The sequence below is a fragment of the Desmodus rotundus genome, chromosome 13 (genome assembly GCF_022682495.2).
Source record: "Desmodus rotundus isolate HL8 chromosome 13, HLdesRot8A.1, whole genome shotgun sequence".
NCBI classification, from domain to species: domain Eukaryota; kingdom Metazoa; phylum Chordata; class Mammalia; order Chiroptera; family Phyllostomidae; genus Desmodus; species Desmodus rotundus.
The window spans coordinates 50,384,540-50,672,897 of NC_071399.1; the positions used below are offsets into that span (position 1 = coordinate 50,384,540).

General features: G+C 38.6%; 2 long non-coding RNA genes and 2 pseudogenes across 5 annotated transcripts; all 4 read left to right on the forward strand.

The window, feature by feature from the left end:
- Positions 1-86,565: 86,565 nt before the first annotated feature.
- LOC123480579 (uncharacterized) lies at positions 86,566-233,648 on the forward strand. 4 transcript variants are annotated; one of them, XR_011650726.1, is made up of 4 exons: positions 86,566-86,946; positions 87,602-87,786; positions 230,546-230,668; positions 233,559-233,648. It is a non-coding gene; the product is annotated as an uncharacterized lncRNA (long non-coding RNA). The 4 variants fall into 4 exon arrangements; XR_011650725.1 differs by lacking the exon at positions 233,559-233,648 and having other exon boundaries at positions 230,546-231,910; XR_006656646.2 differs by lacking the exons at positions 230,546-230,668; positions 233,559-233,648 and adding an exon at positions 112,738-112,919.
- LOC112311541 (ornithine decarboxylase pseudogene) lies at positions 124,489-132,241 on the forward strand (annotated as a pseudogene).
- On the forward strand, positions 168,448-169,922 carry LOC128779889 (elongation factor 1-alpha 1 pseudogene; annotated as a pseudogene).
- A 7,826-nt stretch (positions 233,649-241,474) lies between the features above and the next one.
- On the forward strand, positions 241,475-257,709 carry LOC123480578 (uncharacterized). Its single transcript, XR_006656642.3, has 5 exons — positions 241,475-241,680; positions 248,055-248,089; positions 249,155-249,301; positions 250,041-250,112; positions 255,333-257,709. It is a non-coding gene; the product is annotated as an uncharacterized lncRNA (long non-coding RNA).
- The last annotated feature ends 30,649 nt before the right edge of the window (positions 257,710-288,358 follow it).

Here is a 288,358-nt window from a genome sequence, read left to right on the forward strand (position 1 = left end):
TAACAATATGGGCGTTGGAGGCACTGATATCCCCCATGCAGTGAAAAATCCATGTGTAACCTCTAATTTTCGAAATACTTTACTAATAGCCTACTGTTGATTGGAAGACTTCCTGACAATATAAACAGTCAATTAACACATATTTTGTGTGTTATATGTATTATATACTGTATTCTTATGATAAAGTAAGCTAGAGAAAAGAAAATCATAACAAAATACATTGACAGTGATGAACGTATTTGCTGAAAAATTTCACATGTAAGTGGACCCACACAGTCATACATGTGCAGTTCAAGGGACAACTGTGTATTTATTTCTCAAAAATGAAAGGTAAGTTCAAAAGATGTAATCCATCAAGATGAGGCATCACCTAGATCACTAGAAGCACCTGTCTCTGTAAATGCCATTCTTTAACAACTGCTTGCCCTCAACTGATTACCCTGCTCCTGCTTCCTGCCCCCCACAGTGTCTATAACACATTTAGCTTAACTAGTAGTTACTCATTCAAAAGTGGGGGTCATGGGGCTAATATGGAGTGAGAGAAGCACATAGTTTGAACTGGAGGCCTCAAAAACCCACTGGAGGGCAGACACTGCCAGGCTGTGAGAGGAGCCAAAAACAGGACAAGTGAAAGTCAGTCTGATCTTGGACAGGTTCTTAAACTTTCTGTGACCCCATGCCTCCAGCTGCAAAATGGAGGGTGGATGGACAATGTGAGCCCCTTAGGTTCCTCATGCATCTTAGAATTCTAGAACTTTTTGAGAAATTGTAAGGCAAGAGAAGCAGTTACAAACATATAAAATATTAAAAGTGCTATAATGTTATAACATGCTGTCTTCCACCACTCTCTGGTCACTAGGGAGTATGCAGAACCTCTCAGAAGCAACTGCTCCCAGGAGTCAAGGTTGTCCCGTACAGCCTCACCAGGATCCTCATGGGATTCAGAGGGTTACTTGATTTCCAATATTCTGAGGACTGTTTCAGGATCACCCTGGCCTTGACTCAGAAGTGTTGGTGATGGGATCAAATCTTCTGGACTGTGGTCCATTTCTGATGTGTGTGTCCTGTTGAGCCTCCAGAGGTGTTGTGGCCTTCCACTCTTTGTTTCCCAACAGGACAAAGACCAGAAGCTCATGTACCATCTTGTCCTGCAACTTCTTGGCTTAACTTCATCCTTGGAGATGATGTTGCCTAAAGAATGAGAGAAATTCAGGAGCACAATTGTTACCAAGTACATGTTCCATGTCCTCTGCTCCTCCCGTGTGTGCTGGCCAAACCACCTGAACCTGGGTTACAAAATCCTACACCTTCTAATTACCTCCCAGGTGCTGACCGCAATTGACACCTAAAGTTTGAACATCCAGCCCAGGGACACATTGCCTTTTTGGTGAATGTCATAATTGGGAGATTACGCTTCTTTTCAGATCCTGGACTCCATTTAGGGAGGAGACTTTGTGAAGGAGCAATGATAGGATGGCAAGATCTATCATCCCTCCCTTCATATCTCCATCCAGTCTTCCCTCACATAGTTACTGAGTGCCCAGTGAGTGCCATGTGCTAAGCTGGGTACTGGACATTCAGTAGTAAACATAGAAGACTTGGTCTCAAAGAGGGGTTCCGTTTCAATACAGCAGCCCAAAGAACTTCCTCTGCTTTTGCTTCAGCTGTGTTACTTATTGCCAAGAGTCTGTAGGAGTTTAGGGGCCTCATTAAGCTCTGGCTGCTCTCTGCTCTTTGGAGACTGGCTCTTGGTTGGCCTTGAGTAGAAGTGCCACTGTCAGCACTCTCCAGATGAGTACTACACATGGGGAGGGGCCAGGGCATGGGCTCTCTGAAAGCTGTGTCATCCCCGGCTCCAGCCGCAGAGGTTACATCATAGAGGGAAGCTGAGTATGTTGCTAGGCTTTTTATTTTTATAAAGGAGACTTGTGCTTAATATAGAATCTGCTTTTGCTTTTTCTTTCTTTTTTTTCCCCCCAACATCATCTGGCTGTCTGGCACCATCAAAGATTTGCATTTCTGACCCTACAAGAGCTCATGGGTGTATGGGGGCAGGAAGGAGGCTGGGGAGAGGACTGATGCCAGCCTGGCTCCTGGGTGGTAGAGACACGTGGTTATGCTATTACCATCCTGCTTGGCTTCTGGACCAGCTTTATCTGTGACACCTACATAATCCTCTTGAAACAACAAGATAAAACAGGGCCCTGGTGCTGGCTCCTCTTCTGATTAACCACACAACAGAATACAGAACACAAGGTCACACAATAGAGGACCAAAGTGAAGTGCCAGAAGCAGGTGACATCTAGAATTTCAGTTCTTTGGAAGCAGCTATTTTGACATGAGGATATTTTGATTTGGCCTAAAAAATTCAGCTAATAAATGTTCAGCTTGTAAAAAATAAATGATGAGTAAAATGGAAATTTTATACTCCAACTTTGAGCTTCATTCTGTTCCCCGATCTTTATTGCCAATGCATCCTACCTCGGGATCAAGGTGTATGGATTGTGGTCATATAAGAGAAAGGTGTGGTAGAGATTCAAAATGGGAGAACTATCAGGATCATGTAATGGTCAATAAAAGATTAAATGTCAGGAACAAGGTGACTATCAGAACTAGGAGCAGGTACAAATTATAACAGGGATGAAAGGCCACTAAAGTAAAAAAAAGAGCCAATTAAATTGCAAGAGTGATGGAGCAAGAATCAGAGATGTAATGAGGGGAGAGAAATTGGTTATTGAACATAAAATTCAGTGAGACTGCATTTTGGCTCACGAGTTTTGAGACTGTGTCATGAGCTGCATGAAATTTTTGGGCAAGAAGATGAGCTTAGGATTCAGAATAGCTCATTTTGGCTCTTCCATGGACAGTGCATGACTCATAAATATCTATACATTTTGCTTTAGGGCTTGTTTAAGCCTCAGTTTTCCCATATCAAATGCAGACGATTATGTGTACACTTCCTTTTTCCACACCTCTGTGATGAGGACTGAGCCAGCAGCTTGGAAACTGCTTCGAGTCACTTAGGGAAAGGTGCTTTCATAAGTAGTGGGTATTAGTAGACATGAGTGTTCTATGAGTCAAGGATTTCATAGATAGGTGAGTGTAGCTGCCTCTGGCTGATGATTTGTATAGATAACCTGATGCCTTTAGCTGGAATGTATAGCATTTGTGATTTGTTTTTGTCACAGCAGAGAACTTCATTGTTACCCAAATGCTATTGATTTGAGGACTTTGCACATGAACACTAGGGGATTAGATATGAACAGTGGAAAGGAATCTGGTGTTTCTACCTGCCATGTAGAGTTTTAGTGCAAAGAACTATGGCAGGATGCTTGTGCCTAATCATCGGCTTTCCTTTGCCAGCAAAGAAATTCTTCCAAATGGTTCTGTCGTTTGTCAAACTTGCCAAAGTACCCCAGAGGCAGTTCTGGTGTAACTGAGGGTGGAGGGATGAGAATACTCTCTCTGCCAGGTTTCACTACTTTCTGTGTTGATCTTTTGTGTCACAAGATGAATCCTTGCTGATGTGGTCATGCAGTGTCCTTCCAGAATTGGTGCAAGAGTCAGTGGGAGCTGGGGGCTCAGCTCCCAGAAGCCTGACCTGGCGCCGCCATGGCTGCACAGGAACCTTCCTTTAAGTCCGCAGAGTGGAGGCGAAGGACACATGTGTCTCTGCAGCGTGGCTGACCCAGCTGCACTTCTGAGGGCTTGCCATAGCTGGTCCCTTGTTCTAACAGCCAATGCTCCATCTCCTGTGGTACAGTTAATCTTTGTTCCTGCCACCAACTCATCTTTCTTTGTTATTTCTCACCATGTCCCTGTCTTCAGATTTCTTATGTATTCCTTTCTCAGGCATCATGTTTTGATTCCCTCCTCATATTTAGGTCCAAGTGCCAAGAACAGCTCTGTTCCAGCAGGACGATATTATCTGGCTTAAAAGAAAGAATGAGCAGTGGCTTCTTTCCACTAGCATTCTTTGGATTTACATGGGAATTTATTCTGGGAACAGTTTAGAGTCTCTTTCAATTCTCTCCCCAACCAACAACATGTTTCTGTCACAGAGCAGGTTTGCTTTCATTGTTTTTAACTGGATGACGATAAGAGTTTTTCTTTTGGAGCCTGGGTATAAGGGCTCAGCACCCCCTTCCTCAGTCATTACTCCCCAAGGACCATGGCTGGGTCCACATTGAATTATACAATGGATATTGTTGCCATTCTTACAGACTTGAGCATTATCAGCAGTTTCTGATTGTGTGATAAACCTTGAGTTCTCTTCCACAGTTGTTAGTTTTTCCCAACCTTAGGGCATTGAGTTCACCCTCCAGGGCAGTCCTCCTTGGGTGATCAACATGCACTTCTGGGTTTAGCAGAGGGGTTGGATCCAAGTGACAGTTGTGTCTCTGTTGACATCATAGAGGCTGTAATTACACATGCTAAACATAATGGCTGGTGTTTTCCTGGTTCCTATTCATGTTTTGGGGGAGTTGCATTGCCCCATCTGCCACTTCACATAGAGTTTTAGAATTTGCTAAATGAAGACACAGGAGGGGCTGGGCACCACGCAGGTAGCGAGCAGGTCTGCTCACTTGTCCCCAGAGGACCCATCTGTGTGCCCCCTGGGAGTGACCTGTCCTAGACTTGGCCTGCCAAGACAACAGCCTAGTTCCCTCTACACCAGAGAATATTCTCCCTTCCCAGAACAGATGCTGTAGTTGGGAGTGAGGGGAAGAGTGGCCTTGTGAAATCAGCCAGCAAGACCCCAACCAACAGGCCCAGGCTGAGCAATGAGCATCCCTTACATTTGAAGGTGCTTCCAGGTTCATGAAGCAGCTCCTGAGAGACTTTCCACAACTCTTGGAGGTAAACAGGGCAGGTTTGGTTACTCTGATTTTACCAATGGGGAAACTAAATTCCAGAAAGTTTAGTTAAGTTCCTTAAAGTCAACTAAGTAACTTACTGGTGGACTTGGGACAAGAAACCTCAAATTCCTGACATATGCTCCAGTTTTTTCCATTACCCTATGCTGTGCTGCAGTAGGGCTGATATCGAACAGCAAAGGCAAGTCCTAGTCCTCCCAGCTGGTCAGGAGTTGGAACTGGCATGGACTTGCATTGGAGTGGCTGGGGCCTGGGAAGCTGTAAGTGCTGTTTTTATTTGCTTGCATGGCAAGGTGAGGCTGTGTGGCTCAGCAGGGCAGCTCTGTGTCTTTACAAATGATGACAAGTTGAAGTAAGCTGGAGTTTTGGTGTTTTGTCTCCTGTTGCAACCACATGGATTCTGAGAAGGTACAGCCTTGGCTACTCCTCACTACATTTCAGGCTCAGCAAGCAGCACCATAAATGCTCACCAACTTCATTGCTCAGGCTGAATTGACTTGTTCTCTAAATTCCTCTTAATGCTGTTGCAGGAGAATCTCTGGAGCATGGAAGGTAGAGCCAGAACTCCCCACGATGGGAACAGGTTCCCAGATGCCACCTTCCCATCAGTTCTCCTGGTTTCCAGCAGACAGCAGACTGAAATTGCAGCCAAGCAAACACATGAAAGCAAACGTGTGCTTCTAACATTTCATAACCCACCTCCCACAAAACAGAAGGCACTCTTATCCTCACATTATTTCCTGCCTCGTTTTTGACATTTTTATTGTGCTGAGTCTACAGATGACTTTGCATTCCTGACACCTCCCACTTGAACTGGCTCCTGGTCCCTCCAGGCATGAGGATCCCAGTCACTTCTTGTACCCCAGAGAACATTCCTGGCTCCCTTTCTGGATGGGACACACTCCTCCTCACCTTGACATTTAGGGCCTGCTGCTTCTTTTCCTCTTCTGCTGAAATAAATCTGGGCCAGTCAAGATTCACTGCCACCCTGGGGAATGGGTTTGGGGGAACTGATGCTGGGTAGAGGGGGCTTTTCTGCATGTGTTGGGTGAAAAGCAAGCACTATCTTTCTGCTCCTGCTTCCTGGCTTTGAAATAATGCAAAATCCTAAGCAGAAAGTCCAGGCACCATTTCCAGACCCTTGTCTGACTTGCACACAGCTGAGTGTATCTTTGAAGCTCTTTTACTTAAACTAGTCAAAGCAATACTGTACTGTTCCTGAATTCTTCCTTGTAGATGGCCCAGGCTGAGCTGCTGGTTTACCTCCTGGGCTCAGGTGTAGAATAGAGTTGTCAACAGCTGAGGAACACCAAGCCTGGGCTAATCCGTGTGCCTCCCCTCCCTCTTTGCTGCACTCTGGAGTTTGGGTTTGATCCAGACTTGGAGTAAAGGAAGTGAAACTTTTTAGTGCTAAGTGTCACCATTGAAGCAATGCCTAAGGTATGTGTGTATGGGTGATAAAGTCATCAGAAGGACAGACAGGGGAAAGAAAGGAAAAAATTGCAAATGGGAGAGGGAAAGAAGGGAAAGGAAGAAAATGAGTTCACGAAGTGATAGTAATGCAGAGGAGTAGCTGAGTGGCATTGATGCCATCTGTCACCCAGCACTGTTTCAAGGTGAGCACAGGAGCTGGCATGTGCTTGCTGTAGAGAAAACACACGTCAATTTTAAAACTACATTGCTTCACTTGGTCCTCTGGAATGGGAATGAACGTGACCCTACTTTCTCAACAGCAAAAGGTCTCAACAAAAGGATTTTAAAATGCTTTGTAAAATAAATAAATCACTTGTGTCAATATAAGATGGTATTTTTCTCCTGCTCACCTGAAGACTTGAACACACAGCATTAGCACAACCCCCTAAAATTAATTTTATGGTACTGGCTTAAAATGTTCTTAAGGAAGAGTCCCTGACACCTGGGTTGAGCATATTGCTTGGCACATAGTAGGTGCTTAATAAACATCCAAAATTGAATTTGTGACTGAATGAATGTAAGAGCAATATAGAGAGGAGTATTTTAATAAGAAGATACTTGAATATTCAACATTGATTGCTCTTTGGAAAACTTTACGGTTTGTTCTGGTCCTCGAAGATACAAGAATGGATGAACCCTCCACATGCATAGTCCCTGGTTGACCTGTGATCACACATGCACCCCCGGGTCCTTATGCAAGGAAGACAGGGACAGGAACAGTGATGGAGATGGTTGACTCTGGAGAGGTCTTTAGGTTATGTGGGTTCTGAGGTTGCTGAGGTCTCACCAGGTACACCAGGCCCTGGAAGACAGAATGTACGGACACCAAAGGTATGAGACAGCTCATTGTGTCAGAGAGCTGCTATACTTGGGTATGGCTGGGCCAAATGGAAGAGGTGTGTGTGTGTGTGTGTGTGTGTAGGAGAGAAGCTAAGGACCTTGGTGAGAGAAAACACAGACAAAACAGACATCCTTAAATGCCTCTGGCAACCACCAGCTTTTGCTGGTCACCATAGATTTTAGAGTGTTTTCTCTATGACCAACAACCAGCAACAGTGGGTCTCACTTATTAAATCTTCCTGGAAAACTGAAATTGTACAAACTCTTCATTTGTCATTGGGAGTGTGTATCTTCATATCTCTTTAGGGCTTCCTGCCTGGTGGTAGAAGGAAAGGATCTCTTCTAAGCACCTCATGGTGCTTCTGTGCTTTCTAGTCTGTATTCCTCTCTAGTGTGAGCTACCTCATGGCAAAATCTCCTTGTTCTTTCAGCAGACTGAGCATAATAGGACATTAATGAATGTATGTATGTATATATGGGTGGATGGAGGATGAATGAGTGGATGGATGGATAGATGGGTAGACAGGTGGTTGGATGGATGGGTGAGTGAATGTTCAAGGTCCTTCAAAAGCTTGTAAGCCCTTCAACTCTCTCCTAAGGAAACAAAATTTGTACTTGTTTATCATTAGCCTTGCAAGTCTCCCACAGGCACAGAGCCCAGAAGAAATCAGTTTGGAATGAAAAGAGACAAGGCTGTAGTCCTAAAGAATTTAGTGAGATGCCAGGTCAGGTCTTATCAGAAGTGCAGCCAGCACAGGCCCCGAGGCCTGGGAGGAAGAGGAAATGCTAGACGGCTCTGCAGAACCTCAGGCTCCTGGGTCCCCAGCAAGGCCAGAAGAAATGGCCTAGTGCTGGAACATCCCAGAATATTTCTGCTACAGATTGCCTTGGGAGGCAGAGGAGTAGATAAAGCCCAATGGAAGGAGATAAAAGACAATTATGTTCCCAGTCATGGGCTCCTGCCACCCTGGATCCTTGGGGATGTTTCTTTCCCAAGGGCCTGGAGAGAGAAAACAGTCACTCAATATCTAATAAATTATCTATCATGTCACTGCTCCTGCTGGCCTCATTCTGACACTTCTCCCCTCTGATTGTAGACAATAATTATTCTCTAATTGCTTTGATAGTCTTGCTTATGGAGCTACACAAAGAATGAAAGCTCTTGTTTATTATTGTTTGCTCTGAACATTGATTTATGCTTAATTATTCCTTGGTTGCACACGAGTCTATGTATTCTGAAGGATAGAGCAGCAACCCCCATCCCTATTTCCTACTAGGCAGAGTCTTTGGAGCCTCTAAAAGAATGTCACAGCCTCTTTCTTGCTTTTCTCTGGGCTCAAGGACTGCACCTTCCAGAGGTCACTAATCAAAACCTCTCTGCCAAATGGCACTGAAATGGGGTCCTTGAGTATCTGAGGCCACCAGCAAACAGAGGACGGTGAATAATTGCAGGAAGGCAGTGAGTAGATCCAGGTTCTCACACCTCTAACAGTGAATATCCCTAGAATTCAGAACCAGCCTTTGATAATATGTGTCATTATCTCTTTAAAAAATTTTAAAATTATTTTTATTGAATTTATTGGGGTGACATTGGTTAACAAAATTACATAGGTTTTAGATGTGCAATTCTATAACACATCATCTATATCTTATATTGTGTGTCTACCACCCAAGTCAAGTCCCCTTGCATCACAGTTTATCCTCCCTTTGCCCTCTTCTACCTCCCCCCATGCCCCTTGCTCTTTGGTAATCACCACACTGTTGTCTATGTCTATGAGTTTTCTTCTTCTTCTTCTTTTTTTTTTTTTCGCTTAATCCCTTCACCATTTTCATCCAGCCCTCATAACTCCCCCCATAACTATCAGTCTGCTCTCTGTGTTTATGAGTCTGTTTCTATTTTGTTTGTTAATGCCATTATCTCTTTTATCAAAGCACAGAATTGAGTGGCAGAAAAATATCACCAATTATCAATATAATTAAACAGTATTTATTAGACATCCCATATTTATTACTTGGTGCTATATAGTCTTTGAAAAGCTTATTTCCTGCAATATGAGTACAAATTATGCATGGAAGGCACTGGGAATACATGGAATACATGGAGATAGGAGGCACTGGTGTGAGGCAAACTTACAAATCAATGAGCGTCGATTTTCAGAGCAGCAGTGAAATGAAAAATGCTTGAGAGAAATACCTGAGTGTGAGTTGAAGATAGGGATTAGAGATCTACCTTTGCTTAACTGATTAATTGGTTCATTTGTCCAACTATATTTATTGAAGACCTGTTAAGTGACAAGCATCAAATGAAGCACTGAAAGTTTTAAAAAAAGAATAAACTACTGCTTATGGCTCTGAGGAGCTCACACTCTGGTGAGAATTAAGGTGCAAATATACTTTCTAAATAGAGTAGAAAGTATTAAGAAAGCACCAAGAAAATATTGGTTGACTCGACCTGAGGAGATGGGACCCAGATTAGAATTGGGCCTGGACGGGTTGGTGAGCTTCTGAAAGGTTTGCTGAGGGCATTACATGCCTGGAGGCTAGAAGATCAAGTAGTTAAAAGACCAAGAAAGACTTCTGGGTAACCAAAAAATATATAGAGCAAGGCATAGTGAGGGGATGTGGCTGGAGAGAGCCTGGAAGGTTCTGAGTGTCTTGTGAAAGATATGGGCTTTCACAACAAAGTCTTCACATGGGGAGAGGGCATAAAGAGACTCAGTCTGGCCAATGTGGAGGGGACTGGATGGAAGGAGGGAAGCAGAGAAACAAGTGGGAAAGTGGCATAATCAGTGGGGTTAGAAGAGGAGCTTCCAGAGACACATTGAAGATGGAGTCTATTTTACCCTCTCTACTTTCATGTTTCTTTCTTTTCTCTTTTCAGTGCCTTTTGGGCACTACTACACACAGCTGTTTTATAAATATATATAATTTGATTCTCTTAATCTGCTTTTCCTGGTAACCTTCCCCAACATTTTTCTTGGGCCTTGGGCCTGGATATATATATATCTGGCCTCTATTTCTGTAATGTCATGCTACATTACATACACACACACACACACACACACACACACACTTTGGCTGGGAATGAGAGACCCCTGGGTGCACTCTCAAGTTAACAGAAGTTACACATCACAGGTTGGACTCAACTTGAAGTCCTTCCTTTATGATCTAAATAATTAATTTATGTTTTGTCTTTTCAAGTTATAAGTGCTCACCTGAAGTGAAGCAGGAGTTATTTGTGTTAAGATCTGGATCTGTCCCTACTTTCTCTATCAAGGGTGTTTATATAACCCATGGGTCAAGTCTCAGTTTACGTGAACACAAATTTATTGTCCACCTGTTGTGTGCACTTCACACCATTATTCCAGATTGTGTTCAAGAAAGTATCGTTCAATGGCCAAAGGAAGGTTCAGACCATTGAGGAAAGTGTTCAGGCCAAGTGCTCAGTGCAATAAGCAGCCCCTACTTGGTGCTGAACTTGGCCAACCTTTAGTTAATGGTGAACATCTGTCCTTCTCTGGAGTATTGTGCATTTTCTTGGAGCAACTTTGATGATTCAACATCCTCAGATTTTATACACACAATCTTTCTCTGGGGTAATTGTCATGGTTGTTTTCAAATCATTTCTATGAAAGGTAGTAAATGAAAGAATTCCCTAGGTGGCCTCAAGAAGAGCCCTGCCCTGGACCTGGACCTCTCCCTACTTTCTCAACCAAGGGTGTTAATAATCCAGGGGCCAAGAGTCAGCGAACATATGATCACAGATCTATTGGGTACCTACTGTTTATACATCACACCACTAATCAAGTTGTGTCCAAGAAAGAGTCTAGACTCTGAGTCTCAGGAAAAGTCCCTTTTGATTCCTTTCACTGTCAGCTATGCTTGTTTCTGCCTTGGCACAGCCTTCCTATGTACTGTTATGAAAACTAATCTGTCTTAAAATACATGTACTTGCACAGACTGATGCACAATAGTCACATGGACCTGCAACTACCACAGAAACAAGAGGAGGGCTAGGCTCTGGAATGTTTCTCATATCATGAACCTCTAACCATATTGAGGGAGCAACCTCTCTTTTAGAGATAGTAAATCAATTTGCCTAAAAACAAACAAATCTACATTTTTCTGGGCCAGTTTCCCCTTTCCGAAAGGTATCATATTCTGAAGAATAAAACAAAAGAAAAATCAATAGGTCAATTTTATTTATTAGAATTGTATATATGATTTTCTGCTAAGCAGTATATACAGGTACTAAAGGGTCACAAAGAAACCAAGACTTGGTCTCTGACCTCATGGAACCTATGTTCTACTTGGGAACATACAGACCTGGAGGAAGGCTTTTACAGGCCCTATTATGAAAAGATATGGTTCCTTCCCTCTCATAACAGATCAAAATGTAAAAAAACATAGTGTAAAACATGCACATAAAAATTCTAGATTTTCTGATTGTAGAATCCTGGACAAGTTAACTGAATTGAAGATGAACTTTTCTCATGTTTTTTGCTCTTGTTTTACTGATTCTTTAAACACATGCTTCATCTGCCTATTGTAATCCAGATAGGAGCCATAACTATACATACCATGAGATACAAGACTATACACACTAGTCAGTATTACAAGGAGTAAAGAACATGGGGGTCCTAGTGTCATTTAGGGTTCTCAAGAGAAGTAGAACCAGTGGTGGAATATATGAATACACACACACATGTGAACAGAGATACAGAGAAAGAGACGCAGACATATTTATTTCAAGGAATTGGGTTAAGTGTTTATGAGGGTAGCTGAAGTGTCTGAAATATGAAAGGCAGGCCAGAGGCAAGCTGAAAACTCTCAGGCAAGGGCCGATGCGGCAGTCCACAGGTGGGATTTCTTCTTCCCCTGGGAAACCTCAGTTTCACTTTAAAGGCCTTTCAAATGATTTGAGGAAGCCCACCCAGATTATCAAAGATACCATGATCTTTACTTAAAATCAATTTAAGTAGATGTTAATCACTTGTACAAAACACCTCAACAGCAACATCTAGATTAGTGGGGTTTTGTTTTTTGGTTTTTACTTTAATTAAACTTATTAGGGACAACATTGGTTAATCACATTACATAAGTTTCAGGTGTACAACTTTGTAATACAACATCTGTATTCTCCATCATGTCCACGCCACACAAAGTCTAATCTCCTTCTGTTACCCCTTTTACCTTCTTCACCCTCCCCACACCCCTGTTCCCCTTTGATAACCACCATTCCATTGCCTATTTTATTAGTTCATTAGCTGTTTTTTATTTTATAATCCCTATGTGAGTGAAATCATATGGTCCTTGCCCTTTTCCGTCTAACTTACTTCACTCAGCATGATATATATTGGTGTTTGACTGAATAACTGGGGTGTAGTATGGCCAAGTAGACACATCACACTGGCCCTCCCAGTCCTCTACAAAGGATGTAGTCATGAGCAGGGTATATGATCAGAAGGAATCCCAGGGTGGGAGAGCTGTGAGGAGAACTGGAACTCAGGCCAGTTGGTTGTTCAATATCCTGATTTTATTCATAAGCATGCTGACACAGAATAGAAATATTCCAAGCATGAAATGCAGTTTATTTTGAGTTTCCTCATCAGTCCAATAGAAATGGTAGTATATTACCTATTAATAGCTGTATTTTAAGAACTATATGTATATGTCTCTATATACATATACATGTGTATACACATACATATACATATATGTATACATATATACATATACATATATTTGGCACAGCACTTAGTGTATAGTAAGTATTCAGTAAATGACAGTGATTACTATAACCAACATTATTTCACACTATCCAGTTCTAGTAGACTCTGTTGGTACCATGTTCATACTACTTTTACCAGCCACTGCACTTATCCCCCAGCTCTGGCTGTTGAGTACCAACAGCTCACAGCTGCCTCCTTCTCCAGAGATTTATTATATTCCATTGAAACAATCTGCTCACTAGGTGATTATGGTTCCCTGTCCCCAAGGGATAGCCTGCAGCCCATGACTGACCCTTATGCAGAGACAAAGGGTTATCTTCCTTGACTTAAGGTGAGACCAACAATAAAGCTTAGGGTGATCAAACTCAGTTATTCTCCAGCTGAGTTCATATCCTGCCTGGCATTTTTCCTTTTCTGCTCTCTTCACTCCCTTTCTCCTGAGAGCACGCCCTTAATAAATTACTTGGACAAGAGTCCTTGTCTCAGGTTCTGCTTCTAGGGAACACAACTTAACACAAACAGTTTCTTGGAGAGAGCTCCCATTCTTTGCCTGTGCAAAAATAAGCTACCTTGGTCATTGTGATTCTAATGTTCAGAGCCTTAGGTGGGTCTCTGCCACATGATATTTCTAGTGAGAAGAGCAACATGACCTTGGGCTGCAGCTGGCACCTGGTTCATACATGTCAGACCTCTGCAATCAGAGGGGCTGCCGCATTGAGTCCTTTATATCTTAGATTTTGCCTAATTCTTCCTGGCCACATCTATTAACCTGACCTGCTCTTTAAACAAAATAATCACACTTTCAATTGCCAAAGCTTGAATTTCAAGAAAACACTCATTCATTCATTCATTCATTCATCCAGCCAGTCATTCATCTGTCCATTCATTTAACAGTTAGGGAATATTGTCCATGTAGCCAGGTACTCAGGTAGGTGCTGAGAATGTGGCTACAAACATAGGTAGGACATAGTACCTCACCTCTAGGAACTCATATTCTGGAGGAGAAGTGAACAAGCAAACAGGAAATTGCAATGAAGTTTGCTATCCATGCTATCTAGGAGAACACACAGATGCTCCTAAACCAGGTCAGAGGTTCAAAATAGCTTAGACTTTATTGTGGTTGACCTAAACAGAAATAAATAGAATGGATATCCCTTAGCACACTGCAAACTAGAGCAGTTACTTCAAAGAATAAGGTGTTACAATGGAGAAAGATGTGTCTTTTTTAAGCACAGAAAATGGTTGCCTAGTGATAGACAGAATAATGAGATATAAATGAAAAGGACTCTGCCTGCTGTGTTATTATTGCTGCAGCTTTTCTCCCACTCAAAGGCTCACTTCCTGGGGCCCAAAGAAAGAGCAGTTGAATTAGATGATTTCTGCCTGGGGACTGGTTATATCAGTGGCAACCAAAACCAAGTTCTCTGACTGCTTCCACCCAATGGTCAAGATAGAGGGGTCTCTCTGCCCAGCTGCCTATTGTTGCTTATTTCTCCCATGCCGTTCATCAATCTATCCCTGCAAGACATGCAGAGGTTATAGCATAAGTATGAGGTTAGGAGTGTTAATTGTTCTATGTTGATATTAGTGTGGCTGGTGCTAATGGGAAAATAATTACTACTCTGTGTCTTTATGGACATTTTCACTGCTCTCAGGTGGTTATGTAGATATTTGGTTGTAGATGGCAATGACATAATACATGGTGGCTATTATTGCTTTTGGCTACAGAATTGGGGTGGGAGGTCATGAAGGAGGAGGTGTTTGGGAGAGGTTGTGACTTGATAAATACTTAATTTTTCTCGCAACTTTTTTTTTGTCTTTACAGAGTGTACTTTTTGGCTATAACAATGTAAAATCCTAAAATACCAATGATTTGGTGATTCAAGAACCCCAAATTATTATTCATAAGTCAGATCTGTTGGTGATTATGTGATGGAATCTGAAAGACAAGGAGTTTCTTGGTCTTCTGACCCCTTCCCCCAGTTTCCTGAGTTGTAAGCCTTGAGGTTGGTCTATATTCCTCCCTCTCCCTTACTTTCCTGTACCCCACCTCCAGTTATTCTCAAAGGCCATTGATTGAATCTCCTGAGCATCCCAGTTCTGTTGCGTCCTCTTTGGTCCTGATCATGGCTCTGGACTATTGATTGACAACTTCTGTCTTACTAGTCTCTCACCTCTATTCTCAACTATTCCCATCCATCCATAATGTCAGTTCTTTATTCAAAATTCTTCTCACTGATTATAATATAAAATAAAAACTTCATTCCAAGATACTTCAAGATCTAACACCTACCCACCTTCTAACTTTACTTCTTTTCATATTTTCTTCTCATTCCCAATAACCCCATGTATGACTTGTTACTTGTGCTGCCTCAAAGTACATCATGCCCATTCTTACTCCCTGGAATGTGGTCATTCTTCAGAGGCTACTTCTGAAAGCCTTCCTTGACTCACCTGAGCAAAGATGATCATATCTTTCCTGTGCACTGGGCATAGAAATGACCACACTGTATTGTGGTCATTTGTATGTTGGTCTATCTGTTTCCTCACAAGATGGTTTGTTTTTCTCTCTTTAATTTATAGTAACTAGCACAGTGTTAGGAACATGGCAATTACTTATTATATGCTGAATACATGAGTAAAATGGGTTTCCTCCTCATGTACTAGGATCGTCTGGATTAAAATGGCAGATAAAGCAATTACACTTCATAAGCATCATATAAGATATTTTTACCAACTTATAGTCATAGTCACATCTGTTAGAAGACCAGCATCCTTTTCTTTATGATCCTCGCATGCTGTTCCCTCTGCCTAGAACACTCTTTCTCCCTCTTCATATGATTTCAGCTTAAATGTGTGTTCCTTAAAGCAGTGCCTGGTGAGCACCCATCCAACCCCATGTGACTAGGCTAGGTTGCCTGTTATACATTCCCATGGCATCTGTATGTTGTTTTCCCATTTTATTTACCTTAATTATAATTAGAAAAAAACATTTGTTTAATTATTTGTTTAATAATTGTTTTATTACCTAAATATCAAGCTTCTTGGAAGCAGGGACTATATTTGTCTTATTCACCATTGTGTTCCTGGGCCTAGTATGTTTCTTTATCTGTAGAGACTATACAATAAATACTCAAAATAAGAGACTGAAAAGGTCCCCAAGGCAAGACATACTTTTGACATTTAGTTATCCATACAGGTTAAAAGGTTACATAACTACCTCTCTTTCCAGAGATAAGCTGAAATGCTTTTTTTCCTCCCATTACATTTCAAGCAACATACTGAAACCTCTTCAGTTCAGACTGAGAAGAATGAGAGAGAAAAAAGGTTCTCTTAAATATGTGGTAAATTTTAACCTCAGGCTTTTTCTTCCAAGTATATGAACATGAACATGACTTGGAGATGTTTACAGCCCTTTGAGAAATGTCTTTCTGTAGATATAATAAATTTATGTTCACTCTAAACACAACTTATTTCCTTAAATCATGTCATTATCTCTGTCTAGTCCTGTCTGGAATGTTCTTTTCTGTCTTGACCATTTGGTTAATTATTATTTATCTTTCCCATATCAAAACCTTTGACTAAGATCATGCCCCTCCTTCCCTCCTGTCCTTTCTCAGAATCCTACCCTTATAGCCCCTACTCTGATGCTCTTCTGTTCTCCCAGGGCCCCTACCCATAGCATCATTGTCACTCCTTTTCTCTATTCTGCAGGTGCCTTCAGGGCAGGGACCACCATTTTATTCTGTCTCTAGCACAATGACTCCTGCGACATAAGAGATACCTGATGATTTTTGTTGTTACTATGGATGAAAAATGAATAAAACTAGTGCTTTTAACTACAGATCCTGCAAGCCTATTTTTAATGGCTTGTTTACAACGAAGAATACTCATTCCTGCAGAGACCCAGACCCCAAAAGTTCCTCAGTTTTTTTCTTGCAGTCACTAAATTAACCATCCCCCAGTATCAGTGCTTCACATGGGTCAACCTCATACTTAGCAAATCCACTCATTAATGATGGTGCCAAGGTGAATATCAAAGCGTCTCTATTTAAATGTTCCAGATTCCAAATGAAGAGACTGTTTTCCTTATCTCAGTCTGGGTCTCCCTGGCTTATGTCTCCAAAGTTATTCAGAAGGGCCCTCTAAGCCCACTGCTTCTTTCCCTCTCCCTGACTAAGATAATAACTGCTTGGAGTGCAGTGCAGAAATAACTTTTTATAGGATCACTTGTAAAAGGTTAGCTTTTATAGATAATTAGAAAAAGCCCAGCACAATGTAGATGCACAATAAATGTCCCTGAACGAATACTGAAGTCATGAAGAGAATCTTCAATTGGTTGGGATGAAAGGGCTTGTGGGATGATGGACTGAGATTCCTTTCTGAAATTAGAGTCACACTTTTTGGCTATTTGTTCCTGGGTTTTTATCTCCACTGTCCTGCTCCTGATCCATGTGACCAACAACCACAGGATGTGACTAACTAGTTGTCCTCTGACCTGTCTAATCCACAGCCTTTGCCTCAGGCTTTATTGCTCATGACACCCTTTACTTTGTCCCAAGTAAATGGTGTCATTAGCTCCCAGCCTCTTTTCTCATCACCTCTGTCTATACTTTCACTACTAAAATCTCACAACCAGTATTTCTCTACTAGTATCACCTCAGATTTCCTTCCTCAGTAGAGACTGCATTTTCTTTGGTCACTCAAAATATCATTTCAGGATGTTGACAGAGCATTTGGGACTCGATTACCAGCACCACACTTACTTGGCTCATGTTGTCTGGGGTTATTTCCCAGCCCTAGAGACAGGGATGGCATTTCCCCCTAACCAAAGATCTGGACGGAAAAGTGGGCAAGAACATGGGTCTGCTCCCTTGAGGATCTTCCTTTTGCTACGAGTCATATTCAAATATCATCTAACATTGGTCAAAACTTACCCTCCAATCAGCTCCCTCCTCACCGTGAATATTTCTTCTACTTACCTGGAAAAGGTAAGGAAGAGAAAGCAGGAGAGAAAGATGAAGCCCAAAAACCTGAATATTTTTCTTGGGCAAGAGTCAGGACTGCTTTGGACATGAAGGAGCTGTGTATGGAAGTGTGCAGTATACTACAAGACCAACACAACTGTAGAGGCTAATGTCACTTAGCAGGAACTCTGATCTGGCTTCCAGAGAGAACTGCTTCCAGCTTCCCTGTAGGTATTATCCTTTTTTAATGTCCAGGCAAATAAATTCCTGCCCTATCTCAGTTTCACTTTCAGTTTGGGTCTTCGTTCTCCTCCCGTCTACCAGCTTTCACCTCCCACCCAATTCTTCTTTTCCTTGTTCTATGACACCTGTTGAATGTGGCATATAGGGTTTGCAGTCAGTGCAGTGCACCTCGTGATTGTATGGTAATTGAATAATATTATTACCTTCTCAGGAAGTCTTCAAAATTATCACAAGGAAGTGAAGCATTCCTCTCCTGGCAGGATCTGTATTGTCAGATGAGATGACTGCTGCATTCCATGCCAATCATGTCACTCAGTCTTCTTCCATAGTTGGGCACCTCTGTGGGGACACTGAGGGATTTGACAGTCCAGCACACTCAGCTAAAATAGAACTTCAAATGTGGCACTTACACACAGGTTTCCACAATTTAGGGCATACGTTCCTCTTTTTTTTTTTTTTCCTCTCCTGCCCTTTGGTAGTTTAAATCAAGTCAGAGGCAAAAGTAGATGGTGGCAAAAGTATTCATTATCAAAGACAAGCTGTTGTCACAAGCACATTTTGCCATTCATAGTGTGTAGCACACATACTGTGTGGCTTTATGAGTTCGATTGCCTGGGTATGAACTCAGTTTTTGAAATTGTTAGCTTTTAAACATAAATACATTACTTAACATCTCTGTGCCTCAGTTTCTTTTTTAAAGTATATTTTATTGATTATGCTATTACAGTTGTCCCCTTTTTTCTCCATTATCCCCCTCAACCCTGTAACCCACTCCCTCTAGTAGTATTCCCTATCCTTAGTTCATGTCCATGGGTTGTACCTATAAGTTCTTTGGCTTCTCCATTTCCTATACTAGTCTTAACTTCTCCCTGTCTATTTTGTGCTTACCAATAATGCTTCTTATTCCCTTTACTTTTTCAACCATTCTCCCCCTGCCACTTATAACCCTCCATTTGTCTGGTTCTGTTCCTGTTCTAGTTTGCTTAGTTATTGTTTCTGTTTTTTAGGTTGAATCATTGGTTGTTGTGAGTTCATTGTCATTTTACTGTTCATATTTTTTATTATCTTCTTTTTCGTAGATAAGCCCCTTTAACATTTCATATAATAAGGGCTTGGTGATGATGAACTCCTTGAACTTTACCTTATCTGGGAAGCACTTTATCTGTCCTTCCATTCTAAATCATAGCTTTGCTGGATAGAGAAATCTTGGACGTAGGTCCTTGCCTTTCATGAGTTTGAATACTTCTTTCCAGGCACTTCTTGTCTGCAAAATCAGCTAATAGTCTTATGGGAACTCCTTTGGAGATGACCCTCTCCTTTTCTCTTGCTGCTTTTAAGATTCTCTCCTTAGCTTTAATCTTGGGTAATGTAATTATGATGTGTTTTGGTGTGTTCCTTCATGGATCCAACATCTTTGGGACTCTCTGAGCTTCCTGGACTTCCTGGAAATCTTTTTTTTTTTTTTTTTTTTGCCAGATTGGGGAAGTTTTCCTTCATTATTTTTTCAAATAAGTTTTCAACTTCTTGTTCTACCTCTTCTCCTTCTGGCACCCCTATGATTCAGATTTTGGAGCATTTAAAGTCATCCCAGAAGTTCCTCAGCCTTTCTTCTTTTTTTTTTTTTTTGTTTTTTTGTATTCTTGTTTCTTCATTTTGTTCCAGGTGAATGTTTATTTCTTCCTTTTGTTCCAAATCATTGATTTGAGTCCTGGTTTCCTTCCCTTCACTGTTGGTTCCCTGTATATTTTCCTTTATTTCACTTTGTATAGGCTTCATTTCTTCCTTTATTTTGAAAGCATACTTAATCATTTCTGCGAGCATCCTGATTACCAGTGTTTTGAACTCTGCGTCTGATAGGTTGGCTATCTCCTCATGGCTTAGTTGTTTTACTGGAGTTTTGATCTGTTGTTTCATTTGAGCCATATCTCTTTGTCTCCGAACACCTGTTATACTGTAAGGGGTGGAGCCTTAGGTATTCTCTAGGGCAGAGCAACCCACTTCACTGCACTGTGGTGTTGTATGTGGGAAGTGGTCAGAGTGGGAACAATGTCACTTGCTAGCTTGCTCAGCTATCACTCCACTTTCTGTCACTTCCATGACTTCCCACAAGGGATTGTACCCTTTTAGGCGCTGATTCCTGGGTGGTTGATCTTGTGTACATTCTAAGACCCTGTGAGCCTCTGCAATGGACTGTACTGTGAGACTGGAAGTTTCTCCTGCTGCCACAACCTCCACAGGTTTTTTCAGTGAGAAGTTCTGAGGCTTTATTTCTCCATGCTGGTACCCTGGGTTGTGTACTTTATCTCCCCAGTTGTTCCTCCTGGCTTATCTTCACACGAATGTGTGACCTCCCAGTCCTCCAACCACTACCTCACCCGATTCGCTGCTGCCTTGTCACATGCCCTCTCCATTTGACTTCCAGTCTCTGCCTCTCCTACCATTTTGTTGCATGTTTCTTCTTAATTCCTTGGTTGTCAGACTTCCATACAGTTTGATTTTCTAGAAGTTGTGGTTGTTTTTTGTTTTTAAATTGGTTGTTATCCTTCTATTGGTTGTGCTAGGAAATGAAGCATATCTACTTACACCTCCATCTTGGCTGGAACTCCTCCATGATCTATGCCTCAGTTTCTTTATCTATAAAATAAGAATTTTAATAGGATGTAACTCACAAGTCATCATAAAGATTAAATGGCAATGTACATGTAGCACTTAAAACAGTACCTGGCAAAAGTTAGCAAAAATATATTATGAATTATTGGTGGTAGTAGCAGTAGTGACAGTGGTAGCAGTAGTAGTGGTAGAAATGTTTCATATTTGCCCTAGAGGAGTATACTTTCCTGCAATGTTTTCCTGATGTGAGAATTCACTGAACCCCTTGAATATGTTCCTAAACCCTCTGAGTTCTCTGAGTCTCTGAGACTCATCGGTTTAGCAAGAAGAGCCCCAGACCATAAGTCAGAAGACCTGGGAATATTAGCAGCTAGGCACATACTATTTATCAACAGTGTACTATAGTCCAATCCTTGTACCGAAACTGGAAAAGACACTGGTGTTCAGGCTGCCTGTCACTACCAAACCCAATAAGCAATGACAGTGATTGAATCTTTATAGGCACTTTATTCAGATGGCTGGTGATCTGAGACGATGGCAGGTTCATACCCTAACAGAACATCTTGTCTTTTCTTTCCAGGCCAACATTATTATACCAGGGAATAAACAAGGTGTGGTGAGGGCTTTGGGATTCAGGGAGGATTAGGTGAAAGAAGCTGCAACATTCCTGTCCTGGGCAGTTAGCTGTTCCCAGGGGTGGGTGGTCATCCGTCTCTCTCTGGACCAAAAAGGCCTGGATGCCTCCAGCTGTCCCCAAGGTGGTAATCTTTAGCAGTGCCTCAGGAAGTCAGCTGTTTTTCCAGGAGCCAGGACAGGCCTTATCTGTAATTTCTGAAATAAAAGCTTTAACATATACATTACTTGCTAGACTTACAACTTTTTACCTTAAACTAAAATTTTCCAACTCCTGAGTCCCCTATCAGTATTAGGTTCTTTTCGTCTTACTTTATGCATTCTTCACACCAGTTCTGCAAAGTGGCTATATTTTTCTCTATATTACAGGTGAGGAAGTAAGTTTTGATGGATTTAATATGACTGAGCCAATGCTAGGAAGCAGAAAACACAGGTCTGTCTGGAATCACTATTGAAATCCCAGCACATGGATTCTCAACCTCTGTAACAAGGTGCAGCCAAGGGGACCCCAAATAGGGATTTGTAATGGGGTCCAGAACTCAGGGTGTCCAGGAAATATTTTTAAAAAATAGGATGTCCTTACCTCCACAAGTTGAACTGGGGGATGGGATATGTGTAGCAGGGCCATTGAGAGCTGTTTTGCATAGCAACAGCTTTGCAGCTAACCTATGGCATGGTCATTTAACATATCTATAACTTTTAACTGGTTTCATATATATGTTAAATAACTGTGGCCATGCTTTGAGACAGAGAGATGGGAGTGACTTCAACCATGGATGTAACTGGGAGGCAGCTCCCTCTGGTTACAGGGCCTGTGTGAGAGCTTGGAGTAAGAGGGGACCATGCAACTTTGGAGTAGTGGGGACCCATGCAGCTTTGGTGACAGAGGGAGAACCACGCAGCTTTGGGGCTCCCTTTGCCATGCAGTTTAGGAAGCTAGAAAGCAAGATGTAGCAGAGAAGCACAGCTCTCAGCAGTTCTGAAGAATGCAGGAGAGATGCTGCAGGAAGGAAAGGGGTGAGAGGACTCTTTCTGGTGGGCCATGAGAAGGTGACACGTGGGTTTGGATTAAGAACTGGAGATTGCAGTGGCCGACACAGCTGATGGTGCTGGGAACCAAGAGAGGCCTGCCAGCTGAGCACAGATTACTGGGAAGAACCTACCAGAGCTGTGAACTTCTACTTTTTTTTCCTGAGATATGGTACCCCACACTGGGCAAAGGGGGGAAGGAAGGACTGTGTTCGTTTGTGGGTATTCTAAAGGACTTTGGGATCTCAATGAAGACATTAAGTCATTACTCTAAGTCTGTATAACTTTTTGAATAATTCCTTTCCTTTTCACCAATCTCTGGCACTGAGAGACGTCATTCCCTGGTGGTGGGCAAGACAAACCTAGTACAGGGGGACCCCTGGAGAAGGGGAGGTCCATTCGGTAATAGTATTTTGTCCGCTCCCCTGCCCCAGGTCCATTCTGTAACACCTCTGCAACCCTTATTTATCCCACCTTGTAGAATGGAATACCCTTGCTGTGTCCATCTCATAAGGTAAACATCCAAAAGAGTTTATGCAAGTTGATTGTAGGCAGCTGATTTTGAATCCATGACCCCAAGTAGAAGGAAGCACCTGAAAGAGCCAGCCAGGAAATTCAGGAGATGCTAATGTGGGAGGAGACTCAGGATGCCATCTGCAGGCTGGATCCTGGGTGCAGGGACTGGTCTGAGTGGGAGGTGAATAAGACTATAGGGCTGTTAGAGTTTAGAGAGGATGGGGTTGTCCCTGGGGAGAGCTCCTCTTGTAGGAAAGGGAGGAGCAGCCAGCCTACCTGTTCTTTACTCAGACCAGTAGAGGGTCTGACCAACCTGCAGCCTGTGGGGCTTCATCAAAGAACAAAGAGCTCCCTGTGGGCATGGTGAGTCCTGGTCTTAGTGTAAGGGGCCTGGTGAAAACTCCATGTGGTGCTAGTGTCCTGGGCTGGCTCTAAGGCTCTGGAAACTGGCATGGGAGGATGTGATAAAGACCCCAGAATGAGGTCTTCTGCTTCCTCTCTCATTCCTGAATCTTCCAGGGGCAGATCCCAACCAGGAATAGGGGAAGACTGGGCAAAAAAGCAGGAAAGAGTTTCTTACTCGAAACACATTTGTGCTCTTACTAGAAGGAGAAATCTGGAAACAATGTGATTTAGGGCAAGAACCACACTTTGGTTCTCAAATTTTGATATGACCCATTCACTTTGCTTCTTACAGCTGCCACTACCATGTGTCAGGTGCTTTATCACCTTAATTGTGGCTGAATTTCCAGTCTGTGATTTGTTCATTCCAGTCAGGCCCACTGCAGTCCAAAGTGATTGCTATTCATTGCTCAGAACTTTCCCCTACAGAGAACTCTTGGGGGATTTCTTATTGCCATCAGGATGAAGGCCTAACACTGAACTTGACTTCAGTGGCAGTGGAGGCTCTGGATTCCTGATTACTGCTAGCCCCCTCTCTAGGTATTTTCCACTCCCTTTCTCCAGTTAAAGGTCTGTGAAATTAACAAATGGATGATTGAGTTCCTAGAATTATCGGCAATATTATCAGAGTAGAAGAATTTCATCATCTGAAGATGAAAACTCATTGTGCTCAGGAATCATCTCAGACGAGGAAGTCAGCTCTGTCTTGGAATCAAAGAAACCAAGTCTAGGTCTCACAGCTCAGCTGCTGTGTGACCTGCACATGTTGCTTCCAGACTCTGTTCCTTCTTTTATAAAATAGGGCCAGTGAAGTAATGTTGTCTATACTCTAATAATTTTTACCTTTTCAAGATACTTCAAAGTTAAATCTAATAGTACACTTACAAATTCAAAGTATTATTAATATGTATTCCTTATATACTAAGATGCATACCATTAATTACCTTTAAAATCTTTTTTAGGTCATGTAGAATCTGTACTTTATATAAAATATGCGATACCTAAGGTTATCTTTGTATCAGGCATGGATTTAAAGCACCCCACAGATACCTTTTAATATGGCTAGATATTAAAAAACCAAGTATGATTTGTAAGCCTTGCTCACTTCTGCTTACCAGTTATTATACTTAACAGAGGAGCCTAATGAGAAAATAAGAGAGAAGATATCAACTAAAGAGTCATGCCTGGATGAAGTAAAGATGTCTCTGTCTTAAAGAAACCTCAAAAATTAATTCTTTTTATGCCACATATGGTGATTGCCCTTAGAGGAATTGTAATAGCATGTGAAATATTAGAATGTGGGGTCATGGGTTATTGTAGGTTCCTGCTTATACTATGCTTTTAATCACTTCATTTTTCTGCCTTCAATTGGCCTTTTGTAATCTGTGGTACATCTCTGCTTTCCTTCTCCTATCCTCCCAACATATATTTTTCACTTTGCTAGTGAGAGATACAATATATATGTAACTCTTGGAAGATACAATACATATTGAATGAGTGAATGAATGAATGAATGAATGAATAAATGAAGAAATGAAAGGGTGTTGGATGGAGGGAGGGATGGACATCATGGGCATGAAGGCAGAAGATCTGGGTTCTTTTTTGGATCCACACAACAACCTTGTGATGTAAGTAGGTCAGCAATTATTGGTCCCATTTTACAAATGATGAAACAGGTGTAGAGAGTTGAATGAGTTGGTGGAAGACATGGTGTTAAATAGTGGCAGAATGGACCCTTAACTCTTAGGATATTTTTCTTCTTACAACATAATAATTCTTGAAGACAAGAAGACTTAATTTTCATGTTTTAGACTGAGAATAAGCCTTTTTAAAGAAGAGAGTATTTATATACCTCTTTACCTTCCTCCTCCTTCCATTAAGCAAGTGATTTCAGAGGCAAGCCGGTACTCACAGGCTAATTTTAAAGACAGGTCTGGAAAGTGACACCAGTTAGGATCATGGTAAAAAAGTAGACATCATGAGGTTTTAGCTCAGTTTTCCAAACTTGTAATGAAGATACAGTACCCTTCTCTGCTTATAAAATGAGCCTGTTTCCATGGCAGGGGAGGAACTGAGGGAGGGAAGAGAAAGATAAATAGTAGAGCATATTTTTTCAGAATTATTTCTCCAGATACACTGAACAATTCAAAGGTCAAGGGCCCTTCAGTGTTGAGGAGGAGGTAATGGCTGAGCTCTGTAAATAGAGCAACACTTTAGGTCTCATCTAAGGGACAGTATAAATGAGAGACAAGCATAAAAATGTTTCATTGAGCTCATGAGTGTGCCCTATTTCACATGCTCTGGCTCACATTTTTCCATATGGTCTCTGAAGCTAGATTTCCTGGGTTTCAAATCCTGACTTTACCACTAACTAGATCTATAATCATGGGTATAATTCTTAACCTCTATATTCTCATCTGTAAAATGGGGATAAAAATAATTAACACCTCCTTTGTGGGTATTTGTGAGAACTAACTGAATTAGTTTATATTGCTAGCCTTTGACCAGTGTCTGGCACATTGCAAATGCTACTGTCACTATTACCATTACAGCTATCTCTTGATAATTGATGCAGGGCACTTGTACTTCAAGACAATTATTTTCAATTGGATCAAATAAGGGAGGAAAGAGTGGCTAGATCACCTTGGGCACTTTTACACATTCTGGTCTTTCTCTCCATCTCCCATTCCCAATGTTCTGGGAATTTAGACTCAGTTGATCTGGAGTAAGACATAGGCATATTTTGAAAAGGCAGACATAAAATGCTCTCTTTCATCCTACCACTCAGCCTAACACTCCATCAGAACTCCAACTTTAAGGGATTTCTCTGGAGGGGAAAATGTATGTTTACTTCATGGGGAATACCAGGGTAACATAAACTTGGGCAGGCTATGTACATATTATTAAGTTCATCCCCTTCACTAGATTGAAACCAATCCAATTTAAGATTAATAGCTCTTTTGCATATGAGTAAGCTGATAAGTCTATCTCAAATTTACAGATGATGTTATCATGATGATATTTCTTCTGAGGAAAGTAAGCCCTAGTTATTTACAGTTTGATCATATAGTATTGTGTGAATTACATTGCAACTAATTTTTTAAAATTTAATTATCTGTATGGACATCCTTCAAGGTTCATGCACATAGATCTAATGCATTCTTTTTAATAGATGCATAATATTCCACAATGTACATATTTTCTTTACTTCCACCATTCCCTATTGCAGGAAACAGAAATTGTTTGCTACCAGATTTTTACAACTGGGCACTATGCTGCAATAAACGCCCTTGCACAAAATACCCTTATATATACTAGGGCACTTTTTCTTTCTCCTTAGAATAGGATCATGAAAGTGTAATGTTTGTATCACAAGGTAATTTTAGATGATATTGTCAAAAAGGTTGAAACACTTCACTGCTGCCCCTCCCATGAGCTTCTGCTAAGCATATTATGTATACTGCAGGAAGGGGACAGGCTGACCCAAAATACCTTCAGGTGGATGCATTTGTGAAGTATTTTGGACCTTATGAGTCAGTTAAAACCTCATTAGGCAATATTCCCCCTGTCCTTTTCTGAGTGTAACAAAGTCTGTGATGTGGCTGAGTTTATCACCCACGATTGCCTAGCCATAAGCATCATCAACTCACTTTTCATCCTTGCTATTAGTTTTGCTGATACCTCTTTAGAGAGGAAGTGGGAGACGTGAAAAAAGTGTGAGGGCAGGTAAAAAGCATTGTGGGAGTGGAACAAATCATATAAGCTTAACTCAGAGACCACAAGTGAGATGTCAGGCAACAGGATAGGATCTATTTCCTTATTTTTATGTTCTCTCTGCTCAGAAACATTTTCAGCTTAATAGCTGCTGACTTCTATAACACCCTCTTGTAATCTCTTGCAAATCCAATGGACTCTGTGTTGTCACACTTCATCAGCTATGTTATAATTCCCAATAACTGGCACACAATTGATGTCCTATACCTGAAAAGCTGGCTCAAAATAAATGACTTCAGAAGGCTTAACGGAAAATCAGGGGCATTCTGAACAGATTTTGAAAGTATTCTAAGTCAAGACAAATCCTCTGGGAAATCCAATTTGGCTGCTTCATTACCAGTTCTATCTCCCACATGCAGGAAGATGATAAACAACATTGTGAAGATGTAGATGAGATTGGCTTTTGTGACCTAATGTTTCTGATGGAGAGAGAAGTACATGCTGTTAAAACAGGAAAAATACACACAATCCACTGGCCACAGATTTTTACAAGCTTCATTTTGAACAGGAATCATTTTGTGATTTTATTACCTTGGTGACAAAGCCCTGCTGCTTCGGCCTTTTGCAGTGGTTTAATTAACCTGTGTGCACACAGAACTGGAATATCTACTCTACAAACTAAAAACCACTTAAAAAATTGAAAGTTGCCAGTTATTTCTTACAGTCCCTAACTAAGATTCTGCAGGGGTACATCGAAGGGTGGTGAGAGCAAAAGTCCCAGAACTAGGCTCTGGGGGATGTATTCCAGCAGATGACTTAAGTTCTCTGTGTCTCTGTTTATTCTGTTTGGAAAAAGGGCTAATAGTGGTTTGTACCTCACTTTTTTAAAGTGGTGCTAAGACAAACCAACAGATGACCAACTGTGCGAGGTTGTATGGGCAAAGGAAGAAAGTTTAATGAGTAAATCTAGCCTCAGAGAGATCATGGAGAACTGTTGCAGTTTGGCTGTCATGTTAGGTTAATAAATCTCCATGTCCGGTGTAGGAATTGACAGTGTAGTAGAGTATTTCTGTTCATAGCATTTAAAGTTGCACAGATCCAGGTTTAAATCCTTGCTTTAACACTGAATGGCTTTGTGACCTCAGGTTCTTCACTTACCTTGTGGGGATGATTAAATGGAGGGCTGCATGTCACATAGTGCATACCCCATACTATGTACGGGTCAGTGCATGACAGCTATGATTAGTATTATATTCAAACTATTGGCTGTCATGTATTGACTTCTGTATTAATTTCCTAGTGCTTCTGTAACCAACTCCCACAACCTTGATGGCTTAAAACAACAGAAACAACAGAAATTTATTCTTTCACAGTCTTGGAGTCCAGAAATATGAAATCAAGGTGTCAGCAAGGCCACACTCCCTGTAGGGGCTCTGGATGAGAGTTAGTTTCTTGCTTCTTTGAGTTTCTGGAAGCTGCCAGTACTTTTTGATGTCTTTGTCTTGTGATTACATCACTCCATTTTCTGCCCGTCTTCATGTTCCTTTCTCTCTCTGTGTCCCTAATCTCCCTTGGCAATTCTCTTATAAGGACAATTTTGATAGTAGTTAGGGACCGCCCATATACTTCAGGATAACCTCCTCATCTCAAAATCCTTAATTTAGTCCCATATGCTAAAACTTTACCATGTAAAAAACATTCACAGATTCTAGAGATTAGGACTGGTATCTTTGGGGCACTACTCAGTCCACTATAATAAGGACCATGTGTCAGACTACCCTGGGCTCCTAGAGATGTCTCTGATTTCTAGTCAAGGAAGGGAGAAAATTGAAAGTGAAACCACTTCATTAACTGGAACTCTGAGAGGAGTAGGGAGTATTTGTCAACTGCAAACAAAATATATTATTTCTGTGGAACTGTGATATCATTTCAAACATAAAAAATTATTGTACACAGGTGATATAGCTTTAAGGTCCAGACACTAGATCCTGGACATAGACAGCCAGGTCAGCTTCAGCAGATCTTGTATATTAGATGTAATCTTGGGAAATTTGCTTAACTTCCCTATGCCTCAGTTTACTTTTCTGTAAAATGAGGACAGTTAGGGTACCCACCTCAAGGGGTGCCTATGAGTACTAAAGGTGTTAGCTGCTTTTGTGCATTATTGTGCATACAGATGGAGAAAAGATTGGGCACCAAGTCGAACACTCACTACAAGTTTCTAAAATTGGAAATCCCTACTATCTGCTTTCCCTGCCCCCTAATTTCATTACTTGCTTTCAGAGCATTATGCAGAAAACACTAATTAACTAAAAACCATAGTTATCAAGAAACTCATGAATTGAGATTTCTCATGTAATTATGCATACTATGAGGGTATAAGAGGGTATAAAAGGGTAGATCCAACTTTGTGGGACTGAAAATTATATAATATGGGGGCCTCTTCATGAAAAGCAACACAAAACCACAAATGCAAAATTGTGTACAAGAATGAATGTTTACTTACAATGAGACAGGAAAGCAAACAAAGCACTTGGAAGGCAAATGAAATGCAGATTCCAGGAAACAGCTTGCACCTGCAGCAATGGTCTAGGTGGATAGAGCCGCGGTGCCACAAGTGGTCTTGTCAGGGTGGACCCAGCTGACAACCTCTCCTGGACCAGAAGTCAATAAAGTTAAATCCACTAATTAACAAAGGAGATTTATCATGTAAACTAAAGGCAACTTATTTTCCTTTTTTAAGACTTCACAGGTAAAGGTTTTCATATATGCCTGAAATGACATTCCAATTTGGGACTAAGCAAATACAGTTCTGTGTTTCCTGTTAAGTTATTAGTCTTCATTTAGAACAGGATTCTTCTTCAGATCCTAGGTCTTGTCTGGATAGAGAAGGGAACCTGGTTATGTGGGTCTGGGTTATGCCAGGGTTACAGTGCCTTCTTAAGCAACACACTTTGTTTTGATCTTTTCCTTCTCTCTTGTTTGTCTCATGTGCTTCAGTTTTCAGGTGCTCTGTGGCTGGAAGGGAAAGCATGTGTTTACAAATCTGTGTGGTGAGTCCTGACCTTCTGAGGTTCTCAATATTTTCTTGGTAACTTTGGAAGAGCTGAGGATATTCTAGAAAGTAGTATCCTGCACAAGCTACCACCGGAAGGGGAGCAATGTTTATATCTCACTCTTATTTCTTTTATTTTTTCCTCTCCCCACCTATCTCCACATCTCTCTCCCCATTCCAGAAGCTTACAGATACGAAATTAAGAAGTCAATCACTAATTGGAATCTCTAAAATACCCAAAAGTATGATTCATTAATGATGATAGAATTTTGGGTACTGTGACAGGAAATGGAAAGCTCAATGTGGGAAACTGTGGGGACAGTAATTTTCCAGGCACTTGCCAAATGACTCAAAAGCCAGGCCTGCCCACTCCTCTTACTGTTCTTGCTGTTCTTGGAGATCAGCTGACCCTATACTGGGCAGTGCAGCTAGGCCAGCTCTGCCAGGCCCAGTGACAGTCACATACCCACACCAGCTTGTCCACAACACTTCCTCAGTCAGGAGCTACTGCACATGGAGGAGGGTTGTGGATTCCTGGGTTGCCACAGAACTGATGCTTCCTGAAGTCCAGGGTTCATCTAAAGGAATGTGCAGAAAGGTAGGAACGAAACTGGCATCAGTTCGTCCATGACAAATGAGACCTGATTTTGCTGAGTGAGTCAGAGTTTCACCTTGTTTATCAAACATGTGTTAGTAACATGTATACTAGCCATTTAGCTAAATATTTATTTAACAAATACTTCTTAACACATGCCAGACATTTTACTGGTAAAACATACAAAGAGAAAGTTCACACATAAGATTATAAAAACATGAGTACAACAGAAATGATACACAGAATCATGTGATAAATAGTATAATGGAAGATAAAACTTTAGGGGAGACCAGAGATAGGAATAATTGGGTGTGTGTGCTATTTGATGTTTTCCCTTTTACTTCAAGCTTGTGATTCTAAGCCATGGAAAAAGCTCTGAGAGGATCAAAAGGCTACTGCAGTCACAGCTGCCTCTAGCTTTGTGTAAATGGCACCACAGGCACACTCGTGTCCCAAGTCCTCTCCCTGCCAACTGAGCCTGGCCAGGTAACTGGGTTATAGTGTCTCAGATAATTCCAAATGAGAATAAATGGAGATAAAAAAGAAAACAAAACAACAAAAAAGCTTGCTTTGGTTTAAATGACCTAAGCAATGTGAAAAACAACTTTTTCATTTCATTTTTTTAAAAAAAATTTGATCATCTAAGACTTAGGTCTTCTTAAATGCCATCTAGAGATGTTTCCCCTGTTCTGGGGCCAGCCCATTCCAAGAATTGGTGTTTGGCCCCAGCAGCTGCTGCCAGTTTGGCTTCACAGTCCTACTGAGGCACTCACCTCTTCCCTTTTACTGCCTTCTCGTGACAGGTTTGTGAAGCTTTATTGCTAGCCAGAATGCCTGACCCAGCACTTGGTAGGAAGGGGTGCTACACTGAGGCAACAGTGGGGTTCAGGCACAGTAGTGCCCTGGCTACCTGCCTGGCCAGCATTACGACCACTACACAGAGCCAGTGCACACTGGGTTGAGTGGTAAGTACTTAGCATCTGGGCTATAGTTTGCCATCTGGGATAGAAAGATGAAGTAAATCAGCCTTAAGAAGAATGAGGGCACACATCCATGGAGACTAAGGATGTGTCAAATACAGTGTCCCAGAGGAAAAGGATGGGGAGATACTAGGAATGAGATTCGTATGGTTTATGAGCTTTGAGAGTTTAGAGGCAATTCCACTGTGGAGACGGGAGTACAAAGAATGACACCTAAACCAGCAAGAGGCAACAAACCCAAAGTTCTGAGACCTGTGGGCAGCAACTCCTAACTCAAAGTCACCAGGCCTCATTGACCTCCTCCTTTCCTGAACTCCTGTCACATTTTCCATTTTTGTTTCATGTTTTGTCACTTATACCATGGTTTATATACTCTGTTTCATGGAATTTCCCAACTGTGGTTTCATGTATGTACATTATCTCTTTCCTACTTGAATATAAACTCCTGGAGGGCAAGACAATGCCCAATAACTGGCAAAGAGGTATGAGTGAAACCAATTTTTACATCTTGTGTATTTATCCTAAGACAATACAATTGACTCATTTTATTGTGCATGGAAGTAAATGAAATGATTACCATAAAAAAGGAAACTAGCAATATAAAAAAGCATTATCTATCTAATTTTTTGGTTCAAAAATTATTTTTAAGGTTGCTAATAATAACAATTTGTTTCATACACTAAAGTAGAGAAAATAGTTTAACCCCCATATAACCATCACCCAGTCTAGAATTCTCAAGTTTTATCAGTCTTTGTTTCTTTAGCTCTCCTTTAATTTTAATCAGAAATCCCAGATAAATTACTTATCCCTCTACCCTTCAGTATGCATCTCTAAAAAATATGGACTTTTTAATAACCTGATTAACATCAAATTAAAATTAACAATAATTCCTGGATTTCACCTAAACTTCCCTGATTGTTTCCAAAGGCTAAGAACATCATGGAAAAGTAGGTCTGTTTTCCAACCTACCATAGGGAGCCATTTTGGGAACAGATGAGAAAAGGCAGTGATTAAATTCTAGGTCAGTTCTTGTCTGGCCACACCAGTGAAGTCTGAGAATCATAGTCCCCAGCTCTGGCCTGACTGTGGGACTACCCAGGATCCAGCTTTCTCGAGAGGGGTTCCAGACACCTGATGCTGTTTAGAGTTGTATATGTGTGTGTCCAGCACAGGGGCTACCTTTGGAGTATTTTAGTGGGAACAGATTTTAGGGGGCTATGATGGAATTCGAGGGGCCATAAGTTTAGATGGGAAAAAGGGATACATCTTAATTTCTTAAATTAACTTTTAATGTAAATTTAAATTTTTTTCAACTATTAAGTCTAGGCAGCAAACCACAGTGTTAGTATCTCTGACTTTGTCACCAATAGAAATTAAAATATTTTAATATATATTATAGTTGTTATAGATATCTTCAAATATGAATACTCATGATTAGTGTGAAATTATGTAAATTATTTTTCTACCTCTAGATCATGTTATATAATGTGTCAATAAGGAAGCACTTTTATTACTATATGACAAACTTGGGGTTTCGGGGTTTTTTTTTACAGTTTGGATAAGTGCATTTTGAAATACTTGACTTCCTATGTCAACCTTTGTAAACATAATAACCAGGATTAGAAATCAATCCATATAAGGAGCCCAGAAGTCACCACAAGAGCCATGTGAAGGCCTATCTCCAAATCATTTCTCCTAATTTCTTCTAATGCTGGCATGTGAGTCACAAACTCTGGCCAGCTCTTCTGAAAGAGCGCTCCAAGTGCTCTAGAGGTAGCATGCTGTAAGAATCCACGATATTAATAGAAATCCAGAATTCCTCTCACCTTAAGGCTGCGGCTCCTCCCACACCTTCCTGCCAACCTGGGCATTGTGCCAGGGAGGTTGACTGCATGGGGAGGACAGCTGGGGATGGCTCTCAGCTCACAGCCTGAAGCCAATACCAACTCACTGTCATGAACAGGATGGGAGGGAGGTAAAGGGATTGGCCTAACTTCCTTTTCTGGAAAATGGGAGCAATGCCAGTAGCCACCTATCTCACTGAATTTTAAGTCAACCAGTGTGGTGTGTTTATTAAATTTTAGTAGTGTCACATTATCGTATGATGAAAAAGTTAACCAAGTTTTGCTAAAGGAAAGTTACCAAGTTTTGCTAAAGGCTTAAAAATAACTAGCTGGGATTACATACACTCATATTCTTGACTTGCAAATTGAACAACATAGTTTACACTTTCCTGGCTAATGACTATTAGCATTATGCAGTGAATTGCATATAACTGCCTTATACAGTAACCATATTTTTATATTTTCCAAGCAATGAAAATGATGTGCAGTTATTTTTGCTTCCTACAGCCACAGCAATTTATCAGCCCTTGAATTTCACATTTACATTTGGTGTGGCATTTGGAAAAAGTATGTAACAGCAATCAGACTAAAAATGGCTGGTAACTATTCACATTAGCTCCAAAATGGAAATGACTCAAATGTCCATTAATAGTAGAATGAATTAAATAATTTTTGGTACAGTTCTTCAAGGGCATACTATAGAGCAGTGAGAATGAATAAACTATTGCCACTGGTAACAACATTTATCAGCCTCACAAATACAAGTTTAAGGGAAAGAAGCCAGGCAGAAAAAGAGTACATACTGAATGATTCCATTTACACAGAGTTCACAAACAGCCAGAGCCAACCTGGGGCATGAGAAGCCAGAGCAGTGGTTGTCTGTGGATGGTAAGTAGCAACTAGGAGACATGAGGGGTCATCTGCGGTTCTAGTACTAATTCTGTTTCTTGACTTGGGTGATGGCTACTTGGATGTATTCATTTTGTAAAAATGTATTGGATTGTACACTTACAATTTGTGCACTCTTCTGTGTGTTATATACATCAACAAAAAATTAGAATTAAAAGAAGAGACATGAATAAGGTCTCTCGATCTTTTTTAATGCACCCTCCCTCAGAGGTATCACCCACCTTCTTAGAAAATGGGTGATATTTGAAAGTAATTTAAGGAATCTGAAATTCTTAATTGAGGTTTCTGGTAATATGCAAAACACCAGATCATAAGCTATCCTGCCCACATCTCTAGCCTCCAACTGAGTTGCAATTCCTTTTATTGATACATTTGTTCATCTTAAATGAAAGATATCATAAAGCCCACTGTGATCTGTTCTAATGACTTGTTAAAATGACCTTAAATAAAATGAGCAACGATGAGGACAGCTTCATCAGGAGCTTTCCCCAGGAAGCAGGGTGGCAGTGTGTTTTTTCCCTACAAGCTGATGTATTAGGGGCTGAAGTCTGCTCTTGCTCAGTTCCAGGCCTACTGTAGGAGGAAGGGGAAACTTCTTTTAGTTAGTCAGCCCAGAAAGGGCGTTTTTTCCTGTTGGGGGTGTCTCAAGTGGGTATCATTTTATAAAGAGGACTAAGTAGGGATGCAGTTCTGCTTCTGCTCACCACAGGGCCCTTTCTTCTGCTGGTCACTGTTGATGTGGAGCACTGCCCTTCTTTCCTCCTCCTGCCTACCTTCTCTTTTTCCTGTCTTTACCTAGGAAGCCTCTGAGAACCATCTTTCTTGTATCTCTCCATTTCATCACACCTCATGCTCTAAAGCACAGCCTAACCTTTAGACAACATGTTTCATTTGCTTAGCAGGAAGTTTAGGTAGTAAGGACTCTAATTATTAGTCACCAAAATCTGGTTACTTCTTATCCCTGTGCTTGGTGTCTGAAAGGCACTTTTGTTCAAAGAAGTAACTGTTGATCTTGTTATTTCTTTCGGCCTTTTTGCATTTTTGCCTTTCCCTTATTGTGGGGCATTTGCTCTGAATATCAGTGTGGAAAGAGAGCAGGTATTGGGTTTAGATCTGCTGCCAGAATCTTACCAATCAGTTGTCATTTGTTAAACCCTGGAGAAGTCAGTTTCCTCAGCTGTAAAACAGAGATGATGCTATCTTTCTTGCAAGGGTCTCTGGAGAATTCTATAAACAAAGTGTAAGTGGCTCAGAGATCAGTGTTTGCACATAGCACTGCACATTCATTCATTTCCTTACTCATGCATTTCATAAAAGTTTTGTAGCTTGAAATAGATTTCAGAAATCAGGCTAGCTGAAAGTGGTGCAAAAAACAGGTTTTCCACTCTCATTATGTGTAGAATCCCATGGGGAGATGTTCTTGTAATCAATAAATTCAATTTTTCGTTATGGGTATTATAATAGAACTATATTCAGGGTATCTTATCTATCTACTATCTATCTATCCATAATCTATCTATCTACCCATCATTTAACTATCTAGGCATTCATTCTTCCATTTGTGTATGTATATAACTCTTTTATCTCTAGCTGTGTGTAATCATATTAAGTACTATATGCATTTTCTATTATTAATAATATTGTAATTATACAAACAGAGAAATGCTTGCTATAAAAATTAGTACATATATATATATAAAGATGTTTTCATTGTGATTATTTCTGGGGCATAGCATTTGAGATTCATATTTCATTTCTTCTTTAAACTTTTCTATATTGCATGAAATCTCTACCAGCAGCTATCATTTAAAAAATTAAAATACTTAACATTTTATGAACTCAGAAATTAAAAACCTAAACAAAATGAAAAAATATGAAATGCCAAAATTGGCATGAGAAGTAGGAAACTGGGATAGGCCCATAAGTTTTTAAAAATATATTTTAGTTATTATGCTATTACAGTTGTCCCATTTCCCCCCCTTTATTCCCCTGTGCACTGCACATCCCCTCCCACCTGCATTCCCTCCATGTAGTTCATGTCCATGGTCATGCATATAAGTTCTTTGGCTTCTACATTTCCTATACTATTCTTTATCTCTCCCTATTTTCTACCTACCATTTATGCTATTTATTTTCTGTACCTTTTCCCCCATTCCACTCCTCCCCTTCCCTGCTCATAACCCTCCATGTGATCTCCATTTCTGTGATTCTGTTTCTGTTCTTGTTGTTTGCTTAGTTTGCTTGTTTGGGTTTTTTTCCCCCCCCCAGGTCCGATTGTTGATAGCTGTGAGTTTATTGTCATTTTACTATTCATATTTTGATTTTCTTCTTTTTCTTAGGTAAGTCCCTTCAACATTTCATATAATAAGGGCTTGGTTATGATGATCTCCTTTAACTTGACCTTATCTGGGGAGTACTTTATTGGCCCTTTCATTCTAAATGATATATTTGCTGGATAGAGTAATCTTGAATGTAGGTCTTTGCCTTTCATGACTTTGAATACTTCTTTCCAGAACCAATAAGTTTTAAAGAGATGCAATTATAATTGACAACCTCCCCTCACAAAAAAATTATAGGCCCAAATGGTTTTTCAGGCAAATTCTATCAAATTCTTGAGAAACAATTAATTTTCATCTACATTATCAGTTGTTGCAGAATTAAAATGAAAACCACCAAGCTGATTTCATATTTGTATAATCAAATAAACACAGTATTTAAAATTACACTTTTTCTCTTATGCAAGTAGATGAAAAAATCTTTTTTCATTGTATTTTTTGTCATTACCATTTCCCACTTACACATTCTTCCACTTTCACTGACCCCGTCCCCGCCCATAATCATCACACTGTTGTCCAAGTCCATGAGTCCTGCCTTTTTCTTTTTCGCTTATCCCTCTACCCATCAACTTCCTCACAGATATATCAGCCTGCTGTCTATCTCTGAGTCTGTCTTTATTTTGCTTGTTACCATATTTTTCCATATATAATGCGCTCCTATTTATAATGAGCACCCACATTTTTGGCCCAAATTTTCAGGAAAAAATCTTTAGTTTTAATTTTTTAATTTAATTTTGTATTTCTATTTAGAAATAAAATCAATTATTGTATTCCAGGGTATTATTCTGCATATGGATATGGTTATTGCTTTCTAGAGTTAACATTTTTAATGTATAAGCATAAATAAAAGAATTAAAGACATTTATATATACAGAATTAGTACTGCCCATTTATAATGCACATCCTTATTTTTTCCTCAAAAAATTTGGGCAAAAATGTGTGCATTATACATGGCAAAATACAGGTAATTTAGTTTGTTCATTAGATTCTACATATGACTGAAATCATTTGGTATTTGTCTTTCTCTGACTGGCTTATTTCAGTTAGCATAATGTTGTCCAGGTCCAGGTCCATCCATGCTGCTGCAAAAGGTAAAATTTTCTTCTTTTTTATGGCTGAGTAGTATTCCATTGTATACAGTATACATTGTATGCAAATACCCTGTAGTTGTTTTATTCACTCATTTACTGATGGACACTTGGTCTGCTTACATTCTTGGCAATTGTAAATAATGCTGCAATTAACATAAGGGTGCTTATATTGTTTCAAAATAGTGTTTTGGGTTTCTTTGGATAAATTCTAGAAGTGGAATTGCTGGGTCATAAGGAAGTTCCATTTTTAATTTTTGAGGTATATTTATACTGCTTTCCACAGTGGTGGCACAAATCTATATTCCCACCAACAGTGCCAAAGGGTTATCCTTTCTCCAAATCCTTGCCAGCACTTGTTGTTTGTTGATTTATTGATGATATTCTGACAGGTGTGAGATGGTATCTCATTGTGGGTTTTAATTGCATTTCTCTGATGTTTAGTGATGTTGAGCATCTCTTTATGTCTATGGGCTCTGTGTATGTCCTCTCTGGAGAAGTGTCTGTTTGGGTCTTTTGCCCATATTTTAATTGGATTGTTTGTGGTTTGGTGTTGAGTTTTATAAGTTCTTTATAAATTTTGGATATTAACACCTTATCAGGTGCATCAGCAAATATGTTATCCTATTTAGTGGGTTCTTTTTATTTTGGTGATGGTTTCTTTTGCTGTACAAAAACTTTTTAGTTTGATGTAGTTCCATTTGTTATTTTTTCCTTTTGTTTCCTTTGCCTGAGGAGATATATCAGAAAAAATATTGCTACAAGCAATGTCCAAGATTTTGCTGCCTATGTTTTCTTCTAGGAATTTATGGTTTCAGGTTTAGCATTTAAGTGTTTAATCCATTTTGAGCTTATTCTTTTGTGTGGTGTAAGAAAGTGGTCTAGTTTTAATTTTCTGCACTGATCTGTCCAATTTTCATGATTCCATTTATTGAATAAATTATCTTCAGGCCACTGTATGTGCCTGCTTCTTCTGTCAAATATTAATTGACTATAAACATGTGGGTTTATTTCTGAGCTGTTTATTCTGATCCATTGATCTATGTGCCTGTCTTTATGCCAGTACCATGCTGTTTGGATTTGTGTGGCATTATAGTATAGTTTTATATTAAGTACTGTGATTCTCTCAACTTTATTCTTCTTTCTCAAGATTACTGTTGTTATTCAGAGCCTTTTGTGGTTCCACATACATTTTTGAATTATTTGTTCTAGTTCTATGAAATACACCATTGGAATCTTGATAGGAATTGCATTGAATTTGGGTAATATGGATATTTTAGTGATGTTAACTCTTCCTATCCATGAACATGGTATTTCTTCCACTTATTTGTATTTTCTTCAATCCCTTTCTTCAGTGTCTTATAATTTTCTGAGCACAGGTCTTTTACATCCCTGGTTAGATTTATTTCAGGTATCTTATTCTTTTTGAATCAATTGTGAATGGGATTGTTTTCTTAATTTCCCTTTCTGGTAGTTCATTATTGGCATATAAAAATGCAACTGATTTTTTGATATTTATTTTGTATCCTGCTACTTTACTGAATACATTCATCAGTTCTAGGAGTTTCTTGGTGGAGTCTTTAGGGTTCTCTATGTACAGTATCATATCATCTGCAAATAAAGACAGTTTTCCTTCTTCCTTTCCAATTTGGATACCTTTATTTCTTCTTGTCTGATTGCTACGGCTAGGATTTCCAGTACTATGTTGAATAAGAGAGGTGAACGTGGACATCTCTGTCTTGTTCTCAATCTTAAGGAGGAGACTTGTAGTTTTTGTCCATTGAGTATGATGCTGGCAGTGGGTTTATCATATACAGCCTTCATTATATGTACATATGTTCCCTCCATTCCCTCTTTGCTGAATTTTTATCATAAATGGGTACTGGATTTGTCAAATGCTTTTTCTGCATCTATCGATATGATCATGTGATTTTTATACTTTATTTTGTTTATGTGGTTGATCACATTTACTGATTTGTGAATGCTGTACCAACCTTGCATCCCTGGAATAAATCTCACTTGATCATGGTGTATGATCTTTTTGATATATTATTGCTGTATTTAGTTTGGTAATATTTTGTTTAGGATTTTAGCATCTAAGATTACCAGGGATATTGGCCTATAATCTTTCTTTGTAGTGTCTTTATCTTGTTTTGAAATTCGGATAATGCTGGCCTCATAAAATGAGCTTGGGTGTCTTTACTCCTGTTGAATTTTTTGGAATAGTTTGAGAACAGAGGTGTTAATTCTTCTCAGAATGTTTGAAAAAATTTACCTGTGAAGCCTTATGGTCACAGGCTTTTATTTGGTGCAAGTTTGTGAGATTAATGCTTCAATTTCACTAGGTGTTATCTGTCTATTCAGATTCTCTGGTTCTTCCTGGTTTAGTTTTTTGGAAGATTGTATGTTTCTAGGAATTTATCCATTTTTCCAGGTTGTACAATTTGTTGACATATAGTTGTTTATAAAATTGGGTTGGCCAAAAAGTTTATTTAGTTATTTTCTGCTAAGACACATTTTTCATTTTCACCAATAATAACTATTGATTTGGATATTTTCAATGTTGGCTATCTTCTGCATGGTGTAATGTTGATTTTTCTCAAACGTTATAATGTTAATGTCTCTATTTGATTGTTATCAACTTCAACTGGTCTACGTGACTGTGCAACATTGTCCAGTGAGAAATCTCCAGCACAAAACCTCTGAAACACCTTTGACATGTTCAGTCAGTCATAGGACCTTCTCCATACATTGCAAAACTATTTTTTGTGCATTTCAGCTGTGTTTTTATCTTTCTTGAAACAAGAAAGCATAATATGCCCAAAAGTTGTATATTTTCTTCCATCTCCAACATTAAAATGGCTACACAAAAATTCAATTATGATAGTTCCTTTAAAATGCATGCTGATATGACAGCTATCACAATACAGTATAACAAAATTGTTTTAAATGAAGTTAAAGATAACTAAGTACTACTAAAGCCATCTTAAGAAAAAAACCAAAGGAACTTTTTGGCCAACCCATTATTTTCTTACAATCCTTTGTATTTCTTTAGTGCCAGTTGTTACTTCCCCTCTTTCATTTCTGATTTTATTTATTTGGGTCCATTCTCTTTTTTTCTTGATGACTCTGGTTAATATTTTATCAATCTTGTTTATCTTTTTAAAGAGCTAGCTCTTGGATTTGTTAATTATTTGTATCTATTTTTTTAAAAGACTTTATTAATTTTTTTAGAGAGGGGAAGGGAGGGAGAAAGGGAGGAGGAGAAACAGTGATATGTGAGAGAAACATTGATCCATTTGTTGGTTGTCTCTCGCAGGCCCCCAACCAGGGAGCTGGCCCATAACCCAGGCATGTGCCCCGACTGAGAATCAAACCAGTGGCTTTTCAGTCTGTGGGAGGATGCCCAATGCACCCAGCTACACCAGTCAGGGTTATTTTTCTATTGATTGTCTCATTATTCTTGAATGACTTCAAGATGTTGATAGATGTTTTGTATAATTGCATGAAGCCATAAAATATGTCTGGTGAAAGAGTTAATCATGGTTCACCAGAAATACATATTATTAATCACTTCAGATGTAAGTAAGCCTTCTATGAATTTATTATGCTTTGCTCCCTTCTCTCTTTTTTCCATAGGGGTCTTTGTTTTCTTTTCTTTTCTTTTTTAAAAAATTTATTTGTTCATTTATTTAGTTTTCTTTTCCTTTTTTTTAATTTTAATTTTTTATTGTTATTCAGTTACAGTTCTGTGGCTCTTCTCCCCATCCCTACACCCCACCACAGACAAACCCCCGTCCCTCCCCCACTTCTAACCTCCCCCTTGATTTTGTCCATGTGTCCTTTATAGTAGTTTCTGTAATCCCCTCTACTCACTGTCCCCTCCCCACTCCCCCATGTCCATTGTTAGATTGTTCTTAACTTCAAAGTCTCTGGTTATATTTTGTTTCCTTTTTTTTCTATTTATTATGTTCCACTTAAGGGTGAGATCATATGGTATCTGTCCCTCACTGCCTGGCTTATTTCAGTTAACATAATGCTCTCCAGTCCCATCCGTGTTGTTGCAAAGGGTATAAGCTCCTTCTTTCTCTCTGCTGCATAGAATTCCATTGTGTAAATGTACCATAGTTTTTGGATCCACTCATTTGTTGATGGGCCCTTAGGTTGCTTCCAGTACTTGGCTATTGTAAATTGTGCTGCTATGAACATTGGGATGCACAGGCTCTTTTGGATTGGTGTTTCAGTGTTCTTAGGGTATAATCCCAGCAGCAGAATTGCTGGGTCAAGGACAGTTCCACTTTTAGTTTTCTGAGGAAATTCCATACTGTTTTCCACAGTGGCCTCACCAGTCTGCATTCCCACCAACAGTGCACCAGGGTTCCCTTTTCTCCGCATCCTCTCCAACATTTGTTTGTGGATTTGTTTATGTTGGCCACTCTGACTGGTGTGAGATGGTACCTCATTGTGGTTTTAATTTGCATCTCTCTGATGGCTAGTGATGCTGAGCATCTTTTCCTATGTCTCTGGGCCCTCTGTATGTCTTCCTTGGAGAAGTGTCTGTTCAAGTCCTTTGCCCATTTTTTAACTGAGTTGTTTGTCTTCCTGGAGTGGAGTTGTGTGAGTTCTTTATATATTTTGGAGATCAAGCCCTTGTCGGAGGTATCATTAGCAAATATGTTTTCCCATACTGTTGGTTCTCTTTGTAATTTGGTGCTGTTTTCTTTAGCCTTGCAGAAGCTTTTTATTTTGATGAGGTCCCATTTGTTTATTCTTTCCTTTATGTCCCTTGCTTTAGGGGACATGTCTGTGAGGATGTTGCTGCGTGGAATGTCTGAGATTTTCCTGCCAATGTTTTCCTCTAGGACTTTTAAGGTGTTACAACTTATATTTAAGTCTTTTATCCATCTTCAGTTTATTTTTGTGTATGGTGTAGGTTGGTGATCGAGTTCCATTGTTTTGCACGTAACTGCCCAGATCTCCCAACACTATCTGTTGAAGAGGCTGTTTTTGCTCCATTTCATGCTCCTGCCTCCTTTGTCAAATATTAATTGACCGTAAAGACGTCAGTTTATTTCTGGGCTACCTGTTCTGTTCCATTTGTCTATGTGCCTGTTTTTATGCCAGTACCAGGCTGTTTTGATGACAGTGGCCTTGTAATACAGTTTGATATCAGGTATTGGGATCCCTCCTGCTTTGTTCTTCTTTCTCAAAATTGCTGCAGCTATTCGGGGTCGTTTATGGTTCCATATAAATTTTTGAAATGTTTGTTCTATATCTGTGAAATATGTCATGGGTACTCTAATAGGGACTGCATTGAATCTATAATCGCTTTAGGTAGTATGGCCACTTTGATGATGTTAATTCTTCCAATCCATGAGCATGGTACATGCTTCCATTTGTTTGTGTCTTCCTTAATTTCTTTCTTCAGTGTTGTGTAGTTTTCTGAGTACACGTCTTTTACCTCCTTGGTTAGGTTTATTCCTAGGTACTTTATTTTACTTGTTGCTATATCAAATGGGATTTTTTTTCCCTGATTTCTGTTTCTGCAGTTTCGTTGGTGGTGTACAAGAATGCCTTTGATTTCGGAGTATTGACTTTGTATCCAGCTGTTTTGCCAAATTCATTGATTAGGTCGAGTAGTTTTTTGGTGGAGTCTATAGGATTTTCCATGTACACTATCATGTCATCTGCAAACAATGACAGTTTCATTTCCTCCTTTCCAGTGTGCATGCCTTTATTTCTTTTTCTTGTCTGATTGCTGTGGCTAGGACTTCCAATACTATGTTGAATAGGAGTGGTGAGAGGGGCATCCTTGTCTTGTCCCTGATCTTAGTGGGAAAGCTCCAAGTTTCTGTCCATTGAGTATGATGTTGGCTGTAGGTCTCTCATATGTGGCCTTTATTATGTTGAGGAATGCTCCCTTTATACCCACTTTGCTGAGTGTTTTTATCAGAAAAGGGTGCTGTATCTTATCAAATGCTTTTTCTGCATCTATTGATATGATCATGTGATTTTTGTCTTTGCTGTTGTTGATGTGATGTATTATGTTTATTGATTTGGGAATATTGTACCATCCTTGCATCCCTGAGATGAATCCCACTTGATCATGGTGTATGATCTTTTTAATGTATTGCTGGATGCGGTTTGCCAATATTTTGTTGAGAATTTTAGTGTCTATGTTCATCAGAGATATTGGCCTGAAGTTTTCTTTCTTTGTTGTGTCTTTATCTGGTTTTGGGATTAGGATGATGCTGGCTTCATAAAAAGAGTTTGGGAGTCTTCCATCACTTTGGATTTTTTCGAATAGTCTGTGAAGGATAGGGGTTAGCTCTTCCATAAATGCTTTGTAGAATTCTCCTGTGAAACCATCTGGTCCAGGGTTTTGTGTGTTGGGAGTTTTTTGATGACTGCTTCAATTTCGTCTGCTGTTATTCGTCTGTTCAGGTTTTCTGCTTCTTCTTCATTCAGTTTTGGAAGATTATATTTTTCTAGAAATGTGTCCATTTCACCTAGGTTTTCAAATTTCTTGGCATACAGTTCTTCATAGTAATTTCTTACAATCCTTTGTATTTCTGTGGTATCAGTTGTATTCTCCCCTCTTTCATTTCTAATTGTGTTTATTTGGATCCTCTCTCTTTTCTTCTTGATGAGCCTACTTAAAGGCTTGTCGATTTTGTTTATCTTTTCAAAGAACCAGCTCCTGGATTCATTGATCCTTAGAATTGTGCTGTTAGTCTCTATGTCATTTAACTCTACTCTGATCTTGGTTATTTCCTTCCTTCTGCTTGCTCTGGGCTGTCTTTGTTGTTGTTCCTCCAGTTCTTGTAGGCGTAGGGTTAGGTTGTTTGTTTGAAATGTTTCTATCTTTTTAAGGTAGGCCTGTACTGCTATGAACTTCCCTCTCAGGACTGCCTTTGCTGTGTCCCATAGGTTTTGGGTTGTTGTGAGTTCATTTTCATTTGTTTCCAGGAAGTTTTTGATTTCTTCCCTAATCTCGTTCTTGACCCATTCATTGTTTAATAGCATGCTATTCAGTCTCCATGATTTTGAGTGTTTGGGGATTTTCCTTTGGGGTTGGTTTCTAGTTTCAGCCCCTTGTGGTCAGAGAAAATGCTTGATATGATTTCAATTTTCTTGAATTTGTTGAGGCTTGTTTTGTGTCCTATCATGTGGTCTATCTTTGAAAACGTTCCATGGACACTTGAAAGGAATGTGTATTTTGCTTCTTTGGGATGAAAAGCTCCCTCTATATATATCAGTTAAGTCCATTTCATCTAAGGTATTGTTAAGTGACACAATATCCTTCTTGATATTTTGTTTGGAAGACGTGTCCATTTTTGACGGCGGGTGTTAAAGTCCCCTACTAGAATTGTGTTGCTGTCAATATCTTTCTTGAAGTCCTCCAAGATATTCTTTATGTATTTGGGTGCTCCTATGTTGGGTGCATATATATTTACAATGTTTATGTCTTCTTGGTGGATTCTTCCTTTGAGTATTATGAAGTGACCTTCTGGGTCTCTCTTTATGGCCCTTCTTTGGAAGTCTATTTTGTCTGGTATGAGTATTGCTACCCCTGTTTTTTTTCCTGTCTGTTTGCTTGGAAAATTTGTTTCCAGCCCTTCTCTTTCTGTCTGTGTAGGTCTTTTGTCCTGAGATGGGTCTCTTGTAGGCAGCATATATGTGGGCCATGTTTTCTTATCCATTCAGCTATTCTGTGTCTTTTGATTGGAGCATTTAATCCATTTACGTTTAAGGTTATTATCGATAGGTAGTTATTGATTGCCATTTTTTCCTACCTCTGTTCCTCTGTCTCTTTTCCTTCCTTTCCTTAAAGCAGTCCCATTTGGCATCTCTTGCAGAGCTGGTTTGGTGCAAGTGTATTCTTTTAGACTTGTTTTGTCTGGGAAACTCTTTATTTGGCCTTCTATCTTGACTGAGAGCTTTGCTGGGTAAAGTAGCCTTGGTTGCAGGCTTCTGGTTCTCCTTACTTGGAATATTTTTTGCCATTCTCTTCTGGCTTGGAGAGTTTCCGTTGAGAAGTCAGTTGCTAACCTTATTGGGGCTTCTTTGTATGTTACTTCCTTTTTCTCCCTTGCTGCCTTTAAGATCCTCCCTTTGTCTTGGAATTTTGCTATTTTAATTTTGATGTGTCTTGCAGTGGGCCTCTTTGGGTTCCTCTTGCTTGGGACTCTGTGATTCCTGGATTTGGGTGACTTTTTCTCTCCTCAGATTAGGGAAATGTTCCATCATTACTTTTTCAAAGAGGTTTTCTATCCCTTGCTCTTCTTCTTCTCCTTCTGGTATTCCTATTATACGGTATTGTTACGTTTCATGTTGTCCTGCATTTCCCTTAATCCCTCTTCATTCTTTCTGAGCCTCTTTTCCTTTTCTTGCTCTTTCTGGGTGTTTTTTTCTACTTTGTCCTCCAGCTCGCTGATCTGATCCTCTGCTTCATCAAGTCTGCTTTTGATTCCTTCTACTGTGTTCTTCAGTTCAGAAATTGTATTCTGCATTTCCTCTTGGCCCCTGTTGATAGTTTCTACTTCCTTTTTCATGTTGATACAGTTTGCAGTGAGTTCTTTGTAGTTTCCCTGTAGTTTCTGGTAGTCTCTTTGAGCTTAGAGAGCTCAGTGAGCTTCCTGATAACCATTGGTTTGAACTCAGTATCTGATAGTTGACTTGCCTCTTTTTCAGTTAGCATTCTTTCTGAGGCTTCCTCCTTTCCTTTCATTTGAAGATTGTTTGTTTGTCTTCCCATTGTTTGTGAGACTCTTCTTGTTAGCCTCTGCTTCTTAAATTGATCTATTCTGACTCCCTGGGTTTATGGTATGAACTTTGGTAGAATGCCAATGGCATTCAGTGGTGCTGTCTCCTTAATCTCCTGTGCTCACTGGTTGTGAGCTGATGTTTATGGGTGTAACACGGTCTACCTCTGATCTTTTCAGCACTCCAGGTTTTGTTGTCTCACCTGTGGGAAAAAGAGAAATGGGGGAAAAAAGATAAAAAAAAGAAAGGAAGGAGGGAAAAAGGGAATCGAAAAGGAAAGGAAGGAGGGAAGAAGGAATAAAGAAAGATCAGAGGCAAGATAAGAAGGAATTTTAACAAAAATTAAAACAAGAGAATAAATAAAGGAAGGCAGGAAGAAGGAATAAAAAAGGTAAAGGATGGAAGGAAGAAGGAATATAAAAAAAGAAAGAAGGACAGAAAGGAAGAAGGAATTCCGGGGGAAAGGAGGAAAGGAAAGAAAAAAAAAAGTCTTGTGCTGGCTTTAAAGCAGTCAGGTTAGTTCTGCTGGTCTTCCTGTCTGTGGAACCGGAGGGGGTGGTTGGAAGGATTGGTTTCACTTTTCTCCCTTCCTGAGCCACACTCATTGCTGTTGTTCAGCCTCCAGTCCAGTTCCTCAGTGTCCTTCTGATCCCCACTAGGCCTTTAGTTCACCAGTTGTGCTGTCCTTGAGGTGCACCAATTAGGGGCAACTCACACTCCACCTTCTTGCTCTTTGCTGTCTTAGATGCTAGGGGCTCTGGGTGCTGCTATGGGGTAGTTCAGCCCCCTACTGGGTCGAGTCTTTCCGAGGCATGCAGTCTCCCCTAGCCCTGCAGCTCCCCTCTGCTGGGTGTTCTGCCTTAGTCCTAGAGAGCCAGTAGGCCCTGTAGGGCTCTGTGTGCAGGGGTTAGGTAGGAGTTGTAGGTGTGGTCCCTTGCAGGCAGCCAGGCTGGTGATCAGAGGATCTGCTGCTTTGGGCCTGGGTCGCTGGCTGGCTGGTCCCCAGCTCTGGGCTGAGTCGCAGGGGCGGGGGGCGGGGGGTGGGGCCCACTTTGGGACTGAGTCCCGGCGCCCTCGGGTCCCCTGCTTTGGGCTTGTGGGTGGGGCAGCTAGCCTCAGCTCCTGGTGCGCACCCACCCAGCTTTCAGGTGTGGGCAGCCAGCGGGGTTTCAGGTGTGGGCCCCCTCTCCGCTAATCTGGGTGCATGCAACGGGGCTTCAGGTGAGCACCCGGGCTGCTTCTCTAGCGTTCACGGTCAGGGGGCTGAGCCGGGAGGGGCGCCAGAGGCCTTGGCTGCGTCAGATCTTTCAATGTCCTCTCATATATACTGGAATACCGTTGGCTGTTTGCTCTGCTCCTCAGATCAGCTAGGTATTTCACTGGTGTTGAGGGAAAGTGGACTCCGCTCCCACCTATCTCGCCGCCATCTCCTACCAGCCCTGTATCTATTTTTTTTTTACTCTATCTCATATTTTTGCTCTGATTTTTATTATTTCCTTCCTTTTACTCACTTTGGGCTTTGTTGTTTTTTTTTTTTTCAAGTTCATTTAAACATAAAGTTAGATTGTTTATTTGAGCTTTTTATTTATTTTTTAAAGATAGGCCTGTAATGCTATGCAGTTCCCTCTTAGGACTGCTTCCCCTGTGTCCCACAGGTTTTTGGGTTGTTGTGTTCTCATTTTCATTTGTTTCAAGGTATCTTTTTATTTCTTCTTTGATCTTACTGTTGACACACTCATTGTTTAACAAGACGTTATTTAGATCCCATGTCTTGGTGCATTTTTCGATTATCTTCTTGCAATTGATTTCTAGTTTCATACTATTGCATCCAGAGATGCTTGATATAATTTCAATCTTCTTAAATTTACTGACACTTGTTTGGTGTCTTAACATGTGGCCTACCCTAGAAAATGTTAACCTGCACTTGAAAAAAATGTGTATTCTGCTGCTTTGGGGTGAAATTCTCTGAAGATATCAACACATCCATTTGACCTACTCTGTCTTTTAAGACTGCTGTCTTCTTGTTGATTTTCTATCTGGAACATCTTGTCATTGAAATCAATGGGATGTTAAAATTCCCTACTAATATTGTAATTCTGTTGATTTCTCCCTTTATGTCCATCAAGATTTGCTTTACATATTTTGGTGTTCCTGTGTTGGGTGCACAGATATTACCCATAGGAAATATTCCTATTGCTATATTAGTCCCATTATCATTATGTAGTGTTATTCTTTGTCTCTTATCATAGCCTTAGTTTTAAAGTCGATTTTGAGAGGCAAGATGGCAGAGGAGTGAATGGAAGCCACACTAACCAAACTGGAATTACAACTAAATTGAGAAATCACCCAGAAAAAACAATTGAATGATAGCAAGAGAGAAGCCTTATAACCAGAGACAGACAGAAGAATGAGCTTCAGCACTAACTGACTGGTATAGAGTGTGGTGGAGACTCAAGAGGATTGGCTGAGACCCATAGGTGGCAGTGCTGGAGGGATAATTAAGCAACCGGTTGGATCCCCCTGAGAAAGGTGGAGTCTAAACCCTAAGTTGGGATCCCCAGCCTAGAGCATCAGAGCCCAGAAAGTACACAGACAACAAACTGACCAAAAGTGGCACGGCTGCTATCTGCCAGAGATTGACAGCTGGAGACACAAAGAGCCATTTAAAGGGCCAACACACACATTTTCATTTGCTGCCACTTTTTGGAGCTCTGGCAACTGTGAGGCAGAGTAGGCTGGAGATGCCTGAGGAAAGGTTGGGGATGGAAGCTTTGGGAGAGAGCTGAGAAAGTAGCCATTGGGATTCCAGTGCTCAGTCATCCCCTATATGACAGCAGCCATCCTGTTCAGACAGACCACTCTCATCCAAGCAATAGCAGCCTGAGGGGAAACAACAGCACCGCCCCCAGGAGAGACTCTGTCCTGGCTCTGTGGTACTTAAGCCTGACTGCTTAGTGCAGAATGAGTAGATTAACAACTGAAGGAGATAGCCACAGATGGTAGATCCCTGGCAAAGCAGAAACAGAGTGGACTAGAGATGCTTGTGTAGAGACTGGAGATGGGGGCTTTGGGGAGAGAACTGAGAGAATAGCCACTGAGATCCCAGTGTTGAGTCATTACCCATATGGCAGCAGCCATCCTGCTCAGGCAGACCACTCCTCTCTGAGCAGCAACAGCCTGAGGGGAAACAATAGCCCCAAACCCAGGAGTGATTCTGGCCCCTGCCCCATGGAGCTTAAACCTGATTGCTAAGTGCAGAGTGACTAGATTAACAACTGAAGGAGAGAGCCACAGACAGTAGATCCATGTCAGTCTTGGAGCAGGCTGCCTGACGTTGGGCGGGTCAACATCTGACATCACCACAGGCAGATCCATAAAGAAAAAAACAGTGATAAATACTAGAGGCTACTGAGGTGACGAAATCCACTGTGGTCTTCTCCATGATTAGTGATATTTTCTTTCCTGCATAGCTTTTTAACATTCATTTCATGTCCATTAAGTTAGTGCATATAAAGTTATTACATTTTATACTATAGTTTATTTCTCTCCTTTCTTATTAGTCTTAATCTTTATACAACCTTATTAATACTGGTTCAATTGTTGTTGATAGTGGGTTTGTGGGAGTGGGGGACAGATATTTTTGCAGATGTGGGCGTGTTCTCTGGGCTTTGTGGGTGTGTTCTGGCAGCACCTGCATAACAGCATACAAAAGATGGTGGGTGGAGTGATCCTCCGTCAATCAGCTGGAGGTAAGTGCCAAAGAACAACCCAACAAAAATCAAACCCAATTACATCCAGAGAGCCAATATAAATGGCATAATGGGCATAACAACAACATCAAGTTCAGGAGATCAAGGAGACCCCTGAATTTCACAGGTCTTCTACCATAGAGGTTCACACCACAGGTGGTCAAAACAGATCAATTTAAGAAGCAGGGGCAAAGAAGAAGAATCTCAAAAATAATGGGAAGACAAACAACCCTCAAATAAAAGGAAAGGAGGAATCCTCACAAAGAATGCTAAATGAAATAGAGGCAAGTCAACCACCAGATATTGAGTTCAAAACAATGGTTATAAGGAAGCACCATGAGCTCACTGATAATTACCAAAAACTACAGGGAAAGTGTGAGAAACTTGCTGCAAAGTATATCAACATTGAAAAAGGAAATAGAAACTATCAACAAGAGCCAAGAGGAAATGAAGAATACAATTTCTCAACTGAAGAACACAATAGAAGGAATCAAAGGCAGGCTAGATGAGCAGAGGACAACATGAAACAAAATAATAACTGTATAACATGGATACCAGAAGGAGAAGAGGAGCAAAGGATAGAAAACCTGTTTGAAACAGTAATGATAGAAAACTTCCCTAATTTGATGAGAGAAAAAGTTGCACAAATCCAGGAAGCACACAGGGTCCCAATCAAGAGGAATCCAAAGAGGCCCATTCCAAGATGCATCATAATTAAAATAGCAAAATTCAAAGAGAAACAGAATCTTAAAGATAGCAAGGGAGAAACAGGAAGTAATATACAAGGGAGCGCCAATAAGGCTAGCAGCTGACTTCTCAACAGAAACACTATAAGCTGGAAGGGAATGGCAAGAAATATTCCAAGTAATGAAAAGCAAAGGCCTGCAACTGAAACTACTCTACTCAGCAAGGCTCACAATTAAAATGGAAGGCAAAATAAGGAGTTTCCCAGACAAAAGAAGGGTCAAAGAATACACTTCCAATGAACCAGCCTGCAAGATATGCTAAAGGGACTGCGTTAAGAAAAGGAAGAGAAAGAGTGAGAGAGAGGAACAGAGCTATGAAGGGAGTAAAATGGCAATGAATAAGTGCCTATCAATAATAACCTTAAATGTAAATGCATTAAGTGCTTCATTCAAAAGACATAGCCTTAGCTGAATGGATAAGAAAACAGAACCTGCACATATGCTGCCTACCAGAGACTCACCACAGACTGAAAGTGAAGGGTTGGAGAAAACTATTTCTAGCAAGTGGAAAGGGGAAAAAAGCTGGGGTAGAAATACTAATATCAGACAAAATAGACTTCAAAACAAGGTCCATAAAAAGAGATGCAGAAGGACACTTCATAATACTCAAAGGAAGAATCCACCAAGAAGACATAACATTATAAACATATATGCACCCAACATAGGAGCATGCAAATATATGAGGAAAATCTTGGAGGACTTCAGGAAAGATATAGACAGCAACACACTTATATTACAGGATTTTAACACCCCACTGTCAACAATAGTTAGGTCTTCCAAACAAAATATCAGCAAGGATATAGCGGCACTGAACAATGCCCTAGATCAAATGGACTGAACTGATATGTATAGAACCTTTCATCCCAAAGGAGCAAAATACACATGCAACATTTTCAAATATGGATCACATGGTAAGACCAAAACAAGCCTCAACAAATTCAAGAATATTCAAATTATATCAAGGATTTTCTCCCACCACAAGGGCCTAGAACTAGAAACAAATCTCAAGGAAAAAGTTCAAAAACACCCAAATTCATGGAGATTGAATAGTATGCTATTAAACAATGAATGGGTTAAGAATGAGATCAAGGAAGAAACCCAAAAGTTTCTGGAAACAAATTATAATGAACTCACAATAGTCCAAAACTTAAGGGACACAGCAACGGTACTCCTGAGAGGGAAGTTCATAGCGATATACACCTACCTAAAAAAGATAGAAACATTTCAAATAAACCTAACCCTACATCTACAAGAACTAACAACAACAAACAAAGCCCAGGGTGAGTAGAAGGAAGGAAATAAGCAAGATTAGAGCAGAAGTAAACAACACAGAAGCTAAAAGAACAATTCAAAGGATCATAAAGCTAGGAGTTGATTCCTTGAAAAGATAAACAAAATTGACAATCCTTTAAGCAGACTTATAATGAAAAAAGAGAGAGGACCCAAATAAACAAAATTGGAAATGAAGGAGGAGAGATTACAACTGATACCACAGAAATACAAAGTATTGTAAGAAATTATTGCAAATAACTATATGCCAAGAAATTTGAAAACTTGGGTAAAAAGGACAAATTTCTAGAAAAATATAATCTTCCACAACTGAATGAAGAAGAAGCAGAAAGCCTAAACAGACCCATAACAGCTGGCATAATCGAAGCAGTAATCAAAAAACCTCCCAGCATATAAAAGCCCTAGACAGGAATGTTTCACAGGACAATTATACAAAACATTTAAGGAAGAGCTAACCCCTGTCATTCATAGACTATTCCAAAAAATCTGAGAAGAGGGAAGACTCCCAAACTTTTTTTCTGAAGCCAGCATTATCTTAATCTGAAAACCAGATAAAGACACTACAAAGAAAGAAAACTATAGGCCAATATCACTGATGAACTTAAACACTAAAATCCTTAACAAAATACTGGCAAACAACATCTAGCAGTACATTGAAAAGATGATACACCATGATCAAGTGGGCTTCACTTCAGGGATGCAAGGATGGCACAATATTCACACATGAATAAACGTAATACACCACATAAACAAAAGGAAAACAGAAGTCACATAATCCTATCAATAGGTCCAGTAAAAGCATTTGATAAGGTACAGCACCCATTTATGATAAAAACACTTAGCAAAGTGGGAGTTGAGGGAGTATACCTCAACATAATAAAAGCCATGTATGAGAAACCTACAGCCAACATTGTAGTTAATGGGTAAAACCTAAAAGCTTTCCCATTAAGATCAAGAACAAGACAAGGATGTCCATTTTCACCACTTGTATTCATCATAGTATTGGAAGTCCTAGCCAAAGCAATCAGATAAGAAAAAGAAATAAAAGACATCCAAATTGGAAAGGAGTAAACAAAACTGTTGTTGTTTGTAGATGACATGATACTGCACATAGAAAATCCTATAGACTCCACAAAAAATCTACTCAAAATACAAATGAATTTGGCAAAACAGCAGGATACAAAGTCAATATTCAGAAATCAAAGGCATTTTTGTATGCCAACAATGAAACATCAGAAACAGAAATCAGGAAAAAAATCCCATTTGATATAGCAACAAGAAAAATAAAGTACATAGGAATAAACCAAACCGAGAAGATAAAAGACCTGTATTCAGAAAACTACACAACACTGAAGAAAGAAATTAAGGAAGAGCAAATAAATAGAAGCATATGCCATGTTCATGGATTGGAAGAATATAGTTCCACCTATAAGTGGAACCTAACATCATCAAAATGTCCATGCTACCCAAAACAATTTATAATTCATTGAAATCCCTATTAAAATACCAATGATATTTTTCACAGATATAGAACAAACATTTCAAAAATGTATATGGAAATACAAATGACTCCAAATAGCCAAAGCAATTTTGAGAAGAAGAAGAAAAAAGTAGGAGGAATTACAATACCTGGCATCAAACCATAATACCAGTCCACAGTAATCAAAACATTCTGGCACTGGCATAAGAACAGACACATAGATCAATGGGCAGAATAGAGAGCCCAGAAATAAACCCAAGTCTCTATGGTTAATTAATATTTGACAAAAGGTCCAGAAGTATACAGTGGAGTTAAAATAGCCTCTTCAACAAATGGTGTTGGAGATCTGGACTGCTACATGCAAAAAAATGACACTCAACTGCCAATTTACACCATATACAAAAATAAGCTCAAGATGGATGAAAGAGTTAAATATAAGTCATGATATGATAAAAGTCCTAGAAGAGAATATAAGGAGGAAATTTTCAGATATTCCAGGAAGCAATATTTTCACTGATATGTCTCTAGTGCAAGGGACATAAAGGAAAGGATAAACAAGTGGGACTTCATCAAAATAAAAAACTTCTGCATAGCTAAAGAAAACATCAGCAAAATGAATAAGGAACCAATTGTATGGGAAAATATATTTGCAAAAGATACCTCGGAAAAGGGTTTTGATCTCCAAAATATATAAAGAACTCACACGACTCCACTCCAGGAAGACAATCCAATTAAAAATGGGCAAAGGACCTGAGATGCAATTTAAACCCGCAATGAGATACCACTTCACACTGGTCAGAATAGCCATCATAAACAAATCAACATACAACAAGTGCTGATGAGGTTGTGGATAAAAGGGAACCCTAGTGCACTGTTGGTGGGAATGCAGACTGGCGCAGCAACTGTAGAAAACAGTATGGAATTTCCTCAAAAAACTAAAAATGGAACTGCCATTAGACCGGACAATTCCACTGCTGGGATTATGCCCTAAGAATCCTGAAACACCAATTCAAAAGAACCTATGCACCCCAATGTTCATAGTGACACACAATTTACAATAGCCAAATTTTAGAAGTCACTTAAGTGTGCATCATTAAATGAATGGATCAAAAAAACTATGGTATGTTTACACAATGGAATACTATGCAGAAAGAAAGAAGGAGCTCCTATGCTTCTCGACAACATGGATGGATCTGGAGAGGATTATGCTAAGTGAAATAATCCAGGTGGTGAAAGACAAGTATCATAGATGTCACCTATAAGTAGAACCTAATCAACAAAACAAACAAGCAAAATGCAACCAAAGACACTGAAATTAAGAAAAACCTGACAGTAACCAGAGGGGAGGTGGGAGGGGATAACAGGAGGAGAAGAGGGAAGGGTTGTCAAGGAACATATACAAAGGATGGGTGGACAAAACCAAAGGGGGTAGGATCAAAGGTGTGAGGTGAGGATAGCTGGGCAGGTGGGAGTGGTGGGGGTAAATTGAGACAATTGTACTTGAACAACAATAAAAAAAGAGAGAAAAAAAGTCTATTTTGTCAGATGTAAGCGCTAGTAACTCAGCTTTTGTTTCCTTTTCATTTGCATGAAATACCTTCTTCCTTCCTTTACTTTTAGTCTGAGTGTCTTTTGATCTGATGTAGGCCTTTTGGAGGTAGCATCTATATGTGTCTTATTTTCTTATACATTGAGCTACTTTATGTCATTTGATTGGAGCTTTTTAGCCATTTACACTTAAGATGATTATTGATAGGTAGATATTCAGTGCCATTTTATTGTTAGACTATTTTCCTCTGTGTTTTGACTTTCTCTTTTTCTTCTTCTTCTTCTTAAAGCAAGCCTTAAAAATTTTTTTGTTGTTGTTGCAGTACTGGTTTGGTGTTAACAAACCCCTTTAACTTTTTTCTTGTCTGGGAAGCTCCTTATTTCTCCTTTGATTTTAATACTAACCTTGCTGGGTAAAGTAGCCTTTGTTGTAGATCCTTGCTTTTCCTCACCTTGAATGTTTCACACCAATCCTTCCTGACCTGAAATGTTTTTGTTGGGAAACCAGATGATAGTCTAATGGGAGCTCTCTTGTGGTTAACTAACTGCTATTCTCTTGCAGCTTTTAAGATTCTCTTCTTGTCTTTAAGCTTAGCCCATTTAATTATGTGTAATGGTGAGGGCCTCTTTGGGTCTATATTTTGGGAGACTCTCTGCACTTCCTGGACTTATGGTTATTTTTTTTTCCTTCACTACTTAGGGAAAATTTTTGGTCATTATTTCTTCAAATAGGTTCTCAATCTCTTGCTCACTCTCTTCTCTTTCTGGTATCCCCATGATATGGATGTTTTTACACTTCTTGTTGTCCCAAAGGTTTCTTAAACTCTTCTCAATTTTTAAAATTCTTTTTTCTTTTTGCTGCTTGTGTGTTTTTTCTACCTTGTCTTCCAAATCGCTGATTTGGTCCTCTGCTTCATCTTACCTACTGTTCATTCCTTTTAGTATATTGTTTATTTCAGATATTGCATTCTTTATTTCTGACTATTCTTTTTTTATGGTTTCTATGTCTTTTTTAATGTTGTTGAGCATCCTGATTATCATTACTCTAAACTCTTTATCTGATAAATTCCTTGTTTCCATTTCATTTATTTTTTTCTATTGGAGAGTTCTCTTCTTCTTTCATTGGGGACCTGTTTCTTGTCTTTCCATTTTGGCTGCCTCTTTGTGTTTGTTTCTATGTATTAGGTAGATATTCAAAGACTCTTGTTAGCATATATCAGGTGTTGCCTGTGACTGGCCCTAGGCAACCTATTTGGAAGTATCAGTGATCCACAATTTGTGGTTCCCTCTGCTGGGCTTGGGTGTGTGCAGAAGGAACCAAGCTGCATACTATGGCTGGCTTTCACTAGCACTGGGCCAGGAGGAGGGTCGGCTAAAATTTCAAAGCTCCCAGAGATCTGCCTTTTCTTTCTGTCATTCTTAATCAGTGAAAGAATCTCCTGCTGTAATCCTCAGTAGTAGACTGGCTTAACTACAGAGAGCTGGATGAGAAGGATTCCTGTGGGCAGGGCTGTTGTTCCTCCCTAGGCTGATGCCTCATGGAGAAGAGCTCTGCTTGAGAAAGATGGCTTTCTCAGTATGGGAAATGACTGAGCACAGGGATCCTGGTGGTTGACCCTTCAGGTCTCTCTCCAGAGCCACCAACACTAGACTCTTTTTCTTGTGGCTCTAGTCTGCTCTTTACTCCCTCTTCCAGAGTGCAGGGTAAGTGGCTGCAAATGAAATTTTGTGTTTTGGCCCTTTAACAGGCTCTCTGCAACTCTAATGTCCCTCACTTGTGGAGAGAAACCCAGTTGCTTTCATAGCCAGATGTTATTTGAGTTCCTTTCCCGGTTCTGATGCTGTAGTTTGAGGAGGTCAGTTTCTGGTTTACACCTCACACTTCTCAGGAAGAAGGCCCCCAGCTGCTGAAATATCCCTCCAGGATTTCAGCTACAGCCCATGGGAGTCCAGTCAGCCCTCTCCTACCTTCACATGTCCTACCAGTCTTGATGTGGTGATATGGTTTCTTCCATAAATCCTTGGTTATAAGGCTTCTCTCGAGCTAGTGTTAAGTTGGTTATTCAGTATGATTTTTCTGTAAGTTAGTTGTAATTTCATTTTGGTCCTGGGAGGAGGTAAGTGTAGCTTCCTCTTAATCTGCTGCCATCTTGGATCCTTGAAAAAATCTTTCAAAATATTAGGTAACTGAACCCAACAGTATGTCTTAAAGTAATATAATTTGATTAATGAATGATTCATCATGAAGGATTTTGACAACAGAATTCAGAACATCAGTAGGTTAAATTCTTTAAATATCTCAAATTACAACTTTAGTTGTTGCAGAAAAAGTATTTGACAGATTATTTATTTATGATAAAATCTCTTAGCAAGCTGAGTAGAAAAAGATTTCTTTAATTCCCTTAAATGGATGATGATTATATTTCAAAACCCTCAGCAAATATTATACTTAATGGAGAAACTTTAATTGCATTCCTGTTAAGACTAGAAACAAGATAAATATTCTCACTGTCAGAAGCCATAATATTACAACCAATACTATAGTACTGGAAATCCTGGGCAATGCTGAAGGAAAGATAAATAAGAAGATTGAAAAAAAAGAAACTATCATTTTTTTTGCAGGCAATATATTTATCTACTCAGAATAACCAATAGAATCAATAGGTAAACTATAAGAACTTGGTGTGTATTTATGATCAAGTTGTAAGAGCATTTCCAACAGCATACAACTAGAAATGTTATTAATAAAAAGCAAGATACCATTCACATCACAATAACAAATAAAAAATGTCTGGTAATTAACTTAACCAAGAATATTTAAGATCTTCTTGATGAAATTTAAATATTCTAATAAAGGACATAGAAAAAATCTGAGGAGTGAGAGACTTCTAGTTCTTGGGTGAGAAAACTTAATCTCATAAACATACCGAATCTTCCCACATTTATCTAGTAAATACAGTTTAATCCCACAAAATTCTAGCTGGAATTTGAGATCCATGATAAAGTTACTCTAAATTTGTCTGATGTTGAAGCAGTAGAGGATTTTCAAAAACTACCCTAGCTGGCATAGCTCAGTGGATTGAGGATGGGCTGCAAACCAAAGGGTCACCGGTTCCATTCCCAGTCAGGGCATATGCCTGGGTTGCGGGCCAGATCTCCAGTGGGGGCCATGTGAGAGGCAACAACACATTGATATTTCTCTCTCTTTCTCTCTTTCTCCCTCCCTTCCCCTCTCTAAAAATAAGTAAATAAAATCTTTAAAAAAAGCTCTTCAAAAACCATATGATGTAAAATTAGTTATTGAGTACATCAAAGTTAAAGGTTTCATTTGTACAAAGGGCAAATGAATAAAGTTAAAAACATATTTCAAAATGGGAGAAGAGCCTTTACAATGTTTCAAATGAAAAGGGGATTTTTATCTAGACTATACATGATGAAAATCAAACAAAACATTAAATCAAACAAGTCAACAAGAAAAAGACAGTAACCTCAGTAGAAAAATGGGCAAAGCATATCAACAGGAAACTTAAAGAGCAATAAACTCAAAAAGCTAAGAAATTGTAAGTAACTTAGCCAATTAACACAACATTGAGCTATAATTACAAATCTATTTGATGGGAAAAAAATTAGAAGGCCGAATTATGCCCCATGTGAGCTGGATATCAGACTATGTTCTGCTGATGAGAGTAAGAACTGGCACAGCTATTGGGAAGCGTGGCCTGTACTATTCAGGCAAAGTAAGTAAACTCGTGTCCTGTAAAGTGGTTGGATTGAAAGGAGGGTAAAGCAGTGAAAGGAGTAGAGGAAACAAGATTTCTGGCTTAACTAACTGGGTAGATTCTGGTGACAGAGCCCAAGGAGAAGGAGGAAGAGGAGCTGGTGTGGAGATAAAGAATATGTTTTTCATTTTGCACCTGTCAAGAATAATGAACTAAGGGGCACTATGATGCATACAGTAGGTACTTAATATTAATGTCTTCCCCATCAAATAAGTTTTTTCTTTTCATATTTAGGAAATATTGACTCAATCTATAATTTTCTTCAACTTAAATTATGTTAGTTTTTATAGTTTCAGGACCAGTGTTTTCTATTAAGACTTTCTCAATGATTAAAGAATAAATAGATAATATTGATTTTTCAGATCATCAAAATTCTTAAGCTATAGTTAGCAGCTGAGTGGGAAGACATTTGCACTTTCTCCAAACTACCTAATGTCAACATTCTTGGGCGTTGTTTTTCAAGTGAGGTAAAGAATGTTTAAGAGATCTGAACACTCATGTATTTTGGTGCCAGAATAGCTGAATTGAAATACCATCTCTACCACTAGCAAGCTGTGCAATTTTGGGAAAGATGTTTAGCCTTTCAATAAGTGAGACTATTAATAATTGTCTTCCTGGAATGTTATTAGGAATTAAATAAAATTGTATAGATTAAGATTCAGATACATAGTAGATATGTCATAAAAGCTATCTATTATTATTATAGCACACCATTGTAGACCCTTACCTTCATCCTTATTCATTCTAAATTTCACAGAATAGTCTATATCAGTACTGTGCAATAGGAATAGAATGCAAACCATATACAGGGTCCAGCACAAATAATTCCCCTTTTCTATTTTGAAATATTTTATTACAAAGTCATAAGCATGTAATTCTGTAACATAACAATATCATACTGAAGCACAATGTTCAAATTAAAACTATAAATTGTTACACCCATATTATTACCCCACCAACCACACTCAAGCAGGCCTTGCTTTTGTGGGACTCTGTGTGTCATTTAAACTTTTAGTAGCCATAATAACAAAGTTAAAAGTAACCATTTGCATTGATTTTAATAACATATATTATTTAAACCAATATGTACAAAATATAATTTCAACATGTGACCAATATTATAGTTATTAATAAGCTATTTTACATTCTTTGGTATTATTTTCAAAATCTGGTATGTATTTTATACTTCGAAGGAGCTACATTTTAAGTCTTAATTATCATATGTGGCTTGTGGCTACTACTATTTATACACTGAACAGTTCTAGAATCAATATTTTATATTCTGCATTATTTAAACATTCTCTTTAAAACCAACAACTTCTCTGTATCACTCTCAGATCATAAGAGTTTGTCTAAGAAAAAACTTGGCATTTTTTTCCCCATCTCAGTCGTTAGAAATGGAGGTTTCTCTGGACCAGTCATTAGAACTTTAGTGCTTCTGGAAACAGGTCTTTGCAAACACTCCCTTCTTTCTCTGTAGTCTCTGGAACCACACTGAATGGGGCTTTGGAAAGACACCTTGAACCAGGAGTCCGTGGAGTTGTTGTAGCTGTACCTTGAGGGGACTGCAGGTTTTCTGACTCTTCTCCTCAGGATTCAGAATATTAATTCTGAACCATCTTATGCCCTCCCAGACCTTAGAAGATCCAAACTACACCAGCCATTAAACAAGTGAGAAGGAAAGAGGCAAATTTTTCCATTTGGGGTTCACTCACATTCAAATGCAATGGAGCAGGACATTTCTCGTGTTTGGAATTGGTTTGGAATGAGCCTATGAAGAAAGAAACACATATTGTATAAGCTTATGGTAACCACAAATTGGGTAAGACAAGTATCAACAATACTTGAAACAAATGAAAATGTATGAAATTATTATTTTTTTCTTCAATAGTGAATGGAATATCCTGCTTTGGGTGAGAGGGTGACCAGATGACTTCTCTCAGATCCATTTTAAATCTATTATTCTCTAGTTTTTAAAATAATTATGTAGAGAAGATTTATTTTATAGTAGTGAAAACATATAAGATGAAATTTACCATCTTAACCATTTTCAAGTGTACAGTTCAGTGATGTCAATTATATTTACATAGTTAGAAGCCAGATACCTAAAACTTTTTCATTTTGGTAATCTGAAACTCTACATACATTAAACAAAGCTTTTTTCCCCCTTTCCCCCAGACCCTGGTAAGCGCTGCTCTACTTTGCATTTCTAAGGGTCTGACTGCTTTAGATACCTCACATAAATGGGACCAAAGAGTATTTGTCTTCTTGTGACTGGCTTATTTCACTTAGCATACTGTCTTCAAGGTTCATCCATATTGTAAGGACATTTTCAATAATGTTTTTAAAGTTTAATCTCCCAAATTTATCACTTTCTGAAATACATTTGATTTTACAGAGCAACAACTATATGCTACATGTGGTACACGTGAAGCTTAATTTCATGTTGAGGAGCTAGAAAGCTGAACTCTTCAGTCTCAAGTTAGTGCAGTCATGGTTGGGACTTCCTTGAGACTTTAGTAATCTCTAAACATGCCAGAGAATACATAGCACTGTGTCTATTTAAATCTCTTTCCTCAGCCTGGCACTTCATTACTCTGTTTTCCCACTCTCCTAGGAGATGATTCAGGTTCACGAATTATGGGTAATGTAGGTAAGAAGTAATCATAGAATATGTGTGTGGCCTTGAATAAAGTTGAGATCAATTCATAAACTCAATGTTTCATGCTGAGTTGTTTGGGTGGTTCACAGGCTGGTCAATAGCAAAGAATCCCACCTCATTAGACCATGTCCCTACCCTCTGTCTCTTTAAGTCTCAACACTTTTTGACATTTCCTGAGCAGCAGGGAATTGACCCCTGCCTTGTGTGTCTCTGGTCAAAGAGGAAAAGGGGAGCTCCAATGTGTGATTTCCAGCCTGAAAGGAACTGAGTGTCTTCTGATAAACAACACCAGTTTCTTCTTCTCTTCTCTTTTCTTTCTCTTCTCTTCTCTTCTCTTCTCTTCTCTTCTCTTCTCTTCTCTTCTCTTCTCTTCTCTTCTCTTCTCTTCTCTTCTCTTCTCTTCTCCTCTTCTCTTCTCGCTCTGTCTCTGTCTCTGTCTCTCTCTCAATGAAGGAATTAAACTGGCCTGCTTTTGAAATGGGTTAGACAGGGTAAATAAGGAGAGATCTTGTTTTCCCTTCATACTGGAAAAATAACATTTCTCCCTTTCCAGCTCAGTACAGTTGACTGAATTGGAAAGGAATCTATTTTCTCTGGAAAGATTTATTTGCCCAACAGTTGTGTTTTTGTATTTGTGTGTGTTTTGGCAAGAGGTGATAGATTTTCCAGAACAAGGGTCGTCTTGTTCACAGTTTTAAGGGGCCCAGAATTTGACTGAGGAATTTAATGTCAGGGAAAGCTTTTTCAGCCTTCATTATCGCTATGTACAGACTCCAGAGCATTTCACATTGGCCTGGGTGTTAGGACGGGGAGGTAAGTGTGCTGGGGCAGTGACTTTGAGGTCCTACCATGGTCGTGGAGAGCAGATAGAAACAGTTCTCCTTTCTTCACCTCAATCTCAAAACATGTGACAATCAGGGGCTGTTAGGAAGCACCTGCATTTCTATTTTTCAAATAGAGAATTGTTTCTAAAGTAGTAAACAATTTTTAAATAAAGCATGTGGAAAAGCTAAGAGTAGAATAACCTCCTCTCCCCACAATCAGACTTCTTTTCTCACCTGGAGACACATTGTTTCAGGATCAAGCAAAGCTGTAAATTTCTTTCTGGATGAATTAGAGAGAAGACTTCTAGGATTTATTAGATGCCCTTTGTCTTTTCTATTCAGCTTCACCAAGTACTGGCATCACACTGGAAATTTTAGCGCAAATATCTCCTGTTTTATGGAGAATTGTTTTGACTGCTTTTAACTTTCTTGTATTATGTTCCAGGCATTAATATAATATAAAATGAAATTGTATACTTTGGGATATTTTCTTGAGAACATTCCTTTGAAGGTGAATGACATACTTCTTTGTCAATTTAAAAAAAAAGTTGAATATATATGTGTATATTCTAACACCCAAAATATTTCAATATATATTTTCTGGTGTTTAAATATGTGTGTGTGTGTGTTAGAAAAGGATATATATATATATATATATATCCTTTTCTAACACACACACACACATATTTATATATATATATATATATAAATTTAAATATATATATATTGGTGTTAGAAAAGGAGATGTATATATATAAATATATATATATATATATATAAATTTCCAAGTCACTGCTTGCTAGCTCAACTGACAGCTTAGCTGGATTTTGCACAAGTGACTTTTCACTCAGCTGCTCTTTGCCTTGCCAGGTATGGCTGGCCAATGTAAAGGAAAGGAAAGGTGTTTTTCCTCTGAACAAAAACAGTACAACTTTTACCACATTTTCCATTGCCCAGTGTCTGTTTTCAAGGAAGCACAGAATGGCAGAAAACAGAGGAGTCTGAAATTTCTCCTTTGTAGATATTGGCTCCCAGCCTCTTAGTGCATTTAACTTAGTAAATGTCCACATAATTAGATGAGGGGAAAGTAGAATTTTTCTTTGATGGCAAAATGGTTTCCATGAGGAAAACCTGGGCACTGGTGCTGACTCCGAAGTGTTGCTGGAAGAATTCATAACAGCCAGGCACCCTCCTTCAGTGCCCCGATGGCCCACATTCCCAGGGGCTGGCAGTATTCATAGGGCTCAGTAAGCTTATACCTTCTTGAGGCATTTTAACTTTTACAAATACATTCTTCCTATTGTGTACCAAAGTCCATGAATTTGGCATAATTGGAAATTTCACTAATTCTTATTATGTTATTTATTACCCAGTTTGAAGATGGTTGGACCTGAATAGGAGCTCAATGGATTTTATAGTGCCTTAACATTACCCAGTGCTGCAGCTCTAGAAGAATCAGCAGGTGTCTCTGCAAAAGACCCCAAAAGTTTTCTAGGAGAGTGTCCAGTCTTTTCTTTTTCATCTGTTCTCCAAACATCTACCTCATGTTTGGTGTTAAGTAAGTATTAATTAGAAATTATGACAATAAAGTAAAATAAATAGAGGAGAGGAGGGAGAAATGGCAGCTTGCTGCATATTAGCAAAGGATAAAACAAGGTGATTATCCAAAAAAACTAGACCTGATTCTCAGTCTTCATATTCTTGTAAGGCTCCCAGGCCAATGAAGCTTCATAAATGATGCTTCAGGTTTTTCTCTGCCATTCTCCCTTCTAGGATGCACCTCCAATGGAGCACCCTAAACTCTGTACATTTGTTCCTCTGTCTGTGTCCTGTCTTTCTCACCCATGGTCCCGAGAGACCTCCCAGGCAACTGCTTCTCTTGCCTTACTTCCTATCTTTTCCCCTTCATCCAATGGCCTAACGAGTTGGGGAAAAGTAAAAACAGCTCCTTCATCAAGAAGCAAGCAATCTCTGGGATGGAATATTACGTATAGGTGGACAAATCCTGTACTCTGAGTTTCTGCATGTGAAACAAGAGGTGGCTGCCTCAGAGTTATGAGAAGATTTAAGGTGGGATGTTAGCACTTGCCACCTAGTTGACAAGGATGTTTGTTCACAGAGATGCATTTCTCACTTGGGTTGTGAACAGCTTAATATAACAGGATGGGGTAAAACTATTTCAGCAGATGACTTCAGAATTCCTCCCACTTTGGTGAGCCAGCCTGATATGAATGGTGAGCAAGAAGGTTAGGCCCAGGAAATTTATGGAAGGAAAAACTAGGCACAGAGAGGGTTGAATTGCTCTGTATAAGAAAATGAAAACATAATACTTTTTGCTAGTGAGGGTGGGGTAAAAGGAGAGGGAGAATGTTGAAATACCTGGTAGTAGGCCTCAGTTAATAGAAGAAAATATTGATACCATATCAGTTTTAATTATTTTGTTTACATTGGTATGATGTAAACCTATTTATCTAAGTCTCCAGTAAAGGACATAAAGTACATAAATTACAATAAAGTATATACAAAGATAGTATGTGTGAAAATCAAGGGCTTCTTCTGGATTCTCTACATTCAGATCCACATGCAGAGAAAGCTCATATGGACAATGAAGTAATATAGATATTGATACAAAGAGTCAATATTTCAATGGAAAGAACTGGAACTTGACTGGTGATATCTCATAAGGCACACCTTTGTGCATCCAGAATCCAGGATGCAGAAGGGATACAAGGCCCCCTCAGATAGAAATGTGGGACAATTGCTTGAGACTCAATGGACAAATTTTGTTTTTCTCTGATACCATGGTTAAATTAAAAGCACATTTAGCAAAGTAGGGGGAGGTGGCTGGGCAACTGCTTACTGACGTCATTTGGGTATAGTAATATTACCTGGGAAACAAGACCAAACCAAAAGAAATTTTAACCTTCTATCCAGCACATTAACTCTATTGAAAGAGATCCTGGCCTTCCTTCACAAAAATTTATGTATCACAGACATATGGAATCATCTAAAAATGTTAATGTTATAAACTCAGATTTGACAAAGTCTATAGGGCACATGAATTCAACCTCTGGAACCAACTGCTTGGACACGACCCCACTTACTTGTAAGTGACTTTATGCAAGTTCCTTAACTTCCCTTTCCTCAGTTTCCTCTTCTGTACCATAGAAATAATCCTAGTTCCTAGCTCATAAGGTTCTTGAGAACATTAAATGAATTAGTATAAAAAAACCCCACTTAGAATAATTCTGGAACATTCAGCATCTGAATTATTGTGATCCTGCCTTTATCATGGGAAGTTGGAAAGGGAGTATAAATTCTAGGAACTTTATGTTCTCACAGCTACTAACTGACTCCAAAGAGCTGGCTCTTGTTATTCATAATCTATCCCCATTGGTTGAAGATGGATCTGCATTAATTCAAATTTCAGGCCAGGGTCAGTTGTTATAAGACTTGGACCATTCACTTATATGTGTAAGAAAGAGTGAGAAGTTCAGATACTTCCAAGTAATTGCCAAATGGACAAACAGAGCACAAAATGCGCTTAGGCCTGACCAGCAGACTAGGGCCTGAAATAAAATCAGATTGTTTCTTACTTGTCCACTCAACACTTTTTGACACTATTCAAAGAAATTCAAAGGCTCTAATCTCTTAAGCCTTTTGTTCTCTTACTTTTGACATGTGAAATAAGTGGCATGTTTTGTTATGATGAATGATATGCTCCCACAGGTGTGCTCAGGGCTATGATAAATTTGCTACATCTACATTCCTTTCTTCCACTTAGGAAGGCTTATCAGAATGTAAGTGAATACTGTGTGATTATTATAGCCATAACTTTGAATCCATATTCGTTCATATAAAATAGTACACCTTGTGATAAGTTCAGCACTGCCACTTTCATTTGTAATAAACTACATGCAAGATATAAAAGAGCTGCTACTCAGAAGTGTTTGAAATCTAAAAGAAGCAGGAATAGTGGGTATATATTTCAGTGTATTTCCAAAGGAGCAATTCTGCATTTCCCCCTTTTTTTTCATCTTCTCTTTTTTTTGTATGATGATTCTTTCTGTGTTCTATTTCCAGCAGAAGTAACTTAACTAGAGCTCTCTAGACTCAGCACCTCAGGGCCATTTTACTGACGACCTCATGCCTCACTATTTCTCTCATATCTGTTCTCTTTGTTTTCATCCTTAGTTCAGGTAGTCATTATCTTATGTGAAGACTATTGTCTGTCCACTTGTTTTCCTGCCTTGCTTCTCTTTTCCCTATGATCTTTTTATTTCAGTGCTGCCAGCTGAGTCTCCCTCAAAGAGTTTAAATACTCTTATTTTATTGTAACAAGACCCTAAATACCTACCCAGATCCAATGAAAACGCCTCACTTCAGCCCATAATAAACCTTGCCATATGATCCCAACAAGCTTTCTGCTACCTCAACACTATGCCCCGGCCAAAATATGATAGATAACTGGTGCTTGTGTTTCTCTTTGCTTATCTATTCTGCATCTTATTAAAATGCTATCCATCCTTCAAGGTCCTAGCCATTCTCAAAAATTTCACCCCTGATCCTCTCAATCAGATGTAATCATTCTTCCTTTGAACCCTTGTCATTAAATGAGCAGAAACTGCTGTATCTCAATTTAATTTCTATTGTTATCTCTAGTTCTATAGTCTCTTGTCCTCACACTCCCCCCTACCAAATTGTCATTTTCTTGACAGTTGGGGTTTTGTATCTCCTTTAGTTCCAAGATGGTCTTTTTCATAAAGTGATAATTGCAATTGTATTATTGTTGTTGTTGTTGTTAATGAGAAAGAAGAAGGAAGAGGAGGAAGAGGAAAAGGAGAGGAGAGGAGAGGGGAGGAGAGAAGAGGAGAGGAGAAGAGAGGAGAGGAGAAGAGAGGAGAGGAGAGGAGAGGAGGAGGGGAAAAGACAGTTAGAGAGCTCTTTTGCTTCTGCAGTCATTATGATTGAACAGCTTGAACTATTGGAAAGTTTTTCTCTATATTCATCTAAAATCTGCCCGCTTAAAATTCAGTTTCATAAATATTTATTAACTGACCACTATGTGCAAATTGCACCATTTTAGGTATAAATCACATTTACTGATTCAAATATAGCCTGTATGCTCACACTTCCCACCACCCATCATCAGGAACCTTCTCACATACTTAGGAGGAAAAAGGTTGCTCCTGAGTCCAGCCTTTCGGCAGCTTCTTCAAGCTTCTCTCACTCCTACTTTGAGCCCCTGCTCTCCAGGTTAATTTATTGAAAGTATCTTTCTCCACTCATCTCTGAGCTATAATATGTATGATGGGTGCCTAGAAGGTTGCTGAAAGATTTTTTGGATTTATTGTTGTTATGTATAGAAGCCCTTGGGAGTCAGATGCAAAAAGATTTATCATTACATTTACACACAAAAAAAATGTGTCTGAGACTCATGGTTAAATTTTCAAATATTTTAAGATTACTATCCTATTTCCCATAAATCTTCTTTGGCAATATTTATATGTTTTGGAAACAAAAAGTAAAGGGATAGTTAAAAGTTCTTAAGCAAAACACCAGGATATAGGTTTAAAAGGGGTGTATTTAGAAAGAGGAGTCATTTATTTAGGATTGAGTGGGTAAATGACAATTCATAACTACAGGGACGGGGAAAGTTTTGTGAGTCAGAGTGCCTGGATTATATCAGTCTTTGGTGGTACTCCTGTAGAGCTGGCAGAAAAATACACCTAACTATAGTCTCATAGGTTAATTACGTGAATTAGACTTTGTTTTAAGTAGTTGCTATGCAACGTATTATCTGTTATGCCACTTGGACCAGCCAAATCCACCAATGTCTTCCTTTCCATCACCACTACCATTACCCTCATTGTTTCTGGGATCTTTATCTCCAGTTATTCCTCTCTCTAAAACATACCATACAACCCAGTGATGTACATAGCTCTAATTATGTTCCTGACTTAGCAGTCTCGTTTTCTTAAATCTCAAGCTTCAATTCCCAATCATGCCACATGCCTGGAGGCATTCTTAAGCTTCATCTAGATGTGACCACCCCCATTTCTAACCTATTATTTTTGATACAGATTTCAATCATAGTATTCATGACACTATTTTTCTCATCTCTTCTAATTCCAAGAATGTAATTTTACATTTGCATTCCCAACACCAACCTACTGTCACACCTAGCACCCAGTAAATACAAACTATCAACAAGGGCCAAGAGGAAATAAAGAATACAATTTCTGAACTGAAGAACACAGTAGAAGGAATCAAAAGCAGGCTCGATGAAGCAGAGGATCGGATCAGCGAAATGGAGGAAAAGGTAGAAAAAAACACCCAGAATGAGCAAGACAAGGAAAAGAGGCCCAGAAAGAATGAAGAGGGGTTAAGGCAAATGCAGGACAACATGAAATGTAATAATATCCATATAATAGGGATACCAGAAGGAGAAAAGGAAGAGCAAGGGATAGAAAACCTGTTTGAAAAAGTAATGATGGAAAATTTCCCTAATCTGATGAGAGAAAAAGTCACACAAATCTAGGAATCACAGAGAGTCCCAAGCAAGAGGAACCCAAAGAGGCCCACTGCAAACACATCATAATTTAAACGGCAAAATTCCAAGACAAAGAGAAGATCTTAAACGCAGCAAGGGAGAAACAGGAAGTAACATACAAGGGAGCCCCAATAAGGTTAGCAACTGATTTCTCAATGGAAACCCTCCAAGCTAGAAGAGAATGGCAAAAATATTTCAAGTAATGAGAACCAGAGGCCTGCAACCAAGACTACTTTACCCAGCAAGGCTCTCAATCAAGATAGAAGGGCAAATAAAGAACTTCGCAGACAAAAGAAGTCTAAAAGAATATACCTCCACCAAACCAGCTCTGCAAAGAGATGCTAAAGGGACTGCTTTAAGGAAAGGAAGGAAAGGAGAAAGAGAGAGGAACACATGCAGGAAAAATGGCAATGAATAACTACCTATCGATAATAACCTTAAATGTAAATGGCTTAAATGCTCCAATCAAAAGACATAGAATAGCTGAATGGATAAGAAAGCATGACCCACACATATGCTGCCTACAAGAGACCCACCTCAGGACAAAAGACCTACACAGACTGAAAGTGAAGGGCTGGAAACAAATTTTCCAAGCAAACCGACAGGAAAAAAAAAAAGCAGGGGTAGCAATACTCATATCAGACAAAATAGACTTCCAAAGAAGGGCCATAAAGAGAGACCCAGAAGGTCACTTCCTAATACTCAAAGGAAGAATCCACCAAGAAGACATAAACATTGTAAATATATATGCACCCAACATAGGAGCACCCAAATACATAAAGAAAATCTTGGAGGACTTCAAGAAAGATATTGACAGCAACACAATTTTAGTAGGGGACTTTAACACCCCACTGTCAAAAATGGACAGGTCTTCCAAACAAAATATCAAGAAGGATATTGTGTCACTTAACAATACCCTAGATGAAATGGACTTAACTGATATATAGATTGCTTTTCATCCCAAAGAAGCAAAATACACATTCTTTTCAAGAGTACATGTGACATTTTCAAAGATAGACCACATGATAGGACACAAAACAAGCCTCAAAAAATTCAAGAAAATTAAAATCATACCAAGCATTTTCTTTGACCACAAGGGACTGAAACTAGAAACCAACCCCAAAGGAAAAAAACCCAAACACTCAAAATCATGGAGACTGAATAGCATGCTATTAAACAATGAATGGGTCAAGAACCAGATTAGGGAAGAAATCAAAAACTTCCTGGAAACAAATGAAAATGAACTCACAACAACCCAAAACCTATGAGACACAGCAAAGGCAGTCCTGAGAGGGAAGTTCATAGCAATACAGGGTTACCTTAAAAAGATAGAAACATTTCAAATAAACAACCTAACACTACGCCTACAAGAACTCAAGGAACAACAACAAAGACAGCCCAGAGCAAGCAGAAGGAAGGAAATAACCAAGATCAGAGTAGAGTTAAATGACATAGAGACTAACAGCACAATTCTAAGGATCAATGAATCCGGGAGCTGGTTCTTTGAAAAGATAAACAAAATCGACAAGCCTTTAAGTAGGCTCATCAAGAAGAAAAGAGAGAGGATCCAAATAAACACAATTAGAAATGAAAGAGGAGAGATTATAACTGATACCACAGAAATACAAAGGATTGTAAGAAATTACTACGAAGAACTGTATGTCAAGAAATTTGAAAACCTAGGTGAAATGGACACATTTCTAGAAAAATATAATCTTCCAAAACTGAATGAAGAAGAAGCAGAAAACCTGAACAGACCAAAAACAGCAGACGAAATTGAAGCAGTCATCAAAAAACTCCCAACACACAAAACCCTGGACCAGATGGTTTCACAGGAGAATTCTACAAAGCATTTAAGGAAGAGCTAACCCCTATCCTCCACAGACTATTCGAAAAAATCCAAAGTGATGGAAGACTCCCAAACTCTTTTTATGAAGCCAGCATCATCCTAATCCCAAAACCAGATAAAGACACAACAAAGAAAGAAAACTTCAGGCCGATATCTCTGATGAACATAGACGCTAAAATTCTCAACAAAATATTGTCAAACTGCATCCAGCAATACATTAAAAAGATCATACACCATGATCAAGTGGGATTCATCCCAGGGATGCAAGGATGGTACAATATTCCCAAATCAATAAACATAATACATCACATCAACAACAGCAAAGACAAAAATCACATATGATCATATCAATTGATGCAGAAAAAGCATTTGATAAGATACAGCACCCTTTTCTGATAAAAACACTCAGCAAAGTGGGAATAGAGGGAGCATTCTTCAACATAATAAAGGCCACATATGAGAGCCCTACAGCCAACATCATACTCAATGGACAGAAACTTGGAGCTTTCCCACTAAGTTCAGGAACAAGACAAGGATGCCCTCTCTCACCACTCCTATTCAACATAGTACTGGAAGTCCTAGCCACAGCATGAGACAAGAAAAAGAAATAAAAGGCATCCAAACTGGAAAGGAGGAAATGAAAGTGTCACTGTTTGCAGATGACATGATAGTGTACATGGAAAATCCTATAGACTCCACCAAAAAACTACTCGACCTAATCAATGAATTTGGCAAAACAGCTAGACACAAAGTCAATACTCAGAAATCAAAGGCATTCCTGTGTACCAACAATGAAACTGCAGAAACAGAAATCAGGAAAAAAATCTCAGTTGATATAGCAACAAGAAAAATAAAGTACCTAGGAATCAACCTAACCAAGGAGGTAAAAGACCTGTACTCAGAAAACTACACAACACTGAAGAAAGAAATTAAGGAAGACACAAGCAAATGGAAGCATGTACCATGCTCATGGGTTGGAAGAATTAACATCATCAAAATGGCCATTCTGCCCAAAGCGATTTATAGATTCAATGCAATCCCTATTAGAGTACCCATGACATATTTCACAGATATAGAACAAACATTTAAGAAATTCATATGGAACAATAAATGACCCCGAATATGTGCAGCAATTTTGAGAAAGAAGAACAAAGCAGGAGGGATCACAATGCCTGATATCAAACTGTATTACAAGGCCAATGTAATCAAAACAGCCTGGTACTGTCATAAAAAGAGGCACATAGACCAATGGAACAGAACAGTGAGTCCAGAAATAAACTCAAGTCTTTATGGTCAATTAATAGTTGACAAAGGAGGCAGGAGCATGAAATGGAGCAAAAACAGCCTCTTCAACAAATGGTGTTGGGAGATCTGGGCAGTTACATGCAAAAAAATGGAACTTGATCACCAACTTACTCCATACACAAAAATAAACTCAAGATGGATAAAAGACTTAAATATAAGTCATAACACCATAAAAGTCCTAGAGGAAATCATTGGCAGGAAAATCTCAGACTTTCCATGCAGCAACATCCTCACAGACATGTCCCCTAAAGCAAGGTACATAAAGGAAAGAATAAACAAATGGAACCTCATCAAAATAAAAAGCTTCTGCATGGCTAAAGAAAACAGCACCAAACTACAAAGAGAACCAACAGTATGGGAAAACATATTTGCTAATGTTACCTCAGACAAGGGCCTGATCTCCAAAATATATAAAGAACTCACACAACTCCACTCCAGGAAGACCTACAACCCAATTAAAAAATGGGCAAAGGACTTGAACAGACACTTCTCCAAGGAAGACATACAGAGGGCCCAGAGACATAGGAAAAGATGCTCAGCATCACTAGCCATCAGAGAGATGCAAATTAAAACCACAATGAGGTACCATCTCACACCAGTCAGAGTGGCCAACATAAACAAATCCACAAACAAATGTTGGAGAGGATGCAGAGAAAAGGGAACCCTAGTGCATTGTTGGTGGGAATGCAGACTGGTGAGGCCACTGTGGAAAACAGTATGGAATTTCCTCAGAAAGCTAAAAATGGAACTGTCCTTTGACCCAGCAATTCTGCTGCTGGGATTATACCCTAAGAACACTGAAACACCAATCCAAAAGAACCTGTGCACCCCAATTTCCATAGCAGCACAATTTACAATAGCCAAGTACTGGAATCAACCTAAGTGCCCATCAACAAATGAGTGGATCCAAAAACTATGGTACATTTACGCAATGGAATTCTACACAGCAGAGAGAAAGAAGGAGCTTATACCCTTTGCAACAGCATGGATGGAACTGGAGAGCATTATGTTAAGTGAAATAAGCCAGACGGTGAGGGACAAATACCATATGATCTCACCTTTAACTGGAACATAATAAATAGAAAAAGAAAGGAAACAAAATATAACCAGAGACTTTGAAGTTAAGAACAATCTAACAATAGCCAGAGGGGAGTGGGGAGGGCACAGTTGGGAGAGGGTTTAAAGGAGCTACTATTAAGGACACATGGACAAAATCAAGGGGAGGGTAGGGGGGGAAGGAGGGTGGTTTGTCTGGGGTGGGGTGGAAGAATGGGGAGAAAATGCAGACAACTGTAACTGAATAACAGTAAAAATTTTAAAAAAAGTAGTTGTTCATGTAATCATCCCACTGTTTACCCCCAAAGAGTGTAGATTAGAGGTTGTATGTATTATATGATCACGACAAATTCTTTTTAACACTTTCTTTCACTTTAATATGGAGCACCTTCTCCCTGACAGTAATATGCCCTTTCAGGCTGGGTTGGTATAGATTCATAGATGATTCATCTCATTCAATACTGGAAACCTAGTCAAAACAACCTCCTGAAATTTCTGTTTCTGAACATGATTTATTGAAGGCAGTTAGTAGTAAATAAAGGACAGTGGGTGTATCCAAGGAGCTGTAAAACTGAACAACAACAACAACAACAACAACAACAACAACAACAACAACATAACCCAGGATAGTGGACCGTGAATGAATTATAGGATTCAGAATCAAACTGTCTAGCAAAGCCCCAATTCCATCTTGGATATAAATTTTTAGAAAACTCTGAATTCATGCTTTGTCCTCTGTGTTTGTATAATTGTGGCTGATAACAGTTGGGTTTTCCACATTAGGATTTTTGTTGTTGACATGAACATTCACCCAGACCTTGACTATGACAGACTTCTGCTTGCTGAGTCAGAAACCCATCCTCAAGGCAAGAATTCACTTGATGAATGAAGATAGGCAGAAGGCATTTCCTTCACCATTCACAAGCATGATTTATTCATTTGTTTCCATGCACCAGCTTCTGTCTCCATCCACAGAACTGGAAAGAGGGACCTTTTTACATAAAGGTGTTGTAAAATGAATCCATCCGTACAAGGCCTTCTCCTTTGACATGGGAAAGACTTCCAGATGTCTGTATGAACACACACTTTAATCGACACCTGGCACACTGTCTCTATTCATAGCCTGTGAATTTTCTTTCCTTATTTCATGTAAAAGCTGGATTGAACTTCTGGGATCTTCTAAATGATGATAGATAATTTCCATCATCATACAGTAACAACTTTTTTCTTATGATGTCAACTTTTAAGACCTACTCCCATAGCAACTTTCAAATAGATGGTATAGTATCATTAAATATAATCACCACACTGTATATTACATCCTAGCACTTACTTATTTTATAACTGAAAGTTTCTACCTTCTGGTTGTCTTCACCCATTTTACCCTATTCTCCACCCCCAACCTCTGGCAGCCACCAATCTGTTCTCTGTATCTATTAACTCAGTTTGTTGTTCATGTTGTTTTTAGATACCACATGCATGTTTAACTTAGATTTCATATGATATTTGTCTTTCTCTCTGTGTTTGACTTATTTCACTTAGCATAATGCCCTCAAGGTCCAACCATGTTGTAATAAATAGCAGGATTTCCTTTTTATTGCTGAATAACATTCCATTAGGTATATATATCACATTTTCTTTATCCATTCATCCATTAATGGACACTGAGGTTGTTTCCATGTCTTAGCTATTGTAAACAATGCTGCAATGAACATGGGAGTACAGATACATTTTTGAGTTAGTGTTATTGTTTTCTTTGTATAAATTCACAGAAATGGAATTGCTGAATCATATGGTAGTTCTATTTTTAATATTTTGAGAAACTTCCATACTGTTTTCAATAGTGGCTGTGCAATTTACATTTCCACCAACAGTGAACAAGGGTTTCAATTTCTCTGCATCCTCACAAACACTTGTTATTCCTTGTCTTTTTGATGATAGCTTTTTGAGGTTTAATTTGTATTTCCTTGATGATTAATGATGTTGAGCACCTTTTCATGTACTAGGATCTTTTCTTTATTACTGCTCTACTGTGCCAGAGCACAGTAAGTTCACATTTAAACACAATGTTGTCCAAAGCATTTACTGGCCCTCACTGTGGAAGTAGTTTTTCCTTATTTTTAGTTCCTATGGCATTTCTCCATAACTTTTCTTCTTGTATTTATCATTTTCATTTGTAAGACAGTAATTTGTATGGAGCTTAGTGCTCCTATATTTACTATGAACTCTTGAATGGCAGGCTTTTGATATCCCCATCAAGACTGGGACTCTGTGAGATAATTGAGGCACTTGCCTCAGATACAAAATTAAAGGGAACCCCCCCAAGCCCCTTGGAATCATTAACATTGTAAGGCGACATTTAAAAAAATAATTAGTGCAAAAAATCTGTGATGAACAAAATATCAAGATTTTCAATGAAGACAAGATTGGCATCTTTCCCTTTTCTTTTCAGATTTTTCTTTTTGCATCAGTCTTTAATATCGCCTAGCACTTTTATTGAGTCTGTCTTTACTGGAAATTTTGATATTTTGTTTCATAGACTTTTTTATTAAAATTAGTTTTGATTTTTTTATCCTCACCCAAAGAAATGCTTATTGATTTTAGAGAAAGGAGAAAGAGGGAGAGAGGGAGAGAGAGAGAAAAAAAAATTGATGTGAGATAAACATTGATGAGTTGCCTCTTACCCTCCAACTGGGAATTAAATCTGCAACCCAGGAATGTGCCCTGACTGGGAATTGAACCTGCAACCCTTTCGTCTATGGGATGATGATCCAACCAAGTGAGGCATAAGGCCAGGGCTAGTTTTGATTTTTGAAACAACTATTACATTAACATTCCAGTTATCTTTATTCTTGAGTGTGTTTGGCTTCTTTTTAAAAGTTGTGTTTACGATTCCACTCCAGGAAGACAAACAACCCAATTAAAAAATGGGGAAAGGACTTGAACAGACACTTCTCCAAGGAAGACATACAGAGGGCCCAGAGACATATGAAAGGATGCTCAGCATCACTAGCCATCAGAGAGATGCAAATTAGAACCACAATGAGGTACCATCTCACACCAGTCAGAGTGGCCAACATAAACAAATCCACAAACAAATGTTGGAGAGGATGCAGAGAAAAGGGAACCCTAGTGCACTGTTGGTGGGAATGCAGACTGGTGAGGCCACTGTGGAAAACAGTATGGAATTTCCTCAGAAAACTAAAAGTGGAACTGTCCTTTGACCCAGCAATTCTGCTGCTGGGATTATACCCTAAGAACACTGAAACACCAATCCAAAAGAACCTGTGCACCCCAATTTCCATAGCAGCACAATTTACAATAGCCAAGTACTGGAATCAACCTAAGTGCCCATCAACAAATGAGTGGATCCAAAAACTATGGTACATTTACGCAATGGAATTCTACACAGCAGAGAGAAAGAAGGAGCTTATACCCTTTGCAACAGCATGGATGGAACTGGAGAGCATTATGTTAAGTGAAATAAGCCAGACGGTGAGGGACAAATACCATATGATCTCACCTTTAACTGGAACATAATAAATAGAAAAAGAAAGGAAACAAAATATAACCAGAGACTTTGAAGTTAAGAACAATCTAACAATGGACATGGGGGAGTGGGGAGGGGACGGTGAGTAGAGGGGATTACAGAAACTACTATAAAGGACACATGGACAAAATCAAGGGGGAGGGTGGAGGTGGAGGAGGGACGGGGGTTTGGCTGGGGTGGGGTGGAGGCATGGGGAGAAAAGGCACACAACTGTAATTGAATAACAATAAAAAATTAAAATTAAAAAACAAGTTGTGTTTAAGGTAAGTGCCTCACTCACCTCACTCTGGTCCTGGCTCTGGTCACCATAGCAACTAGCACAGGACTTTGTCTAGATGTGCACTCAATTAATATTTCATGAATGAATGAAAGTATGAATGAATACTAGCAGAGATATCTTAGGTTCTTTTTTCTTTGCTCTTTTTCTAAAGGCAAAATAACACCCAACCCACAATCCAGTATCTATGATGAAATATAAGCAGGAAAACAGAGAAGTGGGAGTGCTTTTAAATGGTTTGTTGTAGTACCAGTTAGCATTCTCCTGCCAATTAAAATAATTGATCCTGATCTTCTTTCATTGTCATAGAGCAGTTCTTCAGTCTTGCTTTATTTCATAAATAATTCTCAAGAAGCTAAATAGCCACAGAGGCACAGAATAATCTCTTTCTTTCTTCTAGTGAATTGTAAGCCACTAATAACAAAAACACCTTTTTTGGAAGTCCAGAATACTGGGAGTGGGGGTTCTATTGATGGGTTACTTTAGGGAGTCTCAATGCTTCCAGGGAGAGGAAGAAAGCAAAGGGCTAGAAGGCAAACATGATGGGTTCTTCTCTGCCAACTATACTATGCAGCCTGACAGAAAGTAAAATTGTTTTATTACATAGACACATAGGAGAGAGTCCCATTTTTCAGGGGAAAAAGACATGATCACCTAGGTGTTAAACCTGGTCTCACACATGCCCTGAAGATGATGGGTGATTCCTCAGTGTATTCATCAACATTTATCTTAAAGAGACCAAAGACTATTCACAAAATTCTCTCCAGAAATTTGAGCCTGTAATAACAAAATTATTTCTCTGTCCTGGTAGGTGGCCGATGAAAATAATGTTTTTGATTTAGTTACAGGAATTCTATTCAGCAAATATTGCTGTTAAAGTGTTTTCTCTGGGTTCTGTCCACATAATTGTCACTGTCCCTAAGGGGGTCAATGGATTTGATTCTGAAAAAGTTACTATGATTAATACTTTTTGTCCTGTCAATAAATGACTGTTACTCTTTATCTATCCTCACTTCTTTTAACCTTAAGTAGTTCAACTGTAAAACAAAGTTAACTAAACTAACTAGTTAATTTAAAAACAAGAATAATTTACCCCTAAATCCAGGATCTAGAAAAAAGAAAATGTTTCTTAGAAACTACCAATTTTTTTTTCTTTGACAGCTTTCAAACCATTTATTTTCCCTTTTTGTATTTTTGCTATTTCATTTTATAGTGACTGAAACTCACTTCTGTTATACCCCTGGAAGTTTGAGGATCTGAGACCTAGCATATCCACATTTTAAGAAATCATCTTACAAAAAGTATCAACATTTCCTGGAGTATTAAGTGAGCCTGCTAATATGTTAAGCTTGGATTCCACATTTAGTGAAGAAATGCTTCGCTTCCTCACGTAACCAAAAGAAGGCTAATAACGAATTTAAAATAAAAAACAACCGGAACTGCCAGAAAATCAAACTGCATGGAACTCCAACAACCAAGGAGATGAAAAAAATACTCATCCAGATGGGTAGGAGGGGTGGAGGTGGGCAGCTGGATAGAGAGAATGTGTGGCAAGGTAGAGGATTGTGTGTGTTGGAGGAGGGGGTTGGTGGGTCTGGCACTCTGAAATTGGTGCACAGATAAGCTGGGAGGATCAACTGGGGAGTGACAGATAGCAAAACCCAGGGTTTCAGCTTGGGAAAATAAAGACTAAAAACCTTTGGCTGTAAAACCTGTGGGGATTGTGAAGATGGGAGAAACTCCAAGTCTCACAGGAGAGCCCATTGGAGAGGCCCACAGAGTCCTAGAACATACACAAACCCACCTACCTGGGAATCAGCACCTGAAGGGGCACAATCCGCTTGTGGGAAGTGAGGGAAGTGACAGAAAGCTGGGTGAGAGCAAAGCGAGCAGCATTGTTCCCTCTCCGTCCCCTCCCCCACAGATGATGCCACCACTCAGCAAAGAAGATTGCCTTGCCCTGGCAAATACCTAAGGCTCCACCCCTTAAAACATAACAGGTGCACCAAGACAAAGAAATACAGCCCAAATGAAAGAAGAGATCAAAGCTCCAGGAAAAGAACTAAGTGACGAAGAGATAGAGAACCTATCAGAAGCAGAGTTCAAAATACTGGTAATCATGATGCTCGCAGAAATTATTGCATTTAGTCACAAAATGAAGGAATAAATGGAGGCTATACAAAGTGAAATAAAGGAGAATATATAGGGAACCAACAGGGAAGGAAACTGAGACTCAAATCAACTGTTTGGAAAAAAAAAAAGGAAGAAATAAACATCCAACCAGAGCAGAATGAAGAAATAAGAATTCACAAAAAATTAGGAGAGGCTGAAGAACAACTGGGACAACTTTAAATGCTCCAACATCTGAATCATAGTGGTTCCAGAAGGAGAAGAACAAGAGCCAGAAATTGAAAACTTATTTGAACAAATAATAAAGGAAAACTTCCTCAATCTGGTGAAAGAAATAGATTTCCAGGGAGCCCAGGAAGCTCAGAGAGTCCCAAAGATGTTGGATCCATGAAAGAACACACCAAGACACATAATTACATTAACCAGGATTAAAGATAAGGAGAGAATCTTAAAAGCGGCAAGAGGAAATGAGAGAGTTACCTACAAAGGAGTTCCCATAAGACTATCAGCAGTTTATTCAAAAGAAACATTACAGGCAAGAAGGGGCTGGATAGAAATATTCCAAGTCATGAAAGGCAAGGACCTACATCCAACATTACTCTATCCAGCAAAGCTATAATTTAGAATTGAAGGGCAGATAAAGTGCTTTCCAGATAAGGTCAAGTTCAAGGAGTTCATCATTACCAAGCCCTAATTATATGAAATGTTAAAGGGACTTATGTAAGAAAGAGAAGAAGATAAAAAACTATGAACAGTAAAATGACAACAAACTCACAACTATCAACAACAAAACCAAAAAACAAAAACAAAAACAAAAACTAAGCAAACAACTAAAACAGGAATAGTATCACAGAAATGGAGATCAAATGGAGGGTTATCAGTGGCGGGTAGGAGGGGAAGAGTTGGGGAAAAGGTACAGGGAATAAGAAGCATAATAGGTAGCCACAAAGTAGACAGGGAGAGGTTAAGAATAGTATAGGAAATGGAGAAGCCAAAGAACTTATATGTACGACCCACGGACATGAACTAAAAGATGGCAGAATGCTAGGGTGTGGGGGATGCAGAGAGGAGGAGGATAAAGAGGAGAAAAAAAATGGGACAACTATAATAGCATAATCAATAAAGTATACTTTTAAAAAAAGACAAAAAAACAAACCCACACCAAATCTTCAATAGATTGTAATGTGGCCAGCATTATAAGACTAGCAAGGGGCGAGGCTAAGGCTTAGCCCAGTTCTCATATTGTTTGTCAGATTGCATACTACCGCCTGGTTATTATCACAGCCTGCCATTACTTTTTAGATGGGAAATTCTGCACTGCTTCTGCTCCAAGAGATGCAGAGGATGTTTATCCAACACAATTTATCATGTTGTTAGTTTCCAAGGTGAAATGGAATTAATCTGCAGAGATCTCAGATAAGCACTATTTTGTCCAGCTCTCCAGTCTTTGTATTTCTTTTCCTGGAATTCCATATTTTTCAGGGAAACTGTTCCTTTTTCAGAGAGGTCATCTTAATTTCTAAAAGTTCTTACATGTTATAGTTTCTAGATCACCTTGGAAGAATTTGGTAAGATGATTATGTATGAAAAAGAGAACAATGTGATCCAGTAAAGAGGAAAATGAATCAAAGTTTATGTGCCTGAATTTTGAGGTTATCTGAGTGTGTGCACTGGGCCTGGGGCACCATGTATGTAACATAAATTGAATGATTTTGAAATAAACAGGGAATAAGAAGCATTAATGGTAGGTATGAAATGAACAGGAGGAGGTTAAGAATAGTATGGGAAATGGAGAAGCCAGAAAACTTATAACACATGATATGAAATAAGTGGGGGGGGGAATGCTGATGGGAGGGGGTGCAGGATAGAGGGGAATAAAGGGGAGAAAAAAATGGGACAACTGTAATAGCATACTCAATAAAATACATTAAAAAAAGAAATATACAATGTTTGTCCAGAAGGTATACAGCCATGTAATATGAAAAATAGAGACACTCCACTTACTGAAGATACAAAATACAAAAAACATTGTACATAGGACAATGACACCTCAGTCCCTTTTAAAGTAGGTACCTTGGGATCTCACACAGTTCTATCAATCTCTATCAGCTGTCTATCATATTTTCCTGAATCTCACTGATGGTCTGAAATCTCTTCCCTCTCAAAGGCAATTTTAGTTTTGGGAAAAGCCAGAAGTCACAGGATGCCAAATCTGGGCTCTAGGGGTGTGAGTCACCTAGGTGATTTGATGTTTTGTCAAAAAACTCTGAACAAGACCTGATACAAGAGTGGGCATGTTGTCATGATGAAGCTGTCAATCACCAGTTGCTCATTAGCTTCGGCCTTCTGAATTATCTGAATAGTTTCTGCAGAGCAATGCTCAAGCTTAATGCAAAATTTGATGCAGATTCATTGCAGTCATTTTGAATGTGATGGCCACACAGTACATATGCTCACTCAATGGTGTCTACTGCCCTCACTCACTAGTACAGTGAAGTCATCATTGTTCACACATTCCAGTCTACTCTTCTTGGCTGCCAGCCAAGAAGAGTAGCGTAACATGTATGTCACGTAAACCGTTATCATTATATTAACAATGGCTGGACTTTTTCCAGACAGACCTTATACATCTTAATCACTGAGGATCATTTTTTTAAAAGATTGTATTTATTTGTGTTTAGAGAGAGGGGAAGGGAGGGAGAAAGAGAGGGAGAGAAACATCAATGTGTGGTTGCCTCTCACACGCCCCCTATTGGGGACCTGGCAACCCAGGCATGTGCCCTGACTGGGAATCAAACCAGCAGCCCTTTGGTTCACAGGCCAGCAGTCAATCCACTGAACCACACCAGCAAGGGCAGGATCATATTTTTGATAAATAAACAACCAAGTGTTCATGTCTATAGCTATAATAGATAAAACAACTCAAATGATAACCAGTGTAAGGAAGTGAGATAGAACAATACAGCATGATGTTTAAGCATTTGGGCTTTTAGAGCCTGTTGCATAAATTTATATCCTAGTTCTCCTATTTACTGGTTGTGTAACATTTGATAGATCATTTTAAAATAAACAAGCAAACTCTGTATGTTCAATATTTTTGTCTACACAATGAAAACTAACAGTAAGTATGCGTGTAAGGATGTTAAGAAGATTAAAGGAGAAAGTACATGTAAAGTGTCTGACACCTCATAAAAGTGCAGTGTTATTAAAAGGGACCTGTAGCAGTTTTGAGCTCCTTGTAGTAAAATAATCTATTTCTCAGGTTCAAGAAATTGGGAAAGAATTACTCATGATAGGAATTGTCACCACACTTAGAAATAGAGAAAGTGATTTTAGTAGTGGAAGTCAACATGACTCCAATAGCTCAGAAGAATAAGGCATCCAAAGCATGCAAAAGAGGGCATCTAACCAATAAATAGTAATAATCACAATATTGTTGACAGCTGACCCCAGGAACATCGACATCCCTTTAATAATTGGTAGGTGAATAAACCTGCTCAGTGTGGTAGTGGATCAGTGGGTATAACAAGTACCAGCAAAAACTGAAAACAGCAGATGTCCCTTTGTAGGAAATTTAATTAAATGGAAAGACCTGTAAGAACATTCTCATTGTGCTCTTGAATTAAATTGGAGAGGCAAAGCACTGTGTGAATTCAGATCCTCCTCTTCAGATCCTCCAAAGAGAACTTGGACCCCAGGCCTCTTCAGATCCTCCAAAGAGAACTTGTGGTGGTATCAACTAGGAATGACTTTCCCAAAGTCACAGAGCACTATCAGATCAGCACAATTTTGGGTCACATAATGGGCAGGAAGCCAGAGAGCTTCAGATCTTTAAATTTTTTTAAATTTTATTTTTCAATTACAGTTGACATTTGATATTATTTTATATTAGTTTCAGATATATAGTATAGTGGTTAGACAATTACATAATTTACACAGTGATCCTCCAATAATTCAGGTACCCACTTGATACAAGGTCTTTTAAATGAAATTAAAGATTATACCATCTGCAATGAAACACTTTTATATCTCTTCATGGCAACAACTACTTGTTCACCAATAATACAAGCTTTTCAGAAAGAATTCACAGACCCGAGAAACCAAGCCCCACCCTTTTCTGTTCTGAGACGTTAGCAATAGCTTCACTTACAAAAGACAAATGTGAACTCTATTGCACCCACTTGGTCCATGAAATCTTGCAAACATGGAAGAACGTGAATTTTGGAAGGCAGAAGTCATTTCCATAGGGAGACAGTATAACATGTGCCTGCCCTGGAATAGGAGAGTCTGTTTCTCATTGTACCAGCTGCATAGCACTGGGCAAATAACTTTATTCTCTGTGCTTCCAGGTTTCCTCATTCACAAAATAGGAGTAATAATAGCTCCTACCTCATAGGGGTTGTTGTGCTTGGCACACTGTAGATACTAAATAATTGTTCACTGTTATTCCCATTCTTCTGAAAAATATTACAATTACCAATAAAATGCATATTCCATAGAGATAACGTATGTAACATTCTTTTGGATATATACCAGAAGGATAGCTGAATCGTATGGTAATTCTATTCTTGATTTTTTGAGGAAATTTCTTATTTTCCTGAACATTTTACATGCTTATTGACAGTGCACAACGGTTCCCTTTCTCTTTTCTCTATATCCTTGCCAACACTTGTCTTTTTTTGAAGCTATCCTAATAATTTGATTTTACATATTTAATTTTGGTTTTATTTTTTGTATATCAGTTATATCTCAATAAAACAGTTAAAACTATCTAACATTGTACCTGACACATATGCAGGGACCTTACACAGTATAAGTAGCTATGGGCTTGTTATTTGCTATATGTGAAGAGCTAACATGTCTTACTTCTTCTCTGAACAATATCCTCCTCCTTTGTTACCCCCACTTCTTTGTCCTTTCCCAGTGTATCTGTTGAAGGGATCAAGAATACCTGTCTTTGGAGGTTTATTCAGTATATACTCACTGGCTAGGTGCTAAGAATAGAATGGAGGTGCACAGAGAGGAGAGTAGATGGGTCACTTCTTCATGAAACTTAAATTCTTGTTAGACAAGTGGTAACAACAAAGCTGGAGAAGTGTCAGAATTGGAAACTTAGAGTGTGAGAGAGGGATGTGTTAGACACTTGTAAAAGGAGGAAGGAAAGGCTTGCTTTCCTGAGGAAGTAAAGTTTGAGCTGAAAACTTATGGATTCTAGGTATTAGCACTTGAGAATGTGCTCCAGGTGGTTCCGGACATGGAAGGAAAAGAAGCCTGGAGCTGAGAGGAGCTGAGGTATCCTCACCTGTCTGTAGGAAAATGAGGTGGAAAGGTGGATGGTAACCATATTCTGATACTGGCATGGAGGCCATGTTAAAGGGTGAGGCTTGATCCTGAAAATGATGGGGAAATCACTGAAAGGTTTCAAGTAATGATGCAATCTGACTTTAAGAAGCATCATTCTAACTGCTCTCTATGAAGAGGGAATGTTGAGATGCTGGCAGAAGGTATTAATACATCCTCTCTTGAGGACTATGGCCCAGACTTGGGTAGTTTAAAGGCAAAGGAGTGGGTAGATTAAAGAGAAATTTAAATATTTGGCTTAAAACCACAGCTAGCCCTGTACCACCACCCATGTAGGGATGGGGCAAGTAGAAACCTTAACTTTTAGCCTGCACTTCTGCTAACAACACTCAGAATATATTTGGTTTGGAAAAAGAAGGGAACTGATATGTAAAGTGGAGCTTGTAGTTGTCTACTCATGTCAATTATCTGCGCTAATCTACTTGACCCATTGGTTCAGCTAATGAAGGGAGGCTTATCCTCCTTTCCCGCCAATTAGGCTTATCACTGCAGAGCCATAGAGAAGCCAGGAATAACTCAACACCACTCCCTCTAGTCAAATAATCAGCAAAGATAACTTTAAACAGTGTCAAGCCCAAGTTTATGACTCCCTCGCTGGTACCAAGGGCATTATTTCAACAGCCTAAGCCACCAGACAGAATGGGCCATTTTTGCTTGTCAGTTGACCTGGGACCAACCATGACTCACCTGTTTACTGCAGAGGAAAGGTAACATGAGATGCAAAAGTTGACAGCTGCCTCTCAGGATACCATTTATACCTGGAAATTAGGGCACTGGGCTTCAACTGGAAATGTTTCCATTGGCACAGTACCAGGCTGGATGAAACGGGCTAGGTGAGGGGGTCACACCCTGGGACAAGAATATATGCACTTATTTTAAGGAACGGAGGTCTTTACAGCTGACTGGCTGTTTCAAGTCACTCTCATTGTCTCACTGAGCAGCTTAGAGGCTATGGATCATCACTTGTATGTGCTTGGTTATTTATAATTTAGATTTAACCAGATTCCCCTGTAAGCAGATTTCCTTTCTTGGCAGAAGTAAGATTAAGGGCAACAAAAATAAAGAGTAAAAATAGTAATGTTGGTATCATTATTAGTGGTATATCATATTCTGAAGGCAGTCATCATTTAGGTTATATACATTACTTCTAATTCAGTGATCACAACCTGGGTGCACATATGAATCACCTGGGGAGCCTTAAAATACTGATGCTTGGTCCCACTCTCCAAAAACAAGTTTAATGATTGATCTGGGTGGAGCCTGGACATTGGCATTTTAAGGCTTCCCGGAGAATTCTAATGTGCAGCTAGAGTTGAAAACCACAGTTTTAATCATCATGGCCATTGGCAATGTAGGAATTTTTAGCTTCATTTTATAGATGAGGAAAATAGAGCTCAGAGATAAGGAGCTTGCCCAAGTGCAAGACCAGGGACTTCAACCTTCAGTTTCTCTGACCACCAACCCTCCCATCCAGTTGCTCCACATGCTGATTTGTGAGTCCTTGGGTAAAGAGTAAGCAGGGAGAGCACACAAAGGGGTAAAAGGGATCCTCAGGGCAAGGAACTTCACAGGTACCTGGGAACTCTGAGTACCCAGGTACCCTGAGTACCCTGAGTACAGGGAGGCTCCACCCTGTTTCACAGGGTGAGGAGTTATAAAGGCGAGGACCCAGTGGGCAAATAATCTGCCTTCACGGTTGCAGAAGCTCCTGACCTCTACAAGCCACAGGGGTGACACAGAGGAAAACCTTGGCAGAAAGTTGAATGGGGCATGGCGGGGCAGGGACAGGTAGCCTCACTTACCCTTGGCTTTGTCATATTGCTGTAGGGAGATAAACTCCTTTCCCCAGCTTCTGCCTTCTTGCCCTGTGCTGTATCAGCTCAGGATTGGCTCCAGGTTTCCTGGTCACCTCTAACATGCACTTCTGAAACACTGGCCTTAACTCAAGGAGATTACACTGACAGATAAAGGAGGCATTTCTGATTCTTATTTCCCTAACCATGAGCAACACGAGCCATAAATGCCTGAAATAAATACAGTCAAGTAGGATTCTGAAGCTGCTGGAAAGATACCAGTTGTGAGCCCGCAGGTCCCAGTCTCCTAGAATCAAGCATGGACACAAATCAAGGATCTGAGCTTCTTTGAAGTCTCCAACGTTGATATGCTGCATATCCCAAGGTATTTCTGATCTCATTGCTGGGGATATCTGAGAAAGGATCATACTGTGAGGGATGAAGGAAGGAGGAGAGAAATTTCTGGAATCTGAGGTGGGAAGTTTCTGACCCTCTCTGTACTTCAGATCTGAACCTTACTCTATTATTCCCCACAGAGGATTGGACTGGCCTCTTTCATTTATTTATTTACTCAACAGTTATTAAGGATTTATAGTAATGGAGATCCTTAGAGGAATAAGACCCATTCCTGACCTTAAGTGGCTCACAGTTTAGTAGAGGAGAAGTCCCATAGTGAGCAAGCATAATGGCAGAGGAAAGCCCTGGTGTGGTGGGACCTGGGCTCAGTCAGGAAGTGAGGAGGGTGGGTGTCCTCAAGGGGCAATCCCTCACTTGAGACTTTCTGAGTGCCCAGCAGGTGTCAGCCAGGTGGAGAATAGGGAAATGTTTCTCTAAGTGCAGTAGCTAGCTTCAGCAAAGGATCAGGGCTACTCTGTTCCAGACCTCAAAAGAGGACGTTCTTTGTCAAAAATCACATTGGCTTAGCTGCAGACCCTTCCTTTTCTAGGTTTCAGAGACTTGGACTTCCTTTTCTATGTTCAGGACGAAGTGCTGAGTCCAAAGCGCAACTGAATTCCTCACTCTGATTTCTTTTTCAATAGAAACATGAAGTTCTGAAGGTGTGCCAGCCACAGCAAAGAGCTTTTCCCAAGAAGGCATGGGCTGGGGAGGAGCAGCAGCAGTGCAAGGGGAGGAGTATTATGTTTTGGACAAAAAAACTATGATTCAAGTGAGGTCAACAATGCACAAAGCAAGGCACTGCATAAAGGAGTCATTTTTCCCCTTGGTAAGAATTATGTCTCATAATATTAATGTCATAACAGGGCATAACAGGGCAGACAAATAGATGCTTGGAAGGATGTGTACCTGGAATTCAGATCTAGCTCTACTACATAAGATCTTGGACAACCTACTGCATATCTCTAACCTTTATGACTTTCGTATATAAAATAAGGGTATGAGCATCCCCAAATCCACTCAAGTGCTAAGAATTAGGTGAAATGACAATGAAATAGCACTTACACCCTAATTTGTAATGACCTTATCTTGAGGTTACGTCTGCAAAGACACTATTTCCAAGTAAGGTTCTTGGGAAGGTACCTGGGGTTAAGACTTCAACATATCTTTTTGGGGAACACAATAGCTAGTGTTCCTCAATAACTACCCTCCAATGCTCTGCTTCTAGACTTAAAGAAATGATTGGAGAGAATGGGATCTAAGTTTCTATGACCTTCCTGACCATCTCTGGTGCATAAAGGGAAAGGTTAGCTATTTGAACTGTGTTATGAAAGCACAAGGCAAGGAACTTTATAGAAACAGACTTTTCAGGAGAGAATCCCTCATAAGACTTCCTGAACTCCTAATGTGACCCTCTTTTTTCCAATCCTCTCGTTACAGAGTTTCCTTTCAAGTCTCAAAGTTCAGTAACTGAGACTTTGCCCTCAGAAATTTTTACCTTTCCCCCAAAGTGGATGATTTACTTCTTGATCATTTTCTGCCTCTTGAGACACCCGAACATGTTCCTCTTTATGCTCTTCAGTTGGATGATCATTACACACCTCTGCTCAGTCAATTTACTCTGAGGACAGAGGAGGGAGGGTTGGGCTATGGTTCCACGAACAAGGGCAAAGGGTGTTGGTCTCTCAGTTCCATTTCTCTCTCCTTTCTCACCCACGATAGCCATGGCTAATTCTTTCACCAAATTGCTTTACTTCTCCATTAGCAGGACTTTCACTTTGTCCATTTTGGAAATACATTCACTTACATTAGGAAACATTTGTTTCTTTCTGCCTGTGCTGAGCTTGTCCACTTTTTAAAATAAATCACAATATTTGTCATTGTTATGCTTTTTGCTTCCCGAGTGGAATAGCACCAGTTTTGTGTAATATTATTTACAATTACTTATACTCTGGATCTCTCTTTAATGATGGGTAGCAGAGGAGGGTTTGCTAATTAATTCCTTTCCAATATATTTAAAATAACCCGTCACAAATATTTATTTTATTATCTCTTATCTGCAAATAGATTTTCTAATGCTAATCAAGTTAGAGGACATTTTTAAATACCTGTAATCTGTCATGTAGTGAGGGAGAAAATCCCAAAAGAAGTGAAGGCCACAGAAAGATTTTAGGACCTTTGAACTTGTTCCCTAGTGTCTTTCCCCTGGAGTCTGTGCTGTCCCGGCAGCTCAGTCATCATGTCAAATGTCATGTTTAACTCAAAGTTTCCCAGTAGCTCCTCAGCAATTGAAGGATAAATTCCATCCTTCTCAACCAGACATTCAAGTGCTTTATTATCAGGGCCCTCCTGAATTTCCAGGGACTCTATGACTATCAAATAGGTCTACTCATTGTCCTGTGATTGTCCTGAAACAGCTTCACTTTGTGCCTAGAGTTATGGATCCCTCTGTATCCCCCTTCCAGAAATCCTCCTTCTCCTCTTTGATGTATGCCTGGATCCTACCCATGTCCAGTAACTACTGAGCTGGAAGCACAGTCTCTACTTAGATATGCTCTGTTTCCCTTTGCCATTGAAGATTAGTAAGATATCCCTGGGCAGAACAGTGCCTCTTGTCCCCCAGTTTTCCTTTTCCCTGGCAACTCCACTATCTTTCTGTTTCATCTACTTCAGAGCCCCCTTTGTTTACAAAGTCAGGAGGATTTGACATCTGCTATAATCTATGTCCAAGCATATTTTATATAGTTTTACAGTTTTGTCTCTCACATTGTGAGTCTGTGCCCATGACACACCTGAGAAGGTAAGGAGAGGGGGAGTATTGATGTTTACTGCATCTACTGTGTGCCACACATGGACACATTTGGATACATTTGAATTTATCTACAGACTTGTCTGGAAGATTTTGATCCATGCTTTCAAATAGGGGAACTAAAGCTCAGAGCTGGTAATGACTTTCTCAATAAAAGTTTGATACAGTGCTGCAGAGAAATAAAGAATTGTTGTGGGATGGAACTTGCTGGAACCAGCTAGATGTGGTAGGATCCAAGCCAGACCATGGTCTGGCAGGCAGGAGGAGAGGGCACTGTGAGTGTGAGCAGAATCAGAGAGACTTCAAAATCAGCCTGACAATGTGATATTTATGGCTTTTAGAGATCATACCTAATTTCCTTTAAGAATGCAATGTTAAAGTTAATCATCTGGCTTTGAGTATGCAAACCCTGCAATGTTCTAGGAGGGCCAAAGTTCAGGGGTAAGTGAACTTCACTGCAGGATATTAAGAACAGAATAAATGCTGACAAAGAAGCAGAGATTTTAAACTTTAACTCCAGGTCAAAAGAGGACTCAACACAAATGGCTGAAATTGGGCAAACAAAAATTTTCAGATGGGTTCATACAGCAGGATAAAAATGAATGAATTGATGTGAGTTCATCAATGGTAACAAATGTACCACTCTGTGCAAGTGTCTGTGTGTCTGTGTGTATAGATGGGGTTATGTAGGAACCCTGTATTTGCTGCTCAATTTTGCTGTGAACCTAGAACTGCTATAAAATATAACACTTATTTTGCCTTGACTGGTGTAGCTCAGTTGGTTGGGCATCATCCTGCAAAGCAAAAGGTTGCTGGCTTGAGTCCCAGTCAGGGCATACGCCTAGGTTGTGAGTTCGGTTCCTGGTCGGTAGGGGTGCATGCTAGAGGCAACCAATAGATGTGTCTCTCCCTCTCTTCTGCCTCCCTTTCCCCTTTCCAACACACACACACATACATACATACACATACACATACACATACACAACAACAACAACATGATGAATGAGCCCAAGTCCCAAAGCTCATGGGGACAGGGGAGGGTGTGTTCTTCTTTTGGTGTGTTGGAGCATAGACAACTTGCTCAGCTATTGTTTCATCACATTTTATTTTTCCAGTTCATTTGTTTATGAGCATAAAAAGCCTTGAAGAACAAGACAGAATATGAAAAGGAAGGAGAGTAAAATAAAGAGAAGGAACTGAGGGATACTTTAATAGTCTGCATACTAAAAAGTGGAAAGCTGGCTGTGCATATAGGTGCAAAAGCATGATGATTAGGTGTCCAAGAAGAGGAATTTTACTGAACAGTTAATATATGGTGATGACCTTGGGAAGTTGTTCACTTCTCTGATTTTTTTATTTTTATTTTCTAAAATGAAAACAACAATATTTGCCTCATATCGTTACAGTGAGGATAAAATTACATAATGTACATAAAATTCTTAGCCCCAAAAGCTGTATTCCTTCATTAAAATAGTGAGAGTCTATTATGAGCTAGACAACAATGATTTAATGGTGAGCAAAACATTGATAGCTCCTGGTTCATCAAGTTTACAGCATAGCCCTAGCCAGGTGGTCCAGTTGGTTGGAGCGTTGTCCCGTAAGCCAAAATGTTGCAGGTTTGATCTCCAGTTGGGGCACATACAGAAGGCAACTGATTGATGTTTCTCTCTCATACTAATGTTTCTCTCTCTCTCTCCCTTTCTCTCTCTTAAAATCAATAAATATATCCTTGAGTGAGGATTAAAAATAAAAATTTACAATCTAGAGGAGGAGACAATGTGAAAGAAGGAAGCATAAAATAATGAAGTATAAATTGTGGAGAATTCTATAAAGAAAGAACTCAAAATACTGTGAGAAAATAACAGAGCCTCTGAGTAAGTAATCAATTAATAATAGTTGTTTAAAGACAGACTATTTTTCAGCTATAATAAAGAGTAATTGGGAAAAACTAGATAAAATATTTTTAAAAGAATCTGTTTGAAGAAACACAAGGGTGAGCAAGGCAGAGAAGGCTTTCAGAAACAAAATTCCAGAAAATAGGTAAATAAAAAGAGATAAGATGAAAATATACTCTACTTTCTCCTATAAGCATCTGCAAGTTCATCAGTGGCTGAAAATATTTTTGAGCATTTTCATGGATCAAAATTGGCATTCATGGCTGGCTGTGGAGAGTAGGCATTGAGAAATAACCTGGGCTTTTAGTTGGGAGCTCTAACAGGAAACACTCTAAGAGTAAAGGCAGTTTAGATACATACTATCTCTCACAAAAACTAAAAGCAGCTTCAATCTAGGTTGGATTAAGGCAATTTGCCTAGTTTACCCAATTTCATGGTATCTACCATGAAGAAAGATAATATCACCTAGTATCTCAAATAATCCTATAAATTTTCACAGAATAATGTTTAGCATTCTGTTTAAAAAAAATCTACTATACTAGGTAAAAAGCCAATGACGAAAAATCATTTAAAGACAATAGAAACAGATTCATAGGGAATATAGATACTATACAAATATGGGAGTTATCAAACACACACTTTATTTTTAAATTTTGTATTTTAATCACAGTTTACATTCAATACTATTTTGTATTAGTTTCAGATCTACAGCAAAATGGCCAGACAATCATATACTTTACACAGTGATCCTCTGGTATTTCAAGTACCCACCTGGCACCATACATAGTTATTATATTATTGACTACATTCTCTATACCCTACTCCACATCCTTGTGACTATTTTTAATTCCTTCACTTTTTTCATTGGGCCTCCCAACCCCCTTCCCTTCTGGCAACCATCACTCTGTTCTCTGTATCTATGAGTCTGTTTTTATTTTTTTGTTCATTTATTTTGTTATTTAGATTCTACAATAAGTGAAATTATAGAGCATTTGTCTTTCTCTGTCTGACTTATTTCACTTAGTGTAATACCCAGTAGGTCCATCCATGCTGTCAAAATGATAAGATTTTATTCTTTTTGTGGCCTAGTAATATTGTTTTGTATGTATATGTACCACATCTATGTTCATTAGGGATATTTTCCTATAATTCTCTTTCTTAGTTATCTCTTCAATTTATTTTAGAATCAGGGTAATACTGGTTTCTAAAGATGAGCATGGGGGTCTTTTCCCCTTTTGAACTTTTTGGAATACTTTGAGAAGAATAGATGTTAGCTCTTCTTCAAATGTTTGGTAAAATTCACCTGGAAAGCCATCCAGTCCAGGACTTCTGTTTGTTGGGAGTTTTTTGATTACTGCTTCAATTTCAATGGTTCTAATTGGTATGTCTAAATTTTCTGTTTCTTCTTGATTTAATCTTGGAAGATTGTGTGTTTTTATGAATTTATCCATTTTTCCAGATTGTCAATTTTTTGGGCATATAATTGTTTGTAGTATTTTCTCAAAAGCCTTTGTATTTCTAGGGTACCAGTTGTCTCTTTTCTTCTTTCATTTCTGATTTTAATTATGTGGGTCCTCTCTTTTTCTTGACAGGTCTAGTTAAAGCTTTCTCCATCTTGTCTATCTTTAAAAAAAAGTAAAAACAGCTCTTGGTTTCATTGATCTTTGGGTTGTTTTTTTACTCTATTTTATTTATTTCCACTCTAATCTTTGTTATTTCCTTCCTACTATCTACATTGGGCTTTGTTTGTTGTCCTTTTTCTAGTTTCTTTAGATGTAAGAGTAAAATGTTTGAGATTTTTCTTGTTTCTTAAGGTAAAACTGTATTGCTATGATTTTCCCCCTTCAGGCTGCTTTAGCTATGTCCCATAGCTTTGGGGTTGTTGGGTTTTCATTTTCATTTGTCTAAAGGTAACTTTTAATTTCTTCCTTAATCTCATTGTTAACCTGTTCATCGTTTAGTAACATGTTATTTAGCCTCTATATGTTTATGTGTTTTTCAGGTTTTCTTTTCTTGTAATTGATTTCTAGTTTCATAACAGTGTAATCAGAGAAGATGCTTGATATGATTTCAAAAATTTAAAATTTATAGAGATTTTTGTGGCATTTCATGTGGTCTATTCTGGAAAATGCTCCATTTGAACTTGAAAAAATGTATATTTTGCTGTTTTGAGGTAAAAAGCTCTAAATATATCAATCAAATCCATGTGATCTAATGTATCATTTAAGACCCCTGTTTTCTTACTGATTTTCTGTCTGGAAGATCCATCCATTGATGTTAATGGGTGTTAAAATTTCCTACTGTGACTGTTTACTGTCTATTTCTCCCTTTAGATCCATCAATATTTGCTTTATACATTTAGATTATCCTATGTTGGATGAATAAATGCTTATAAGGGTTCTATCTTCTTGTTGGATTGACCTCTTTATCATTATGTAATGTCCTTCTTGGTCTTTTACTATACCCTTGGTTTTAAAGTCTATTTTTTTTCATATAATTATTGCTACCTCAGTTCTTTTCATTTCAATTTGCAAGAAATACCTTTTTCCATCTTTTTAATTTCAGTCTGTATATATTTTTTGTTCTCAGGTGAGTCTCTTATAGGCAGCATATATATGGATCTTCTCTTCCTATGCGTTCAGCTATCCTATTTCTTTTGATTGGAGCAAGTAATCCATTTACATTAAAGTGATTATACATAGGTTTATTGCCATTTTATATATTAATGTACATTTTTTCTTCTTTTAGAGGAAGTTTTGTAACATTTCTTTTAATACTTGTTTGTTGTTGATGAAATCCTTTAGCTTTTCCTTGTCTTTATTTCTCCTTTAATATTAAATGATAGTTTTGCTGGGTAGATGAGCCTTGGTTGTAGGTCCCTGTATTTCATCACTTTGAATATTTCCTGCCAATCCCTTCTGGCCTGAAATATTTATTTATGTATTTATTTATTTATTCTTATTGTTGTTGAAGTACAGTTGTCTCCATTTATCCCCCACTATTCTTACCCCCCTTTGGCTTTGTCCTGGGTTCTTTATGCATGTTCCTTGATGACCCTTCCCTTTTTCCCCCTGTTATCCCCTACCATCTCCCCTCTGGTTACTGTCAGTTTGTTCTTTATTTCAATGTCTCTGGTAATATTTTGCTTGTTTTTTGTTTTGTTGATTAAGTTCCAGTTAAAGGTGAGATCATATGGTATTTGTCCCTCAATGCCTGGCTTATTTCACTTAGCATAATGCTCTCCAGATCCATCCATGTTGTTGCAAAGGGTAGGAGCTCCTTCCTTCTTTCTACTGTGTACTATTCCATTGTATAAGTGTACCACAATTTCTTTTATCCACTCATTTACTGATGGGCATTTAAGTTGCTTCTAACACTTGGATATTGTAAATTGTGCTGCTATGAACATTGGGGCACGGAGGTTCTTTTGAATTGGTGTTTCAGGGTTCTTAGGGTATAATCCCAGCAGTGGAGTTGCTGGGTCAAAAGGCAGTTTCATTTTTAGTTTCCTGAGGAAATTTCATACTGTTTTCCACAGTGGCTGCACCTATCTGCATTACCACCAACAGTGTACTAGGGTTCCTTTTCTCCACAACCTCATCAGCACTTGTTGATTTGTATATGATGGCCATTCTGACTGGTGTGAAGTGGTATCTCATTGTGATTTTAATTTGCATCTCTCTCATGGCTAGCGTTGCTGAGTATCCTTTCATATGTCTCTGGGCCCTCTGTATGTCCTCCTCAGAGAAGTGTCTGCTTAGCTCTTTTGCCCATTTTTTAAACTGGGTTGTTTGTCTTCCTGGAGTGGAGTCGTGTGAGTTGTTTATATACATAGAAGATCAAACCCTTTTCTGAGGTATCAGTTGCAAATAAATATATTTTTCCATATGGTTGGATCCCTATTCATTTTGCTCATATTTTCTTTAGCCATGCAGAAGCATTTTATTTTGATGAAGTCCCATTTGTTTATTCTTTCCTTTATGTCCTTTGTTCTAGGAGACATATTAGTGAAAATATTGCTGCGTGGAATGTCTGAGATTTTCCTCCTTATATACTCGTCTAGTAGGACTTTTATGGTATCATGACTTATCTTTAAGTGCTTTATCCATCTTCAGTTTATTTTTGTATATGGTGTATTTTGGTGGTTGAGTTTCATTTTTTTTTTTTTGCATGTAAAATCCAAAATCTCCCAATCTCCCAATCTATCCAAATCTCCCAATACCATTTGTTAAAGAGGCCATTTTTACTCCATTTTATGCTTCTGCCTCATTTGTCAAATATCAATTGACCATAGAGACTTGGGTTTATTTCTGGGCTCTCTAATTTGTTCCATTGATCTGTGTGTCTATTCTTATGCCAGTACCAGGCTGTTTTGATTGCTGTGGCTTTGTAATATAGACTGATGTCAGGTATTGTGATCCCTCCTACTTTATTTTTCTTTCTCAAAATCGCTTCAGCTATTCAGGGTCATTTATAGTTCCATATAAATTTTTGAAATGTTTGTTCTATATCTGTGAAAAATGTTATTGGTATTTAAATAGTGATTGCATTGAATCTATAAATTGCTTTGGGTAATATGGACATTTTGACGATGTTAATTCTTCCAATCTATGAACACAGTATATGTTTCCATTTATTTGTGTGTTCCTTAATTTCTTTCTTCAGTGTTGTGTAGTTTTCTGAATACAGGTCTTCAACCTCCTTGGTTAAATTTCATTCTAGGTACTTTATTTTTCTTGTTGCTATATCAAATGGGATTTTTTCCTGATTCCTGTTTCTGATATTTCATTGTTGGTGTACAAAAATGCATTCTATTCGTGAGTATTGACTTTGTATCCAGCTGTTTTGCCAAATTCACTTGTTAGGTTGAATAGTTTTTTGGTGGAGTCTATAGAATTTCCTGTGTATACTATCATGTCATCTGCAAACAATAACAGTTTTACTTCCTCCTTTCCAATTTGGATGCCTTTTATTTCTTTTTCATTTGTGATCACTGTGGCTATGACTTCTAATACTATGTGAGTACAAGTGGTGAAAGCGGACACCCTTGTCTTGTTCCTGATTTTAGCGGGAAAGCTTTTAGTTTTTGCCCATTGTGTATGATGTTGGCTGTAGTTTTCTTGTATATGGCTCTTATTATGTGGAGGTATTCTCCCTCTACTCCCATTTTGCTGAGTTTTTTTTAATCATAAGTTGGTGCTGTATTTATCAAATGCTTTTTCTGCATCTATTGATATGATCATGTGACTTTCATCTTTTCTTTTGTTTATGTGATGTATCACATTTATTTATTTGTGAATATTGTACTATCCTTGCATCCCTGGGATGAATCCCACTTGATCATGGTGTATGATCTTTTCAATGTACTGTTGGATGTGGTTTGCCAATAATTTGTTGAAGATTTTAGAGTCTGTGTTCATCAGCGATATTGACCTATAGTTTTCTTTCTTTGTTATGTATTTATCAGATTTTGTGTTTAGGGTGACTCTGTTCATAAAAAGAGTTTGGGAGTCTTCAGTCATCTTGGATTTTTTGGAATAGTCTGTGAAGGATAGGGGTTAGCTCTTCCTTAAATGCTTTGTAAAATTCTCCTGTGAAACCATCTAGTCCAGGGCTTCTGTGTGCCAGGAATTTTTTGATTACTGCTTTGATTACACCTGATGTTATTGATCTGCTCACACTTTCTGCTTCTTCTTCATTCAGTTGTGGAAGATTATATTCTTCTAGAAATTTGTCCATTTCACCAGGTTTTCAACTTTCTTGGATTATAATTGTTTGTAGTAATTTCTTAGAATGCTTTGTATTTCTGTGGTATCAGTTGTAATCTCTCCTCCATTTCTGATTTTGTTTATTTCGGTCCTCCCTCTTTTTTCCTTGATCAGTCTGCTTAAAAGCTGACTGATTGTGTGTATCTTTTTAAAGAACCAGCTCCTGGTTTATTGACCCTTTAAATTGTTCTTTTAGTCTCTATGTTGTTTAATTCTGCTCTGATCTTGCTTATTTCCTTCCTTCTACTCACTCTGGGCTTTGTTTGTTGTTGTTCCTCCAGTTATTGTAGATGTAGGGTTAGCCTGTTTATTTGAAATGTTTCCCTTTTCAGTAGGCCTGTATTGCTATGAACTTCCCTCTCAGGACTGCCCTCACTATGTCCCATAAGTTTTGGACATTTGTGAGTTCATTTTCATTTGTTTCCAGAAACTTTTTGATTTCTCCCTCGCTCTCATTATTAAACCCATTCATTGTTTAATAGCATGCTATTCAATCTCTGTAAATTAGAATGTTTTTGAGTTTTTTCCTTGAAGTTGGTTTCTAGTTTCAAGCCCTTGTGATCAGAGAAAATGCTTGATATGGTTTCAATTTTCTTGAATTTATTGAGGCTTGTTTTGTGTCTTATCATGTGGTCTATCTTTGAAAATGTTGCATGTGCATTTGAAAAGAATGTGTATTTTGCTTCTTTGGGATGAAAAGCTCTCTATATATCAGTTAAGTCAATTTGACCTAAGGCATTGTTCAGTGCCACAATATCCTTGTTGATATTTTGTTTGGAAGATCTATCCATTTTTGACAGTGGGGTGTTAAAATCCTGTAACATAAATGTGTTGCTGTCTATATCTTTCTTGAAGTTCTCCAAGATTTTCCCCATTTATTCGGATGCTCCTATGTTGGGTGCATATATATTTACAATGTTGATGTCTTCTTGGTGGATTCTTCCCTTGAGTATTATGAAGTGTCCTTCTGCATCTCTTTTTATGGCCCTTGTTTTGAAGTCTATTTTGTCTGATATTAGCATTGTTACCCCAGCATCTTTTCCCTGTCCACTTGCTAGAAATAGTTTTCTCCAACCCTTCACTTTCAGTCTGTGTAGGTGTTTTTGTCCTGAGGTGAGTCTCTGGTAGGCAGCATATGTGCAGGTTCTGTTTTCTTATCCATTCAGCTACCCTATGTCTTTTGAAAGAAGCACTTAATGCATTTACATTTAAGGTTATTATTGATAGGCACTTATTCATTGCCATTTTACTCCCTTCATAGCTCTGTTCCTCTCTCTCACTCTTTCTCTTCCTTTTCTTAACGCAGTCCCTTTAGCATATCTTGCAGGCTGGTTCATTGGAAGTGTATTCTTTGACCCTTCTTTTGTCTGGGAAACTCCTTATTTTGCCTTCCATTTTAATTGAGAGCCTTGCTGGGTAGAGTAGTCTTGGTTACAGGCCTTTGCTTTTCATTACTTGGAATATTTCTTGCCATTCCCTTCCAGCTTATAGTGTTTCTGTTGAGAAGTCAGCTGCTAGCCTTATTGGCGCTCCCTTGTATATTACTTCCTGTTTCTCCCTTGCTATCTTTAAGATTCTCTGTTTGTCTTTGAATTTTGCTATTTTAATTATGATGCGTCTTGGAGTGGGCCTCTTTGGATTCCTCTTGATTGGGACCCTGTGTGCTTCCTGGATTTGTGCGACTTTTTCTCTCATCAAATTAGGGAAGTTTTCCATCATTACTTTTTCAAACAGGTTTTCTATCCCTTGCTCCTTTTCTTCTCCTTCTGGAATCCCTATTATATGGATATTATTGCATTTCATGTTGTTCTGCATTTTCCTCTTCATTCTTTTTGTGTGTTTTTTCCTTTTCTTGCTCTTTCTTGGAGTTTTTTTCTACCTTGTCCTGCAGCTTGCTGATTCAATCCTCTGCTTCATCTAGCCTGCTTTGGGTTGCTTCTACTGTGTTCTTCAGTTGAGAAATTGTATTCTTCATTTCCTCTTTGCCCTTTTTGATAGTTTCTGTTTCCTTTTTCATGTTGTTATAGTTTTCAGTAAGTTCCTTGTAGTTTCCCTATCGTTTTTGGTAATTCTCAATGAGCTCATGGCGCTTCATTATAACAATTGTTTTGAACTCAATATCTGATAGTTGACTTGTCTGTATTTTATTTAGCATTCTTTCTGAGGATTCCTCCTTTCCTTCCATTTGGGAGTTGTTTCTTTGTCTTTCCATTTTTTTGTGAGAGTCTTCTTGTCTGCCTCTCCTTTTTAAATTGATCTGTTTTGACTCCCTGAGTGTATGTTGCAAACTTCTGTGGCAGGAACCCTGTGAAATTCAGTGGTGCAGTCTCCTTGATCTTCTGAACTTGATGTTCTTGGGATGCCCTTTATACCACTTATGTTGGCTCTCTGGATATAATTGGGTTTGATTGTGATCGGATCCTTCTTTGGTGGGCCCTTCCCTCCAGCTGCTTTACTGAGGGTTCCCTCTGCCCACCACATCTTGTATAGTGTTGTGCAGGTGCTGCCAGAACACAACCACAAAGCCCAGGGAACACAGCCATATCTGCAAAAATATCTCCCCTCCCTACTGACATCCCACTATCAACAGTAAATGAACCAGTATTAATAAGGGTGTAAAGAGATTAAGACTATTATAGGAAAGGAGAGTAATAAACTATAGTATAAAATCTAGTTACTTATATGTACAGACTTGCTGGATAAGAAGTGAATGTTAAAAAGCTATGCAGGAAAGAAAATATCACTAATCATGGAGAAGACCACAGTGGATTTCGTCATCTCAGTAGCCTCTAGTATTTACCACTGTTTTTTCTTTCTGGATCTGCCTGTGGTGATGCCTGATGTTGATCCCCTCTGACCTTAGGCAGCCTGCTCCAAAACTGCCAGGGATCTACTATCTGTGGCTGTCTTCTTCAATTGTTAATCTAGTCACTCTGTACTCAAAAGTCAAGCTTAATTCCCATAAGGTGGGGCCAATTCCCTCCTAGGGTGCGGCTGGTTTTTCTCCTCAGGTGCTGCTGCTTGGAGAGGAGTGGTCTGCCTGAGCAGAACAGCTGGTGCCATAGGAGTGGTGACTCAGCACCAGCATCCCAGAGGCTACTCTCTCAGTTCTCTCCCCAAAGCCTCCATGCCCAGTCTTTCTTCATATGTCTGTAGTCCACTCTGCCCCCTCTTTGCCAAGGATCTACTGTCTCCTTCAGTTGCCAATCCACTCACTCTGCACCCAGGAGTCAGGCTTATGCACCAAAGAGCCATGGCAGAGTTGCTCCTAGGAGTGGGGGCTGTTTTCCCTTAGGCTGCTACCGCTCAGAGGGGAGTGGTCTGCCTGAGCTCAATGGCCGCTGTCCTAGAAGGGATAACTCAGCACTGGGATCCCAGCAGCTACTCTCTCAGCTCTTTCCCCAAAGCTTCCGTTCCCATTGTCTCCTTAGGCATCTCCAGGCCGCTCTACTCCTGCCTTTGTTGGAGCCCCAGGTAAGTGGCTGCAAATGAAAATTTGTGCATTGACTCTTTACAGGTCTCTTTGCATTTCCAGCTGTCTGTCTCTGGTAGAGATCAACCCTGACATTTTTCAGCTGTCAGTTGTTGTCTGTGTAATTTTTGAGCTCTGGAGCTCTAGGCTGGGGATCCCTGCTTAGGGTTTGGACCCCACACTTCTCAGGAAGATCCAACTTGTTGCCTAATTGTCCTTCCAGCACTGCTGCCTGTCACTGCTCAGCCAGCCTTCTCCAGTCTCCTTCACACTCCTTACCAGTCAGTTAGTGCTGAAGATGATTCTTATGTGTGTCTGAGGTTATAAGACTTCTCTCGGTATTATTCAGTTGTTTGTTCCGGGTGATTTCTCCACAATTTAGTTGTAATTCCAGATTGGTGCTGGAAGGAAGTTAGTGTGGTTTCCATTTGCTCCTCTGTCATCTTGCCTCTCTGAAATGTTTCCATTGAGAAATCAGCTGATGTTCTTATGGGAGCTCACTTGTAGGTAACAACCTGTTTTTCTTTTGCTTCTTTTCAGATTCTTTCTTTGTCTTTAACTCTTGCCATTTTAATTATGAGGTGTCTCTTTGTTGGCCTCTTTGGGTTCATTTTGTTTGGGACTTATGCACTACCTGGACTTGTGTGTCTTTTTCTTTAATCAGGTTAGGGTGTATTTAGTCATTATTTCTTCAAACAGGTCTTCAGTTACTTGTTCTCTCTCCTTTTTTCTGGTACCCCTATGATGTAGATGTTACTATGATTGATATTGTCTCAAAGGTCCCTTAAATTATCTCATTTTTTAAAAATTCTTTTTTCTTTGTGCTGCTCTGCTTGGGTATTTTCTGCTATGTCGTCTTTCAAGGTGATCCTCTGCTTCATATAATCTGCTGCTGACTCCTGCTAGTGTATTCTCCATTTCAGATATTATATTTTTATGGTTTCTATATTCTTTTTTATGCTTGTGATCTCTTTGCTGAAGTTTCCATTGAGTTCATCCATTCTTCCCCTAAGTTCCTGGAGCATCCTTATAACCATAGTTTTGAACTCTGTATTTGCTAGATTGCTTGCCTCTATTTCATTTAGTTACTTTTCTGGAGATATGTCTTGTTCTTTCATTTGAGACATGTTTCTTTGTCTCCTCAGTTTGGCTACCCCTTGCATTTGTTTCTAATATTAGATAGATCTGCTTTGTCTCCCAGCTTTGGTAGGGTAGCCTTATGTAGTAGGTGTCCTGTTGGGCTGAGTGGTGCAGTCACTCTGATCACCTGAGGTGCATGCTCCAAGAATGTCATCTCCTGTGGGGTTTATGTGAGTCCTCCTGTTACAGTTGAATCTTGATTGTTGTTGACCCAAATGTGGATGAGGTTTACAATCAGGCTGTCTGACTGTGATATTTAACTGACCACGGAGTATGAGTTGCTGTGAGGGGGCTAACCACACAAAGCAGGAGTCACCCCAGAAGGGTCTAGTACATGCCAAGACCTCTCTTTGGGTATGCCACTTGTGGAGCTTGTCGGGTCATGTCTGTTATGGTTAGAAGCTGCCACTGGTTGTGTTTGTTCTGGGGCCTCTTGGGAGGTACTTTGGTGCATGTCAATGTAAGACATGGCCTGTGACTGGCCCTGGGCCACCTGTTAGGAGCTACATAGTGATTCATGAATGGTAGCAGCCTGTGCCTGGATGTGTGTGGGAGGGGCCAAGTTGCATAGTGAAACTGGCTGCCACCAGTGCCAAGGCTGGGATGGATCAGCAAAAAGCCAAAGGCACTATGAGATCTGCTGCCACCTGCCAGCTTCTTGTTAAGCTCCTGTACTAAAAGAGCCTCAAGCAATAGTGAGGCAGTTCTTAGTGTGTCACCTGTTAATGGTGAGTATTCACCAGGTTAATACATATTCAGACTCGATACTGTTGGACAAACCCCTTCCAATCAAGGAATTTAAAAATTATTTTTCAATATTGAAGATAAAATTTACTAATTTCTCATTGATTTTTATTTTCTATCTTTTTATTATAAACTAAACACAGATACAGAAACCACCCAAAGCAAATGTATAGCTTAATAAATTATTTTAAGGTGAACACCTTTGCAACAACAGTAAAGAAACAGAACTTTGCCAACCATTCAGAAATGTATCTTTGAGTTCTACCTCAATTGCAATGTACTGCTGCCTTCCCTAACAGCAGCCATTACTATTTTATTATACTTTTACTACAATCTCTTTATTGTGCTTCTTTTGATTATCCAGATATGCATTTCTAGACTTGCCCATTAAAAAAGATTTGTTACATTATGTAAATCTCTTTTAATGTACTGGAGCCTGTACATTTCCTTCTTAGGCTTTATCTCTTGTTGACCCTGGGCCATATGACCTGTATAATTTCCCAAAGTCTTAATTTTGTTAATCTCATAATCCTGGTACAGTTCAATAAGTCCCTCTTTTCTTTGTGTTTCTTGCAAATTTTTGACTGGATCCAGAACCTTGAGCACTATATTTTCTGGGGAAATTTGTCATCAATACCTACACTAAGGAAAATGGACAGAGAAGTCTTCAAGCACAAGAAGAGTGATGTTAACAGTAAAAAATTATAGGAAAGAATAGTAAGAAAAATATTTATATGTAAATAACTCTAAATAAATATTGACTCTCTAAAACAGTGTTAATACTGTCTTAATGGGGTTTTAAATATATGTACAATTAAAATATATGACAGTACTATAGTATAAAACTCAGAACAAATGTAGGTAAATCCTAAGTGTTCAAAGGTCCTTTCAGTGCCCAGGAATTGATTTTAAAACTACTATTTTGTATTTGAATAATTCAAGGATTCATGTTGAATCTCTAAAGTAGCCTCTGAATGCCAAAAGATTATATAACTGCCAAAATGTGGGAAAAAAATAATAAAGTGGTCAAACCCACTTGATTAACCTAAAAGAAAGTAAGGATAAAATAAAGAAACATAGAATGAATAGAGTAAATTGGAAAAAAATAGTAAGATGCTAAATTTAAACTCAAATGTTATAGCAATTATATCAAATATAAACAATTTTTAAAATGTATACTGTCAGACTGTACTTAAAAAATAAGAAGACCCAATAATACAGTGCTTGAAAGAGTAGGATCTTAAATACAAAGGCACAAAAATAATAAATGTAAAAGAATGGAGAAAGGAATACCACATAAACCCTAACCAAAAGGAAACAGGCTTAGTTATATTAATATCAAACAAAGTAAATTGGTAAGGCAAGAGGAGACTCTTTAAAATGATAAAAGAATCAGTCTACTAGGATGAGAAAATAGTCTCAAACTGGTAGAGTTTCATAATGTAGCTTCAGAATTTGTAAAGAAAAAATGATAGAATTAAAAGAGAAATAGGCAAATACAACAATTGCAGTGGAAGATTTTAAAAATATTTTTCACTGAAATGAATAGGAAAAGTATAATAGTGGGAAAAAAATCAGACATGGTTCCTGTCTGTGTTGAACTTGTGTTTGAGTAAGGCACACAGATGGAGTCAAATAAGCATACAGATGAAAATTGAAAGTTAACTGAGTACTTGGAAGGAAAGGAAGACAGTTTTATGACAATGTACATAACCTAGGTTGAGGGAATCAATAAAGTATTTACTGAGAAAACGATACTTGATCTCAGACTTGAGAGATCTCCGATTGGAAATGTGGTAATCAATGGTTAACTAGGAAGAGTGGAAGTAGAAATGTGAACAAAGAACATTAGACACCTGGCATCATGACACCTCAAAAATCCTGTGCTACTTCCAGCCAACATGGAGGCATAGGTAGATATACTTCGCCTCCTTGCACAACCAAAAGAAGAACAACAACAAATTTAAAAGCAAAAAAAGACCCCAGATCTACCAGAAAATCAAAGTGTATGGAAGTGCAACAACCAAGGCGTTAAAGGACAAACATTCATCCCAACTGGTAGGAGGGGTGGAGATGGGCAGCCAGGGCAGACAGGATGTGCAACAAAGTGGCAGTTTGCACTTTGTGCAACAAAGGGGGACTGGGTTGTAAAAATGACAGCTGGCAGTCCCACATTTCTGTGAGGATAAACTGGGAGGAATAGCCAGGGAGTGAGATAGACTTCTCAACCCAGGGTTCCAGCATGGGAAAAGAAAGTCTCAAAACCTCTGGCTATAAAACCTGTGGGGGTTGTGGTGGCAGGAGAGACTCCCAGACTCACAGGAGAGCTCATTGGAGAGACCCACAGGGTCCTGGAAAGTACACAAAACCACCCACCTGGGAATCAGCACCAGAAGGGTCCAGTTTGATTGTGGGTAGTGGGGGAAGTGACTGAAAGTCAGCAGAGAGCTGAGCAAGCAGCACTGTTCCCTGTCTGACCCTGCCCCCCACATACAGCACCACATTGCTTATGTGAGTTGCCCTGCCCTGGCAAGTATCTAAGTCTCCACACCTTATTGCATAACACATGCGCCAAGACAAAGAAATATGGCCCAAATGAGAGAACAGATCAAAGCTCCAAAAATAGGATTAAGTGATGAAGAGATAGCCAACCTATCAGATGCACAGGTCAAAACACTGGTTATCAGGATGCCCACAGAAATGCTTGGCTATGGTCACAAAATAGAGGAAGAACTGAAGGCTATGAAAAGTGAAATAAAGGAAAATATACAGGGAACAAACAGTGAAGGGAAGGAAACCAGGTCTCAAATCAAAAACCAGGAGTAGAAGGAAGAAATAAACATTCAAGCAGAACAGAATAAAGAAACAAGAATTCAAAAAAATGAGGAGAGGCTTAGGAGCCTCCTAAGGAGAATTTTAAACGTTCCAACATCTGAATCATAAGGGTTCCAGAAGGAGAAGGGGAAGAGCAAGAAATTGAAAACTTATTTGAACAAATAATGAACGAGAACTTCCCCAATATGGTGAAGGAAACACACTTTCAGGAAGTCCAGGAAGCTCAGAGTCCCAAAGTTGGAGTCAAGGAAGCACACACCAAGATACATCATAATTACATTACCCAAGATGAAAGATAAGGAGAGAATCTTAAAAGCAGCAAGAGAAAAAGAGACAGTTACCTAAAAAGGAGTTCCCATAAGACTACCAGCTGATTTCTCAAAAGAAACCTTGCAGGGAAAAAGGGGCTGAAAAGAAGTACTCAAAGTCATGAAAGGCAAGGACCTACATCCAAGATGACTCTATCCAGCAAAGCTATCATTTAGAATGGAAGGACAGATAAAGTGCTTCCCAGATAAGGTCAAGTTAAAAGAGTTCACCATCACCAAGCCCTTATTATATGAAATGTTAAAGGGACATATCTAAGAAAAAGAAGATCAAAACTATGAACAGTAGAAGGACAACAGGCTCAAACTATCAACAACTGAACCTAAAAACAAAACAAAACAAAAAACCAAAACCAAAAACAAACTAAGCAAACAACTAGAACAGAAATAGAATCACAGAAAAGGAGATCACGTGGACAGTTTGCAATAGGGGTGGGGAGGGGAGAGAATGGAGGAAAAGGTACAGGGAATAAGAAGAGTAATTAGTATGTACAAAATAGACAAGGAGAGGCTAATAATAGTATAGGAAATGAAGAAGCCAAAGAACTTATATGTACAACCCATGGACATGAACTAATAAGCAAGGGGGGGGGGGTTGCTGTTGGGAGGAGGGATGTTAGGCAGGAGAGAATAAAGGGGAGGAAATGATGGGACAACTGTAATAGCATAATCAATAAAATATACTTTAAAAAAATCCTGTGTTAGGAGGAAGTGTATGAGTTTGAAGAACTGGAAGGAGGTCTGAGTGAGCAAGGAAGGGTGTAGGAAGGTGCTCAGAATCAGGCTGGAGAGGTGGCAAAGCCAGAACACTGAAAATTGTGTAAGTCAGATAATGGATCTTGAGCTCTATCTGGAGAGCAATAAGAAGGCAATAAAGAGTGTTAAAGAAGTTCATATTATTATTGGATTTATGTTTGGAAAAGATTATTCTAGCTGTGGCATGTAGAAGGTAAGAACCAACAGAGGATAAAGAACTCAGCAGTTTTAACCAGCTGAAGGCCGATGGTGTAGACAGTAGAGATAAGAGAGGAGTCAGATTCAAGAGACATTGAAGAGGTAAAATCAACAGGACTTGGTGACAGATTTTACATGGTGACTGAGAGCAAGCGAGACATCAAGGATTTCTTTTCAGGTGTTTGCTTGTACAATGAATCTGACAGTGATGTCATTCTCTGAAATTAGAAACAAAATAGAGGGTTAGATGTTGGAGGGAAAATTATAAATTCAATGATCAACATATTGAGATTGAGGGTTTTTGTGTTAAAGATTGTTGTATAGAATTGTATTCTTAAGGCTCTTAAGCTGATTTTTCTTTGTGGAGTTTTCTTTGCTTTCTTTGCTTTTCTTACCTCCTCCAGTTTAACATTTCAAAAATTCAATTGCAAGCCCTGACTGTGGCTATTTATCATGTTGCTGCATTAAAATATTGATGCTTGCCCAATCTGGTGCTTCCCAGGAGTAATACAAACAAGAGAGAAGATGGAAAGTTTATTATGATCTCCAGGAGAGCTTGCAGGATGTTGGACACTGACCCCAGTTAGAATCCAAATGTGTCAGGGAACTTTCCTGGCTCTGGTTGTCAAAGGCCAGCAAATGTGGAAGGATCGCTTTTCTTGAAGATGCTGCACAAGGATGAGCAAGCCAAGTTTAGGGGAATCAGCTCTCAATACACAGGGCCATTTCAGAGAAACACTAATGAGCTCTCCTTCCATTGAAAATTAAATCTGTCAAGGATATTAATCAGGTGTTACATGAAGGAGAGGCCAATCAATTCTTCTGAAGCAATTTCCTACTAGAGCTCTAGAATAGGAGATGCCATCTCCTTTGCTCCAAGGTGGTTGAGATCCTGTTGGCAAGTTGTTTTGAAATCCCTTATATGAGAAAGAAAACAGTGGAGATGACAGCCTGTCTGTCTCTCTCTGTCTTAATTTTGGCCTATGACCTTATAAAGATATATACACATATGTTTTTCCTCCTTCTGCCCTCAAATATCCTTTAATTGGGTGGGGAGCTTAACTTAAAAGAAGAAATTGAATTTCTGGCTATTAAGATCTGGTAAGAAATTTGATCATGGTATCCAATTAAATGTGGTTCATAGATTATATGAGGTTAAATGATGTGTTCTTTAAGAAAGCTTACATTTTAAGGTTCTTCTGCAAATCACTATCATTGAGCCTGCCTACAGTTTCAACAGTTGGCAAACTGGAGAAAAGATCTGCTTCCTTACTTGGAATAGGATCTTGAGTTCTGTAAATGTATAAAGAACATAGGAGATAGATTATTTACAACTATTTCAAAGCTATGAACCATAATTCACAATTGTCATAATCATAATTGTCAAAGAGGAAAGGTAGTAAATGTTCAGGAAGTTGTTTTATGTGATTTTCTGTATTTCTGATTTGTTTGAGATCATTATCCTAGGAATTTACAAAGCAAAAGGCTATATACATGTAGACTGGAACCAGGTCTAAGACCCATGACTTTGCTTAATACCAATATTGCTAACACAAAAGCACCATACAATTATTTTTATATGCATGTGTGATAAAGTAAATGAATTTAATGATGTCATAAAAATAAAATTTTAATAACAAGTTAATTATATATTAATGAAGATTTATTCTTTTAATATTTAAAAAATTTTTCAACGAGAGTTGACATCCAATATTATATTAGTTTCAGGTGTACAGCATAGTGGTTAGACATTTATATAACTTATAAAGTTATTCCCCTAATAAGTCCAGTACCCACCTGGAACCATACATAGCTGAATATTATTAACTATATTCCCTATGTTGTATTTTACATTCCCATGACACTTTTGAAGCAGGGAGTCACTTAAGCCATCAGGTAGGCCAGAGCTCAAGGCCTATGATTTGGGATCTTGTTTTTAATCGTCCTCACCTCCATTACCCATAAGGAAATAAAGTCCCAGAGGGGAAAGCTTCTGGTAAAAGTCATACAATTTGTATCTCAGAATTCATCTTATGAATTTTCTTCAGCAAAGATCGCCAAGAGCTTGAGCCAGACTTTATTCTAGTGGACTAATCTAAGGTATAATAAAGAGAAAGTCTCAAATGACAGCACAGGGAAGAACTACCCTACAGAAGTCCCTATCCATGGGTTCTGGGCTTTGAGTGCTTCAGCCATGTTTATTTCCATTTTAGATTCCTGCAGATTTTGTACTTAGGAGAAAACCATCAGGTTCTTGAATAATTACTGAGTGGAACTGAGGAGGATGAGAGGAGTGAAGTGTCTCTGAACACTTAGAGAAGTGTCTGAACTTGCTCTTTGCTTTAGGCCCCTCCCACACACTGAAAACTGAGTATTAAAGCCCTTGAGTTGATCAACAAAGGTCTTGGACTTGAGTGTTTTTCTTTCATATTTGCAAGCTTTGATTTTATTTCCTTTCCTCTAGAGAACACTTACTTACTCCCCATGTGGCCCCAAACTACACATTGAGAAATATGGGCCACATCCACCTCTCACTAATTTATCATGTTGTTGCTTGTTCTTGAATTTGATGGATGAAACAAATGACCTAGATTTTGTGATTATTGGAACACCATTTCTACTCCAATACCAACTCATTAATCAATGATTTCTTCTTGTGCCTGCCACATTAACAAATATGTCAGAGGCCTTCATTTCAAACCTGGAGGTAAGCTGAGGATCTCAGTTGCAATACCTTAATTCATTCTGAACATTTATGTGGTGGAATAGCCTTTGTTTTCCCACCTGTAAAATGAATCCAATGTTGGTGATACAGGTGTTAAAGTAAAATAACTAGGAAAATTGCTGAAGGCTGTGACATATGACTTAGTACATTATTATTTTATAATGGAGAGTTTTATCTACCACAGAGAAGAGCTATCATCTGCTCATGGCATTGCTGGTTATTTATTATTAATGATTTCTAAAAATTCCAACATCGCAGGAAGCTTCAAGCATCATTATTGCACTACATTTTATTTTTGTGATAACAGACAGCTATTTTTCACTGTCACTTTCACGGGTAGCAAAAGAACACAGATGAACAATTTTAACAAATATAGGGCTGCAGAAAATACATTCCAGGCTCTGTCACCTGTTATTAACTGAATGATCAATTTCAGTTTTTATCAGAACTGAGAATTTCCTGGACTTAGACAGGAAACCATATACCTCCTTCTCACCAGTGTTCTTGCTACATCACACCCACTCAGAAGCAACAGTCAGGAAAAACTGACCTTAGTTAACAGTTTTATGCTTAAGAAAAATACAGAATCCACATTATCATGGTTTGTTGTTATTTTGCTTTCATAACATAATTGAGAAGAAAAATTATGTAAAATTGCAGCCAGTGAAGACACTTTTATTCAATTAAATTTCCCTGTGAATTAGAATGAAAAAGCCTTTTTTGATGTCACTAAAGAGATCTTCTCCTTCTAGAGTGTTTAAAAAAATTATGGTTCACAAAGATCCTTTGCTTTGTAGACAGCTCTTAGAGGTAAAGGCTCCTTGGTTCCCCACAATCTAAAATAATCTAAGTCTAATCTGATAATTAGATTATCTAATTTGGATAATCTAAAATAATCTAAACCCCAAATAATTGGGTTTATTATAACCCAATTAAAACATGGGCTAATGACCTGCACAGACACTTCTCCAGGGAGGACATACAGAGGGCCCAGAGACATATGAAAAGATGCTCAGCATCACTAGCCATCAGAGAGATGCAAATTAAAACCACAATGAGATACCACTTCACACCAGTCAGAATGGCCATCATATACAAATCAACAAACAAGTGCTGATGAGGTTGTGGAGAAAAGGAACCCTAGTACACTGTTGGTGGGAATGAAGATAGGTGCAGCCACTGTGGAAAACATTATAGAATTTCCTCAGAAAACTAAAAATGGAACTGCCTTTTGACCCAGCAATTCCACGGCTGGGATTATACCCTAAGAATTCTAAACACCAATTCAAAAGAACCTCTGCGACCCAGTGTTCATAGCAGCACAATTTACAATATCCAAGTGTTAGAAGCAACCTAAGCGCCCGCCAGTAAATGAATGAATCAAAAACTATAGTACATTTACGCAATGGAATACTACACAGCAGAAAGAAAGAAGGAACTACTACCCTTTGCGACAACATGGATGGATCTGGAGAGCATTATGCTAAGTGAAATAAGCTAGGTGATAAAAGACAAGTACCATATGATCTCACCTATAAGTGAAACCTAATCAACAAAACAAAGAAGCAAGCAAAATATAACCAGAGACATTGAAATAAACAAACTGACAGTAACCAGAGGGGTGGGGAGGAAGCAATAATGGGGGAAAATAGGGGAAGGATTATCAAGGAACCTGTATAAAAGACACATGGACAAAGCCAAAGGGGATAAGATTGAGGGTGGGAAGTGGGGAGGGATGGGGCAGGGGGGAGTTGTGAGGGGATGAAATGGAAACAACTGTACTTGAACAACAATAATAAATAAATAAATAAAGTTATTGAACTGCTAAAAAAATAATTTAAGTGTGACCCAGTTAACATACTATAGAAATAAAACTGTGCTCTTATATTACAAATGGAAGAAATACTTTTCTGAACAAATCACAAGTCCCCATTCTACATCTCCAGCTTATGATTTGTGTCTCCAAAATTTTTGTGCTGAGGATGGGTGTATCTGAAAATGCTAACAGTTAGCAGGAAAAAGGATATCATGGGTCTTGGTCTGTCTCCTTTTCTTTCCCACGCCTGCCCTTTGGTTAGTTGGTGCTGTGAGAACAGACAGGTTTGAATGGCTTATTTTCAAATGGATGAAAAATCAAGGACAATAGTTCTCTGCAAACATGGTGCAACTGGCAGATGTTAAAGGTGGGGGATGGAGATATTTAACATATACACACTCAATATTAATAGTATACAATTTAGCACTTGCATATTTGTTTTGATATCTTTTGAGTTTTATTTTCTGCAGTTCAAGCATGTGCAACAAACACTTTTTATCCGATTACAGTTGGCAGTGTATTTTTTTCCCAATCAGCAGGATCCTTGGTTGTGTGGTAACAGTCAGCAGGAAGAAAGACATCAGGGGTCTTGTTCTTTTCTCTGTTATTTTCCATGCCTGCCCTTTGTTGTTTGGCTTTAGATTATTTGATGCTGAGAAACCACTCTAGATGCTTCATATTTTCCACCCATTAATCAATGCTAACCCAAAGAAGCATGAGGCATAGACAGAAAGGCCTCTTTCCTTCACTTACAAAACAAATCAGTGTTTATACTTGGAACCTGTTCCAGACAAATTAAAGGTGGGGGGGGGGGAGAGAATGCACTATCCATTAAGCATCATGAAAACCTGGCTATAAAAACTCACAATTTGTTCTGAGTGAGTAAATGAATATTGTGATATTTGTTATCTGTATTGTGGTCTAGTGAAATATTTCTTAAAAGGCATTTCATGGAAAAGAAATTCCTGAAGATGTTTCAGAGAGAGAGATTTGGGGGTTCAATAACTTTGGGGAGTATTTCATACAAAATTTCCCTCTTTGAGTTCCATAATGCATAATAAAATTGGATAGCTTTGACATCTTCTCCTGTTAAAAACAAAACTATTATACTTTGTATAATTCAGCATTTTAAAAATGTATTTGATCACAGATCATATTTTTTAAACTCATTTTTTAAAAATAGTACCTATCTGAAAGTAGCAAATATAACAAGTGATCTACAAATTACGGTTTAGGAGTAGATCAGTAGTTTTATTTTATTTTTTTTTAAAAAAGATTTTATTTATTTATTTTTAGAGAGAGGGAAAGAAACATCAATGTGTGGTTGTCTCTCGTGCACCCTCTACTGGGGACCTGTCCTGCAACCTAGGCATGTGCCCTGACTGGGCATCAAACCAGCGACCCTTTGCTTCACAGTCCAGTGCTCAATCCACTGAGACACACGAGCCAGGGAAGATCTGTACTTTTAATTAAAAGAAAAGTTTCCAATCCAAAGTCTGCTACTGATTTGTTGTAAAGTACAAACCACCATCATATCCTGCAGCATCCCATCAATAACTTTTATTTTTAAATAAGAATAATAACAAGTGAAAATTTATTAAGTTCTTATGATGTGTCAGACACTTTAAGTGCTTCATATGTCTTACATCATTTATTCCTTTAAACTTGTGTTTATTTTTGAAAAACCCAAGTAGTGAAAGAATACATTTTCATTACAGAAAGTTAAAAAAAGAAAATACAAAGAAAATTCCTTTAATTTTAGTATGTAAACATCTAGATCTTTTCCTATGCAATTAAATAAAAATGTGTTCTTGCAAAACACATACATTTCTTATTTACATAAGCAGAATCCTATTATACATAACGTTTTTCTTTCATTTAAAAGTATGTTAGAGATATTTCTATGTCAGTGTATGTGCACCTACCACATTCCTTTAAAGGGCTTTATGACATTTATGGTGTATATGTACCCCAAATTTTTAAAGGTAGATTTTCAGCTTATTTTGAATTTTTTTAATCAATGTAAACAATTGTCTTTACTTCTGTTTCTGGTACTAGGTCAGACAGATCAGTTTGAGTGATGTCCTCATTGAAACAACCAGAATGCTGGAAAAAACATAGTAATAATAATAAAACATAATAATAAAAACATCATTAAGAAAGAATCCTCAGAGGTCAGAAACAAAGTGAGACCTATATGGCAACAGACTGCCAAAGTGATCTTTCTGAGGTTTTCTACTGAATCCAGGAAAATTTGAGCTACTGCTTGGTGACATGCAGGAGTCGGGAAGTAAAATGTAATGTCCCTACAAGAAGCTGAAGACAATAGAAAATAACCCAATATAGAGCTAGCATCCAAAGTTCTACATCTTCAGTGTAATGATACACAAGAAGTAAAACCACCATCCAGAAGGAAAAATAAATAAATTCACCTGCTTCAACCTGGGTGCTGCACAGAGGATGTGGTAATCACTCCTGAGAGCACAAAACCATGACCCTGACTTCATGTGGGTTTACAATATAGTTTATGTTTTTGTGTTTCAGAAAAACCAAGTAAAGAATATAAAGTAGATTCAGGTTAATGGTACTTCTAGGCATATTATGTAAGCAAAGCAACTTCAAAACAAACCCTAGGCCTCAAAGAATTCTCACTGGTAATGTTACAAGAAAATTGATCTGCCTACAGAAAAAAATTCACAAAACACATAAGAAGCCAAGACATCATAATGGAAAACCAGCAAAAATAGTAAACAGGAGAATAAGACTTGCAAAGACTTCATATATTGGAACTATCAGACACTCAAGATAAAAAAGGACTATATTTAATGTTTTGAGAAATAAAGGATAAGCTTGAGCACATGAACAAGAATTAGAAATTTTAAAACAATAACAAAATGTATTTATGAAAGAATCACTAGAGAACTTAATAGAATTAAGAGAAGTAACAAATATACAAATTGAAAGTAATTAGGCAATGTAAACAGCAGATAAGACAGACACAACAAAAGAGACACTACTTGATTGGAAGACAAAACTAAAGAGCTATACATAATATAGTTCATAGAAATCAAGAGGTAAAAAAAACATTAAAGAAAAGTTAAAGACATGGAAGATAGGGTAGGAATCTCTGGCATACATTAATGAAATTTCCAGAGGGCAATAATCAAAATAATGGAAAAAAGGCAATATTTGAAGAGATAATGACTGAGAATTTTCCTAATTATTGGAAAACTCTAATACTCATTTTCAAGAAGGCCAATAATCACAACTATAATCTTAAAAAGGTAAATTCATATGTAAATATCTCACAGTGAAGCAAAACACCAAAGAAAAAGAAATTTTAAATAAACATCCATTGGGAAGACTCAACTACCTACAAAGTAAAGGCAATTAGAGTGGTGGTTAGAGTAGAGTCTTAAAAGTAACATTGGCAACAATAATTACTTAATGCTGAGAGAATATAAATATCAACTTAGAATCTTACACTAAGTGAATGTCTCTCAATATTGAGATGAAGTAAAGATATTTTCTGTTCTTTAGCGTAGCCATCCTTACCATGTGCTGCTGACCTTCACTGAATGGTTGTTTCACCTCTAAGCATTTCCTCTGCAGTCTGGGTAGGAAAAGGGAAACAGAAAAGGGCAAGAAAGCATGTGAGCTGAGTCTGCTTCTTTTTTTCCCTGAAGTCCCACTCATACTTTCACTTACATCTCATTGGCTAGAATTCTATCACATGAACTTCACTTACTTGCAAGGGAGGTATTAAATGAGCCACTAATTAATGATTTCTGTCACAATCAAGAACAAAATATGCTTTCTGTTCTCAAATAATTCATAGTCTAGTGAGAGAGATGGGCATATAAAAAAGGTAAATGTAGAATTCCAGGCATATTCCCATAGTTCTTCCAATAAATTAAACGGAGAGATTTTACCATTACCATTTTGGGTCTTTGTTCTTTCCCCATTCCATCAATGAAACAACCAACTGACTTTAGTGAGCCACCTCTCATACTAGAAATTATACTAGTTCAGGGGTACAAAGAAAAATTAAATGTGGTTCCCACTCTGTAAAGGCTTATGACACAGTAGAAGATGTCAGGTAGAAAAAAATCACTGGTACAAGAAATTATTACAACATAAATAGGGAAAGAGGAATGAAAGTAGGTTTAACTCATAAACCTCCTGAAGCAGGAACATAGGTTTTGAGTAAAATGCCATGAAAGAGGAGACTAGAGTAGTAAGATGTCAAGATTCAGAAGGACCTTTGATTTCACAAAAAATATCTCTTTGAAAAATAAATGTGAAATAGAGAAGTCTTTGTAACTAGTTTTGTATTGGACTGAGTCTGTTTCTGACTTCTTTGGTGCCATTTGAAGGAGCCTTCTTCATCCGTTAAAAGGGATACACAGATGAAATTTGCCCCTCTAGTCTCCATGCATTCTGCTCAGAACCTACTACACTTCTATGCATATTGTGTTGAAAAAATAGTTACTGATGGAAATATGGAGCTGTACACTCAGTGTGCAATAAAGCTAAATAGCTTGACATCATTTCATGAAGTCAAGATCTTAGTCTTTCTCTGGAAGATGGCAGCGAGATAGGTGGGAGTAGAGTCCACTGCCCCTCAGCACCAGTGAAACACCTAGCTGATCTGAGGAACAGAGCGAACAGCCAATGGTATTCCAGCATATATGAAGATCGGAGACCAAAGATAGAGGACATTGAAAGATCAGACAGTAAGAAGAGTGCTTAAGGACAATAAGATCCCTGAGACCCATGCACAGACCAGGGCGGCTGAAGCCCCTGGCCAGGCAGCAGGGTCTGCTGAAGGATTCTTGGGAGAGAGCCAGACTGGGCTGTGTGAGAGGCCAGGTGCTTGTTTGGACCAGGGGGGCTTGAATAGGAAGAATTTCTCAAAAAGGAAAAGAAAATAGAGGCACTCAGCGGCTGTTTAGAGAATTCTCCGCAACAGCCATGGACCCTTGCGCCCCCACCCCCTCAGCCCCTGGACTGTGAACACCGGAAAAGCAGCCCCAGCATACACCTGAAACCCCAGGTGGGTGCGCACCCCAATCAGCAGCCTGGGCGCCCACACCTGAAACCCCGGGTGGGTAGACACCCTGATCAATGGCCCAGCTGCCAGGGCGCACAGGCCAAAAGCCTGGGATTGGTGTGCAACCCGATCAATGGCCTGGCTGCCCACACGTGACCACACCTGAAGCACCTCGACTGAACATCTCCCACCTAGCCCCTGTGCACAGAGCCCTGCAGGGCCTACTCACTCTCTAGGAGGAAGGCAGAACACCCAGCAGAGGGGAGCTGGAGGGCTAGGGGAGACAGCAGTCCCCAGAAACACTTCACCCAGTAGGGGCCTGAACTACCCTGAAGGAGCATGAGAGCCCCTAGCATCTAGGACAGCAAAGAGCAAGAAGTTGGAGTGTGAATTGCCCCTAATTGGTGCACCTCAAGGACAGCACAACTGGTGAACTAAAGGCCTAGGGGGGAGCAGAAGGACCCTGAGGAACTGGAATGGAGGCTGGACAACAGTAAAGAGCGTGGCTCAGGAAGGGAGGAAAGTGAGACCAATCGCTCCACCAACCTGCTCCCGATTCACAGACAGGAAGACCATCAGAACTGACCTGACCGGTTTAAAGCCAGCAGAAGACTTTTTTTTTGCACTTCACCCCTAAATTCCTTCTTTATTTCTGTCCTTCTTTCTTTTTTTATTCCTTCTTCCTGCCTTCTTTTATTTATTTATTTATTTATTTATTTTAATTTCTGTTAAAATTCCGTCTTCTTATCTTTCCTCTGATCTTTTTTTATTCCTTCTTCCTTCCTTCCTTCCTTCCCTCCTTTCCATTTGTATTACTTTTTCCTTCCTTCCCTTCTCCTTTTTTTTTCTTCTTTCTCCTTTTCCCACAGATGAGAAAATAAAACCTGAAGCTCTGAAAAGACCAGAGTTAGACCCTGTTAGACCCATAAATATCAGCTCAAGACCAGTGAGCTCAGGAGATTAAGGAGACAGCACCACTGAATCCCACTGGCATTCTACCATAGAAGTTCATACCATAAACCCAGGGAGTCAGAACAGATCAATTTAAGAAGCAGAGGCTGACGAGAAGAGTCTCACAAACAATGGGAAGACAAAAAAACTATCCCCAAATGAAAGGAAAGGAGGAAGCCTCAGAAAGAATGCTAAATGAAATAGAGGCAAGTCAACTATCAGATACTGAGTTCAAAGCAATGGTTATCAGGAAGCTCACTGAGACCACAGAGAACTACCAGAAACTACAGGGAAACTACAATGAACTCACTGCAAACTATATCAACATGAAAAAGGAAATAGAAACTATCAATAAGGGCCAAGAGGAAAGGAAGAATACAATTTCTGAACTGAAGAACACAGTAGAAGGTATCAAAAGCTGACTTGATGAAGCAGAAGATAGGATCCCTGAGCTGGAGGACAAAGTAGAAAGAAAACCCCAGAAAGAGCAAGAAAAGGAAAAGAAGTTCAGAAAGAATGAAGAGTAATTAAGGGAAATGTAGGACAACATGAAACATAATAATATCTGTATAATAGGGATACCAGAAGGAAAAGAAAAGGAGCAAGGGATAGAACACCTGTTTGAAAAAGTAATGACGGAAAATTTCCCTAATCTGATTAAAGAAAAAGTCACACAAATCCAGGAAACACAGAGAGTCCCAAGCAAGAGGCACCCAAAGAGGCCCACTGCAAGACACATCATAATTAAAATGGCAAAATTCCAAGACAAAGAAAGGATCTTAAAAGCAGCAAGGGAGAAGCAGGAAGTAACATATAAGTGAGCCCCAACAAGGTTAGCAACTGATTTCTCACTGGAAACGCTCTAAGCCAGAAAGAAGAGAAGGGCAAAAAATATTGCAAGTAATGAGAACCGAGGCCTGCAACCAAGGCTACTTTACCCAGCAAGGCAATCAATCAAGATAGAAGGCCAAATAAAGAGTTTCCCAGACAAAAGAAGTCTAAAAGAATACACCTTGGCCCCTTTAAGTAACAGAAGCACCAAGACAAAAAAAAAAAATAATGGCTCAAATGACAGAACACTTCAAAGCTCCAGAAATAATTCAACTAAGCAGTGAACAGATAGCCTACCTATCAGATGCACAGTTCAAAACACTGGCAATCAACAAGCTCACAGAATTTGTTGAATTTGGTAAAAAAAACTAGATGAAAAAATGAAGGTTATGCTAAGAAAAACAAAGGAAAATGTACAGGGAACCAATAGTGAGGCAAAGGAAACTGGGATTCAAATCAACGGTGTGGACCAGAAGAAAGAAAGAAACATCCAACCAGAAAAGAATGAAGAAACAAGAATTTGGAAAAATGAGGAGAGACTTAGGAACCTCCAGGACATCTTGAAGCATTCCAACATCCGAATTATAGGGGTGAAAGAAGGAGAAGAGGAAAAACAAAAAATTGAAAACATATTTGAACAAATAATGAGGGAGAACTTCCCTAATCTGGCAAAGGAAATAGACTTCCAGGAAGTCCAGGAAGCTCATAGAGTCCCAAAGAAGCTGGACCCAAGGAGGAACACACCAAGGCACATCATAATTACATTACCCAGGATTAAGCAGAAGGAGAGAATCTCAGAAGCAGCAAGAAAAGAGAAAACAGTTACCTACAAAGGAGTTCCCATAAGACTGTCAGCTGATTTCTCAAAGAGACCTTACAGGCAAGAAGGGGCTGGAAAGGAGTATTCCAAGTCATGAAAAGCAAGGACCTATATCCAAGATTGCTCCAGCCAGCAAAGCTATCATTTAGAATAGAAGCGAAGATAAAGTGCTTCTCAGATAAGGTCAAGTTAAAGGAGTTCATCATCACCAAGCCCTTATTATATGAAATGATAAAGGGGCTTATCTAAGAAAAAGAAGATAAAAAATATGAACAATAATAATGACAGCAAACTCACAGTTATAAACAACCACACCTAAAACCAAAATAAAAGCAAACTAAGGAAACAACTAGAACAGAAACAGAACCACAGAAATGGAGCTCACATGGAGGGTTATCAACAGTGCAGTGGGAGGGGGGGGGAGTTACAGAGAATAAGTAGCATAAATGATAGGTGGGAAATAAACAGGGGGAGGGTAAGGATAGTGTAGGAAATGTAGAAGCCAAAGAACTTATAAGTATGACCCATGGGCATGAACAATAGGGGGGGAATGTGGGAGGGAGGGGATGGGAAGGATGGAGTGGAATGAGGGGGGGGAATGGGACAACTATAATAGCATGATCTATCTATCTATCTATCTATCTATCTATCTATCTATCTATCTATCTATCTACCTATATATAAAGAATACACCTCCAACAAACCAGCTTTGCAAGAGATGCTAAAGGGACTGCTATAAGGAAAGGAATGAAAAGAGAGAGAGGAACACAGGTATGAAAAAAATGGCAATGAATAACTACCTATCAATAATAACCTTAAAAGTAAATGGATTAAATGCTCCAATCAAAAGACATAGAATAGCAGAATGGATAAGAAAACATGACCCACACATATGCTGCCTACAAGAGACCCATCTCAGGACAAAACACTGACACACACTGAAAGTGAAAGGCTGGAAACAAATTTTCCAAGCAAATGGACAGGAAAAAAAGCCGGGGTAGCAATACTCATATTAGACAAAATAGACTTCCAAAGAAGGGCCATAAAGAGTGACCCAGAAGGTCACTTCATAATACTCAAAGGAAGAATCCACCTAGAAGACATCAACATTGTAAATATATATGCACCCAACATAGGAGCACCCAAATACATAAAGAAAATCTTGGAGGACTTCAAGAAAGATATTGACAGCAACACAAATATAGTAGGGGACTTTAACACCCCACTGTCAAAAATCGATAGATCTTACAAACAAAATATCAACAAGGATATTGTGTCACTTAATAATTCCGTAGATGAAATGGACTTAACTGATATATATAGAGAGCTTTTCACTCTAAGAAGCAAAATACACATTCTTTTTAAGTGTACATGGAACATTTTCAAAGATAGACCACATGATAGGACACAAAACAAGACTCAACAAGTTCAAGAAAATTGAAATCATACCAAGCATTTTCTCTGACCACAAGGGACTGAAAGTAGAAACAAATCTCAAGGAAAAAAGCCCCAAACACTCAAAATCATGGAGATTGAATAGCATGCTAGTAAACAATGAATGGGTCAAGAATGAGATTAGGGAAGAAATCAAGAACTTTCTGGAAACAAATGAAAAGGAACTCACAACAACCCAAAACCTATGGGACACAGCAAAAGCAGTCGTGAGAGGGAAGTTTATAGCAATACAGGCCTATCTTAAAAAGATAGAAACATTTCAAATAAACAACCTAACCCTATGCATACAAGAAGGCAAGGAACAACAACAAAGACAGCCCAGAAAAGTAGAAAGAAGGAAATAACCAAGATCAGAGCAGAGTTAAATGACATAGAGACTAAAGCACATTTCTAAGGATCAATGAATCCAGGAGCTGGTTCTTAAAAAGATAAACAAAATTGACAAGCCTTTAAGTAGGCTCATCAAGAAAAAAAGAGGACCCAAATAAGCACAATTAGAAATGAAAAAGGAGAGATTACAACTGATACCACAGAAATACAAAGGATTGCATGAAATTACTATGAAGAACTATATGCCAAGAAATTTGAAAACTAGGTGAAATGGACACATTTCTAGAAAAATATAATCTTCCAAAACTCAATGAAGAAGCAGAAAGCCTGAACAGAACAATAACAGCAGACGAAATGGAAGCAGTAATCAAAAAACCTCCCAACACACAAAACCCTGGACCAGATGGTTTCCCAGGAGAACTCTAGAAAACATTTAAGGAAGAGCTAACTCCTATCCTTCACAGACTATTCGAAAAAATGCAAAATGATGGAAGACTCCCAAACTCTTTTTATGAAGCCAGCATCATCCTAATCCCAAAACCAGATAAAGACACAATGAAGAAAGAAAACTTCAGGCCAATATCGCTGATGAACATAGATGCTAAAACTCTCAACAAAATATTGGCAAAGTGCATTCAGCAATACATTAAAAAGATCATACACCATGACCAAGTGGGATTCATCCCAGGGATGCAAGGATGGTACAATATTCACAAATCAATAAACATAATACATCACATCAACAACAGCAAAGACAAAAACCACATGATCATATCAATAGATGGGGAAAAAGCATTTGATAAGATACAACACGCATTTATGACAAAAACACTCAGCAAAGTGGGAATAGAGGGAGCATTCCTCAACATAATAGAGGCCACATATGAGAGACCTACAGCCAACATCATACTCAATGGACAGAAACTTGGAGCTTTCCCACTAAGATCAGGAACAAGACAAGGATGCCCTCTCTCACCACTCCTATTCAACATAGTATTGGAAGTCCTAGCCACAGCAATCAGACAAGAAAAAGAAATAAAAGGCATCCACATTGGAAAGGAGGAAATGAAGCTGGCACTGTTTGCAGATGACATGATAGTGTACATAGAAAATCCCAGAGACTCCACCAAAAAATTACTTGACCTAATAAATGAATTTGGCAAAACAGCTGGATACAAAGTCAATACTCAAAAATCAAAGGCATTCCTGTATACCAACAATGAAACAGCAGAAACAGAAATCATGGAAAAAATCCCATTTGATAGAGCAACAAGAAAAATAAAGTACCTAAGAATAAACCTAACTAAGGAGGTAAAAGACCTGTACTCAGAAAACTACAAAACATTGAAGAAAGAAATCAAGGAAGATACAAACAAATGGAAGCATGTACCATGCTCGTGGATTGGAAGAATTAACATCATCAAAATGGCCATATTACCCAAAGTGATTTATAGATTCAATGCAATCCATATTAAAATACCCATGACATATTTCACAGATATAGAACAAACATTTTAGAAATTCATATGGAACCATAAATGACCCAAAATAGCTGCAGCAATTTTGAGAAAGAAGAACAAAGCAGGAGGGATCACAATACCTGATATCAAACTGTATTACAAGGCCACTGTCATCAAAACAGCCTGGTACTGGCATAAAAACAGGCACATAGACAAATGGAACAGAACATAGAGCCCAGAAATAAACCCAAGTCTCTATGGTCAATTAATATTTGACAAAGGAGGCAGGAGCATAAAATGGAGCAAAAACAGCCTCTTCAACAGAGGTGTTGGGAGATCTGGACAGCTACATGCAAAAAAATGAAACTCGATCACCAACTTATGCCATACACAAAAATAAACTCAAGATGGATAAAAGACTTAAACATAAGTTGTAACACCATAAAAGTCCTAGAGGAAAACATTGGCAGGAAAATCTCAGACATTCCACGCAGCAACATCCTCACAGACACATCCCCTAAAGCAAGGTACATAAAGGAAAGAATAAACAAATGTGACCTCATCAAAATAAAAACCTTCTGCATCGCTAAAGAAAACACCATTAAAATACAAAGAGAATCAACAGTATAGGAAAACATATCTGCCAATGATACCTCAGACAAGGGCCTGATCTCCAAAATATATAAAGAACTCACACGACTGCACTCCAGGAAGACATACAACCCAATTAAAAAATGAGCAAAGGATTTGAACAGGCACTTCTCCAAGGAAGACATACACAGGGCCCAGAGACATAGGAAAAGATGCTCAGCATCACTAGCCACCAGAGAGATGCAAATTAAAACCACAATGAGGTACCATCTCACACCAGTTAGAGGGGCCAACATAAACAAATCAACAAACAAATGTTGGAGAGGATGAGGAGCAAAGGGAACCCTAGTGCACTGTTGGTGGGAATGCAGACTGGTGAGGCCACTGTGGAAAACAGTGTGGAATTTCCTCAGAAAGCTAAAAATGGAACTGCCCTTTGACCCAGGAATTTCACTGCTGGGATTATAGCCTAAGAACCCTGAAACACCAATCCAAAAGAACCTATGCACCCCAATGTTTATTGCAGCACAATTTACAGTAGCCAAGTACTGGAAGCAACCTAAGTGCCCATCAGCAAATGAGTGGATCAAAAAATGATGGTACATTTACGCAATGGAATTCTATGCAGCAGAGAGAAAGAAGGAGCTTATACCCTTTGCAACCGCATGGATGGAACTTGAAAGCATTATGCTAAGTGAAATAAGCCAGGTGGTGAGGGACAAATACCATATGATCTAACCTTTAATTGGAACATAATCAACAAAATGAAAAAGGCAAACAATATAATCAGAGACATTGAAATTAAGAACAATCTAACAATAGCCAGAGGGGAGTGCGGAGGGGACAGTGGGAAGAGGGGTCTACAGGAGCTACTATAAAGGACCCATGGAGACAATTAAGGGGGAGGGTGGAGGTGGGTGAGGTAGGTGGCTTTGGCTGGGGTGGGGTGGAGGGATGGGGAGAAAAGGAAGACAGCTGTAATTGAATAACAATAAAGATTTAAAGAAAAAGAACTTAGTCTTTGTGATGCAAATGTGTTGTTTTGATTTGTTTGAGACCATTTAAGAGTTGGGTCTTTGCTCAAAGACTTGAAATCAGTTAGTGTAGATTATATTTTTTGAGGATAGGTTAATATGTAACTGATATAATTATGTCTTTTCTAATAACTGTGATATTCTTGTATATTTCTACTTTGAAATTTCTGTTGTGATTACATGGTTCATTACTCAACTTAATTAACAAGTACATGCGAAAAATATAAGAGGAGCAGTAGATATAGGCCTGGCATGTTGAAAACCAAATAATAGAGCACTTTATTCTTCTGTTTAAAATAGAAACTTTTTAGCCCTGGCTTGTATGGCTCAGTTGGCTGGGCATCATCCTGTAAACCAAAAGGTCACAGGTTCAATTCCTACTCAGGGTGCATACCTAGGTTGTGGGTTAAGTCTCAGATCAAAGGCACATAGAAGACGCAATGGATAGATGTTTTTCTCTCATATCAATGTTTCTCTCTCTCTCTCTCTCCCTTCCTTCCCCCCTCTCTAAAATTAATAAGCATGTCTTCAGGTGAGGATAAAAAATATGTAGCAACTTTAAAAATTAAACCAACTTCCTCTTGCTCAATAAAATCCATCTAAGTCAAATTTAGTGACAGTACTTCCTAACTGTAATAAATGACTATAAGTAAGCAATCTAATTTGCAATGCCTGCAACACAAAATATAATTAATGTAGCATAACCTTGCTAATATTTCTCATACCTTGAATCAGGATGATCAGATGGGCATTACTCAAAAGAGACAGCAGCCATTCATTCCTGACTTATTTTATGCCTGCATTCTAAACTAATAATCCATATTTTATAGAGAAATTAAATTTTAAAAGCAATTAAATAAAATAATATGTCACAAATCCTTGTTGCTAAAATATAGGATGTGGATGGTATTATGTGTGAGGGAATCCTAAATGACACAGCACCTTGATTCCATTTGAGAAATCTGCTATCCAGTTATTGTAAGGTTTGGATATTCTTCAATGCTAGAATACTTCTGTTTTTTCATCTGTAAAACAAAAATAGAAGAAATATATGCCCCACTCATCTAAATAAAACACGTTGGGAATCAAAGCAAAAGTATTCCAGTTGCCCTTACTTAAATGTACAGTAAAACTCTTACATCAAAATGAATAATTTTGCTTGAAAAGCCTGGAGCAACTCCCAAATAATGTTGGAGGATGATGACCAGAGCTTAACAGATAGAGAGAGAATCAACACCAACTTTACTTATGGAGAGATTGAATTTTTTTAATTCAGGGCACTTTTGGAAAAGGAGAAAGAGCCAAGGAAACAAAAGTTCTTTGGAGGAATGTCAGTTGGATATGAAAATGAATATCACTGGAGTTGCTTTGGGGACTAGGATGAAAGAATTGTAGTTCATACCAAGGACTTCATACTAATTGTCACGTCAGATTGGTGTCAGTAACAGGTACACAAATAGAAAGACAATGACAGTTAAAGATGGGTTGTTTTGGAAAATGTTGATATAAGTAGACATTTATAGATGTGATTTTTATTTATTAACTGAAGTTCTGTTTGGCATAAAGTGATTGCAGGCCACCATGAAATATTCATACATTTCTTATTATCTCATATGTAAGAAATGGTCTGCACAATTACGATGATCAGTAGGGAGGAGGGACATACCTAGGACCCAAAGAGCATGATTTCCTGGGTCTCCAGAGTCCCTCATCACCAGCATGAGGTGTTTTCCCAACTATCTGAATTGTCCTTCCCTGATATAAATCTATTTTTCCACAAACTGAAAGGTGTTGCACTGTTTATTCTTTTATTAAAATGGATTAAGAAATCCGTTAGTACTGTGTCGAAAGATTTTTAATGGATTAGAAAATTATGTCCAATTTTTATAATAGTGTGGATAGATTGTTTATTTAAGTTGTTTATTTTGTTTTTGGCATCAAGATCACATAACTAGGGAGCACTTTTAAACTCCCTATGGCACATACTTGTTTCAAAAGCAGTTCATTTCTCACTTCTCATGTTGTATTTATGTTTTTAAAATACCAGCTAGCCTCCTATCAACCACTTGTCATGGTAGAAATGTGAGCGATTGATGTCATTCATCTTTTTATAGAAGAAAGTAGCTCACCCAAAAACTTAACAGCTCTTTCAGATAACTTTCCATGAGATAACCAGGTACTTCTTCATAATACCAAAGAACTTTATGGTTGCAGGCACAGACACATGTCAATTGCAAAACATAAGAATACATATGCTGAGAATTAACTGACACAGAAGAAGCTACTCATAACACCTCTGTCTTGTGAGACCCCTGAGAACTGTGGGTCACACAAACCTTTCACAGTGGACCAAGAGAGAAAACCAGTAATAATCCATATGTTAATGGTGAACTTTAATTTTTATAAGATAAATAAATAGAAGTTTGTTATATGCTCACCCCTTGGGATGCCTGCACTCTCTTTGAGAGATCATGGCACAAAACAGCCATTGATTTCAAGGCATGTGGGAAATGGATCTTTGAAGGGGGATCATGTTCACAAACACCCTCAGGATATGCAGTGCCTGTGCCATTTTTTACTTGAGATACATTTCTCCATGGCAGCCATGTTGTGATTCTTAGTGCTTGAGTCATTTGTTAGGTATTTTTAAATAAACCGTACCTATTTAACCCACAAGCTAAACTAATTATTAGTATATTTTGGTTACATAATACATTAATTAGATTTTATGGTTTAGAAGCTAACCAATGCCAGAATTGTTCTGATTATCATGGAAATGTAACCTGCGTGGTAGGCCTTTTACTTCTTCTGTACTATGGTGAATGAGTCCACCTACTTAACCATCTAGGTCCTGAATACAGGAGTGGGCACAGAGTGAGACAATCAAACTTAATTTACAATTGGGCTGCACCAATAATTGTGGAGGAGAGTCCTAGGCTCTCCCTTTCCTGCATATACTTTATCTGCTTTCTCCTAAAATGACAATAAATGCACTAGACACTGAGAATGACAAAAACTTCTTTACTTAAGGGTTAATTTCATAGGTGTAAAGCAGGGTCTCTCCTCCATGATACTATTGACATTTGGAGCTGGGTAATTCACTGGTGTGGAGGGCTGTCCTGTGCAGTGCAGGATGTTCAGCAGTATCTTGGCCTCTATACCAGCTGAATGCCAGTGGCACTCCTTCCCCTGATTATGACAACAAAGTGTGTTGCCAAACATTACCATATACAAATGGAACATGGGTTCTTGAAATTAATTCATTCCAGAGAACTATTTGAAAACAGAGTCTCCTTTGTTGCCTGAGAGACATGTGACTGATCATACAGGTATCACACAAAATGGTCGTCAGGTAGAGAATCCACACCTGAAGTTTTGTTAGATAGCTGAGACACTTTTTCTGTGAATAGCTTGGTTGAGAACTTAATTGTTTGAGAACCAAGACATTCAAGAACTGAGGTTGACTGTTTTCCTGAGAGTAAGAACCACTAGTTTGAAGCTAAAAGAATCAGAGTGCTGTTGGGTGTTTTTCTGCCTTTCCTTTGCACCACACAATGAGGCCTAGATTTTTAGGGATTTCCCATGGATTCTTCCTCTTTCCCAAGACCACAATCCTCTCTTCCTGTGTCTTCTTTTTAATCCCTTTTTCTCTTAGTATCCTTTCTTACTCTGTTTTCCTGGACATGCTACTCAACCCTACAAAGATGATCAACAGCAAGTCTATTCATATCTTGCCAGCATCACAGCCTCCATTGCACAAGAAATATCAAGGCTTTTCTCCTTTTTCCTGTGTCTGCTGACTGTCCTGGAGAAGCAAACTCATTTCTCAGTGTTTATAGACCCGAGGGTGGGATGGGCAAAGGAAAGGATCTGACCATCTCTCACAATCTGCTCCGGTGCCAAGCAGATTAGCACCACTTTTATCTCTTGTCTAGATCATTGCAATTAATTCATTGGTCTTTCTGCTTCTACACTTGCAGTTTACCATTTATTGTATCAGCCCAGAAGCTAGATTGACCCTTATTACATGTGAATCAGATCATGCCACTTCTCTGTTCAAAACCCTGCATTTTACTCAGAATAAAATCTGATGTTCTAACAAGGGCCTAAAATGCCTAAATGGTCCAGCCCATATATTTGTCTCTGACCTCAATACCTACTGTTTTTCCCTCCTTGCTTTCTCTGCTTCAGCTATACAGAAGTCTTTGTGGTCCCTTGATCCAGAAGGCATGTTGCTGCCTTAGAAACTTTGCACTGGCTCTTCCCTCTGCGGGGACTGCTCTCCCCTCAGCTATCCATTCAAATGGCTACCTCCCTCACCTCCTTCAGGTCTCTGCTCAAATGTTACCTTCTCAATGAGGCCAATTCTGTTTATCCTAATTAACATTGCAACTCCTTCCCTAACCTGCCCCAGCTTTCTTAGATCATTTAACCTACTTTCCTTTTATTTCTTATGGCAATAAAATATTTCTTATCAGCTTTTTAATCACATATATAAAACTTTTTAATTGTTTGTTAATTTGCCTCTATCTGTTTTGCTCACCAACATATCCAGTGTCTAGAATGGTGCCTAATACATAGTAGGCATTCAATTTCATTAAACTATATTTATTAAATAAATAAGTGAGTAAAGATTTAATTATCTTCCTGGTGGAAACGGGGCAGAGAATGGAGAGGGCCTGCCTTCAAGAATTTGATGAAACTTATCTTACAATAAATAGGACAAAGCACTCTTGACAGTTTGTGTCAGAGAAGTCTCTACTGCATAATTTCAAGCATAACGTGCATTGAAAAGATTCATTACCTCCTGAATACCCTTATCTGGTCTGTCTCTACATTCATATTCTTCCTACTAGTACCATTTAAATCTTAGCTCTTATAATAATAGAAGAAACAATTGAAAACACTTACCTGCCTCAACACGTACTCAGTTTGCATGACAAAGCCTAAGTTCCTCAACTTCTCTAGAAGCAGGATGGGTGTAAAGTGTGGGTGAGTGGCCTCTTTTCACCACCCCAAAAATATATTTGCAAACTTCTAGACTTTAGTCCTTTGTAAATTAGAGCTTGACTGAATTCAAGATGTAAATTGTAACAGAAACACAAGACACTTTTGATTTTCTGAGTTTTGCAGTATATACCAATAGTTTCTTTTTACTTCTTAGAAGAATTAAACTTAAAGAAAGGAAAAAAAGAAGAGATCAACTGCAAAAAGTAAAGGGAGAAAACTTCATCTTCTTTTTGTTACAATTTTAGTTTCTGGTGTTTGAATCTAATGCCTCTAATACAATGTCAGTTAATGTCCTAAAACATTGATCAAATGACTACTGGTTCTTAATTCCAATTTCAGGTTTTCAGGATCTATAGAAGTTTAATTTTCTACCTAAATAACTCATTAAGTTGATACCAGCTCTATTGTAAAATACACTACAAACTTATGCACCTTCATTATATCTAAAGTAAAATGTATTAATTTAGGCAACATGGGACTTCTGGTCAAGATGGCAGAGTCAGTAAATGCTGAGATCACCTTCTCCCATGACCACACCAAAATTAGAACTAAATTATAGAACAACTACCTTTGAGAACCACCTGAAAACTAGCTGAACAAAACTCCTGTAACTAAGGATATAACAAAGAAGCCATGTCAAGACTGGTACCTGGTCCCACACTCATGTGGCAGTTAAGAACCAGGAGGGATATCTTGGTGGTGGAGGTCTCCCCCTAAAAAGTGAGGGGCCTGAACCTCACACTCAGCTCCCCCACCCAGAGCACCAGTGGCAGAAAAGAAAGTCCTTGTGAAAATCAGCAGGGATTCTGTCCTCATGAGGTGCAGGCTTGCCTTAGACCCAGGTATACTCTTAAAGAGCCTGAGCATAAACTCATTCTAAGGTCCAGCAAAGAGAGAGCAGCTCCAAAAAACATCAGTTACATACAAGGAGTAACTGAATTACCTGGCTTCAGGACAAGGGCTGAAGAGGCTTTATTTAAAACAGAGGATAAAATCATATTAATAACAAACATATTAAATAAAACAGAGGATACAATTTGAAAGACAAGATAGCTGGAAACACCCAACTGGAAGAGGAAAAAGAAAAAAAAAATTAAATGGGGACTATTTAAGGGACCTCAAGGAAAACATTAATCATAATAACATTCACATCATAGCGGTACCAAAAGGAGAAAAGAACAAGGGCTTAAAAACTTATTTGCAAAAACAATGACTGAATACTTGCAAAATGGCAAAGGAAATAGACATACAAGTCTAGGAAGTTGCAAAGTCCCAAACAAGATGAACCCAAAGAGGCCCACACCAAGGCACATTATAATTAAAAAGCCAAAGATCAAAGAGAGAATCTTAAAAGAAGAAAGAGAAAAGAAGTTAGTTACTTAAAAGGAAGCTCCCGTAAGACCATCAGCTGAGTTCTCAACAAACTTTTCTGGCCAGGAGGGATTGCACAAAATATTTAAAGTGATGAAAAGAAAGGGCCTACAACCAATCAGGCTCTAATCAGCAAGGCTATTATTTAGCATCAAAGGAGAGAGAAAGAGCTTCCCAGATTTAAAAAATGAAAAACAAAAGAAGAAAGAAAAGAAACAAAACAAAAGGAAAGAAAAGGGAGAGAAAAAAGCCCAAGTTCATCATCACCCAACCAGTATTATAAGAAGTGTTGAAAAGGTGAGTCTCCTCGGCCTCTGCCAGCACTCCAGTACCACTTTCTGCTGCAGTCCTCCACAGGAAGGAGCAAGGCAGTGTGCAACCAGACAGGCAGCTTCGGGGGTGGCTGGTGGTCCTCTGCACTGGGAGGGATTATCTCCATGGGGTCAGCTTGAGGCACCCCTGCACTCTGAGGTGGAGCACATCTGTGTTATCCGGACATTCCCATGGCTGTACCAAAAGAACACTCATCTTCTTTGGGACTTGGAATTTATGAAGAACTGCCTTTGTGAAAAGCTGACAATAATTCCTTTAAATCCCATCTCTTAGTGTTCTTTAAGAACACCCAGAAACCATTAACAATGTTAGTAATGAAAAGTTTGACTGCCATTTCTTCAATGAAGGCTTTACTGACAAGGACATTCTGGACCAAAAAGTAAACTAAATGGTTCTTCTGATGATGATAAAGATGCCTTCCATGTTGCAGACCTGGGAGGCATTCTAAAGAACCATCTGAAATGGTTGAAAGCTCTTCCTCAAGTCACACCTTTTGTGCAGTCAAAATGCATTGACAGCAGAACCAAAGTGAAGATCCTAGCTGCCACCAGACAGGATTTTACTGTGCCAACAAGGCTGAAATACAATTAGTACAATCTTGAGGTGCCTCCAGAGAGGATTATCTATGGAAGTCCTTGTAAATGAGTGTCTCAGATATGCTGCCAATAGTGGCGTCCAGATGATGACTTTCGATAGTGAAGTAAAGTTGATGAAAGTTGCCAGGGCACATCCAAAGGCAAAGCTGGTTTTTGTGGATTGCCCCTGACGATTCCAAAGCAGTGCTGTCTCAATGTTAAATTTGGTGCCACACTATAAAACAGCAGGCTTCTTTGGGAACAGGCAAAAGAATTAAATATTGATGTCATCCATGTCAGCTTCCATGTAGGAAGTGGCTGTATTGATCCTAAGATCTCCATCCAGGCCATACCTGATACCCACTGAGTCTTTGACACGGGAGCAGAGGTTAGATCTGCTTGATACTGGTGATGGCTTTCCTGGCTCTGAGAATGTAAAGTTCAAATTTGAAGAGATTGCCATTGTAATCAACCCAGCTCTTGACCAGTATTTTTAGTCAGACTCAGGAATAACACTCATAGCTGAGCGAGGCAGATATTTTGTTTCATCAATTTCACACTTGCAGTTAATATCATTGCCAAAAAAAATTCCTATTAAAGGAACAAACAGGCTCTGAAGATGAACATGATTCAAGTGAAAAACTTTTGTATATTAAGTGAATGATGGAGTATATGGATCATTTAATTGAACCCTCTATGATCATGTGCACATGAAGCTCCTTCTGCAGAAGAAGCCCTGATCAGGTGAGTACAGTATTATTCATCCAGCATATGGGAGGCAACATATGATGGCCTTGGTGACATTATAGAGTGTTGTGGTTTGCCCAAGATCCCTGTGGGGGACTGAATGCTCTTTGAAAGCAAGTGCTTACACCATTGTTGCTGCTTCTAGTTTCAGTGGATTTCAGAAGCCGACTATCTACTATTTGATGTCAGGGCTGACATGGCAACTGATGTGGCTAGTCCAGAACCAGAGAATGGAATGAAAAGGCACCCAGCAACCTATGCTTCAGATCATATTAATGTATAGATACCATTTTTGTAGCTGTTAGTGTGAATGTAGCTTGAATTAAGGGATTCAGGGGGACCATTTAACTTAATTATTGAAAGGTCATTATAAATAGGGGTGGCACAGATGGAACAATGTGGAAGGCTAGGAGATGGTGTCACACTTATCTGTGTTCCTATGGAAACTATTTGAATACTTCTTTTATATGGATTTTTATTCAATTTTTAAACATGCTACTAAAGAGTGCCCTTCAGCTGCTGAGCAAGCATTTGTAGCTTATACATTGGCAGAACAGGCCAGAATCTCAGTGTTATGACCTGTTTTAAAAATAAAGTACCTTGAAATAATTAGGCACTAGGAAATTTTTAGTGTGTCCATCCCACATAGCTTGCCTTGCATGTGTTTTTACAAGTGGGAATTGGTGTTTTAATTTCCCCAAAGTCTGAGAAAATTGTCCCAGAAGACTTAGAGTTGATGGCTTTTTGTTATTTTGAAACACTATGGACATGTCTTTTTTTCTGTTGAGCATTTTTAATTCAACTGAATGAGTCCTATAAAAAGTTTGCTGGGGATTCTCACAAGAGAACTAGTCTGTGCACATAGAAGGAAAAGGATGGATGAGAAAGGCTATATCCTTTGCTGCTGACAGGGACCAACCTGAATGTGGTCCCTGACAGCCCACCATGAATGTCCACAGAGGTGGCTGTGACATGGATTGTCCAGAGCCCCTTGTTAACTAACTGTCTTGTTCCCGTCACTGTCAGTGCCAGGGACAGTGCACGAGGCCCTCTGAGCCTTGCCCACAGAGATCAAGCACATTTTCTTCCCACCTTGACTTCACTCCCAGGACAAGTTGCATAGTTACAAACAAGTTAGGAATGTGGTACAGCATTTGGCAGTTGGCTTATTTTAATAAATTCAGCAACACTTTTTTAAAAAGGAAATGTTAAGGGACTTCTTTAAGAAGAAGAAAAAAGATTAAAAAAACAGATAAGAAAATATCACAAAGAAAAATTCCTGCTGAAAAAGGCAAACACATAATAAAGCAGTATATCAACCAACTATAACTTAGTAAAAAGTTTTAAAGGCAAAAGTGAGAAGATCATGTGTAACTACTATAGTAAATTAAGAAATACATACAAACTTACAAATACAAGAAAGTAAAAAATAATGATAAAAACATAAATGTGGAAGGGGTGTGTAAAAATAGTGATTTTAGAATATGTTCAAACTTATTCAACAATCAACTTAAGATAGGCTGCTATAAACATAGCTTGGTGTATATGAAGCACATGATAACCACAAACTGAAAATTTACAAGTGATATATACAAGAAACAAAGAAAAGAATCCAAACACAATATTACAGAAAGTCACCAACATACAAGAAAAGAGAGTAAGAAAGGAACAGAAAAGGACTACAAAAACAATCAAAAAATAATTAAAATGTCATAACTGCATAACTATAAATAATTATTAAATGTAAATGGATTAAATGCTTTAATCAAAAGATATAGGGTGACTAAATGAGTAAGAAAACAAGAACTATACATATGTCGCCTACAAGAAACACATGTCAGAATGAAAATCACACAGAGCCTGAAAGTAAAGGGATGGAAAAATTCCATGAAAATGGAAACAAACAAACAAAAACAAAAACATGAGAGCAATGTTTATATCAGACAAAATAGATTTTAAAACAAGGGCTGTAACAGGAGACATAGAAGGGCATCAGTGATAAAGGGGTCAATCCAACAAGAGGACATAACTCTCATGAATATCTATTCACCCAACAAAATACATAAAGCAAATATTGACAGACATAAAGGGAGAGATTGACAGTAATACAGTCATACTAAGGGAGTTTAATGCCACATCATCATTGATGGATAGATCATTCAGACAGAAAGTCAACAAGGAAACAGTGACTTTAAATGACACATTAGACCTGATATATTTAATTAATATTTTTAGAACACTTCACCCAAAGCAGCAGAATATACATTCTTTTCCAGTGCACATGGAGCATACTCCAGAATAGAACACATGATAGGCCACAAAACAAGTCTTAATAAGCTTAAGAAGATTGAAATCATATCAAGCATCTCATTTGACCACAATGGTATAAAACTGGAAATCAATTACAAGAAAAAACCTGAAAAACACACAAACATTTAGCTAAAGGAAGGCTAAATAACATGCACTAAACAGTGAACAGTAACAATGAGATCAAGAAGAAACCAGTAAATGCCTAGCGACAAATGAAAATGAAAACAGGACCTAAAATGTATGGGACACAGCCAAAGCAGTTCTAAGAAGAATTTCATAATAATATAGGCCAACCTCTTAAAACAAGAAAAATTTCAAAAATACACTTTATTCTTGCATCTAAGAAAAACATCAAAAAGCTAGAAAAAGAAGAACAAAGCCCAAAGTGAGTAGAAGAAACAAAATAATAAAGATCAGAGAGGAAACAATACAAAAGATCAATTAAAACAATAGGTGGTTTTTTAAAAAGATAAACAAAAGTGATAAACCTTTATTCAGACTCATCAAGAGAAAAAAAGGGAAAGAACCCAAATAAATAAATCAAAAAAGAAAGAAGAGAAGTGACAACTGACACCAAATAAAGCCAAAGAATTGTAACAAAATACTATGATATATGCCCACGAAGTAAACATTCTGGAAGAAGTAGATGAATTCATAACAACCTTCCAAGACTGAGTCAAGAAGAAACAGAAAATATGAAGAGACTGATAACTACTAACTACTAACAAAATCGAATTAGTAGTAAAAAAAAAAAATTACCAACGAACAAAAGTTCAGGACCATCAGATGACTTCACAAGTGAATTTTGCCAATCATTCAAAGAAGAATTAACATCTACCCTTCTCAAATTACTTCAAAAAAACTGAAGAGAGGAAAGGCTTCCAAGCTCATTTTATAAGGCCAACATTACCTTGATTCCAAAACCAGACAGAGATAACAAAAGAAAATAGGCCTATATCTGATGAACATAGATGAAAAGTCCTCAACAAAATATTAGCAAACCAAATTCAGCAATAGATTTAAAAGATCATATACCATGATTAGGTGTCCAATATCTATAACTCAATTTATTTAATGAATCACATAAACAAAATGAAAAATAAAAATTATATGATCATATCAACAGAAAAAGCATTTGAAAAAATGCAATATCTATTAATATTTTAAACACTCTCAGCAAAGTGGGAATAGGGGGAACATGCTTCAGCATAATAAAGGCCTTATATGACAAACCCACAGCTAACTTTGTACTTAATGGGGGAAAGCTAAAAGCATTTTCCTTAAAATCAAGGTCAAGACAAAGATGTCCACTTTCACTACTTTATTCAACATAGTACTGTAAGTCCTAGCCACAGCTATCAGAAAAGAAAAAGTAATAAAAGGAATCAAGTTGGAAAGAAAGAAGTAAAACAGTCATTATTTGCAGATGATATGATACTATACTATATGTAAAGTACCCTAAAGACTCCACCAAAAATCAATTAGAATTGATAAATAAATTCAGTAAAGTAGCAGGATACAAAATTAAATATCAGTTGCATTTTTATACACCAACTTGTTTATAGGTTTATACACCTTCTTGTCAGAAGGTCTATCATCAATAAATCAGCAAACAAGTGTTGGTAAGGATGTGGAAGATAGGGAAACTTCGTGCACTATTGGTGGGATTACAAACTGCTACAGCCACTATGGAAAACAATATGGAAGTTCCTCAAAAAATTAAAAATAGAACTACCTTGTGACCCAGAAATTCCACTTCTGGGTGTTTATCCAAAGAAATCCAAATAATTAATTCAAAAAGATATATGAATATCTATGTTTATTACAGCTTTATTTTCAATAGCCAAGATATGGAAGCAACCTAAATGTCCACAGATAGACAAATGGATGAAGAAGTTGTGGTACATAAAATGAAATATTGCTCAGACATAAATAAGAATAAAATCTTATAATTTGCTGCAACATGGATGGATCTAGAGGGTATTATGGTAAGTGAAATGTCAGTTACAGAAAGACTAATAACATATGATTTCACTTATGTATGGAATCTAAAAGGCAAAATAAACAAAGAAACAGAAAAAAAAATCTTGGATACTTGAAAAAACTGATGGTTGCCAGATAGAAGAGGGGTCAGGGGTCTTGGTGAAAATGGTGAAGGGATTAAGTATACATTGGCAGCTACAAAATAGTCATGGGGATGGAAAATAGAGTACAAGAAATGTAGTCAATAATATTGTAATAACTATGTGTGGTACCAGGCAGATACTGGACTTATTAGGGTGATCTCATCGTAAGTTATATAAATGTCTAACCACTATACTACATGCCTAAAACTAATATACTATTGAATGTCAACTCTAATTGAAAAAAGAAAGCAAGTAACCTTTAAAAATGGAAGGAATAAAAGATGTAGCATTGAACAACCTTCATTGTGAACTTTGGAAATGGATAGTGGTCAAATGTTCTCCAAGCAACAGTCATTTTTATACCCCTACCACAGGACACTTTTTAAATATTCATATTTTATTCTAACAGGCTTGACTGGCTTTATCCTTTCAAGAAGAGGAGTCCAAGAAGAGATTAGATGTATAGGAGGGTCATTGGGTGACTCCGGTGCAGGGCAGCAGGATCTAATCAACCTGTAGACTGGAGGCTGCTCTGACGCTGGTGTAAGGAGATGAGGAAGGAAAAGCCTCATACTCCAGTACAGGTCCAAAAACATTTAAGCCATGTTGGTGGGAGGTCTTGGAGCCAAGCCTGCTATTGCAGGGGGCCCCACAGCTCTGAAAAACTGGCCTGTGTCAGGACATGTGCTGAGTTGTTGGCTGGCAGCCATCTGTTGGGAGTGTGATCTTAGAGAGTGAGAATGACAAAGGGAAGGAACCCCCATCCCAATTGCTAGCAGCATATCCCTTTGAGCAGTTATTGGTTTCAAAGATTGTGTTCTTGATTCAATTTGCTTCCTCGTTTGTTAGCTTTCTCCTCCACCAGAATATCAGCTCCCTGAGGGCAGGTACTTCATTTTTTGTTTCAATCTCTGGCTCCTAACTCAGACCAGACACTTAGTAGGTATTCAGATATTTGTGGAAGGAATGATTGCATGGAGGGAGATCTCAGACTGACAAATTATTATGTTGAAATAGGAATTTTGAAACCATAGGCTCAACTCATCCAATTATAATAATAAATATTCAAATATTTTCTTTAAAAAGTAAACCATTAATTTTGATTTTAGTAATTTATAATATTTAATGGTTCTATCAGGGACTACATTTTGCCTAATGATAATTTACATGGAAATAATTTACTAGTTTAAAAAGTAAGAACTTAATTAAATATTTAAAATATTTATGTAAAATATCACTTTCAATTATATTCTCCTTGGTAATTATTGATTTATGTATCCACCTGAAAGAAGAGAAAATCTATTTCTCTTTGTATTCCAAATATCTAGAGTGTTCCTGGTACAGAATGGATGTTTAATATAATAGTTGACTGAATAAAATAATTCAATGTTAAAAAACATTTTATTTAATAAAGAAATTCCCCAAAGAGCATTTGATTTAAAAATATGCTGTTGGGCTAGTCTTACTGTTATCTGAATATAAAGTAATAAAAAAGTCTTTAAAAATATCCCCTGAATTTAAAGCTGTTTGGCAGCATACTTAAATACCTAATATGTTCAAAACCTCTGGCTTAGTAGTTACACTTTTGGCATTTAACTCTGAGAATGTGTTAATAAAAACTTAATATAATTTAAAATAGCATTGTGTTTAATGCAACCTAAAATGATGCACAGTAAGAAATAGTTATGTAACCAATTGCAACTGTTAACAAAATGTATGCAGATATTAATGGTTATATTTACAAGGCATTTTATAACATGAAAAAATCTATAACACTGAGTTTATAAAGCTCTATTCTATATTATATATGAAATATAAATACAACCAGGTTAAAACTTATGTGTAGAAAAATTACTGGAAAAATATCACTTAATTATTATCTATGATTTTGTATGGGTGCTATTAAGGTGGGGAAACTTTCCCCTTACCCCTTTAGTTCTTAGGTTTAGTTGAATAATTCAAATGACATACAGCAGATTAACAGGAGAATGTCAAATGTTAATATATGCCCACAGGGAATTCATATAAAATTCCATGAAAGAATTTCATGCTTTGGAAGCATGAAAATTCCAAAGACGTGAGGCAAAATGAGGTATATACATGTCCGTTTGAACTAAGAAGGGAAAGGTAGGCAATTCACAGGTAGATGAGAAACATTTGGTAAACAAATTATAATAGGGCCACCCACAAACATGGGACATAAAGGGAAACCTAGGGAACAGATTTTTGCTTGGGTCTTCCCTGTCTGCCACACTTAATTCATATAAGCTAAGGTGATTATATTAAGGTAAATATGCTAAGCTTCCCTTCCTGAAGCAGCTTTCAGCTTTTTCTACATGAATTTCTGTAGATAGTAAATCAGGAGGTTAAAAAAAAGAAAAACCTGTTCTTGAATTTGTTGGCCTTTAATTGTTTTCAGCTCAAAATAATCTGCATGCCAGGGTGGGACATTATAGAGGAGACTCATTCCTGAGGTTTTTTCTTATCATCTTTTCCTCCTAAATTCTTTTGTCATAGTGTATTTTCTGTCATCTATTGCTTGAACTATTGCAACCTACCCACTGTCATGACTGCATGGTTTTTTCATTATCTATAGATTAGCTAGAGTGATCTTCTTAAATAAATTAAACCCTTCCTAAAGAAATAGGTTTTCTAGTTCAAGTAGAATAGAACACAAAATCTTTAACTAGTTGACAATAACGTGCTTGATCTGACCTGCTATATAGATCCTATATTTATTGAGTACATGTTTAAAACATATTTACCATTTCTTTTATAATTCACCATTGTCTTTTGGAAGCAAAATCTTATTTATGCTCTTTTGTTCACAAAAATCCACCTAAATCACTTATGACCAATTACATTCCCCTCACAGCTTACTTAACTTGATAATGTTAGCAACTTTTGCTAATAGAACATACTCATATATTCCTCTCAGGTAAATATAGGTGCAAATAGGACATATCTAAAAATGCTGCTAGTAGTATCCACTAAATAAGGAAGTATGAATGAATAATTGCCAAGATGAATTCATGTTAAGCAGTCTTTTTTCTTACTGATTATATAGGAAGAGTGAGCTTTCTGTAGCAAAAACCATAATTGCTTAAGAGAGATTAAATCAGTTGCTCTAGGAAAGTAAAATTAGAATTACACTGACGTTTATTCTGTTCCTACATGTGGTAGATAATATTTATTTGTTATCTGTCTTAATTCTGGAGGTGTTAGTAAATACCAGATACAAGGAAAACAAAGATGGCTAAACAGCAGCCTGAAATAAAGCTGAATCTTTTGCTTAGTTCCAGTTCAGTGGGTCTCTCTGGAATGAAATTAAAAGCATCAAAGCAGTGCTGTCTTACAGAAAAATAATGCAAGCCACAAAGGCAATTTTAAATTTTCTAGTCGCTACATTTAAAAAGTTAAAATGAAACAGATTAAGTTAGTTTTTGATGAAGTTTTATTTAACTCAATATATCTAAAATATAACTATTTTAATATGTAATCAATATAAAAATTATTGAGGTATTTATTTTATGTTTTTGTACTCAGTTTTTAAACTCCAGTGCACATTTTATATTCAAGAAGCATCTCAGTTTGAACTATCCCATTTCAAGTGCTCAGTAGCTATCTATGGCTAGTGGACATTGCATTAGACAGCATAGGGCTCAGCAATAAGCCAAAAGGAGAAAGTAACTAAATAAGTTTGTTTTTCTGGGTGGTTTCTGATTGAAACTGTAAATACTTCTTTGGGATTAGTTGCCTTCAATTTTTGAGATACCAAAGCCAAGTAGCCTGCATTCAAACAATCTGATATGAGTTGTCCAAGATTCCAGCCAGCCAAGGTCAACCAGTGGATGCACTTTGTTGCACATCATTGAAACCTGCAAGATTTCTCTTTGCCATCCAGACAAATCTGCAATATGCCCCAGCTACATTGATCTTTAGTTCAGATGGCTGTATACTTGATTATTCAAACAGGGATAGTTTTTAAAAGAGAAAGGAAGTACTCTAAATAATTGCCCTGAGACAACAGGTATAATATCAGACTGTCTCAGCTGGCAAATCAGGATACATTGCTACCCAACTTTTAGTTAGCATTTCCATCTCTTGGAACTTGGGTTACTATCAGTATGCACATATTTTTTCAGGATCTATGTTAACTCCATAAAGATGAGCCAGTTCCCACAGGAACCCCACGCTCAAAGCACTAAATTCCCTCTATAGAATTCTAGTTGTCATCCCAAGAGCCAGTGTCATAAAGGGTCTTTCACTCCAATGTATAATAACATTGCTCTATGCATTTTGCAAGCTTCCTGTTTTGCAGCATGGATCATGCTTAAATTGGGGGTTTAATGACAAATGGCTGTTGTCAGCTAAATGGAACTTCTTTGCAGGGTCTCCCAAGGAGAGTAGAGGACTAGTAAATAAAACTGTACATGCAGATGGCCAGGAGATCTTGCTTTCTCTCTTTCTATCTTTTCCTCATATATATATATGGTTCAAAGCCACCCTCATTTCTGAGTGAGATGGAGAAAGCCCATGGGCCTGGAAAACTGAAGGTATGGAAACTAATTTTGTCTGACTCTTTAATCTGTTTCAGACATAGCATCCAGAACAGAAGATTGAAGGATTTCACTTTTTGCTACTGAGTACATTGAGCTCAGAAAGGTAAAAGATACAGAAGTAGGATGACTGCAATAGAACAACCGGAGACTGAACAGGAGGAGCTTACCCCTATTAGCTCCAGGGTAGTTGGATAAAATTCCAGAATTAGTATTTTGTTGATATTGTTATTTATGTTAAGGCTGAAATATTTTACAAAATTGGAAGACAATGGGCTACCATATGAGGTTACATTTAATGTAGAAACTGCATGTCAGAATACTCAGAGCAAACATACATAGAGTAAGATTTAGAGGTTAGTGTGAAAATTACAACAAAGGTAATGAAAAGTGCAAAGGACTCGAGCCCATTCATTGATTCTTCATACATTTACTGAGTACCTGCTATGTAGTAATGGTCTGCTTTAGGTTCTGGGATCAGCTGTGAACAAAGTGGAGAAGGATTCTGTCTTCTACATTACAACAGCAAGAAATTGATAATAAAGTAAGCAAATAATAAGATAATTTGAGATGTGTATAGGCATGAGAAGTAATCTTAAAAGGGTCTTGAGAGAAGTATAAGTAGGATGAAATGGGGGTACTTTAAATTTTGTGGTCAGGGAAGACTTCTCCAGGGAGGTGGTACTTAAGATAAAACTTGAATGTTCAGAAAGAGCCTTCCACGTGGTACAAATAACATATGCAAAGGCAGCTTGGCCCACTCTGTACCAGGCATCATTTTAGGTACTAAGGATATAGTGTGAACAAATCAGGCAAAATTCTTGCCCTCATACAGCTTATAGTTCAGTGGGGGTGGAAAAATAAGTAAGGGCTAAATAGAGAAACTTACAAGAAAGGTAAGAGGCTAGGTTGAAAAATTAATCAGGGAAGGTGATAGATTTTGACTCATGGAAGGTTTCACTGAGAAGGCAGGAATGGAGCAAAAAGACCTCTAGGAGGCGAGACAACAAGCCATGCAAGTTTATTGGGGAAGACAAGTGTTCTAGACAGAGGGAACAGCCAGTGCCAAGGCTTTAGATAGGAATATGTGTAGCTTATCTGAGCAACAGCAAGGAAGCCAATGTGGCTATACTTTACCCCAGAAAAAGACAAGACCAATTTATACTTAATATTAGAATATGATGGGTGCCTTGAATGTGTAGAGAATATTTTCATCCCCAAACCATCATACTTCCTGCACAGGGAAGCTCTTTCTCTGATAGTGGAAGCCCTATGTCTAGCCTAGGGAGATAATGTTCACTCCAGGTAATTGTTTTTGTTTTTGTATTTTCCTCATGTACATCAACTTGGACAATTCTCTCCAGATATCATAAACCACAGAGTGTAATGTGGTCAGAGGTACTTTGTTTCAATATTTTCTCATTTGATTAGTGACTTGTAAAATAAGATCTTTTTATCAATACTGTCAGACTTCATGATTTCATCAATTAATAATATGTTGTCTAAGCTTCAATTCTTTAAGGACATTTCCAGATGTCTTTCAGTTATTGATTTCTGTATTTATTCATGGTGGGAAGAAAACATACTTTATTTGATTTAGACTATTTTACAAATATTAAAATTGTTTTATGGCATTTAATATAGTCTTAGTGATTGTTCCATATGCACTTGAAAACAATATTCTGTTGTTAGATGGAAGTTACACAAACGTCATTTATACCATTTGGTTGGCAGTGTTATTCAATTGCGTATATTCTTAAAGATTTTCTATCTAGTTTTTCCTACCAATTAGTGAGAGAAATGAGTTGAAATCTCCAACTACAATTGTGGATATGTTTTTTTCTCTCTGAGTTCTATCAGTTATTTCTTTATATATTTTGCAACTCTACTGTACAAACATACACATATATAATTGTTAGGCCCTCTTAATTGACTTGTTGATCATTACAAAGTATACTGTTTTACCCCGATTGTATTCCTTGAAATAAATTTTAGCTGATGCTAATATAATTGGGCTTTGCTTTATTGTCCAATCTAACAATTTCTGCCTTTTAATTGGAGCATTTAAACAATTTAAATTTAATGTAATTTTTGACTTCTGGCCAAGGTGGAGGCATTGATAGACACAGTGTGCCTCCCCACACAACCAAAAGAAGGACAACAAATTTAAAAACAAAAAACAACCAGGACTGAGAAAATCAAACTGTGTGGAAGTCCAACAACCAAGGAGCTAAAGAAGAAACATTCATCCAGCCCAGTAGGTGGGCCAGAGACAGACAGCTGGGTGGAGAGGATTCTTGGCAAGGTGGTGGCTGGCGGACAGGGCAGTCCTATATTTGTGTGCAGATAAACTGGGAGAAACAACTGGGGAGTGAGATAGATTGAGTAACCAGGGTTCCAGTACAGGGAAATAAAGCCTCAAAGCCTCTGACTGAAAACACCTGTGGGGGTTGAGGTGGTGGGAGAAACTCCCAGCCTCACAAGAGAGTTCATTGGAGAGACTCACAGCGTCCTAGAAAGTACATAACCCCTCCCCCTCTCCAGGAATCAGCACCAGAAGGGCCCAATTTGATTGTGGGTATCAGGGGAAGTGACTGAAAACCAGCAGAGAGGGCAGCAAGTGGCACTGTTCCCTCTCAGACCCCTCCCCAACATACAGCATCACAACGCAGCTACATGGGTTGCCTTGCCCTGGTGAACACCTAAGACTCTGCCCCTTAGTATGTAATAGGGGTACCAAGACAAAAAAAGAATGGCACAAGTGAGAGGACAGATCAAAGCTCCAAAAAAAATACGACTAAGTGACAAAAAGATAGACAGCCTATCAGATGCACAGTTTAAAACACTGGTAATCAGGATGCTCACAGAATTGATTGAGTATGGTCGCAAGTTAGAGGAGAAAATGAAGGCTATAAAAAGTGAAATGAAGAAAAATATACAGGGATCCAACAGTGAAAGGAAGGAAACCAGGACTCAAATCAACAATCTGGAGCAGAAGGAAGAAATAAACATTCAACCAGAACAGAATGAAGAAACAAGAATTCAAAAAAATGAGAAGACGCTTAGGAACCTCCGGGACAACTTTAAATGTTCCAACATCTGAATCATAGGGGTGCCAGAAGGACAAAAGGAAGAGCAAGAAATTGAAAACTTATTCGAAAAAATAATGGAGAACTTCCCCAATCTGGCAAAGGAAATAGACTTCCAGGAAGCTCAGAGAGTCCCAAAGAAGTTGGACCCAAGGAAGAACACACCAAGGCACATCATCATTACATTACTCAAGACTAAAGATAAGGAGAGAATCTTAAAAGCCGCAAGAGAAAAGGACACAGTTACCTACAAAGGAGTTCCCATAAGACTATTAGCTGATTTCTCAAAAGAAACCTTGCAGGCAAGAAGGGGCTGGAAAGAAGTATTCAAAATCATTACAGTCAAGCACCTTACATCCAAGATTACTCTGTCCAGCAAAGCTATCATTTAGAATGGAAGAGCAGATAAAGTGCTTCCTAGCTAAGGTCAAGTTAAAGGAGTTCATCATCACCAAGCCCTTATTATATGAAATGTTAAAGGGACTTATCTAAGAAAAAGAAGATCAAAAATATAAATAGTAAAATGACAACAAACTCACAGCTATTAACCGAACCTAAAAAAAACAAAATGAATATAAACTAAACAAACAACTAGAACAGCAGCAGCAACAGAATCACAAAAAATGAAGATCACGTGGAGGGTTATCAGCGGGGAGTGGGAGGGGGAGAGAGGAGGAAAAGGTAGAGAGAATAAGTAGAATAAATGGTAGGTAGAAAATAGACAAGGGGAGGTTAATAATAGTATGGGAAATGGAGAAGCCAAAGAGCTTATATGTATGACCCATGGACATGAACTAAAGGGGAGAAATGTGCACTGGAGGGGTTGTGCAGGGCAGAGGGGAATAAAGGGGGGCAAATGGGACAACTGTAATAGCATAATCAATAAAATATATTAAAAATAATAAAAAATTAAAAAAAAGATAAAACAGGGGTCAAGATTAAGACAGTGCTGAAACAACAGATTGACTCACTGTTCTGCTGATTCCTTATACCAAACTGGAATGTTATCTATTTTTATAAACAAAATATATGCTTACTTTGTCCTATCTTCATTGTTAAATAAATATTTCAAATTAAAAAATAAATTTAATGTAATTTTTAATATAGTTGATCATCTTGATGTTTAATTTATATTATTAATTTCTTCTTTGTTTCCTTTTAAACTTTTTCTGCCATATTTTGTAAGTGAATACTTTTTTATGATTATATGTTATCTCCACTATTCTTTTATTAGCTATATTTATAAAACAATTTTAGCAGTTTTTCTTGGGTTATACTATTGATTATTAAATGATCATTTTATACCTATAACTAATAGAGTACCACCTAGTACATATTAAAAACCTCACAACAGAGTGCTTCCCCCTCCTGTCTTTTGTGTTATTGCTGATACCTTTTTAATACATGTTATAAACCCCTCAATATACTGCTATTAAGTTCTCTGTAGTCAATTACCTCTTAAATATATTAAACATGAGAAAAATGTTTTATATTTACCCACATATTAACTATTTCTGACATTCTTCATTCTTTAATATAAGTCCACATTTTCTTTCTTTCTTTCTTTTTTTTTTTGGAGGCTTAAACAACAGAAATGTATTTTCTCACAGTTCTGGAGGTTGGGAAGTCCAAGACAACGTTGCTGGCTGATTCAGTTCCTGGTGAGGACTCTCTTCTTGGTTTGCCCATGGTTTCCTTCCCTTTGTGTCCTCATATGGGATAGAGCGAAGCAAGCTTGTGTGTCTGCCTACAAGGATACTAATCCTGCCAATCAGGGCTCCATCCCTCTGACCTCACTGAACCTTAATTATTTCCTTACTCCAAATTCAACCACACTAGAGGATAGTCACATTTTCAAATAAATAATACCATTTATTTCTGTTTCTCTTTCTTGTAGTGTAACATACTAACAATAAATTCTCTCAATTTTTCCTTGATAAAAAGTTTAACTTTTTTCTTAATTTTTGGCTTTAAATAATTTATTATTTTTCACTTACATTTGACATACAATATTATTAGTTTCAGGTGTACGACATAGTAATTAGTCGTTACACAATATATGAAGTGATCAACCTGATAAATCTAGTGTGGAAGAAAAGGGGCCACATGCTGTCCTGACAAGCTCCGGGGAGGCCTGCGTGACAGCCTTGCAAACTAGGAAAGCTAAAGTAACCAGAGAGGATGGTCTGAAGTTAGATCTTATTATCTAAAAGAAGTTTATGGCAAGTAGACAAGTCTTAACTCGAACCTTCCCTAGTAAAGTCAATCTTTACCTTAAGTCTGTGTATTGTCTTTTTCCATCTATGATAACATACTTTTGGAATGTCAAAGTAATTTCCTTTTTCTGGACCCCTCGAGCACAGGCACTGCACCAGAGCGAGACCACAAATCCCCTCACTGTTATTGTTACCCTGTTAATTGTTGACTGTTAACTATCCTGTACCCACCTGTGTAAAAGAAATATGTGTCTATCATTTTACTTTTTATCTAATCCCAGAGGTTTCTCCACTTCGCTTTCTCCTGCCTTCCTAATCACCAAATGGATTTCATGTAACTGCTTATGTCTTCTCTTTTGATTGTACTTTTTAATCCCTTCGCCTTTTTCACCCATCCCCCACCCCCATCCCCTCTACCATTTGGCAACCAGCAAAATGTTCTCTGTATTTATGAGTCTGTTTCTGTTCTGCTTGCGTATTTATTTTGTTTTTTAGACCTATTTTGTGTGGTATAAGTACTTCTACACCAGCTTTTGTTTGTTTCCATTTTCATGGAATATATTTTTTCATCCCTGTACTCTCAGTCCGTGCATGTCTTTTGATGTGAAGTAAATCTCTTATAGATTGGATATACTGTATGTCTTTTGATTGGAGCATTTAATACTATTGCATTTAAAGTAGTTGTTGATATGTATTTATTGTCATTTTATTATTCATATTTTTAGTCTTTTTTTCTTCTCAAAGAACATTTAACATTTCTTGTAATATTGGTTTGGTGGTGAAGAACTCCTTTACCTTTTTCTTGTCTGGGAAGCTCTTTATTTCTCCTCCAATTTCATTTTATTTTTATAATGATTTTTAATTGTATTTTTTCCATTATCATTTAGTCCCGTTTACCTGCTTATACCCTGCAATCACCACACTGTTGTCCATGTCCATGAGTCTTTTTTCCTTTTTGTTCAGTCCCTCCACCCTTAGCTCTCCCCTTAGCTCTCATCCTGCTCTCTATGAATCTGTTTCTATTTTGCTTGTTAGTTCAGTTCGTTCATTAGATTCCATATATAAATGAAATTATATAGTATTGGTCTTTCTCTGACTGACTTATTTCACTTAGCATAATGTTCTCCAGGTCCATCAATACTGTCACAAAGGGTAAAATTTTCTTCTTTATTATGGCCAAGTAGTATTCCATTGTGATAATGTCCCATAGTTGTTTTATCCTTTCATCTACTGATGGACACTTGGGCCACTTCCATATCATGGCAGTGGTACATAATACTGCAATGAACATAGGGGATTTTATGTTCTTTTTAATGAGTGTTTTGGATTCTTTCAGATGTATTTCCAGAAGTGGGATTGCTGGGTCAAAAGGCAGATCCATTTTTAATTTTTTGAGGTATCTCCATACTGTTTTCACAGTGGCTGCACCAGTCTGCATTTCTACCAACAGTGCAAAAGGGTTACCCTTTCTCCATATCCTTGTCAGCACCTGTTGGTTGTTGATTTACTGATGATAGCCATTCTAACAGGTGTGAGATGGTATCTCATTATGGTTTTAATTTGCATTTCTCTGATGATCTAGTAACATTGAGCATATTTTCATATGTCTGCTGGTCATCTATATGTCCTCTTTGGAAAACTGTCTAGTTAGGCCTTTGTCCATTTTTAAATTGGATTGTTTGTTTTTTTGCTGTTGAGTTTTGTATAAATTTTGAATATTAACCCCTTATCATATGTATTGACAAATATGCTCTCCCATTCTGTGGGTTGCCTTTTTATTTTGTTGATGTTTTCCATGCTGTGCAAAAACATTTTAGTTTGATGTAGTCCCATTTATTTTTTCTTTTGTCTCCCTAGCCTGGGTAGACATATCTGATAAAATATTGCTATGAGCTATCTCCAAGATTTTGCTGCCTATGTTTTCTTCTAGGATTTTTATGGTTTTGGGTCTAGCATTTAAGTCTTTGATCCATTTTGAATTTATTCTTGTGTGTGGTGTAAGAAGGTGGACTAGTTTCAGTTTTTTGCACGTTTCTGTTCAAGTTTTTCAACACCATTTATTGAATAAACTGTCGTTAGCCCATTGTATGTATTGCTTCTTCTGTCAAACACTAATTGACTATAAAGGTGTAGGTTTACTTCTGGGCTTTCTAAACTATTCCACTGATGTATGTGTCTATGTTTATGGCAGTACTATGTTGTTTTGATTACTATGACCTAATAGTATAGTTTGATATTAGGTAGCATAATTCCTCCAACTTTGTTCTTCTTTCTCAGGATTACTGTTGCTATGTAGGGCCTTAGGTGGTTCCATATAAATTTTTGAAATATTTGTTCTAGTTCTGCGAAATATGTCATTGGAATCTTGACAGGAATTGCATGGATATAGATTGTTTGGGGCAGTATGGATATTCTAATAATATTAATTCTTCCTATCCATGAACACAGTATGTGCTTTCATTTATTTGTATCTTCTTAATTTCTTTATACAGTGTCTTATAATTTTCTGAGTATAGGTCTTTTGCATCTTTGGTTAGATTTATTCCTAGGTATTTTATTCTCCTTGAAGCAAGTGTGAATAGGGTTGTTTCTTTAAAATTTCCCTTTCTGTTAGTTCATTATCAGCATATAAAAATGCAACTAATTTCTGGATATTAATTTTGTATCCTGCTACTTTACTGAATACATTCATCCATTCTAGTAGTTCCTTGGTGCAGTCTTTGGGATTCTGTATGTACAGTATCATGTCATCTGCAACTAATGACAGTTAAACTTCCTTTCCAGTTTGGATGCCTTTTATTTCTTCTTCTTGTCTGATTGCTGGGGCTAGGGCTCCCAGTACTATGTTGAATAAGAGAGGTGAAAGTGAACATCCTTATCTTGTTCCTGATCTTAAAGGAAAACACTTATAGTTTTTGTCTGTTGAGTATGATGCTGACAGTGGGTTTCTCATATATCCCTTTATTATGTTTAGGTATATTCCACGTATTCCCATGGAACATACCTGAGAATTTCTTATCATAAATAGGTGCTGGATTTTACCAAATGCTTTTCTGCATCTATTGATATGATCATGTGGTTTTTATCCATTTTCTTTACAAGGTGAATCACATTTTTTGATTTTGGAATTATGTACCAACCTTGATTTCCTAGAATAAATCCAGCATGGTCATGGTGTATAATCTTTTTGATGGATTGCTGTATGCAATTTGCTAATATTTTGTTGAGGATTTTAGCATCTATGTTCATCAGGGATATTGGCCTACAATTTTTTTTGTAGTGTCTTTATCTGGTTTTGGATTAGGATAATGCTGGCCTTGTAAAATGAACTTGGGAGCCTTCCCTCTTCTTGAAATTTTTGTAATAGTTTGAGGAACAGAGGTGTTGGTTCTTCTGAGAATGTTTGGTAAAATTCACCTGTGAAGCCATCCATTCCAGGGCTTTTGTTTGTTGGGAGGATTTTGATTACCACTTCAACATTACTTTGTGTAATCTGTCTATTCAGATTCTCTGATTCTTTCTGATTTATTTTTGGAAGATTGTACGTTTCTAGGAATTTATTCATTTCATCCAGGTTGTCCAGTTTGTTGGCATGTAGTTGTTCATAATATTTTCCTACAATTCTTTGTATTTCTTTGGTGTCAGTTGCTATTTCTCCTTTTTCATTTCTGATTTTATTCATTTGGGTCCACTCTACTATTTTCTCAATGAATCTAGTAAAAGGCTTGTCAATTTTCTTTATCTTTTCAACGAACCAGCTTTTGAATTTATTGATCTTTTGTATTATTCTTTAGAGTCTATTTCATTTATTTCTGCTCTGATCTTTATTGTTTCGTTCCTTCTACTCACTTTGGGCTTTGTCTGTTGTTCTTATTCAAGTTCTTTTATGTGTAAAGTTAGGTTGTTCATTTGAGCATTTTTGTGTTTCTTGAGATAGGCTTGTACCTATGCATTTCTTTCTTAGGAATGCTTTCATTATGTCCCACAAATTTTGGATTGTTGTGTCTTCATTTTCATTTGTTTCAAGGTATCTTTTGATTCCTTCCTTGATCTCACTATTGATACATTTATTGTTTAATAACATGTTATTTAAGTTCCATGTCTGTGCGTGTTTTTCAGTGTTATTGTGATTGATTTCTAGTTTCATACTATTGTGTCCAGAGAAGATGCTCGATATGATTTCAATCTTCTTAAATTTAATGAGACTTGTTTTGTGTCCTAACATTTACCCTATCCCAGAAATTGTTTCAAATCTACTTGAAAAGTATGTATATTCTCTGCTGTGGGGTGAAATGTCCTGAAGCTATTAGTTAAATCCATTTGATCTAGTGTGTCATTTAAGGCCACTGTCTCCTTGTAGAATTTTTGTCTGGTAGATCTGTCTATTGAAGTGAAAGGGGTATTAAAATCCCTGACTATGACTGGATTTCTGTTGATCTCTCCCTTATGTACATCAAGATTTGCTTTACATATTTAGGTTCCCTTATGTAGGGTACATAAATGTCTACTAGGGTTATATATATCCTCTTTTTGGATTGTTCCCTGGGGGGGGGGCTTTGTCCAGCAGAGCTCCCCTGGCCTCTGTGGGTGAGAATAAGTCTACCAAGATGTGATTTGCTTGGGGAGAAAAGGCTGACCAGTCTCAGAAGAGAAAGGTCTTGAGCCTCTCTCTCAATGGGCTTTTATTGAGTTTAGTTTGCATAAGGATGCATATCAAAAAAAGGAGGTACTGTTTACAGATAACATTTCTGGGATCATGGGGGTCCTTTTGAGTCAGGGTCTGGTAGATAGGGTGATGCCAGTCTCTGTAAAACTTTGGGAAACAAACATTTTGTGCCTGGACCCTTAACAATTAAATTGAGGACATTCTTAGCAAAGCAGGTTTCACAGGATTTTATGCATTCTTTCTTAGGCCTGATTGCCCCCTGCCAGGAATTGCTGGTTCTGGCACAGGGCTGCACACCCCTTTGGCATTGTTTCAGGCCTGAATCAAGCAAGGGAAGCAAAGCAGACAAGAGATTAGGAGACTTTTTACCGATAGAATGAGGACTCAGGCTATGATAAAGCCGAGGGTTAAGGGTCTTTTGTTTCTCCTCCACAATCTCCTAAGTCCTTCTCCGATGGCTCCTTCATGGCTGTGCCTGTCTTAGGTTGTTCCCTCCTTGAGGAATCTTACTCATCATTGACTATCCAGCCGTCCTCCAGGGGCCAAGCAGTGTGAAGTAAAGGGGTCAGAGGCTGCATCCCTGCTGGGAAGATGTTTTGTCTCCTTAGAGGCTTATGGTCCCAAGGTCCCCTGGCCACGGGGCCTTTTCACCTGTCAGTGGGGTTACAGCTTCTGAAACCAGGCAGGACAGTTACCAATGGTTCCCTTTATCATTAAGTAGTGTCCTTATTCATCTCTTACTATAGCCTTAGTTTTAAAGTCTATTTTGTCAGATATAAGTACTACTAACCTAGCTTTTGTTTCCTCTTCAATTGCATGAAATATCTTTTTCTATCCCTTTACTTTTAGTCTGTATGTATCTTTCGATCTGAGGTAGGTCTCTTGGAGGCAGCGTGTATATGGGTATTGTTGTCTTATCCATTCAGCTACCCTATGTCTTTTGGTTGGAGCATTTAAGCCATTTACATTTAAGGTGATTATTGATAGATACATATGTAGTGCCATTTTATTGTTAGACTATTTTTCTGTTTTTCTTCTTTCTCTTCTTCTTAAAGCAAGCCCTTTAACATTTGTTGCAGTATTGGTTTGGTGTTAACAAACTCCTTTAGCTTTTTCTTGTCTGGGAAACTCCTTATTTCTCCTTTGATTTTAAATGATAACCTTGCTGGGTAAACTAACCTTAGTTGTAGGTTGTTGCTTTTCTTCACTTTGAATATTTCTCGTCACTCTCTTCTGGCCTGAAATGTTTCTGTTGAGAAATCAGATGATACTCTAATTGGTGTTCCCCTGTATATAATACCTGCTTTTCTCTTGTGGCTTTTAGGTTCTCTCCTTGTCTTTAAGCCTTGCCAGTTTGTTTATGATATGTCTTGGGATAGGTTTCTTTGGGTCCAACTTGTTTGGGACTCTGAGTTTCCTGCACTTGCGTATCTTTTTCGTTCACTAGATTAGGGAACTTTTCAGTCATTATTTCTTCAAATAAGTTCTTGATCCTTTGCTCACTCTCTTCTCCTTCTGGTATTCCCATGATGTGGATGTTGTTATGCTTCATCTTGTCCCAAAGGTTTCTTAAGCTCTTCTCATTTATTAAAATTCTTTTTTCTTTCTGCTGCTCTGCTTGGATGTTTTCTTCTACCTGGTCTTTCAAATTACTGATTCAATCCTCTGCTTCATCTAACCTACTGTTTATTCTTTCTAGTGTACTATTTATTTCAGATATTGCATTCTTTATTTCTGACTGGTCCTTTTTTGTGGTTCCTATGTCTTTTCATTCTCTTGACTATCCTTATAATCATTACTCTAAATTCTCTGTCTGATAAATTGCTTGCCTCCATTTCATTTAGTTCTTTTTCTGGAGAATTCTCTTTTTCTTTCATTTGGGTCCTGTTTCTTTGTCATCCTATTTTTTTCTGCCTCTTTGTGTGTTTTTTTTGTATGCATTAGGTAGATCTGCAAGACCTACCTGGTGCATGCATGAGTCAAACTGTGCCTGTGCCTGGCCCTGGGCCCCGTGTTTGGAGTTGTAAGTGTTCCACAGCTTGTGGCAGCCTCTGCTGGCCCTGAGTGTGTGCAGAAAGAACTACGTTGCACACCAAGGTCAGCTTTTACCAGTACTGGGACCAGGGTAGGGTCAGCTGCAGTCTCAGAGCTCCCAGAGGCCTGACTCTGCCTGCAGGCTTTCTATTAGGAGTAAAGACTGAAAGTCTTCCAGTTGTACACCTCAGCAGCAGGGCTTAAGCACCACAGGGTGGTGCAAAGTAATCCCTGTAGGCAAGACTACTGCTCCCCCCTCAGGCTGATGCTACTTGGAGGGGATTGCTCTGCCTGAGCAAGTTGGCTTCTGCAGTATGCGGAATGACTCAGCACAGGGATCCTGGCAACTGTTCCTTCAGCTCTCACCCCAGAGCCACCAGCCGCAGACACTCCTCATGCATCTCTAGTCCACTCTGCCATCCCTCTGCCAGAGCCCAGTGTAATGACTGCAAATGGAATTCTGTGCATTGGCTCTTTAAGAGGCTCTATGTATGTCCAGCCAACTCTCCTATTCATGTTGTGGTGATGTGGCTTCTTTCTTCAGTCCACGGTTATAAGGCTTCTCTTCAGCTAGTGTTCAATTGGATATTCAGGATGATAATTCTATAATTTAGTTGTAATTCCAGTTTGGTCCTGGGAGGAGGTTAGTGTAGCTTCCACTTACTTCTCCACCTTCTTGGGTCTTCTCAAGGAGTCTGTTGGTTCAAACCTCAGGAACTTCCCAGGTGAATTCTGAAACTGATTCTGTATACGGAGGCAGAGAAACACCTGAATTCAGTCGTGTATTTAGTCCAGATGGTCTCTACCACATGTTGCAGTCTCAAACCTGTGTCCTTGCAAATGGCCCTTCTTCCATTTAAATGATAGCTTTGCTGGGTAAAGTAGTCTTGGTTGTAGGGCCTTGCTTTTCATTACTTTGAATATTTTTTGACAATCTTTTCTGGCCTGCAAAGTTTCTGTTGAAAAATAAGTAACAGTCTTAGTCTTATGGGAGCTCCCATGTAGATAACTAACTGCTTTTCTCTTGCTGCTTTTAAGATTCTAACTTTGTTTTTAACCTTTAGCATTTTAATTGTGTTGTGGGTGGGCTTCTTTGCATTCATCTTGTTTGGGATTGTCTGTGCTTCCTAGACTTGTATGTCTATTTCTTTCAGTAGGTTAGGGAAGTTTCCATCATTATTTTTTCACATAGGTTTTCATTTCCTTGCTCTATCTCTTCTTCTGGCACTCTCATGATGAAAATGTTAGTACACTTGAAGTTGTGCTGGAGGCTCCTCATTGATTTGGATTCTTTTTTCTTTTTGCTCTTCCATTTTGGTGTTTTCTGCTTCCTTATATTCTAAATCTCTGATTCGATCCTCTAATTAAATCCTCTGATTCATCTACTTCACTGTTGATTCCCTATAATGAATTTTTCATTACAGTTAATGCATTATTCATTTCTGAATGGTTCTTTTTATGTGTTCTAGTTTTGTTTTTATGTTCTCTATCTCATTGTGGAAGTTCTCACTGAATTCATCTATTCTTTCTATAGTTTATTGAGCAATCTTATAATCACTGTTTTATTCTACATCTAGTAGATTGCTCATCTCCATTTTGTTTAGCTCTTTTTCTTGAGTCTTGTTCTGTTCTTTTATTTGGTACATGTTTCTTTGTCTCCTCATTTTGGCTGCCTCCCTGTGTTTGTTTCTATGTATTAGGTGCTGCTGCTATATTTCCCAGTCTTGGTAGAGTGACTTTATGTAGTAGGTGCCCTGTAGAGTCCAGGGGCACAACCTCTCAATCACCCACTCTAGGTGCATCCCTCATGTGGGCTGTGCATACCCTCCTGTTGTAGGAGAGCCTTGATTGCTATTGGTACTTCAGTGGGAGGGATTGACCATCCAGCCAATGGACTACAAGGATTGGCTGCAACAACAGTGGAGAATCAGCTGTGCATGAGCTGAACCCATTGAACAGGACTTCCTTCAGTGGGGCTCTGGGGCCTACTGAGTCTTCCCTTTAAGTGTGTCCTTTGCGGAGGAGGTTAGGTGGTGCTATGACATCATCTGAAGCTGTTACTAGTGCTCTGGCTCTGGATATTTCCAGGAGGTGCAAGTCAAGGTCAGTTGTGCCCTGCCTGGGGCTACCTGGCATGAGCTACAAAGAGGCCTGCAGATGGCTGGTACTTGTGCTGGGTTTGGAGGTGCCCAGGAGAAGCCAAACTTTTAACCAAGGCTGATTTCTGCTAGTGCTGGACCTAGGATCACTTAGAGAGAGGTACGCAGCATGTTCAGGCCAGATGCTGCTTGTTTGATAGATTTTAGGAAAGTCTAAAGCATGAGCCAAGGCAAGATTAGGCCTGCAATTTGGGCGGGGCAGGGTGTTAGGGAATCACCAGGGCAAGGTGAATTGTGTTAGTCAGGTTGATGGAGACTCAGCTATGGCACCTGCCCTCTGGCTCTGTGTGGGGAGGGCTCAGAAAAGGAACAATGGCCTCTGCAAGCACTTCTGTCTGGGAGAAAACTGCTCCTTCAGCTCTGGTACCAATGCCAGACAACTCACTTCCTCCCTGTATGTCCCTGATGCCCCAGTGCTGGAACTCAGAACAAATGAGTCAAGTGAGTCTGTATACATGGGCCCTTTAAAAGGAACACCTGGGTCCTGCCTGTTGCGGCTCAGTGGGCTGAGCACCAGCCTGAAAAAAAAGGGTGGCTGGTTCGTATCCCAGTCAGGGCGCATGCCTGGGTTGTGAGCCAAGTACCCAGTGGGGAGCATGCTAGAGGCAACCACACACTGATGTTTCTCTCCTTCTCTTTCTCCCTCCCTTCTCCTCCCTCTAAAAATAAATAAAATAAAAGGAATACCTGGGATTCCAGAAGACTTCTGTCTCACTCAGCTACAACCCAAACTGGCTTTTACAGCCAGAATTTATGCGGACTTCCTTCCTGGCACTGGAAATGTGGGCTGGTGTGGGGCTGAGTCCCCTGACTCCTCAGGGAGGACCTCTGTATGAGATATCCCTTCCTGACTTTTATCCATTACACATAGTTGTGGGACTAGCCCTTCTAAGACTCTGCCCCTCCTACTCATCTCAGTGTGGCATCTGACTTAGTTACAGGACTTCTATTCAGCTAGATTTCAGGCAGTTCTGAAGAATGGTTATTCTGTAGTTTAGTTGTGATTTTGATGTGGTTGTGAGAGGATTAGACTATGATATTTACCTATGCTGCCATCTTGACCAGAACCTCTCCTATTTTTTCTCAATTATTGAAAGAGATTTATTTTGGGTATAGAATTCAAATTAGATTTTTCTTGTCTGTTTTGGTGCTTTACACCATTGTCTACTGAATTGTATAGAGTCTTCCTGTTGTCATTCCTATTTTTTTCACAATTTTTAAATTATTTTATTGTTGTTCTACTACAGTTGTCTGAATTTTCTCCCTACCTCTCTAAACACCCCAGCGAAATCCACCTACCTCCCCTGCTTCCACCCTCCCCCTTGGTTTTGTCCATGTGTCCTTTATAGTAGTTCCTGAAAACCCTTCCCCCCATTATCCCTACCCCCTCCCCTCTGGCTATTGTTAGATTGTTCTTAATTTCAGTGTCTCTGGTTATACTTTGTTTGTTTTTTTCTTCCTTTGATTATGTTCCAGTTAATGGTGAGATCATATGATATTTGTCCTTCACTGCCTGGCTTAATTCACTTAGCATAATGCTCTCCAGTTCCATCCATGCTGTTGCAAAAGGTATAAGCTCCTTCTTTCTCTCTGCTGCGTAGAATTCCATTGTGTAAATATACCATAGTTTTTGGATCCACTCGTTTGCTGATGGGCACTTAGGTTCCTTCCAGTGCTTGGCTAGTGTAAATTGTGCTGCTATGAACATTGGGGTGCACAGGTTCTTTTGGATCGGTGTTTCAGAGTTCTTAGGGTATAATCCCAGCAGCGGAATTGCTGGGTCAAAGGGCAGTTCCATTTTTAGTTTTCTGAGGAAATTCCATACTGTTTTCCACAGTGGCCTCACCAGTCTGCATTCCCACCAACAATGTACTAGGGTTCCCTTTTCTCTGCATCCTCTCCAACATTTGTTTGGGTATTTGTTTATGTTGGCCACTCTGACTGGTGTGAGATGGTACCTCATTGTGGTTTTAATTTGCATCTCTCTGGTGGCTAGTGATGCTGAGCATCTTTTCCTATGTCTCTGGGCCCTCTGTATGTCTTCCTTGGAGAAGTGTCTGTTCAAGTCCTTTGCCCATTTTTTAATTGAGTTGTTTGTCTTTCCGGAGTGGAGTCATGTGAGTTCTTTATATATTTTGGAGATCAGGCCCTTGTCTGAGGTATCATTGGCAAATAGTTTTCCCATACTGTTGGTTCTTTTTTTATTTTAATGCTGTTTTCTTTAGCCATGCAGAAGCTTTTCATTTTGATGAGGTCCCAATTGTTTATTCTTTCCTTTATGTCCCTTGCATTATGGGATGTCTCTGTGAGGATGTTGCTGCATGGAATGTCTGAGGTTTTCCTGCCAATGTTTTCCTCTAGGACTTTTATGGTGTTAAAACTTATATTTAAATCTTTTACCCACCTTGGATTTATTTTTCTGTATGGCGTAAGTTGGTGATTGAGTTTCGTTTTTTTGCACATAGCTTCCAGATCTCCCAACGCCATTTGTTGAAGAGGCTATTTTTGCTCCATTTTATGCTCCTGCCTCCTTTGTCAAATATTGACAGTAAAGACTTGGGTTTATTTTTTGGACTCTCTGTTCTGTTCCATTGGTCTATGTGCCTGTTTTTCTGCCAGTACCAGGCTGTTTTGATTACAGTGGCCTTGTAATACAGTTTGATGTCAGGTATTGTGATCCCTCCTGCTTTGTTCTTCTTTCTCAAAATTGCTGCAGCTATTTGGGGTCGTTTATGGTTCCATATGAATGTCTGAAATGTTTGTTCTATATCTGTCAAATATGTCATGGGGACTTTAATAGGAATTTCATTGAATCTATAAATCGCTTTGGGTAGTATGGCCATTTTGATGATGTTAATTCTTTCAATCCATGAGCATGGTACATGCTTCCATTTGTTTGTGTCTTCCTTAATTTCTTTCCTCAGTGTTGTGTAGTTTTCTGAGTACAGGTCTTTTACCTTTTTGGTTGGGTTTATTCATTCCTAGGTACTTTATTTTTCTTGATGCTATATCAAATGGGTTTTTTTCCCTGATTTTTGTTTCTGATGTTTCATTGTTGGTGTACAAGAATGCTTTTGATTTCTGAGTATTGACTTTGTATCCAGCTGTTTTGCCAAATTCATGTATTAGATCGAGTAGTTTTTTGGTGGAGTCTCTAGGATTTTCCATGTACACTATCTATCATCTGCAAACAATGACGGTTTTGTTTCTTCCTTTACAATTTGGAAGTCTTTCATTTCTTTTCTTGTTTGATTTCTATGGCTAGGAATTCCAGTACTGTGTTGAATAGGAGTGGTGAGAGAGGGCATCCTTGTCTTGTTTCTGATCTTAGTGGAAAGCTCCAAGTTTCTGTCCATTGAGTATGATGTTGGCTGTAGGTCTCTCATATGTGGCCTTTATTATGTTGAGGAATGCTCCCTCTATACCCACTTTGCTGAGTGTTTTTGTCAGAAAAGGGTGCTGTACCTTATCAAATGCTTTTTCCGCATCTATGGATATGATCAAGTGTTTTTTGTCTTTGCTGTTGTTGATGTGATGTATTTTGTTTATTGATTTTCGAATATTGTACCATCCTTGCATCCCTGGGATGAATCCCACTTAGTCATGGTGGATGATCTTTTTAATGTATTGCTGGATGCAGTTTGCCAATATTTTGTTGAGGATTTTAACATCTATGTTCATCAGTGATATTGGCCTGAAGTTTTCTTTCTTTGTTATGTCTTTATCTGGTTTTGGGATTAGGATGATGTTGGCTTCATAAAAAGAGTTTGGGAGTCTTCCATCTTCTTGAATTTTTTGAAATAATCTGTAGAGGATGGGGGTTAGCTCTCCCTTAAATGCTCTGTCCAATTCTCCTGTGAAACTGTCTGGTCCAGGGCTTTTGTGTTTCGGAAGCTTTTTGATTACTGTTTCAATTTCATCAGGTGTTATTGGTCTGTTCAGGTTTTCTGCTTTTTCTTCATTGTATTTTGGAAGGTTATATTTTTCTAGAAATTTATCTATTTCATCTAGGCTTTCAAATTTCTTGGCATACAGTTCTTCGTAGTAATTTCTTACAATCCTTTGTATTTCAATGGTATCAGTTGTAGTCTCTCCTGTTTCATTTCTGATTGTGTTTATTTGAGTCCTCTCTCTTTTTTTCTTGATGAGTCTACTTAAGGGCTTGTTGATTTTGTTTATCTTTTCCAAGAACCAGCTCTTGGATTCATTGATCCTTAGAATTGTGCTTTTAGTCTCTATGTCATTTAACTCTGCTCTGATCTTGGTTATTTCCTGCCTTGTACTTGCTCTGGGTTTTCTTTGTCACTGTTTCTCAAGTTCTTGTAGGTGTAGGGTTAGGTTGTTTATTTGAAATGTTTCTATTCTTTTTAGGTGGGCCTGTATCGCTGTGAACTTCCCTCTCATGACTGCCTTTCCTGTGTCCCATAGGTTTTGGATTGTTGTGAGATCATTTTTTAAGTTTCCAGAGACTTTTTGATTTCTTCCCTAATCTCATTCTTGACCCATTCATTGTTTAATAGCATGCTATTCAGTCTCCATGTTTTTGAGTTTTGAGGGTTTTTTTCCTTTGGGGTTGTTTTCTAGTTTCATTCCCTTGTGGTCAGAGAAAATGCTTGATATGATTTCAATTTTCTTGAACTTGTTGAGGCTTGTTTTGTGTCCTATCATGTGGTCTATCTTTGAAAATGTTGCATGTGCATTTGAAAAGAATGTGTATTTTGCTTCTTTGGGATGAAAGGCTGTGTATATATCAGTTAAGTCCATTTCATCTAGGGCATTGTTCAATGCCACCATGATTGTTGATATTTTGTTTGGAAGATCTGTCCCTCTTTGACAGTGGGGTGTTAAAATCCCCTAGTATAATTGTGTTGCTACCAATATCTTTCTTGAAGTCCTCCAAGATCTTCTTTATTTGTTTGGGTGCTCTTGTGTTGGGTGCATATATATTTACAATGTTTATGTCTTCTTGGTGGATTCTTCCTTTGAGTACTGTGAAGTGACCTCTGGGTCTCTCTTTATGGCCCTTTTCTTGTAGTCTATTCTGTCTGATATGAGTATTGCTAGTCCTTCTTTTTTATCCCTGTCCATTTCCTTGGAAAATTTATTCCCATCCCTTCACTTTCAGTCTGTGTAGGTCTTTTGTCCTCAGGTGGGTCTCTTGTAGGCAGCATATGTGTGGGTCATGCTTTCTTATCCATTCAGCTATTCTATGTCTTTTGATTGGAGCATTTAAGCCATTTACATTTAAGGTTATTATTGATAGGTAGTTATTAATTGCCTTTTTTTTTTTTTTACCTGTGTTCCTCTCTCTCTTCCTTCCTTTCCTGAAAGCAGTCCATTTAGTATCTCTTGCAGAGCTGGTTTGGTGGAGGTGTATTCTTTTCGACTTCTTTTGTCTGGGAAACTATTTGGCCATCTACTTTGATTGAGAGCCTTGCTGGGTAAAATAGCCTTGGTTGCAGGCCTCTGGTTCTCATTATTTGGCATATTTTTTGACATTCTCTTGTGGCTTGGAGGTTTTCCATTGAGAAGTCAGTTGCTAACCTTATTTGGGCGCCCTTGTATGTTACTTCCTGTTTCTCCCTTGCTGCGTTTAAGATTCTCTCTTTGTCTTGGAATTTTGCTATTTTCATTATGATGTGTCTTGCAGTGAGCCTCTTTGGGTTCCTCTTGCTTGGGACTCTGTTTCCTGGATTTGTGTGACTATTTCTCTCATCAAATTAGGGAAATTTTCCATCATTACTCTTTCAAGTAGGTTTTCTATCCCTTGCTCTTCCTTTTCTCCTTCCGGTATCCCTATTATACGTATATTATTACATTTCATGTCCTACATTTCCCTTAACCCCTCTTCATTCTTTCTGGGCCTCTTTTCCTTTTCTTGCTCATTCTGGGAGTTTTTTTCTTCCTTGTCCTCCAATTCACTGATCTGATCCTTTGTTTCATCGAGGCTGCTTTTGATTCTTTCTACTGTGGTCTTCAGTTCAGAAATTGCATTCTTCATTTCCTCTTGGCCCTTGTTGATAGTTTCTATTTCCTTTTTCATGTTGATGTAGTTTGCGATGAGTTCACTGATGTTTCCCTGTAGTTTCTGGTAATTATCTGTGAGCTCAGTGAGCTTCCTTATAACTGTTGTTTTGAACTCAGTGTCTGATAGTTGACTTGCCTCTATTTCATTTAGAATTCTTTCTGAGGCTTCCACCTTTCCTTTCATTTGTCTTCCCATTTTTGTGAGACTCTTCCTGTTAGCCTCTGCTTCTTGAGTTGCTCTGTTCTGACCCCCTGGATTTATGGTGTAAACTTTTGTGGTAGAATACCTGTGAGATTCAGTGGTACAGTCTCCTAGATCTCCCGATCTCACTGATCTTGGGCTGTGGTTTATGTTGGCTCTGTGTTTGTCTTTGGTTTTTGGGTTTTTTTGGGTCTTTCTTTGGTGAGTCCTTCCCACCAGCTGGTTATCTGAGGGTCAGTCTGTCCCCCACCTCTTGTTTTCTGTTGTGCAGTTGTGGGCATGTTGTGTTGGAGCTGGTTCTTCCATGTGTACAAGGTTTTGAGGCTTTTCTCTTGCACTTGTTCAGTTGTTTGTTCTGAGTAATTTCTTCACTATTTAGTTGTATTTCCAGAAAGGTCCTGGGTTGAGTTAGTGTGAATTCCACTCCGTCCTTCACCTTCTCCTGTTCTTAGCTGTTGGTGTTTCCTTTGTTGGTGGGTTTCCTTTTCCAGGAGGTATCCTGGTGTTCACAGCTTCTACCTACTCCTCCTCCAGGCTATGGATGTGCACGTGTGGCCTTCCTTGATTCGCACTCTCCCCAGTGCCTGTGGTCTCAGGTCCCTCCGAGTTGCACTCTCCCCATGCTTTGGATGTGGGCTGATGCCCCCCACACTCCAGTGGGAGTGCCAGGTGGCCGGGTGGAGAGGAGACTGGAGCTGCTGCTGCAGGAGAATTCCCCAAAGTGCCCCCGAGGGTTGTTTTCCCTTTGAGATAATCATCCTGCTCAATCCTGCCGCGCCATACAAGGAAGGGCCTGTCCTCTCACATAGTCCATCTCTCCAGCTAGACCAGGACTGTCTGTGTCAGGACCCCACACCACCGAACTCTCAACTCTCCCCAGCCGGCACCCACAGTCTCCGTGTGTTTACCACTTAGTCCTTATTCCCCTCCCTGGGACTTCAAGCAATCAGGTCTCTCTTGGTGCTGCTCAAGCCTTGTTTGGCCGGGGAGGGAGCCGTTAACTCGGCTCTCTCCCAGGAGTCTTGCAGCAGGCCTGGGACTGCAGTTGCCCTGGCCCCTTTGCTGATCCCAGGAACCTTTTTGTCCTGAAGCAATCCCCTTACTGTCTATTTTTTCAGTGTCCTCTATACTTTTTGGCTCCTATCTTCATAAATGCTGGGGTACTGTTGGCTGTTTGCTTTGTTCCTCAGTAGATCTGCTAGGTGTTTCACCCATGTGCAGGGGGAAGTGGACTCCACTCCCACCTATCTCGCCACCATCTTAAGTTTCTCATTCCTTTATTTGATCCTTTACATAACATACCATGTTCCTGCTACTTTTAAGATTTTCTTTTATTATTAGTGTTCTAAAATTTAATTACAATATGAACTTTTGTAGTTTTTCTTTATGTTTATTTTACTGTAGTATTGAGCTTCTTCAACCCTCATATTACTTGTTTTTATTAACCCATTGTTCTATTATTTCTCATCACCTATTATATTTTTCTTGGATTAATTAAGTATTTTTATTAACTTCTTTCCCTCATTAGTTTGTTAGTTTTCATTCTAGTGATTAATGTAGACTTTATAATGTGCACACAGGCTTATTACTGTTTATAATAAAATTACTATTTTTTAAACTCTCCTAGACAATGCATGGAATTTAGAATAGTTTAACTCCATTAACCCTCTACTGCCATTCATGCTATTGTTGTAATGTATTTGAATTCTGCCTATATTTAAGACCCCAGAAAATATTATCTTTATATCATTATTTTTATTTTATTATTTTATTGTTTTATGTAGCCAATATATTTATTCACATATTTACCCTTTCCAGTACCCCTCACATGTTTGTGCATTTCTGATTCCATTTAAATAATTTTTCTACTTTCTTAAGAATTATTTTAAATATTTATTATTGTATAATTTTGTTGTTACTTAAATCTGTAGGTTTTTCTTTGTATGAGAACATCTTTATTTCTCTTTGATTTTTGGAACAATAATTTCATTAAATATAGATTTTTAGGTTGCCAGTTATTTTATTTCATACTTTAGAGATATGTATAATTTCTGACTTATGTGATTTCTGTTGCAAACTGATCAATTTATCATTGTTTTTTTAAAATAACCAGCTTTTCCTTCCAAGTATTTTTAAATTGCTTTTGTTTTTGTTTTAGTTTACAGCAGTTTGGGGTGGTTTTGGGTTCTTTGAGCTTCTTGAGTGTGAGCTGATATGTTTCATCAGGTTATGGAAATTCTCAGTTTAACTCTCTGTTGAAATATTTCTCCTATCCTATTTCTTGGTCCTCTATATTGGTAAACCCAATCACAAGTGTTAGCTCTTTTTTGTAAAGTGTTTTATATACTCTTATACTTTTACTGTATTTTTCATCCTCTTTTTTCTCTGCAGTTCAATCTAAATTTTCCTTCACTTATCTGTTTCAATTTATTATTTTGCTCTGTTAAACTCATCTACTAAGTTATTAATCTAAGATACTGTACTTTCCAAATCTAAGATTTCTATTGGATTCTTCATTTAAATATTTCAGTTTCCTATTCTCCTTCTTATCATCAGTTTTCTCAAAAATGTCAATTATAGTTAATTTGAGGTCTCTTTTGGATAATTCGAATGCCTCAGTTGCCTGTGGATTCATTTCTATTATTATTATTATTTTATTTCTTGATTTTCAGTCATTTGGCCCTGTCTCCAAGTATGCTCAGTAATTTTAAATTAAATATATTGCCTATGAAAAATTATAGAGGATTTTTTTATATCTTCTTTCATAAAATCTTTACTTTTCTTCTGGAAGGCAACTAGAGTAGAATTCATTTGAGAGAACTCAAGATTGAATTTCAATTTTTATGAGGGCTTGTCTATTTCCAGTTTGCTTTTAGTTCTTCATGGACCTCAATTCAAATAGCAGAATTTTTACTGTATTTGTCTCTCATCCTTTGCTAGACATGAGCTCCAATTTGTGTATCCCCTGCACCATGACATCAACAAAAGTTTGCTAGGTTTTTAAATCTCGTTTGTGTGTCATGTTTGTCTTCTAATCCTTCCACCTCATACAGCTTAGCAAGGGCAAAATGTCTCAAGGGGAAAAAAACAAAAGAAAATGAAGGATTTGTTTTATTGCATTTTCTTTCTTTCCAAAATATTTACTCCTACCTCTTCTTTTTCCTTAGTTGTTCTCTACTGCCTTCAAATTGCTACATTTTAGTGTCTGTCTAGCTTTCCTTAATGTTATCAGAGAGAGAGTTGATTTGATATAAGCTATTCTAATTTTTTTAATATAGATAAATTATACTTTTAAATTTGTTTTACTTCTAAATATCATTTTGATGAAAATTTTATTTAAATATCAAATAATCATTCCATTTCTGCCAAGCATAATAACAACTTGAACTTAAAACACCTATTACTTGACAAACACATTTTTAAATATATTTTATTGATTATGTTATTACAGTTGTCCCATTTCACCCCTTCACTCCCCTCTACCCTGCACACTCCCTCCCTCCCACATTCCCCCTCTATAGTTCATGTCCATGGGTCATACATATAAGTTCTTTGGCTTCTACATTTCCTATACTATTCTTACCCTCCCCCTGTCTGTTTTCTACCTACCATTTATGTTACTTATTCTCTGTACATTTGCCCCCTCTCTCCCCCTCCCACTCCCCTGTTGATAACCCTCCATGTGATCTCCATTTCTGTGGTTCTGTTCCCATTCTAGTTGTTTCCTTAGTTTGCTTTTGTTTTTGTTTTAGGTGTGGTTGTTAATAACTGTGAGTTTGCTGTCATTATTACTGTTCATATTTTTAATCTTCTTTTTCTTAGATAAATCCCTTTAACATTTCATATAATAAGGGCTTGGTGATGATGAACTCCTTTAACTGGACTTTATTTAAGAAGCACTTTATCTCCCATTCTAAATGAAAGCTTTGCTGGATAGAGCAATCTTGGATGTAGGTCCTTGCCTTTCATGACTTGGAATACTTCTTTCCAGCCTCTTCTTGCCTGTAAGGTTTCTTTTGAGAAATCAGCTGACAGTCTTATGGGAACTCCTTTGTAAGTAACTGTGTACTTTTCTCTTGCTGCTTCTAGGATTCTCTCCTTCTGTTTAATCTTGGGGAATGTAATTATGATGTGCCTTGGTGTGTTCCTCCTTGGGTCCAGCTTCTTTGGGACTCTCTGAGCTTCCTGGACTTCCTGGAAGTCTATCTCCTTTGCCAGATTGGGGAATTTCTCTTTCATTATTTGTTCAATTAAGTTTTCAATTTTTTGTTCTTCCTCTTCTCCTTCTGGTACCCGTATAATTTGGATGTTGGAACATTTAAAGATGTCCTGGAGGTTCCTAAGCTTCTCCTCATTTTTTTTGAATTCTTGTTTCTTCATCCTTTTCTGGTTGGACGTTTCTTTCTTCCTCCTGGTCCACACCATTGATTTGAGTTCCAGTTCCCTTCCCATCACTATTGGTTCCCGGTACATTTTCTTTTGTTTCTCTTAGCATAGCCTTCATTTTTTCATCTAATTTGTGACTAAATTCAACCAATTCTGTGAGCTTCCTGATTAACAGTGTTTTGAAGTCTGCATCTGATAGGTTGGCTATCTCTTCATTGCTTAGTAGTATTTTTTCTGGAGCTTTGATCTTTTCTTTCATTTGGGCCTTTTTTTTTTTTTTTTTGGTCTTGGTTACATAAAGGGGCAGAGCCTTAGGTATTCACCAGGGTGGGGTACCACTTGTTGCTGGACTGTGATGCTGTATGTGGGGGAGGGGTCTGATAGGGAGCAATGGCGCTTGCTCCACTCTCTGCTGGTTTTCAGTCACTCCCTCTGTTACCCACAATCAAATTGGGCCCTTCTGGTGCTGTTTCCCGCGTGGGTGGGTTTGTGTACATTCTGGGACCCTGTGGGTCTCTTCAAGAAACTCTCCTGTGAGGCTGGTAGTTTCTCCCGCTGCCGCCTCAACCCCCACAGGTGTTTCCAATCAGTGGTTTGAGGCTTTGTTTCCCTGTGCTGGAACTCCAGGTTGCGCGCTCTATCACCCAGTCTGTGAGCTGCTGCCCTGATGGCCAGCTGCAGCTTTGCCCACCCAGCTCGTTCCACAATCCGCCACGTTGCTTGGTCCACCAGCCACCACCTTGCAGCGAGTCCTCTCCACCCGCTGCCCATCTCCACCCCTCCTACCAGTCTGAATGAATATTTCTTCTTTACCTCCTTGGCTGTTGGAGTTCCATACAGTTTAATTTTCTGTCAGTTCTGGTTGATTTTGTTTTTAAATTGTTGTCCTTCTTTTGGTTGTGCGAGGAGGCACAGGGTGTCTAACTATGCCTCCATCTTGGCCAGAAGTCTCAACAACCACATTTTTAATTGATGATTACACTGTAGTCATGCTGGAAACCAAGTGATAGGGGGAAAGAAGGAAACCATAAGCTTATATTACCAGAAGATGTAGTTGAAACCAAAGGGAAATGTAGTGGAAAACAATTTCTGCAGTGTCAGTGTGGGTGTGTGGGAGACAAAAAGAACCATTAATAGCCCATTTGTTTTTTAGAATCTCTTTTTTATTTTAAAAATATGACCATTTATCAGGTAGCACTACAATATTTCAGTGTAACTTGGCAAAAGATCTTAATTGATAGGTAAGTAATATTAATCATTTTGTGTCTGCTGAAATTTTTAAAATAAGACAGCAGAACTGAGTAGCCTTTTTTCCTTAGCTTTTAAGAAATCACTGGTGCATATGTTATTTCGAGATAGTACAACAGGTAGCATTGGTGGAAAAGAGCTATTCTGTGCCAATTCTATAGTAAGAGCAGTTATGTGAAATGAATGAATGAGGGAAGAAATTAACAAACACAACCTTTAGACCCTTTACTTGGATTCTCAACCTCCAACAAACCACTAACCTGTCCTCCCACAACAAAAATGCTAAACTGTCAGAGATTTCAACAAACAGATAATACCAGCAAGTGTATGGAAGAAATCCAAAAGGAAGTGAGGGAATGAGAAGGAATCTTGGAGTCACAATAACTAAGTTGAAATTTCCATGTTTTGTCACTTCTTAACCAAGTGGTGTTAGTCATGTTTCCTGAGTCTACTTTTTTATTTGTAAAATGAGAACAATACTTACCTTATAATGCTGTTGCACAGGTTAGAAATTTTCTAGCAAAATAGCAGATATATAAATAATTGCTAATTTTGTTATTCTTTCTCAAAGCCTCCAGGATAATAATGTGTATCTAGTTAATTATTGTTATGTAATCATTTACATGGAAGACAATTTGCCTTAGAGATACTTTCAAAATGAACTTTCAATTTTTATATTAGAAGAGTCATGTGAAATCAGCAAAGGGTGAGATAATGATTTAATTAAAAGAATTCATATAATCATCTGAGAAACTATTAGTAATTTCTCATGGGAAAATGAAACAATTAAACACTGTAATGTTGAGAAAAAAAGCAAATCAATGTGTAGCCTTTGCAATTATGATTTGTTTTTCATTTATCATTTGAATACAATGAAATCTTGAAATAGGCTTAGTTCTTTGTCTTGAGTGTTAGAAACACAAAATTCATTTGTGGCACAAAGACCTTGACAGTGATCAGTGTGCTCTTTCTGGTACCACAACTTTATCAATTGTTCATAAATAGGACCTCTACTTTATCACTTCACCACCACTGTCCATCATTTCCTTCATGTCCTCAACTCACTGCCTCACTGGGTTTCGAATCCACAGCCCATAAGTATAATCACTCTGTGTCCCACTCAATTTCCTTGCCACTTCCTCTTTCTTTATGAAGGTGTGGCAAAACACCAAACTTTTCAATGTTGTCTAATTTTTCTTTATAAAAAAAATTCTAGTATTCTATGCTTATTCTACCTACTCCCTCTCCACTCATTCTCTCTTAAGCCACCCACTCAAGAGGAGGGCACACCACTCCTCTTAAATTTTTCTTATCAAAGGCACCAAATCCAGTGAACTCCACATCAGCAATATTTGGTGCAAGTGATAATACCCTACTTAAAAAAGAATACAAGCTTTTTCGCAATGGGCTTGCTGCCAGAACACAGGTTTCGAGAAAACCACCACTAAATCAAAGCAAAAATGGGAAAGGAAAAGACTCACATCAACATTGTGGTTATTGGACACGTAGATTCCAGCAAGTGTACCACTACTGGCCATCTGATCTGCAAATGTGGTGGGATTGACAAAAGAACCATCAAAAAATTTGAGAAGGAGGCTGTTGAGGTGGGGAAGGGCTCCTTCAAGTATTCCTGGGTCTTGGATAAACTGAAAGCTGAATGTGAGAGAGGTATCACCATTGATATCTCCCTGTGGAAATTCAAAACTAGCAAGTATTATGTGACCATCATTGATGCCCCAGGACACAGAGACTTTATCTAGAACATGATTACAGGGACATCTCAGGCTGACTGTGCTGTCTGATTGTTGCTGCTGGTGTTAGTGAGTTTGAAGCAGGTATCTCCAAGAATGGGCAGACTCATGAGCATGCCCTTCTGGCTTATACACTGGGCGTGAAACAGCTGATTGTTGGTGTTAACAAAATGGATTCCACTGAGCCGCCCTACAGCCAGAAGAGATACGAGGAAATTGTTAAAGAAGTCAGCACCTACATTAAGAAAATTGGCTACAACCCTGACACAGTAGCATTTGTGCCAATTTCTGGTTGGAATGGTGACAACATGCTGGAGCCAAGCGCTAACATGCCTTGGTTCAAGGGATGGAAAGTCACCCGTAAAGATGGCAGTGCCAGTGGAACCACGCTGCTGGAAGCTCTGGATTGCATTTTGTCACCAACTCGTCCAACTGACAAGCCCCTGAGTCTGCCTCTCCAGGATGTCTACAAAATTGGTGGCATTGGTACTGTCCCTGTGGGCCGAGTGGAGACTGGTGTTCTCAAACCTGGCATGGTGGTCCCCTTTGCTCCAGTCAATGTTACAACTGAAGTAAAGTCTGTTGAAATGCACCGTGAAGCTTTGAGTGAAGCTCTTCCTGGGGACAATGTGGGCTTCAATGTCAAGAACATGTCTGTCAAAGATGTTCATCGTGGCAATGTGGTTGGTGACAGCAAAAATGACCCACCAATGGAAGCTGCTGGCTTCACAGCTCAGGTGATTATCCTCAACCATCCAGGCCAAATCAGTGCCGGTTATGCACCTGTTCTAGATTGTCACACAGCTCATATTGCTTGCAAATTTGCTGAGCTGAAGGAGAAGATTGATCGTCACTCTGGGAAAAAGCTGGAAGATGGCCCAAAGTTTTTGAAATATGGTGATGCTGCCATTGTCGATATGGTTCCTGGCAAGCCCATGTGTGTTGGGAGCTTCTCTGACCATCCTCCTCTGGGTCGCTTTGCTGTTGGTGACATGAGACAGACAGTTGCTGTGGGTGTTATCAAAGCAGTGGATAAGAAGGCAGCTGGAGCTGCAAAGTCACCAAGTCTGCCCAGAAAGCTCAGAAGGCTAAATGAATATTATCCCCAACACCTGCCACCCCAGTCTTAATCAGTGGTGGAAGTACGGTCTCAGAACTGTTTATCTCAATTGGCCACTTAAGTTTAATAGTAAAGGACTGGTTAATGATTGCAATGCATCATAAAACCTTCAGAAGGAAAGGAGAATGTTTTGTGGACCATTTGGGTTTTTTTTGTGTGGGGCATTTTTTAAGTTGTTAGTTTTTAAAATCAGTACTTTTTAATGGAAACAACTTGACCAAAATCTGTCACAGAATTTTGAGACCCATTAAAACAAAGTTTAACGGGGGAAAAAAAAAAGAAAACAAAACCTGGTTACAGAGACACTTAATTGCCTAGTTTGTCTCAGACTTCATGGGCTGCTACTCCTTGGTATTGTCTGATGGGTCCTTTTTAATTTTTCTTGACTTCTCAATGTTGCAGTGCACTGGTGCAAATCCTCAGACTCCTCTTTATCCATATTCACTCCCTCAATGATCAATACAGACTATGGCTTTAAATAGCATCCACATATTTCATCAAGTCAGATTCTGTGATAGGCTAAATAACATTCCTCAAAGGTATCCATGTCCTAATCCTTGGAATCTATAAATGGTACCTTATATGGCAAAGAGGACTTTGTAAATGTGATTAAGTTTAGGATATTCTTATGAGGAGGTTGTCCAAGATATTCAGGTTAGCCCTAAATATAATTACAAGTGTTTTTATAAGAGGGAGGCAAAGGGAGATTTGGCTATAGAGACAGAAGGCAATGTGATGACTAAAGCAAGATGCTCTTTTGAAGGTGATGGAAAGGTCTACAAGCCAAGGAATGCAAGGATTATAGCTCTAAGAGCAGGAAAAGACAAGGAAATGAATTCTCCCTTAGAGCCTCTGTAGGAACATGACTTCGGTTTCAACCCAGTGAGACTATTTGGACTTTCTGACCTCTAGAATTCTAAAAGTATAAATGTGTGTTATTTGAAGCTATAAAGTTTGATTTAATACAGCAGCCATACGAAATTGATATAGATATACTTTCTTCTTTATATGTGGACATCTCTGAGATCAAGATGCATCTAACAACTGTGGCATTTTAGAATTGCTGTCAGCCAGATGGAAATTGTGATGCAGTTGGAATAGTTCAGTAATGTTAAGTACATTCACATTATTGTACAACCAATCTCCAGACCTCCTTACATGTTGCAAATCTGAAACTGTAGATCTATTTAACAACAAGGCCCATTGCCACCTCTTCTCATTCCCTGACAACCCACTCATCTACTTTCTGTCTCAATGGATTTGTCTACTCTAAATACCTCATAGAAGTAGAATCGCACTGTTTTTTTCTTTTCATGACTGGCTTATTTCACTTAGCATAATATCATCAAAGTTTATTTGTGTTGTAGCACATGTCAGAATTTTCTTCCTTTTTAAGGCTGAATAATATTCCATTGTATGTATACCACCTTTTATTATCTATTCATCTGTCAACAGACACTTGAATTGCTACTCCTATGGCTTTTCATCATGCTTGAAATAAAATCTGAAGTCTTTACAATGACTTACATGGCACTATATGATCTGACCACTAGCCATTACTTTGACCATTTTGCCCATTATGATACTCCTCACCACACCCCAGCCATACCAACCTCTGTCACACTTGTGCTTCTTCTTCTTTTTTTTTTTATACCAGCACTGCAGGACTCCTCTCTAAGTGGTTCACATGGTCCCACCCTCACTCCCCTCAGGGGTTCCCTCAAATGTTCCTTTCTAAGAAAGCACTTCCCCAACCACCTCATGTAAACAGCTCTGTTCTGCCTCCCCTGCTGTTGCATTACACCAATTCATTTTTCCTCCAAGCATATACTTCCAAACATTATTTTTGTTTTTGTAAGTTAATTTATTATCTATCTCTCAACCAGAATAAAACTCCAAAAGGGCAGGGATTTTTAAGCAGCATGTAGTCTAATTTTAATAAATGCCCTATAATATTGAATGAAGCAAAGGAGATCAAATCCAGCAAATAACTTTGGAGTATTTTAATTTTTTAATTAAAAAACTTTTTTACTTAGAGCAGTTTCAGGTTTACAGAAAAAAAAATTGCAGAAAATAAAAAGAGTTCCCATATACTCTTTTCCTCTCTCCAATTCCCCCTATTTTTTAAATTTTGCATTAGTGTGGTATATTTGTTAAAATTTCTGAACCAATATTAATTATACAGAGAGATCACTGGGGAGAAGCCAGGAGGGATCACAGGAGGAGTTTGCCAAGGCAATGGTAAGCAGTCTAGGATAGGATTGGCTGAGAAGCTGAAAGCCTCCAGAGCACATGGAATTATGGGCAAGAAGATTGGAAATAAAAGACTGTTCTTGGGTTCCTGTAAGGGTTAGCTCTGGGGCTCTCTTGGGCTCTCTTTTATTGCTCAAGGATGCCTGAACATCATGCTGCAGGTGCCTGAACTTCCCAACAGATGGTATTTTGGATGAAGGAACTTTGGGCACAGCCTAGGGTCAGGCTTGCCTAGCAGACGGTTGGCAGGGTCATTCTTATTTGGGTGTTCTAGAGGGAAGGCTGCCATTCTTCCAAAATTGTGCAGCTTCTGTATCTCATGTTGTTTTAGTTTGTAAACCCTATAGAAATAAAATGATTAAGACTAACGGAGTGATGAAACAGTTTAGCCTTAATTTATAGGCTTAAGTGACTAATGGGCGTGGAAAGCTGTTATTCCAAAATTGTGAAGTCTTTGTAAAGACTCCTTTCCTTTATCAGAAATTCTTTGCCTCTGGAATTTTGCTTAGAGGGTGTCAGTGGGCAGCAGGACCCCAGTTGCTGTTCAACACTGTTGATTTAAGAAATGTCCAAACCTGTAGAGACTTCCTATCAGAAGTTATTTGAGCCAGAACTGGTGACTTCTGTTGGGAAGCAAAATCTCAAATGTTCTAGAGAACACAGTTTTGCAGTTTCGTTTATACATTTGGAGTTAAGGAGGGGTCATAAGGAAGACTGCATGGAGGTGGTTGAAAGATCGTTAACAAGACTATGTGCTCTCTTGAGGGTAGCTTCCCAAGGCTCTGCAAAGGTATTTCAAAGGTGTATTAACCTAAAAGCCCAAAAGTAATGGGTAGAGCTTACTTAAGGCAAAGATAAACCTTTAACTAAAAATGTAGTAGGCCTATAGGCATTACTACCCACTATGACCTGCCTAGGTAGGAATTTATAATCAGGTCACCCTGTGTAGATTCTTTCAGTCACTGAACTTGTCAAAGGTATTATAGACCTCCTTTTTCATCCACATTACATTATTATTAACCAATATTCATAGTTCACAGTAGGGTTCAATTGTTGTGTTGTACATTCTATGGGTTTTGACAAATGGGTAATGTCACGGGTAATGTCATTATACTATCATATAGAATAGTTTCACTCCCCTAATAATTCCCTGTGCTCCACCTATTCACCCTTTTCTCCCTCCCCTCAACCCTTGGCAATCACTGGAGTATTCTGATTTTATGTGACTCAGTGACTAGACTCTTCCCAGCCCAGACATGAGAAAGCCCAAACAAGTTTTCTGCTCTCCTGACACATTGTCTTTATGCTTAATGTTCTTGCTTTTCAAAGTTATTAAGGAACTGCAACACATTTCTTGGGTTAAAAAAAGGAAATAAACTACTTTACCTAATGATGTTTCATCTTTTACTCCTTTCCGAAAGATTGCTTGGTTTCCAATTTTTACCCACTTGAGGTCTCTGAGGCTGCCATCTGAAAGTTACGATTAATATGGAGGATCATTGGGAAATAGTTTCTCAAGTAGATTCATTTCTTCTCTCTAGGATTCTCCCCTCTCTCATATTTTTTTCCTCTTCTTGTCTTCATTTTCTAATAGGGTTGAGTTATTGAGATTTCTAAATCTGTTTTTGTGCAATATCATTTTAATTAAGAAACAGCCACAAGCAAATTGACTTTTTCCCCATCAGTCCTGGGGGAAGGCTGTGCTTAAAATTTGCCAAGTGGCAGATGCTCTAATATTACTCTTGGGGGTTGGGGTAGGGAATACAGAAAGCTACCAAAGGGCAGAGTATCTTTCTGGGGTGATGGGGACAGAGGGAATTGCCCTTCCTAATAAGGAGATCTCTATTTCTTTTACTCCTGGGTTACCTTGAAGGCAGTAGAAATGTGGCAGGGGAGAGTAAAGCTTTGTGGTCTCCAGCTTGGATGTTGAGTATTTCTTTCTCCTTTACTCATATGACCACTGGCATTGGATCATTTACTTAGCCTTCAACACTAGGTTATCTCTTTGGAGAAACTGGCCAGTTACAAAATCACAGCTATTGCTAAATGCAGAGAAGTTTTCTTAACTAAGTTAGAAGATAATGTATTCAAGAGAGTAAATTATTTATATCCATTGTATAAACCAAGTTCATAAGATTGGCTTGTTTCCTCAAATTGCTTGACATTTCCCAAGCACATACTTCGTTTTTTCACATGTTTTCCATGTACTGAGGGGTTGATGTCAGTGTTACCATTTTTTTCTTCTTCCTCTTCCTCTCCCTCTGTGAAGTCTTCTCTGTGGCTCCAGAATGAGTCATTTATTCTTTGTTTAGTCTCCCCATGATTCTTCACATATAATGTTAATTTATAATTTTATATACTTGTTAAAATAATTTTATATAACACATTTTACTCTTCTAGTAAGTGACAAGTTCTTTATTAAAGGCAAGAAGTTCATCTAACATTCCATAATCCATAGTTAGATTCTCAAGATATTGTTGACTGAACGAATGAATTTAGATCCTTTAAAAAGGGTGTAATAGCAGTCCTGGCTAGAGTGTAAGCTGTTGACCCTATGTCTCGAGAACTGGTGGGATCAGCTCATTATAGGCTGTTTCCATTTGGACTGAGAATCTCTGGAAAAAGAATTAGCAGTGTAAGACTCATTCCTGAAAAGAATGTGTAGAGGCCTCCAGGCGTCTACACATGCTCTGCACATGTTATACCTGAAACTCTCCTTCCTTTACTGAGCTAATTTCATTTATATTTCAGGGCTGAGTTTAAATGTCACTTCCTCAGGAAGCCTTGCCACCCAGATTGTCATCCCCTCTTTGTTCCTTCTTCCCAAAGCCTCCTGGTTTCTACATTAATATGTACACTATGTTTAGTTACTTGTTCAATGTCCTGTTCACTTGTAGGACAAGCAATGTCCTATTTGCTTGTAAGTTTCACAAAGTCAGAACCATCTCTGTTTTGCTTACATTTTTACCCCAGAATCTGTCAATTTGTACACACAATAGAAACTCAAAAATATATGTTAAACAAATAAATGAATATATGCAAATGCCTACCCAACATTCTACTTTAGTGACTCATAAGCACATCGAATTGAATATGTTACAAACTTTTGATTTCCCTTTTGCAATCTATTCTTCATCTTCCTCATCTTAGTGAATGTATTAACAACCATCCAGCAGCTCAAGTCAGAACCTTGGTAGTTGATCATAATTCTTTTTTTTTTTTTGCCATACCTCCATATTAAACCCATCAGCAAATCCTTCCTATAGCAAAATATATCTTCCATTTACCACCAGTGTCACTGCCCTTCTCCAAGCCACCATATCTCTCACTTGGAAGACTGCCTTGCTTCCTGACTGCTGTTCCTACTAGAACTCTTGTTCTTCTCTAATTACTAATTAGACTGCTAGTTCCCAGCATAGCAGTCAAGATGATCTTTGTAAAGTGCAAATAAAAGTATGCTGTTCTGCTCTTTATTGGCTATCCTGATAGAATCCACAAACCCAAGCATAGCTTGGCCATTTCTTATTGCTCCAATCCCACCCCCTGCCATTCTACCTCTTGCTCATTCAGCTGTAACCACACTCCAAGTTTATTTGAAGTCGTTGAGTGTACCATGCCTTTTTTTTTTTTTAATTATAACCTTTGCTCTTCCCTTTGCCTGGAAAACTCCATTCATCTCCTTAAAGCTTTGTTTCCTTCTCACCCTTTGGATTTCAATTCAAGTGTCATTTCCTGAATGAGTCCACCTCCTGACAACTCCACCAACTCTTGTTCTTTATCACAACTCCTTTTTCTTTCTTAACACTTTATGAACATAGCTGTCCATTTATTAACTTGTTCACTCATTTACTGTCAGTCTGCACACTGTAATGTAAGTTCTGTGATGCTGCTTTTGTACATACTACACAGTGAGCCTGTCTTAGCACTCCGCAATGATAGATGTTTGATAAACATTTCTTGACTGAAAGAACAGACAAATGATTAAATAAAGCTCGGGAGCAGTTTCATGGGGATGGAGTGGAAGGGTGGTTCTGAGGACAGTACAGGGTCTGTCACAGTTAGTAGCAGGGGCCCAGACATTGGTTCGCTTTACCCTGGTAACCATCAGCCTCAGTATGGACATCTGCCACCGTCAGTCTCCCTGGTGGGCAGTCCGAGCCACATTTTTACCTCAGGCCTAGCAAAGGCAGATGCTGTGCCATGGAAGGCTGGACACCCTGGGTTTCCATCCAGGACAAGATTAGTTGTTTGGGAAGAATTTGAGAGTGTATGATGGTCGAGTTAGAAAAATGCCATTTGGTGAGAGTTGTGGCTAGAGGACATGTGGATTTTTTTTTTTTTTTTGGTTGCCTATGTCTTTTTAAGCCTTGTCTCTCACTTGGTTACTTAATTGGGGTTTAATTTTTATCTTCAAGACTTTAGCATAGACAGTGTTAATAATCACTTGTATCAATAGTGGTGGAAGATGAGGACTCCGGGAGTTAAAGAAAACTTCGGTCCCATGGGTAGCAGTGGTTACCCTTTTATGAAGTCCCTTTAGAAGTACATTAAAAAGCAGACACAAAAGATCATTGAGCCGTGTTCCAGCTGTTGTAGAGACCCTTCGGGTATTTATGTCATTGAGTACATTAGCAGTCTTAATAGGTCACAGGTGGTTGCATTTTACTTTTTAAAGCATACTTACCAGGCTATCCAATTTAAATATGCATTCAGGCCAAATTCTCATCCTTTATGACTCTATAGGGACATGAATTCATTAGTGAAAAGGCATAGAGTTTTTTAAAAGGAAGTCTTGTCCAGTTAGTGAGTTGGCCTAAAATATTAAGAACTCGATATCCTGTTTCTAGTCTGTTCAAATTATTTCCTTCATTAGGGACTGGTTCACCTCAGGGCCAATATTTCTGATTGTCATACCCATCCTGAGTCCCAGATAGGAAGATGAGATCACAGCAACCGGCACGGGTTGGTCTTGTCCCATATCCAGCTTCTTTGGGCTTCTTTTCACTCCATAGCTGAGGCTACTTAGGGCCCGTTTCAGGCTCAGCCATTTCCTGGCATTAAACAGCAGCAAGATGTTCCTGCCCACACCCTGACTCAGTCATATGTGCCTCCAGTCCAGCTCTGACCTGGTGCACAGGCCCTCCTGTCTTACACCTAAGAGCTAGTCTCAACTTCCTGTGCCTGTTCTAAGAATCCTGCTTCTCCTCTGTCCCAGTTGTCTGAGTTTCTGCGTTGGAATCCTGATGCTACTATTGCCTCTCTTTTAAAAGTGTTTTTCTTAAAAAAAAAATTTATTGTGGCAAAATATACATTACATAAACTCTACCATTTTAACCATTTGAAAATGCACAATGTGGTTATTGCCAGAGGAAAGGGGATGTGGGGGCTGAAAGGAGGGGAAAAAGTAGGGAGGGTAAAGGGGACATCTGCAAGTGTCACAATAAAAATAAAGAAAAAAATAAAATGCACAGTGTGTTTGCATTATAAATTCATTCACATTGTTTCTCAACCATCACTACTATCTACCTCCAGAAATTTTTCATTATTCCAAACTGAAACTCTGACCCATGAAACACTAGTTCCTCAATACTCCCTCTCCACAGCCCCTGTGTCCTTTGTCCAACTTGCTGGCTGTTGTTTCTTGTGCTGAATATTGCCTTGCTTTTTTCTGCCTGGCTCTTCTTTCTCTAGCCACAGGGACTACAGTCTTATTTTTGAACTTTGACCTTAGGAGATGAAGCCCTGCTTCTTGCTAACAAAATTTTTATATTTTCTCTCTGCCTTTACCACTGAATATCACTCTATACCTCAGTCTTCACTGCCTTTCTCTGCCTGCCATATTTTCCCTACCATTTCGCTCTGAGTTCCAACTCTGCAACACATTCTTCCCACTAAGGCCCCTTTCTCATATCCGTGGCTTATTCTTAAACCTCTCGATCTACTAGTGTCAGGGGTGTCCAAATTTTTGGCATCTCTGCACCACACTGGAAGAAGAAGATTTGTCTTGGGCCACACATTAAATACATTGTGACATGTAATCACACACAAAAAAATCTCATAACATTTTAAGTAAATTTGCAATTTTGTGTTGGGTCGCATTCAGCCATCCTGAGCTGTATGCAGGCTGTGGGCTGCACATTGGACACCCTTATTAGACTATCCTTCTCAGCACCTGTAGCTGAACCCATCTCCCTGTTCCCTCATTCTAAGTCCTCGTTCTTCCCATCATGCTCTTCCCCAGCCTTCCTGAGAGGCAGGAGAACATTGCCATTTGGTGCATGGGCACATGGAGACAAAGCTTAAGGCTCTCAACCTTCCTGGGAGCACAAGGACTCAAATTCAGAATTATTAGCAAAAGGCAATGAGAATTGACAAAGCACCAAAGAAGGAAAACAGTCAGTGTTCCTGCAACACATGCAATGAATTTTAAAGGACTGGAGTAACCCAGTATGAAATCTTTTTTTTATATAGAAATTTAAAAGACTGACTTCAAAAGTTATCAGTTCCACTTCCCCAGGCCCTCCACACCCCTGTGTGAAATGTGAATCTTTCTTTGACAAAATCTTCAACAAGGACAGGAACTAAATTCATCTTATTGTGCCCCGTATACCTGAGCCAGTTAGATTGTTAAAACCTAGAGTTCCATACTGAAGGAAAGTTTGTTCTTCTAATGCACAGTATTGTTCTTCTCTTCTACTTAAGAATGATTCAGCTAAAGAATTAGTTTCTCTACCATTTTAATAGTAGGTATTTTTAGAGGTCATTGAATTATTACTGTGAAATTGCAAATAATGACCCAATTCCTCATTTCCTTCAATAGAAGTGACGCATTTAGGATTTATATCCCTAAGAAAAGAGATGAGGTAGAATTAGATATTCATAACAACTCTGTGAATTCTCAAGTATTTTATTTCAGTGATCTTTTAAAAATAGTATAAAGAGCCTATTTAACATAGCATTGTCAGGTATCATGTTCAGTCTGGACCAAAACAAAACAGGTACAGGGACCAAGGTGTCAGCATCAGCAAGAAAGTAAGGGATTTAAAATTGAATTTTCAGCTATAAAATGAATAACATCTGAATATCTAATGTAGAACACTGTATATACAGTGTTGAAAAGATGTATACAATTGAAATTTGCTTAAATGTTATCACCAAAATAAAATAAAATAAAAAATTTTTAAAGCTGAATTACATAGTGTGAATTAAATAGGCGTAGAGTAACTATTTGCCAGCTGAGCAGGAAATAAAAATCTGATCAGACTCATACAAGAAGCAAAGATGGTAAAAATATTTGGGGGACAAACAGAGAAGAAAGTAAATGACAAGAATTGAGACAGTGATTCTCAGAAGAATTCTGTGGTTTGTTTGTACCAATGTCCACTTGGAAGGCCAAAGACCACCTTTGGTGCTTTAACTCAACAGCTGACGTCTTGTTCTAGATGCCTGGAGTCTGCTAACATGTGCCAAAGAACAGGACAAAGGTTTTCTCAGAACACATTTAGTTGTAGAAAAGGTATTAGATGTTAATTTGCAAGGTCTAAATTTAAGTTTTAATTCCACTGCTTTTTAGACATGTATTTGTAACAAATCACCTACCCTTTCTGAACTCATTCCTTCCTCTAAATAACAACAAAACCTATTTCACAGAGTCCTTTTAGGCATCGAGTGAGTTAAGAGGGCTTTAAGTATCGAAAATCATTCTATAGTTGTTAAAGCTGGATTTTCCTAAAAGAAATGTCTTGCAAGCTATTAAAAGAAAAAGCCAGCCATTTATTTCATAGGAGATGTCAGCTGCATACAGAAAACAGTGTCAAAATATAGGTGCAAAAATACAATTTTGTATTTGTGCAAAATACAAAATATTGTATTTTCTGTTCAGGTCTGTTCAAGAATTCCATGTCATGTTTTTTTTTTCAGCTGCTAATAATGGAAATTTCTGCCAAATATGTAGTAATGATAATCCTACCTCTAAAGCTTTTCTGGCTGCCACTTTAGCACCACACCAGTACCGAGCCAAATGGCACACCTATCTGTAATACCAGTTCATTTTATCCCAAACTTCCCCATGTGAATCTTCCCTGACCTGATCTGTCTTCTAATGTTACATAAAAGATAGATAATTTTATTTTTTTAATTACACTTCATTTTTTAGAACAGTTTTACATTTACAGAAAACTTGTAAAGAGCGTTAGAGAGATTCTATATACCCCATCCCCAATTTCCTCTGTTATAAACTTCCATTATTAGTATGGTGTATTTGTTGCAATTTATGAGCTAATACTGAAACATTAATATTAACTACAATTGATAGTTTATTTAGTTTTTCCTAGTTTTCACCTAATTTTTTTTCTGGTCTAAGACACATCCAGGATACCATGTTATATTTAGTTATCCTGTCTCCTTAGGCTCCTCTTGGCTGTGAGAGTTTTACACACCTTCCTTTTTTTGATGACCTTGACAGTTTGGGGAAGTACTGGTCAGGTGTTTTGTGGAATGTCCCTTTAACTGGAATTTTTCTGATTTTCTGTCATGGCTATACTGAAGTTATGGGTGTAGGAGAGGCAGACCAGGGAGGTAAAGTATCATTTTGTCATGTCATATTAAGGGTGTGTACTATCAACCTCACTTACCATTATTGATGTTGACTTTGAGCACCTGGCTGAGTTCAAGTTTGTCAGATTTCTGCACTGTAAAGTTATTTTTTTATTCCCCGTTTTTGCATTATACTCTTCTGGATAAAGGAACTAAGTGCAGGCTGCATAACCATTCTTAAGAAGAGAAGGGTAATGCCCTACCTCCTTGAAGGTGAAGTATCAACATAAATTATTTTGAATTCTTCTGCATGGGAAATGCTTCCCTTCCACCCCATATATTTATTTGATCAATTATTTTGATCAGTATAGACTCATGGACATTTATTTTATACTTTAGATTATAATCCAATACTACTGGGAAAGGCAAAAGTAGGTTTACAATTGTGAGTACAAGAAACACAGTTTATTTTTGTATTATTATTTATTAATTATTATATTATTTTTTCCATACAAACAACTATAAACCTACTTTTACCCCACACTATATTTTAAAATGATTCTTTGCCCCAATTTTTCCAGCTTTTGACATTGGGAGCCCTTGTAGTTGGTCCCGATATTCCGCTGTAATACTGCTCTCATTGTGGGATTTTGTGTAGGGGAGCATGGTTTGGTTTTGGACAATTTCTAGCACTATAAAACACTCAAGGCTTATCTGGTGTATTTCCTGCCTGTGTCCTAGAATCAGCCATTTCTCCAAGAAGTCTTGGCTTCTTTTATTGGAGAATGGCACTAGAAACCATGATCTGGGTATAAGGTGTGCTCATTGCTACTGAGGTATTGGTACTTCTGAGACCTCTAAGCTGACAGAAGAAGGAAATACATGTACATACATTAACCCATGTATTTACACATATCTAAAATATTTCAATATATAGCCGTAAGCACTTATATTAAGCTAAACATGAGTTCATACTGATATCTCTAACCCTAGTCCATTATTTCATGGATCATTGTGGTCTCCTCCCCTTGCTTATCTGTAAACTTTCTTTATAACAATGAAAAGCCTGTTTCTCACCATCTGCCATTCATTTACTTAATTGTTCAGTGTCAATATATATGTATAGTAGTTTCAGAATTATTAAACAATACCTCTATGTGAAACAACTTTAGTCTTACATATTTTCTTACGGATGGTTTCTTTTGCTTTTGAGTCTTACAAACTTCACTCATTCATTCATTTCCTAAATTACTTATGTAATTTAGACCCTTTTCCCCCACCTCCCTTAGTGAGGTTGTTTCATAGATTGTAATGCAGTAATGCAGTTAGATTTTCTTGTCAAAGTCTACATTTCTCCCTGGTATTTCCCGACTTCCTAAATGATTTCTTAAACATTTACATAAAGTAAGTCGCACTCTTTGAGCTGTAAAGTTCAGTGGGTTTAGACAGATGCATAGTGCTATGTATCTACAATTACAAGATGATACAGAATAACTTCACCACCCTAAAATATCCCTTGTCCTTCATGTATTCAACACTCCTTCCACCACATCCCTGAACCCTTAGCAACCACTCATCATTGTACTAACTCTATAATGTTGCCTTTCCAGAATGTTATGCAACTGGAATTATACAGTATATAGCTCTTTCAGACAGGCTCCTTTTACATAGTTATATGCATTTAAGATGCATGCATGTTTTATTATAACTTGATAGGAAATTTTTTATTATGGCTGAGTAATTTTCCATTATATAATGTACCATAGTTTATTTATCCATTCACCTGTTAAAGAATATCTTGATTGCTTCCAGTTTCTGGTGACTATGAAAAAAATGTTATAAACATTCAGAAAAAATCCAGTTTTAGTACATTTCCATCAACTGAAAAAAATTCCCTCAAACTACTTGCAGTCAATCCCTGCTCTCTCCCTAGTCCCTGACAATTAGGCTTTTTAGAAGTTATTTGTAAATGTGATCAATGTAGTCTACTGTGTCTGGCTTTTTTCATTTAGCATTACATGTTTTAGGTTCATCCATGTTGTGTTGTTGCATGTATCAGTAAACCATTCCTTTTTATTGCTGTGTAATACTCCATTGTAAAGATTGGTTGCCTTATGTAGGTATTCATCAGTTGATGGATGTTGCCTTTTTTGTTATTGTTGTTGTTGTTGTTGTTGTTATGAGTACTGCTACTATCACCATGCTTTTATGTGGACATATGTTCTCATCTCTCTTGGGTAGATATCTAGAAGCAGAATTGTTGACTATTTGGTAAATTTATATTTAACATTTTAAAAACCTATCAAACTGTTTCCCAAAGTGGTCATACTGTTTTACTCCTACCAGCAATGTATGAAGGTTCTACTTCCTCCACATCCCCACCAACATGTGGAATGTTCGGTCTTTCTGAGTTTAGCCACTCTAGTAAATGTGTAGTGGTATTTTGCGGTTTTCATTTGTATTCCCTGGTAACAAATGTCATTGAGCCTATTTTCATGTGTTTATTAGCCATTTGTATTACATGTTCTTTGGAGAAATGTCTATTCAGATCATGTGCTCATTTTTCAAGGTGATAGTTTTCTTATCGAGCTGTAAAACTTATTCTACATAAAAGTCTTTTATCAGATAATGTTTTGCAAATATTTTCTCCCAATCTATGTCTGTTTTCATTGTCTTTGTGGTATCTTGTGAAGACCAAAAGTATTTTTTATTTTGATGAGGTATAAATTATCAAAATTTTAATGGATGTACTTTTGATACCATATTCAAAAAATAACTTTTACTAACCCACGATCATAAAGATTTTTCTCTTGTGTCTTTTTTTAGACAACTTATAATTTCAGCTCTAATATTCAAGTCTACAATTGATTTAAAGTTATTATTATTATTTTGCAAATGAATATACAATTATTTTCGTTCCATTTGTTGAAAGACTATCTTTTCCATTGAGTTACCTTGGTTAATTTGTTGAAAACAAATTGACCATATATATGTGGGTTTAGTTCTGGACTATTCTGTATCACTGGTCTTTACATATCTATAATTATGCCACTATCACACTGTCTTGCCTAGTATATTTTGTGTTGAGCTTTGAAATAAGGTATTTAAGTCCTTCAACTTTGTTCTGCTTTCTCAATTGTTTTGACTATCCTATCTCCTTTGCATTTACATATACTTCCTAGGATCAGCTTATTGACATTTAGTAAGAGAAGCCAGGTGAGATTTTGGTAGGGATTATTTTGAATCTCTAGATCAATTTGGGAAAATTGGCATCTTGATAATATCAAGCTTGTCAGTTAATGGGCATAATATATTTCTCACTTATTTAGATCTTTCTTAATTTCTTTCAGAAATATACTATAATTTTCAATGTGTAAATCCTATGTTTAAAACCTTTTTCCTAAGTTTTTTGTTTTTCATATGTTATTGTGAATGGAATTTATATTGATTAAATTTTTGGGTTGTTTGTTGCTAGTCTATAGAAATATATTTTTACTTGTATATTAATCTAGTATCTGATGACCTTGCTAAACTCTATTATTAATTCTTTTAGTCCTTTTTCTTAGACTGTTTGGGATTTTTTACACACAAGACCATTTAATATGTGAATGAAACATTTACTTCTTTCCTGGTCTATATGCCTTTGGTTTATTTTTTTCTTGGCTTACTTCACTGGCTGGAACTTCTAATACAATGAATCTCCCCAATCTAAGGGAGACAAAATTGAGTCTTTCACCACTAAGTATGATATCAATTGTGTTTTTTTAAATAGATACCCTTTATTAAATTAATAAAGTTCTCTTTTCTTCCTGTTTTATTAGGAGTTATTAACATGATAGGTGTTGGATTTTTAAAAAATTTCTTTTCTGCATTAATTGAAATTATTTTTTGGTTTTTGCCCTTTATCTTCTTAATATTATGTATTACATTAGTTGATTTTTTAATTTCACTCTCCATTCTGTTAACCACTTATTCAGGTATATAGTGTTTCATAACAAGTTATCTGTCTTGTTTTGTTAGGGCCCAGAGACTATGATAAACTCATTCACAGTTGTCAATAACTGATTGTGGGCTCCCTTATATAAAGGTCTGACCCTGAGTGAGAATTTTATCTCGTTCTTATTTTATCCCATTCTTATACATTTTCTCTAACTATATCGATGGAGGATCAAGAAGAGAAACACAAGATGAGGACTGAGGAGAGGGAGTTTATTTTTGTCATTGCTGTTAGTGTGGGTGTGGGTGGTGACAGCCACCTGTGTATTCTCAATTAGATCTCCAATCTTGTCTGTCTAGGCTGAGGAGCAATATCTCTTTAGGATATAAATTAGTAGCCATCACATATCATTTCACAACAGTTTCTAGGAGGAGCACCAAAACTGGTGTTGAAATTATAGAAAGAATTGGCAAATACATTGATGATACTAAAATCCTGTGTTAGTAACTGGAAAAGTAACATGGAGAAGGCACAGAAATTTTTTTTTCTGAATGAGGATTTAGATAGATAGATAGATAGATAGATAGATAGACAGATAGAGCTTCTTTGTTCTATACCAAAGTGGTAATTACCTCTTCAGCATAAAATGCCTCACTTACCAATGATCTCCATGAATGAATCACCAAAGAGTTCAAAATGATATTTGCCCTTTTATACTCTGTGCCAATAGAAAAAACACAGAAGGAGAAGAGTGGACTCTACACGGAGCCAATCTGAAGTACTTGGAGAATTTCAGAAATGTTATGAACAATTTTAGATACATACAGTGTTATTTCATTTTAATACATTTCTAGACATATTATCCTTTTTGATCATTCAAAGTGATTAAATTTTGATCTTTTAGAAATGTTCCTTTCTCCTGAAAAGAGAAATATGTCACAGAAACAGTAGCGAATGTAAAAAGTGTGGGCATTTACAATTTCCCAAAATAGTTAGAATTCGCAAGTTCTGTTCTTATTTTTTGTCATGATGGGAGCACTAAGGCAGAAGGCAGCACGGAGGGAGCGTCCACACCAAGAGGAGTATCTATAAGGGAGTTCTGCACATCTCCAGTCTCAGTCTGTATGCCACCGGGTTTGTGCCTTATGGTGAAAGACAAAGAGTAAGACGTATTTAGAAACAGAGAGGAGCCCGAAGGAGAGAAGATGAGAACTTTCCTAGGATCCTTATGTAGAATATAATATGTATGTGCACACATATGCGCACTAGTGTATGTACACACACACACAAGTTTTTTCATTGTACAAATCTTGAGAGTGTTGAAAGTTGGACTTGAGTAACCAGTGGTAATGCCTATTCTTCTTCGTTTAATGCCAAAGAAATTTTATTTACCTTGGTCCCAGAAAAGCCATTTGCCTTTTCTGTTCTACCCCCTTTCCCATGCTCTTCATTTCTATTTGGTTGCTGACATTCCCAAATGGCTCACCAGGTCGGATGCATGTGTGGCCAGGGCAGGTAAGGGACAGAGGTGAGGTAGGCTGGACATTCACTGTATAACAAGTGCCTTCCCCTCCTTCCCACCCTAAGGCCATGTTTCTAGACATGTAAACCGTATTGGCTTTTATTCTGATTTCCCAAATACAACTTGAAAATGTTGACATAAATGCCTGTCCTCTTTTTCAAGATGTCTAGCAGGTTACCTGAGGAAGTCAGAAATAAAACCGACCTACCCAGGGACTCTAGGCTTTCAATTTCTTTTTTAATTTTCTTTGAAATAATAAATCATTAGAAAATCTTTTAGATTAGTATGTTAATTTTGCCAATGAGAAAACTGAATGTCAAAGAGGCTTGGAGATTTTGTTAGGTCTCACAGCTGGTCCCTGCCGAGCTGGGGCTTCAATTTACTTTTCTGGCCTCACAGAACAACATTCTTTCCACTCAGCCATGTGGCCTCATTGATAGATGCTAACAGTACTTTCTGAAGAAAGTGATCTTACCTTTTTACAATGGCTGTTTTAAAATATCTTAAGCATCATGCAATGTTATCAGTTAGATTTTGTACAGAAACATTATTTCTTATTTTTTAAAAGAGCCACTCATTTTTTAATCCTCACCTGAGGATATGTTTATTGATTTTAGAGAGAGAGAAAGGTGGAGAGAGAAAGAGAAACATCAATGTGAGAGAGAAACATTGATCCATTGCCTCCTGTATGTGCCCTGACCCAGGGCTGAACCCAGAACCTAAGCATGTGCCCTGACCAGAACTGAACATACAACTCTGGTGTATGGGACAATGCTCCAACCAACTGAGCCACCTGGCCAAGGCAAAACATTATTTCTTATTATTAATTTATTTTTATCCTCGTTTTAGACATCAGAAAACTAAAGGGCTGAGTTGCAGCAACTCGCATAGAGTCTAAAAAAATACTACGCAATACAAGCCTTCACTGAGGAATGTGGCTCAAGCAAGAACTGTTGCTGCCCATTCGTACTGAGCCCAAGAGCACAGCATCCCTTCCACAATTCATTCAGCAGTTCAACTCCAGCTTCTCCTGCAAATAAACTGAGATTTGTGTTGTCAAAGGTATTCACAGACGCTAAAACTGCCCGACAGTAACACCACGCTTTGATCATTCGGTCAAATCAAAGCGCATTTATTAAGCTTCTGTGCGAGGCTCCCTGCAGGGCTTTCTCTTTTTGTCTCTGGCATTCACACTTGCCTGCTTCTCTTCTGTGGCTCTTCACCCTGCCCAGGAAAATGTCCCAATATATGTGCATCTCAAGACCAGGGCTATTCTTACCACAACCAACCAGAGCAGGTACCCTTCTTTGGTTCCTCCCTAGATGTTATTCAATGTTCAGGAGTGAACTGACTTCACTGTAGAATCTGTGCTCCCATCCAGCTTTCACAGACTTCTGTGAGCAGACCACCCTAGCCAGCAGTCAGAGCTTATAGGGCTTAAATTTCAACATCTGTTTTTTTTTTTTTTTCTTTCAGGATGCAGAGTGAGCATGTAGAAGGGTTTTTAGGAAAGTAATTTACAGCCAGTAATTGGAAGGTGTTTTGCTTGCAGTGTCTCAGACTACAGGTCTATGATTTGCCTAAAAATAAATCATTTATTTTAGGCTCAGACTTTAGAGAGAAGGAAAATAAAGTCTTAGAATGATTTTCTTCAAGTTTTCCATGACATTCTTTACATCAAGAAGGAAGATGTGGGGAGGCAAGATGGAATGAATGTCCAGCGAGAAGGGGACTCCAGTGTTATTTTCCCTTGGTTCATTTATGAGCTTATATTTTCCTAGCCATACACACTTATTCCATTTTATGACTCACTCAGACAATTTGCTATGTTTAAAACTACATTAAAATCTTTTCATAATGGTTAAGTCAAGTATACATATTATGTATACAGTTGGAAAATTTTCCTCAGAGATCAAGCTCATGGTATGGATGTTGTATTTGTGTCCTCGTTGCCATGGTGACTTGAAAAGGTTAAAGCGGAGAATCTCGGAGAACCAAGATGGCGGCGTAGGTAGACACACTGCGCCTCCTCGCACAACCAGAACTGACAGAGAATCGAACAACAAGGGGGACCAACACCAAGAAAATAGAAAATAACCATTCATCCAGACCGGTAGGAGGGGCGGAGACGGGCACCGGGGTGGAGAGGACTCGCGCGGCTGTGGCGGGACTGAGACTGGCGGAGTGTGGGACAAATGGCGCAGGCAGTCCGAGCACTAGCAGACCCTGCGGCCCCACATCTGCGCAGATAAACCCAGAGGGCCGGACTCAGAGTGGCGGAGAGTGGGGCAGGCAGAGCAGCGGGTAGCACCCCGCGCGGCACCAAATTCGCCCACAGATAAACCTGACGAACGGCGGGCAACAAAGCAGACTGTACAACCCAGGGCTCCAGCTCCGGGAAATAAAGCCTCAAACCTCTGATTGAAAGCGCCCCTGGGGGTTGGGGCGGCAGCAGGAGAGACTCCCAGCCTCACAGAAGAGGTTGTTGGAGAGACCCACAAGGGCCTAGAGTGTGCACAGGCCCACTTACTCGGGAACCAGCACCAGAGGGGCCCAGTTTGATTGTGGGTATTGGAGTGAAAGATTGAAATCCGGAGGAGAGTGTGGCGGGCGCCATTGCTCCCACTCGGCCCCTCCCCCACGTACAGCGTCACAGCGCAGCGACCAGCATTACCCCGCCCCGGTGAACACCTAAGGCCCCGCCCCTTAAAGTAACAGACGCGCCAAGACAAACAAAAAAAAAAAAAAAAAAAATGGCCCAAATGACAGAACACTTCAAAGCTCCAGAAAAAATACAACTAAGCGACGAAGAGATAGCCAACCTATCGGATGCACAGTTCAAAGCACTGGTTATCAATATGCTCACAGACTTGGTTGAATCTATTCGAAAAACAGATGAAAAAATGAAGCCTATGCTAAGAGAAACGAAGGAAAATGTACAGGGAACCAATAGTGATGAGAAGGAAACTGGGACTCAAATCAATGGTGTGGACCAGAAGGAAGAAACAAGCATCCAAGCAGAAAAGAATGAAGAAACAAGAACTTGGAAAAATGAGGAGAGGCTTAGGAACCTCCCGGACGCCTTGAAACGTTCCCACATCCGAATTATAGGGGTGCCAGAAGGAGAAGAGGAAGAACAAAAAATTGAAAACTTATTTGAACAAATAATGAAGGAGAACTTCCCTAATCTGGCAAAGGAAATAGACTTCCGGGAAGTCCAGGAAGCTCAGAGAGTCCCAAAGAAGCTGGACCCAAGGAGGAACACACCAAGGCACATCATAATTACATTACCCAAGATTAAACGCAAGGACCTACATCCAAGATTACTGTATCCAGCAAAGCTATCACTTAGAATGGAAGGGAAGATAAAGTGCTTCTCAGATAAGGTCAAGTTAAAGAAGCTCATCATCACCAAGCCCTTATTATATGAAATGTTAAAGGGAGTTACCTAAGAAAAAGAAGATCAAAAATTGGAACAGTAAAAATGACAGCAAACTCACAGTTATTAATGGCCACACATAAAACAAAAATGAGAGCAAACTAGGCAAACAACTAGAACATGAGGGTTGTCATTAAGGGAGTGGGAGGGGGAGAGAGGGGGAAAGGTACAGAGAATAAGTAGCATAGATGATAGGTGGAAAATAGACAGGGGGAGGGTAAAAATAGTGTAGGAAATGTAGAAGCCAAAGAACTTATAAGTATGACCTATGGACATGAACTATAGGGGGGGAATGTGGGAGGGACGGGGGTGGGCAGGATGGAGTGGAGTGGGGGGGGAAATGGGACAACTGTAATAACATAATCAATAAATATATTAAAAAAAATTAAAAAAAAAAAAAAAAAAAAAAAAAGAAAAGGTTAAAGCGAAAGTCTCAGAAAACAGAGTGGCTAGGCAATAAAATATCATAAATATGTGTGTACTTCCGAAAGTATTATTCTCAAATATGGATTAAAAAATCTTAGGCCCTCTCTCTTAAAATTAATTTCCATTACTAGCATGTAGGTTATTTACTAAAGAGAATATCTTCTGACCAATCTTTTTCAACTCACTCCTTTTGTCTCTAAACTGTAATCTAATGGCCATTTATCTCAAAAGACAGACTATGTAAATCATGAGGAATGCTTCTTTTTTTTGATATGGCCAGTGAGAATAAAGTTTAATGAAGTTGTTTTTCTACTGAAACACACTTTTTTTTCAAATCTCCCCTCTAAATCCATTTATACAGAAATAATAAAATTTTTTCCCAGTTTGTTTAAGAACTGGGTAAATAAACTTGGGCAACACTAGACAGTGCCAAGCTGTTAAACATTTACCGGCTATAAGAATTCAAACTTTTCTTTTTGTTGGCTAATGGCCCTTGGGTCCCTGACTAACCTTTTTTATTTCCTCATATATACTTTATCCTATAAGATGAATTATAAGGGTTTATCCTCCAAAGTAACACCAAATAGCAATAGAAAACATAATTCCTATAATACCTGCAACCATCTTAGCATTGGATAAAAAAGCAAATCACGCATCCACATGTCTTTCTACTTACATTCCCAAGGGAGAGTAAGGTAGGTAAAAAACCTTCAAATTTTTCTGTGCTTGTTGCTCATTTCATAAGGATAGCAGAAAGAGGATTGACACATCTGTTGATCTGTGATCCCTGGCTTAATTTTTAACCTTTAACCTAGCATCTAAATTCTCCATAATCCTTTATTTATTTCAAGATATTTCCATGTAGAAGTATAATAAAAATAAAATCATAGCAATATATTTGTGTTTAGTTCCTGCCTCGTATCATCTTATATTTAATACTTAAACATCAAAAATATCTCTAACTCATTAACCGAGCCATTCTTCTGCCATCTGGTGGAGAAACTAAGTAATAAACCAAGAATTTCTTCACTGAATCTGTAAATGCATCAGTCAGCAGATGTTTTGGGGGCTATTATTATTCTTAACTATTTTAATCAAATAGTACTTATTTAGGCATTAATGCCATTAAATGCTATGAATGAGCCAAACTCAGTCCCTGTCCCTGGAAGTGGTGTGAAATATTACATAATGAAAAGCTCTCCTACAGCTTAGCTATTTTCCAACAATAAGTTCAATCCACGGGACAAGACAGGTACTCTTTAAGATTACAAGGCTACCACTTAGCTCATTAGTAGTAATTTGCTTTATAATGATATTCTGACCCTCAGATGCTCATGGTTTTCTGAGCATTTCTAAGGGAGAGAGACAGAAAGAGGGGAGGGAAGGGAATGGAAGGGAAGGGGAAAACTTTCTCATGCCTTACAAAAAATAATAAAATTTTGCAAACATTTTCCAGCAAGATCTCTATATGAGAAAAAAAATAACATTCCAGTGAGCTGCCTCCATTTTTATCCATTCCTAATTTACAGACTATGGAGAATAGGAATGTGATAATAGGGATGTGATAGTAATTATACTAACTGCCACGGTTTTGAGGAAAGTGACAGCCTCCTCAAATTAGCTTGAACAAAATGATGCTACAGCCTTATAGGAGTTGGCCCATGTATAGTTGCATCTGAGTTCCCTCCTTCTTGCCAAAATCCACAGAGAAGAAGCAGCCATAAATCGTAGAGGAAATGTGGCTCTTTATGTCACATTATAGATTCTGAACAGAGGCTTAAGACGCAAGGGCCATACTGTTTTATGTTCAAAGAAGCTATTGGCTTGGTCTATTGCCATGAGCTCTTTGTTATTAAGGACACTGAAACCTGAGGAAGGCCCTTCATCATTACCACGGCATGGAGAAAAAGTGCTCACGTCAAACGGGGCCCTAGGAGGAGATGCGGAGCTCATAAGCCCCATCCCTGCCTCCTGCCTCTGCCCTTCAGCATCCTTGTGGCCCAAACCTGGGCTGAGCAGTCTGTCAGAAATTATCCTCAAGCTGAAAGAGGCAACAGACAGTCCACCTTGAACATCTCTGATTATAATCATCATGGGTATATTTTGAACAGACATGGGATATGTGATGCTTTTCTAAACAAAATAAAAATTTATTTAATCCAAAATAGGCTTTAAAAATATGCACTCTGGGGGTTCTGTAGCTGCTTCTCCAATGTCCCCCCATGACTTCTGATCTGCTGTGGCACCTGGAGGATCAGTGCAGTTTCAGAATTGACTCCTGTGAAGTTTTTCCTCTCACCAGAGTGTCCAGAGGGTCTGGAAACTATGGAAAAGGAACTGACAATTGCCAGGACACAGAACAGTTACTTAAGATCAAGTTACATCAGTCTAAACTCATATCTTATTGAAGTGGTTTCTACAGTGCAAGTGCAGTGTATCTAGAGGACAACAGAGCACCCTGAAAACTTCCTTCTGACAAAAATAAAGGAAAAAAAATCAGTTGAATCCAAGTACATTGGAATTAATACACACAGAGAGATACATGGCAAATAAAGGATTTTTCTGGAAGAAAGCTAAAGTATTCTTTTTTTTACATTTTAAATGAAATAGCTTTTATATTCAAAAATATTTAGAAGCTACGTCTTTTGAGGTTTGTCCAATAAACATTTCGCTGAGTATGCTCTGGATGCCAGGCTGTGAGCCAGGATTTAGGGGTAGCAACATGAAAGATGTGGAGAGCCTGACACCTGGGAGCATAGCGTCGGGCTCATTAATCATACTGATGATAGAAAGCTGGGAGAACTAAAGATGGAACGAAAGAATCAGGAGTAAAAGCCATGAAGACATTTAGTGGGCTAAATTTAGCAAAGATATATGTGAAGTTCTGAACTAAGGATCAAAAATATAATAATATAGCAATGCCATTATAGAATGGGAAGGTACAGTTTAGCTACTATTTGATAAAAAGTACAATGGTTTGAGATGACTGATATAGGGTGATAATGTGATGTAGCTCCCCCCAAAAGCCAGTGCAATGTTGGTGCGCACAGTATAAACATACCGATCTAGAACAAGTTGGCAACCACCTTCTTCTGCGGCAGTTCTGCTGATATCAGAGCATTATATTCTGCACTACACTTTGCACATTATCTGGGCTATAGACTAACTAGTGCATTTTACACATCCATTAGCCCATCCATTGAAATGATGATGGAACTATTCACCAGCAGATGTTTACAGAGTGTTTGTTTTCTGTTTACTGACTGATGTTTTCAGCCACTGAAAGGTGCTGGGGTAAATGATGAACAAACCGCACAATGTTCCTATTCACATGCATATGACTGTTTCATGAAAACAAGATAAACAAATAGTTGACGACATAACTTTTTACATACCATTAAGTGTTACTTTATTTATTTTATTTTATTTTTTAAAATTTTTATTGTTATTCAATTACAGTTGTATGCCTTTTCTCCCCATCCCTCCACCCCACCCCAGGTGAACCCACCTCCCTCCCCCACCTCCACCCTCCCCCTTGGTTTTGTCCATGTGTCCTTTATAGTAGTTCCTGTAATCCCCTCTTCCCACTCCCCCCCCCCTGCCCCCCCTCCGCCCCGGCTTTAAAAGCCACCCAAGCCCATTCCAGGAATCACATGGGAAGGGAACTGGAGATAAGACATTTAGCCTGGAAAGAGGAAGACAAAAGGGACACACAAATGTCTTATTAAAACATAACAAGGGATTTTCTGTATATTTAGAGGGACTAAATATATTTCCTATAGCCCTGATGAATAGGATCAAGGCCAGCAAGACAGAATCGACTCAACATAAGATTAAACTGCCTATGAATGTGGTCACTTCAAAGGAGCTAGAGACCAAATTAGAGGAAGAAATGCTCTTCACCAATTCACTTTCCAAGGCAGAAATTCCACAACCCCTGGCTGAACAGCAGGTGGAGGGCCATGCTGGTGGGTTTCACCTTGTGCTTCCCTGATACTTTGTAGGTGCCTCTGTCAGCATTTCTTACTTAGCCCACTTCACTAATGCCTAAGTAGCTTCATTAACTTCTCTGAAACCAGCCTCTCTAGCGTCTGCAGCTCCAACTTAGGTTCTCATCATTTTTACCTGGGCTCCTAGTCAGGAAACATCCCATTGCAAGTGACAAAAGAAAACTAACTCAAGCTTGCTCAGTCAAAAAGAAATGTACTGATGTGTGTAACTGGCAACTCCCTTGGTAACTGGTTTCAGACACAGCTAGGTCCAGGTCTTAGATTCTAGAAAGTTGAACAATACCAATAAATTTCCATGTCCTCATCTTTTAGCTATTTTCCTCTAAGTATGGGCTTACTGATCAGAGGGCCCTCTCCTTGTAGCAGGAAGCCAAAGCTACATCCTTTCATCCTGAAGAGAAAAAGAGTCCTATGTCTGGGAGCCGTGTGTGAAATTTCATGGGAGAAGTCTAATTGGTGCTGCTTGGATTATGTGCCCACACAGACAGATCTCAGCAAACATGGGTTAGGCTTGGGTCATATGTCCACTCCTCTGTGGTTGAGTAAGGGGCTGAGAGTAGGGCAACTCTCTTCCAAAATGCGGATAATAGGCAGACCAAAAAATGAAAACAAACAAAGGAAAGAGATTAGATGTCTTCCATAGTCACACTATTTCAGTAAATTTCTAATTGCCCCATGACTTCCCCAGTTCATGCTTTTCTTTGCTGGAAGAATAATATTTCTAAATGACAATTATAATTCTATGTCTTCCCTCCTTAAAACCGTAAGTAGCTCCTATTTGCCTGCAAAATAAAGTCAAAACTGATTAGTGCCCATCAGCAAACGAGTGGATCCAAAAACTATGGTATATTTACACAATGGAATTCTACGCAGCAGAGAGAAAGAGGGAGCTTGTGCCCTTTGCAGCAGCATGGATGGAACTGGAGAGCATTGTGTTAAGTGAAATAAGCCAGACGGTGAGGGACAAATACCATATGATCTCACCTTTAACTGGAACATAATAAATAGAAAAAAAAATGAAACAATATAACCAGAGACATTGAAGTTAAGAACAATCTAACAATGGACAGGGGGGAGTGGGAAGGGGACAGTGAGGAGAGGAGATTACAGGAACTACTATAAAGGACACGTGGATGAAATCAAGGGGGAGGGTGGAGGTGGGGGAGGGAGGGGGGTTTGGCTGGGGTGGGGTGGAGGGATGGGGAGAAAAGGCATATAACTGTAATTGAATAACAATAAAAAATTAAAATAAAAAAAACTCATTAGAATCTGGCTCTGCACCTACCTCTCAGTGTTATTTTTCCCTAGACTGTTCTCATGGCTAAAGCTCCAACCATTATAAATTGTTTGCAGTCTCCCAAACTTTCAAATTTATTTCAAGCCTCAGACTTTACTCAGTGTCCCTACTACCTCCCTTCTCCAATTCCCACTAATTTCCTTTCAGGAGTTAACTCAAGCATCACCTCCTCTCCAAGTCTCTCCTCCCCCTCAGGTAGGATTTATCCACCTGTGCTGGGTGCACATCTGTGTCTATCTGACACATTTGCTTACATGCTATGTCCACATCTAATGACCTGTGGGCTCCTAGAGGACAGAGGTTGAGCCTTCTTCATTCCTATGTTTCTGGTAATTGCCTGGCAGATAACAGGAACCTAGGAAACACTTTTGAGAGAGGCAGAAAGGAAGAAAAGGAAGGAAGGAAAGAAGGACGGATTCGCTAGGGCCTATCTTTTCCTACCAGATAATAAACAAATTTTGAAAATTATATTCTGGGTAAAAGGTTTCAACTTTGTTGTCTAAATCAAAGTAATGAGTAATATAATTTAGGACTCAGTCACATTGGAAGGTAGATAGATGCAGGAAACACGAGAAGAGAGGACAAAAAGGTCTTCATGGTGTCCTGTTCTGGTGTGAACCAGCATAGACTGGCCACTTACCCCACTCATGCAAGAAATGAGCCCAGTCAGATACAAGAAGCACCATCTTCAGTAAAATACCATGGCTACCCCATTTCTGGCTCATTTCTGCTTGGGCAGTCATGTGGAGAAATGAAAATGAATGGAGGGTTATAAATGTGACCTAATTCTCTGCTGAAAGTCTTTCCAATCATAGATCTGAGTGTATTTTAATTGTACCTGGACACAGAAGCCCTCACCAACACATAACTGAAGTCCCAAGTGGACTGTCACTGTGGCTGTGAAGATTCGTCTAAGCTTGTGGTTATCTCAAGAGCCTGACATCACACTGATCATTAAGCAACAGCACTGAAGCGCAGCTGGGTGTTACCATGGCAACCTGCACTGGATTTGCCTGCAGAGCTTGGTAACAAGAGCATTTTATTATGGGTCATTAAGGGCAAAAGGCTTGATTTACATTATTTCCTGTAAAATCCTATTATTTCAGGGCTTATACTCCATCTACATCTATGCAGCTCTTCTAAAAGAAATCATAAGTGTAGGTTATTAGATAGAGTAGCAATGATAAGCTTCAGGTAAACTGTAAACCACAGTTTTCTATAGATGAGAAAAGCACTTTGCCATAGGGATGTAGGGTAAAGAGATGTCCAGTGTTCACTGAAGACAGAGAATTCTTATTCTGAAAAGTGAAAGGTTTTTCTTTTTATTGTCTGTTCCCAGTGGCTTGAGCCATGCTTTAGACACAATTGATAAGGATACTTGGGTCCTGTAATCTGCAAATTAGTATTGACAATTCTGGCTCTGCTGGAGTTCTTTTCCTTCCAATTTTACTTTATTATGCTAGAAACAATTAGCATGAGATCCACCTTCTTAACCAATGGTTGAGTGCACAGTGCATTACTGTTGACCACAGACACAATGCTGTAGCAGATACAGAGTTTGTTCCCCTGCTTCACTGAACTCGATGCCCCCAGATTACTAACTCCCCATTCCCTCCTCCCCCACCCTGGCAACCAACATTCCCCTCCGATTCTATGAATTTGACAATTTTAGATACATCTTATAAGGTGAATATGTATTATTTGCCTTTCTGTGATTTGGTCTATTTCTCATCCTCATTAGCTGCTGAGTCACGGGTGTTTTATATTCCAGAGTAACTTTTCTTTCCAGCTGTACTAAATCCAGGAAATGATAGCTTCAAACAGCATGTAACCACTTAAAGCTCTAGAAGGCAAAGAGCCTCTCTCTCATTTAACTGTGCCTGGAAGTAGGGAAATTAGGTGTTCAGCCAACGTCTTTCTGAAGTACAGGCCCCTGGCAAGCACTGCAGGCTGACCTAGAGCTGATGGACAGTGATTGCCTCTAGACTGTGATCACACTGAATCTACTTGAGGAAGGGGTCTGAGGTCATTCATGCACTCATAGCTCCATCTACTGCCTATAATTAAGGATATCAGTTCCACTGAGGCAATGCCATCAATGCCACTGAATATGCTCTAGCTTCCAAATACCTGTGGCTTAACGATAGTTCATTTTGGCTTTTCTGAATGCTCACAAATCCTCTCTTGATCTGGGGGCTTTGAACCTAGGATGACAACTGAGAGCTAGAGAGAAACAGCAAAGTAATCCTTAAAATTTGAGTTAATTTAGTACAGTCAGAAATATGTGAAATGCTTCCTATTCAGGAAACCACTTGCCTAAGTGAATGGGACACTGTGCATGTCTTTAAATTAGATCATGATTTCTCTGACATTTTACACCATCCTCCAAGGACAGTGGTAATCTCCTTCAGTTAACTCAAAGTGGAGCAGTGTCCAGATAGTGGGTGATGGTCAATGCTTTGCTCCTAAAGAAAATGCTACAGAACTGCCAGAGAAAATCTTAAGATATATATATATACACACACACAGATATACAGATATTTTATATATATATATCTCTCTAGATGTATAGATATATTAACTATATATATACTTACATATGTAAAATATTTAATATATATATATCACTTTGTTCACTAGACCTGTTAGCAGCAGAAAAGTAGATTTTTGTGTCAAATTTCAATATTTTAACTGTAGAATTAAGGTATCTCTGTTCTGAACAGTTCAATCTCTTCCATCATGGTTGAGTCACACAGGGCAGGAGACAGGTGAATCAAGACAATGTGGTGAATGTCCAGCGTAGCTTCCAGCTGAGAAGATACCATGAGTTGCTTTTGCTTTGCTTGCCCCATAAAAGAGGTGCATTTTAGGTTAGATTTGGAAAATGAGGTTATGCTACAGATATAAAATAAAGGATATGTAAGCATATGCTAAATGTAGGACAGAGGTGAATATGAGTTTTAACTGGTGTTTTTATACTGGCAGTTAGTTACCTCCTGCTAAAAGGGTTGCAGCTATGTAATATGTCAAACACCCCTGTAAAAGGATTCCAGTTCAGGAAGTGCCCAATTTTAGGCAGCAAATCTTCCAGCTCCCTAAATCAATGAGTATACAAGAAATAGAATTAAGAGAAGCAAAGCTCTGAGGACAGGGTTTTCATAGTTAACTCCAAACAGCTAAATTGAAAGATTGTATATAGACACAAACTGTTGTCCCACTACACCAGCTTCATCTCTCATATATTTACAGTTACTTCTCATAAAGGCTTTACAAAGGAAAACTGTTTTTCTTGAATAAAAATAACTGCACAAGAATGATATTTATACATTTATACTAATGAATAAAATCAATCATTTGTAAACTACATTTAAACTTTTCTCTATCTAGAATACACAGGACAATTTTGGTATGCATTATTAAAATGAAATGTGTTACCTTTTCTCCACATCTTCACCAGCACTTGTTTTTGCTGATTTATTAATGATACGCATTCTGACAGGTGTGAGGTGATACCTCATTGTGGTTTTAATTTGCATCTCTCTGATGTCTAGTGATGCTGAGCATCCTTTCATATGTCTACTGGCCATTGGTGTGTCCTCCTTGGAGAAGTGTCTATGCAGGTCCTTTGCCCATTTTTTAACTAGATTATTTATCTTCCTGCTATTGAGTCGTATGAATTCTTTATACATTTTTTAGATTAAACCCTTGTCCGAGGTATCTATGGCAAATATGTTTTCCCATATGGTTGGCTCCCTCTCTCTTTTGTTGATGTTTTCTTTATCCTTGCAAGAAGTTTTTAGTTTGTTGTAGTCCCATTCATTTATTCTTTCTTTTATATCACTTGCTCTAGGAGATATATAGGCAAAAATGTTACTATGCAAGATATCTGAAATTTTACTACCTATGTTTTCCTCCAGGATTTTTATGGTGTCATGACTTATATTTCAGTCTTTTGTCCATTCTGACTTTATTCTAGTGTATGGTGTAAGTTGGTGGTCCAGTTTCATATTTTTGCAAGTATAGTCCAGTTTTCTCAACACCATTTATTGAAGAGACTGTCTTTTCTCCATTGTATACTCTTGCCTCCTTTGTCAAATATTAATTGACCATAAAGGCAAGGTTTTTTCTGGGCTCTCTCTTCTGTCCCATTGATCTGTGTGTCTGTTCTTATGTCAATACCAGACAAAAGTTTTGATTGTAGCAGCCTTATAGTTTAATATCAGGTACTGTGATCCCTCCAGTTCACTGTTGGTGGGAATGCAGACTGGCACAACCACTCTGGAAAACAGTATGAAATTTCCTCAAAAAACTAAAATGGAACTGCCTTGCCCTGGCTGATGTGGCTCAGAGGATTGAGTACCAGCCTGTGGACTGAAAATTCGCTGGTCCAATTCCTGGTCAGGGCACATGCCTGAGTTGTGGGCCAGGTTCCCAGTTGGCGGCTTATTAGAGGCAACCGATCTGTTTCTCTACCTCTCTTTCTCTCTCATTCCCCTTCTCTCTAAAAGGAAAGAAGAAAGAAAGAAAGAAAGAAAGAAAGAAAGAAAGAAAGAAAGAAAGAAAGAAAGAAAGAAAGAAAGAAAGAAAGAAAGAAAAAAGGAAGGAAGGAAGGAAGGAAGGAAGGAAGGAAGGAAGGAAGGAAGGAAGGAAGGAAGAAAGAAAGAAAGAAAGAAAGAAAGAAAGAAAGAAAGAAAGAAAGAAAGAAAGAAAGAAAGGAAGGAAGGAAGGAAGGAAAGAAGGAAGGAAGGAAGGAAGGAAGAAAGAAAGAAAGGAAGAAAGAAAGAAAGAAAGTCTGTTGAAAAAATGGAACTGCCTTTTGACCCAGTGTTCCACTTCTGGGAATATATCCAAAGAATCCCAAACACTAATTCAAAAGGATATATGCACCCCTATGTTCATAACTGTGCTATTTACAATAGCCAAGATTTGGAAACAGCCTAAGTGCCCATCAGTAGATGAGTGGAAAAAAGTTGTAGTACATTTATACAATGAAATACTGTGCAACAATAAAAAGGAAGGAAATCTTACTTTTTGCTACAGCACGGATGGACCTGGAGACTATTATACTAAGTGAAATAAGCCAGTCAATGAAAGACAAATACCATATAGTCTCACTTATAACTGGAATTTAATGAACAAAACAAACTAACAAGCAAAATAGAAACAGAGGCATAGAAACATGAAACAAAGTGATAGCTGTAGGAAGGGAGGAGTAAGGGAGGGTTGGTTGAAAGAAGGTGAAGAGTTTAGACAAAGAACATATATACATGACCCATGGACATAAACAATGGTGTAGGGATTGACTGTGGTAATGGGGAATGGGCAAGGGGGATGGGAGCAAGGTGGGGAAAATTGGGACAACTGTAATAGCATAAACAATAAAAAATGTTTAGCTTTCAAAATAAATAAAATAAAACTTATGTGTTTAATATTATAAGCAGAACATATATAGATCGCATTTGAGTAATGAAAATATCTTAGACACAATAATGACACAAAGAAAAAAGGAGAAAAAATAACTAAATCCCAATTTAATAAAATGGAAATATTTAAAAAATTAGTGGTGTTGCTTACTTTTAAATGTGCTCTTCAATTATTTAGTTCTGGCTTCTAAATAATAAAAGAATTATAATGATATGCATTACCAAGAATAACAATGGATTATTATTATAATGGTTTGAGCAAAATTAACTAATTTAATTAACTTATCTATTATACTCATATACTAAACCATTAAAAGTTAATTAATCCTGCTCTGGATTAAAGGAGCTGCCTGTGGACATATATCAAAGAGGATTCTTCTCTTTCACATTATTTCCTTGATTATTAGTCCTAAAGAAAATCATTACAACTATTTTCCCAGGTCTGCCTCTCCTCAGTTCCTGAAGAACTATTCACCTTCCTCTGCTCTGAAAAGCTGTCATAACTGTCATTTAGCATTGGGCCTATGAAAAACCAAAAAGTGGTATTGAAATTGCAAAGTTTAATTATTTTAATCTTTTTGCATAGGTAAAACTTGAATAACCTTTTATTCATTTTTTAAAGTCATATCCATTTATGTGTAAATTTCAACTAACTCTTGAGCCTTGATTTCACATTTCTTTTAGCAGCACTTACGTCAACTCACCGGATTCTATATCTCTAGCTACTATATGTGACTAAATAGTATGATACTTGAGTGTGAGAGCCTCCGTTCTTTGATTGCATGAAATAGTCAAAAGTGTCCAAACAGTCCTGTTCTAAGAAATCTTCACAGGCACATTGGGATTCAACAATAGTCAAGCTTGAAATGATCATTTAAGTCTCAGCCATCTCCAGTGTTGATTAGCAAAGAAATCCATAAATAAAATGTTAAAAGCTATTTGTGCAAAGTAACATTTTGCATTGTTGATATAGAGCCTAAATTTCAAGAGTTTTAAAAGCCTCACAGACACCATCTTACGATTTCTGCAGAATTTTTACAGGGTCGTAGTCAACTAACACCCTGGCCCTGGAACACAGATGGGGATGCTAAGGATGGTAGCAGGCATTGCATTTATCCTGGTAATGCAGTAAGCCATATCCATCTTCCTTTTTATTTCAGTTTCAAGGACCTGAGGTACACAGGACTCATCAGTCCAAGGTAACATATATTTGGTGAAGTTCCTTAGTTCCCTTCATTCCCCATCTCAATCCTATCCCCTGCCTTACTCCACTGGAAAACTATATAAAAGTATGGGCTGTCCTTCCAGGTCCACCACATGTAAGCATATGCATTTATGACTCAGCAATTTTATCCCTGGAAATGTACTCCAGAGGAAAGTTTATACATGTTCACAAGGAACTGTGAACTTGTTTATCACAGAGATGTTGGGAGCAGCAAAGAGATGAAAGCCCCCTCTACCCATCATTTAGTGAATAAATAAGATATGGCTTATATACATGACAGAATACTATGTAAGAGTCAGAGGCAATAAATTAAATTCCCATAGAGTAACATAAAAAAAATGTATGAAACAGAATGAGATCTAGAGCATAATGTCATTTATGTAAACTTTAAACCAGACACAAAAACAATGCTAAGTATTTCTCAGTTATGTTTATCTCTCATTTTTAAGGAAAAAAATGGATGTCATTTATTAAGAACAAAGGGAAGAAGGAAAAGAACATGCAAGAGAAAAAGACAAAAAATAAATTAAAGAGGTCTATGGATATAAATTATTAACTATGTCCCAAGCCAGTGCTGAGTACTTTAATTCATTACCTTTTTTTCAAACTTATAATACCCTTATGACACAGGTGGCAAACACAGTGCCGAGCTCCTTGCCCCTAGTAAAGGAACAGTTTACATTTATAGAGCTCAGCTCTATGCTCAGCTCTCAGCTGTTAATTAATTTTGCTTCCCAATTCTAGGAAGTGGGTATTAAAAGTAGGAGACACAGTATAACAGACATTGGTAGAGATATTTTGCTTCTGACAAATATACTTGCATCTGATTTATACTTCAGTGTTTCATTAATTTGGTTACCATCACTTGATACCTAAGAACCTAATAAGCCTAGTGTAAAAATTAGTTTCTAGATGTGGAAAGGTAAGAAAATAATTCCACCACATGGTGACTCATCTGCTGATATCACTGTACCTGAAAACCTGGCTTGACCCTGCATGTCATCTCTCTTTAAAGTCTCTAGATTATTCTCAGTAGATTATTAAGCTTCTGAAAGTGTTTTCTGTTTCTTAGTAATATAAACTATTCCACAGTTGATCTTTAAAATATTTTTTAAATGTTCATTAACCAGAGTAATCAATTAAATTTCCAGGTTGCTAGAGATTAAATTTAACAATAATAAAAATCTCTTGGCAATATATATATAGTTCTCATATATATATCTCAAAAACTAGGTCACACACCTATTATTTATTTATTTTTATAATTGCTTAATGGAAAATGACTTTTAAGGGCTTTAGCAGAGATGGCACAAACCTTCCTCATCAACAAAAGAGCAAGGGGAAAGATGAGCAGGGCAGTACCACTGACATCACTGAAGAATATGATGCTTGAGATTTTCACTTTTCTATGAAATATGTTCAGTATGCAGAGAATTAAGTAGCAAATTTAATAGGAAGTCACAATAGAAAATTATCTGTTGATAATTTCATATAAATCCTCAAAAGCTAGGAGGAAAAAAAGCTAGAGTGTGGTAGAAGGGACAATCAAATTTGTCTTACATGAGATTTGAGATTCATGGCTACAGAAATAAAAAAACAATTGACTAGTAATGATAGAGGGCATATCTCTTGGAAATTTACTAATACCTATTACAAAAATATTTAAGATCCACTAAGAAGAATCTAATTAAAGAATTCCGCATGGACTTCATATCTTTATGTAATGATTCTTTATGTTTTAAGGGTTATGAACCTCTTTAAAAATTTGATGAAAGTTATGAACCATCCTTTTATTTAAAATGCATATACATACATATATTTACATAAAATTAAAAGAATTCATAAATCTAAAACCCAAGAACTTAGACTAGAAAGATCAAATTGATAGGATATGTAGCAATTCAATCTTAATTTTCTCTACCATTTTTTAAATAATGTTTTCTCAGAAACATCTTGACATTTGCCATTATCACAGGTACTCACATTTATATAAAATGAAAACCAATCATACCTCAGCAAGGTCCAATTTTGACATAATTAGATTTTGTTTATTTTACTGGAGCTGCCATTGAATTCTGCAAATTGCAGACACAATAATCACACTTCCAGGAACTATTGTCAAAGGATACAAAAAAAATTTGGTTACCAAAAAAAGTCTAGCTTATGAAAGCAAGGCAATATTAATCAATGGATGTATCAAACTAATAGAAGAGAACTGAGAGTTCATCAAAGCTTATAGCTTTTTGAAAAAGTAACTCTAGAAGAGTGCTCCAGTGGTATAGTTAACACTCCATTAAAGTATTGTCTAATGGCCCTGTCAGGTACATCGTTAAGGTTTAATGCTATCATGTCCTGACAGCAAATAGGAATGTCATTTCCCAGGTGCACAGAATCAAATTGAGGACATTAAGCACTGAGATCAGTTCCTTGTGTCCTGAGATGGTTTAATGAGAAGCATGTATCCATTACAAAAAGCTTTAGATCCCAAAACTGTACCTACTAGTCACCTGAATGTTCATCTGCATTCCTCAGGATGTCACCAAACCTAGGGTGCAATTGAGACCTAAGATTACATTAGATTATTCAGTTAGCTCAGACATGACTCACGAAGGATGTCATTTTGTACACCTGGATTTTTTTAGTTGCTATTGTGTGGGTGATACTATTTAAAGTAACATGACAAATCTAAGATAAAAAATAATGAGAACCAGGAAAGTATTTTGAGAAAGCCTGAAATATGAAATCAGAAACACTGGGAGTGATCCCAGGCTCTAACACTTTGTAACTATGTCAGCTTGCAAAATGTCTCTGAGCCTCAGGTTCTTCACAGGTGAAGTGAAGATGTAGTGATTACACATTAGGTATTATCTGAGTTTTTATATGAGCCATTAATGTTCTTCTCTACATTCCAAATACACTTTCAATTTAGTTTTTATATTCATTATAGTAGTCAACATATATACTTTAAAACTTAAATATTACTATAAGGTTTAAAACAATAACAATAAAAAAGCAGCAATTTCTTTCTAGATTCCTGCTTCCCATGGGCTGCTACTCTCAACTCTTTGTTTGGTCTTTTATATCCATTTTTATAATATACTTGTATCTATTTCTGGATGTTTTCCCAAATTGGGTACTGTATACTGAATTAGAAAATGAGAATTTATTTCTCTTACACCACTCTCACCACACATACTTTTCCTTTATTCAACCTCTCAAAATAGTTTTTATCACAATTTGTGATTAAAGAAATATTTAGTGCTTACATAATTATGGCAATAAAATATTCAAAGCTGAACCACGTAATCTACTATGACTACATTCATTTCTTAGGCAACTTCCCTGCTCTCACATTATTTTTATGTTTTGGATTTATTTTTACTGTTTACTTTTTATTAATTCCTTTTCCAAATCTCTACCTGAACTACAAATAGCCACTCAACATGATCAAATGCATCAAGTGATATATCAGTTTCAATTTATTCTTCTGGCAACATTCCTGTAGTTATTTGTTTCTCTCTTCCAATCTTCACTGTTTCTAGGACTCTTAAGGATTAAGCCTTGCCAACAGGCTGGTAATTCCCTTCACATCTGTCCTGTGGTGGAGCCTGTGTTTCCTGAATTCCATTTTTTTTCTTTCTTTTTTGACTTAGTCAGATAGAACACATTATGGAGTTCCTAAGAAATTGCGTGTAGAAAGTAAACATTTGAGACTGCCTACCTCACAAAATTGCCTTAAGAAAGCATTTGGTGGGGTGTGAAAATCTAGGCTAGAAGTTAGTTTCATGTACAAAAGAAGGCATTGTTCTTTTGTTTTCTAGTTTTCAGTGTTATCCTTGAGAAGACTGTTGCCATTCTGATTTCTAGCCTATATTGTGTGGCCTGTTTTTCTTTTTAGAAACTTAAGTATGTTTTATTTGTTCAAGAATCATGAAATTTTAAGGTGTTGTAAGCTTTGTTGTCTCTTTCCTTCTTTTTTATTTTGTTCTACCGTGCACTTGAAGGCCTCTTTTTCCTGAATCCTTATGTTCTTCACTTCAGGGAGGTTTTCTTGCATTATTTCTGTGGTAATTTTCTCCCCTCTGTTTTCCATTCCTTTTTCTAAGAACATTTCAAACAGTTCCCCTGTTTTCAGTCTGGTCCCACACTCACCTCTTTAGAGAAACATGTATCTCCAAATGCTAATTCCTGGAATGGAAGGGAACAGCCGTGCATACTCATAAGATTTCCTCACATTGACCAATCAGCCACTGTCAGCCACAGCTCCGAGCATTCAGTCAGGTTATAGGATGTAGCTACTGCTAATCATTTACATAACCAGGCAGAGCAGGGATTTCCTTTCTACCCTGTCTTTACTTCTTTCTTTTCATTCTCCACTCTCCTTTCTCCTTCTCTTTTCCTCATTCACCGTCTCATCTCTTTCTGCTATGATCACTTGATTCTTCTCTTCTTTATCCTCCTTCCTTTTTCTCCTTAGACTTTACAACTGCCTGTATACTAACCCTACTGAACATCTGTCCCCATTTCAGTTCTATGGCCTGTCACCTATCCTGTCTATAGGCTTATGTGTCATTAGCGATAGTCATAGACATTGCATTCCAGAGCTGTAAGGGTTCCATTCGCTGCTGCAGAATCGGCCTCAGATAGGTTGTGTTGATTTGTTAGTGGCAGCATCAGGACTCTAATCTAGATCTGTTAACTCTGGATTCACCTCACTTCTCATTACACAATAGTTGAGGAGACCTCAACATCAGGAACACAAACTCCTGGGCAGCATGCCTACACATTTTGCTGTGCAAATCTCACCAAAACATAGATTTTTACATGGTGTTTGAGTTAACTAAGTAATTACGGAGTAGTCTCTGCATTTTCTAAAAGCAAAATAAAACAAATGAGAAAGGGATATCTAGTCATGACTAATATTCAGTGAACTCATATTATATGCCACTCATTTTGCATGTACCTTAGTTAAGCCATACACTAACTTTATGTGATAACTTTATGTAATAGATCCTCTCATAAGCTCTGATTTTGGTATGATGAAATGCAGAGAGATTAATTTCTTTACTCACAGAGACATAAGAGGCACTCATTCTCAATCTGTCTGGTTCCCAAATCCATGCTGTTAATTAATCTCCTTATGATGCTTCCTGACAAACATTGTTTAAGACATTAAAGAAGCCTTCTAGACAAGCCCAATAGCCAAGAGCCTGCCTGTTTTAAAGATATTCAAGCTCTATGCCTGTTTAGCAATACCTGCCTCTCCCACCTCTACAAATTTCTAGATTTAGAAACGGGTGGGTTCTCTCCAGTCCCGTGCCCATCCTCATCCTGAGCCCTCCCATCCTTATGAGAAAAGGAAAATATAGAAAAAAGTACACTTTTACAGACTATTTCCAGTCTGGCTTACTTTTTTCCCAGATTAAAAAAAAATGGTAAATATCTTTTAAAGGAAATTATAGCAATTATTTCCAGCAATCCTCTTAAGGGTTACTTAAATTGAGATAATTTTCATCCATCCAAGTTCCTGGTCTGCTCTCCAGGTCCTCGTTATTGCTATTTTGAGCTGTAAATCTAGTTTGTGTCCTTGCTTTCTTTCTAGTATAACTCAGCTGTAGATCATAGCACAAAATCTTGATTTTGCTTTTAGACATGTGTTGACCAGCTTGTCAGAATTTCAGTTGGCATTATACATGAATGTGGTGGAACCGCCGCAGTTTATACATAACTAAATTTTTTTTAAAACCTTTCTTTCAAGTGACTTCAATCCCCTGATTAATTTTTAATTTGGAAAAAAAATATCAGGCACATGGTGGTCTATGAGAGCCATATTTTGGCAAGCACAATTTATAATTCATTATCTTTTTTTTATCAGGTCAGTTTTTAAAAAGTCATTTCTATCATCTGTTCCAGGGGTGTCCAACCCGTGGCTCATGGGCCCCATGCAGCCCAGGATGGCTATGAATGCTGCCCAACACAAAATCATAAATTTACTTAAAACTTTTTTTTGCTCATCAGTTTTTCTTAGTGTTTGTGTATTTAATGTGTGGCCCAAGACAATGTTTCTTCTTCCAGTGTGGCCCAGAGATGCCAAAAGGTTGGACACCCCTTTATATGTTTCTTCTTTGAACACCATACAAGCTTTATGTCCTATTTAAAAAATTTTCAGGGCATTTTTTCTATTGCTTTAAAATGTAATGAACTATATATCAGATCGTAAAATAAATTCTAGCCTTCAAAGCTAATTAAGTCTATTACCTGTTTCATAACAAGCAGGGAACCCAGCAAATATTCGGTTGTAATCTCCAGAGTAAGGAATAGAACTTCATATTTATATTGCTTTCCAGGGTCTTTCTGAAACAGTTTGGAATGCATCACAGACAACATAGTTTGTTGCTCTCAGACTGTCACTACCAGGTGGTCCTCTCTGGTAGAGCTGGGCAGGGAATGGGGGTCAATAAGGTCCCTGGGTGTACTGGTTAAATAATGCCCTCCCCCACAAAATTCATGTCTGCTTGGGACCTTAGAATATGACTTTATTTGGAAATAGGGTCTTTGTAGATGTAATTGGTTGTGACCAAGCCATACTGGATTAGAGTGGACACCAAATCCAATTGTTCATGGCCTTATAAGGGAGGACAGAGAGACAGGGAAGAGGCAGGATTTGGAATGTTGAGCTATAGGCCAGGGATTACCTGAAACTTGAAAGAGGCAAACAAGGCTTGTTTTTAGAGCCTTCAGAGGGAGAACAACCTGGCAATACCTTGATTTTGGTCTTTTTGCCTATAGAACTTTGAGAGAATAAACTTTTTATTTTAAGCCATCCAGATTGGGGTAGTTTGTTATAACAGCCTTAGGAACAAGGCCTTGAGGGACTTCTGAATGATGTCATTCAAGAGAAGCAATCCCAGTTAAGATTGCCCAAACACTCAGGACTCCTGGGTGTAGAACTTTAAACAGCTAGACTGTGGGCAGTGGGTAAGAAGAATGACTAGAGAACTATGCATATTGACCACAGATGGGATCACCTCATTTTAAGCAAAATGGCAACTGTCAAGGCAGTGAAGAAAAATCCAAACTTTATGTGGGCCTTGGAATGCTGGGTTAGAGCTGCAAATGAAAGAGTGGACTTCAGAAACATACTATGGGGAAGAACCTTAGCAATCTGTTAATCTCCACAGCTACACCAGAACACAAAAACATAGGATCACTGAGCTCAGTGTGATTTTGTAAATAGTTTAGCAATAGTGAATGGAAAGATTTTTACAATGAATTATGGGAAGGTGTTCATTGCTTTGGGAAATTCAAGCTTAGGACCAAAGCCCAGATGCCTCTCTGCTTTCAGGAGCAGCATTGTACACTAGAAAGCGCAGGGGCTAAGACATCCACAAGACATGTGTTCACATCTAGGCCTCATCACTTTTTGATTGCTTGGTCATAGTACTTTAACAAAGTGCTATAAGCCATGGTGTTCTCATTTAAAACGAGAATAAGAAATACTCACTTTATAAAGTGGTTGTAGGGATCAACTGAATAACCTGCGCAAAGCTGTTAGCATACAGAAGTGGTCATTGAACATTCATTCAGTTTCTTCCATCCCTGATATCCAGGGAATTAAACAGCAATTGTTTTGTCTCTCTTCGTCTCTTTCCTACTTGTATCCCTAAGAAACCAGGCAGGGTATGCTTTCCAAGGAAACAAGGAAGCTTTTTTTTTTTTGTCTTTTAGGCTTATGTGATAATGAAATCAATACATTATTTCTCTAACCAAGGATGTTTGATGGTCAAGGACAAATTCTTTTTTAAAAACCCACCATCTACTTAATCAACATATCTATCACCTCTCTTTTGGGGGTGGTGAGAACATTTAAGCTCTACTCTCTTAGCAAATTTCAATTATATAATAGTTTAGCAACTATAGTCACCAAGTTTTACATTAAATACATTATTAAAGGATAATTTTTTAATGGTCATACTTAATACTTATTTACAAGAGGTCTTCTGGAAGGCATGGATTTAACTCAGAAGCATACCTCAAAGCCTGCAATGGTGAGCAGCTAAATTCCTTGGGCTGCTCTGAGCTCCTTTTTAGAGTTTCAGTGCTGCAGTGAAGCAAGGACTTATCTTGGCTCTTCTTGGATAGGTGCGAGACAGAGATGGAGTGAAGGTGCTCTACAGTAGGACAGAAAAGGTAGCAGTTGAAACTTCTCTCTAGTTCTACAAAATCACAAGTTCTTCCAAACTAATATCTCTTCACAAGACTTTTCTCAGCCAAAACTCTCAAGGCTTTTAGAAAGTAATGATTGTCTAGTCTGGATTCAAACTGAGACCTAACGCTTGGAGTGACTGCCAGGCCCAACCACACAGAGACTCCCAGTGTCTCCCCTGCACAAGTCTCCTCCTTTCCTCTTGTAAAAAGATGAAACTGGCCTGAAACTTGTTTCTGATTTTTTGTTTACTGTTTTTGTTTTTCCTAGAGAAAGAAATTAAATTTTGATCCTACAATAATTAAATCTTGAAGGAACAATTGAGAAGATTTGTTTTGCTGAACTGGATGAAATGAATGGTTATCAAGTTTGGAATTCTGGTTTCTGGAAAGGGAAAGAAAGGCGAAAATAAATGGAAGGGAGGAGGAAAGAAGAGGGAATAAGAGGGGAGGAAGAAAAAGGAAAAGCTGTTATTTGGGGGGAGAGGCTGTGGAAGGAGCATTCCTTTTGGGTCCATTTGGCAAACACAGCTCACCTCTCTTATGCCTTCCCTGGTCTAAAACTTTTCACCTCATTTCTTCCTATCTACCAAAAAGAGACATGCTATAGCTGATGACCTCTCAGAGCTTAAATTAGGTCCTACAATTAGTTTGTCCTGTGCTTGCTAGAGAGTTTTCTTAGAAGAAATTATGTCCAGGATAATTGCTGATAAAAAATGCAATACGTACTATTAGTCACTAACCTCACCACAACCCCTTAGGAGACACCATTTATCTGTGACTGAGAAAAATGAGGTTTAGAGGCCCTTGCTTAAGGCCCTGTAGCTAGCAGAACTAGCATTCAAACTCAGGTCAGTGATTCAATTCCCCAAGCCTTTAACTGCCCAGCCACTGTCATCCCTAGAATGGAAACAAGAGACCAGAATATTCTCTACTGGCACAATTCAATAGCAGCATGTGGGCCTCAGGCCTTGGAGACAATGTGATAAGGGGAAATGCTGTTAAGCCATATTTTCCAGTCAATTTTATAAATAAGAAAAAAGATGGCTTTCATCTCCATCTCTCTGTCTCTTCTGTCTCAGTTCTCAACTTCCTCAACTCTCCACTTCCTATTAATGCCCACTCCACAGGACAGTTTCAACAGTTAAATGAAATGAAGTATATAAATCTCTCTGCACTTGGTCATATTTAGTTTCTTCATATTTTTCTCTTTCTCTTAGTCACAATCCAACTTTTATGAATTGTTTCATTAAAGAAATACAAATATATCTTCAATCTTATAATCCCTAATTGCAATGTTTTAATTTCATTTTTATAATATCTCATAAATTTAGGAAGAAAACTAAATTTTTGTAAATAAGAAGTCTCACTGAGTAGGTGTCTTCTATAGATTTGGTCTTCACAACTTAAATCTCTTGATATATTTATCCCATTAGAAATATCTGGTGTAATTGTTTCCAGTAGCATATCATTTTTAATAGTATGATTGGATTGTAATAATTAGGATTTTGAAAGGAACCATAAAATAAGTATTTGAATATGTGAAACAAGTCCAACTTTTTATACTTCAAAGTTATTATTTTGGCTTCAATTCAGTGTACCATATTTCAAGAAGGTAAGAAAGGGATAAAATATCTTTAGATTTGAAGCAATTCACTGTCTTCAAGTTTCATAATTCTATTCTTTCACATTTTTTTCTGATGAGGCAGCTAAAATCTCAGCCTGCAGAGGCCAGACAATGTTGTCTGTCCAGTGAGTCCATGATTAACTGTCCTCTTGTGTAGAAAGATAGCAAAAGCAATCGGCAGACAGAGGAGAGCTGAACATTTCTTGCTAATATACAGCAATGTTCTTTTTCCTTTGGAAGTCAAAATGGCAAATTGATTAGCTGACATTGGAATCACTGAGCAGCTAGCTCAGGGAGCAGTTCCTGGTGGGTTTGCCTTTAGGCTCTGTGTTTAGGGGATTAATACCCCAAAGATGCTCCTGACAGAGTCCCTTGAACAGAGTTTACAAAGGCTGTACTTCAAGGTGTGACAAGGTGTGACAAGGGTGGAGATTCTTGGAGGCAAAACTCAGTAGGACAGATCCAGGGAGAGTTCTGCTTGATTCAGTCTCCAGGCTGCAGCTTGATGATGCCAACCAACCATTATGAGAAACGATGATGGTCCCACCTGAGCATCACTCTGGGCGTTTTAGTCTCTTCCCTTGAGTACAGACTATTGTGACGATCACTCTTGCATGGACTTGCTCAGTTTCGAATTTTCTGCCTATCTTTTATTTTTAGATTTCTTTCCACATTGGCCCCAGGACTAAGAAAAGAGAAATTAAAAAACAAGAACTCTAAGTGTTTTTATTGAGTTCCAGGATTATTGTGTACACTGAGTTGATGATGGAGAAGAGCCTCTTAGGAGAGGGATACACCAGCGTGTTTCTTCTATATTCTCAGTTCATCCTTAACCACTCTCTCAGTAGCCCATCTTCATTTCCCAAATTCAACCTACCCTTTAAGAAGAATCACAAAAGTGTGACCCTTTCCTTTCCTCTCTCCCATTGGTTTAGAGATCAGAAAAAGTAGAATCGAACAGAAACAGAGAGTGGTTATGAAGTCCCAAATTCCATCCATCTATAGTCATATTCCTAATTTTAAAGGTTGCTAACTCAGTATTTTCCTACTCCTCCTCTAATAGTCTAAGGGGTTATATCTGCCACAACTTTTAAACAGCCACCAGGGTTAGAGATTTGAAACAAAATAAAGATTGTATTTCCAGTTTTTTTAAGAAAAGAAAGTAGTATGCTATGGGAACCTTCAACATGTAGTGTTTGAAGTATGATTTAGGTTATTCTGTGGTGAAGAAACTTGAACGTCTACTTTTGTTTGTTAATTAATGGAAAATAATGTGAGATTGCATACACTTACCTGCCATCTATTTAAATGATTGCCTTTGAGATGGCTAATTGAACCAATTTGCTAAAGCAGTAATGCCATTCCATGTCATCTGCCTGGCCCATGGCTTAGCTCACTAGGATCAGACAGAAAAACCTACAAGTCCAATTTGCTAAAGCAGTAATGCCATTCCATGTCATCTGCCTGGCCCATGGCTTAGCTCACTAGGATCAGACAGAAAAACCTACAAGTAGGTAGAAAGCTAGTGATGTTATTTTTCTTTTTGAGTTAAATTTATTCGATGTTTCAATAGCATAATAGAAAGATATACTTTCAGCTGAGCCAAAAGTTAGTACACTCCAGCAGAAACTTAGGCATTCGTAATTCATGTTTAGCAAGATAGGGACTTGACCTTTAGGCCTTTGCAGTGGGATGAAGGAGGAGTGTTAATGGAGGAAGCCATGATAATTTTATCCCTGGTCACAGAGAGAGTTCTTGGAGGAAAAAAAAAGATGGTTAAGCCCCATATTGAAAGAAAAATTAGGATCTGTGACAAATCTAATATTGATATCTACTTACATTTTTATGAAAAAATCATGCAATTGATGAAAAACAATCAAGTTGTGCCACCTTGGTCATTTGCTAACATTCCCAAACTCCCATGGGAACAGTGAAAACCACTAGAGTTTAACGGCTTTCCACTTGTTCCACCAATCATTTACACTCATTGTTATGTTACTGTTTGGCTGTTTTTTCATTCCTCTCTACCCCCCACAAAAAATAAATAACCCTTCACTGAGAAAACTGCTTGTTGCATTTCAGTATTATGGGATAAAATGAATTTTTGCATAACCTTGTGTCTTAGACATTCAAATATTTGAAGTCATACATATTCAAATATTTGAAGTGTCCAGGTATTATGAAAATTACCCTGGTTTGCTTTGCAAAAATAACCTGAACCTTCCTGAGGAACTGACTTGTATGGTTGTTGGAGACACTAGAATGGAATTAGTCTGGGAGGTTTTGGGCTGTTTCTTTTTAGGGATGTTATGTGATGCTGCCCATATACTTCCTGCCCTTGACCCAGTTTTGAATACTGAATGTGTGAGAATTTGCAAAGGTAAAGGAGCTATTAGACTATAACCCACATTTTAGTTTGCATAGCTACACACCCCTTACCAATTTTCCCTCAAAACTTGAACAGGATGCAGCTTCCTTCCATAGCTGAACTATTCTGCTGGCTGCCGTATCTAGTGTTCTTTCTTCTTTCTCATTCTTCATTATCAGAGCTCAGTGACGAAATGATAGAGAACTTTAGTAATTTTAAGAATGGGGACTACTAACTATGAAAACATTGACTCATGTCTTAAATTGGAATAGGCTTAATACATTGCTTCTTCCAGTTCTTATTTGTAAAATGTCTTGACATAAGTAACATATTATAGACCAATATTTCTCAAACTTTAGCATGCTTCATGTTATTAAAATCTAGACTGCTGGTCCCCATCCCCAGAGCTCCTGATTCAGTTGGTCTGACTTGGGACCCAAGGATTTGCATTTCTAACAGGTTCCAGGTAGAGTTGCTGGTGCTAGAACCCAGCTTGGAGATTACCAGTTGTAATGAAAGGGCCAGATACCTGTGAGGCAGGGGTAGGGTGACTAACTCATCCTGGTTTCCTTGGGACTTCCCTGGTGTTTATGCTAAAAGTCCCACATCCCAGGGACTCATTTATTTCTGGTCAAACCAGGACAGTTGATCACCCTAGGCAAGGCCAAAAATATTTCTAGTTTGAATAGAAATTTTGCAGTTCTTAATATTTCCAAAAACCATTTTCAAGTTTGCTATATTATGACTTTTTATTTAGATGACCAAAGGGATTTTTTAAATCACCTGGTTTAAGATGCTCCATTTATATACTATCCATATTTCTGGAAATACAAATGGTCAACAGTATCCTGTAATAACAGTTATGATCTCTTACTGAGGTCCTAAAGCTCTGTGTGGCACTGTCCTTGCTAGCATTTTACGTATACATATTATATCTAATTCCTACAGCAGTAAAGCTTATTAGGTATTATAGCTAATGCAAATGGAAAATTAAATTTGCAGGAGTTACAGATGACATAGCTAGTTACTCTGCAGCTGGGCTTTGAGCCCAGATCTCCCTGGCTCCAAAGCATGCTTTTTATTTTCCCTCACAATGATTTGAGTGGGTATTGTTGTTTCTAAGGATTAACATTTGCAATCGCTTACTAGATATAGATGTTCAAGGCCAGTCTTATTATTTGTACACTAACTCTGAAAATATTGTTCATTCCACCATGTGAACACTAGTGTCTCCTCCTATGGGGACAGAGGGTCTGCAGACAGGCATTCCTTAATATGGAAAAACTGGCAGACACAGAAAAACATCTAATTATGTTTTTAATATAAAAATTGCTATCAGAAACAATTTCATTTTCATATTAAATTATTTCACATATATAAGGCCTAATATAATAGAGAATGGAATTTGAAGGAATATACTAAAATATAGTATGATCTCTTTGCAATCTCTTTATAACATTTCAACAATTATCAGTCATTACTTATTGCGAGAAGACCAAGTCTTCCTTTTCTCCTCCTGAGGCACTTTTGCTTCATCACCTATACCTCCTGATCACAGTCAAGCGTCAGATCCTTATCCATCGACCGGACCTTCAATATTCAATAGCAGGGGAAGAAATTCCCTCCACTGTTTCCCCTCCTGTCCTTCCTACCAGAAGGCTAATGAGGTTTCATTTTTCACCTAAATCTTAGGAATAGCTCTTCCTTTTCTGAAGGAGGGCTGTTTACCTGTCTTTTGGGAAGCTTCAAAGTCTTATTTATTTATTTTTTTTAGGAGGAAAAAAAGAGGCAAACTGGTCAAAGTATTACTCCTTTTTTTCTGGGCTTTTCACCCTTGAATATTTATTCCAATCAGGAAAACGATCTTGTTGACTCACTAAACTCATTTGGTAAATTCTGTCCCCACTCCTCTCATTTAACAATGCCTCACAGGAAGTACAGAATCAGTTTTTTGTTTCATTTGTCAGTTTTGTGGCTCAAAAGGGCACTCTTTGTATTGTTATTTTAAACATATTTGGGTTCGTCAAAATGTTTGGAGGATCTGCTTTTATTATTTTCTTGCACAGTTCTTAGCATCCTCCCAGGTCTGTGTGAATATTATGGTCCATGCACAGTATGAAACACTTCATAGCCACATTTTTCTTTCTTCCTTGATTTCTACTTAATAGAATTACTTAAATTGTTTTTTGTTTTTAACCATGAGAAAATAAAAGTTAGGGAGGCAAAAATTCTCCAAGATTCCTAGCACCTGTGCTCCTACTCCTCAGTGGCAGCGAACACCTGTGGCCTCCCATTCCCAGCAGGATTGCTCCCCTGAAGTGAACAGAAAGACCCCTGCTTATAGTAGAAAATCCAAAAGGGGAACAAAAAGCATCCCTAACCTTAAAGCAGAGTCTTTGGGGGTGTTACTGACCACTCACAGCAGCACCTGAAGCTTGTGGCCTTCTCGGCTCTGAGCCTGGATCCTCACCTACTTCGCTTTTGTGTCTTAGTCTTTTATACACGCTCTGTATTCCAGGGCTTGGTCAATCTTTGCCAACAGTTCAAGATATGAAGTGGTTGGGTAAAAGTGGAAGATGAAACTATGCTCACAGTCATGCCCAAAAATGAGGTACATGTTGGTGAAACTTTCAAAGAATGAGAAAGTGACTGTGAAGGAAAATGGAGCAGTTAACCATATTACCAGAGTTCAAAAAACCCAGAGCAAATTCCATTGTTCCAGACTCAGCAAATAGGAATTGTATAATCTTTTCTTTAGGCCATCATTTAAAAGTCAAATATCTTGAATAAGGCACTAGGCAAAGAGACATTTGAATTATATTTTTTCATACTTAAATGAGAAAGATTATTAACAGAAAACAGATTAAGTATAAATGTCCAACATCAAAAAACATTCTTTACCTAATACATGTCTCAGAAACAGGGTAAAAATGTCCTAGCAACAATTAGCATTTCAAATTAAGATAATTGTGGAAACTGCAAGAAACCAACGATAAACAGTGTTTTTGTTTGTTTTATATATGCCAAATGCCTTTTGCTATTTGTTCATATGGTCAAGTTGCTCCTTTTTGGCAAAGACAGGGGATGTATTTTAAACTCTGAACTGAACCAGATAAAAGTTGCTGGTGGTTCTTCCTCTTTAAGGCAGAGGAGACCAGCAGAGCCCCTGTCAGTCCTTGGGCCTGTCTTGGGTCATTTCCGGACCACAGAACAGGTACTATGGAGGGAGGGACATGGGGCAACTTTGACATCCTTGTTTTACAGCATTGATGGCTCAACCTTCCATTTGAATTTGTCATTGGAAAGTTCTAGGAAATACAATCTTTTAATCAATAATCCAACTCCATATTGTCCTGAAGAGTTGTAGCAGCAGACACAAGTTAGTCAATCAGGTTTGATACAAGTACAAATTCTTCCCCAAACTTCTTGCTGAACCATAGCTCTTTCCAGAAAGCAAGCAGTTGCTACTGAGAAATTATTTATTTCTAACCTGTGAGCAGATGGCAGAAACAGTATTTCAATTAATATGCTAGTTTGGTGATGCTTGTTTAATCATTAACATATTACATTTTCTGGATTGAATAGCTGAAGATTACCCAGAAAGTTAGGGAAGAAGAGTTTTAACCAGAAACACAGATTAGAGAATTAGATTAATTGATTGTTTAGTTTTCCAAACTACATTCAGCAAGTTTAGGATTATTTAATCTGGCCTGCATTAAAGTTTGTATTTCACTATTGGAAAGAAATGCTTTCCTAAGCAGATTAATTGTGTAGTAAAATTATATAGTGCTTTTTAATCTACTACAAAGAATAACAAGAAGGTATAACTATTTTATTTTTGTGCTTTATTTCTATTGAATTTGAGTGAAGGAGAATATAATGTTTTATTTAATAGAAAACATTTTATTTACTTTTCTTGCACAGTAATTCATGCTGTTTTCTCACATGAGAGCAAGAGGATGAAACAATACATTTAGAAAGACTCAAAAACTGCCAGAAGTTTTTTTCAACATTTCACTTCTCAGTCTAGCTTTTTTATTTCTATATTTTTAAATTATTTTTTGTTATATTTAATAATTATTGATGTAATTATGTTATGATTTAGGCAATTTGATGAAAAAAAGCACCAAATCTAATATGACAAACAATGCCTTCATTGTGGCATACTGTCCTTGAATTAGCAGTAGTATATCAAACGATATTTTTTCTGTATTAAAGACTTCCCCTTTTTTGTAGCACATCTGATAAAATTTCCTTTCTGGGAGCCCAAAGGCCAACAGAAGTTTTTCTCAGCTTAAGCATCAGGACAGTTCATATTACAGACCCAAGGTATGAGTCAGGAGCTATTGGACAAGAGCCATAGATGGACAGCGAACCTGGCAGCAGGTAGGAGCCAAGTATTTCAATACCCTGATACCAAGAACCTACTGTGTCTGAAAGAAGTAACCCCAGGTGGTCTTACTATTGAGATAAGGGTAAGCACCCAGCCAAGAAAACACAACGAACAATATTGGTTACGGGCCGGTCAACCATATAATTTATTGTCCAAACCAGCATACTTCTAAGAGTAAAAGATGCTATTAATAACTATGGCAAGACGAAAAGTGTAAACTACCTATTCCAGGGAAAGTAGGACTTTTAGTCACAAAGAAACTGTATAGAGCTATATACTCCAGGTCATAAAAACAGAACAGAGGGAATTATCTGCCAGTACTTTCATTTTAAGGTAGAGCAGCAAACATGTGAAACCCTGAATAGGACTTTCTCAAAGGACAGCAAGTTCCTGGCAGAATTAGGACTAGAACTAGAATTTCCTGCTCCCAGCTCAGTGTTTTCCTATTGTACCACATGTTTGTAAAGTGCTTTATTCTTTTCAAAGTGTGGTCACAACCTCATGTAGTTCCAAGTTTCCCCAGGCCATACTGTTCAGGAATATAAATGAAGGTCATAGCAATGATAACAAATGACATTTTCCTGGTTTATTCTCTACTTGTGACTTCAGACATTTCAGTTCTGCTTTACATTCCTGTTAAATAATTTCTAGGAGTCTTCTGGAATCAACTCATGGTAGTTCATGAATAAAATCCTGCCTACATTGTGTGGGACCCACATTTCCTCACGTGTACCTCCAGGCCAGAGCAGCGTAATTGCCATGAGCTGCAGATCTGAAGTCAGAGCAAGATACTACTTCCTCGCCAGTATCAAAGCTATGAACACAACATTTAACCTCTCTAGGCCTAAAATTCCTCTAGGCCTACATTTTTGTAAAATATGGCCTTTATAGAATTTCTTCCGGGAACTGTGACTATTATGTGAAATAATGTAGTGTTAATTCTCATTATTCACTGTACGCAGTTCTGTTCTGTAAGTCACCACAAACACTGAATTAGCAATTACTGAACATCGCTCCTAGGAGAAATTTGGAGTTAGGTACCTGAGAGCCTTGGTCACACTTTTGCCAGCTGATCAATATATAACCTTGTTTTATATGTATTTCTGTTTAAAGACACCTTATTTAATATATAGTATTCACTCCTTAATATGAAACTCATGGCCAACAGCACTGTAACTCATGCTGGAATGAAGCTTATCTAACACTATGTTTTTCCCCTAAGGTAAATCACAGTGTTCTCATGCTTGGGAACACTGTACTTCAGCATTACACTTGGAGGCCATTTCAAATGCTGAGAGCACCAAGAAAAAGCACAAAACTGTGAAAAACATGGCACTACATAGACCACAAGAAGGACACTTGTTCATAGCATGAGAGCCGAAACAGGAAGGCAGTGCTACCCTGTTGCACCTCAGCTGGAAACACATGTGGTTCAGGGGACTCAAATTTTTTCTCTGCTGAGAATGTGTCCACAAAGATCACAAAAGCTCTTGTGATTTTAGAGTCACAAATATATTTTAGCAATTAGGGGAATATCGAACCCACAAAAAGTGGAGATTGTGCATATTAAAGAGCTTAGCACAGCACTGACATGGAAACCACAATAAATGCTAACCATTGTTGTTCTCATGTGGTGGTTAAGAAAAGCCCCCTGACAAGGCCGATGACACAGGGAGGCCACTCCCCAAAATTGCTGGAGACCCTGTGCTACCTACAGCTGATGTCAAACAAAGGAGATATTTTATTCTCCAAGACAAACGGGAGATAGGCCTAGCCCACTTGTTCAAGCCTTAAATACCCTATAGGACAAATGCTGAGAATTTTTCCTGAGTGGCATACATCAGGTAATGGACTCCTGGTGAGCCCACTTTCCGGGTTCTCTACAGTAGTAAACTACCGAATTCTTAGGTGAACATCATGTGGCTCTCATTCAGACTCCCTTTCCCGCTCCTGGGCCTCACTTTCTGCATTTGACCCTCACAAGGTGTTTTTACGTTACATGTGCAAATACATGGCTCACCAGAATGAATTAATGACCCATCATCAAACAAATTCCACACACTTGAATGCTTCCCAGTTTCTCCTACTGAAGGTACACTCAGATTTTCCATTCCCTTTTTTTCCTTTTTTTGTTTTTGTTTTGCTTTGTTTCTCAAGTTCCGCCTTTAGCTCTTTCTGTGGCTTTGCGTATTCTCCTATTCTTGGAATATGTTCTTGAAATGGATTTAATTCCTCCTCTGGCTGCCCTCAGGGTTTTCTCTTTCCCTATCCTCTTTGACTCCTCGATTTCTGGCTTATTCACTGTCTCAAATTCCAAATACCCCCTCCTCCAGCAGATCCACTTCCTGCAGATTTTTCTATAATTGAGCTTGTTGTTCTCCTCTGGTTGTCTTAACTTCCCAGAAAGGCCTCCTCCCTGTGCCCTTTCCTCCCCTATGGCCCTTGGACAAGGTTGTTTTCTCTGGGGCAGGCCCAGACCATTGCCTTTCCTCAGCGGTTGTGGTGGTGGTGGGGCTGGGGGTGGCGATGGAGTGTCTTCTCCCGGCTGTTTTCTTCCTGTGCTTTTTTTGTTGAGCTCTACTTGTATCCTCTGTTTCCCACTTTCCCATCATCCTGTCTTTTCTCTGTCTGAAATCTATCACCCTTAACTCATCAGATTTGTAGGTTTGGATTTTGAAAAAATTGGATTGTCTTAAAATAGATGGTGTTTGAACTCTCTGTGTACCTCCCTTATACAACAGCTCATTTTAACAAGTTTGGATATATCGAAGGTCACATCCCACCCTCTGAACTGCAATTCCACATGGGTCAGCTCATGGTATTGCCAACCAAGTGTGTGCCTTTGGTTTGTCTTTCAACATCAGCATCAAGAAGTGCTGATACTGGTACTTACAGTTCTGGAGTTTTAAATATTATGCCCAAACATTAATTTGCTCTACAAGTTAACAGTATGACCCTTGTTGCTTCCCCTTCCTCCACCCTGCCTGACTTAGCCTCCAAATACCCTCTTGCAGCTGCTCAAGGAGGGCTGCCAAGGTCTGCATGAGACACCAGTCCAATGACCTTGCCAAGTCTCCTTGCCCCATTCTGTTCACCTTCTCAGCACTGTCCAGCACTCTTCACTCTTCCCATCAACAAAGTCATTGGGTATTTCTCTATACCAAGCACTGTTCTAAGCACTTAGGATAAGTTAATAAAACAAAGATTCCTGCCCTCATGAGGGTTATATTTTATTAGGCTGTGGGGCAAACATCAAACAACATAAAAAATGAATTATTTTTATGTAGACAAATGAGGAATTAAATTATCTGGTATGTTAAATGGTCCCAGAGAAAAAAAGGAAATGTGGACTAGGGTAAGGGAGTTGGGCAGGTACAGGTTGTGGGAGGTTTCAGTATTCAAAAAGTAGTCAGGCAGACATCACTGAGAAGGGGACAATGAAGCAGAGATTTGAAGGAGGTGAGAGAGGAAGCCAAGTGGATATCTGAGGGGATGTGATGTTTTAAGCAGAGAGGGTTGCCAGTACCAACACCCCAAGGTGGGACATATCTGCATGTTCAAGAAGCCGCAAGGAGGCCAGCATGCTGGAGAAGTGGAAGTTGAGGGGAGAATCATAGGTGATGAAGTCAGAGAGCTAAAGGACCACAGGTCATCCTGAGCCTGTAAGCCCTATTGACCATTCTCCCTTGCCCTTCATGAATGTGCTGTGCTTGTTGTCTTTCAGTTTCTCTTTCCTCCTTCTTCAGGAGCTTTGTCCTCAGCTGACCCCTCAAAGCTGGGTTCTCTAGAGGCTCTCTTCTCATCCTCCTCTGTTCCCTGGCCAGCTCTCCCTTTTCAATTTTATCTACATCCTTGGCTTCTACTGTATGATTAATTTCAAAACTTTCTCCAGATTAAACCTACCTTCAAGGTACTGTTTCTAAACTGGTATCTCACCAACATCTCACACTTAATATGTAATAAATTGGCTTTTTCTCAATTATTTCCTATTTACATTAATGAAAATTTAATTTGCTTGGCCATTGCATTTTAAAATCCCAGTTATCATCATCCTTCTTACCAAATCAGTGTCTAAGTGCTCTTAAATCTATCTCAAAAAAAGGAAACTTCATGTGGAATCATGTGTCCAAGAGAACCATAATTTTGAATAGAGTTGGCCAAGTCACTTTTAGATCTCTATGACATGGTCTTGCAGGCCTACTAAAACTCTGATTACCAATAATATTTTTATAATGAGTCTAACAAATCAGGAATTAATTTTGTTTTATTCTAGGATCTTTCCAAAGTTTTAACAAGAGGAAATTCAAAGGTGTCAACTAGACAAAATCACTGTGGTTTTGTAAAAAAAAATCTGACACAATAACAGAGTATGAGTTGCAAGCTCTTCTTTTGGTTCCAGAACATTCAGATATTCTTTGGGTCTTTCCTGGTGTTTGTTTATCATCACTGAGGCCATTTAGCAGGTCCTGCCTGGCACTGTAATTCAGCAGTTTATCACAGATCCCCTCAGAAAAGAATTCAAGGAATAAGTGAAATCCCAGGCAGTAACCCATACCCCCTCCAACCTGTTGAAAGATTGCACAGTTTACAAACCTATATAACTCATCACCAATTTCCACTGGCACTGTTCAGTCTTTAAATGAAAAGCCCATCATCTACCCCCATCCCTGCCTTGAACCATGGGGTACAGGCTGTATTATTTTTTTCCCAGACATTATTATTTTCCTTAGCACTTCTTTTGCAATAACAAAATGAAAGATTACCCCATCCTGCCTGTCTCTTCTGTCCTCTCTCTTCTCCCTTCTTCCTCTCTCCTAAGAAAACATTACACAGCCTGCCTTTAGAAAGATAAAGACACAGTTGAAACACAGCTGCTCTCTCTAGTCAAGTGAATGGCATTTCTCCTAGGGCACCACCCTTCTTGGAGAATATACTCCATTCCTGTTTGTGTAACTGTCTACTGTTCTTCCTTTGGGGAGGAGAGGGCACTCTCTAGAGAGGGGGTGTGCTTCCTGCACGTGGCAAAAATTCTGACTTTATTGGCAAAGATTCAGAATTGGCATTAGAACAGGATGGTGTCAGCAGCAGGGACTTCATGGGGGGTGGGTGAGGGTGGACAAGGCGAGAGGGCCCTGAGCCCTATCAGAAAAGTAACGGGCTGATTTGCACAGACTGGCCACTCAGCAGACACACATGAGGCATTCCTTTAGGTTGTTACATTGGGATTTAGGAGCTGGAGGAGTCTGATGACAGTTCTGAGACCAAATGGAGAAGGAAAAGGGGTGAGAAAAGAACTGAGTTAAGACAGAAATACGGAGCTCCCAGCCACCATGAAAAGGGTCTCTGTACTTCACAAAGGTTTTCACAGCTCTCTGCCTGTCTAGCTAATCTCATTCTAACAGGAATCAATGCTGGTACTGATGTTACTAACACGTCCTTCAAGTACTTAGGCCCTCTGCTGTCTCCACGCATCCATGTAGAGAGTAGAGTTTATTTGGACTGGGGTCTGTAGGTTGGAAACTTTTAGGAAGATATTTTTAGAGGCTCTGATTCTGAATTCTAGTGCCTCTGGCCAGCTGTGTCTGCTTCATGTCTGCTCTGTAAGTGCTCCCCCAACACCAGTGTCTGAGGCCTGGGAAGCTGCAGTAAAGCTATGTGAATTCCTGGCTCAGAGAACTCTCTTGAAACCTCACAGTCTAAACTGAGCCTCATCACACATCAGTTCCACTCAGCCTTTTTACTACTAGTAGTTTTCACAATTGATGTCCTCTTCCTGTGCTGTTCCACTTGGAAGTGGTAATAGGGTTCTTCTGAACAGGCATTATTTGTCCAATACCCATAGAAAACTGACTTACAAATTTTCTCCAGACTCCAGTTTTTGTTCTAATGAATAGGGGGTACCCAAGACACCAAGAACCAGGCAAGGAGTGTGGACAAACAGTACATTCTCTCAGCATAATGGAATCTGGTTATTGGCTGTGGGGCAGGAAAAGGCCTGAGAGGAGGAGAAGCTTAGACATAAAATAGAAACTTATCTAGATTAAAAGGGTATACACTTCACGGTGGCAAAAACCTTGAAAATGCAAAGCTTAAACATCCTTCATTGGGCTAACCTATACTGATTGAAATCAGAAAAAGGACATCAACTAATCTGATTAGCTTATATATAATTAACAAATCCAATGAAAAAAATTCAACTCCAAAGAAAAATAAATGTATGTTTTATTACAGACTTTACTAAAAATTATCTGGTCAATTTGGCCAACATATTAAATTTATTATGCATATGGACACATTCTGGAGAGATATATTTGGTTCTTCAGTTCGCCATCTCTGCCAAAGAGTATCCAGGGTTGTTTGGGTTGTTTAGCTTGTGTCATTCGTCATTGACTAGTTAGCCTTTTAATTGTTTCCACCTTATGAAGAAGGGGAATGATGAGAAGAGTTCCCAGGGAGAAGTTTCTGGAAATGGTTTAAAACTTTTACATAATTTCCTGAGCCATTCACTTGTTGTTGGTGATCTGCACTGGAGAGTCAAGTGTGCAGATGTGCTTAAGAGGCTAACAGTGCCAAGGGCCTCCAGAGCCTGGGGGGTAGATGTGTGGGTGCACCCAACTCCCACAGAGCTGAATCTGAGCTCACTGCCCAGATGGTTGCAATAAAACCCTTCTTTCACAGAAAAGAAAAACATTTTTAAACAGGTCTTCTATGCAGAGTATTATCATAGGCAAGCATAGAAAATCAATTCTAAGTCACCCATTTAAATCCAAAGTATTATTTTTATTTATCTTTAAAATGGATTTGTATTGTTTTTTTCCATTATCATTTATCCCTGTTATACCCTCCTCCACCTCCACTCCCCCTACAATTACCACACTGTTGTCCATGTCCATGAGTCCTTTTTCTTTTTTTGCTAGATCCCTAAAAACCAACCCACATCCCAGGGCTGTCATCCTGCTCTCTATCTATGAGTCTGTCACTATTTTGCTTATTAGTTCAGTTTGTTCATTAGATTCCACACATGAGTGAAATCATACAATACTTGTCTTTCTCTGACTGGCTTATTTTACTTAACATCATGATCTAGGTCCATCCATGTTGTCACAAAGGGTAAAATTTTCTTCTTTTTTACAGACAAGTAGTATTCCATTGTGTAAATGTATCAAAGTGTTTTATCTACTCATCTACTGATGAACACTTGAGCTGCTTCCAAATCTTGGTGATTGTAAATAATGCTGCAAAGTACTATTTTTAGATGACAGTCTCAGCTGTTATTTGACACTACTGATGTCTGGATATTTTGGCCAGAGTTCCAGTCATTTGCTGATCACTAATGGAGTGGGTGACTCCATTAATGACTTATTAACAAGTTTCAATTTGAGGTTGTGAACTGGTGGCATAATGGTCTTGCCCTTTCTTTGCCAAACGATCAAATTTCAGTGGCTAAGAAGTTGTGACCAAACATGACTCCTACCCACATCTTTCTCATCTCTGCTCTTTCAGAAATAGGCAGGGTTTTACCAAAGAGCTTTCTTATTTGATGCTGCTATATAAGTGTAACTAAAAAAAGTAGCATTTTAAAACAAACAAAGTTTTTGAAAGGGGACTTTGTTAAGAATACATAAAGCTGGATTTCATCTTGTGATGTGTTTATAGTCATGAATCACCCAGGCTGTCTGTGGCCTGAGTTTCTTACACATTCCCAGAAATTTGGCAAAATCTTCTGAGAAGAAGACTCTGAAAAGGTCTGCTTCTCTGTTTAGCATTTCAATTATCCTCAGTTTATTCAGCAAGATCCTAGAACCTGGGGCCCAGGGAATGACCAGGGAGGGGTCAGGATTCAGGACTCCCCTGTGCTGGGCAGAGGGGAGAGGGTGCTAGACAATAAACCTCCTTGCAGTTAGGTTTATTGTCCTGGGCTGGCTGCCTCTTATGCATCCACCATGCTTATTTGTTTGTTTGGTGGATAAAACTGTTCTTGTATTGGTTTTCATGTTTCTAGATTCCAGAATAATGTGCCTAATGACTGACAGAAAATGTTTTTCATCCTAGGCTGACCAGTAACCACAGTCTAGGAACCAGGTCTAAAGCAATTTAATTTACCTTAATAAATTTTCACAATAAGTGAAAAATGTGGAGACCCATTTTTTATTACTTAGTAAATTTAAAATATATAGGCAAAACCAATCAAAACCAGTTTTGAGCCAACTGTGTCAGATGATTGCTTCAGGTTTTCCATTTTATTGTGTTATTCAAATGTGTTCCACCAAATGCAAAAGCTTATGATCTCCCATTGCTCTATTATCATCTAGCATTTGAGCTAACAAGAAATCAACTTGGCAATGTGTGTCAAAAGGCAAAAAGCATGCTTATCTTTATGGGAGTGATTCTATTTCTTGAAATGTTTTGAAATTTATCCTCAGAAAATAAGTAACTGCTATATACAAAAATGTAGATAACTAAACAATCATCTTGAAGCAGCCTACATGCCCAAAAAGAAATTTATAATAGGTAATGATTTATCCATGATATAGAATACTATGTAGCCATTTAAAAGCTATACCTTTGAAGAACACTAATGGCAAATATTTTATATCATGAAAAGAAATTGTGTGGAGAAAGAGACAGAGACAGTGGATTGGGGAAAGGGATGAGATTGGGAGATGGAAGAGCTGAGTAGAACAGAATGTGAACAGAATGTAGCTTTGATATGTGGGATCACAGAAGGGCCGAGGGTTAGCTACTGCCTGGAATGTTGAGATGAGCATGTACAGACTTTTCTGAAGACTGGCTCATGCACCCATTTGCTCAGTTTATTAGTGTTGGTAAGCTGTTCTAGAGAATTTTAGAATCTTGAGAAGCAGGTGTATGAGATTATGAGCAGATGAAGACCCCACACTTTCTGCTCAGAGCAATCTCTCTCTACTTAGCAACTGCATTACAGAGCATTCTTAGCATGCCTGATCACCCTCTTCTTGAATTAAAAATGATACTAATGAAGATTCCCTTATCTCAAAGCTTTCTTATAACTACAGTATTCTGCTTCTTCCTCCCTTCCCAGGCACACTTCATGAAGGAATAGAATCAAAATGTCAACTTTCTTAAATCTATTCCCAATCCTCAGCCCATTGAAATCAGGCTCTGCCTTTCAATCACAACATTGAAACTGCTGTGGCAAAGGTCAACACATGGTTTCTCAGTTGCCAAATCCAATAGTCCTTCACATGCTCATCTGCTTCGAGCCAACACAGCTCTTAACCATTCCTTGTTGAATTTTCTCTAAAACTGCTCAAACGGATCATTTTCCCCTGCTTCTCCTTTCATTCTTTCTTTCATTCCTACTTTGTCCCTTTCACTGGCACCCCCTACTAGGTCTGGCCGTTCCCACTGACCTTGTAAAAACAATACCTCATCTTTCAAGACTTGGCTCCAAGTTCAATACCACTGTGTAGTCTTTGTTCACCCATTCAGGTTACCTGTCTGCCTCTTCAGAGTTGTATTTATATGGATGTTAATAAAACTTGAGCATCAGGACACTTCATTTGCCAAGGCCCCTTTAAGGCCCCTGAATGTCATGTGTTTACGAGAACATAGATCTTTGTAGGATATGAAGATGTTATCTATTTTAATTGTAATAAGTGATCTGTCTCTTACCACTCTGCCCCCACCTGGCTTGGCACATGTCTCCTTATATTGGGCAGCCTGGAGTGGCCAAGGGCGTTTGGGGAATCCAGTTCAGGAAGAGTTGAGTTAGACATTAATTTGAATTTCATTGGATACATTTATGCATTTCATAAACATTTCCATGTACTGTTAAGTGACACTAGCCGTCCCAGTGTGGGAATGGTTTCCAGGAATGCACCTGCTGCCCACAGGGCTGACTCACCCCGCACCGTGACACTCACCAGCTGGGAGGCCAGAGGCTGCATCATAATGAAAACAACCTGTCCTCTGAACACTGGGACTGTAAGGGCAGTTAAGTGAAATAGGTGCTGAAATGTAACAAACTTCATTCTAATATTTAAATATTAGAATATTTAAATATTAGTGAATGATTCAACCTTTAATAACACTTAGTCAAAATGATCAATAATAAAAATGAAGTTTAATGAAATATGCTTACAGAAAGACTGAACTACACTTCTGTTTATGAAAAATGATAATAAAGAATCATTGTTATATGAAGAGATGTTTGAAAAGTATACAGTCAAAATATATAAGGAAAATGTTACAGAAATTGGTTATGCATCTAGATAATAAAATACTTTGTTGGGTATTTTTCTCCTGACTTTTCTGATACTTATGGAATTCATCAGATTTTTAAAATTTAGAATTTTTGTAATTTCTTTTCTCACCGTAAATAAACTCACTATAAATAAAAATTTTCTCACTATAAATAAAATTTCTCCCTACTTAAATTTATATTTGTAATTTAGTATTTTTCCCTTCAGGAGAGCCCTGCAAATCACATAAACTTCAGGCTCCGCAAGCCTGAATGCTCCCGGCCTCCCCTACAGACCTGAATAGCAGCCTCGAGTCTTCATCTTGCAGCTCCATTGCTTAATTCAGGTCCAAATGCCTACTTCAGGCTCAACAAATGTTGTTGAGAAATATTTCATTCCCAAATCTTATGATGTTTACTTTATCTGAATACAACAAGAGGGTGTGAACTAAGGGCATCCTAAGAAACCAGTTCCAGTTCAGAGGGGGTGCTTTCAGCTGTTGTGCTTTCCTGCTCTATAGTGCTTCTTAATATTGTGTCCCACTGAATCAGTACTGTGTCCCCACTCCTAACAAGCAAGAGATGGAATGAAGGAAAGAAATGTAGGAATCCTTCTAATTATTGTAGGTGACTCAGAGTATGGAATGCACAAAATGAAGAAATTAAAGAAAGATAATGGCAAATATCTACCTAGGACCCGTTAAAACACTGAACTCCTATATTCCCTGTTTTGCAGAAACTACCCAGCTTCTAGGAGCAGAGTCAGGGCCTAAAACTCATCTTCAAACATCAAGTCCTTTACTTTGTTAATTTTCTTTGTCTTGGAGGCCTCACTATTTCAGGTACCAACTCTCCCTGGAGGCCTAAATTACATGTATTCAGCCAGTTGCTGGGTCTTCAGAGCACACACTCAGGTCTGGCTCTTTCCACTTTCAATCTATCTCTTTCCCCTGCTCTAGAGATGTTCTCTTCTATGGGCCTCCAAAGTACTCTCCTTAGTTTGAGTCTCATGTTAATCTCTTTTTTTTATCATTGGTACCTAATTTGCTCCTCTTCTGGGTTTCATGATCAGAACCCTATGACCTCACCCCACTCTTGACTTCAATCCTAGCTCAAGTTTTTACTTCCTTTGCTGACTAGTTTTTCCCTTACAGATTTTTATAACCATGGAGATGCAGTCCTTTTATTTAATCTCCTGTAGGTATTCATCTGTCATCTTCATCTTCAGACCCTTTACCTCAGCATCCGTTCTATCTATAGACATACAAGCAAATTTCCTGAAAATAACTCATATTTCTCTGACATATAACTCTTGTTGTTTAATCCAGTTTAAACCCATCCCCCAATACCATCAGTCACTTATAAATAAATATAAACCTGGATTCCCCAGTCCCATGTCTACAGACCACTCATGAATGCTATACCTCCTTACTGAGAGAGAGATAGAGATAGATAGAGAGAGAGAGAAAGATTGAGAGGGGGGAGAGAGAGAGGGGTGGGAGGGAGAATGAGTATAAGAAATCAATAAAAGTAAATGTAAAATAATCAGGATAAACAAAAGAGAGAAAAACATGGAAATATTAGCTTTGAAGAAGACAGAACTCTCATATTCATTGTTCTAGATAAAATAAAAAAGAATATTTGGAAAATGAAATTGAGAGTGATCTATCTTCTGGAGCAAATTGAAAAATAAGTCTAAAGCCTTGAATTATAGGGTAGACATTCAAAATGAAACAAAATTTTGAAAAATGTATAATTTATGTTGCAGTGGCAAGAGAAGCATCTCCCTCTGTTTGAGAAGAATGACAAACTAAACTGAAGATGGAAACTTCTGGGACTTAAGGGTCAATATTGAACACAGAAGAAGAAAACACAATCAACAAGAGAACAGGTGTTAAAGGCAAATTACATTCCAAGCTTGAGAAAAAATAAAGAACCGCATACCTCCTCTTCACGTGCTGCATTTTGAAATGTGACATTTAAAAGAATAATAGAAATAAAATATAAATGCATTGGCACAAGAAATGTATAAGGTTAAAAGGGTACATAATAAATCTATTTACATGAGAATTCTTTGGAGGTAGATTAAAAGTATATTCAAGTTTGAAGATACAGGGACAATGTTTCAAAGGCAGTATGAATATTTTCTTCTTGTTTTGAATAAATTTGGTTTGACTTAAATAATCAGTTATGCATAATTATAGGTTTTTCAAAATTATTAATTAAAAACTAGCAATAGTCTTGACCTGGATTTATTTTTAGTTTCCTTGACAAGTTAGCTGTAAGTGTTTCTTGAAAGGGAAGTATGACAAAGTTGTGTTCCACCTTTTCAGAGGGTCTGACGTTCCTTCACCATCACGTAGGAAGCAATCAGGTTCTTTTCTACTAATGATGGCATAAATTTGTGCTCAAAGAAGAGAGCATCCCAGGGAGTGTTAAATCATGAGAAAAGGATAGGCAGGGAATTAAAATCTGCATTATGTGATCTTGGCCAAATTTGAGGAATGGCATTTTGCACATATTGAGAATGTTTCTCTGTATTTCCATCAGAAAACTTTTTTACTTGATGTCCAAAACAACATATATATCTTTGACAAACAAAAACTTCCACTTTGGATAACAAGTCTCTAGGATTTTACTCTCCCAGGTCATGTAAAATGTGGAGTAAACAAAGGCCAGTGACAATAACCCCACTGCCCTTTGTCCACATTCCAGCCCCCCAGTAGCACCACAGTATTTCCAAGGACTAGATGCCATGTGCTAACCAAACAGAGTGATGAGAACTGCTTTCTGCCAATTTGTAAGGAAGTCCCCAGAAGTAATCTGAATAGTAGAAACAGCAAGAAGAGTGCAAAAAAAAAAAGTACATTTCTTTCTGTTATATCTTAGATCATACTGGTCCCCCAGAAAGGTCCCCATATTCAACTTTTCTGATTGTTACAAAGAAATTTGCCCTAATTCTCTTGCATCCCCATGTCCCATTCTGATGAGTGAGTGGTACTCCCAACTTTGGCATAATTCCCTGGCCATAGATTGTATGATCTCTGAAGTCTTTTCCTGAGAGAAGATCCAATCTTACAGAAAGAGTCGTGCTTCCTGGGGACATACAGAATAGCCCCACTGTCTTCTCAGGAAGCCGTATGTGTGCACTTTGTGCTTAACCAGCCACAGTAACTCAAGCAAAGGCACACCATAAAGAGTTCATATATGAATTGTTTTGGACAAAGTTATGGCAAGAAGTGAAGTGTTCCAAGTTTGGGGCTGTTTCTCTCATGAGAAGAGTAAGCATCATTTTCCTGACAAGTCTTTTAGCAAGCTCAGCTCTCACATTCTTAGCTGTAGTGAAGGGTTTTAAAGCCATAAACCGAATTGCACCTGAGTGTTGTTATCAGGGCACCTTGACCTATGGGAGTTAGTCAGCATAGGTCTCAGGGGGAATTTATGCATCTTGGGAACCATTTCTTTAAAGAATTGAAACTAGATTTCTTGAATCGAAGGGAGATGTCTCATTCTAAGAAACTGAACTACTTCTGATAGTCTTACAAAATTGAGAGTATTACAATTCAGTGTATCCATGAAACTCATTTATATGTGCAGGGTCAAGTTTGAGATTACTGTGGCATTTGTTAACATGGCCATCAAACTCTTTCACACCCCTCCTATGAAAAGACAGGTATATGTCTCCTCTCCATAAATTTGGACTCAATGACTGTCTGATTAGTAGAATTCAGAGGAAGAGATATGTGCTTGTTTTCATACTCAGGCCTTAAAGACATTGGGTTTTCACTTCCTCTCTCTTGGGATGCTCACTCTTGAGACACAGCCACAATGCTTAAAGAGGCCCAAGCAGCCCATGAAGACACTCACATGAGAGGAACTGAAGACCCTGGTGCATAATTTGGGCTAACCTCCCAGATAATAAATAGCACCAACTTTCCAGCCATGTGAATGAGCTCTCAGTCAAGCTGCCCCAGCTCACCCTCATTTTAGCAGATGAGTTGTCCCTGTTGTGCCTTGCAAAAATTTTAGATGTATGATCAAAATAAATTACTGTTGTTTTAAATGACTGAATTTTAGAGTAAATTATTGTGTAGCAACATACAACTAATAAAGTCAACTTGCCACAAGATATAGTTAAGCAATTTGATCTGAGGGTTAAAAGTGATTTTTCCTTAATTTAGCTTTGAGTTTGAAATCTAAGAAAGCAAATTCAGCTTAAGAGAGAATGTACTTTGTAGCAAACATAAGTTTGATTTAGTGTTTTGCTATAAGCTCTGTTAAATCAATACCCTGCGGGTTTAAAAATAAAAACAATAATATTGATAACAAAAACATAACACTATTGGCAAAAATGATAATATTATTCCTAACATGCAGGTCTTATTCTTGTTTCCTTTGACAACTTTTGCCTTCAATTGCACATCTCTCAGTGAAGGACTATTTTAATGCTTTAATTTTTCTGGAACATTAGATTACATGGAAAGAACTGTGATTACATGACCATTAAGATGTTCCATCAGCATGGGATAAATACAGCAACACAAAACCTTATGAAATTTAAAGTAAGACACAGCCTCCTGTGTTACAACACATTTCAGGCACTTACAATAAAGATATATTCATTTATTTATCCTTTTGCTTGACAAATATGTTATGAGCTCTAGTCATTTACTAAGCATCTACTAGTAGCAAAATATAAAGATGAATAAGGAGGTATAATGAATAACAATGAATAACAATAATTATCTTCTGAAAAGGAAAATTTTTCTTTTTCACCTCAGTTGGCTTCAAATACCTTCCACTCTCATCTGCAAAGTCTTTCTACCTGGACACCTGAAGAACCTGGGGTTCATGGATCTCCAATGATTTTCCTGCCTGTCTCCAATGGGGAAGAAATTGCCTATGGTGACGACCCACACACTTCCACAGGATTCAGATGATGAATATTCCAGAAAAGACAACACATTGGCCCAGATTCCTTCATATTTTAGCCAGTGTAGTGGTATCTATAATTTTTGCTTGCACAATGATCCTCCCCCTCTTGTGGTAACAGCACCTTGATTTTCCTTTCAGGACCCCCTGGCAGTGTCCACATTTGCCGCTGCTCCCAGGTAACTAAGGCGCTGCACTCAATTTTGATTTTCCTGTATACAATAATGGTTAGATCTGGGTAGGAACCACAAGTCAGGAAATTTGGACTTTCTTTGTAGCTACTGGGAATGGTGAACTCTCTTTGACCCGTGGTTGCAAGCATAGGTGGTGTAGGTCTGGAGCTCATAGGGCGCCACGAGGGGAGTGTCTGACCTGGAGTGAATCTGACAGAGGGAAGCAGAGCAGAGATGTGGAGAGATCCATTAGGCACTGGGGTTGGGAGCAGACTACACGAGCCAGTAATTCCCATCCTTTGGCCGAAGCTCATTTGAATGAGGTTTCCTGTCATCCGTAATCAAAAGATTGCTAAAATAGCTGATCTATCAGATGAACCTATTTTCAGCTAAGAAGTGGTGTGCAGAGGTAAGTAGGATTGGAAAGAGGAGATTAAGAAGAGCCCAGAGACTGGGGCCTCCCCAATGAGGGTGTTCCAGGCACCTGAAGACAAACACGAGGGTCCTAAGGATGCCTGTGGTTTGGGAGCTGATAAAAAGCAGCCAATAAATAGTCAGGGTGACTCCCAGAAATTCTCTTTACTTATACCCATGGACTCAAAACTTTACAACCTTGCATATACTAGAACCTAATTTTTTAATAAGATTTGAAATATTATCAACAACATGACTTAATTTTTCAAAGAACATCCACAAAAGCATTTTAATTAATTCTCACAACTCCCCAATAAGACTCATCATTATCCCATATTAGACATCACATAACAAAACCCCAGGCATGAAGGACATGGATTTGGATCTAAGTTATCAGACTTAATGTTCTTTCACTACTCCACTCCTGTTGAAGAAAACTTAGATCAACTTTATTGTAATCTCACATTTGAAGCATTTTTGTTGGGGAAGAAAAGGAATATCAAAGTTGTTCAGAAACTTGTATCAAAGGAAGATTATAGGAACAAAAAGTTCCCTGTTTGAGATGGCAAACTGAAAAGAAAAACCTTTGTTTTTTACTATATCAGGATAATCAGGTCACTTAAAACTCTTACTAGATTTTTCTGACTCTATGACCGTCTCCCCTCTTTAGGCCAGACTAGGTTGCCAGGGGCACAGGCAAGGCTGGTAAGAAGGGGCAGGTGGGAAAGGGGGAGCCTGGAACTTTTAGGGGAGTTATGGGAGTTGACAGCAGCCCCCTCCTCTTATCTGTAATTCCAGATAAGATTTTGCTACAAGACAATTGGCTGGAGAAGTTGGCATTGTCAAAGAGAAGATTTACTGATTAATTTCACCCCATTTAATTAAGAAGCTGACCAGGAGGAGAAATATCATCTTTTTGTATAAGGAAAAGCCTAGGAAGGCAAGAGGAGGACATCACAGAAAATGCATCCTTTTGCTTCCCTGAGAGATTGTGGGGGTAGAAAGGGTACAGAGAAGCAGATAAGGAGAAATTGGCAAGTCATACCCTGATATTCCCACCCTGAGAATTCGGTGCAGAGCCAGCAGGCACCCTGGACAGGCAGAAAGGACACCAGGGGTAGCTGGGTGCTACTCACTGCCTGTTCCCTCCAGTCTGAGGCCCAGCAATGTGAGGAGGATGGACAGCATGGTCAGGCAGAAAAAGGGTTTTGATGCTGTTCCTACACCTCGTCCAGCTTCTGTGTAGCACTGATAGTAGGTTGAGAACTTTGGGACTTGACCTGATAGGGCAGGTAGAGGACAAGACAGATGATCTCGGAGAAGCTATAGTGTATGCAGTCTGGGCCAGGAACCACATGGCAGATGTGAAGAGACTCAGAGAGATTTACATGCCAGAGAAAGCCAGACAGGCCCTGGCCCAGAACAAGTCAAGAAAGAAAAATCACAATGTCATCAGCTGCGGGCCTCAACAATGAAGCAGGTCTACTACACCAGGCCAAGAGGCCCTTTCTCCTATGCCTTGAGGTTATGTGAGCCTCTCCTCCATTACCCAAACACCTCCCTTGAGTGAGTGCCAAGAAAAGGGAAAGAATTGGAAAGCCTGAGTAATTATTCCAAAGCATTGATTTAAACCTAAGGAAGCTATTAAAATTATTAGACCAAACTGGACTAAAATTAGTGTGTGAGTAGAGGAAGGGACATTGCCAATAAGTTGGAGCCTCCTGAGTATTCTGGACCCCATTAATTGGTATCTGTGCTAAATTCCTACCTGGGTCTTGGTGTGTTCTTATTCTTTCTACCACACAGGATTTGATTTGTTCCTTTGTTCCCCTAGCTTGCTTAGTAAAAAGAATCACCTGGAGAATTAATTAAAAACACAGATTTTTACATTTCATATGCAATCCCACCAGAACTACTGAATTAGAGTCTCTAAGGGAGGGTCTGAGAATCCATACTTTTTGCAAACATCTCTGGCGACCCTTGTGATTACTTCCACAAATGCTGCTGTAGATTATAGCGTAGCTCCAACATGTCTTACGGCCTCTAAATTGTGTGGCTTGGCAGGCTTATTCTGGCTATGTTTGCAACTACTATGGAAAAGTGTTGTAACTCTTCTTGAACCATGATTCTTCTTGATTGTATTTCTTCTTCAGTGTTTAGGGGCCCAAGTGTTATAACTTCATTACCATGCTTACACAAAGCCAGATTAAATTCTGTCATTTGAGTTAAAGCTATTAAGCCTTCTGTTTTGAGTCATGCAGACAAATCCAAAGCTTGGATGGCTGTTTCCCACAATTCACTCTGGCCATCAGGAGTAGTCTGGTGTGAAGAGTGCCAATCAGAGCAAAACTAATGATGTGCATTCTCTGGTAAGGTGAAGGATGCTCTTTCTCTACCCCAGATTGAGTGGAGTGGAGATATAAATTAATTTTAATTAATTTCAGTTTGACAGGGTATTAACCACAATATTTGGGGGCAAGACATAAAAATCTTCATTTCTGACAGGGTCACCCAGAAAGTTTGCAGATTTTGTCACCAGATAGAGAGCAAGAACCTATAGTCATATCAGACACAGCCCAGATTCTGGCGAAAATAAAGGTATTTTAGTCAGGAACCTTGGTAATTTCCAGAAAAAGAAGATGGCAACAAAGAGTGCATGGCTTGAAGGCCATGAGGAAGAACCCATGGCTCACCTGGGAAAATGCCTCTCTCTTCCAAGTGGCCAGACTGAGTCTCTGGAGACCAGCACAGAGACTGCTAGTCAAATGGAAACAATTCTGGACTCAGCAGGAACTTCCTGACATGGGCCTGTTAAACAATAACTAGAAAATGGCTCAGACCTGAAATCTGTCTCCCAGAGTCAACAGACTTCCAACCCTGTGAGAGAAGCAGACTGTGCCAGACAGTTCTGAGGGGGTGCCAGGAAGAAATCACAGGCCCTGTCTCGGGGATCAGGATGGGCTCTGAGAAGGCCAGGTTGGAGCCTGATTCTGAAAACTGAGTAGACTTTTGTTCATGATTTTATTTTGTTTTCATATTTTACCATGTTCCAAAAGGTATTTGAAGCAACTTTCAGTTGGGGTGCTCCCAGATGAGAAGTAGTTTGCGGGCAGAGAAAATAGTAGGAAGTAAGGCACAAAATAATGATACATGAATACAATAGAGGCAGGGAGGAGAAAGAGGTGCAGTGGGGTGGGGCGGTCGGTGGGAAAGGTGCCATCAGGAGGTGCTCCACCCACCCAGGTGAAAGTGATGAGGGCCTGGGCTGAGGCAGGATCAGTGGACCTGGAAAAGAGGGAAACACATGGAGACATTTAAAAAAGTAAAGTCTGCAGGACTGGCCACAAATGGAATGTGGTGGTTAAAAACAAAGGTAGTAGTTGAGAAAAATGCTGAAATTTTTTGCTTTGGTGCAGACCAGATGAAAACATTATTAGCCAAGATGTAAAATACAGGATTAAGTGTCAGACAGAGAGACACCTGGGCATAGATGAAGCAGTCAGTTTAGAACCAGTCAGTTTGGAATTATAAAAATATAGATTATAGGCGAAATGAGTGAAGGGGCTCAGAAGAAAAAAACTTCCAGTTATAAAATAAATAAGTCCTGAGGATGTAATGTACAGCATGCTGACTATAGTCAATGATACTGTCTTGTGTATATGAAAGTTCTAAGAGAGTAGATCTTACAAGTTCTCATCACAAGAAAAAAATTGGTAAATACATTAGGTGATGGATGTTAATTAGACTTATGTGGTGATCATTTTAAAATGTAAACAAATATCAAATCATTATATTGTACACCTGAAACTAATATAATATATCAATTATACCTCAAAAAAATTAAGGGAAAAATCCAGAACCAAAGTTGTTTTAAACATCTTAGAAGAGTTCAAATTATTAAATAAAGTGTTTTAATATCTAAGCATCAAGAGAAAAGGTGCTTCAAAAAAAACAGTAACAACAAATAGATGGTCTCTAAAAACTTACCTCTTTTAAAAAAATATTTTATTGATTATGCTATTACAGCTGTCTCATTTTTTTTCCTCCCTTTTATTCCCCTCTGCCCCGCACTCTCCTCCCACCAGCATTCCCTTACCTTAGTTCATGTCCGTGGGTTGTACATATAAGTTCTTTGGCTTCTCCATTTCCCATACTATTCTTAACCTCCCCCTGTCTATTTCCTACCTATGATTTATGCTTCTTATTCCCTGTACCTTTTCCCCCATTCTCCCCCTTCCCCTCCCCACTGATAACCCTCTATGGTCTAGTTCTGTGAATCTGTTCCTGTTCTAGTTGCTTGCTTAGTTTTTGTTTTTGTTTTTGATTTTTTAGGTTTGGTTGTTGATAGTTGTGAGTTTGTTGTCATTTTACTGTTCATATTTTTTATCTTCTTTTTCTTAGATTAGTTTCTTTAACTTTTCATGTAACAAAGGCTTGGTGATGATGAACTCCTTTAACTTGACCTTATCTGGGAAGCACTTTATCTGCCCTTCCATTCTAAAGGATGTACGTGCTTGCCCTTCATGACTTAAAATTCTTCTTTCCATTCACTTCTTACCTGTAAGGTTTCTTTTGAGAAATCAGCTGATATTCTTAAGGGAACTCCTTTGTAGGTAACTGTGTCCTTTTCTCTTGCTGCTTTTAAGATTCTCTCTTTATATTTAATCTTGGCTAATGTAATTATGATGTGCTTTGGTGTGTGCTTCCTTGAGTCCGACTTCTTTTAGGACTCTCTCAGCTTCCTGGACTTCCTGGAAGTCTATTTCCTTTGCCATATTAAGGAAGTTCTCTTTCATTATGTTTTCAAATAAGTTTTCAATTTCTTGCTCTTCCTCTTCTCCCTCTGGCATCCCTATGATTCAGATGTTGGAATGTTTAAAGATGTCCTGGAGGTTCCTAAGCCTCTCCCCATTTTTTTGAATTCTTGTTTCTTCATTCTGTTCTGGTTGAATGTCTATTTTTTACTTCTGCTCCAAACTGTTGATTTCAGTCCTGGTTTCCTTCCTTTCACTGTTGGTTCCCTGTACAGTTTCCTTTATTTCACTTTTCATAGCCTTCACTTTTTCCTCTATTTTGCAACCACTCAACCATTTCTGTGAGCATTCTAATTACCAGTGTTTTGAATTCTGTATCTGATAGGTTGGCTATCTCTTCATCACTTAGTTGTATTTTCTCCAGAGCTTTGATCTGTTCTTTTATTTGGGCCATATTTTTTTTGGTCTTAGCATACCTTAGGTATTTGCCAGGGCAGGGCAACCCATTTTGCTGCATTGTGGCACTGTATGTGGGGACGGGGTCTGAGAGGGAACAATGCCACTTGCTTAGCTCTCTGCTGGCTTTTAGTCACTTCCTCTGCTACACACAAGCAAATTGGTCCCTTCTGGGGCTGATTCCCAGGTGGGCAGGTTTCTGTAAGTTCTAGGACTATGTGGGTCTTTCCAACAAACTTTCCTCTGAGGCTGGGAGCTTCTCCTGTCCCCTCAATCCCCACAGGTTTTTTTTTCAGTCAGAGGTTTTGAGGCTTTATTTCCCCGTACTGGAACCCTGGGTTGCACTGTCTATCTCGCTCCCCAGGTTTTCCTCCCAGTTTGTGTGAATGCAAATGTGGGACCACCTGCTCCACCAGCCACCACCTCGTCCACTGAGGTCCCCCAGCTGCCACCTTGCTGTGAGTCCTCTCCACCCCTGCGGCCTGTCTCTACCCTTCCTATGAGTCTGGATGAATGCTTCTTAACCCCTTTGTTGTCAGACTCCCATACAGTTTAATTTTCTGGGAGTTCTGATTATTTTTGTTTTTAAATTTATTGTTATCCTTCTTTTGGTTGTGCGAGGAGGCAAAGTGTACCTACCTATGCCTCCATCTTGGCCGGAAGTCCAGGATGTGCATCAAAAACCTACCTTGATGACCTCAATCATGGAGAGTAATTTTGACAAAATAATGTGAAAACACACTCTTCTGCTATAAATATTTAATATATTAGGTTCTACTTTTAGCTGCAATTGCAAATAAAGGGGAACATATGATCCTACTATCATAAAAGTGTTGATTATAAAGTTATTTATTAATAACTTTATTATTTGTTATTTGTAGAAGCACCAGGTGTAACACAAATAGAATAAGGTGTAGTGCTGAATAAGAGAACTATGAGACAATTCTGAAGCCAAACAAACAATAAAAATAGATAAATGATAGATAGATAAATATATGGATTATGTAGGAAGAATATCTCCAGAACAGCTGCTACCCAGAGCTGAGAGCTAAAGCTCCAACCTTAAGGAGGGATCAGAACAAGAAGAGTACATATTGGAACACAAAAGCTTCAAAAATAAGATGAAAATAGAATAGGAGCTCAATTTGCAACATCCTTGAGACTTAGGGACTGAATACCACATACATTATTTTATTCTGTGCTTCCTTGAATTTTGGTGTTGCAATTGTTTTATTTTGTTGTGTTTGTTTTTGCCTAGCAGAAAATACTCTGAGAAATGAGAGGGTGACAACAAGCCAGAGGATAGCAGTACTAGTCCTGCATTCTTGTTTCAGAAGGGGGCAGGGTCAGGAGACAAGCCAGAGGGAAATAATGAGCAGCACAACTAATTACAAAAGCCCCAGGGTCAGCTGAGGGGCCAAGGGAACTGGTCCAACCTGCAAGACACCTAGAGCTTTAACCAGCTAATATTATGCTCAACCAGTCCAGGTCTCTGAGGACTGCATAGGTCAAGGCCCTGTCTCTAAATAAGGCACAAAAACAAACTGTGAGTGAGCATGCCCTACCTTTACCTGAATTTTCTGCTAGGCAAAACAAACAAAACAATTGCAATACCACAAAAAAATGTATCTGAGTAATCAGTCCCTAGGTTTCAAGGATGTTGTAAATTGAGCTCCTATCCTATTTATATCTTATTTTTGAAATTTTTGTACTCTAATCGGTATTCATCTTGTTCCTTCTCTCTCCATTTAGCACATACACTGCTTTGAGAAAAACAGCAGCATTTAGTACGAGAAACTTGGCAGGCCCACAGTATTGACAATGTGCTGAGAGTCAGCTGATGTTTGACTTCACCAGGACTCAACCTATTTGAGTTTCCAGCCCCTCTGAACCTTAATAATGAGCACATATCACTGAGGCCTCTGATAATGGAAACCTTTTCTCTGTTATGTTCTCCAGCTGTCACTTGAACTTACTGGTTAAATTTTAGCAGACAATAGTGAGACTGTCAAGTCAAACAGTAACTCTTTTAATGATTCCAGTGAGGTCTCTGGATTTACTTGATGTCAAGAGTCCAGGCTTGGCAGAGAAGACAGAGAAGGAATGACAACTAGGGGAGCAAGACATGTAATCAGAAAAAATTCTACTTTTTGGAAAACAAGGGGTATCTACAGGTGAGTGCCCCCCTCCTAAATACATATTAAAGTCATGAATCAAATCTGTAAGCCTCAATTACTTCACTATGGTAGTCTTCCCTTAACTGAGTGGAATACAGTCCAAGACTCAGTGGATGCCTAAAACTGCATGTAATTACCTTACATATACTATACATATACCAAACCTTACATATACATATACCAAACCTTACATATACTATATTTTTTTCTCTGTGCACATACCTATGATGGAGTTTAATTTCCAAATTAGGCACACTAGGAGACTAATAAAATAATAACAACCAATAATAAAATAGAACAATTAAAATAGTATACTGTGATACAAGCTATGTGAATGGTTCTGAGGCCATTATAAGGGTTACTTGAACACAAGCACTGTGATACTGCAACAGTTGCTCTGATAACATAGTCAGCTAAGCAACTGGCCGCTGGGGACCTCACACAGCATGGATGAGCTGGACAAGGGTATGAGTCACGTCCCTGGTGAAACAGCAAGAAGGTGCCAGATTTCATCATGGTAATTAGAACAGCACTCAGTTTAAAACTTATAAATTGTTTATTTCTGGAATTGCCTACTTAACATTTTCAGACTTAGGTTGACTGCAAGTAACTGAAACTGTGAAAAGTGAAACCACAGGTAAGTGGGGAGATGGGGCGGGGGGGGGAGGCTACTGTACCTTTGTTGATTGTACATTCAAGGATCTGAAGCCTGGAGCAGAGTCTTGAATGCACAAGAAACAAGAAACACAGAGACATTGAAAACAGCAGAACAATGGGAAGTTTTGAGGATGAGAAACATTTTAAGGGAAAAGGATACAACATGGATTTTCTGTGATCACAGAGTATGAACTCCATAGTAACCAAATTGGGAAGAGTTGGGTGAAGCCCTGGTCAAGTAGGGTTCTACTCCCTCACCATCACTGTCAATCCCAAGCCTTCACCTGCTGTTATAAAAACAGGCAGGGGAGGTATTTGAGGTACTTAATAAAGAAAATGGTGGGGTCTGACCAATTAGAATGGATGTGGGCCAGAGTGTTGGAACAGAAGCTAGAGTGCTCCTGCCAGGCTATATCCTGAGGAGATCCCAGGAATGGGGCCCCACAGCCGGGGCACCAGAGCAGCGATCAGAACAGAGCCACTTCAGTAGTTTACATATTGGTGCACTTGCAACATAGGAGCCAGCTGAATATCTGCCTTGTCAACGGGGCCTACTTTTGTTCTACTTGTTTCCTCTCCTCGAAACCCATGTGAAAGCTCTTTATGCAGCAGCCTAAGCATCTGATTCCATATCACCCCAGAGTGGTTGTCTGTTATTTGACTGTCTCCCTCACTATTGTGAAAACCTTGAAAAAGAGCATCTTTTTCACTGTGTTTCTGTCATCTAACACTTTTACCTCTAACTTAGGTTGGAGTGCTGGAATCCTGGAAGAGGTGATGTATGAGAGATGCTTGTATGAGATAAAATTCAGAGAGGCAGAGAAGAGGAGAACTGGCTTTGCAAGCTGCAGCAATGGGATAAAAAAAGGCAGGAAAGTGAGCAGTAAAGGGCTGTGGGAAAGAGGCAAAACCAAAGTCTGGTTGCGCAGAGAAAGTCAGAAGGGCAGTAGCAAGGATGAAGACTGGAAGGGTATTCTGACACCAAACTGGAAAGTGACATCAGTGACCAGCCGAGGAAATCAAACTGCATGATGTAGACACATAGAGAGGTGACAAATCAGAGCATGGGTGAATCCTCTGCCAGTGTGTAATGTATGGAGTGGTCAAGAGTCTAAGATTCAGGGCCAGGAAAGGGTTGTTCCAACTGTCTAGGTGGGAGGCAATGTCATAACTTAACCGTAGCAGGTAATGGCAATGGGAATGGAGAGAACAGTTTAGATGTGAAAGACACTGTGGAGTATAGTTCACAGCCCTCAGTAACTGATCAGAAGCACAAACCATGAAGGGTGAGAATCAAAGATGATGGCAAAGCTGTGAGCCTTGATTCCAGGGAGAATGCTGCTCCCTTAACAGCATGAGTTACTCAGAGAAGGTCCATCTGGGGATCTGGTTGGGAGAGGCAAAAAAGAGGTATACTAAAAACATTTGAATCCTACGGACTAGGCGGAAAACCAAAGGATGGGTTGCAATAAACAGTCACAAATGTGGGATCAAAGCTTAGGAGAGACATCAGAGATGGAGAGTGAGGATAAACTCAAACAGACTTCAGTTTTACTGACCACAAAAAGATAAAGCTTCTGTAGGTGAATTGGGATCCCAGCTGCAGCACCTACTTCCTTATTCGCTGAGTCAGCAGGCACTTGGTGGCTCCTGAGCAACCTAACTGGGCTGCCACTGTGCCAAGATGATGACCTAGAAGCCAGGCAAGAGAAGAGGCAGCCTTTACCCAGAGCTTCCTCAACCTCCGGAGAATTATACTTTTCAAATCTTTTTAACAGGGTTATTTACAAATCACTAAACACAGAGATTATATTTTATAGAACAAAAATTTATACATTAGTAAAATACATTAACCATGGCTAGGAAATGCTGGATTGTTAGAGAAGTTTTAGTGTAACCGAAGAAACCCACTGTCTCTAAGAATCAAATGGCCTGTCTTCTCTAGATACACAAGACAATATTGATCTAAAACTGTCATTGCCATTGTTATTAATAATAATGACACAAACCTCAACTCATCACATAGAATGTGCCTATAGTCTGCTATTATTGAGTTTACTTGTTAGTAACTTTGTTTATCTTTATTGAGTATCAACAAACTATTTCCTTTTTTAAAAAGGGATTTCTAATTTTTTACTTTTTAAAACAATTTATTCCAGGCTACATCTATACTGGGCACTTCGAAAAACTAAGAGTTTCAACAGCCACATACCCACATTAACAATAATTTTAACATTTTTACCTTGGGCAAGAGCGCACTTTCACAACTGAGCATTTCATTTCACCAAAACAATTATACCACATACACTTGGATAATTTTCTCCTCTTCTGAATTTACTTGTATTTCAATTAAAAAAGTAAAATTAAGCAAAATGATCAAGTGTTTATGCTCTGGAGTCAGACTCCCTCAGTTTGGATCCTGGGGCTCTGTAAACGCTTCCTGCCACTGCCGTAACCAGTGATCATAAACGGGGTGGTTCTGAACAACAGAGACGACCTTTGGTGTCAGCAGGGCCATGCTCCCTCTGAAACCTCTAGGGAAGAATCCTTTCTTGCCACTTTTATCCTCTGGTGCCCAGACATTTCTGGGCTTGTGGCAGCAGCACTGCAATCTCTACCTCTGTCTTCACATGGTCGTCTCTCATCTGCCTGTGTGTGCATTCTGTCTCTCATTGCGACACTTAACATTGCATCTAGGGCCCACTAAGGTCCTCAGCTTAATTACATCTGCAAAGGCCCTCTTCCAAGTAAGGTTATTTACACAAGTACCAAGAGTTAGGACCTGGACATATGGTTTGGAGGGCAAAATTCAGCCCCATCACCAGCTATGTGGCCTTAGGCAACTTACTTAACATCTCGTTTATTTTCTCACCTGTAAAATGGGGATGGTGGTAGCACTCAATAACTATATAAATAAATAATATGTGCAAACTACTTAGCACCATGCTTGAAACTTAAATATTGACTACTATTATTTATTGGATAATGGAAGAAACACACAAACACAACAACATCTGATACTGCTCTTTATTATGAACTACGCTTTACATTTCTGTAATATGCGTTTTCCATTTTAAGTTTTATACAATATTTCTTTCATTTCAGCTTCACTAAATCTTTGTGAAATAGAAGAAGATTTTAAGTATCATATTACACTGTTCTGCAACTGAATTAACTGAGACACGATGTGTTTAAGTCATTTACAGAAAATAGAAAAGCTGGAACTTGTTCTGCCAATATACCCAGGAAAGTTATTTTATATTTCTATGACAAGCCATTCTCCCATATCCATCATTTTATCTAGATATAAGGGAGGGATTGTGATAGAGATCTTCATTTGAAATATACCTATAGCAATTAATATAGGAGAGAGATTAAAAAGCAAGATGAATTAGGAAAATATATCAATATTTATGAAATGATTAAAGGTAGGCTTTATTTGAAATGTATTTTTCTCCAAGCTTTATATTTAATACTTCAGAATGTTTGATACAAAATAGGTTACCAGGCAACTTCTTCAGGCAAATCCCCTCAAATTTGTTATTCCACCCCCCTGGAATTGTGGTGGGTTAGAACCCCAAGCAGATGTCCACAGGGAGCTGTTATTCATTTTGTCCCCTTTCTAACCCAGCTCAGCGGCAATTAACAGAGGTTCCAGCCCAACCTGTAACACTTCAGGGAACATGGGGGCAGAGCCAGGTAAGAAACAGACAATAAAAGAGCAGTAGGAAGAAACCTGGAATTTAATCATTTGCCAACTGTGGTGAGGGCAAACTCACTCTTTTTGTTCAAAAGGTTTTCCTTGCTGAGGAAAAAGTTACATCTATTGAAAGGAAAGCACAGGAAGGAGGGATCCTCGTGTTTTCATCTAGATCACTCAGCCTCTGATTCTAAAATTCCCCTGTGAGCTCTTGCCAGGAGACAGAGTCGCTTCATAGAAAAGAATGAACAGAAGAAAAAGGCTAAGGAGGGAGTGAGATGATTAGGTGGAGACACAGTGTCATAAATTTTATCCTCAAAATATGGAGTGTGAATAATTACATAAGGCAATGAAATATAAATAAATATGGGTACTACCACACCCTTCAGAAATTTGACTCACAGTGTTTAATGTCATTTTAGTAATCCTGTGCTTTATTCTAAAATGTATTTCCCAACTTGCTCTAGAAAGCTTCATGGCATACGTACAATGAAATCATTCAGAAAAGTTCTTTAAACAATTGATAATAGTAGTAAAATGGAAATGGGCTGCATCTAACTCTAAACCACATTAAGGTAGTTCTTTGCCCTTCTATGGCATTACCTTGAAGTAACTGACTTCTGGGTGAGAATTAATTAAATCCCACAACTGGAATGAGGGGGAAAATTCCAGAAAGTGCAATTAAATCATGTTATAAAGTACTGTTTTTATTCACAGAGCGGATTGCACCTGGGTCAGATCATGCCCAGGTGTCCATGAGGATGTAGAATGCATCTTTGACTCTACAACTCTGAACACTTAGAGCACAAGGTTATCCTTTGTCCGGGAGACTTCATTAAATGACTGACAAAAGAACATTTTGCTTTTGTTTTCCTCATCTTATCCCGTGCTGCCTCTCAGCTCCTAGTCCCAGATGACACCCATCTAATCCTACATTTAAAGCATTTATTACATTTGACAGATTGATACCATAATTAATTTCCAATACTCAACTGCTTCTCATTTCTCCAGTCTGTCTTCAATGAACCAACTGAACTGAGTTGAAAGACTGGTCTTTCTTCCTGCCTTCAGTACTAGATTTTATTTAGTTATGCTATGTTTCTGGAAACTCTATTTTTTAAAAAGATGTACTTCCACTGTAACCGGAATGTGAAGTCTGCAGGGCACATATCTTCCAGGAGCTGGACTGAGAGCCCAAAGCAGGAAATAGCCGAGTATCCGTCAGATGGCGATGCCAGTGCACTGAGTTACCCCTGTTCTCTATGACATTTGAACAGGAACCTTTAAGTGGCATACAGTCCATTTGGGTAACTCTGTGCCCTTTTTTTAGCCAGTTTTGAGGCCTTCATGTCTCATTTCCTCTCTGCCAAGTTGGAGCCTACCCCTCACCTCTTGGACAGTTCAACTTTGTTAACGTCATCTGCCGTGTGCAGAACATGCTTCTCAGGAGCATACCCAAATCAAAGACCTTTCTTGCCCACCTGGGACAGACACAAAGTCTGAAAAGACATGACACCGTGCATATAAGAAACAGAGGCTACACATACAGCTTATTATGGTTTCAAACAAGCTCTGGCTGAGCCAACCAAAGTGAAGTTCAGTTTTAGAGAAGCATTTTATGAAAAGGCTTCAAGGAAGCTGGAAGTTTTAGGACATGTTTTAAATGTTAAAATTTAGAGGAATGAAAAGGCAAGTTCAGTGAGAAAAGGGTATGCTAGGAGCAGAAACAAATCTCAGAATGACACAGCACAAGAAGATGAGATGCTGTGAGCATAAAACAATTTGGAAATGATGAAAGTCCAAAACAGATAGGCTTTCCCACAGCCTCTCTAGAGAGTTGAAAGCAAATATATCCTTGAAAGAATAATTGCTCAACTGTTACGTTGCATTTAATGAAGTGCATTATAGATGACTCTTCTGACTCAAATGATAAAACAACAGATAGTATGTCCTCATTGCTAACCTCTAAAGAACAATGAGTCACTAACTGTAGTATCACTCATCTATCTCACAGGAACCACAGAAGTGACTTTGTGTCCATGGAATTTTGTAAGTACGAAAGGAGCTACTACAGAGATCAATTCCTGAAGGCTCCTATTGCTGGGGGGCAGGGGATATAAGGAGGCTAAATGGTAATGGAAAAAAATACAATAAAGATTAAATTAAAAAAAACAAAGTAGGTCAGAAGAGACCCACACTATAGCTTCCAAAGGTTAGACATCAGAGGGACACTGCATGCTATTACAAAACTGGGATTTCTATTTCTGGGAATGAAACCTCCTCTCCGCCCTGGCATTGCTAACTCTGCAGCCAGGGCGCATATCCACTTCTCAGGGTGAGCCTGCAGAATTCTCCAAACGTACAGTGTCAACCCTTCTTTATCACTCACTATGTAAAGAAGCTTCTTCCATAAACCATATCACTGAGTGCTGAGTGGAACTGAGAATTTTTTCTCCTTTGATCTCTGTCTACTTCCTCACTAATCCTGCTGTTAAGGAGTTAGTGAAAACAGAGAACCCCGGGATCCCCAGAAACTCCTTTTTCAGGGTTCTGGTCCAGTGACCTTACGTCTAACTTTCATCATTATCAGTGGCCTAGGGCGCTCAGGGGCTTTGTGTGAGGGCTCCGCCTCAAATCCCCTTGCTTGTACTCTAGGGTATAAAAAAAAAAGGCCTGCTGGTTTTCATCTACCAGCAAAGTATTTTACTCCTGGCTCATCTTCACCAGACTAAAAGCATCAGAGTAGAGGCATAATAAACAGGTTAATTCACTTTTCATCCACTGCCTCATTGATTCAGTACACACTATTTAGTCCTTACTCTGCACAGGATAGCATGCTAGGTTTATTGCAGCTGGGATGTCGAGGCGGGGGTCTCTGAGAGTGTAGGCTGGGAGGGCACTCTGAGGTTAGCCCTATGATGATACCACCCAATTCCTCTGCTATCCGGTCTGGTTTGGGAGTTCATTGGTTCAAGCATGTGTAGAAAATGGGAGGGCCCAGTGTCCTCAGGGCCAAAACTAAAGGAGGAAAGGACTGAGAGAGGACTTTAGAGAAGTCAGTTATAAGCCACTTATATAATTTCCCAAACAAGCATTCTCCTCTCCTAACTTCAGATATGACTTGCTCCAAAGATGGACTTCAAGCCAAAACACTGTAAGCCAAGACCTCACTGGGCATGCCCACTGCCCCCAACTGCACCTCTGCAGACACTTTGCCTATTCAGACATTAGCTGAAACTATTGAATAAATGGATGAAGGAGGTAAGAATACTGGTCCTTTAGTATAGAGGGATGGATAAGCAAAACAGGGAAATTGAGAAGTAGAAAAGGAATATGTTCATTCATTCTTGCCTTGTTTTTTTTTCAAAAAGAGGGAGGATGCCCTATCTTTTCATTTTCTAAGAAAGAAAATTAAAGCTGAGTGGATAGGTAATGTGCCTTCTAAGGATGGCGCTAAATAAGTAGAGAACCCAGATCTCCTCCTTCAAAGTGTGTGTGTGTGTGTGTGTGTGTGTGAGTTCCTTATTGTCACCTTGAGAAAAAGTTTTCTTTCCCTTCTAAGCCCCTGAGTAAGATATGTTTCAGCTCTGATTTCTGCATAGCATCTGGTATTAAGTGAGAATGGCCACTGGCATTTGGAGACCAGAAAGCAAGGAAAACTTCAAGGGTTTCCTTAAGAGAAGAGACACACACCTCTTACCTGTTACGCACACCTCTTACACACCTCTTTTCTTACCTGTGTGAAAAAAGAAAAACCACCAAATGTCTGCCCCTCTCTCTCCAGTTTCCCTCACACGCACAACAGCACAACACTGGCAATGTTAGTACAGCTTTTGAGGAGTCAGAAATGAGTAAATCTAACAGAATTCATTTTTAGGGGACAACAAGTGGTTATATAATATGTTTTGCAAGTCAGAAAAATTCCTAGAAAGAAAAAATAATAACTGATTAGCAATGCAAATAAATTGTTGCCACTCTCTGCCCTTTTTTCTTTGCACAGAAAGTAATTAAGATGACACCAAGAATGACTGCCTTGACTGTTCACAGAAATCAGACCTAACAAGACAAACAGGTAAAACCAGCATTTCTTTCCCCTCTGTTTTCCTTCACCTCCTCCAGCAGCTGTCCCCACTGGGAGATGCCCGGCTTTTTGTTGAGTCAGCCTGGCCTGTCTTTCACTTGAAGGCAGGCTTCTGAAAGGCAGGGTTGACAGACTTTTGAGATACATTCCCATCTATTAGCCTGACAGGCTTCACAAGACTAGACTTCAGTACCTGTAACAGCACTTCCCCAGGGCCTTGACACACCAGCCAGGCTGGTATCAGAGAAGAGAACATATGACAATTTGCCAGCCATTCCTTGCATCTTTATGCACTCACAGGAGTAAACAGGGAATGCTCCAGGCCTCCCACTGTAATCTGGAGGATGCTAACATCAGCTCAGCACACATTTGTGGCTGTGCTCATGAAGTCAGTTTAGAAAAATGCATTTTACATATTTCTTTTTTTCCTTATTTCCTTAGCAGAAAAAGAATGTGATTAATCTCTTTAGAATAAAGTACCTATGGCACTTGGCACACTCTTCCTTTTCAATCAACAGCACACAAATAAAGTCTGTTCTTTGGGTTCAGACTTTTAGCACAAGCTGAATAAACGACAAGCACATAGAGTGGTCAGGGTAAATGTTAGTAGAAATAAAACTTTTCTCTAGTTTGACCTCTGTGAATAGGAAGAAGCATGGCAGATATGGGTTAGTGGGCCAATTGCCATCTGCCAGACTCTGCAATTGAAACCTCCCCCTGTCTCCCACCCCCAGAGTTCAGATTTTCATTCCCACAAAAATCTTCCATCCACACTGCTTCAAAGAGGGAAGAATAATATTAAGGTGCAATTTAAATCTCAGTGTTTTCCTAAAAGGATTGACATATGGTAAACTTATTTTCATGGAGGGGGACTTCAAACTTATTTTTACCCTAGATCCATGCAAGATAAAAAAGCAAACTAATCCCAGTGTTAATGGCCAGAAGAAAACATTTGCCATTTATTAAAGAGACCATTACAAGAAAATGTCATTTTCCCTACTTGGTTGTTAACCAATAGAAGCAAAGTCCACCACTTGACCCCTAGGTGCCCCGTTACTTTTAAGTGAAAAGATTCCTGGTGGGTTTTGTTTGTTTGTTTAGGAAGGTGAACACATTCACTACCATTTCTCTGATAAAAATTGATGTTGAGCATGCCCCAACCTTCCTTGCCACTGTCTTTTTTATCTTGTCCCTATTTGAAATAAGAGAATGTTTGACTGCAATTGTAGGTATTTTTGGTTCACCTTCAGTTTCAACTCAGCCGGGGCCTTGGAATCCAATTAACACAAGGACATTGGGTTTTGTTTTATTTCTTCTCCATTTACCATCCTCTTCTTTAGGTTTGGAGGAGGAACTATTGTTCATCAAGGCATCCTTGTGTCCTCTGCTCCTTGCTAGCCCCATAGAAAAGCATGATTTAAATTTTGTATGTCTCTTTCTTTCTTTCTTTCTTTTTCTTTCTCTTTCTTCCTTTCTTCCTCTCTTCCTTCCTTCCTTTCTTCCTCCCTCTCTTCCTTTCTTCCTCTCTTCCTTCCTTCCTTTCTTTCTTTCTTTCTTTCTTTCTTTCTTTCTTCCTTCCTTCCTTCCTTCCTTCCTTCCTTCCTTCCTTCCTTCCTTCCTTTCTTTCTTTCTTTCTTTCTTTCTTTCTTTCTTTCTTTCTTTCTTTCTTTCTTTCTTTCTTTCTTTCTTTCTTTCTTTCTTTCTTTCTTTCTTTCTTTTTCTTTCTTTCTTTACCATAAGGAGCAGAGGGCTTTCATATTCTTGCAAATCCTAGCTGAAAACATGGTCTTTCCCATATATAGTTTTTAAATTAATTGATAACAATTCAAAATTATGAAAACCCAAAGAAATATACATATATCTAGCTTCTCTTGAAAGTAGGTTCTCTTGAATGCACTAGACATGTATTCCTATACACAGTGATTAGCCACAGTGAAGCAGAGGCTGCCCTTTTACTAAAGGTGGGCACCCTTCACCCCAGTTCCCTCCACTCCCATCATCCAGTTGAAGTCACATTACCTATAATTTCTAGTCTTTTGGATATTGATCATGATATCTTCTCATTAGAGGTGAAGGAAAGTCCTGTAGCAGGGTTTTTAACCAATTTCTGATTCTTTTAAACCTATGGGTAATAAAAATTAGGTCAAAAGTATCTTGAGTGAATGATAATCTTTTCTGGTTCAAGTCTTTGATCACATTTGACAGCTAATTTATCTCCCTGACAACTACAAGTGGGTATCTCTTGATCTGCAGTAGAATTTCCATGCCTCAAGATATAGAAACTCAGAATTTAGAGAGTTACCCTTAAGTTTCCATGCTTAGAGCTGTTAGCCCTGAAGTGTTGTCTGATAATGGACAGGCAACAATTAAGCCTATTTAACATTATCTTTGACCTCTTTCCTAACAAGGCATCAGTATTTCTCTTAGAATCTTCTCAAACTTAGTTTGAAAGTCACTATTATAGGAACTTCTTGCCATACAATTCCTTACTCTTAGGACTTCTAGTCAGTATTAATTTCAAGCCCAAAGTCCCAGCCTATTTTTCTATATGTGTATATGCTTTTCATCATCTGAACTTGGGATGTTCCCAAACTATGCCCACATTTAGTACATTTAGATGAATTCTCAGAATAGCGGTAACCCTCATATTGGGAGGTGACCAGCAAAGAGCAATCAAGAAAAAAATAATTCATAATTAGGACTTAAATGATACGCTTTAATCAGCACCAAAATTTATTCCTGTAACTGAACTGTTATTTTGTATGATATTCTTCAACCAATCATGAGCTTCTTGGGGACAGAGACTTCATCTTATTCATCATGCAACCTCAGCACCTTGCCCACTGCCAAGCCTGTAGTGGAAGTTGAATAAATACATGTTGAATGAATAGATTGTGAGAAGCAGTCTTTTCTGAATTATGCTGGAAGCAAGATCAGAGAAAGCCAAGGAACTCAAAAGCACACACTATTGCTGATTTCTGAAAGTAATGGGTTAAAAGATTTCAAAAGCATATGTGTATTGTAACAGACCCAGAATGTCCTAGAATGTATTAAGATCTAGGCTCTTGTGAATGTGGGGTGGGGTGGGAGTAGGGAAATTGCGGAAAGAACCCTCTCATTCTTTGTTAACAGTAATCTACAGCTGTCCCAGAAGCCAGCCTACTTTGGTGAAACTCCCTGCCATACAGGGTTTTCCTGGTGGGCATTTACAGGTGAGCCCATATTATCAGGGCAAGAGAATAGTGGGGAGAGTGATGTTGAGCCAATGAGCCCATTAGTCCTTAAGAATTGCCCTAAGAGATGAAAATCTAGGTGGCTTACGTAGCAGAAGCTGTGGAAAATTGGCAAATGGGTGAGTTTAGTGTGATTTTTTTAGCACTATCCACTCTGTCTTTCTTCTTTTTATGGTTTTGTTTTCTAGTAATTTTTGTATTGAAGTATAATTGACATAGTAATTTGTGGCGTACAAGATAGTGATTCTACTTTTTTTGTCTATTATAAAATGATAACCACAGTAAGTTTAGTTACTCCATTTTACCTTTCTTGGTGATGTTTTACAATGTGTAATTTTTGTGTGAATTAGAGCCACCTTTAATCACAATGGCACATTGTTGAAGTGGCTTCTCTTCTTCCTACTCCTAAATTCTAAATACCTTGGCAAGGTCGGCACATTCTTTACCGATGTTACCTGTAGACCATTTCACTAGAGAGCCTGATATTTTTAAAGTAATGCTTGAGATGACAAATTACCTTGGAATAATTTTTCTTATCTATTTTACATAAAGTTGATCTTATTTAACTGTAAATGAGAAAAAATGGGAAAAGAAATATATAGGAAAAACTTATCTTTAAAATTCTCACATTAAATCAGATCATAAATGGATAGAAAACTGAGCTTACAAAAGAACTTGAGCAAGTTACTGGATATCTTGCTGCCTCGGTTGTATCATATGTGAAAAAGTGGGATAAGGCTCAATTACGAATTTGTCACTTTAGGATTAACACTAAAAAATGAAATTTCTTACCAGTCTTAAATACTTTTAAGTAAACTTTTGATTGAAGTTTAACATCTATAAATAAAATTGCATATATGCTTATCTTGCTTAAAGAATTATTAGAAAAAGAACTTAACCATTTAAGTATCACCTTGATGAAATCAAGCATTACCAGAACCCCAAGTCTTCTTCATGGTGCATCCAATCACTACTATCTTCCTCAAACACAAACATCATTCTTACTTCTAACATCACAAATGAGTTTGCTTTCAAACATTACAAAAATGAAACTGTACCAAATGCATTTTTATGCCTGTAAGCCATCTGTTGGTCTATGATTTGGTGGTAATGACAATTCAGATTAATTAACATGGAAGGCCAAAGCCTTTGTGCCTATACCTCTGTGTCATTTGGGATTATTAAGGGAGGAACGAGTGGAGAGATATTTAATACAGAAAATTAGAAAGAATGCAAAAGCTAAGGGAGCAAAGGTCCACTGCAGGAGACCTGGAGAGACAGTGGCCACAGGAAAACCATAGTGGTAGTCTCGGCTGCCATCTAAAGGACCCCAGTACCCAAGGGAAGTGATCAGTGATAATCTCATCTCCCTCCCCAGCACTGCCACTAGAGAAAAATACCTTCTCCTCCTCCACCTTCCAAATCTCACATAAGTTTCTTTCATCAGCAGATTCAACCTAGAATTCTACTGGAAAATGCCATTCTGATTTCTCCCCTGTGATGCAGGAGAAAATACAGAAAGGCACAAGTATAATGCTAGCTAAAACCAGATCATTTGACAGAAGCTTAAACACGTTTAAATTAGCTGATGGGGGAGAATTGACCTGTCTACATTTCTGATCTGCTAGTTGCTCCTAAATCTTCAGATCCATTTCCAACACAAATCCTATAGTGCCCTCCTTAGGGATACTGGAAAGTCTGTTTCTATTTTATTTTTTTAAAGACAAATGAATTAGAAGGCTCTCTTCTCTTACTTTGCAGACTGCACAAAGCAGCCTTTGAAGGAAAGCAGGCCTGTATATATTCACTGGTGGGTCCTCCAAATTAGATCAATATGAAATGCATCGTACTGAATATGGCCAGTTCTCACTGACCATGTCTTTCACATGGTGAGACCATGTCTCAGGGGAGACATAGTTGAAAATAATTACTATTCACTATCCTCTGCTAACAGAAACTACTTTCTCCTCTCACCCAGGTTTCCGAACTTAGAGGCTGCCCTGTCCTCAGAGGAATTACCAGAGAGGAAGGAGTTTTATTTGTTTGTTTTTCTGTGCATCTAAATATCCTGACATTCTAATCTCCAGAGGATCTTAGTCACCAGCAACACAAGACATGCTTCAATTGGGAGGTCCTCAACCCACTTTTCTGTGCTCTTCTAGTTCAAAATGAGTACACAAAAGGCAAACCTGAAGAAATTAGATTTGAATCTTTATTACTGCAAACAGATACCTGGACCTACCCCCTTCTTATTGTTGATCAGAAATTCTGGGATAAGTGGTTCTAAAAGGATTAGGGCAATAAATCTCACCTAAGAATAAGATCAAAGTCAGTTTCCTGTTTTCCTCAGAGAAAAAAGAAAATGGAAGGAGATAGTTTTTTTCTGGTGACAGTTTATTTTATCCCAGACACTTTCTCCATTTGTAATTTAGTCTCACTTGTATATTCAGAAGCAGTGCCAGTTTGGATGGGTTTCTCGGGCAGGGACTAACAAAGTTAAACACAGATGTTCTGGTGCCTGAAGCCCTTAAAAGTCCAGCAGGACCTGATATGGTAAAATAAACTCAGGGAGGGCTGTCTGGACCCACTTTTTGGGGAGACAAAGTGAACATAAATAAGCATAGAATTTACAGGCCTCCTGTGCCAAAGTCAGAGGCAACCTGGGGACATGGATTTACAGAGGAAAATAGTGTCTATAGTACATTTGCTATGAGGAAGTACAATATTAGATATTCTGGCTTTTAATATCAGGGTATCACAAGGAAAAGTGGTCCAGATCAGCACTGACCCCATCAGCACTTTTAATAATAAATGCTTCATTTACTGGAAATTTGGCTATCAGGTTGCAAAACATTAAAATGACACTGAAATCTGAGGTCAAACCACAGGGTGTATAATTCCCTTTTATTAACTAAACAGTTCAGTCCTAATTATTCAGATGCAGGGGGTAATTGTTTTCCCAGGTAGTGCTTCAGTCTCTATGATTTACAAAGTCTGCTACTCACACCGTCTCACCACCATGGTGTGTCTGCCCCATTACCCAGAGGAGTTGACTGGAAAGAGTTTTATTTGCCAGTTTTAAGTATTTTTCTCTCCTCCCAGGGTAACCTTAGTTTTTGTGTGGCTTAACAGATGTTATTGTCATGTGTCCCTTCCATGGATAGGACACCTCTAGAGAGGCCAGCAGACTAGAACTATGTCACTCTAACACATTAGGTGAGTGCCTCATTGTCTTTGTGTTTTAGCTTCTTTGTATGTATGTTCTAGATATGTTGTCAGAATTGTGGTAATCCTCACCAACTAATAAGAAATGATAAGAATGAGATTGTGTGGTTGTGGGACTCATATTCTGTGGCGGGAATATATATTAGCATGACTTTTGTTGGTATTATGTAATACAATTTAAAATGTATATTCCATTTTATACACAACATTTTATATCTAATAAATAATCTATTCTAATGATATAGTCATATAAATATGTAAAGATATATAAAGATGTTCATCACAATGAGAAACAACCTATATCCACCAACATGGACTAGTTAAAAAAATATGGTACACTCATGTAAGAGAATCTATATATCTATTATAAAGAATCCTGGAGATTTATATTTGTTGACTTCAGTAGAAGCTCCATGGTATAGTTTTTAAAGAAATGAAATTAGAAAGCAGCATAGTTGATGTTGTATAATCTCATTTATGTGTAAATCCAACAAATTCCAAATCTTGCTATGATCTGGTCTCAGCATTCACAGAAACAGTCCAGCTACCAAAAGACATTACAAAGTAATTTCAGCCTTTGCTCTCAACTTTCAGAAAACATTAGGGAATGTATCATTCCTAACCCACAGCACCACATCTTAAAATATCCTCTGTACCCCACCTTCTTCATCTTGTTCTCTCTCATACTGGAGTAGCTCGAAGGCTCTCTTTCCCCATAATCTGTTCCAGTCTCAATAATAATTTACCCCAAAGTTCATCAACCACTTCTCTTACTATCTCTTTTCCCTCCTTTTGTCATCTCTTCAATGATTTCTATAATCTGAATAATAAGGTAGGGAGAGAAGAAACTGCTAAGTGCATAAAATTTCCTTCCTAGGGAGTAGGAAGAAAAGAGAGTGACTATGTATACACTATGCTATCTCAACCTTGTAGCAAATACAAAATTATACTAATATCTATGTATATATACATAGATATGTCTTCAGGGATCTTGTTAAAATTCTTAACAATAATACTGTCATCTAGGAATTCCTGTGAATGTTGTTTTTAACTCTATGTCTCTGTCTCTCTACCTCTTTGAATTATTCCTGATAAACATGTTTTGTTTATAGTCAGAATGAGAAGTTCATATCAACATGTAAAAACAGGAATGTTGTGATGCTCACAAGGAATAATGGATGTGAAAAACTCAATTCACAATTCAAGTATAAGCATATGTATTTTAAATACACACAGGTAGACCATCTCTTCCTATTTTCAACAGCAATGGGCTCCATTATTTTGGAATTGTTTTGATTACTACTGCATATTAGAGTCAGTCAGTCTCTCAGCAGCAGTGAAACACTCCCTTCTGTTGCTAAATTTGTTATTTTACTGCCAATCAACCCTGCTTAATTTGTGAGTCCAACGTGTTATGCCTTGTATAAGATCTGATAACTAACAAAATATGTTAAGTAGTACTTACAAATTTTCATTCTTTTGATCCATTTGCTCTGGAAGCCATCATTTTTATGGGTCTCTTTGGGAAATAGGGAGTTACCTTATGTGTGTTTGTATCCATTTTAATCTCTCCACACCTATACATTCTTGTACCTTTTTCTAAATAGATAGCATGTACTGTATTTATTTTTATGATTTTTGAGCCAGGCAAACTTCCTTGAAAATCAAAGTGCCTGCCCATGCAGTTCCCAACATTCTGACTCATGAGTCCTCTCTTAGCTGGGGGAATTCCGAAGAGAAGAGAAGTTTGCAACACATGGCTGTGGGACAGTCCCACAAGTGCTACAGCGGGCACCAGACAACAGGAGCTCCTGGTTCCTGAGAAGGGACATTGTTAGTCAGACCCTCCACCCAGAAAGGTCAAATAGCACCTTTGCTTGTGCTGGGAAATTCTATCCTGGGAATTCCAGAAAGCTGAATTTGTCACCTGAAAATTACATTTACTTCTCAAAGTTCCTTCAGCATCATAATTAAATAACTAAATCAATTCTAGTCATAGACAACTTAAAGCAGGTCTCCCTGTGAGGAGAAAAGAAATAACTGCTGATGGAAATCTTGAAGGGCCTTGAAGAACTAGAAATATGATTGGAAACAGGCTTTACTGGCTGCCTACAAAACAGAACACTTAAGGGGAAAAAAGCACCCAAAGTAGGTGGAACATGTCTGAGTTTTGGCATCACAAATTCAGGAAGAGACTATACCTTTCAGTGATATTATATAAATATTGAGCAACATTTTAATAAATATAGTGGTATACATTTGTTTGCTTTCTTTTCATTCCTTTTGTCCTTCAGAATCACTTGATTAGCCCTCAGTTAAGCGGATATGGCTGAGTAAGCCCTATTGAACTACAGCTATGGAATAACAGGTCTCTCTCTCTCCCCATTCCTCCCCCTTCTCTCCTCCTCCATCTCTGTCTTTCTCTCCCTAAAGTGACTGTGGAAATGTTGCTTCACCTTCTGGTAGGAAATAACAGCCTGGCCAGGAGCCTGACTTTTCTATCCCTGAAGGAAGAGCTCAGCAGAGTCACTTCCCCAGAGAAGCCTTTGCTGACATTCCTGACCAGGTGATTCTCCTTTTATATAACCTCACTTGTACTACTTCATCATTGCCTTATCACAGTGTGGCTTTGTATTTATACTGTTACTTATTGTTTAATATCTCAATCGTCCTCTAGGCTTTAAGCAACATTAAGGTACAGACTGTGGCTCAGTCTGCCCATAATTATGTTCTTAATGCTTTGCATAATTCCTGACCCACATTAGCACTCAATAAATACAGTATTTGTCAAAATACAAGTGAATGAATAAATGAATGAGTTGGAAAGATCTATTTAGGACAGTTCTAATCAAGGTCAGTGGGCAAATAGGATAATGAAATGTCCAAAACAAAGTTACCACAAAGGTAAAAAGAGATGAGATCAGTAGACTGTCCCTGGATTTGAGTAAGAAACAGAGAAGATAGTTATTTTTTATGATGTGGTCATAACCCATGCTTCCCAGGAAAGCCTAGGAACTAAGAACTGGCTGGGTATATAACCAAAAAAACTCAATCTCTATAAATGATATTAAGGTGGGCCTCAGACTTATAGACTGACACTATCTCAATGGAGCAATGGACAGGAAATGATCTTCCTTCAAAGCTTTGTTGTGGTTAGGACAGGGCTCTGCCAAACTAGAGGATCTCACCAGCCCTGATACCATGTTCTTAGACAGTGTTTACTAACTAGAGTAAGCAACGTTCTGGACTCAAATAAATACACAAATGGTGCTTCTCCTCCCTGACCACCAATTCTTCTGCTGGAGTGTTTCTGGGTCACCTCACCCATGTGATCCTCACAGTCAGTGGTTTGTACCCCATTGGGCTCTCATCCACCTTACATTCAACAGTGGTTTTCTCCTGAACCTGCCCTAGAGAAGATTAACACCCAATGAATGTCACCAGGTGAAGATATTGAAATTGTTACAACTCACAAGGACCTGCTCAGTTAGCTAGAACTCAGTGCTACTGAGTTTCCAGGCCAGCTTCAAATGACAACTTCTAAACTGCATCCTGACACCCTACACTTCCAGTCTCTGTATTACCAGTAAGGCCAGCCTCTACTAGGAACTTTCTGCTATTCATCACTGTTGGTCGATCCACATGACGCAGAAGGAGACTGAATTTTCCCCTTCCCAAGACACCTATAAACAGGATGCCAGGCCACCAAATGAGGATGACATGAGAGATGAAAGAAGGAGGGACTAAAAGTCTGTGCTGTTTGACTGATTTTATAGTTGTTGAAGAACCTGAGTATCACACCCTAGGAATTTCCTGTTCAAGTTATGTCTACCCAAAACTAGATAGAAGAACATTTTTGTTTTATAAATAAAGACCAAAAGAGAGTGAGTCCATTAAACTCAGCCTACCTCTTACCAGTGCCATCTCTAGTTCTCAACCTTATATGTTATCTTCCCAAAAATATAGATTAAATTACTTCACCTTCAAGATAAAAATCTCCATGTGATTCTCATTATCTACAGAATCAAATCCAAATTCTCTTCACATCCTTGCCTCATGCCTCTCCACACATCCTTGAATTTGTGTTAGTCATACCAAATTTTAAAATTTCTGTGTAGATATTTAAAATATAAAATAATAACATATTCAAAAATCAAACAATTTAAATGGCACCAAGGAAAAATATTATGGGTTTTTTTAATGTCCATTTCTTTCACTTCAGAAATAAACTGTTAATGCTTTGGTGGGTAGCTCTTCAGGTCTTTTTCCATAGATAAACTTGTTGTATTGAAATTGAATTATATTGTACCCAAATAGCTAATGCACACATAATACACAGAAACATACAAAGAGAAGGCAATCTAAATACAGAAATTTGGGCCATTATTACTAATGAGCACATAGCCTTGAGAGACCCTAGGATGAAAGCCTCAACTCTGCTGTCCCTTAGGAGATCCAAGTTTCCAGGCTTGTGGAAGACGAACATCACATGATGCTGAGTGTGGTGCTAATGTGCACAGGTGCAGGGTGGACTGCTGTTGATTTCCACCCTGTGAATTTGCTTCAAGGACACATGGACAATAACAGGGGGCAGGGGTGGAAACAGGAGGGAGGGGGGAGGGCTGTGGGGTTGGGCTGGGGTGGGGAGAAAAGGCAGAAAACTGTACTTGAACAATAAAAAAATGTAAAACCTATAAAAGTTAACAACTCAGAGATTGAAATAAAAGGAGAAACAGAATTAAAGATTAAAAAAAAAAAAAGACCAAGTCCCCTCATTGGATGTGACTCCATTGTATATATAAATGTATTTTAGTTATTTTAGTGCTATTTAACCATGAGCATTTTTTAATCTTTATTTATCTCATTATATTTAACTATTGTCCTATATCCCATTGTTTAGATGTACTGTGAGTCACTTAACCTCTCTCCTGTTGCCAGGTATTTTGCCCCAGGTTTTCTGTGGATGATGCACCAAACATTCTCAAAAACCTTTGTGCTCTTGTTTGGGAATATTGGTGGGATATATACCTGGTAGTTAAAATACTGGAACAAAAGGTGGGCAGTTTAAAATTTTTGGTGATATTACCAAATGGCTATATAAATTTAAACACATATGAATAGTATCCTGACTGATTTCTAAACAAAATTTTGGAGTTATTTACTGTAGAAAAGTATGAAAAAAAGCAAAGATATCTCATAGCCTCTACTAGAATTTACAATATAGAATTGAAATATATAAATGTAAAAACTAAAAAGTAAAAAACTACCTCTCCACAATTTCTTTCAAAAGTAACCACACTGTGTTTTCTTTAAAATTTTTTTGCATGCATATAACATTCTTATATACATACAAAAATGTAAATAATTTTTACATATTATACAAATTATATAATTATATGCATTATAACTATACATATACATGTGTATACATATACATTATACATATATAATTATATATGTATAATGTATAATTACAATTAATGTATAGTATATAATTATACATCATATATTATACATGTGATTGCTATACACATGCAACTTGTGCTTTTATTTCCTTTGGAAAATATATCTTTGTGGTTTTTTCCATATCAGCATATATAACTCTGCCTAATTCTAGTAGCTGCATACTATTCCATTTTATTGGTATTTTTTAAAATGTATTTAACTAGTTCCTTACTGATTGTATCTAAATATTGACATTCAATTATTATGTTATTACAAATTATTCTGAATACACTCATTGTAAAAATACTCATGCTCTATAACACTAATTCTTAAAATTGAACACTGTTATCTTCATTCATATTTTATTATTAATATGTAATGTAAGTAGTATGCTTATTCACATGTCTTCCCCAGAAAAGTGTGAGATTCTTGAAGAAAATGAGAATTTCTTACTATTAGGTAAAGCCCCAAGGTCTAGTATATTACTATAAATAGTTGTTCACCAACTGTCATGTGAATAAATAAAGAAATGAAAAAATGCTTCTAAAAAAGATTTATTTTTTCTTAGTTTTCATTTGAGCCTGAAAGTAGGCATTTTATGAGTCCATTGATACAAGGAGTATTTGTTAAGCAACTATTACATGCTAGACACTATGGGCCAGGTGGCCAGGATTTTAGGTAGATATGTAAATAATGATGATAAATGGAGATAAGGACCAAAGGAAGTGCCACAGACAATCAGGGTGCCAGAGAACATTTCTAGAAATTACTATAAGCTTAAAATCAGACAGTTTAGTACTAGTAAATCAACTTTTGGGGGGACAGAGGTTTCATTTGTAATATATCCAATTTATAAGACCATTTTCAAGCTACCAATGTATTTAAGAGTAGTCTCCTGCAAGCCAGTGCAAATTTTCTCCAACATCATACTGAATCAGGGCATACCAGCCAAATTTTTGGAAACTTTCTTTTTCCCCAATCACCACGACTTCCCAATAACACATCATTGAGTTATTCCCACCTATCCCATGCACTCTGTGGTAAAACAGAGTGTTTTTTGGAGGTTTTTAGAAAGCAAAAATTGGGAGCACTAGATAATAACTTCTAGACTTGGTTAAGCATGCAGAAAACTGCTCTGTCCAATTGTACATGCTAAAGGAATGTATTCCCTCCTCAAAGGCTTTTTTCCCCATTACCTTGCCTAAGTTGATGAGTTCTTCCCTAATATTTCCAACTCAGTTTTGTTGAATGTTCCAGAAATGCCTCATAAAGAGAAGGAAGACAAATGGAGATTTCATATTACAAGTAGGGCTCATCTCTAACCAAGGCCACATCCCCTGAGACTTTAAAATGTACGTGGATATCAAATTTATAACCAGAATATGGGCCCTGAAGTTTGGAAGATGAGTCAGTATATTTCAAGAGGTATTAGAGACATGTTAAGATTATACTTTTTTGGGTTTTGGGTCCAAGAAACAAAGTGTGTCAGCTGTGCCATGAGAAGGTAGAATTTCAAGATCCTGTTTTGGTTGCCCAAGTAAGAATATCATACAAGTTTCTGGAAGAGGGACTTCACAGGAATTAGTCCGTCTTAGCTCAAAGTGTTTCTAGTAGAATCATTTGGCTTTGGGTTCCATTGTTTATTAGAAATCTTGAAAAAAATAAAAACAACCAACCAAAAATCATACTCATCTCTTTAGGAGCTTAAAATGTATTTTTTCCAAGTAGAACTACAATATTTTCATTCATAAGATCCAGACTTGCAAATCAGAGTGAGATTCTAATTTTCCACTCAAAATAAACCATGAAAACTAGTATCTCTGAAGAGGGCCCTTGGAGAATTAAATAGTGCCTTTGATGATAAAAATAAATAAAGGACGGGAAATCACAGAGAAAAAATTTAACCCAACCCAGTGAAAATCAATGAAAGTGGGTTTTTGTTTGTTTGTTTGTTAAAATTAAGAATATTAATGCACTATCCCTAAAAATTAGAAGTACATTCATTCGACTTTTTCTGTGGAAGATTTCAGACATGGGAAATTGTTAAAGCCAATTTCTAGCAAGATAAAGAATGCTTTGTTTAAAGGGAAGCATAATACTTCAAAACCCAGTTTGAAGCAGGAAGGACTTGGCACAAGAACAGGACTCAACCAACTGATGACTGGGCTTGATTGATAACCTTTGACATGTTCCCAACTGTGTCCAGCCTTATGAGCACACCACTAGTGAAGTCTTACAGAGCCCCGTGCTACCACGGCCCTGTGCTTGGGGTTTAATGTTCTGTGGTTGTTTTATGAGATTCTTAATTTTATCTTTGAATTTGTGTTTTTCAAATTAAGTTTAATGAAACAATGAAATGTGTGCTGGTGGCTTGGAGCCCCAGCCCACAAGAGGGCCCATCTCAACCCACCTCCCTGGGATGGGCTGTTAGGCACTCATTCTTCCACTTTCTGGCATCTCAAGCCATGCTCAGCCTCCCTTTCCTGCCTCTTTACAGGGACTGCTGCTGCCCTTTAGCCCCTGATGAACTTAGGCACCAGAAAGGTTGAATTAGAGCTAATGTGTCTGACACTGTCTTGGGACAGGACATGCAGTCCAGAGGGGCATCCCCCTATATTGGGTTGACTTGGCCTCTTACCCACCCTTGATTCTGGTTTTGAGTGCTTCCAGGTGCAGAAGTTGCAACTTGGGGGAGGGGGTTCACCCATCAGCAGTGGGTTGGACAGTGGGATATTGACTTCCCTGATCTTAGCTAGGTACACATGTCAGTCCAGTGGCTGAACATTGACAATATGAGTGACTTTTATTCTATATGCCTCTGTTTTACTTTTTATTCACTTAATTATCTCTCTACATTTACATCTGCCCCCAAGAGTTAATATTTTTATTATTTAAACATCTGCCTCTTTGCTGCAGTTCTCTGCCCAGAACCTCATCTCTTGCTTTAGACAAAGAATTAGCAAACGCCCAAGAGGAAAAGTGGACATAGAAGCCAGGTCACCTCTCTGCTGCTTGCTTTTCCCTGGGATGTTAGTCCCATGTGTCCTGGTTTCTTCAGTAGCACGTCAAAAAGAATTACTTTTAATATGGCTTTTATTTTCCAGTGAAAGCATAAATAGGTCACAAGTTATTCCAACATAGCTTGAAATTGATGGCATTGTTTGATGTCATAATCAAGACAATTGTTTCTGCAAACAACAAATAAGTATCAACCATTCCAAATCCTAACACTCTGATTTCAGAGACTAAATTTTAATTAGTTTATATTAAATAGTAGTTTACATTAGTTCTTTAAATCAGACTATCTTTGAGGGGGTGGTTTAATGGATTTTTAAAGTGTTTAGCATCACATAATTGTAACATTTTTCCAGGTTAAAAATTTTGTGGTCCTGGATTGTCTATCTGCCTGGTCAAACAAAGCATTTAATTACTTTTTGGGAAAATCCTTGCCCTACCCAACCCCTGAGTGAAGGTGGGACTGTCAGTTGCCACCTGGGGCAACCTCATGCCCTGATTAGACCCCTTATTATTTATAAAATTTCACAGTGAGATGTCAAAACTGCCCTCTCCTCAGTTTATTTTCAAAATATATATAGGGAACTTCTCTTTGTCAGTAACCTGGAGATTCAGTGCTAAATAGACAATATACTGTGAAGTTCTTTGTGAAGTGTTTTTCATTTTAAATATAAAGATTAGTTTTAAGAAATACCATTCAAGGAAGAATATTATAAAACTATAGAGTCTACTCCTTCCTCTTGAATCTAAAAGACTTGGAGAAAAAAATTGCTTTAGACTTAATTGCTTTAGTCTCTCATATAAGAACTATGCTTTGGCATTATGCCTTTGACTTGCATACTGGGAGGTAACAAGAGGAAAGCATTCTAAACTTGCCATTTTATATATTGCAGAAATATTGTTGAGGATGTCAATCTCCATGGGAAATCATAGGAGATGTTTCAGCTTTCAATATCAGGAAGAGCTATGCATCTTGGAAAAAAAAATTTCCATTTTAGACACTCTGTAAACATTGTAATCTACTATGTCCCCTTTAGTTTAGCAACTGGGAATCTCGGAGCCAAATCTGAAACCCACATTAGGTAATATGTTTTAAATATGTTCAGTACTCATTTTGATTCTGGTTTTATTTTCCCTATTTTCAATACAATGATTTCTTCAATTATCCTGAGACATTGGATATATATTTTCATATACATACCCAAATAATTTTTGGAATGAAACAAAGGATAAGTAACATTTTAATAAATGACCTTAGGAATGGGTATGGACTGTCCTTATTCCTCCATTGTTTTTTTAAAATTTTTATTGTTATTCAATTACAGTCGTCTGCATTTTCTCCCCATCCCTCCATCCCACCCCAGCTGACCCCACCTTCCTCCCCCACCTCCACCCTCTGCCTTGATTTTGTCCATGTGTCCTTTATAGTAGTTCCTATAAACCCCTCTCCTGACTATCCCCTCCCCATTCCCCTCTGGCTAGTGTTAGATTGTTCTTAATTTCAACATCTCTGGTTATATTTTGTTTGCTTTTTTTCTTTTGTTGATTATGTTCCAGTTAAAGGTGAGATCATATGGTATTTGTCCCTCACCACCTGGCTTATTTCAAATAGCATAATGCTCTCCAGTTCCATCCATGCTGTTGCAAAGGTTATAAGCTCCTTCTTTCTCTCTGCTGTGTAGAATTCCACTGTGTAAATGTACCATAACTTTTTGATCCACTCATTTGCTGATGGGCACTTAGGTTGCTTCCAGTACTTGGTTATTGTAAATTATGCTGCTATGAACATTGGGGTACACAGGTTCTTTTGGATTGGTGTTTCAGGGTTCTTAGGGTATAATCCCAGCAGTGGAATTGCTGGGTCAAAGGGCACTTCCAGTTTTAGTTTTCTGAGGAAACTCCATACTGTTTTCCACAGTGGCCTCACAAGTCTGCATTCCCACCAACAATGTACTAGGGTTCCCTTTTCTCCACATTCTCTCCAACACTTGTTTGATGATTTGTTTATGTTGGCCACTCTGACCAGTGTGAGATGGTACCTCATTTTGGTTTTAATTTTGATCTCTCTGATGACTAATGATGCTGAGCATCTTTTCCTATGTCTCTGGGTCCTCTATATGTCTTCCTTGGAGAAGTGTCTATTCAAATCCTTTGCCCATTTTTTAATTGGGTTGTATGTCTTCCTGGAGTGGAGTCCTGTGAGTTCTTTATATATTTTGGAGATCGGGCCCTTTTCTGAGGTATCATTGGCAAATATGTTTTCCCATATTTGGGGTGCAGGGATGGGGAGAAAATGCAGACGACTGTAATTGAATAACAATAAAAATTAAAATAAAACACCATTTTAATGCTGTTTCTTTGGCCATACAGAAGCTATTTATTTTGATAAGGTCCCAATTGGTTATTCTTTCCTTTATGTCCCTTGCTTTAGGGGACATGTCTGTGAGGATGTTGCTGTGTGGAATGTCTGAAATTTTCCTGCCAATGTTTTCCTCGAGGACTTTTATGGTGTTACGACTTATATTTAAGTCTTTTATCCACCTTAAATTTATTTTTGTGTATGGCGTAAGTTGGTGATTGAGTTTCATTTTTTTGCACGTAGCTGTCCAGATCTGCCAACACCATCTGTTGAAGAGGCTGTTTTTGCTCCATTTTATGCTCCTGCCTCCTTTGTCAAATATTAATTGACCCTAAAGACTTCAGTTTATTTCTGGGCTCTCTGTTCTGTTCCATTGGTCTATGTGCCTGTTTTTATGCGAGTACCAGGCTGTTTTGATTACAGTGGCCTTGTAACACAGTTGGATATCAGGTATTGTGATCCCTCCTGCTTTGTTCTTCTTTCTCAAAATTGCTGCAGCTATTCTGGGTCATTTATGGTACCATGTCAATTTCTGAAGTGTTTGTTCTATACCTGTGAAATATGTCATGGGTACTTTAATAGGGATTGCATTGAATCTATAAATCGCTTTGGGTAGAATGGCCATTTTGATGATGTTAATTCTTCCAATCCATGAGCATGGTACATGCTTCCATTTGTGCCTTCCTTAAATTCTTACTTCAATGTTTTCCAGTTTTCTGAGTACAGGTGTTTTACCTCCTTGGTTAGGTTTATTCCTAGGTACTTTATTTTTCTTGTTGCTATATCAAATGGGATTTTTTTTCCTGATTTCTGTTTCTGCTGTTTCATTGCTGGTATATAGGAATGCCTTTGATTTCTGAATATTGACTTTGTATCCAGCTGTTTTGCCAAATTCATTTATGAGGTCGAGTAGTTTTTTGGTGGAGTCTATAGGATTTTCCATGTACACTATCATGTCATCTGCAAACAGTGACAGTTTCATTTCCTCCTTTCCAATTTGGATGCCTTTTATTGCTTTTTCTTGTCTGATTGCTGTGGCTAGGACTTCCAATACTATGTTGAATAGGAGAGGTGAGAGAGGGCATTCTTGTCTTGTTCCTGATCTTAGTGGGAAAGCTCTAAGTTTTTGTCCATTGAGTGTGATGTTGGCTGTAGGTCTCTCATATATGGCCTTTATTATGTTGAGGAATGCTCCCTGTATTCCCACTTTGCTGAGTGTTTTTATCAGAAATGGGTGTGTATCTTATCAAATGCTTTTTCTGCATCTATTGATATGATCATGTGATTTTTGTCTTTGCTGTTGTTGATGTGATGTATTATGTTTATTGATTTGGGAATATTGTACCATCCTTGCATCCCTGGGATGAATCCCACTTGGTCATGGTGGATGATCTTTTTAATGTATTGCTGGATGCGGTTTGCCAATATTTTGTTGAGAATTTTAGTGTCTATGTTCATCAGAGATATTGGCCTGAAGTTTTCTTTCTTCGTTGTGTCTTTATCTGGTTTTGGGATTAGGATAATGCTGGCTTCATAAAACGAGTTTGGGAGTCTTCCATCAGTTTGGATTTTTTCGAATAGTGTGTGGAGGATAGGGGTTAGCTCTTCCTTAAATGCTTTGTAGAATTCTCCTGTGAAACCATCTGGTCCAGGGTTTTGTGTGTTGTGAAATTTTTTTTAATATATTTATTGATTATGCTATTACAGTTGTCCCATTTTCCCCCCCACTCCACTCCATCCTGCCGAATCCCCTCCCTCCCACATTCCCCCCCTATAGTTCATGTCCATAGGTCATACTTATAAGTTCTTTGGCTTCTACATTTCCTACACTATTTTTACCCTCCCCCTGTCTATTTTCCACCTATCATCTATGCTACTTATTCTCTGTACCTTTCCCCCCCTCTCCTCCTCCCACTCCCTTAATGACAACCCTCATGTTCTAGTTGTTTGCCTAGTTTGCTCTCGTTTTTGTTTTATGTATGGCCGTTAATAACTGTGAGTTTGCTGTCATTTTTACTGTTCCTATTTTTGATCTTCTTTTTCTTAGGTAACTCCCTTTAACATTTCATATAATAAGGGCTTGGTGATGATGAACTTCTTTAACTTGACCTTATCTGAGAAGCACTTTATCTTCCCTTCCATTCTAAGTGATAGCTTTGCTGGATACAGTAATCTTGGATGTAGGTCCTTGCGTTTAATCTTGGCTAATGTAATTATGATGTGCCTTGGCGTGTTCCTCCTTGGGTGCAGCTTCTTTGGGACTCTCTGAGCTTCCTGGACTTCCCGGAAGTCTATTTCCTTTGCCAGATTAGGGAAGTTCTCCTTCATTATTTGTTCAAATAAGTTTTCAATTTTTTGTTCTTCCTCTTCTCCTTCTGGCACCCCTATAATTCGGATGTTGGAACGTTTCAAGGCATCCGTGAGGTTCCTAAGCCTCTCCTCATTTTTCCAAGTTCTTGTTTCTTCTTCTTTTCTGTTGGATGTTTGTTTCTTCCTTCTGGTCCACACCATTGATTTGAGTCCCAGTTTCCTTCTCATCACTATTGGTTCCCTGTACATTTTCCTTTGTTTCTCTTAGCATAGGCTTCATTTTCGAATAGATTCAACCAAGTCTGTGAGCATATTGATAACCAGTGCTTTGAACTGTGCATCCGATAGGTTGGCTATCTCTTCCTCGCTTAGTTGTATTTTCTCTGGAGCTTTGAAGTGTTCTGTCATTTGGGTCATTTTTTTTGTTGTTGTTGTCTTGGTGCATCTGTTACTTTAAGGGGCGGAGCCTTAGGTGTTCACCAGGGCGGGGTAATGCTGGTCTCAGCGCTGTGAGGCTGTACGTGGGGGAGGGGCCGAGTGGGAGCAATGGCGTCCGCCTCACTCTCCTCTGGCTTTCTATCTTTCACTCCGCTACCCACATACCCACAATCAAACTGGGCCACTCTGGTACTGGTTCCCGAGTAAGTGGGCTTGTTCACACTCTTGGCCCCTGTGGGTCTCTCCAACAACCTCTCCTGTGAGGCTGGGAGTCTCTCCTGCTGCTGCCCCAACCCCCACGGGCGTTTTCAATCAGAGGTTTGAGGCTTTATTTCCCTGAGCTGGAGCCCTGGGTTACGCGGTCTGCTTCACTCCCCACCATTTGTCCGGTTTATCTGTGGGCGAATGTGGTGCCGCGGGGTGCTACCCACTGCTCTGCCTGCCCCGTTCTCCGCCACTCTGAGTCCGGCCCTCTGGGTTTATCTGTACAAATGTTGGGCCGCAGGGTCTGCTAGTGCTCAGACTGCCTGCGCCATTTGTCCCACACTCCGCCAGCCAGTCTCAGTCCTGCCACAGCCACGCGAGTCCTCTCCACCCTGGTGCCCGTCTCCGCCCCTCCTACCAGTCTGGATGAATGTTTATTTTCTATTTCCTTGGTGTTGGTCCCCCTTGCTGTTCGATTCTCTGTCAGTTCTGGTTGTGCGAGGAGGCGCAGTGTTTCTACCTACGCCGCCATCTTGGTTCTCCCGTGTTGGGAAATTTTTGATGACTGCTTCAATTTCCTCTGCTGTTATTGGTCTGTTCAGGTTTTCTGCTTCTTCTTCATTTAGTTTTGGAAGATTATATTTTTCTAGAAATGTGTCCATTTCACCTAGGTTTTCAAATTTGTTGCCATACAGTTCTTCATAGTAATTTCTTACAATCCTTTGTATTTCTGTGGTATCAGTTATAATCTCTCCTCTTTCATTTCTAATTGTGTTTATTTGGATCCTCTCTCTTTTTGTCTTGATGAGCCTACTTAAAGGCTTGTGGATTTTCTTTATCTTTTCAAAGAAACAGCTCCTGGATGTATTGATCCTTAGAATTGTGCTTTTAGTCTCTATGTCATTTAACTCTGCTCTGATCTTGGTTATTTCCTTCCTTCTGCTTGCTCTGGGCTGTCTTTGTTGTTGTTCCTCCAGTTCTTGTAGGTGTAGGGTTAGGTTGTTTGTTTGAAATGTTTCTATCTTTTTAAGGTAGGCCTGTATTGCTATGAACTTCCCTCTCAGGACTGCCTTTGCTGTGTCCCATAGGTTTTGGGTTGTTGTGAGTTTATTTTCATTTGTTTCCAGAAAGTTTTTGATTTCTTCCCTAATCTCATTCTTGACCCATTCATTGTTTAATAGCATGCTATTCAGTCTCCATGATTTTGAGTGTTTGGTGTTTTTTCCTTTCAGGTTGGTTGCTAGTTTCAGCCCCTTGTGGTCAGAGAAAATGTTTAATATGATTTCCATTTTCTTGAATTTGTTGAGGCTTGCTTTGTGTCCTCTCATGTGGTCTATCTTTGAAAATGTTACATGTACCCTTGAAAAGAATGCGTATTTTGCTTCTTTGGGATGAAAAACTCTATATATATCAGTTAAGTCCATTTCATCTAGGGTATTGTTAAGTGACACAATATTTTGATATTCTTGATATTTTGTTTGGAAGACCTGTCCATTTTTGACAGTGGGGTGTTAAAGTCCCCTACTATAATTGTGTTGCTGTCAATATCTTGAAGTCCTCCAAGATTTTCTTTATGTATTTGGGTGCTCCTATGTTGGGTGCATATATATTTACAATGTTTATATCTTCTTGGTGGATTCTTCCTTTGAGTATTATGAAGTGACCTTCTGGGTCTCTCTTTATGGCCCTTTTCTTGTACTCTATTTTGTCTGATATGAGTATTGCTACCCCTGCATTTTTTCCTGTCCGTTTGTTTGGAAAAATTGTTTCCAGCCATTCACTTTCAGTCTGTGTAGGTCTTTTGTCCTGAGATGGGTCTCTTGTAGGCAGCATATGTGTGGGTCATGCTTTCCTATCCATTCAGCTATTGTGTGTCTTTTGATTGGAGCATGTAATCCATTTACGTTTAAGGTTATTATTGATAGGTCGTTATTCATTGCCATTTTTTCCTACCTGTGTTCCTCTGTCTTTCTCTTTTCCTGATCCAGTCCTCTGCTTCATCAAGTCTGCTTTTGGTTCCTCTACTGTGTTCTTCAGTTCAGGAATTGTATTCTTCATTTCCTCTTGGCCCTTGTCGCTAGTTTCTATTTCCTTTTTCACATTGATATAGTTTGCAGTGAGTTCATTGTAGTTTCCCTTTAGTTTCTGGTAATTCTCTGTGAGCTCAGTGAGCTTCCTTATAACTGTTGTTTTGAACTCAGTATCTGATAGTTGACTTGCCTCTATTTCATTTAGCATTCTTTCTGAGGTTTCCTCCTTTCCTTTCATTTGGGGATAGTTTTTTTGTCTTCCCATTGTTTGTGAGACTCTTCTTGTTAGCCTCTGCTTCTTAAATTGATCTGTTCTGACTCCCTGGGTTTATGGTATGAACTTCTATGGTAGAATGCCAGTGGGATTCGTGGTGCCATCTCCTTAATCTCCTGAGCTCACTGGTCTTGGCCTGTCTTTTACATTGGCTCTCTGTATGTCTTGGGTTTTGATCATTGTTGGGTCTTTCTTTGATGGTTCCTTCCCTCGAGCTGCTTAATTGAGGGTCACTCCGTCCACCACGTCTTATATTCTGTTGTACAGATGTGGACGGTTTGTGTTGAAGCTGATTCTTCTGTGTGTACAAGGTTTTGAGTCTTCTCTCTCACTCTTTTTCAGTTGTTTGTTCTGAGTAATTTCTCTACTATTGTATTTCCAGATCTGTCCTGGATTGAGGTTAGTGTGGCTTCCACTCCGTTCTTCACCTGCCGTTGTTATCTGTTGGTGGTTCCTTTGTTGGTGGGTTTCATCTTCCAGCAGGTGTACTTGTGTTCACTGCTCCCACCTTGCAAGTTCTCTGGAGTAGCAAAGTGAAATTTGTCGCACTGTCTCGTTTATTAGGATGACCCTTGTTTGGGTCTAACTCTGGTCCTTCCAGAGCTCCAGGTTTTATTGTCTCACCTGTGGGAAAAGGAGAAAAAAAAAAAGAAAAAGGGAAGGAAGGGAAAAGGAATAGAAAAGGAAAGGAAAGAAGGAAGAAGGAGTAAATAAAGATCAGAGGAAAGAAAAGAAGAAGGAATTTTAACAAAAATTAAGACAAAAAATAAAAGAAGGCAGGAAGAAGGAATAAAAAAGTAAAGGAAGGAAGGAAGAAAGAATAAAGAAAGAAGGACAGAAAGGAAGAAGGAATTAAAAAAAAAAAAAGTCTTCTGCTGGCTATAAGCTGGTCAGGTCAGTTCTGCTGGTCTTCCTGCCTGTGAAACGGGAGGGGTTGGGTGGAAGGATTGGTTTCACTTTTCTCCCTTCCTGAGCCACACTCTTTGCTGTTGTCTAGCCTCCAGTCCAGTTCTTCAGGGTCCTTTTGCTCCCCACTAGGCCTTTAGTCCACCAGTTGTGTTGTCTTTGAGGGGCACCAATTAGGGGCAACTCACACTCCACCTTCTTGCTCTGTGCTGTCCTAGATTCGAGGGGCTCTCGGTGCTCCTTCAGGGTAGTTCAGCCCCCTACTGGTTGAAGTGTTTCCGGAGACTGCAGTGTCCCTAAGCCCTGCAGCTCCCCTTTGCTGGGCATTCTGCCTTCCTCCTAGAGTAGGCCCTGCAGGGCTCTGTGTGCAGGGGCTAGGTGGGAAGTGTTCAGTCCCTGGTGCTTCATGTGTGGTCGCCTGCAGGCAGCCAGGCCATTGATTGGGGTGCGCACCCACCCGGGGCTTCAGGTGTGGGTGCCCAGGCTGCTGATCTGGGTGCGCACTGACCTGGGCTTCAGGTGTGTGCTGGGGCTGCTTATCTGGTGTTCACAGTCCAGGGGCTGAGGGAGTGGGGGCGCAAGAGGTCACGGCTGCTGGGAAGAATTCTCTAAACAGCCACTGAGTGCCTCTATTTTCTTTTTCTTTTCGAGAAATTCCTCCTATTGTCTCCCGGTCCAAACAAGCACCTGGCCTCTCACACAAGCAGCCTGGCTCTCTCCCAAGAATCTTGCAGCAGACCCTGTGGCCCCAGCTGTGGGCTTCAGCTGCCCTGGTTCCTGCGCTGTGCCAGGAACCTTATTGTCCTTAAGCACTCTTCTTACTGTCTGATCTTTCAATGTCCTCTACAATTTTTGGTCTCTGATCTTCATATATGCTGGAATACCGTTGGCTCTTGGCTCCGTTCCTCAGATCAGCTAGGCGTTTCACTGGTGCCAAGGGGAAGTGGACTCCACTCCCACCTATTTCGCCACCATCTTCCGCCCCTCCATTGTTTTTATCTTTTGGATCTACCTTCTCAGCCCAGGTGTTGCATCACTCTAGGGCTCCAGCCACTAAAGTAGGGATTCACTGGAAGCTCCTGTGCTGGCAGTTCCAGGAAAGTGAGGTGACAGGCACATAGTAGCCCATCAACAATGTCAATCAACAGTTGATTGACAGCTGATACGTTAGAGATCTGTTTTAAATGTTTGTGACAATCCCTTCCATATCTAAAATTTTACTTTATCCTATAATTCTGTGAGCAGTCTTTAAACCTACAGGTTAATTCTAGTTTTGTAAATTCTTGACACTATTGTGACCACTGTCTTCTTTGTTTTTCTTGAAGCCTTTATCTATGAGTTCTTGCAGCTCAGATTCTTCCAGAAGGTTCTGTTCAACATTTTAAAATCACATAATTGTAACATTTTTTCCAGGTTAAAAACTTTGTGGGCCTGGGTTGTCTATCTATCTGGTCAAATTAAACATATGAATGAGGGCTTATTGTCCCTGTTCCCATACCTTCACTGTACAACAAAAATGAGGTTAGCAGCACACTTTCATGAGCCCTCCTGGTCCTTATAGAAGTGATTTTAAAATGGGTGGGAGAAGAGAAAATTAAATGTATTTTTTTATTATAATCCTAGTACACTGTTGGTGGGAATGCAGACTGGTGCAGCCACTGTGGAAAACAGTATGGAGTTTCCTCAGAAAACTAAAAATTGAAATGCCTTTTGACCTGGCAATTCCACTGCTTGGATTATACATTAAGCATTTTGAAATACCAGTTCAAAAGAACCTATGCACCCCAATGTTCATAGCATCACGATTCACAATAGCCAAGTGCTGGAAACAGCTTAAGTGTCCATCAGTAAATGAGTGGATCAAAAAACAATGGTACATTTACACGATAGAATACCATGCTGCAGAAAAAAGAAGGAGCTCCTACCCTTTGTGGCAGCATGAATAGAACTGAAGAGCATTATGCTAAGTGAAATAAACCAGTAGGTAAAAGACAAACGCCATATGATCTCACCTATAAGTGCAACCTAATCAACAAAACAAACAAGTGAGCAAAATATAACCATAGACATGGAAATAAAGAACAAACTGACAAGTTTGTTCTCCCCTCCCTCAAAACCAGAAGGGAAGGGCAGTAGGGATTATGGGGGAAAGAAAGGGAAGAGTCAAGTCAAGGAACATGTATAAAGGGCCCATGGACAAGGACAATGGGTGAGGGGAGGATTGAATGTGGGAGGTGGGATGAGTAGGGCAGGGGAGAGTAAGGAGAGGGAAATGGGGACAACTATAACTGAATAACAATAAAAAAACTGGAAAAAAAAAGAATTGGGATTACATTGAAAAACTCTAATCAACTTCAGAATTATTTGCCTGCCTCCTACCACGTTGAGATTTCTATGAATCTTTGCTTATACCTGTTATTTAGGGCAGAGTATACATAAATGAAAATATTTTTCTTTTATAAAACACATCTTACAATTTACATGATAAACAATATGTGGAGTATGGTATGAGGCCATACCAATCTCAACAGATGCAGAAAGGGTTCTTGGAAGTCTCTTTCATTCACCCAATCAATATCATAGACCAGGCATAATGCTACACCACTGAGGATAACTTCTGAAAAGGAACTCAGGGTCTCATGGAAGAAAAAGGAGACAAAGAGAGAAATAATGTCAACATGGTTATATTTGAGGAATAGGGGAATATAGTAGTGTCTCAAAGAAGAAAGTGATCCATGTGGGGGGGCTTAGAGAAAGGTCAGAGAATTAATTTGGTGGGGAAAAATAAGTGGTAGTTTGCCAGTGTAGATGGGGAGGGGATAAGTCAAGTAAGTGTGACAATATGGCAGGAAAATCGGCTTGGAGAACTTCCCAGGACTGTGCGTTGTTTTTTAATAAGAACTAACAAGAGAAAAAGAAAAAAGAAAGACAGCTAGAAAAAGAAAGTGAGAAAAAGAGAGCTAGAGTAAGAGCAAGAGAGAGAAAGGAAGGGAAGGAGGAAGGAACATAATAAAATATGCTGTATAATTTTTCATGGAAAGTCAGTTTCTCCTCAAATCAACAATAATAATGAAAAGTGTTGGCAAATATTTCTGTCCAAATATTAATTTGAGAGAGTACTAAACTACTGACCTCCCCACATGTGCCAATCTGGCCCTGGGACTGGAGTGTTCCTAGGTTGCCTTTAGAGTTTTCATGTTTTTACATGGTCTCTGAGAATCATTGCCAAGATTCTCCTGGCACACTGCAGGGCCTAGAAAGGCCACTATCTGCCTGTATGCCCCAATTCTTTGTGCAGACCTCCTCCACCCAGACACAGAACAGGCCACAGGGTAGATGTAAGAGGTTAGTACCACTGTGCTGCAGGCAGGATACCACTGTCATTCCTGCCTCTCGGGCTTTTGTTGTTTTTCCACATAGTCCCATGTGGTCACTCTGCATCACAAGCACTGTGAGAACCCACTACAACACTGGGAAATGTCCCTCCTGCAGTCATTAAGGGGTTCTTCTCTTCTCATCTACCTCCCTATTACAGTATTTTTCTCCTTCCGGTGTAACTATAATAAATATTTCCAGGTACCAGAAATTTGAACCAACACTCCTGCTTCTCAGGCTGAGATTAAGCTGTTTTGCTCATGAATTTGTACTTGCTGGTTCCATTTAGGCCTTACCTGATAGTCTACTATATCCCTTTGTGATGGTTAATGGTATGTGTCAACATTGTTGGGCCATGATGCTCAAATATTTGGTAAAACATTATTCTGTATGTTCCTGTGAAGGTGTTTTTTGGATGAGATTCATATTTAAGTGGACTTTAACTAAAGCAGACTGCCTTCCATTATATGGGTGGGCCTCATCTGATCAATGAAGGCCTTATTGGGACAAAGGTTGATTTCTCCTTAGCAGACAGCCTTTATATTTTATTCATTTTTTATTGTTATTCAAGTACAGTTGTCTACATTTTCCCTGCACCATCCAATTCCCCCTCCCACCCTCGATACTACCCACCTTTGGCTTTGTCCATGGGTCCTTTATACGTGTTCCTTGATGACCTTCCCCTTTTTTCTCTCATTATCCCATTTCCCCTACCCTCTGGTTACTGTCAGTTTGTTCTTAATTTCAATGTTTCTGGTTATAACTTGTTTGTTCTTTGTTTTGTTGATTAGGTTCCACTTATAGGTGAGATCATATGGTATTTGTCTTTCACCACCTGGCTTATTTCCCTTTGTATAATACTCTCCATATCCATCCATGCTGTCATGAAGGGTAGGAGTTCCTTCTTTCTCTCTGCTGTATAGTATTCCATTGTGTAAATGTACCACAGTTTTTTGATTTACTCATTTCCTAATGAGTACTTAGGTTGCTTCCAGCCCTTGGCTATTGTAAATTGTGATGCTATGAACATTGGGGTGCATAGGATCTTTTTAATTAGTGTTTCAGGGTTCTTAGGGTATAATCCCAGCAGTGGAGTTGCGAGGTCAAAAAGCAGTTCGATTTTTAGTTTTCTGAGGAAACTCCATACTGTTTTCCACAGTGGCTGCACCAGTCTGCATTCCCACCAACAGTGCACTAGAGTTTCCTTTTCTCCACAACTTTCAACAGCACTTATTATTTGTTGATTTGTTTATGATGGTCATTCTGACCAGTGTGAAATCGTATCTCATTGTGGTTTTAATTTGCATCTCTCTGATGGCTAGTGATGCTGAGCATCTTTTCATATGTCTCTGGGCCCTCTGTATGTCTTCCTTGGAGAAGTGTCTGTGCAGGTCCTTAGCCCATGTTTTAATTGGGTATTTGTCTTCCTGGAGTTGAGTTGTGTGAGTTCTTTATATATTTTGGAGATCAAATCCTTGTCTGAGGTACATTGACAAATATGTTCTCTTATACAGTCAGTTCCCTTTTCATTTTGCTGATATTTTCTTTAGCCATGGAAAAACTTTTTAATTTGATATAGTCCCAATGTTTATTCTTTCCTTTATATCCCTTGCTCTAGGAGACATATCAGTGAAAATATTGCTGCATGCAATATCTGAAATTTTCCTGCCTATATTCTCTTCTAGGACATTTATGGTGCCATGACTTATATTTAATACTTTCATCCATCTTTAGTTTATTTTGTGGTGTGGTGTAAGTTGGTGGTCAAGTTTCATTTTTCTGCATGTAGGTATTCAGATCTCCCAACACCATTTGTTGAAGAGGCTACTTTTACTCCACTTTATGCTCCTGTCCCTTTTGTCTAATATTAATTGAGCATAGAGGCATGGGTTTATTTCTGGACTATGTATTCTGTTTCATTGATCTATGTGTCTGTTCTTACACCAGTACCATACTGTTTTGATTACCATGGCTTTGTAATACAGTTTGATGTGAGGTATTGTGATCCCTCCTACTTTGTTCTTCTTTCTCATAATTGCTGCAGCTTTTTCTGGTCATTTATGGTTCCATATAAATTTTTGAAATGTTTGTTCTATATCTGTGAAATATGTCATTGGTATTTTAATACGGATTGTGTTGAGTCTATAGATTGCTTTGGGCATTAATGACATTTTAATGATATTAATTCTTCCAATCCATGAACATGGTATATGATCCCATTTGTTTGTGTTTTCCTTAATTTCTTTCTTCAGTGTTGTACAGTGTTCTGCATATAGGTCTTTTACCTCCTTGATTAGGTTTCTTCCTAGGTACTTTATTTTTTCTTGTTGCTATATCAAATGGGACTTTTTTAATGATTTCTGTTTCTGATATTTCATTGCTGGTGTACAAAAATGCCTTCTATTTCGGAATATTGACTTTGCATTCTGCTGTTTTGCCAAATTCACTTATTAGGTCAAGTAGTTTTTTGGTGGAGTCTATAGGATTTTCTATGTACACTCTCATGTCATCTGCAAACAGACAATTTTGCTTCCTCCTTTCCAGTTTGGATGCCTTTTGTTTCTTTTTCTTGTCTGATTGCTGTAGCTAAGACTTCCAATACTATGTTGAATAGGAGTGGTGAAAGTGGACATCCTTGTCTTGTTCCTGATCCTAGTGGGAAAGCTTTTAGTTTTTGCCCATTGAGTATGATGTTGTTTGTAGGGCTTTTTTATATGGCCTTTATTATGTTGAGGTATGCTCCCTCTACTCCCATTTTTCTGAGTCTTTTTATGATAAGTGGGTGCTGCACCTTACAAAATGTTTTTTCCACATCTATTGATATGATCATGTGATTTTTGTCTTTTCTTTTGTTTATGTGATGTATTACATTTATTGACTGGGAATATTGTACCATCCTGGCATCCCTGGGATGAGTCATCTCTCTTTTTGGATTTTTTGGAATAGTCTGATAAGAATAGGGATTAGATCTTCCTTAAACGTTCTGTAAAATTCTCCTGTTAAACCATCTGGTGCAGTGCTTTTATGTGCTGGGAGTTTTTTGATTATTGCTTCAATTTTGCTATATGTTTTCAGTCTTTAGAGGCTTTCTGCATCTTCATTCAGTTTTGGAGCATTATATTTTTCTAGAAATTTGCCTATTTCACCCAGGTTTCAAATTTCTTGGCATACAGTTCTTCATAGTAATGTCTTACAATTCTTTGTATTTCTGTGATATAAGTTGTAATCTATCCCTTTCACTTCAGATTGTGTTTATTTGGGTCCTCTCTCTTTTTTCTTGATGAGTCTGTTTAAAGGCTCACAGATAGTGCTTATCTTTTCGAAGAACCAGCTCCTGGATTTATTGATCCTTTGAATTGTTCTTTTAGTCTCCATGTCATTTAATTCTGCTCTGATCTTGCTTATTTCCTTCCTTCTACTTGTTCTGGGCTTTGTTTGTTGTTGTTCCTCCAGTTTTTCTAGATGTATGGTTAGGCCGTTTATTAGAAATGTTTCTCTTTTTTGGGTAGGCCTGTATCATTGTGAACTTCCCTTTCAGGACTGCCTTCCCTATGTCACATAAGTTTTGGACTGTTGTAAGTTCATTTCATTTGTTTTCAGAAACTTTATGATTTCTTCCTCAATATAATTCTTAACCCATTCACTGTTTAATAGCATGCTATTCAATCTCCATGAATCTGAGGGTTTTTGAGTTTTTTCCTTGAGGTTGGTTTCTAGTTTCTGTCCCTTGTGGTTGGAGAAAATGCTTGATATGATTTCAATTTTCCTGAATTGTTGAGGCTTGTTTTGTGATCTATGATGTGGTCTATCTTTGAAAATGTCACATGTATATTTGAAAAGAATGTGTATTTTGCTTCTTTGTAATGAAGGGTTCTCTATATATATCAGCCAAGTCCATTTCATCTAGGGCATTGTTCAATGCCACGATATCCTTCTTGATATTTTGTTTGGAAGATGTATCCATTTTTAACAGTAGGGTGTTAAAATCCCCTAGTATAAGTGTGTTGCTGCCTATATCTTTCTTGAAGTCCTCCAAGATTTTCCTTATATATTTGGATGCTCCTGTGTTGGATGCATACATGTTTATAATGTTTATGTCTTCTTGATAGATTCTGCCCTTGAGAATTATCAAATGTTCTTCTGTGTTTCTTTTTATGGACTTTGTTTTGAAGTCTATTTTGTGTAATATAAGTATTGCTACCCCGGCTTTTTTTTCCTGTCCATTTACTTGGAATATTTTTTTCCAACACTTCACTTTCAGTCTGTGTAAGTCTTTTGCTCTGCCATGGGTCTCTTGTAGGCAGCATATGTGTGGGTCATGTTTTCTTATCCATTCAGCCATCCTGTGTCTTTTGATTGGAGCAGTTAATTCATTTATATTTAAGGTTATTATTGATAGGTATTTATCCATTGCTGTTTTACTTCCTTTGTACCTGTCTCTCTCACTCTCTTTCTTCATCTTCTTAAAGCAGTCCCTTTGGTATAGTTTGCAGTTCTGGTTTGGTGGAGATGTATTCTTTCAGCTTTCTTTTGTCTGGAAATCTCCTTATATCACCTTCTATTTTAATTGAGAGCCTTGCTGGGTAGAGTAGTCTTGGTTTCAGGTCCTTGCTTTTCATTACTTGTAATATTTTTTGTCATTCCCTTCTGGCTTATAGTGTTTCTGTTGAGAAGCCAGCCACTAGCCTTATCAGGGCTCTCTTGTATGTTACTTCCTGTTTCTCCCTTGCTGCTTTTAAGAGTCTCTCTTTGTCTTGGAATTTTGTCATTTTAATTATGATGTGCCTTGGAGTAGGCCTCTTTGGGTTCCTCTTTCTTGGGACTCTCTGTGATTCCTGGATTTGTGTGACTTTTTCTCTCATCAAATTATGGAAGTTTTGCATCATTACTTTTTCAAACAGATTTTCTATACCTTGCTCTTCTTCTTCTCCTTCTGGTATCCCTGTTATATGGATATTATTCTGTTTCATGTTGTCCTGAATTTTCCATAATCCCTCTTCATTCTTTTTGAGTCTTTTTTCCTCTTCCTGCTATTTCTTGGAGTTTTTTTATACCTTGTCCTCCAACTTGCTGATTCGATCCTCTGCTTCATCTATCCTGCATTTCATTCCTTCTACTGTGTTCTTCAGTTCAGAAATTGTATTCTTCATTTCCTCTTGCCTCTTGTTGATAGTTTCCATTTCTTTTTTCATGTTGGTATAGTTTCCAGTGAGTTCGTTGTAGTTTCCCTGTAGTTTTTGGTAATTCTCTGTGAGCTCATTGAGCTTCCTTATAACTGTTGTTCTGAACTCCTATCTGATAGTTGACTTGCCTCTATTTCATTTAGCATTCTTTCTGATGATTACTCCTTTTCTTTCAATGGGGGGGTTGTTTTTTTATCTTCCCATTATTTTTGAGACTCTTCTTCTTTGCCTATGCTCCTTAAGTTGATCTGTTTTGAATCCCTGAGTCTGTGGTGTGAACTTCTATGGTAAAAGACCTGTGAGATTCAGTGGAGCAGTCTCTTTGATCTCCTGAACTAGATGCTCTTGGGAGGCGCTTTTTGTCATTTATGTTGGCTCTCTGGAGGAATTTGGGTTTGATTGCTTTGGGGTCATTCTTTGGTGGTTCCTTTCACTCAAGATGGTTGACTGAGGGTCACTCCACCCACCACATCTTGTATGCTGTTGTGCAGGTGCTGCCAGAACAAAACCACAAAGCCCAGGAAACAAATCCTCACCTGCCAAAATAACTGCCTCCTCTGCAGTCCCACTATCAACAACAAATGAGCCAGTATTAATAAGGCTTTAAAGAGATTAAGATTATTACAAGAAAGGAAATAAATAAACTATAGTATAAGTCAGTATATCTACTGACTTAATATGCACAAATTTGGTGGGCAAGAAATGAATGTTAAAAAGCTATGCAGTCATTTTTACTGTTCATATTTTTGATCTTCTTTTTCTTACATAAGTCCCTTTAACATTTCATATAACAAGGGCTTGGTGAAGATGAACTCCTTTAACTTGACCTTATCTGAGAAGCACTTTATCTGCCCTTCCATTCTAAATGATAGCTTTGCTGGATAGAGTAATCTTGGATGTAGGTCTTTGCCTTTCATGACTTGGAATACTTCTTTCCAGTCCCTTCTTGCCTGTAAGGTTTCTTTTGACAAATCAACTGACAGTCTTATGGGAACTCCTCTGTAGGTAACTGTCTCCTTTTCTCTTGCTGCTTCTAAGATTCTCTCCTTCTGCTTAATCCTGGGTAATGTAATTATGATGTGCCTTGGTGTGTTCCTCCTTGGGTCCAGCTTCTTTGGGACTCTCTGAGCTTCCTGGACTTCCTGGAAGTCTATTTCCTTTGCCAGATGAGGGAATTTCTCCTTCATTATTTGTTCAAATAAGTTTTCAATTTTTTGTTCTTCCTCTTCTCCTCTGGCACCCCTATAATTCGGATGTTGGAACGTTTCAAGATGTCCTGGAGGTTCCTAAGCCTCTCCTCATTTTTCCGAATTCTTGTTTCTTCATTCTTTTCTGGTTGGATGTTTGTTTCTTCCTTCTGGTCCACACCATTGATTTGAGTCCCAGTTTCCTTCCCATCACTATTGTTTCCCTGTACATTTTCCTTTGTTTCTCTTAGCATAGCCTTCATTTTTTCATCTAGTTTTCGACCAAATTCAACCAATTCTGTGAGCTTCTTGATTACCAGTGTTTTGAACTGTGCATCTGATAGGGTGGCAATCTGTTCGCTGCTTAGTTGAATTATTTCTGGAGTTTTGAAGTGTTCTGTCATTTGGGCCATTGTTTTCTTTTTTTTGTCTTGGCACATCTGTTACTTAAAGGGGCGGAGCTTTAGGTGTTCCCCGGGGTGGGGTGATGCGGTCACTGCACTGTGATGCTGTAAGTGAGGGAGGGGCCGAAAGGGAGCAATGGCACCCATCCACTCTCTGCCGGATTTCAGTCACTCCCTCTGCTACCCACAATCAAATTGGGCCCCTCTGGTGCTGGTTCCCAAGTGGGTGGGCTTGTGCACGCCCTAGGCCCCTGTGGGTCTCTCCAACGACCTCTCCTGTGAGGCTGGGAGTTTCTCCTGCTGCCACCTCAACCCCCACAGGTGTTTTCAATCAGAGGTTTGAGGTTTTATTTCCCTGTGCTTGAGCCCTGTGCTGCGAGGTCTGCTTCACTCCCTGTCGTTCCTCCCGGTTTATCTATGTGCGAATGTGGGGCCGCGGGGTGCTAAAGAAGATAAAAAATAGGAACAGTAAAAATGACAGCAAACTCTGTTATTAACAACCACACCTAAAACAAAAACAAAAGAAAACTAAGCAAACAACTAGAACAGGAACAAAACCACAGAAATGGAGATCACATGGAGGGTTATCAATATGGGAATGGGAGGGGGAGAGAGGGGAGAAAGGTACAGAGAATAAATAGCATAAATGATAGGTGGAAAATAGACAGGGGGAGGGTAAGAATAGTGTAGGAAATGTAGAAGCCAAAGAACTTATGTGTATGACCCATGGACATGAACTATAGGGGGGGAATGTGGGAGGGAGGGAGTGGGCAGGATGGAGTGGAGTGAAGGGGGCGAAATGGGACAACTGTAATAGCATAATCAATAAATATATTTTAAAAAAAGCTATGCAGGAAAGAAAATACCACTAATCATGGAGAATACCACAGTGAATTTTGTCTCAGTAGCCTCTAGTATTTACCACTGTTTTTTTTATTTTTGGATCCGCCTCTGGTGATGTCAGTTGTTGATCCTGTCCGACCTTAGGCAGCCTGCTCAGAGACTGCCAGAGATCTACTTTCCATGACTATCTCCTTCAGTTGTTAATCTAGTCACTCTACACTCAGCAGTCAGGCTTAAGCCCCATAGGGTTCAGCAGAATCCCTCCTGGGTTTGGGACTATTTTTCCCCTTAGGCTGCTGCTGCCCTGAGCTGAGTGGTCTGCCTGAGCAGGGTGGCTGCTGCTGTTGTACTGTCAAGTAATGACTCAGCACCAGGATCCCAGTGGCTAGTCTCTCAGTTCTCTCCCCAAAGTCTCCTTCCCCAGTCTCTCCTTAGGCATTTCTAACCCACTCTGGAGCCCAGTGTAAATGGCTACAAATGAAAATTTACACATTGGTCCTTTAAACGGCTCTTTGCATCTCCAGCCATCAGTCTCTGGCAGAGAGCAACCCTGCCGCTTTTTGCCAGTTACCTGTGTACTTCTGGGGCTCTAGGCTGGGGATCCCAGCTTAGAGTTTAGATCCCACATTTCTCAGGGGGGTCCCACCGGTTGCTTAATTATCCCTCCAGCACTGCCACCTGTGGGTGCCTAGCCAGCCTTCTCGAGTCTCCATCACACTCCTTACTAGTCAGTTAGTGCTGAAGCTGATTCTTCAGTCTGTCTGAGTTTTAAGTCTTCTCTCTCACTAGTGTTCAGTTGTTTGTCCCAGGTGATCTCTCCACAGTTTAGTTGTAATTCTAGATGGTAATTCTCCCCAATTTAAGTTGTAATTCCAGTAACTCCACACTAACCTGGGAGGAGATTAGTGTGGCTTCCATTCACTCCTCTGCCATCTTGCACCTCTTCAGAAGACTGCCTTTAGACTTGAACTGCAACTGCTCCCTGGGTCTTCAGCCTGCTGGCCTACCCTGAAGATTTTGGACTTACAAAGCATCCACAATCATGTGAACTAGTTTCTAAAATTTCTTAATATATTTTTGTATCTGTCTCTGTCTCTCTGTCTTTATATATACACATGTAAACATATACATGCGTCCTGTTGGCTACATTTCTCTGGAAAACCTTGACCAATACACCCTTTTCCCAAGGTAAACCAGGAGCAACCTCACTAACCGTGTGGCCTCATGGACTTCCATTGCCCCTAACACCCTCCAACGAACTTACCTCAAAGTTCACACACAACATGTTGGGAATTGGAAAAATGGGGGGGAAGGTCATTAAGAGGGCCTTTGCTATATAAATGTAAACAAGTATTTTTCCCCAGTGTAGGAAAATACAACCTGTATGGATCAACATACCATTTAATTAGAGAGAGAAAGCAAAGGAGGCTTCCCTACCATGGCTTACCTAAATAACAGTTAACAGAAAAGCACAATACCTATCTTGGTTTGTTATCCATTGGATTTTCTTGATCTTCAGATATCACTTTAGATTGTTTTCTTGCTTTTTTGATAGTTTAGGCCTGTCATTAATTTAATTAAGTGACCTAATTCCCCAGTATTCACATGTACAGATTCTCTTGTGGACACCTATGGGACTTTTTACCTAGTAGCCTTCTATCAGTGGAGACCCTGAAGAAAACAGTGTTTCTTTAGCTCTCCCAGGAGAGCTGCCAGCTCCATGGATGCTGTAGGGTCCACTTGGTTAACTCAGTGCTACTGTCCTCTGATACAAGTGACTCCCACAAGTAAGGCCCTAATTCAAACAGAGCCAACAGGGTCCTTCTCTAGGCGTTCTGGGCTTGGGACTGAAAGAATCTCTCCCTTTCAATTTCTCTCTCTCTCTCTCTCTCTCTCTCTCTCTCTCTCTCTCTGGCTAAAGCTCAGAGAGCTGTCAGCAGATATATATCCTGTCATAAAAATAAAACTGTTGAAAAATGAATGTGAGAGATAAGGTTCTCAAGAACATAATTCCAGCATTCCAAAGGCCCAGCTATTTTTCTGACCTTGGTTCCCATGAGACATGTTTCTATCCTTATAAATAAATATTCTTTTCCATTGGTAATCCAGGTTGGCTTCTGTCACTTGCAGTGAAAGGAGTTCTGTGTAGCATGTGTGGAAAAGCACAGCATCTATAAAACCAGAACTCTGTGCTGGTCTCAGGACAGCCCTAGCTATATTACCTCAGGAAGGTAGAAACGCAGGGTTCTGAAACAGGTTGTGCCACCTTTAAGCCTCCCCACAGGTACTTTATGAGATTAAGTATGGCTCTAGAGCTGGGTTGTAATCCATCCTCAAAAAATTTTCAATTCTACTAGGAAAATACATCTACATATATAATTTCCTTCAGAGATTATCATCATTTTAGATACCTGCCTGATATGTAGGCTTTCAGAACCAACACTGCTAAAGTTGAGGAGGAAGATACTTGGAGGAATTTTAGAACAATAAAAAAAAATGAAATCTAAAAGTGGCCAAGTTCTAATTATTTCCCCCTTCACTACCTTCTCTCCAATCTTACTTTGGGGAGAGGGTAAAGGAATTATTTCTGAGTTTTACTTTACTCCTGCTTATCAAGCTTGAAACATCACTTTTTCCCTTTGTTGGCTTTTTCTTCATGAGGAACTTTTACACACTTAAGATATCCAGAGGGTAAATTAAGGTCCTTACTCAGGTAAAGTGTAATTAAAAAATAAAATTTAATGAAAGAAATATTGGTCATAAGGCACATTCCCGAGACCCAACCAAGACATATCATCCAGAATCCCTGGGGTTGAGGGCAGAAATTGACATTTTAAATACATTTCCTAGATGATTCTTACTGTACACATAAGTTCACAACATGTAATTGGTGCTCAAACAAAAAATGACGAATTTATTGAGCATTAGAGTCTGTAATTCTGATCCCAGATGCAATCTCCATTTAGCTTTGCATCTTTTAAAAAATCTTTCTTCGAAACACAAACAATATGTTAGAACTTTGTAAAAGGAAACACGTGAACAAAAGGTCAAGGATTGCTGGGATGTTTATTTCAAAGCCCTGGAGACCTCCTCTCTGATATTCCAAAGTCCCTCAATGGGTCTATAAATTGAATGTTATATCTATTCTTCCAAAGACCTTCCTCCCACAATACAGGTTCTATCAGGTGAAGGCTAATAGTTCATTAATGCAGCACCCTCACTCAGCATTTTATCATTTTTGCCACCTAATATGTGTATAACAAAAAATCTGAATTCTAATTTTGATGTTTGATTACTGACAGCTTTCAAGCCACAACAAACCAACATTTTCAAGCCAATGTATTCTCCTTCTACTGCCCCACATCTGGACAAGCTGATAAGAAAGCCTGGTGCTTCTCCCCTTGGCACTAGTAGGAAGTTCAAATCATGCAAACCCTAGCACATATGGGGGAACACTCACTGCAGCCCTATACTCTAACCACCATAGAATCCAAACTACTCACCCCTTCATGTCCTCTCAGGCCAGTTTTGGACCCATGTGGAAATTTGCCCTTTTTTTCCTTGAAAGCCTCACTATGTAAGTAATAAACCTTTGTGTGACTCCGTGGAGTGACCTAAACAGTCTGAAAAATGTCAGTACCCTTTCAATGTATCTCAACAGCTAAAGTTCCTCTATCCAGTCTGCACACAGCTGAAAGATCTGTTTCCCCAACATGCAGCTCTGATTTTGTCACTTTGTCACTTAAGATTAGAATTAAATGTCTCAATAGTTTCCCTAAAAAATCAAATTCTAAAACCTTAGCCTA